This window comes from Schistocerca americana, chromosome 2, assembly GCF_021461395.2.
Source record: "Schistocerca americana isolate TAMUIC-IGC-003095 chromosome 2, iqSchAmer2.1, whole genome shotgun sequence".
NCBI lineage: Eukaryota > Metazoa > Arthropoda > Insecta > Orthoptera > Acrididae > Schistocerca > Schistocerca americana.
Window position 1 is genome coordinate 853,308,810 of NC_060120.1, and position 288,358 is coordinate 853,597,167.

Below are 288,358 nucleotides of genomic sequence, written 5' to 3' on the forward strand. Positions count from 1 at the left end.
AGCACTTGCGACAGACTGCAGAATGATTCTGCTGCCACCAACATACATCTCGCGTTAGGATCCGAAACAAGGCAAGAGATGTTAGGGCTCGCATATCGACAGTCTTCATTTCCTCCCTCCATTTGCAAGTAGAATGGGAAAGGGAATGACTAGCAGTGGTACAATGTAACATCTGCCATGTTCCGTATGTTAATGTGGAGAGTGTATATGTAAATGTAGAATCTGACAAAAGAAATGATTACACCACATGTTCGGTACAGTAGCTACGTAGTCACGAAGAAACTGGCGCTAGACACGAAAACATGGAAGGGAACATCAAAGCGATTGACAAACTGACAGTCGCGAGGGATTAGCCAAGCGGTTTAGGGCACCGCAGTCACGGACTGTGCGGCTGGTCCCGGCGGAGGTTCGAGTCCTCCCTCGGGCATGGGTGTGTGTGTTTGTCCTTAGGATAATTTAGGTCAAGTAGAGTGTAAGATTAGGGACTGATGGCCTTAGCAGTTGAGTCCCATAAGATTTCGCACACATTTGAACTTTTTTTTTTTTGACACACTGACAGCGGGTCGGCGATCTCGTGGCACTTAAGTGAATTCCTGCAGCGATTTATTTCACTATCTGGATGGTTCGTGAGATAGTCACAAGCAATTAGTTCGTATACAAAGACAAACAGAAAACATTTACACACGTTTTATGTAGAATGATAAAAATTTTTTTCTTTCTCCACTCAGGAGTTTCGTGACACTAGGGCAGGCGTGTCTATAAGCGAAATACCAAATGTAGGGAAATATAATAAAGGTACCTATGTACGGATCGAGCAAGAATACGATATAGTATCGTGAACCGTAGTTGTGAAATAGATCACCAAAGCAGTTACCTCTCATCCGTCGAATGAATTCAGCTGTGAGTGTGCCAGCGAACGTACTGAGAGTAAGACAGCGAGAAGATATTCAGTGAGAGTACAGTCCCGCTGTAATGTGTTGTCAGCTGGGGTCTCCTGCAGTCGTGCTGGGAATACCGGAGGGGCAGGGTGTGCAGAACCCATTCTGCGTGCGTGCTGATCCGTCTGAAGACGTGTTCCCGACCCCTGTCGTTCGCCTGTAACGCAGCAGGTCGTACTACGGGGCGCAGTTCGAATTTTCTGTTAATAACTCCTACATTTCTCTGCCGCGCTGAGGATCTCGCATGAACCCAAGGAAACCTGAATATCACGTCAGATGACAGTGATAAGAGATGAGATATTTCGGTTTATCTATGGGTACTAATTCTGCTGAAGTGTAATATACACGGTTGCAAGAAACAGTTTTAAAAGGTCGTAAGGGTATTGCAGGGTAGGTTTTGCTGAGAAATAGTTGGCAAGAAAAAATATCCGCCGTTTCCGCGTTAACTAGCATTCAAATTAGTCAATCAGGCCGTTGTGCGTGCAAATTCATGCGTCCCGCCAGATACAAAGATACCTTAAGCCGTCGTCAGGCGTTGATATACGTCAACGGGGTCAGTTGAAAATGCGTGCCCTGCCCGGGACTCGAACCCGAGATCTTCGGTTTACATGGCAGACGCTCTATCCATCTGATCCACTGAAAGCACAGAGGATGTACCGACTGCAGGGACTTATCCCTTGCACGCTCCCCGTGAGACCCATATTCCCAACTTAATGTCCACACACTACATTCGTAGTGCCCCTGCCCATTACACTCATTACTCGCGGCAGACAATCTTACCGAGTCCCATAAGAGTTCGGGCAATGCGTGTGCATTCGCACACAAGAAGAAGGCCAATGGCCGGTGAGCCTTAATATTTGTATATAGTTAAGGCTAAAAATTTCGCCAACACAATTGCAGCATTCACAAAATAAAACGAAATAAAAACGCATTGGACTATGTGTCCTCGTCTTACATTGGAATCGACGACTTCTGACAGTGGCCAAGAGTTCCCCAGGATACGCTTAGAAACGATCTAGAAACACGAACAATAACTTCAACGGTGTTCAGAAAGGATTGGATAGATTGCAGCCAACTTTGAACAGAGCATTGGAGAGTGAACTGATACAACACTCCAAACTATTAGTCACGCGTGTCTGGTATGACTATGAAGAAGGTGAGATCTTACATTCAAAAGAATCGAGAAAAATTGTATTCAGCGCAGATTCAACAAGGGAAAGAAGGTGGTTGGATGGGACAGGGTTACTGGCTTCTTAAAGCGAATCCTAGACATTAGCCTACGTGAGCCTGAGGCATTTTCTGTGACTGCGGCAGCAGGTTTTAACAAACCTGTTGTCCAAAAAATCTTTTCGATTTTCGAAGAAATAATGGACAGTGAAGGTATTTCGACCTGTAACATTTATAATGTTGATAAATGTGTTCTGAGAAGTGTCCAGAAATCTTTGAAAGTATTTGCACAGAGAGGAAAAAAACAGATCGGCGCAATAGCCAGTGCAGAAATATCTGTTCATGTTACTGTAGTATGCTGCGTGATTTCCTCTGGCTTTGTCCCACCAATGTTGATTTATCCAAGAAAAAATTGGAAAAAGTGTTAACGACAGGGCTTCGCCAGGAAATACTGGAGCTGCCTCCGAAAAGGGTCGCATGGCATGTGACTTTTTTACAGTGGCTCAAGCATTCTTTTTTTTTTGTGAAGCGCTTTAGTAATCCTCCTGCTAGATGGATACACGTCATAAGAATGACGAAGCTGTCTGTTTTGATGAGGAGAACGGTATCATTACGCTCTGTTTTCCTGCACACTACAAAAATGGCTCAAATGGCTCTAAGCACTATCGGACTTAACATCTGAGGTCATATGTCCCGTAGACTTAGAACTACTTAAACCTAACTAACCTAAGGACATCAAACACATCCATACCCGAGGCAGGATTCGAACCTCAGACCGTAGCAGGAGTGCTGTTTCGGACTGAAGCGCCTAGAACCGCTCGGTCAGCGAGGCCGCCTGTACACTACACCCATAGGCTATAGCCACTAGCTGTCTCATCTTTTGGCCAGCTAAAAACTTACTTTGATCAAGAGGTAACAAAATGGTTAAGTGCAATCCAGGAAGAACAGTTTCCAAGTATCAAATGAGTCCTCTATTTACTAAAGCCCATGGGAAACAAGCAACCCTTGCTAATGCTCTTAATGCCTTCAACACACTAGACTCTGGCCTCGTAACTGAGACATAATCCCAGAACACCTCTTTGTCCCAGCAGCAACTACAGATATTCCAGATTGTTATCCTCCAAGGACATATGGAGTGTCTGCTGAGTCGACCACTCCTGTTAGTGAAACTAAAGACAAAGAATCAAATAAGGATGTTGATTCCGTGGATGTGAATGTGATTCCAACTCAAGTGGCAGTGGCATACATCAGCCCCGTTCCCTCCAGATCATTTGGAGATGTATTGCAAAGAAAACAACAAAAAACAAGACAGCTGCTGTGCTCAGCAACATACCCTACGTAAAACAACTTCAACAGAGACTTGAAGGCAAACGCGAGGAAGAAGAACGCGCTGCAAAGGTAAAAGGAAAGAGGAAACGTAGGTTTGGAAAAGAAATACTGTACGGAAAAGGCGTTTTTGGTGACAACAGTGATTGTGACTGTTGGTGTTGCTTGGAACTATACTCGTATTCAAAACGTGGAGAACACAGGTTAAGCCTTTAAAGTGTCAGCAGCGTAATTTGTGGGCACATACTGAATGTGCTGGAGTAAGCCACAAACAGGAAAACGTTGTGATGTCTGCAAATGGATGGGATTTTTGAGAATTAGTTTTTCAAAAACCGAACCAATTTTGTTGTTTCATGAATTAAAATTTGCAATTCTACTTTCAGTCCTCACTTTTTGTATAACTGAACTGGGAAACCTTAATTGATACTGTTGAAGAATTGATTCAGCAATAGTCTTTTATTTGTTCTTAAGTACACTTCTATTAAATTTATCAGATACCTAATGTTTATCTGAATTTCTTACTTTTCCTTACTACTATGTCATTTTATCCTGACATCGGTCTAAAATGGCATATTATACTCTTTTTATAAGAATGTCAAAGTTTATACTAGTTTAAAATCATGGCACCAAGATAGTTCAAAAATGGCTCTGAGCACTATGGGACTCAACTTCTGAGGTCATTAGTCCCTAGAACTTAGAACTAGTTAAACCTAACTAACCTAAGGACATCACACACATCCATGCCCGAGGCAGGATTCGAACCTGCGACCATAGCGGTCTCGCGGTTCCAGGCTGCAGCGCCAGAACCGCACGGCCACTTCGGCCGGCACCAAGATAGTGAAAACCACAAGTTAATGAGAGACAGTCGTGATACAAATTTTATTTAACATCATGGTTTGTGAAGCAATAATGACCTAAAAACAAGATGGTATGTATCCAGAATGAAACGAGGTACTGGCAGGAGTAAAGCTGTGAGGACGGGGCATGAGGCGTGCTTGGGTAGCTCAGCTGTCAGCCGGCACGGTAGCTCAGCGTGTTCGGTCAGAGGGTTAGCTGCCCTCTGTAATAAGAAAAAAAAAACTGAGTTAATGGATCAACAAGGAACTGAAACGGGTGTCTTACGACGTCCGCCACGAGCAGCTGCAACGAACAAAAGAAGAAGGAAAAAAAGCGTTTTCAGTCAGAGAGCTGGCTGGCCTCTGTAATAAAAAAATAAAAAAAAACTGAGTGAAAAGATCAACAACGAACTTCAACGGTTGTCATGTGACGTCCGCTACGATGAAATACAACGAACCATAACGGGAAAAAAAAGCTGGTAGAGCACTTGCCCGCGAAAGGCAAAGGTCCCGAGTTCGAGTCTCGGTCCTGCACACAGTTTTAATCTGCCAGGAAGATCCAAATTGGTATGTAATTTTAGCGGGAATTCCTCTATATGCAACAGAAGGTGCAACTTAAAAGTTGCATGAGTCTCAAATCGACTTAAATAAATATAGGTACAGTGAACTATTGCACTTGTCATTGAGCTTATATTTTAATAATTTTAACCTTAAATACAGGTACAGTGGACTATTAGGCTTATCATTGAGTTTATATTTTAATAGTTTTATAGCCTGTATGTAAACATCTGTCATACTGTATGAATTGGGCAATCAATTATGTATAAGTTTTACAACCTGATGACACTGCTGAACTGTAAGTACGGCGAAAATTACTGTTGAATGCTGCAGTGAAAACACCAGCAACCGTTACCTCACATCCATAATGGATAGTATTAAACTTGTTTTTTTTTCTTTGCAAAACTAGACGCCTCACTGGAAAGTATGATAGGCCATTTGTCCATTACTGACTCTTTGTTTGACTACGAAAATTTGGACAAGAATCCATTTCTCCGCCCAAACATTTGACCAAATAATAACTGTTACGAGAATAATTTGATTTTGCAACAAGGTATGCAGCTGTTGCATATGTTGCATGAAATGATTGTGTTTCACTGCCGTCAGAGTCCACGGCGCCCTAAACGATCAGCGGGTTTTCCAGTCAGTTAACCCTCGCTGTAGGCAGCGCGCTCGATCCGATGTCGATCGTTTAAGCGGGCAGGCGAGCAGAAAACCCGGTGGCTTGCCGCTGGCCGCTAGTCGCGGTCCTTTCTCCCGTCCCCCTCTCGCAATCCAGCCATGCTGCGGTGGATCCAATTACTTTTGTACGTCCGCACTTTTCCAATCGCGACTTGCTTTACCTTACTTGTAGCTCGCTGGAGTCTGGCTTGAAGTGAACCGACAGTACCATTATAGCCTGTTCTGTCCTCAGCGGAGTTGAAATAATCAGTTCCACTTCAGCTAACAGAAGCAGTTGTAGTGTGTTATTCCGTCAAGTTACCCTGTTTTCAGACTTGGCAATACATCAAAACATTGATACTGTAGTGACAAAAGGACATAAATGACGATTTCTACTTCTTCGTGCAAGTCGGAGGCAATTTGCAGATAATCCTTTCGTTTTTCGCAGTAATTCCGTCTCATGTAAATACAAACGTGAGCACGGGACTTGAAAGACAACATAACGTTTGTTGACTTCCTGGTCAAAACAACAGTTCCATATACTCCACTGATCTAATACGATGAACACGTCTCCATATACACGCCAAACTTTCAGTAATGAGTTTTATATGGCGGACAGTGTTCGTGTACCAGTGACTGAATCGAAGTGAGTGAGATGATCGCATCTGAAGCTCTCTCAGGATCATGGTATGCATTGGCGTATTTTATGTCTTTTTTTATATAGATTGACGGCACAACTTCTTTAAATGTTAGTTTCAATTAATTAACGCATACTTTTATAAACTGTATCTTCCACAATGTTAAATATATGACGTGGAAACTTCATATTATTTGTATCACTGTACTTTAGCCTTAACAGTCTCTTCGCCGCGGGTAGTGGCCGTGCGGTTTAAGGCGTCATGTCACGGACTGCACCGCCTCTCCCGCCGGGGGTTCGAGTCCTTCCTCGGGCATAGGTGTGTGTGTTGTTCTTAGCATAAGTTAGTTTAAGTAGTGTGTAAGTCTAGGGACTGATGACCTAAGGAGCTTGGTCCCTTAGAAATTCACACACACCTTAACAGTCTTTTCATAATCAATTATTCAAAATGACTAATAGCTAAGATACTAAGATAAGTCTCTAGTAAATAAGTGGAACACTGGAAACTGCTGAACACAGTTTTACAGAAATTCAGGAGATAAAAAATATGAAAAGACTAAATTTTTAGACAACATAGTTGTGTGGAAATAACAGCGATTGGTTTACTTATAATCAATTATTCAAAATGACAGTCACAATCGCATTATTTATTTTGCCGCCAATAGGTTTCAACCCGCGATGGGGCCATCTTCATGGCAATTTACACTGCGAAGTTATAATATTAGTAAGTAACCATGTACGTAATCTACAAGCAATTAGTCAAAGTTACATAAATAGACAGATTTTTATACCCATTTGTCACTCGCTGGAGTCGTCACCCTGCTTGTGCACGGTTGGTAACTATGCATGGTTGTTTTTTTTCCCTTTATTGTTATTTTAGTACCTGAACAATCAGGTAGGCTGTCAGCGGCATGCTACGCCGCTCTTCAGCCATAGTGTTGACAATAACAGTACAAGAATGGAGAATTAGGATTAACATAGTGACGGGCAAAAAATAGTGGTCACAGATACACAGAAAACACGGAGCCGTTCACACTCGACGATAACGACACTGAAAACACGTTGACACGGCGCACATAATACTGATGAATCCGACGGCACAAGTGAACGTAGAAGGATGACGGCGGACACTAAAAACGCAAAACGACGTCACACACACGAGACACTGATGGCGATGATCTCCGGCGCACGAAAATCCACGTAGCGTGTGCGAGTCCGGGGACCCGCCAAGAGGCGAAGAAGGGTGAGGGGGGGTGGAGAGGGTGGAGAGGGGAAAACAAAGATGCCAATGGCTGAGGAGATGGGAGGAGGAGTAGAGGGACAGGGGAGGGGAGGCCCGGGGGAGGAGTGGGGAGAAAGGGAGGAGGGAGGGAGGGTGCCCAGACACAGGGAGGGAGGATCAAAGTTGGTAGGAGGGGTAGATGGAGGGGAGGAGGACATCATCAGGGAGGGGGAGCTGGTGGAAGCCACCTTGGGAGAGGGTAAGGAGGGTGGAGAGATGGAGACCGGGTGGGACCCTGCAGTGGGCGGGGGTGGGAGAGGATGGGTGAGACAAGTGGGTGAGGAGGATCGAGTTTGTGGGAGGTGTACAGGATCCGTATCCTTTCAAGGTAAAGGAGGAGGTGGGGGAAGGGGATGAGATCATACAGGATCCGCATGTGGGAGGGGAGACGGATGCGATAGGCGAGGCGGAGAGCATGGCGTTCAAGGATTTGAAGGGATTTATAAAAGGTAGGGGGGGGGGGGGGCGGAGATCCAGGCCGGATGGGCATAACAAAGGATAGGGCGGATGAGGGATTTATAGGTGTGGAGGATGGTGGAGGGGTCCAGACCCCACATACGGCTGGAAAGGAGCTTGAGGAGACGGTGTCGGGAGTGTGCCTTGGCTTGGATTGTCCAGAGATGGGGAATCCAGGAGAGGCGACGGTCGAGGGTGACGCCAAGGTACTTCAGGGTGGGAGTGAGGGCGATAGGACGGCCATAGATGGTGAGATAGAAATCAAGGAGGCGGAAGGAAGGGGTGGATTTGCCTACAATGTTCACCTGGGTTTTGGAGGGATTGACCTTGAGCAACCACTGGTTGCACCAAGTGGTGAACCGGTGAAGATGGGATTGGAGAAGGTGTTGGGAGCGCTGCAGGGTGGGGGCAATGGCAAGGAAGGCAAACTGGAGAAGGTGGACGGGGGGTGACGGCAGCGGCATGTCCGCCGTGTACAAAAGGTACAGAAGGGGGGAGAGGACGAAGCCTTGGGGCACACCGGCGGAGGGGAAAAAGGTGTAGGAATCCGTGTTATGGATGGTGACGTAGGAAGGACGGTGGGAGAGGAAGGAGCCGATCAGACGGATGTAGTTAATGGGAAGGGCGAAGGTTTGGAGCTTGAAGAGGAGACTGGAATGCCATACACGGTCATAAGCACGTTCGAGGTCCAGGTAGAGGAAGATCGCGGAGCTGGTCGGAAAGGAGATGAGTGAGGTGAAGGGGAAGGTCGTCGGAAGAGAAGGACGGCCGAAAGCCACACTGGGTAACGGGAAGGAGGTGGTGCTGGCGGAGATGCTGGTGGATGCGTCGGGTGAGCATAGATTCCAGGACCTTGCTGAAGACTGAGATAAGGCTGATGGGACGGTAGGAGGAGACAGCGGACGGCGGTTTGCCAGGTTTAATGAACATCAGGATACGGGAGGTTTTCCACAGGTTGGGGTAGTAACCGGTGGACAGGACTACATTGTAGAGCCTGGCCAGAGTGGAGAGGAAAGCGACAGGAGCTTCACGAAGGTGACGGTAGGTGACACGATCGTGACCAGGAGGGGTGTTGTGTTTTGTGCGGAGTGTAGCAATGAGATCCTGTGTAGTGATAGGGGCATTGAGTTCCGTGTGTGCAATGTTGTCCAAGTACTGGAAACCAGGTGCGAGGGGAGGGACAGAGGTGTCAGATCGATCGCGGACATCCGGGAAGAGGGAGTAATCGAACTGGGGATCATCAGGGATGGAAAACACATCGGAGAGGTAGGAGGCAAAGTGATTGGCCTCATGGTTGGTTCTCTGCATGAGCTTAAATAACGGCCAACAACATTTGGGCAGACGGTAACGCCCTCCACGGTGACCAACGGTAGTTACATCCTTAAGCAAGAAATCGTAAATTTTTAAAGTTTGTTTCAGTTGTAATATAAAACATAAAAAATAATAATTATAACTAATTAAATTTCGAGAAATTTACAATTATTTAAAATTCAGATAACTGTTGTCCCATTCATTTTTCACATCATTTGTGGAGAGAGTAGAGCCCTCTATCTTTTGTGGTAGGGACGCTGTTGCCATGGGCGGTAGTATATATCAAGCGCCCCCTAGCCTGTGTGGTTGGGACGCTGTCGTCATGGTAGCCGCTTTGTATAAGTCGTCTGCTGTAATATCATCCTTGCGCGGCGTTCGTTGTTATGGTAACGGCGTACCATAACGATTCTTTCGCCATGTTGTGGTCAATCCATATGGTCTTCCGCTGTGGCGTTATCTTTGCGCAGCATGCGTTGTCGTGGTGTGTTCTGGGTGCTATCCACAAAAGTTGTTCCTAGTAATTAGTAAAAAACTCTAAAATCAGTGTATTATCCGTTATAAAATTAACATATTAAGAAAACGAAGTATATCAAGTGCCACTTAGCCTATTTGGCTAGGATTCCGTCGTCATAGTAGCCTCCTCGTACGTGTCGTCTGCTGTAGCACGACATTCGATATCGTAGCATCGGTGTACCACAATCCGCCCTTCCTCATGCTGCCGTCGATTCACATAAGTCGTTATATTATGGATACTCTTCCACAAAGTTGTTTCTGAATTATATATTAATATTTTAGGACTTATATAAGGTAATCTTTAAACTTTGTAGGTCTTCATTATAAAATTAAAACACTATAATAAAATTAGTATCAATATACATCGTCATCCAATATTAATATAGCTGAGAAGGAGAAGCAGTATCGTCATGAACTAATGATATTTGCGAATATTTCAAAATAATTATTATCACAGTTTACTATTTGCTCATTAAGAATTGCCGTTGGATCCTGTTTATTGTGCAGGAAGATCTCTAAATTTTCCAAGATGTCCATCATGGGTCCCTTCTGGGCTACATGCAATACCCTTAGAATTTCTTCTATATTAATTTCTGTGTGTTTCTCGGCATCTATGTGTTGTCCGAATAGCAATTATTGCGTGCTATTCCCGTGATATGTTCTTTGAACCTAGATTTAAAATTTCTTCCTGTCTGTCCAATATAGATTTTTTTACAGTCTTTGCAAGTTAGTTTGTAGACTCCCGATGTAGAGAAGATTTTATTTTTAAAATCTCCTATGCTATGTCTAAAGTTATTTGCTAGGGTGTTCGAAGAAAAGGCTATCGTAATGTCTGATTCCTTAAATAGTCTATTTATTTTATCCGAAATCGTCCCCATATATTGCATTTTCGAGGAAATTGTTTTTTTGGGTATTTTGGGCTGTTTTGCCTGTATTTTCTTTTGTATTGTCTATACTATATTGGCATCGTATTCATTGGATATAGCTATTTGTTTGAACATGTTGATTTCTTTTTGTCTCTTCTCTGGCATTAATGGTATCTTATTCAACCGATTTATCATCTTAACGAAAAAAGCTTTTTTATATCTCATTGGGTGGCATGATTTGGCATGGATTATTGTATCAGTAGTGTTCGGTTTGCCATATGTGCTGAACGTATACTGTCCATTATCGTTATAAATTGTTAGATCCAGATAATTAATACTTTTATATTGTTCGTGTTCCACTGTAAACATAAGTTTTGGATGTATACTATTCATTATTTCTTTCAAGTTATTTACTTCTTCTGTTGTGTCGTCAAATAATATTAAAATATCGTCAACGTATCGTTTGTAATATATTGTTTTTTGACGTATATGTGGATGATTTTTTAAAAAAAATGTGTTACTTTGTTGTTAAAAAAGATGTCTGCTATAGTTCCCGCTAGTGAAATCCTCATGCCTAGACCCTCTTTCTGTTGATAAATTTGATCATTAAAGATAAAGTAGTTGAAACTTAAGGTTACCTCGAGTAAATTAATTAACTCAGTTATCTCTTCTTGGCTGAGAGTGTTGTGACCTATAAAATTCTCTCTAATGATTGTGATATTTTCTGTTACTGGTATATTAGTATACAATTTTTTTATATCTAATGTGGCGAATTTAGCAGTCACCGGTATACCAATGTTATGTGTTTCTGTCACTAGTTCATGGGAATTGTTCACTGTATAGTTCTCGTCATACACGTTGTTTTAGTAACATATTGGGTTTTTTGTTGAAGTTATATGAAGGACACCCTATGTTATTAACAATTGGTCGTATAGGCCAGCCTTGTTTGTGCAGTTTTATTTGGGCCCTAAGACTTGATATTTGCGGGTTCATTATTTTGAGAAAGAATTTTTCTGTAGTAGAAAATAGATTTTCACTTTCGTCTATCATTCTCCGAATTTTTGCTTGAAAATTGGGTAGTGGGTCCTTTGTAATTACGTTAATATCATTCCTTTGACAAAATTCTTTAATTTTGGAAATATAGTCACTTTCGGTTATGACTACAAGGGTGTTGCCCTTATCTGCTTTCGTAATGATTGATTTATTAGTAGTTAGTTTTTTTTATGGTCTTAAGGATTCTAATTTCCTGTTTATTACCACTACAACTTTTATCTTTCTCTTTTTGAAGTATTCTATCAGTTTCCAATTCTATTCTATAAGTATTGCGGTTGTCTAATTTGGCTTTTTTACTTGCCATTTTCACTTCGGCGATAATTAGTTTATTATTATTATTTATAGGGGGATGTTGTCTTTTAGTCCTTTATTAAGTAAGTTTAATTCAGCTGATGAAAACATTTCTAAAACTAGTTACATAATGTGTGGACGTTTAAGCCTTAGTTGGTGAGTTTTTCATCGCCTTGTAGCTCGAAACAAGTCTTTTTATGATGAACACGTATTTGCAAACGAGTTCTTTGATTGCTAACAACTTTCACTGTCTCTAAGATGAACATCTGTTTTAGTTGACAACAGCTTCTATAGCAAAATGTTGTTAACTTTAAATGGTTTTTGATAATTCTTCTTTTTAATTCGATTCCACTTACTGATTCTTGGTGTTCAGTAGAGTAATTGATAGACAGACTATTAAATACAGCATTGACAATATTGTATTGATTGCAACTGTGCCGTGCATGTGAACACCCTTGGCCCTCAGCAATCTACATTACTCGAAAAAACTTTCAGATGTGTCTGAATTCCTAAGGGACCAAACTGCTGAGGTCATTGGTAACTAGACTTACCCTCTACTTAAACTAACTAATGCTAAGGACAACGCACCACCCATGTCTGAGGGAGGACTCGAACCTCCGGCGGGAGGGACGGCGTAATTCATGACCTGGCGCTTCTAACCACTCGGCTGCTCCACGCAACTGGAAAAAAAGTTAGTATACCCGGAAGTCGATTTTGATCTGATGACGACATATACCACTTGGGAGATACCCTTATAACAGGTAATTCACACAGTCAGATGGCTCAGTGTGGTGCAAACGTGTGATTCAAACAGGCAAACATGCCACGGAGACGCAAGCGTACTTCTTACAGCCAACTGAGTGAATTTGAGAGTAGTCAAATTGTTATCTTAGGAGCGGCGGGATGGTCCTTTCGGAGAATTGTCACAGAAGTTGGACGTGCTGAGTCAGTTGTGCAACGATGCTGGTATCAGTGGTCACGTGAACATTCTCACACCCGTAGATGAAGTTCTGGACGTCCACGTAACACAGACGCCACAGGATCGTCGTATTGCAACGGAAGCAGTGGCAGGTCAATCAGCTACCACAGCACAGACGTGTCAACACGAACTGTTGCGAACCGGTTATCAGCAGTGGCACTAGGGGCACGTTAATCTCTAGCCCGTCTTTCACTCTCACCACAGCATTGACGTGGACGACTTGACTAGTGCCGTCAGAGGATCACTTGGAATGGTTCGCTGTGGTCTTCAGCGATGAAAGCAGATTGTGTCCCCATGCAAATGGTGGTCGTTTGCACGTACGACAAAGACCTGATGAGCGCTGTCTCGTAGAGTGCATCCATTCTCGACTCACTGTCCCCACCCGAGCCATCATGCTCTGGGTCTTGATAAGATGCAACACTCGTTCACCTTTTTTTTTTTTTTTTTTTTTTTGAGCAGGACGCTAACTAGCCCCAGTTATGTACAGAATGTTGTTAGACCCGTTCTTCTGCCGTTATTGCAACAGGAAGGTGCTGTGTTGTTCGAACAGGATAACGCTCGCTCACACACCACCCATGAAACTCAACTTGGTCTGCAAGACGTGCAGTAACTTCTCGACTAGCACGATCTCTGGACTTGTCTCCAATAGAGTACGTGTGGGATATGATGGGACTAGAAGTGACTCTTGTGACTCGTCAACCTACAACTCTTACAGATCTACATGAACAGGTCGATCAGGCGTAGCGTAACATTTCCCAGAGCAGTATACGGCATCTGTACCATCGACCGCATGCCAAAGTCCGCTCCTGAATTGCCGTTCGTGGAGGCTACATCACGTACTAATATGAGTCTTTCAGCATAGGTCGATACTTGGCACCTCAGAATCGCCTGTGCTATTGATCTGCAAATGTAATCATTTCATGTACCCCACATGCACGCTTTCAACAAAAAAAATCTTGAATGAATTGGAAACCTCTTTAGGGATGTATTAATTTTTATTTCCTGCAGTGTAGAGTATATTTGCTCTCTGTACGTCTCTGCCCCGTTGGGGGATACCGAAGGATGCCGGCCTGCAGAGGGCGTCTGAGCAGCAGCAGACGGGGTTGTAGAGACGCGTTCAGCTAGAGGGAAGGAAGTGGCTTGTTGGCAACTGTGTGAAAAGTTGGACGTTCAGTTTTGCCTAGGTCATGTATCATTTGTGCGCTCTGTTGGGCCAAACATAACTGGAAGGCGGCGGCGTGGTCTGTGAAGTGTTACTGACGCCAACACGCTGGTTCGAGTTTACCGTTGTTGGAGGCGAACCTGCTCGGGTATATGTTGTGTGCCTATGTTATGGACTGTATTGTTAGGCCTTTTATGACAGGCAGCAATATTTTTCTTAACTGATGTGTGACCCAGTGCACAGCAGTTCCTTTTGGGTCGAGTTGATATTAGTGGTCGTTCCTCCTATTTACTGTTGCGAGCGAACGCACTCGGTTGCATTTTGCTAACAGGTTGTGTTCAATATATCTTCTGGACTCTTATTCTCCGTTTCTGGCGCACGTGAATTATAACTTCATTTTTGTTGTCTTCTCACCAACATAATGAGTAGCATGGTTTTTTTGTACATAAGGACGCACTAACTGTTAAGGCTAATTTAACTAATTGTCTGACGTATTATCTACTTAGTGCTTTAAGTAAAATATGACGCGAAATAACCAACTCTGGAGAGCGACCATATGCTTTATATAATTTTTTATTTTACTATCTTGATCCCAAGGTTTTTTGAGCAAGATTACTGGTTTCTGTTATGCAATAGCATTACTGATTACCATATTAAGAAGTTAAGAAACAAAACAGAAATTATAACATCATATTCTCATTCTGCTGTGCTACATAAAATTATAAAGACGTAAAAATAACACGAGCCTAAGTCTCCATGCATGCTTATACCAGTATATATCGGATGCATGCATAACGTACAGGTACTTGAAAGGTAATTGAAAAAAGATTAATTTACATATGCAGTTAAAAATATTCACAGGTGTATGGAAGTAAGTACAAAATTTTTGAATTTAACCATATAAAAATGTATTTCTTTTCCGACAGTTTATAGCTGATCAGAATTCAGCAAATTCTGCACAAAATAAAATTTGGTTACAGAACTCCTACTAAGCTTGAACATTTTGTGATAGCTGTTGTAACTGAGTTGTAATCTGTTCTTTTCTGCCAAAGTCTGATTTGATTTCCATTTTCTTTTTTGTCAATTCTTTTTCCAACCACGAATATGTAAAACAGACCAGTATACAGGACCTCGAAGTTTGTTCTGCCTTCTTCCTCTATAAATACTATTGTGGTAAGAATCCAGTAAATCCGCATTACTTGTTATTAGCTCTTTGTGATTTGTTTTCTGATTCTTCGCTTCAGGCTTAGTTGATTCCTACCGTGCATTTGATCGACTGCTGCCGGTGTTTGCTTAATTGTAACGCCTGAGATTGTTTCCCTTACTTTGGCGTTCTATATTTCAATATGGTACCGATGAGGTGGTCTCTATATTTATATATTCCCTATGAGTTACTGCTGCTCATTCCTTCTAAATCCCTCTTAAATAAATCTAAGCAACACCGTCTAGAGGCTGCTGTTTCTGTAAACCTAGTTCGGCCGTTTGTAGCACTCAGTATGTTCTAGGCGATTTTTCATGGAGCTCTCACCATATTGCCTGCTGTTTGATCGGTGATAATGCCTTGAAGCTCACCTGTTTGTAAGCCTACAAAAACTGTTTTGTCAATCGTAAAATTTGTTTGCATGGCCACCGCGCGTTGGTTTAGTTATCCTTTATCGATTTTAAATGTTAACACAGTTTTACTAGGTAAAAATTTTTTCAAAAAATTGATCAGTGTTGGTCCAAGATGGTCTTAATGGGCAAGGCATCGTGCTCCGTAATGAAATCTGTACCTGAAATTATATTACTTGAAATAGCTTCGCCATGGTAGGGATTTAGCGTTGGGCCTTACGCCGTTAGTGCAGTTGCTAAGTGTAGTTGTTTATTTGATTAGTTGATGTTCTAGACCTGTGTTGTCTGTTAATAACTCTTTCTGCAACTGCTTATTACTTTAAATTATTTTGGCATTTATCATTGGGCCTTAGGCCTTCTGTGTAGTATCTAAGTGCTCTTGTTAGCTGAATCTGTTGACAATGTTGATCTCTAATTATCTATTAATGAGCAGTGCCTCACGGCAATTAGTAAGTCTTACTGGAACTGCTTAGTACTTAAATTGTTCCGACAATTTTATTTGGGAGCACCATGTGCCCTTTCTTGGCTGCTTTTTAAATCATCGTCTTGTTACCATGCATTCAAGAATTGTAGTTACTGATGTGGCGAGCCTTGACTTTAACTGCGTTATTAACTAATTAACGGTAGTCCCACTATTAAATTTATTTTCTAAGTACAAGGAATGTAATAGTGTTCATAATAAACTGCTCTTCAAGTGAACATAATTTTATAATGCCAGTTCCTTACCACACCCAGCCAGCTCCCTAGCGCTTCAGCAATACTTTTAAATTTGAACTGAATACTTGTTCCTAGGTACACGACCATGTAATACCTTTGAATATTTATTAACATTTTTCTGGAGCATTTTATGTAATTCAGAAGAAGAGTGCAAAACTCATAGGTGGACGCTGTCAGTTTAAAATGAAATCCAGAAGTACTATAAAAGTGTATGTATGTTCCACATCTCCTCTTAAACCACTGGACCGATTTCACCCAAAATTAGTACACGTTTCCTTACTGTCAGGCACTAATAGCTGTGGAATAAGAACCACCTACCTAGAATAGTTCAGGAGATATGATGTTCTAAGCATTTTGATGCGAGAGAAACTTCCGTATCATGCATGAAGTTTAAATATGTTACTTTTGTGCTTCTGACTATTTTCGCAATAAATTTCGCAGGCACTATCCGCATATGCCACTAAATGCGCCTTAAATGCACCTGCAAAAGTATACTATTGTAACACACATAGATCAGGAGATATGACGTTATAAACACTGAAGTGTATTAAAAACCACCGCACTGTACATGACATTTAAATTTATTATTTCTTTTCTGCTAAATCTATTCGTAACACATATTGCAGCCAGTATCCACATATGCAGCAGAATGTACCTACACAAATATATCATTGTACAACACATAGTTCAAGAGATATGACATCATAAGCACTGAGATAGTGAAAAAATGCCGCGTCGTGCATGAAGTTTTAATACGTTTAAGATACTCGTACAGTAGAGTCAAGGACATTCCTGACATCTGGCACCGCTTTTGGCAGCTTTCAAATGTGAAGCGCAAACGACTGTAGACGAAAACGACAGCCGTCTATAAAGCTACGAAGAAGAGTTGCAATAAAGACGTTTACAAAATCGCGTTGAGACATGCCAATCATGTGCTCCCAGCATACGTAAACTGTCTGGGATCATGTTTCTTCATTTTGATACTATGCTTATACATTATACGAGGCGTGTTTTTTAAGTAAGTACCGTTTTGAAATTTAAAAAAAGACGTGCTAAGAATTTCAATAATTTTGTTTTTACATGAAAGCCTGTACCTTAATCTATGCACTGACGCCATTACAGTCTGATTCTTCCTAGGTACACGACCATGTAATACCTTTGAATATTTGTTAACATTTTTGTGGAGCATTTTCTGTAATTCAGAAGAAGAGTGCCAAACTCTGATACGTTGTGTACTGAGTGTTTAAGATGCCTCCGATAGTCGTGAGTCCCGCCTTAATGAGTGACGGAATGGTAAGAAAGTGGCTGAGAGCATTTGAAGATGGCCGCACAAATGTGCATGATGAACAACGGAGTGAGCGTCCTTCGGTCGTTAATGAAAGTTTGGTGCAGAAAGTGGACAATAAGGTGAGAGAAAACAGACGCTTTACGATTTCCCCCTTGCGGAATGACTTTCCTAATGTTTCTCGTAGTGTTTTGTATGGCATTTTGACCGAGCACTTGAATTATTGAAAATTGTGCGCACGTTGGGTACCGAAAATGTTGACGGATGTGCACAAAACCAAATGTTTAGACAGCTTTCCTTGAGCGGTACCACAACAGCAATGATGATTTCTTAAGCCAAATTTTTACGGGCGATGAAACATGGGTGGCTTACGTCACACCAGAATCAAAGCAACGCTCCATGGAAGTTGAGCAAGAACATCGTTTTGCTGCAAGACAATGCCCGTCCGCACTTGACGAATCAGACCAAAGATCTCATCACATCTTTTCGATGGGAAACTCTAGATCATTCTCCGTACAGCCCCGATCTTGCGCCTAGTGACTACTATCTGTTCCTGCACTTGAAGAAACTCCTGGGCGGTCAGCGTTTTCAAGACGGTGACGAAGTCAAAACAGTGGTGATGCAGTGGTTAACAAAAATGATTCAAATGGATCAGAGCACTATGGGACTAAACATCTGTGGTCATCAGTCCCCTAGAACTTAGAACTACTTAAACCTAACTAATCTAAGGACATCACACACATCCATGCCAGAGGCGGGATTCGAACCTGCGACCGAAGCAGTCGCGCGGTTCCGGACTGGGCGCCTAGAACCGATCGGCCACCGCGACCGGCAGTGGTTAACAAGTCAGGCGTCAGACTTCTATGAGGAGGGTATTCAAAAATTGGTACAACGTTATGACAAGTGCCTCAATATTGACGGAAATTATGTAGAAAAGTAGATTAAGGTACAGGCTTCCATGTAAAAATAAAATTATTGAGATATCTTAGCACGTCTTTTTTTTAATTTCATAACGGTACTTACTTAAAAAACACGCCTCGTACATGTGTTTCTGTTCGACTGCTTCATAACTTTAAAGATGTTTCCACGAATACATGGAAATGAAATTTTTTCGATACCTCACTACAAACACAGATATTTTTTGTTTTCCTTTGTAATAGGAAACTGTCAAAATGAATACTATGGCAATGCCGCGTTTGTCAGTTAGTAAGAAAATAAATTAAACTTCCATTATAGAGGAGAAAGTCTCAAAGTGTCCTCACAACTCTCAGCGTCAATCTCTGTGTGGAGACTAGTTTAACGTTGTTCCATCGTTACCAGAATAGAGTAGCAATATCAATGGAAGGAGCATTCTTATGAGTGGAAAAAAAAATTTTGTAGCCGACTTTCATTCATTCCAATAGTGACGTGACTTCGGTGCCTGACAAGTTACGCCCATAAGACAGATTTTGAATGTCATTACATTATTAGCACAAACAGGTCTCTTTGAAAGTTATGGTGGGTTTTTAACACCAATTTCATAGGCATCTTAAAAATTCTATTCAATATCAGGAATGAAATTGGCTTAAAGTTTTGACGACAAGTGTCGTAAGTCAGATTGCACTATTTTTCGTTATAGGGAAAGAAAGGAGAGCCATCGTTATCTTCAGGTGTTTTATTGCACTTCATCGGTTTGTCCATTCTCTGTGTAAGAAATTGTGTTGCGGCGCCAAGGTCAAAATGTCTCGGAAAGAAAACACTGGATCTGGAGTTACGGCAAGCAGCAAATTAGCGATTTATGACACTTTGAAATAATTTTAGGGACAAAGTAGTACGTTTCACCTTTCTAGTACCATATGTTTAATCTTTGTTCCTTTTTTGCACCTAAATTATTAGTCGTAAATACTCATTCAATATGACACTAAAATAAAGACATTCGCTCTGTAGGTGGAAAATCCTCGAAATGTATGTACGTTCAGCTGAGTGTGTGGCAGCGCACTATTGGATTTACCTGGCACTTTTCTCCAAGCGTATGACCACACACTCACAGCTTTGTGGTACTTGTCTATGAATCGATACCAGCAGCAATTATTACTCATTTCCCTTAATAATAATTGACCATATAAAAACACGACAAGAAAGTGTTGTGTTGAAGATTCAGTCTTACCTCTAAATGTAGCCAAAGAACGTTGTACGTACGTTAGTCGGAGTTTCGGTTTCATGTTGGTGACATGTGTTGTGCTTGGGTAGCTCAATCGGTAGAGCACTTGCCCGCGAAAGGCAAAGGTCCCGAGTTCGAGTCTGTCCGGCACACAGCTTTAATCTGGCTGGAAGTTTCATATCAGCTCACGCTCCGCTACTGACTGAAAATCCCATTCTTGGAACAGAAAAGTAAGATACCAAGAAACGTTATTCCCAAAGGAACTAGGGTCTCCGAGAACAGATCATTTGATTGAGAAGGTGACGAAATTAAGTAAGTGTGACTACAAGCGAACATTTAGAAAGGAAGTGTACAGTTAGCAAAAATTGTTGTGTAGGTGCAGCGTAACAATATCTGATTTTCAGCCCGAAAGAAACATTTTGAAGTGATACATCTGTTAGGGATTTTGTACATTTGTCCGAAAAAATGGAAAAGCACGAAAACTCACACTTACACAAAAATTCGAAATGGAGAGTTGCGGAAGCTTACACATTACTTCGTACTCAGTTATGTAAAAAACAACAAAATTGCACAAAAATTCTTTATTTTGTAAGGTAAGTTACCCATCTTATTATTATTATTATTATTATTACTACTATTATTACTGTTGTTATTATTAGTGGCAGTGGCTGTAGTTTATAAACTTGTTGATAATCATAGCTGTTATACAGCAGATGCTATTAATTTCTCATTCTCCAATTTATCAGTATCTAAAAATTTGGGAACACACAGAATGTATACTCAAGAGCCGCCACTTGACCTGTATAAGCATTACAATTGCAATATTTGAACTAGTGCTCTTAATGTGAAAGACGAAGGCAAAGGACAGTGTACGATATTTTCCTTGCTACATCGGTAATTCTGTATGGCTATTATCATTTGCCAATGAACTTCACAACAAAGAACTTCACTACAGCGTTAAACCATCAAATGGGTTTACTGTTTTGGATACCAATCTACAAGGTTCTTACGCAAATGCCCAACAACTTAACACAATAAACATAAAAATCGTTGTCGGGGATTTTTATATTACGTGGCAAACCTCTGAACTATATTCCAGAGAACAAAACGTCATGTTTGCCCCACAGTCCTCTCACTCGTTGCGCTATCCTTTTAACTGTCATCTTTGAGACGACGCCAAATTAGCCTCCAACGTTGCTATCTCCAACTATCAGTGGCTTTCGAATATTTGCTCTGGAGATAAAAAAAAATTGTCTTCCAAACGAAAGTTATTTACTCTTGGAAACAAAACTGAAACCAAACAAACTATTTCCCTTCTCCGTAAAATTATATTTTATCCTAGTGGAAAATAAATTTCAGCCACTATAAGGCCCAAAAAAATTCGTCTTTAAAGCCTCAAATTCTTCCTTCTCTGAGCATAAAATTGTTTATTTCTTAAGACTAAACTTCGCCCTCCTCTAAAACTAACAATAGGTCTACATTACTATTTTAATGTCTTTTATCTTCTCTGCTGATGATTTGAAGGATGTTAAATTAGCGTTTATTGAAAAACTCTTGAAGCTGGTCTTTCAGGTTCAGTGAGTCTAAGAATATCGGTGGAATCTATGAGATAAAACTTCCTCTTCTCTTTGCAGCTAACTAATCTTACACATGAGTAAATCAATTAACTTTTCATAACTTGGATTCACAGTCATGTGAAATTTCTTGAAAGACATCATGTTTACGCCAGTGACTGTTAAACTTTTCATTTCCAGTACTGCAATTTCGGCCTTAGGCCATTATCAAGTGCGGATGTTTTGGCTTTAAGCCATGTCTCCTTTATACCCGCTGACACATTTATATGTCGTTGTCATTTTCTGTTACGAATGGATGTAACAGCAAATGACAACGACATATAAATGTGTCAGCTTGTATAAAGTAGACATGGCTTAAAGCCAAAACATCTGCACTTGATAATGGCCTAAGGCCGAAATTTCGATAGTGGAAATAAAAAGTTTAACAGTCATTGGCGTAAACATGATGACTTTCATGAGTAAATCACTTTATGAATAACCCGTCAGGATACTAAAACTTTTTACCGTGTAAAATGTCATCTTCACACTGCCAGTGTCATTGCCAAATGTGTGTATTCAAAGTCACAACGCAGAACAGGTATTTTAAGCGAGGGCTTCACTTCACTTAATAGTTACAATCAGACTGAATTTTCCAGTATTCTACAGTTTAATAGCTCTCGGGACCCTGTTGACAAGCGTGGTGCACCTTATTTTTTTATACTTTGTCTCAGGTGAGGAACATTGTACGTCGATTCATGACAGGCCGCACTTCTGAAGAACCCACTAAGATGAGTTCCTGTGCTTTCTATGTTAGCAAGGAGGCAGAACAAAATCGCGCTGCCGAAATCTGAAACTAAATATAACTATAGTTGGTTTTAGTTCCTACAAACTGATTCCGTTAGTGTTATTGAATAACAGCCTTCATCACCAGAGTTTACCGATATATTATGTTTCCGGTATTAACAGTTTTTTGTGTTTGTACTGGATTGAGCAACAGTCATAAAACGTAATCTGCTATCTTGTGCAAACTAGTACCTTCTGGATAAAAGTGTTAGTCGTTCTGATAACAGTATAGGAAACATTTTACACGTATTTTTGAGGAATTGTGTGGAAACGAAATGCTTCGTACCAAACTGATGCTCTGCTTTCCTGACTTGCATGAACAGTGAGCCAGACGATGCACAGCGTAGAAAAAAAGACGAATCCATTGAACAAAACGTAATTCTGGCCCCTGTAAGAACAGGACGGAAGGAACTGAAACAAAAATATTTCACATTTTTTTAAGCTCGTGCAATTTTAATCGCTTGACATAGTTGGAAACTTGAGAAGTTTTTATTCAGTTTTACTGCTGCGAGACTCTGCATTCTTACATTTCACTTACACTAGTCTTGGTAACTGTCCCTGAAATGCAATAGCTATACACGTGTTAGCTGCTCATGTCATATTGGTAACATTTGTGTAATGAGCTAGAGTAACGGTGGCACTTGTCTAGTATGTGACAAAAAATATGATAGTATAATTTTCGGTTTTATGTTTATAGTGCCGGGTACAAATTTAAAATCTTTGTTCAGTAACTTAAAGATCCGAAAATCCATAATAATTAAAATTTTGTTGTTTTGGGGGGAATAAAACAGTTTATCACCTCCGTAAAGCTCACTGGGAGTGACCCATCATGAAACAGTTCGTTTCTGTTGTCAACAGCACAGGGCTACTGTAAATGATTCGTTCGTTTTCAAATTTCTGTATTTTCCGGAGTATAGTATTACTTGTAAAAACATGATTCATGCGTGAATAGAACCGTAAACTCAGCAAGTTTCCATTGTCCTCACCAGTTGGCGTTTGAGCAGTGTTGCCAAATCAGCATTTTAGAGCTACCTCTGGCTTCCTTCTATTGTCATTTATGTGGGGAATGAGTGACTTAGATGGGGTCAGGAACTATGGCTCTTATTATGGCATTTAGCCTCGTACTCTTACTTATTTATGGACAGACATGAAGGATTAATGGTGTCAATTCCCTCCAGCACTACTTTAGAAATTATTCGAGTCCTTTCGCGTGCTCGCGGCGGCCCTACACGATATTAGACAGGTGTATCGGTTTGTTTGGCTTTTCAGTGTATATTATCAAGCTTATATAGCTCAGATAGCATTATAGCTTCACAGTTAATTGTTTGTATTAATATAATACCAAGCAGATCACAAATTAAGAAAATAAACTAATGCTGTCTGTTGTACAGCATGATTAATGCAAAGCAAACTTGCCCAATAACACACTTTGTTTTATTTCAGGTTTGTATGCCTTTTGTACACTCATTTAGTTTATTTCGTTTTGGAGGGTTGGGAACACTGGTTATGAAAGTAGTGCTCTGATAAAATGGCGACCAAGCAAGAAAAGGGTTTTTAGGTGTTGGAATATGCGAAATGTTTATTTGCTACAACAATACAGCGTGCATTCATAAGGAATTACGAAAAAGACCGCCGTATAGGCACGGCACTGTGCGTTGATATCAACAATTTATGGCGACTATTTATCTCTGTAAACAGAAAAGTACAGCTTGACTAAGAAAGCCAAATGCAATCGTGGAGAGGGTGAGGAAACGTTTCATATGCAGTTCAAAAAGGCTACTTTCCGTGCAAGTCACGCAGTTGGAATACCGAAGCAAACCATGTGGGAGGTCTTGCGACGGCGGTTTTTATTTCAAACCGAACAGTTTACAGCACGTCTAACAAGTAACAATGTAATAGATCGAGTATTTCTTGTTTCTACTGAAGTTTTCACAATTTCTAACAAAATATCGACATCATTCGAATGAATGTCCAAAACATTAACCAATAAATAACACATAAGTAGGTCTTAAGAGAAGTAGATGATTTCGATTGCATGCCAAGTTCTTCATATTTCATCTTTGCAAGGTTGAAAACTGAATTCCACACTACTGCAAAACTCTGGAACCTGCACAAAGACAGATGCTATTAGCAAGCACGTATGAAAAAATCGCAAAGAAAATTAATCCAGCTTTATCTCCATTGTTAACAGCGATACTGCAAAGGCAACTACTAATTATTATGGATGCTAAATGAGTTACAAATTCGAGCGAATAGTAACTGTGAACAACTCTGGCAGAGAAACTATCAGCAGAAACTGAAATTCGCTTCAAAAATTACGATCGGATTGTGTAGTGTTATCTATTTACCGACGTGCCCTCAACCACGAATTATGTTGGGCCCCCTGCTACGAGGGCTATCCACAAAGTACATTACGTTTTGGAATTAAAAATAAATAAAGTATTGGAATTTTTTTTATTGTGTACAGATGAAAGCCACACTTCAATACTACTTTTCTACATAGTTGCCATTTAAATTAAGGCACTTATCGTAGCGATGGACGAGCTAGGAAATTCCTTCGTCGTAAAATTCGGCCGCCTGCGCCTTCAACCACGTGGTTAATCAGTAACCCGGTAGAAATACGATTTTGGTGGATTTCCTGGAAATAGGCACTACAATAAACTCTCAAAGGTATTGCCAAACTCTGCACAACCTCAGAAGAGCAATACAAAACAAGCGCAGGGGAAAGTTGGGCTCAAAGATCTTGCTGATTCACAACGCCCGGGCCCACACGGCAAATGCCACTCGTGAAGTTCTCGAATTTTTTAAGTGGGAGTTTTTCTTATCCGCCGTACAGTCCCGACTTGGCAAAGAGCGACTTCCACTTATTCCCAGCAATGAAGAAGTGGTTGGCTATGCAGCGTTTTGATGACGACGCACAGCTTCAAGAAGAGGTAACCACGTGGTTGAAGGCGCAGGCGGCCGAATTTTACGACGAAGGAATTTCCAAGCTCGTCCATCGCTACGATAAGTGCCTTAATTTAAATGGCAACTATGTAGAAAAGTGGTATTGAAGTGTGGCTTTCATCTGTATATAATAAAAAAAATTTCGAATACTTTATTTATTTTTAATTCCAAAACGTAATGTACTTTGTGGATAGTCCTCGTATATTTACAGCAAGTGTATACATTTCTCTAGCCGGCTGGCGAACTATGAATTCAGCAAATTTCAACGTTTTTTTTGAAAAATACTCGCAGTGTGTCTTAGCAGCTAAAATTTTGACAGTGTTTCTTTCAGTGTACTCATCCTGTATAGAAAATTTCAGGGCAGGTTTCGGCCGTAGGACGTTCCCTTGTCAGCAGTGACCAATGCCCAGCTGACAACTGCATACTCATAGCGTTTGCTACAAGATTCGAAGATACTGCGAACCTTACGGAAAACGGTGTGGGTGTCGCAGGCAATCCACGTTTTGATATTCGTCTTGGTGAAAGGCGATGGGAATCCAAAGAAACGGAAGGAAACAGGACGAAAAGAATTATGCTGGAAAATAATTTCCAACATTTTATCGCCTGATTGTCGTCGGTAAATGATGCCGATTTATCGCCAATGCTTCAGATGGATCTGGTGGCCGTGTAGTTCAGAAAGCACGCTGAAGGAAATAAAGGGTGATTCAAAAAGAATACCACAACTTTAAAAATGTGTATTTAATGAAAGAAACATAATATAACCTTCTGTTATACATCATTACAAAAAGTATTTAAAAAGGTTTTTTTCACTCAAAAACAAGTTCAGAGATGTTCAATATGGCCCCCTCCAGACACTCGAGCAATATCAACCCGATACTCCAACTCGTTCCACACTCTCTGTAGCATATCAGGCGTAACAGTTTAGATAGCTGCTGTTATTTCTCGTTTCAAATCATCAATGGTGGCTGGGAGAGGTGGCCGAAACACCATATCCTTAACATACCCCCATAAGAAAAAATCGCAGGGGGTATGATCAGGGCTTCTTGGAGGCCAGTGATGAAGTACTCCGTCACGGGCTGCCTGGCGGCCGATCCATCGCCTCGGGTAGTTGACGTTCAGGTAGTTACGGACAGATAAGTGCCAATGTGGTGGCGCTTCATCCTGCTGAAATATGAATTGTTGTGCTTCTTGTTCGAGCTGAGGGAACAGCCAATTCCTGGGCTGCGAACAAATGCTTGCTGGATGCGTGCTACATTTTCATCACTCGTTCTCGGCCGTCCAGAACTTTTCCCTTTGCACAAACACCCATTCTCTGTAAACTGTTTATACCAACGTTTAATACACCACCTATCAGGAGGTTTAACACCATACTTCGTTCTAAATGCACGCTGAACAACTGTCGTCGATTCACTTCTGCCGTACTCAATAACACAAAAAGCTTTCTGTTGAGCGGTCGCCATCTTAGCATCAACTGACGCTGACGCCTAGTCAACAGCGCCTCAAGCGAACAAATGTACAACTAAATGAAACTTTATAGCTCCCTTAATTCGCCGACAGATAGTGCTTAACTCTGTCTTTTGTCGTTGCAGAGTTTTAAATTCCTAAAGTTGTGGTATTCTTTTTGAATCACCCTGTATAAAGCGCACAAGCCCGATATTTATCAAACGTTTTGGAGATGTTAGATACATAACGACTGTTAAATGATGAAAGTATCATTCGATTCAGAACTGGAGACCATGATTAACAACAGTGTAGTGTGTGACGTCATCTGAATACCATCTTGAAGAATTTCTTGCCGTACCTGAAACACATGCTGAGTCAGTTGCATGGATGTTGCTGGTTGGGGACTCATATGAAAGTTCGTCTTACCATCGCATCCCAGACATGCACTATGAGTGACAAATCAGGGGAGCTGGTAGGCCAATCAAGGATCCGTAAAGACCTCTAGGCGTTTTTGATGTAAACTGGTGTATGGGGTCTTACATTATCATTCCCGAATATGACACAAGAACTGTAGTCAAGGAAGATGGGACAGGCTGGAGCAAAACTTACCAAATTTTCCGTTGTCATGTCAAATATTAGGTTGGTGCATGAGTCCGTAACGTTTTTGTTCTGCATGTTGGTATTCTGGCTGCTATTAGTTTATTTATCGATTGTCATTTTTTATTTGTAGTTCACTGTTGCTATTTGAACTGACATTTTGTATTTGGTACTAGTAAGTGGAACCAGGGACGTTAGAAAATGGGGTGGTATGTGGAGAAATCAGAACATTTGCGACATATTCCAAGTTCAGCAGGTGGGTGACAGCAGCGAAGGCAGCCAGAACCGTTTGCGCCGTAGACGGGAATATGGCCACTGGACAGAGTACGGCGAGGAAATGGGTTTTTCGTTATAAGGAGGATGATTTTGACATTAGTTACTCTCGAGGTTCAGGAAAACCTTTGATCTTTGATGATGATCGTTTAAACGCATTAACTACACTGGTGTCCAAAATTGAAGCAACAAGCGGACGTTGTATAAGGTTGCGTTTATTATGCCACAAAACAGTATAAACAGATGATAATAAACTAGAAACTATGTAAAAAATGAAGACTGTAAGCAACGGCAACATGCATAACGGCAGACAAAAATGTTCTTCGTTTTTTGCAACTTAAAAAGATTTGTGCACACATTCCAACTAGTTAATGTGCTCAGTATGGCATGTAACCACTTCTGGCAGCAATACAGGCCTGATAACGATAGGGCATACTGTCAATGATTCCATAAATCTCATGTTTCGGCAATAACGCCCATTCTTCCTACAAAGCTGCGTGCAATTCTGAGCCGTTGGTAGATGCTGAAGTGATGCAACCCCCTCTCCCTAGTGCATCACAGACATGGTCTATGGGACCAGGCCATGCTATGCGTGCAACATCTTCTGTTTCCAAGAAAGCATCAACCACCCGCGCTACATGAGGTCGAGCATTATCGTTTATCAGTACGAAGTGGGCCCACAGCTGTAACCTCACATGAGGTCCCAAGACCTCGCCACGGCACCTGACACTAGTTAAACCTTGCCGATTCACCCACACAATTTCATGCAGCGGTACTTGAGTGGTCAAGAAAATCACTGTCCACAACATTGGGGATCCTCCTCGATACTGGTCTCTTTCCACCATGTTTGGGCCCCGAAATCCACGTTCCATCCAGACGCGAATCCATCAAGAACCACTCTCCCGACCAAATCGGAACTCATTTGTGAAAAGGACATTGGCCCACTGTTCGTCCGTCCAGGTGCCATGTTGACGATTCCACTCTAGACGTTCCCTTCTGTGAAGGCGCTTCAGAGGTAGACATACAGCAGGTCTCCGACAGTAAAGGTCACTCTGCGGAAGCCTTCTGTACACCGTTTACTACGGCATAATACGTCCAGCTGATGCTGCGAGGTCAGATGCCAGTTGCCGACTAGTGATGCCCTTGCAGCCAAATAGCACTTCTCTCTTTTCAAATGTCACACTGGGTCGGACCTTTCCTGGTCTCCGGGATACAGTTACGGTGCCTATAAACTGTCGCCACCTCCGAGAAACAATAGGACGACTTGCATTAAGCTATTGGGCCACATTAGTTTTTCGACTGTCCTGCTTCTCTTCTTCCTACGGCCCTCCAACACAGGCAATGTAGTAGGCGTCTTCACTCTGCCATACTGTCTGTGGCTATGTACACAGCGATTGTGGGTGTGGGACTACCTTGTAAACACTGCCCCGTTTGATAGGTGCCCTGATGTCATCGCTGGCCTGGTTTGACGGGAATGCCATCTTTCGTGCAGAACACGATCATATAGATGTCTGTTGACAGTTTATGTGATTATATCATGACTCAGACGCAGGACGAGGAAATTGCGGTTTGTTGCTTTAATTTTGGACACCAGTGAAATCCACCACGACCCACGTCAGAGTAGTCGAGAACTGGGAAATGTGATGGACTGTCATCATTCCACCATAGTGCGCATTTGCATGCAATGGGGAAGGTTCAAAAATCGGATGTGTGGGTACCGATTTCTCTGAGCGAAAATCACAGAAATCTGCGGGAGGCCATGTGCAGTTCTACTCGCTCGTCATCAACTGGCTCGTCAACAGCACCGACCACTCTTGCCTTCTATCGTTACTGGTGAGGAGAAATGGTGCTTATTTATTTAGCGTATGTGGTTTTCAAGTACGAATGGTTTCATGTTTAAATACATACAGACAGATAAAGATAATATCAACATACATTATAACACATAAATAATGTCTCGTCTTATGGACATTCAATTAAGGATAAAGTAGACATGCACAGGTTGTTACAATAAGGTATCTTGTCATACAGAAATTGTTGCTATAAGGTCATTCAGCAGTCACATATATGGAATCTATAGAGTCTCTTTAAAGTTCTATGTCTAGGTTTCCCATCCACTCGACGGCTGCAGGGGAGGCTGCATAAAGTTCTCGAATGGATCCTTTAAACGCACGTTTAGGGCATTCCTGAATGATGTGCTGGATCGTTTGCTCTGGATGTCCACAATCGCACTGTGGTGAATCTCGTATGCCCCATCTACAGAGCATCTCGCCACTTCTGCCATGACCAGTTCTGAGTCTATTGAGTGTGACCCAAGTTCTTCTTGGCAGGTCTGTACCAGGTAGGTTTCCACGAGGTGATATTTCATTGCAGTTCTTGGTTAGTCCAGCCTGAGACCATTCATTTTTCCATGAATCCATAGCATCGTAAGACGTAGCCATAAGGTTTTCAGGTGTTCTCCATGGTAGTTTTCTAAATCTTAGTCGGGAAAGATTTGGGGCAATGTCCTGATGGATTGGAAGGTTGGTATTGGAGGAGATTTTACGCCATTCATTAACAAAGGCGGTTTGTCGCCTAAGATGTGGTGGAGCTATACTGCAGAGAACAGGAAGCCAAGGTAGTGGGGTGGATTTAATGGTCCCAGTTATGGTTCTCGTGGTATTGTTTAGTTGAGTATCCACTTTAGACGTGTGGCTGCTGTTAAGCGCCGGCCGGGGTGGCCGAGCGGTTCTAGGCGCTACAGTCTGGACCGCTACGTTCGCAGGTTAGAATCCTGCCTCGGGCATGGATGTGTGTGATGTCCTTAGGTTGGTTAGGTTTAAGTGGTTCTAAGTTCTAGGGGACTGATGACCTCAGAAGTTAAGTCCCATAGTGCTCAGAGCCATTAGAACCATTTTTTGCTGTTAAGCCAAACAGGGCTGCAATATTCCGCAACAGAGTATACCAGCGCTACAGAAGAAATCTTCAGAGTATGTACATCAGCTCCCCAGCTAGTATTGGCGAGCTTTTGAATAATATTATTTCTTGTACGCAGTATCTATTAGGTGTGGTTTGAATGTAAGCGATCTATCCAATTTAATACCAATATATTTTGGGTTTAGGTTATGCTTTAACTTTCTAACAGCAAAGGTAACGTCAAGGGATCGGGTTGCCTGTTGGTTGTTTAAATGAAACACTGTTACTTCTGACTTTATTGGGTTAGGAATTAATCTCCAAGATATGAAATACACTCCTGGAAATTGAAATAAGAACACCGTCAATTCATTGTCCCAGGAAGGGGAAACTTTATTGACACATTACTGGGGTCAGATACATCACATGATCACACTGACAAAACCACAGGCACATAGACACAGGCAACAGAGCATGCACAATGTCGGCACTAGTACAGTGTATATCCACCTTTCGCAGCAATGCAGGCTGCTATTCTCCCATGGAGACGATCGTAGAGATGCTGGATGTAGTCCTGTGGAACGGCTTGCCATGCCATTTCCACCTGGCGCCTCAGTTGGACCAGCGTTCGTGCTGGACGTGCAGACCGCGTGAGACGACGCTTCATCCAGTCCCAAACATGCTCAATGGGGGACAGATCCGGAGATCGTGCTGGCCAGGGTAGTTGACTTACACCTTCTAGAGCACGTTGGGTGGCACGGGATACATGCGGACGTGCATTGTCCTGTTGGAACAGCAAGTTCCCTTGCCGGTCTAGGAATGGTAGAACGATGGGTTCGATGACGGTTTGGATGTACCGTGCACTATTCAGTGTCCCCTCGACGATCACCAGTGGTGTACGGCCAGTGTAGGAGATCGCTCCCCACACCATGATGCCGGGTGTTGGCCCTGTGTGCCTCGGTCGTATGCAGTCCTGATTGTGGCGCTCACCTGCACGGCGCCAAACACGCATACGACCATCATTGGCACCAAGGCAGAAGCGACTCTCATCGCTGAAGACGGCACGTCTCCATTCGTCACTCCATTCACGCCTGTCGCGACACCACTGGAGGCGGGCTGCACGATGTTGGGGCGTGAGCGGAAGACGGCCTAACGGTGTGCGGGACCGTAGCCCAGCTTCATGGAGACGGTTGCGAATGGTCCTCGCCGATACCCCAGGAGCAACAGTGTCCCTAATTTGCTGGGAAGTGGCGGTGCGGTCCCCTCCGGCACTGCGTAGGGCACTGCGTAGGATCCTACGGTCTTGGCGTGCATCCGTGCGTCGCTGCGGTCCGGTCCCAGGTCGACGGGCACGTGCACCTTCCGCCGACCACTGGCGACAACATCGATGTACTGTGGAGACCTCACGCCCCACGTGTTGAGCAATTCGGCGGTACGTCCACCCGGCCTCCCGCATGCCCACTATACACCCTCGCTCAAAGTCCGTCAACTGCACATACGGCTCACGTCCACGCTGTCGCGGCATGCTACCAGTGTTAAAGACTGCGATGGAGCACCGTATGCCACGGCAAACTGGCTGACACTGACGGCGGCGGTGCACAAATGCTGCGCAGCTAGCGCCATTCGACGGCCAACACCGCGGTTCCTGGTGTGTCCGCTGTGCCGTGCGTGTGATCATTGCTTGTACAGCCCTCTCGCAGTGTCCGGAGCAAGTATGGTGGGTCTGACACACCGGTGTCAATGTGTTCTTTTTTCCATTTCCAGGAGTGTATTTACCCATTACTCCGAGGTCTTGGCTAAGGGAGTTTTCACACTGTTCAAAACTTTCATGTTGCATAGCCAGGGCCATGTCATCTGCGTAACAGAACCTTCGCGCATTTGTTGTTGGTATGTCGCTTATGTACACATTGAAAAGTAATGGTGCCAATACAGAACCTTGTGGTAAGCCGTTGTTTGAAACAATGGTTCCACTCTTCTTTCCTTCTAGATGAACTTCAAGGGTTCTATTGCTGAGCGTATCACCTAGTAATTTGTACAAGCAGAGGATAATTTCAAGTATCTTGCTAAGAAGACTATGCCTCCACACAGTATCGTATGCAGTGGTTAAATCTACAAATGTAACAGCTGTTTTAAGTTTCCGTTTATAACCGTTCTCGATATGTGTTGTTAAAGCCAGTACTTGGTCGCAACAGTTACGTTGTGGTCGAAAACCAGCCTGGTCGATGGGGATTCTTTCATTAAAAGTCGTCCCAATACGATTATACAAGAGTCTCTCCAAGATTTTGAAGCAGGTGCTCAAGAGAGAGATAGGTCTAAAATGTTCAGGCTTGTCTGGTGTTTTCCCAGGTTTTAATATTGGCTATGCTTTAGATCTTTTGAATATGTTGTTATAGAAGTTCACGAGTCAGTTGATAACTTTTTCCCACTATACTTAATAAATTCTGGTTATAATTCATTTGGCCCAGCTGCATTCCTAGTTTTGATGTTCGAGATAGCCGTTTTCAGTTCTTCCACTGTGAAAGGTGCTGCATGATGTGATCTTTCAGTAGCTTGTCTCCACCGTGTTTTAATTAGTTTCTTAATGTTTCTGGCGGTTTCTTTGTCAAGAGGTGCCCTGGACATATTTATTGGCTATACGGCCTGCAACTGCATTGGGAGTGGTTTTTGCTCCTTCACAGGGATTGTATGCACCAGATCCTAGTTTTCTGAGTAGGGCCCACGCTTTTCGACTGGACTTTCTAAAGTCTGTACCTTCCACGGTTTTTTTTCCACTTTTCTCTTCGGGCGCTGTCAAGTGACTCGATAAGTTCCTCTGCCACTTCCCTGTCTCCCGATTCTTTGAACTCGTTATAGGGGCGTTCAGTTGTTTAATTCCAGGCAAGTGTATATTCTTTCCTGAAACCGCGTGGTATAGTTTTCTTAGCTGATGCAATAAGAGCTTTACTAAATCGTTCGTAGTTGTTAATGATTGTCTTTATCCACCGTACAGTGGCATCGGCACGTTTTGCGTATGACTCCCACTCAGCCTTTTCAAAATTCCATCTTGGTTTTGGAGCTGATTTTATAAGAGGGAGCTGTACTCCAATGTGGACAATGACAGGTCTATAATGGCTGTGTGGGAAGTTAGTTAATACTTTCCTGCTTGATGGGTAACCTTTACCCTTGTGGTCTCTACTAACAAAGCACGGATCTGGGTTGAAACCGCGTTGCCATCTAGCTGACCAGAAGGTGTGTCTCTCTTTAGCATCATATATGGTGAGGAGAAATGGTGCTAACATAAGGAAAAGAAGGTATTGATGAGTCCAAACAAAGCAACAACTTCCCGTACAGAGACTTGCGCGCATCCACAAAAGATAACGTTATGCAAATGCATCTGTGGAACAGCAGCCGTGTGGTATACTACGAATTGCTTCCCCAAGGTGTAATCATCATTGTCTACATTTATTGTCACACCCGAGACGTCTTGCAGACAAAGACCAAGAACAATGACCAGGAAGACTGTGTGAAGTGATATTACTCCACGACGAGGGCGCCGACTTTCCAAAATTTCTGTGGGTGACTCTCAATGGCAGTATGTAGTACATGTTTTCTGGGGAGTCTCGACATTTTTTTAAAATGATTACGTTTCATTTATAATCTGTGTCTCAAAGATCTGTGCTGTGTTTAAGTAAATTATACTGGTAACAGAAGCATATGCCTTGAGACTGCTCTTCACAGCAGTCGGCTCTACACAACAGTCGTCAGCATAGCTGACTTAAAAGCAACAGAAATGATATCAAACTCAGGTTCAAATGCGCTTGGACGAACCCACAGACCCAGAGGCGTAACGTACGCGATACGGGACCGCCTGCAGAAAGAAAAATCCTGACACCCAAATATAAAATGTATATCCTATTGTTAACTAACGTAACTTTCGTTACAGCAGGTATAAATAGATATTTAATGGAATATGTTGTAAAATGCCATGTAACAGAGAGATTATTCGTTTACTATATTCAATGCATTAAACAAAAAATATTAATACCGATAATGTTATTAAGAATTAAACACATTATAGTAATTGACATTCATTATCAATAAGCATAGGTCTATAGTACTATCTGTTGTTTGATTGATTTTTACATATAAAACCTCACTGTACTCACCTTGACCTCTGCTGAAATTAAACCATGCGGCATACTTTCTATGATGGAAGGTATTGATTATTTCACTGGAATCAGTAGACTACTTTGGATACTGTGGAGGCTGAGTTCACTAACTCTTTATTGAGTCATAGAACTTCACAGATAGGTCTTATAAATATGAGCTTCAAAAATAAGTGTGCAGCCGAAGAAACAGCAACAGGAAAAGTTAAAACAGGTAAAATGTTGTGCATTAATTTGGAACGCTACAGCACGATAGAATTCTCGGTTACTAACAGTTTTGTTAATCAACTACCGAAGTTAATGAGGCTATTTCTTTTTTTCTGAGCTTTTTCGGTCTGAGAATTTATTGGATAGTCCTCCTTTCATTTTGAAGAACCGCTACTGCATTGTGAATCTCTTCGTCGGAAGCAGAGTTTACAGATTTTGGGAAAATTACTTTGAAGAAATGGTTAAGATTATGCATACCCTCAAATTTGCTCTTTTAATTGATAGATAGCCATTAAAATGTCCCGTTTCTTTCCAATGATGTAGCCGATGACATTGCTTCTTAAAACCTGTGTCGATAGCTGGATAAATTATCAGCTGCATCTGTACAAAGGAATACACATTATCAACACTCTACATTCTGAGACTGCATAATTTGAGATGCTAAATTGCAAAGCTTAGACTGCAGCGCTATCTGAAATAATTATGAATTCAAATTTCTCTAACTGGTTTTTCAAAACGACGCCTTGTTCTCTTTCTTCCCTTTACTTGGATCTCAATATTATTTTTTACGGAGCCTTAAGTAGCTTCATAGACATGAGCATAACGAAGGGCGTTTACGGACTGATATCTCGAAGACGAATGTGTTGAGTCAAGCTTTTTTGAGGTACAAGAAGATAGGAAAACTTCCCATCTTTTAATTCTATGACACAACGTTTCTACTGCGTTGTAAAATGGCCTGACTCCTTGAATTCCATATGTAGCGTCGTTAAGTGCTAAACTTAAAGTGTGCACTACACAATGCACATATTTTGCTGCCTTTTGCCTCTGTTGAATTCTCTTTCTGGTAGCTTTGTGTATGCCTGACATGCTGGCACAACCGTCGTAACTCTGACCTTATCACTTAGTTGAAAGGCCCCTTTTCATCTACTGCATGTAGTGTTTCCTTTTCTGTTGCCAATGCACTTTGATGTTCTATTTAATGAAAACTAAAAAAGGTCCATTTACCTTCATGTCACAAAGCTTTGTACTGTAACATATCTAAATATCTGAGTTAACCGACCTCTTGTTGTAAGGTCCTATTTTGCGTGTGTAATAACAGAAAATAATGAGGCAGCGTTAATTTCTTTTTCAACTGCTCGGGATAGGACTTTTGAATTGAAGGACTAAGGTATTTTTACGTATAGGTCTAGTTTGCTTTATTAATTAGATCGCTTAATACGGGATTATACTTCGCGAGAAGTTTGATGGTTACTAAAAAGTTTTTACTCTTTGACTTTCCTATTTTCTGTCTATGTCCCCGAAAATCTATATTATTGGATTCCACTTTTATCGTCATATTCACAACTTTCACACTTCTCAATCTTCCTTACTTATGAATACATACCGTCGTCAACCGTGCTTTTCTCGCATCACGAACTGAATACAACGTATGCCTTTAGAAGTGCATATAGCCATGTCACAGTATAATTTTGGTTAGCTACCTCCAGTCTCAAACCACTTCCCTTCAAACTGAAGGATTACGTCAAACAAGGAACTTTTTAGTTTCATCATTTACATCCAACTGATAATCTGCGTGATCATTTCAATAGTCTGCGATATTAACAGGTCTAATTATGTTTATGACGATTTTGTCCGTTATTATACCATTGGTTCTTATTGGATAATTGACAGTGTTGGCGAACAAAGATATGACGAAAGTTAAGTGCTCAGAATGGGTACACTAAACATCAACAATGGATAGTTTTCCACCTAAATGTGATATTTGGGTATACATTTTCATTTTGTCATTTTTTGTAAAAACTAATCTGTGCCGCACTTTATGAGGTCGGGGGAACATGGGCTGCAATGAAAGTGGTACGAGAGACGGCAAGGATAAGCATTGTTTGCGTACTCTGTGCTAAACAATATTTAGCGTTGACTGATTCTACGAAACTCTGTTTATCTTATCATTTCAATACGTTTGACTGTAATGTTAATCGTATATACATTTCTGTCTTTATATTTGTATATATTTTAGTTTTCTTATTTTAATTTTAATTCTTAATAAAATAACAACAATCTCTTACCTTGTGCGGGCCGCTAAGGCACCAGGTCGGCCCGCATTCCAGGTCCTAACGTTACAGCCCTGCACAGGCTGTACGTTTCCGAGGTCTACTCAGTCTGAAGTGAGTACCGGGGGCAGCCCAGGGACCACGTGTCTGCCCACACAAAGTCCTCTGTGACAAGCCCTGGCCCGCAAGGGCTGTCGCACTAGTGGGTTTGAATTATAAGAATGAGTTACTGTAACGATCATTCTTAAAATATGTAATCGCACCATTAATCGATTCTATCTGTATTAAATTATTTGTCTTTTTTCAACATTTATTCACTAACAAAATGACAGTTAAATCTTATCAGGTATTGTATATGTAGAACAAGTCGAATGCACAGTGACTGCAAGAGGCAACGATGTTATCAACACGTTACTAAAAGAAAATAACTTATTCACACAAATGAAAACCAAAAAATCTTCACAAATCAGATAGTATTGAAGAAAGAACTAATCAAAGATTTATTTGTGAACAGAACTACAAAGTAACTCATTTTACGTACCAAATAATAATCATGACATATCAACTTTCAGTATAAAACACTTTTCTTCTTAGGTCATTAGCACATATGAATTCGTTTACAATTTTGGTAATATCATTATTTTAGTCGTTTCTTTAGGATCGTGCCAAATTGCCTAGTCGTTCAACCTTTTTGTGTCATTGTTGACAGCAAAAGCGTTTTCAATCGTCTAAATGCTGAGAACCACCGCTCAAAGACCCAAGAAGTAAAAGGTATAGTTAAAATCATTCGAACAAGCTTCACAAATTCTGTGAGCATGAGACCACTGTTTTCTCTGCTTAAAATATTTGTAATGTCTGACAACTTGGCCACTTCCTGTTTCTTCGTTCTGAAAACGTCTAGAAACATGTCCCTATGCAATTTTAGCTTATCTTTAACAAATCTGGCCCATAGAACTGCAGGATTCGATCAGCACCAATTCGATCTATAGCAAAAGATTCAAGTTGTAAAATAAGTTCCAAAACCTTCGAGTCAAATCTATGATTTAGCGAACGCACAGCCACATCAATTACGTCCAAAAAATGTTTGTGCATTTCCTCCGGCGTTTGATACGTATGAGGGTCACCACCTGCGACGTAGCGTTTTTGCACCTTTCTTTTTCTAGGCAAAACTGGTTCGTCGACGTTAACTTCCTCCGCTTTCCTAATGGTTTCATTTCACAGTTCAAAATATATACCCCTTGGTGTAGACAAGCCAGCAGTCTAAGTTTCAACCAATGTTTTTATTTGTCGGTGTGACTACGATTTCTTCTGAAAACTGGAAGCAACATTTTCAATGTAATAAGAAATCTGAATTCATGCAGGTTTGAAAAATAACCACTAGGCTTCCCACCACCGACTTCGCTTTATTCTTCTGACAGAGCTTACAATAATTTCAAGAGAACTTCATAATTACCTTCCAACGGTTTTAGTGATTGTCCCTGACACATCGCGTCGCAGGGAAAGCTGGCCCCAAAGTCGTGACTTTGCACGAGTGGAACACCGCTAGCCTCTATGGCAAATGTCTTACAATTGATATTAAGTCACTAACACTCGCCGCGCGGGATTAGCCGAGCGGTCTAAGGCGCTGCAGTCATCGACTGTGCGGCTGGTCCCGGCGGAGGTTCGAGTCCTCCCTCGGGCATCGGTGTGTGTGTTTGTCCTTAGGATAATTTAGGTTAAGCAGTGAGTTAGCTTAGGGACTGATGACCTTAGCAGTTAAGTCCCATAAGATTTCACACACATTTGAACATTTTTCAACACTAACAGTCACCTGAAAGTCTCGCACATAAGTACTGTCTTGCATCTTATAATTCAGATTAACCACCGAACTTTGAACAAATATAGTTCTCGGCTCCGAGTGAGTAATCCCACTTTGTAAGCCTGTTAAATGTTCACTAACCTTGCTCGCGCCATTTTAACATGGACCACAAGAGTATTTTACGTCGACGGGTAAACGTCTTATTGCATCCTGAACGACTTAAAACAATGTCCTTGACCTTGTTGAAGCTACTTCATAGAAGCCCATGAAAACCTCTTCAACTTGAAGATTTTTATTTTCATATCCGAAACGTATGGATAGTAGTTCCTTCACTGATGTCGAAAGTCTCATCTACAATAAGAGGAAAACATAGTGCCTCGTTAATAGATTTCGCAATGTTTGGCTGTACATCGTTGCATAATAACAATTTCAGTCATGCAGGAGTATCTTATGCTCTGTTGCAGCTACTGATAAATATTTGACGCTTCATTGGTGTGACCACGAATTGCTATTCCTTGCTGACTTAAAAACTAGAGGGACTTCATTATCTTGCATCGCCTAGCGTGCATTTTGTGTAGGGGACTCGCACCATGTAGGATTGAAAGAAGGCATCGAAGCAGTTCAAAGGCGAGCTGCTAGATTTGTTACTACTAGGTTCGATCAGCATGAAAGTGTTACGGATAAGCTACCGGAACTCATGTGGGAATCCCTGGTGGGAAGAAGATATTCGTTTCGAAAAACACTAATGAGAAAGTTTAAAGAACCGGCATTTGAAGCTGACTGCAGAACGATTCTACTGCCGCCAACATACATTTCGCGTAGGGACCACGAAGATAAGATACGAGAAATTAGGGCTCATACACAGGCTAGGGGTAGCGTGTTAGATTACTAACCAAATCGTCTCGATCCCTGTTTGGAAGTCCGCCAACGCTTAAATTTTGGTTAATAATCAGCATTGGCGGTCGAAGATTTCCGGCATAAGAAGTCACCTTCACTTTGGCAACGGCCTTTTCAAAGAGGGCGGAGGAACAGACAGAAGTCCTTTGGGTGGGAAACTGCCCCTAAAGGCGGAAGAATCAGCAATGATCAAAGGTATTAGGATGCAGAAGGCAATGGAAACTTCTGCATTAAAAACACATAACGGATATCCACAGGACATGTGGCCTGTAATTGAAAAGCGTCATGATGATCTCTCCGTTGGCAAAAGATTTCGGAATAGTCCCCCATTCGGATCCCCGAGAGGGGACGGCCAGTAGGGAGTTCACCTTGAGAAAAAGATTGAACAACCAAGGAAAGAATAACGTTCTACAGATCGGATTGTGGAATACCAGAAGCTTCAATGTGCCAGGGAAGCAAGAAAAATCTGAAAAGGGTAATGCAAAGGATCAATCTAGATGTAGTATGGGTCAGTGAAGTGAAATGGAAGACAGGGATTTCCCGTCGGATGAGTATAGGATAATATCAACAGCAGCAGAAAATGCTACAACGGGAGTTGCATTCGTTATGAATAGGAAGGTAGGGCAGAGAGAGTGTTACTGTGAACGGGTCAGTGATAGGATTGTTCGTATTAGAGTGGAGAGCTTACCAACACCGATAACAGTAGTTCAGGTATACATGCAGACGTCGCGAGCTGAATATAATGACACAGAGAAAGTATCTGAGGATATTGAAAGTGTAACACAGTATGTAAAGGGAGATGAAAATCTAATATTCATGGGGGACTGGAATACAGTTGCACGGGAAAGAGTAGAAGAAACGGTTATAGGAGAACATGAGCTTGGGGCGAGGAATGAGGGAGGAGAAAGCCTAATTCAGTTCTGTAATAAATGTCAGCTAGTAATAGCGAATACTCTGCTAAGAATCACAAGAGAAGGAGATATACTTGCGAAAGGCCGGGTGATACGGGAAAATTTCAGTTAGATTACTTTATGGTCAGACAAAGATTGTGAAATGAGATACAAGATTGAAGGCATACCCAGGGGCAGATATAGACTCAGATCACAATCTAGTAGCGATGAAGAGTAGGCTGAAGCTTAAGAGATTAGTCAGGAAGAATCAATACGCAAAGAAGTGGAATACGGAAGTATTAAGGAATGATGGGATAAGCTTGAAGTTCTCTGAGGCTATATATACAGCAATAAGGAATAGCTCAGCAGATAGCACAGTTGGAGAGGAATGGTCATCTCTAGAAAGGGCAAACTCAAAACTTGGAAAGAAAATTGCAGGTGCAAAGAAGGTAACAGCGAAGAAACCATGGATAAGAGAGGAAACACTTCAGCTGGTCGATGAATGAAGAAAGCACAAAAATGAATGAAATAAATAGGAAGTGCAGGGAAGTTAAGACGAAATGGCTACAGGAGAAATGTGAATAAATCAAAAACTAATGCTTGTCGGAAGGACTGACTCAGGAAACACGGCAGTCAAAACAACATTCGATGAAATTAAAAGCAAGGGTGTTAACATTAAAAGTGCAAGGGGAATTCCATAGTTAAATGCAGAGGACAGAATGGATAGGTGGAAAGAGTACACTGAAGGCCCTATGACGGGGAAGATAGGAGAAGAAACAGGAGTGGATTTAGAAGAGATAGGGCTACAGTATTAGAATCAAAATTTAATAGAGCTTTGGAGGGCTTATGATCAAATAGAGCAGAAGGGATGAATTACATTCCATCAGAATTTCGAAAATCATTGGGGAATGTAGCAGCAATACGACTATTCACGTAGGTGTATAGAATGTATGAGTCTGGCGACATACCATTTGACTTCCAAAACAATATCATCCACACAATTCCGAAGACTTCAAGAGCTGACAAGTGAGGGGATTACCACACAGTCAGCTTAACAGCTCATGCATCCAAGTTGCTAACAAGAATAATATACAGAAGAATGGAAAAGAAAATTGATGCTGTGTTAGATGACGATTAGTTTGGCATTAGGAAAGGTACAGGCAACAGAGAGGCAACTGTGACATTGTGGTTCATAATGGAGGCAAGACTAAAGAAAAATCAAGACACTTTCACAGGATATCTAGACCAGGAAAATAGCCTTCGACAATGTAAAACGGTGCAAGATGTTCGAAATTCAGAGAAAAATTGTGGTAAGCTATAGGGAGAGGTAGGTAATATACACTCCTGGAAATGGAAAAAAGAACACCATTCGCAACCGCCTCCATGAAGCTGGGCTACGGTCCCGCACACCGTTAGGCCGTCTTCCGCTCACGCCCCAACATCGTGCAGCCCGCCTCCAGCGGTGTCGCGACAGGCGTGAATGGAGGGACGAATGGAGACGTGTCGTCTTCAGCGATGAGAGTCGCTTCTGCCTTGGTGCCAATGATGGTCGTATGCGTGTTTGGCGCCGTGCAGGTGAGCGCCACAATCAGGACTGCATACGACCGAGGCACACAGGGCCAACACCCGGCATCATGGTGTGGGGAGCGATCTCCTACACTGGCCGTACACCACTGGTGATCGTCGAGGGGACACTGAATAGTGCACGGTACATCCAAACCGTCATCGAACCCATCGTTCTACCATTCCTAGGCCGGCAAGGGAACTTGCTGTTCCAACAGGACAATGCACGTCCGCATGTATCCCGTGCCACCCAACGTGCTCTAGAAGGTGTAAGTCAACTACCCTGGCCAGCAAGATCTCCGGATCTGTCCCCCATTGAGCATGTTTGGGACTGGATGAAGCGTCGTCTCACGCGGTCTGCACGTCCAGCACGAACGCTGGTTCAACTGAGGCGCCAGATGGAAATGGCATGGCAAGCCGTTCCACAGGACTACATCTAGCATCTCTACGATCGTCTCCATGGGAGAATAGCAGCCTGCATTGCTGCGAAAGGTGGATATACACTGTACTAGTGCCGACATTGTGCATGCTCTGTTGCCTGTGTCTATGTGCCTGTGGTTCTGTCAGTGTGATCATGTGATGTATCTGACCCCAGGAATGTGTCAATAAAGTTTCCCCTTCCTGGGACAATGAATTCACGGTGTTCTTATTTCAATTTCCAGGAGTGTACATTATGTAGAAGAACCAAGAGGGAATAATAAGAGTGGACAACCAAGAACGAAGTGCTTGGATTAAAAAGGGTGTAAGACAGGGTTGTAGTCTATTGCCCCTACTGTTCAATCTGTACATCGAAGACAATGATAGAAACAAAAGAAAGGTTCAGGAGTGGGATTAAAATTCAAGGGGAAAGGTTATCCGTGAAATGATTTGCTGATGACATTGTTGCCTTCAGTGAAAGTGAAGAAGAATTACATGATGTGCTGAATGGAATGAACAATCTAATGAGTACAGAATATGGACTGAGAGTAAATCGAAGAAAGACGAAACTAATGAGAAGTAGCAGAAATAAGAACAGCGAGAAACTTAACATCAGGATTGATGGTCACCAATTGGATGAAGTTAAGGAATTCTACAGCCTAGGCAGCAAAATAACCAATGACTGACTGAGCAAGGAGACATCAAAAGTAGACTAGCACTGGTAAAAAGGGCCAAAATAAGTCTTCTGGTATCAAACATAAGACTTATCTGAGGAAGAAATTTCTGAGAACTTACATTTGGAGCGCAGCATTGTATGGTAGTGAAACATGGACTGACGTAAAACCGGAACACAAGTGAATCGAAGCATTTGAGATGTAGTGCTTGCGATACCCTACACAGTTCTAATATGGATCAATTTTCGCCTGTAAATGACTCGTAATTATAATGGGCGGACACTCGCATGCAGTAAGACCTCAGTGCTGATTTCGCTAAACGCTCTAAGCACATCAGAGCTGAGCACTTACCACACAATCTTCAATTTTGAATCACTGGAACCAGTATAATAACTTGAGAAGCAAACAAGGTGGCGGAGAGCACACAATATAAGTTTTAACCACTTTGAAATAGCGACATACACTGCATGTTAGTTACCGTAGCAAAAGACACTTTCATCTGTATAGAATAAATCTACTTTAAACCTGAGGCAATTTTATGTAAAATAATATTAAAATGTTGAGTGAAAAGAACCTGCTAAGCATTGAAGATGCATAGCTACTGTGGTCGAGTTATTTGTCATTTTTGTAACCAATAAACATATTTCTTTAGCACTATCTTTATACAAAATTGACCACTGTCTGAAAGTTAGTTTTTACACTGATGTTTCCTGGTAATTATCAACGTGAAGAATTTTTTAACTGATAGTTCTTTAATGGAATGTAACAAGAACACTTTCCTACACTTTTTTGAAACATAAATTTAGTTTGTCACACTCCAGGTATTGGTAAAATCATATGTTCTGAACACCACAGTAATAATCTTTTTTGTAGTAATCGAAATGTGCACAATACCTTTTTGTTGTCTTCTTCTGCAACTGTTTTTGTTATGCTTGTCAATGTAATAAAGTGGCTGGCACTTTCTACACAGTCTGATGCTTTGCTTAATAAGGCAATAATAATTTTAAGCACTTTATATAGGCAAATATAACCAACTTATGGCCTGAAAATATTCACGATTAAATATCACAGTATATGAAAAGTACACACTAAATATCTACTGAAATAACAACATTGTGATAAAGCTTGTTGCTTTGAAACACTTGTCGTGTACAAGAGTACGACGAATCATGAATTTTACAATATGTATGTCACTATGGAAAATAGAATATACGGAACTTCAGGATAGAGATAAATATTTCAGTACTTTTGTGGTGTTTAGCAACGTATTCCAGCCTCTGCCGAGATTTTGCTATCGATGGATGGTTTAGCAGCTGGTGCACAGTGGCTTCCAAGTCGTAATGTCCATCTTAATATTTGGCCAGTACAGTGGGTAATGCTGTAACGTAATGTCTGTCTCCTTCACAGCAAGCAACGACTCCCCACTGGTCCTCATAATAATATTATCACTTTTGTTTGGTTGATAAATAGCTGCTTAATACTGTAGAATTACGTGTAGCACTAATTTCCCGTCCATCCGAGGCCGTTTGACAATGTGCTCATTGTAATCACCACACAATACAGTACGTGGGCATTGCACCACTCGCTGCTCGACAGCCCTTTTGTCTCACAAAGAGAACTGTTCTGGATCTTTGTGTTACAACGTTTGTCCCGCCTACCCTTCCACGGGGAAGTCACTTTAGATTTTAACTTAAGCCTAAAGCCAATACTCGTTACAGCTTTAATTGCAAAGGTTCATAATACTTTTAAAACTAATATCTGCTCAACAATATATAGAGATTAGTACAAATAAACATTATTTACAGCTATACATTTAAAACACACAAATTGTTGGTTGCGTACTTCGCACGCTGGTTGCAGCATCTTACAGCGGCGATCTGCCTTACTTTATCCTGCTGCCGTTACGTGGCATATGTGCCCTCAGCGCTCTATCATCTCACTGCGTTCTTTACACAGATTTTTACAACTGCCCTGCCATTCGAGTCATCTGAATGAGATGATAAAATGGCGACAAGACCATAGGTTAGAGGATTTTCTTCTCTTTCTTTCTTCAGGAGCTGGAGCATAGTTTTTTGCTCTTTCTTTATGTTCGCTGATGGGAACAGGTCTCAACGGTAGAAGCCAGTGATTTCACCTTTCTTAAAACTGCGTCTTATGGATGGTTCTGCAGAATACAGTGCAGGTGTTTCTACAACTTTCTGGAACTTTTCATCGTTCAGAGACAGCCTAGCAGCAATGGCTCTTTCAGCTGCCCTGGTTGGCTCAGCAGCCCACGCTTTTTAATAAGCGCTGGGGATAGGTCAGTTGCCGCACCTCCATAAAGAACTGATACTGAGCACCGCGTCCGGAGGAGGTATGTGAAATTTTTCGCTAGTCACACTCGGTCATCGGCAGGCGATGAGCAACCGAGATCCTGATGGAATGTGTTTTGGATATTAAGTTGGGCTCAGATTTTGTAAGCTAGATCGCATTTAAACCTGGTGATATCAGCACTCTGAGGTATAGGGACTAATTCATTTTAGTTGTTTTTATTTTGCCGGGGAAGATTACTTTCTTTCTAGAGGGACTTTAGAATGATGAATCAGAATTGTAGTGTGCCCCTGTAGTAACTCATTTGGTTACTATGAAACCGGTGGCTAACTTTGTAGTAGTTCTCTCTCGTAATCGTCATATTCAACTAGGTGGCCATAGGTTCAATTCTGTTCCCTCCAAAATCAAAGATGAGCAAGTTTTATGAAGATTTTTTGCCACCGGATTGAGAGCCATGTGTTCGCTGGCCATTCTGATTTCGACTGTAACCAACTTAGTTAAAAAGGATCTCAGGCCTAGGAGCCTATCGACCCAGACTAGTAACGGTATACATTGAGGTGACAAAAGTCATGCGATACATCCTAATGCCCTGTGTAGTGCAGCAACTAGATGTGGGAAGGATTCAACAAGCCGTTTGAATCCCCTTGCAGAAATATTGAGCCATGCTCCCTTCATAGCTGTCGGTGCAGGAGTTGGTGCACGGACTGACCTCTCGGTTACGTCCGATAACTGTTCGATGGTATCCATGTCGGGCGATCTGGGTGGCCAAATGATTCGCTCTAACGGTCCAGAATGTTCTTCAAACCAATCGTGAACATCTGAGGCCCGGTGATACGACGCATTGTCATCCATAAACATTCCCTCGTTGTTTGGGAACATGAAGTCGATGGCCAGGTACACGAACATCTTTCCAGTCAATGATTGGTTCGTTTGGACCAGAAGACCCAGTCTATTCCATGTAAACAGGGCCAGTGCCATTATGGAGACACAACCAGCTTGCGCAGTGCCTTACTGACAACTTGAATGCACGGTTTCGTGGGGTCTGCGCTACACTCGGCCTTACCTTCAGCTCTTATCAGCTCAAATCGGGACTCATCTGACTAGTGACCAGGCCACGGTTTTCCAGTCGTCGAAGACACAACCGATATGTTTAAGAGCCCACTAGAGGCGCTGCAGGCAATGTCGTGCTCTTAGCAAACGCACTCGGGCCGGTCTTCAGGTGCCATAGCCCATTAACGCCAAATTTCGCGGCATTGTCGTAACGGATAAGTTCGTCGTAGTTTCCAAGCTGATTTCTGCGGTTATTTGAAGCAGTGTTGCTTGTAAGCACTTTCAGCTCTACGCAGACGCCACTGCTCTTGGTCGTTATGCGAAGGTCGTCGGCCACTCCGTTGTCCGTGTTAAGAGGTAATGTCTCAGATCTGGTATTCCCGGAACATTCTTGACACTATAGATCTTGGAAAGTTGAATCCGTCACGATTTTTGAAAGGGTATGTCCCATGCGTGTATCTCCAAATACCATTTCGTTTTCAAAGTCCGTTAATTCCCGTCGTGCGGCCACAATCACGTCGGAAACCTTTCCACATGAATCACCTGAGGCAATTTTAATTTTTATAATTAACAGCCTCAGCTGCACTGTTTGCCTAGAATTTTCCTAGGTTTCAGTCGGGATAACCTAACCTTCTTCAGAATAACAGTAACTACCGTCTTTCCATGGTGGACATCGTCAAGCTAAAACTACAAATCCGTAAACTATCGTCAGACTATAAAACTTATCCTGAACTGCCCTGGCCCCACTTCGCGACCGCGATGCGGCAGCCATGAGTGGTGTACTGAGTTCCAGTACAGCACTCGTGGCTGCAGCATCGCGGTTTCGAAATGGGGCCAAAGCAGTTCAGGATAAGTTTCATAATCTGGCGACAATTTATGGATTTGTAGTTTTAGCTTGACGATGTCCACCATGGAAAGGCGGTAGTTACTGTTATTCTGAAGAAGGTTGGGTTATCCCGACTGAAACCTAGGAAAATTCTAGGCAAACAGTGCAGCTGAGGCTGTGAATTATTAAAATTAAAATTAATATTTACACAGTTGCTGACAGGGCGCGAAATGTTGAAGGTATTCAATCACCTAAGTACGTAGAAGTGACAGCTCCGCCATTCTATCCCTTTAATACCTTGTGTACCGCCATACTGCCGCCATCCGTATACTCGCATATCGCTATCCCATGACTTCTGTCACCTCACTGTAAAGTGAATTAACCACGGATTCCTGGAATGTATGTAGTTGAGGATTATGGGCTCTCCCCTCTTGTTGATTTCTATCCCTCTGGAATCCCCATACAAGTGCGCGACCGTAGTTGCAATCTGGTAGATCATTCTTCCAAACGTATGAAGAGGAAACATTTTGGAAATTTGTGGTAAGTTCCTAAGGGACCAAACTGCTGAGATCATCGGTCACAAGGTTTACACACTACTTAATCTAACTTAAACTAGCTTAGTATAAGGACAACACACGCACCCATGCCCGACGGAGGTCTCGAATCTCAGACTGTCAGTACAGTCCGTCAGGAACAGATTGGTTAGACATCCCACGTTCCCATGCGTCGTTTATCGTTGAAACCAAACAACAGACAACTGAGACGTGTAGAGTGAGAGCCAAGTCCGGCACTGTGTACCATCCTGTGGTGTTTAGCGATAAGCCTCGCGTCTGTTTGTGGCCGTCAGATAGACGCCAACACGTTTATAATTAATTCATTGAAAGGTTATAGGACGCAGCGATTCTCGAGGTCCATACTTCTGGGGCTCCTGGAGCAGTGACGTGTGGAACTATTGGGTAGGGACATATGCTCGCAGAGTTTTTCCATAAGTTTAATAAATACAATAGATACACGTAACAGAGACTTTAGTCAGCAATAGCGTATTCTCGCTCACTATCTACAACAGTCTGACAAAGCTAGGGTAACTTTTCGACTCCACGACAGTAGAAATCATGTGGTTCTGAGGCGAAGGACCCGTCGAGCCATGTACGGAGTGCATTTTCACCCGGAAAGGTAGTTCCTTGAAGTTTATTAGATACAGACTGGAAAAGTTGAAAATCTGAGAGCACAAGGTCAGGTGAAAAAGGGTGAGTGACTTTGCCAATCCAACTCCTGTTCAGAGTTTTTCGTCAGCCTAGCAGGATGCGGGCGGGCGTCATCGTGGAGAAAGTACGCCGACTACGTGGGTGCGCCGGGGCTCGAACACACACACAGACATAATTTTTAGTTTGGAAAAAAATAAAATAAATATTTCACAATTGCCTTTGCCGATAAGTAATGTACTATTAAAACACTGATTTCTGACTCCTAAGTCATATCTGTGTTTCAGATGTCTTCGTGCAAAAGGCAACCAAGCAACACTCTCCCTGTTTCCTTAACTTTCTCTGGACAAGTCAAAGACACTCCCGAGAATAACAGGCGTACAACACCGTGAATGGCATCCTGTCTTTTCGGTTTGATTTTACGTTTCGTTTCAAGTGACATGCTACAATATGTCCACTCCATCTACATCTACATCTACATAGATACTACACGAGCCACAGCACTGTGCGTGGTGGAGGGTACGCTGTACCATTATTAGTCGTTTCCCTTCCAGCTCCACCCCAGATAGAGCGAGGGAAAAACAACTGTCTGTATGCCTCCGTCAGTCCTCTGACTGGTTTGATGCGGACCACTACGAGTTCCTCTCCTGTGCCAATCTCTTCATCTCAAATTAGCACTTGCAACATACGACCCCTATTATTTCCTTCACATATTCCATTCTCTGCCTTCCTCTACAGTTTTTGCCCTCTACAGCTCCCTCTGGTACCATAGAAGTCATTCGCTGATGTCTTAACACATGTCCTATCATCCTATCACTTCTCCTCGTCAGTGTTTTCCAGATATTCCTTTCCTCTCCGTTTCTGCACAGAACCTCCTCATTCCTTATCTTATCAGTCCGCCTAATTTTCAACATTCATCTGTAGCATGAAATGACAGAAGTATACGTCACAAACTGTAGGAATTGTTCTATTTCATTTAGTAGCAGTCATTTCGTTAATCTCTGTCATAACTCAAAAATATGATGAGTAGGCTTGATACATGAAATAGACTGGGGCTGCTGATTCTCACAACAGAATAGAAAAAAAAATGTTCCAGCAGAAAATCCTCCTCCAAACATCGGCATGTGATGGACGTGACAGAAAATGTTGTCTAGCAGTGCTAATTCAAGGAAAGACAAACTTATGAAATGGGATGTGAAAATAATGGACCGCTTTCACTCACACCAGTCTTTACCTGCAGGATTAATTTTGTACTCATAATACTGCAGGTAAGCTCAGGTAAGAATGAAATTTTAATCAACGTATTACATAGGTCTGGAAATATCTTTTGTATCAAGATGTTCATGGACCGCCACTTTCATTGTACTAGTAAAACAGGGAGGCGAGATGTGAACTCGGACAGAAACGACGCTGACAGTACGCGATATTTTGAACGGATTTCTGTCTGCAGTGTAATTTAAATTGGCACTATCAATCATAATTGACTCCTCCGCATCTGTTTGTCATAATAACAATGCGACAAGGCATATTATGACGCAACCACATCGATTTTCATTAAAATTAAATTAGCTGTGTGAAATATTAAGTACACGCGGTTTAGTTTAATTGCCTGATAATGCCAGATTTAGACAGAAGGGCATTATCTGTAATTTAGTTTGATTGCCAGATTACTCTCGTTTCAGGCAGAAGGATGTGCATTAGTACGTTATCGCCCAGTGCAAAAGCACGATGGTGAAGAACGCAAGGCAGGAAGAAAGATTGGATTTACTGTATCCTCGACGACGGGGTCATTATTGGAGTCAGATTAGAAGCTCGCATAGGGGATGGATAGGGAAGCAAATCGACCGTGGTCTTTTCAGAAGAGCCATCCCGGCATTTGCGGAGCAGGGAAACCTACATTTGGATGACCAGACTGATCCAGTGTGTTACCCATTGCAACCCTTCGCTCTGCGGAACGTTCAAAGATTATCACAATGAGAATATTTGTTTCTGAAACAGAGCATACCACAATGATATAGTCCAGCGGTTACGACTTAATAAATCATCAAATATTAATAATAATAATCTGTAGCTTCGCAATAGTCGGTCCCAAGCTCGGTCCAGAAAGGAGGAAAAAAAACCTTGGTTCACCTGGCCAAGGTGATAGTACCTGATGAGGGCTCATTACAAGGGGAACGATGAAGACCTCAATGGGTGTGAAGGCGGAAATGAGGTTCATTGGTACGGCTGAACTGGCGGAAGAGATGGCCCTGTTCCTAGGGTTAATATAAAAGTTAGAAATTAAAATCCAGTCATTCCAGTTCCCGAACTGGACGCTGACTGATCAGCATCTGTACCCAATGTTACATGTCGCTGCCAAAGTACACATTAAAACTACCAGTTTTTGTTTTAATTCTGGTAGATGAATGTCTACCTACGTTGCAAAAATAGGGTAACTATCACGTGTGATGATAAAACCAATATTACTCCAGGAATCACCACTCCTGAAAGGAATGTGAGCAGATTCTGGAGCGTCTGCACCATTACGGAAGGAACAGTTTGGGGATCCCGAAAATCGTTGTAATCGGAAGCTTAAATGTAACAGGAAATATAAATGTGCAGCCATAAATATCAGCTCCCACTGCAAAGCTGGGAAACCCAAGCAAATCTTATATTCTCGGAGTAGCTGCTAGCCACCCAAGAAACAAGACATGCTGATGGCCTATCAATAGATAATGAGAACTAACATTTTAAAGGTAAGCCGGCTGTTAGACTTTCCATTCAACTCTCAGAATGTCTGGAACATCTTTCGTAGTTCTCAAAGTATAATCCGAAATACTGCTGACTTTGAATCGTTCACTGAAAGACTCTCTGTTTTCACAATTAAATGCAAGAATAACTATTACTCGATATTCAAATGACGCACACCAACAAGTGAAGACAACAAGAATATCCGAGACAAAAAAAGGAAGAAGCTGGAAAACAAGCTGACGAAAGTTCACAAGTCAACATAATAATCACAATGGGGACTTCAGTGCCCAACAAGGTAAGAAGAAATCATTGCGAAAAGTTATTGGAAACTAACCAGCAAGAATGAAAACTAAAACAAATCTCTCAAGGTGATTAGATATGTACAAGTTATTCGATCTTCAAATCATAGCACATTTAAAAAACTGTGTATAAAGTAAAAACCTTGGATATCACCGAACACCAGCTTGAGAGTTTTCCGATTGATCATGTTGCCATCTCCGGATATAATTATCAATAAGTAAAGAACATTAGAGTTAAGAGGGAAACGGAAGTTGAGTGAGATATCTACCCAACTGAGATCCATATGCGATTTATTCAAAAACATGAAATCAAGAAACAAACCAGTCCGATTAAGAGAAGTAATAATGAAACTTTGAAGGAAACGGAATGTGACTTCCAAAACATACTGAAGAAAAGGTGCCTTGTTGACAACAACCCTACAGAAGGATTAAACGTATTGTGTTTGAAGTACCACCAGAGAACAATCAAATAAAAAGCAGAATAACAAATGCGAGAAACGTCTTTGTCGAAAAACGAAATAATGGAACAACTAGTATAGAAGGGAAACAAGCTGTAATTGAGAGATACATGAGTTTGATAAGAAATAAGCAAATAAAATTATTAGGGAACAAAAGAGATGCTTTGAAAAGAAAGAGCTTGAAACTATAAAAGAAATATAATACAAGGGCTTATTACAAAACATCCAAGAAATACATGTTAGGGTACATTCCGCAGTCACAATGCTTCAAGAAAGAAAATGGTAATCTCACACTTATCAATGAAGAAAAATGTAAGACACTAGCAGCATATTAAGAAAAGCTACTCATCTGCAAAAAACCGACCAAACAACTTGAATTCCAAGGTAATATTCCAAATGAAACCTCAAATCCTCCAAGCATCGATGTCATTAAAAATTACAGCAAACAAAATACAACAAAGCTTCAAGAGAAGATGGTCTCACAGCAGATATTCTAAAATCTGGTGGAGGTGTGTGTGTTATAGCTACGGAAGAATAAGTAGATAAGGCGAGAAATACGGAAGCAGTTCCAGAAAATGGAAACACAGCGTTGAAGGGACAAAACAGATACAAAAAGTTACAGAGGAATTTCATTACTACCCTTACAATACAAACTCTTACCGAAAGTTATTCTGGACACAATAAATCATCAAGTAAATAAAAAAAGTGGGTAGTATCAAGCTGGATTTAGTATTTGCAGATACTGTCAACAGCTAATTGTAAATCGTAAACAAATATGAATAAATAACAAAATACCAGACAGGATTGTCCTAATATATGTTCATTTTAAAAAGGCGTATTTTTCGATACAGACTGCCTCCGCAAAACCTTGAATGGAGTTATAGTAGATAGAAGAACTCTGGCAATAACGAAACAAACTCTTACAAAGAAAGCATCTAATGTTAAATATCTTGGGACAGTTTCTATCCCCTTCCAAATCGTGTCAATAGTGAGACAAGAAGACGATTTGTCACCACTATTATTCAGCTCTGAGCTAGAAAAAGTTTTAAGAGAATAGAAAATAGAGGAAGAAAAACAAAACGTTGACAACTATTGGGCAAATTGAAAGAAACAATAAACTATTTTTCCTATGCAGACGGTTTCGTAATAATAAACGGAACTTCAGAGAATGCAAAGAAATAATAGAAATGCCGAAAGAAACAGCTAGGAAAGATAGGTCTGGAAAAAAAGAGGAACACCGTGAATTATTAAAAAAGAGCTTCATGAATTAAGTAAGTCAATAACGCGATAGTGAGCAAAATTATGCCCAAATGACGCGTTAGATCGTCAAAAACCCGAGCTGGTTGGAAGGGCCTGCCCTAATGCTCCCAACGTTCTTAACTGGGAAGGGATCCGGTGACCTTGCCGCTCGAGGTATGGTTTGGCAAGCACGAACGTAGACAATAGAAACTCTCACGGTGTGCGGACGGGCATTATCTTCCTGAAATGCAAGCCCAAGATGGTTTCCCAAACCCTACCTTGCCAATCAAGGTCGCGAAATCTCTCCCCAGCTGAGAAGCTGTGTTGCATTATGGGCAGGGCACTACAACCAGCTCGGTATTTCCAGGATCTAACACCCCAATTGGACAGAATTTGGCACGACGTTTCTCAGGACGACATCCCACAACTCTGTCAATCAATGCCAAGCCGAATAACAGCTTGCATAAAGGCCAGAGGTGGATCAACGTATTACTGACTTGATCAATTTGTGGAGACCTTTATTTTGAATAAATTATCCAATTTTTCTGAAACTGTAGTCATTTTTGGCTTGTCTGTACATGTACATTACATTTACCGATTTCCGTCTCGTCGGATAGTCTTCGTGATGAGTAGTTTTCTTCTTCTTTTTGTCTTTTTTGTCTTAAATTTATCTTCTGAAGAGACAGAATACATATCCAATGAAGGTTATTACCAAGAGTTTTAAAAACAAGGTATGGCAACACCAAGGAATCAGGCTACTTTACATATCTAATTGAATATACAAACATGAAAAGCAAAAAGAAGAAAAATATAAATCAGAACTGAAAAAACGACAGAAGCATATCAGAAAGTGAGAAACCTGTACGGTAGGTGCACTAAAAAAGTTTTTCCAAAGATGTTAAATCGAGACATTATTATACGCATGTAAAACCAAAAGTCTTCTATGGGTCGGAAAAGGTACTATTATCTGGATGCAAAACTTCGAACAGAAAGAAGAATATTGCGAAAATTATTGGGTGCAATCAAGAACAAAGACGGCAGTTTGGTTCTGAGACCCAGAGAAAATACTCAGTCTGTCATAAGTTAATAGATGAGCCCAGGAAAAGCGAGCTACACTGAATGGGCATCTAAAGAGAATGAAGGAAGACATATTAACAAAGTGGGTCCGCACATTCTTTCAAAACAGGAAAAGAGGCAAAGAAAATAAAGGGAGAGGCAAAACAAAAAAGGACTTGGAAAAACTGCAAATTGTAGAGGAGACACTAATTCAGACTGGAAGTCAAGAAATTCAAAGGTGTCCCGGAAGGTAAAAAAAAGAAAAACAACTCTAGTACAGTGGTCAAATGGGAGAAAGAAAGCTCTTCCTGAGTAAATGGAAGAGTTCAGGGGAAGAAAGAAGGGGGAGAGAAATAAATAGCTATCTTGACGTGGTCTTTATTTGGCCGGAAAGGAAATACAAAAAGTTCATTCGAAGCCTACCAAAGGCAATACTTTCAAATACCCGTCGTTCTTATGAGCTATACCTACATCTGCATCTAGGCATATGTACTCTGGAAGTCACCGTACGATGCATGGTGGAAAGTATCTTGTACCAGTAATAGCGATTTCCTTTCCTGTTCCACCCAACGAGGTCAGGACACGATTGGACCACCACCCTAGGAAATGGGTGAATAGTGGCTTGGTAAGGGGATGCCTGTCTAAGGCCTGATGGTTGTTAGTAAAACAGCGATGGACAGCCAAACAGTTATAGTTCAATAATACACAAAGGATGCGACGACGATCCAAGCTCTCCGTGGCAGCAAAGCAGAAGCAGCGTTCGCCCCTCTGGAATGCACCGATTCCAGCGCGGGGTCCGCGCAGGATGCGGTGACAACAGTGGTGGCAGAAGGCCGCTCAGACGGGCGAGATGACTCCGGACGTCAGTTACGCTGGCAGCGGCAGCCGACAGCTCTGAATGAAGTTTGTGTAGTAGTGCTGAATCTCTCAGCGGCATCCGGACAGCAGCAATGGAATCTGCCCACAAGACAGTGAAATGGACAGCGGACGCCGCAACAAGGGAAGAGCGGCTGCAGGTCTGTCCGTGAGGCAGACCACCACGAGGCCCCCTGATCAAAGGCACCCGAGTACTTCCCATGGTACGCGGCCCGGATGGTACTGCTGTGGCTAACAAGTCTAAGACCTAGGGTGGAATTCTTGTTACATAGAAGTCCACAGACAGCTAGGTCCCTCCTCCACGCAGATCTGCTGTAGACTAAGGTATATCCCATGAAAAATATTTACATCTGCTTGGGGTTTTCAATTCATCAAAAATCGAGGGTTTACTGGTATCTCACTTCAGACTGGTTCTTGAAACTATATAAGGAGGATTTCGTAGGATAATAGATATCTACCTTCGAGTCTGCCAGTTCAGACTTAATACTGAAACGTTCCCTTAGAAAAATTTATGAATTACTGTGCTGGTAAACCCCTTAGGTTGTTGGATTTTCAAACAGCTGAGCAACACTGAACGTATTCAGACATTTCTCTCTTTACTTATTCTGATCATCACTAAACTGACACAATACTTTTAGCGCAACGCAATCTGACTTTCAATAATCCCTACAAAAGAATGATCGTGACTAACAATAACCTATACCTTTCATGAATCACTTACCTCACAAAAATCTTCGTTACTCGAACTACTGCAATATAGCGAGAGCCAATACTGCCAGCTAAATAAAGGATTCTAAATACTGAAGGCACTAACTACTGATAGGCATAGTTAGCAAATGAAAGATTTTGATAGAGAACAAACAATGTATTTAGCTTAATAATATTCAAAAGTCATCATATATGTGTCAGTTCATGATATACAGTATCACAAATTTACTCTTTCTGATGGACACACTTCCAGATCGCCCGCTCTCAAAATTCTGCCATCTCTCTCCCCACATCCATCACTGCTGGCTGCTCACCTCCAACTGCGCAACGCTACGCGCTGTTCACATCCAACTGCCCAACACCACAATGGTGAATATTACAACAATGACAATCAGCCACAGACTGCACACAGCACAGCCAGTGATTTTCATACAGAGCGTTACGTGATGTTACCAACATAACAAGCTAAACAGCCTACTTACACTACGTTAGTTCCCCTGTTATACCTACAGGACAGGACAAAAAAATGGTTCAAATGGCTCTGAGCACTATGCGACTTAACTTCTGAGGTCATCAGTCGCCTAGAACTTAGAACTAATTAAACCTAACTAACCTAAGGACATCACACACATCCATGCCCGAGGCAGGATTCGAACCTGCGACCGTAGCGGTCGCTTGGTTCCAGACTGTAGCGCCTAGAACCGCACGGAGGACAGGACAGACAGATTCATTTGTGGAGAGGGGACAAAATGAGTGCCTGTCAGTTGAACTCGAACATATTATTTTATTCATTTGAGAAACATTACAAGAGTAAAGAAAACATTAAAAACAGAGCAACCCGAATATTAATTTTAGAACTTAATTCCCGGCTAAATACGCCAGCCAATCTCACGCCTCAAGGGCAAAAGAACTTTAAAACCGGCTGAAGGCCATACATAAACAATCAACAAGGACAAATAAGAAAAGGTAGCACATCAAACGGCGCTCAGAAGTTTCCAAGAGTCGGCCTGGAATTCAAACACTAACGCTCGCTTAGGTGAGACAGGCAGTGGGCTCAACAATTCCCAGTCCGACGGCAACCCAACCGACAGACAGTCAACAGACCAAGCGACAGGATAACTTCCGCTCCACTCGACCAGCACACAACAGGGAGTTCAATGGAACAAAGCAGAAGGTATCGGCGCCCACAACGAATTACACATTCAGCCGTCAAACTACACGCCATGCTGGACAGCCACAACACGACGAGGTAAATACACTGCCTGAATATGTCAACGGCCAGGGCAGGTAACCGGAACGTTAACAGCCATAAGGCAGAAGATTTTGCTGGTGCACATCAATTAAAAAATAGTCAAATTAAGTTAAACTCCACAGGAGAGCGGCTAGAATTTCGCTAACTTGAAAACACACGTTGTTGCTCGCGGGAATGTCCCAACAGCCCACAACGAAATTCAGACGACAGAATGTGAACAGGTGGGGCTGGCTGGTAGATTAAGCAAAGACTCAACTTTCGTGTCCGGGATCGGTGAACCACGGATCTCGTAGCAATGGGAACAGCACCTCACACTCTGACCGCACGTGGACACCGTCAGCGGACCCGGCCAGACACACGCCACGGAGACTTCCTCGCTGTTCCACTCCAACCGACCAACTGCCCCCAGACGGCATAGCCTGAAACTATAAGCGCGAGGCCAGTACAAGGGTGCGAATATCGGTAACCGCTGCTGCTGCCACTCGCGGAGAGAGAGGATAACAGCATAATCGCGATAACCGCGGGAGACTAATCACAGAATAGCAACGAAGGTTTAATCAAAGCATAACACGGGCCAGGCACGGCTCACTAAGTTTTCATTTACACTCGCACCAGTCCTACAGCACTGTGATCATTCAAGATGCTCTGCTTTGCATATATTCAATGCCCTTGCTAGTCCTATTTGGGATGGATCCCTCACACTTGCGCCGTATTCTACGTCTACATTTGTACTCCGCAAGCCTCCTTATCGTATGTGTGTGTGTGTGTGTGTGTGTGGGGGGGGGGGGGGGGGGGGGGTTACTTCGTGTACCTCTTTCCTGTTCCAGTGGCGAATCGTTCACCACCAATATTTATACGGGAAAGGCCCGTACTTGTCATACTACTGTACTGGTTTCTTCTGCCCAGCTCATAACACCGCTATTGCACGGACATGGAGACGGTTGGTCCATCTTTCTGCTTTTCCCGTACTTTGGTGTTCGGACTGTCCACCTTGCCTCGTCGTCTGCCTGTAATACTTGAAACGTCTGCGGGCTCCTCTTGTTGAAACTCCACCTGGTCGTTATGGCTCCAATTGCTTTCCTCTTTTTCTTGCGGTCAGGGAAGGTGTCGGAATTTTTTGTTAGCTACGCAAAGTACGTTATTCTGTGCTGCAAGATAACCTGGAGGGCCACCGTTGAAGAGGTTGAGCAGACTGAAGTAGGTAACACACTGCAAGTGGTGGAACAACGCGGACTTAAATGTCACACATCAGCACATTTTGATATTACATAAGAGCAAAGCTGTGCACTCTCATTTCCAGCTAGCCTTGAGTCTAAGTTCATACACGTTCTCAGATATGCAGGTACTACAGAACTCTGTTGAGCAATTTAATTATTTTTGTGCCTGGTGACCTTTATTATTGAACTATAAAAAAGTCTCTCGTTCTTTCAAATATGTATTTTGGTGATATCGCATTCAATGTACAATTCTACATCAGTAGAAATAGGGTTATGTCTCCTACTCAAATTTGGGATGCTGGCGGGTGTTCTGTCTCATGCAGTTCTAACACTATCTCCATAAGGAAAACGGCCACCTTTTACTTAGAATTCTACTGGTTCTGATTCTTCAAGTGAAATTCGTACCACACTTAGTGTATAATAACCCGGCACCAGTCAGCCGATGTGGCCGAGCGGTTCTAGGCGCTTCAGTCCGGAACGGCGCTGCTGCTGCGGTCGCAGGTTTGAATCCTGCCTCGGGCATGGATGTGTGTGACATCCTTAGGTATAGTTAGGTCTAAGTAGTTCTAAGTCTAGGGGACTGATGGCTTCAGATCCCATAGTGCTCAGAGCCATTTGAACCATTTCTGAACCCGCTACCCTCCCAACTCTTCTGCGCCACACACCAACCACACACAACCGAACCAAAGAGCCTTCCTTAACTCTGTCCTCGATCTTGGTCATCAAGATCCATCCAAGGTCTTACACAAAACATGCAGTGGAACACATGGTGAACATCATAGGGTATTTTCAGCAGTTTATTTTAGCTTTCATTATCTCAGAGTGAAATCCTTTCTGCTCTTGAATCTAAGTTGTTACTTTCTTGGGTGTTTCTGCCACGCCATCCACGACTTTTTATCTATATATTTGCTTGTCTTGTGTATCACCTTAATACGCCGATACAATTTTTGCTTGCGTTTTTTCGTATCCGGATATATGCTAGTGTACTAGTGCTTGTTGAAAAGTAAAGCCATCGAATTATTTATTCTTTTCTCGACATCGGTTGACGTATTACACATCACGCATATTAATCCGTCGACTCTCCAGCTTCGTCGTTACCTTCTGCAGCTAGGGGGCTCCGTATTGTAGCGTGTAATGTAAGTATGCATTGCGTGAGAGAACCTCAGAAAATTCAAAGCACGAATTCTAAGAATTCATCCACGCAGGAGCACCAACTCCTTTAGTATAACAATGCCAGACCACACACAAGCGCTGCGACATCCGCGAATGGTTCGCAGGAAGAACGATTGCTGGTAAGCCTCCGTGTGAGTTCGGACCCCTTTGATTTGACCTTCATGGTCCTTCCCCAAGATATACGTAAGAAGAAGCAATATGTTTGTTGACTCTTCTAGGAAGGTACGCTCTTGGAACTTTAACAGTAAATCACACAGTATCCGCAACCCTGCCTTGCTGCGTCTTCCACTACAGTTACCTGAGTACGTATTTGACGCCTTGGCGCTGACTAAATAAACCTGTAACAAAGGGCGCTGCCCTTCTTTGGATCTTCTCTGTTTCCTCTATCAATCCTATCTGGCACGGTGTTAACATTGACGAGCACTATTCAAATATGAGTAGAATGAGTCTTTTGTTAGCTATCTCTTCGTTAGTGGCCTACATTTTCTAAGGAGTCTCCCATGAATCTGTCTGGGAGCTCCTTTCCCTGGATTGATTTTATCCGGTCGTTGCACTTCAAATCGCTCCGTAAGCGTACTGCTACCAGTGATTGTTCTGCAATCGTGTAATCATAAAATGACGGCTACTTCTAACTATGTATACACAACACGTTACATTTGTTTATTTTGAGACTCAATTACCAATTCCAGCACCAAAGTGCCAATTCTCTGCAGGTCTTCCTGCATTTTACTACAGTTTGCTAGCGTAGTGACTTCTCGGAATACAACAGCATGGTGCGCGAAAACCATCTACTAGGTAATTTAGATACACTGCGAAAAGTAATGGTCCTATGACAATCCCTTGGGGTACGCCCTAAGTTACTTTTACGTCTGAAGATTTCTCTCCGTTGAGAACGACATGCTGTTTTCTTGAAACTCTTCAGTCTAATCACACAGTTCGTCTGATACTCCGTACGCTCGCACTTTGTTCATTAGGTGGCACTGCGGAACTGCATCAAACGGTTTTTGGAAGTTAAACGCTTTCCGGAAGTAAGGGAACACAGCATATACCTGTGTGCCTCTATGTACTGATTTCTGAGTCTCGTGGACGAACAGTGAGCTGGGTATCACACAATAACATGTAGGTTCGAAGCCTGTGTTTAATAAATTTCAATTTTGAAAACGACCTTTCTGCGCAAATGTTTGTGATTAGAAGTGAGAAGATACATTCTTAGAGCAATCTCGATACTATGAGAATAATCTTCGACATTTTATGAGTTCTGGTTTGGATAAAATGACTGACGTAGCAATGTAGTCGGGCTGCTTAGGTTTACAGGTATATGTAATGACATTCCAATGAACAAAGTTTCATGCTTTTATTACACACAAATATTTCAACAAAACTCAAGACGTTAATCCGCAGTTAGCCTTACAAGAAAATCCATAAAACAGTTGTGTCAAACTGTGTGTGTGTCTTTTTTTTTAATACAACCCCTAAAATTAATGAGCAGATACAATTTGAATTTTAACTTTCTTCCCCCTTTCACCTTTAAGAAACAACGAATATTAACACAGCGGCTAATGAACCAGCATGACAAAAGTACTTGGAATCAACTAAAACAACTTTCCAATTGTGGTCTGGGTTCACCATCCTGTATTTAGAATAAACAATTTTAAAAGGGCCCACAGATAATCTTTACATAAAGAACAAATCCCATTAATTAACGACGACGTACGGATGATACCAGCTCACGGCGAAATCGAACTCGTTTATCATTCTATTAGAAATTTTAGCTGCGTTCCCAAGTGAAATACCTCGCGTGTGGCCGTGTGTCGCTGGTAATTTGACGCTAGGGAGTACGAGTCAGGCGAGGTGATTGTTGGCCTTATTTATATCGGCTGCCCGCAAAAAAATTCTACCAAGAAAATCGATAAAAAATAATTATTAGACCTGGAACGTCTCTTCTACCGTTTTGCAACAGATTCCAGTGGCGGCAAGTGGGTGTGCAGGTTGTAGATCATAATCGTCATACAGTAAGCTTAGGCATATGTAAACATAATGCCATATAAGTATCAGTCTGTTTGTGATTGTATCATTAGGCTATTCTCGACTGAATGCGTCAGCTTACAAGCCCAGTTCTTGTCATTTGTGGCAAATTTTCGGATTTAACATAAAGAACTCTGCGGCTGACCCTCATAAAATGCAGCTTAAACGTAAATCCTATGTTGAGGCACCTATTAATGAAAGAAAATACAGGGAATGGTTTCAGCGCTTCGAGAACGGTGATTCTGAGATTGAAGGCTGGCTTGGCGTTGGAAGAGAAGGTTTCCGAAGCTACTCAAGCCGACGGAAACAATCACATGAGGTCATTACCGAAAGCAGTTGTGTTTCAGCCGAGCACTGAAAGACAAGCGGCCACAACACTGCAATAGACATGAAAAGGTTCAAAAATGTTCAAATGTGTGTGAAATCTTATGGGACGTAACTGCTAAGGTCATCAGTCCCTAAGCTTACACACTACTTAAACTAAATTATCCTAAGGAAAAACACACACATCCATGCCCGAGGGAGGACTCGAACCTCCGCCGGGACCAGCCGCACAGTCCATGAGTGCAGCGCCTGAGACCGCTCGGCTAATCCCGCGCGGCATGAAAAGGTGATTTTGCAGCATGACGATGACCAACCCCATGCAAACCAGGTCAAAACGTACATGGAAACTTTGAATTGAGAAGAATTACCCAACCTCCCGTATTCCCCAGACATTCCTCCCTCTGACTACCGCCTTCTTCGATAAGCACTTCAGCACTCCTGGTCGTATGAATAAGAGCTAAATTGGACTGTTTCACGGATCTCCCAGTTCTTCCGCAGCGGGATTCTTATGCTGCCCAAAAGATGGGAGAAACTAGGGTCCAACGATGGCCAATACTCTGAGGGGTTTAGAGAAAAAACAACGGAAGCAAAGTAGTAGTCATAATATGCCTACCTAATTTGCAACAATAAGTGTTCTCACCTCACGGTCCTACGACGACGTTTCTGTTTGAAATTTTTGTAGTGAGCGCTTCTAGGCTGCACATCTAGGAAGCTTGCGTGTAAATGCCACCGTGAGGTTAGTTAAAACCCAAACTTTTTTCCATGTTGTTGATGGTAATTTTAGTTAAAAGTACAGTTGACATGAGGCTCACAGGACCATTAATATTTCTTTTGAAATACTATCTTCAGGTGTCTTTCTTCGTATTTCGAACACTGCTCTATACGTCAACTGTCATTACTTATAAAATGTCTTTACTTTCTTGTTTATTCAGTGTCTGAATAAAATTTGCATCCAACATTTAATATGGTGAAGGATACTGACCAAGGTAGCAACTTTACGGAGGAGGGGAGAGTACTGGGCTCCAATAGAGTAAGGTTCAAATGGCTCTGAGTACTATGGGACTTAACATCTGTGGTCATCAGTCCCCTAGAACTTAGAACTACTTAAACCTAACTAACCTAAGGACATCACACACATCCATGCCCGAGGCAGGATTCGAACCTGCGACCGTAGCAGTCGCGCGGTTCCGGACTGAGCGCCTTAACCGCTAGACCACCGCGGCCGGCAATAGAGTAAGGCTTTAATACAATAAGTGATTTCATTTTTCAGGAAATTTGGCACAATCTTCTGAAAGACATATTGCAGTTATTTTAATACATTTCAAACGAAGTACTTTGAACCAGCCAGCAATCGAGATAAAATAAAAAAAAATTATTTTAAACTCCTTTACCACTGAGCTTGCCCTAACTGAGCAATTACTATTATCAAAGATGTTTTAAAAACAATAAAAGGATAAAGTAACACGCTTCAATGACAGCCTTAAATTTCTGGTACTAGCAAGATTGACAGACAAGTTACAAAACAAATAACAAGAGATGGTTCAAATGGCTCTGAGCACTATGGGACTTAACATCTGTGGTCATCAGTCCCCTAGAACTTAGAGCCACTTAAACCTAACTAACCTAAGGACATCACACACATCCAAGCCCGAGGCAGGATTCGAACCTGCGACCGTAGCCGTCCGTCAGGCACCGTGAGGTGGCTCGCGGAGTATAGATGTAGATGTTATAAGCTTTGACGAAGAAGGAAGGAAGATTACGGTTTCACGTCATATCGAGGTCATTAGAGACGGAGCCAAAGCTCAGAATGTTTCAAGGATGGGGGAGGAAATCGGCTTTCTGTTTCAAAGGAACCATCCGAGCATTGGTCTGGAGAGATTTACGGAAGTTATGGAGAATCTGAATCTGCATGGTCGGTCGTGGATTTGAACCGTCGTCGGCGCGAATGAGACTCCAGCGTGCTAACATCTCCGCCACCTCGCACGGTAAGCGTCGAGAGTATAGGACGCTGTTCATGCTCGTTTTTTTTTGAGAATATAGGATTGCGTACTTGAAAATGGCTAACAGCAGAAATCAACTGATCGTTTGGAAATAATAGTTCCTGACGACCCGATCCGGCTTCGCACGGGTATCTAAGACCTGACTGGTGTTGCGTATTTTGTTTACGGGCCACGAATAAAATTATTCAGAGAGTGAAGTTAAGTGAGCGAATATCGTCGCTTTTATTTAAATTACGAGGCGTAAGTAACGCACGGCGGGAAAATTGTCTAGAGGCGTGAATATTATGTGTTCCATATACACTGATGTAACAAAAGTTCTGGGATATCTCCTAAAATCGTGTTGGACCTCCTTTTGCACGGGGTAGTGCAGCAACTCCACGTGGCACCGTCTCCAAAAGTCGTTGGAAGTCCACTGCAGAAATATTACCATGCTTTCTGTAAGGCCGTACATAATTGCGAAAGTGTTGCTGGTGCAGGATTTTGGAGATTATTTCTCGTAAATGTTAAATGGGATTCATGTCGGGCGATTCGGGTTTACAAATCATTCCCTCCAACTGTTCAGGATGTTCTTCAAACCTATCGCAAAGAACAGTGTCCCGGTGACACGACGCGTTGTCATCTATAAAAATTCCCTCGTTGTTTAGGAATATGAAGTGCATCTCCATATAAATGAACATATTTCCAGTCAATGATCCGTTCATTTGGACCAGAAACTCAGCCCATTCCATGGAAACGCACACTACACCATTATGGGCCACGACCGGCTTGCACAATGTCAGCTCATACCATCAGCTCGTACCAACTGGAATTGGGACTCATCTGGCTAGGTCACGGTTTTCCAGTCGACTAGGAACGAAGTGTGAAACACGTATGTAACGCAGCAGCGATGGCGAGGCATTGCAGCGTCTCTGACCAGAGAGTATGCGCTTGACCGCGCGAGTGTTGCGAGCAGTTCGCTAGTTGTCGCTATGCAGAGCAGTACTCTGTCTGTAGTCGTGGCAGTCTGTAGCTCGATTTAGTTACGAGCAGTCGGTCAGTAGTAGTCGTGCAGTGCAGTACGCTAATAGTCGTCATGCAGAGCGGTCGGTCAGTAGTAGCAGCCCAGTGCGGTTGTGTGATGTAGGCGGTCGGCAACACTGGTCAAGATGCTGAATGAGGTATATTATTAATTAAGGTAATGATCGCATAATGTAAAGTTTATTTATTGTAATTAATCTCCAACAAGTGCCCCAATAATAATTTTTATTTCAAAAGCATTTTTTCAAAAATTTAATTTTTTATTGAACTAAAAATTTCGTTGCACTTCCCCTTTCATTCCACTTCCGTTAAAGAAAAATTTCAGTAAAATCACAAAAAAAAGGGAATATTATTATTTGCAATGCAGTTCCTCTAAGCCGTGCGCACGAAAAAGAGCAGAAATTTGACATCCAGTTATTCTGAGGTAAGACTTTAATTCTGATTGTTTTACACAGGGCCAAAGACCGATGTTTCGGTTTAATTGAATTTTCTTATCACGGAATGGACTTTAAATTTTTGTGAAGAATTTACATTTGAGTCAGATTGCGAATTTCACATTTTTGTTGCCATTGTCAGTACATTTCATTGTGGGCAGGTTACGCTTAGCGCAATGTCCATTAGCATTTCTAAATAATATTGACATTTCTTTCTTATAAAATTTGGTGGGGAGGTTACACTCGGCTCCCATTTGTATTAAGTACTGCCCTTCATTTTCTTTTAAATTTTTGTGGGGAGGTTACAAGTGGTATGGTCACCAGGCCAGGAGAGGCCCTGGAGGCGATGTCCTGCTGTTAGCAAAGGCACTCGCATCGGTCGTCTGCTGCCATAGCCCATTAACGTCAACGCCACTCTGTCCTAACGGATACGTTCATCGTACGTCCCACATTGATTTCCCCGGTTATTTCACACAGAGCTGCTTGTCTGTTAGCACTAACAAAAAATGGGTCAAATGGCTCTGAGCACTATCGGACTTAACATCTGAGGTCATCAGTCCCCTAGAACTTAGAACTACTTAAACCTAACCAACCTAAGGACATCACACACATCCATGCCCCAGGCAGGATTCGAACCTACGACCGTAGCGGTCTCGCGGTTCCAGACTGAAGCGCCTAGAACCGCTCGGCCACTCTTGCCGGCGACAGCACATCGTGATGCAAATAACATGTTTACAACCAATGTAAATACTATAAGCGAATCATGAGTATATGTGTGTGAGTGATTCAATATGTGACGGAGGCTGGCTGAGGTGGCACAAATAAAAGAAATAAATAAAAACACGCAAAATGGACATGTTTAACTCGTGTTACAACACTCTCTTCTCAAGGTTAGTACGTATTGTGATGCGATACTGAGACTCGTTGCCGTAATTCTTTGTCGTGGACTCTATGACAGGCGTCTTCGCTTTGTCACGAAAAGAACTGTGTCCACATCTAGGTTTCGTTGAAGGAAAGCATAAAGATGTTGGAAGAACGTACTGCATCTAAACGAAGCAAAGTGGCTAAAGTAGCTTTTCGAAAAACGTTTTACTTTAACCATAGAAAATAAAACACTACATACTTTGGATTCGCAAGTTGTTTCGCTATGCGGTTTTTCTCAAACGAATGAATGTAATCCATTGCTTAAAAATATCTGATTATTTCAGACTGTAAGTTTCACATCATATGATGGGGTGGTTAACTTCTCGTTATTGGCCATATTTATTAGAATACTTGCAAGCTGAGTATATCTGCCCGTTCGAAGGATCTGCAGTGAATTAAGAGTGTCAATTGCGATTGCTAATGTGAAGGAAACAGAAACTGGCTATCTGAAACTGTCGTCATATTTCGAAATGCGTTGCTAGTGGAGATTCGTTTGCCAGTCTTCTGCATAGTTTGAAATTGTCCAAGCAAATAATACAATTCGCTCCACGAAACAGAGAATAGTGTTTACATTTATGCTTAAATCAAGGTTCAAATGGTTCAAATGGCTCTCAGCACTATGGTACTTAACATCTGAGGTCATCAGTCCCCTACAACTTCGAACTACTTAAACCTATCTAACCTAAGGACATCACACACATCCATGCCTGAGGCAGGATTCGAACCTACGACCGTAGTGGTCGCGCGGTTCCAGACTGAAGCGCCTAGAACCGCTCGGCCACCCCGGCCGGCTTTAAATCAAGGAAAACAGAGAGATGAACGATGAGTCATATGCTGCGCGGCTGTACAACTCTCTTTATAATAATGAAACAGAGCTGCATCCCATGCTGCGTTCTACTTTATGCATAAAGAATTCAAAACTACAAGTTTTAGATCCGCATGATATTTTGCATATGCAGTTATTATGAAAGGATTGTCTCAGCTGGATGTCACTTAGGCGTCTTGCATGACCCTACTCAGTTTTCCAACATGGAAAGCGAGAGCTACGTTATGACGAGGGGCAATTCGAGCCACGTTTCGTTTTTTTAGAATCTCCACATGGTTGAGGGAAGAGTGCTAGGTTAAATGGCAGGGTGAAAAGAAGTGAGCCAACTGGGATTGCATTCTACAACCTTTTAGTTTCTAACTAGGCCCTATACCGCTAGTTCACCACACCAGACTCAAATTGTGTGACGTTTTCCGCTGTCTCAAATAACTGCTCCTCTGTCGAATTACTCCAGCCACGTTCTAGGTGGCAACGGTGCCGCTTTCACAACTAAACTTCATCTCGCCATGATTCAGACAAACTGTACGAAATATTTACGAATTATACGCAGGAACCTTCCTCATGAATCCGTGTATCTAGTAGTAAAAACCGAATCCTAAAGCAGTTCCTAAGATTAGCCTGCACATGCAGAGGGACACGAAAGGGCGACTTCAATTTATGTACTGAATTATTATAATTAAACTTAAACTTTCAAACCGCTGTTGAACTAATAGCACTGGTCAGAATGACGTCAAATTGCAAGGAATGTTATCGGAGAAGGGGAAAACGTATGGCAGAAGAAAAATAAATAGTTACTAAATGTAGCAATAAATGTAGCTGTAAGTATGATAATTTAATAGTGGTCGACTACAAAAAGGCAAATGAAGTTTACAACAATGCCTAAGGTGTACGTCTGACGCTAAATAAACTGAACTACTCAGTGTGAATGGGTGTACTGGTGTGATACTGTTAGTTACGTAAGCCCACCCACCACGGCAAGGTCATATCACTTCGGGTGGGAAAAATCAGTTTTTAATTGCCCTGAGGCCAAAAAATGCATAAAAAGCATCAATCACATCGGTTTTTAATTGTCATGAGTCCAAAAACCGCTAGAAAGCATCAATCACATCAATTTTTAATTGTCCTGAGGCCAAAAACCGCATAAAAAGCATCAATCAAAATAAAATCGGATTATTAATTTCCATGTGACTGGCGCAAAGGATGTTCAGTATGCTGTCCTCCGTTTTCAACAAGAAGTTGAAATCGACAAACAGCATCTTCCACAACTGATCGAAATGTTTCCGGGGTGACGTTCAGAATGTGTTGTGCAATGCGTGCCTTCAATGCAGCTAAGTTTGCAATCGGAACACTGAACACAACATCTTTCAGATAGCCCCACAGCCAGACGTCACACGGATTAAGATCAGGTGATCGAAACGGCCAGGCTCTAGGGAAATGGAAGCCGATAATTCTAGCATTTCCGAAATGGCTCTTCAGCAGCTGCTTAACTGGATTTGCAATGTGCGGAGGTGTGCTATCTTGCATAAAAACGATCCCATCCACACATCCACGCTGTTGGAGAGCTGGAATGACGTGGTTACGCAAAATACACTGATAGCGCTTACCGGTGACGATACAGGTAACAGGACCGGAAGCACCCTTCTCTTCGAAAAAATATGGCCCTAAGATAAATGATGTCGTAAACCCGCACCACACAGTGACCTTTTCAGGATATTCGACAATTCTGTGTATTGAAGTATCCTGTCAGATGGAAGTGGGCTTCGTCTGTCCACAAAATCTTCCACGGCCAATCATTGCCCACTTCCATGCGAGCAAGGAATCCTAAAGCAAAGGTCTCTCTTGCTGGCAGGTCAACAGGAAGCAACTCGCGCATAAGGGGTAATTTAAAATGGATAGCAAAGAAGAATGTTTCGTAGGATTTTATGCACCGTCCACACGAGTATGTCCAATGTTCGGGCAATTCTTCGTGCACAACATGTCTGCACACCACCACTCAACTCCTCCTCCATTGCTGTGGCCACTGCTTTCACTGACGTCGAATCATTTCGTTTCCTCCATCTACCAAGAACTTGTCTTTTCGAATTTCCGAATCATTTTCTCCAGACCGACGGCAGTCATCGGACCAACGCCTTTTTTCAAACCTTTAAGTGTCCGGAACTTCTGCAGAGCGACGTGTGCACAGTCATCATTCTTGTAATACAGCTTTACAAGCAGAGCGCGATCCTCCATTGATACAGTCATGGCGAACGTCGCAGACGTGAAAGGAGAAAAAGCCGCATACCTGGCATGTTTATACCAGCTTAAATGGGTCGTGCGCATGACAGGTGTTTTCATTTACGTATTCTTACACATACAGAGCTATCTACTGATCAATTTTCACACTATTTTTCTACTTCTGCCATACGTTTTCCCCCTTCTCCGATAATGTTCATTTGCAATTTGACGTCATTCTGACCAGTGGCGTTATTTCTACAGCGTTTTGAAAGTTTAATTATAATCACCCTGTATATATAAAGAAGAGATTGTACAACAACCATGGTGGAAAACAGAATTCTCCTTCAATAAATTTGTGGCTGTGGGACCCCCGAAATGAAAGAAGTTCCTGCAATGAATATAAACTACCACACTGACATCAACAGAATTTGAGCGGGGATAATAGTTCCGAAAATTCTGTTTAACAGCCTTTGGAAAAGAGGAGTTTTTTCACACTTTTGTTTGTGCTCGGACGAAAATATACAATGGTGTTACGGCTTTAATGGACTTCACAAGAGCGTGAAAAACGCAGAATTGAAATAGGAGGCAAATAAAGGTGACTGCAAATTACCAAAACTAATCTCTTTCTCATGAAGGGAAGTTTTGCTTCCTAAACTTGGGAAAAAATTAATCCGCTTGCTGGACGGCAATCACTGGTTTGCTTATCATTTTCAGCTGTGACATACAGTGATGTTGGGTTTAGTGTTGCAACATATGAAGCATCATAATAGAGGCCATTGAAGTGAAACTGGTAGCTGTGAATATAAAGCAGTGGTTGTCGCGCAGTAAACAAAAGAATAACGAAATTATTATTAATTCAACCACGTGCGTTCTCTTACACTACGGTTAGATCTTATCACAAGGAAGAAGGCTGACTAGTGTTAATGGGATGTACCTGAACCACTTTATTTTTGTGATGACATCTGACTGTTCGCCTCCACTGCGGATAAACATCAACAACGAATGGAAAATATTTGTACACAAAATTTTAAAATTAGTCTGAAAATAAATCATAACACGAATAAAATACTGAATTATCTAGGCAATGAAAGGAAAATGGCACAAATTAACAATGAATTCACTGGTATCTGTTGATAAGCTTTTATGTTTTTTATTGTGGGGGCGGGGAGGGGGGAGGGGAAGTTAAGGGCATCGTCTGGAGCACATAAAAAATAGAAGAATGAGAATAAGTGGGAATGCGTTTGGTAAACTACACAAAATTTACAGTGTGAGGTGCTGAACTTTTGTGAAGTGGAAAGTATACAAGCTGTGTGATACGAGTTTTGACTTAACGCTGTAATTTTAATGTGAAAACCACTCATAAAACCTAGGTTTCAGGAATTCGTGTTGGGAACTGCTGGAAAAAACAGGAAAATAAAGAAATTTAGCAGTGACCGAATGGACTGGAAGAAGAGATTAAGGCTATTTTGAAAAAGAAGTGGAGATTCACACTGCACATTTTGAGAATTGAATACGTACGTAAATAAAACAGACACTGAATTTTTTTGGAAATTCCGTAAAATAGGATTTATGTGTATCAAACAACTACAGCAAAAATATCAGTAGCGTGGTGTCACCAAACGGAAGCACACAAACCTCAATGTCTCGAAGTCTGATCCGCTCTGACTGCAGTGAGAAGTAGTCTGTGCAGTAGGTATCTTCATAGATTGCTTACCACTGCCTTTCAAGTAAAACGGTATGGACAGAATCTGTGGAGTACTGATATTTCAACCTCCAGTTTCAGAGCCCGTGGGAGCACCCATGCCGGCCGGTGAGGCCGAGCGGTTCTAGGCACTTCAGTCTGGAACCACGCGACCACTACGGTCGCAGTTTCGAATCCTGCCTCGGGCATGGATGTGTGTGATGTCCATAGGTTAGTTAAGTTTAAGTAGTTCTAAGTTCTAGGGGGCTAATGACCTCAGATGTTAAGTCCCATTGTGCTCAGAGCCATTTGAACCATTTTGGAGCACCCATAGCGATGTGTATAATTCGTAGACGCCCAACGCACTATAACAGAGACAAATATTTGTATGCACATCGTCGGTTCTCTCTCAGTACGAATATCCCTAGTTTCTAAACTCTTTCTTTCTGAATCATAGGAACAGCTGTCTGGTAGGTGAACGCGATCGCTCATAATATAGCAGGACATCGGAAATCTTATTCTTTTTTCTCTTTTTTCTATTTGTTATTCTCTTTTGGAAACGTTGTCATCACTGCGATAACAAGAACGTGCATTAAGAACTCTTCTTATGTGCCAGCTGCAGTGTTATTTTCATTGCTAACGTGATATGCACTGGCTGCAATGACGTTCTTTAATATGGAACGAACTGGATTAGATTAGGACGCATTCCCTTGTTATTTGAAGACTTATTTGGAGCACACACAAACACAATTTTTTTTATCTTGGTCTCATATAAAATGCAAAGCGGGTAGATGCATAATTGATATATTGTGCGAACCAGTTGGAAAATTCTGCGCTCTGCAGTCAGCTCACGTCGAATCTGTTTTTAAATAGAATCCGCCCTTTTTTACCTTTTCGGCAGAAGCCTTCTGTATGGATGCCTGCTACGTGACCTGAGGCCTTAACTGGCCGCGTGGCCCCTACTGTGACTGATACTGGGATTTGAAGAAGTCCGTGGTCTCTAACTATAACTAATGTCTCAGTCATCTGCTCTAGACAACAGTTTAAACGCTTTTTTCCATCTAGGGAACATTTTTGCGTACTTTAAAGGGATTCTTCATTTATTAAACTTAGAGTGAGTAAACAACGGCAGTGTAGTATTGTTTATATAAAATATTAAGGGGAGTATTTTTGTAGTCTTCTATAAATTTATGCAGTGTTTATGTGCATAATTTATTGTTCCCTTGGTGATTATACGATACCTAGTGAAGGTTGGCATTCAGTCACAGTACAATATCGGGAAAACTTGGACTAGTGTACTACGCGAGCGCTGTGTGTATCATGATAATCATCAAATATCTAGTCTCTTCCATGCCGTACATTTCTTTATGGGCAATGAGCTACTGAGGTCACTTGGGGACGAATACAATCTCTCAGTACGTCTCTAATTACCTCTTCATCGATGGTCAGATAGTCGTGAAAAACATTTGTTAACTTATGAAGCCCCAAAGGACAGGTAATACGTCGCGTTCTGAATCCTTGCTCTGCCGACTCAGGGCCTATGTTCGGTGTGTTGGCAGCCCTTTAAATGAAAATGCAGGATGGTACCTTCAAGCATGGAGATAATATAAATTGCAATAGTTAAAAAAAGAAAGAAAGACGCTTTTTGCATGCTGCAGATTATTTTTTTAAATTTTACCTGAACGTCCAACCGCGTTAGCCTTTTGAACAAGGCAACTTTTAAATGGGGGATTTTGTAATGAAACGGGAAGATAGTTACGGATCAGCTTCTCCTATTTGCAATACAAGCAGCTTTCTCTCATGTGCAAAACTGGTCGAAAGTTTGAATTTTTCTTGTACTCACTTTGTTTTCGAAACATAGTACTGTAAGTGCAGTTTTCTGAGTCTAGAGATTCATTTGTTTTTGTAGGTGATTCTAACTTTCCAAGTCTTTGATTTCAACTGCTTTATTTGGCTTTACGTATATTGATGTAGGTTAGTGAGCATGTGTGTGTGTGTGTGTGTGTGTGTGTGTGTGTGTGTGTGCAAGCTTTTGTTTTTCAGTTATACACCTAGGAGAGGAATGCATTTGTGACCGTCTGATCTTCTATGGGGCCGGCCGGAGTGGCCAAGCGGTTCTAGGCGCTACAGTCTGGAACCGAGCGACCGTTACGGTCGCAGGTTCGAATCCTGCCTCGGGCATGGGTGTGTGTGATGACCTTAGGTTAGTTAGGTTTAAGTAGTTCTAAGTTCTAGGGGACTGATGATCTCAGAAGTTAAGTCCCATAGTGCTCAGAGCCATTTGAACCAGCCATCTTCTATGGGGAGTTTTGTCTACTACGTGATCAATTAGTGTAAACTGTTAGTTATGGTTATTCACTTGGTCCATTAATAGTAGTTAATTTTCTGCCTCTGTTTTGAATATGTGATAATTTTCTTGTAATCTGAGTAGATGTCCTCCGTTATTTAATCATATTCATGTCTTTCTCTCTTGTAACAGCCTTGTGATTTGTTTCTATAATTTATTCAGTAAAAGTTGAGTGGCATATCCCTTATTTCCATGATCTGATTTTTTTTTTTGTATCGAGTGTCGAATATTTCACTGGTTTGTCCTATAAACTTTCCATCACGTGTTGTATGGTAGTTGACGTATTCCTGCTTTCTAGTAAATATCTGTGTCTTTTGTTATTTTTGACTGAATTGTCTGTTTTAAATGCAATGTTTATGGCTAGCCTTTTGAAAATATTCGTTATTTTTTGTATGAGTTTTTGTCTGTATGGTATGATGAATCTTCTTTCTCGTTTACATGTATTCTTTGGTTTGTTATTGCTAGGTCACTATATGTGCTTGTTTGTGTGGTGTTTCCTTGTATTGTTATTTGTCTCTGAATGTCTATCGTGCTTATTGACTGCACTTGTTTAATTTTGTATCTAAATTACTATTATATCCGTTGTTTGTTGCTATTTCTGTGATGATGTCGAGTTCTGCCTAATAGTTTTCACTGCTGAATGGTAATCACAACGATACCCCACACAAACAATCAAACACATCAATGTGAAGAACACATGATAACTAGAGAAAAGATTCGAGCCTATCATTCCTTACAATCTACAGTCGCTTTGAACAACGGTTCCTGATGGTATCACAGTTAGTTAACATGAAAGGGAGACAGCGTTTCTAAAGAGAATGTGACAGGATTGTGAAACTGCCTCTTTAATTATTTTTTTAATTAAACAGTGACCTACAGAATTTTCCCTGACAAAGACAATTCAGACTTAACCTATTCATTTATTACTCACAATATACAAGCCCAACGCAATCTGACTGCTGTACGTTGACAACATGACTTCCAATTACGAACACGAAGGAATGTCACTGATTTGCAAGAAATCCTAACAGTAATACAAATCCAAAAAACATGAAATGAAAGAAATATGAAACTACCTCCAACTTTGTTAATAGCCGAAACTTATTTCAATCGCAAATCCTGATAGTGGAAACCCCAATCTTTTTCATAAGTCACTTACCTCACAGAAAATCTTCATAACACAGCAAGTAGCAACATCAGCCAGCTACATAAAAAGATTCTAACTACTAGAGACTCTAACTACTAGGAGGCATATGGTTAGCAAAAGAAAGATTGTGATGAAGAGCAAACAATCTATTTAGAAAATTTTGCTTTATTCATGTGACATCAAATTTTGAAAAAAATCATGTAGTTGTCAATAATTCCACTACCCAAACATTATCAACAACTTCCATCATCATACATTTCCTTGCATATTTTCTTATAAACACATCATTTCATCTCACTTTACATTGCGTGTCCCACCAAGACAGAGTCTCTACTAAGAAAATCATGTCCATACCCTTCCCTATCCACTCGCTAACTGCTAGTCCTTCCGAGCACAAAATCTCTTGCAGAGAGCGCAGAGAGCTGTCAGCGATATTAACACAGTCTACAGCGCTGCCAACATACAAACAGGTTACTTACAGCTGTAGCCTGTCCGCCTTGATGTTCAATCAGTATACTGAGTACGCAGTAAAGAAAACCAAGAAAAAAATTAGAGTAAGGAAAAATGTTTGTGGAGAGGACGCCATAATTTGAAGGTTTACTGATTACACCATAATATTGTCAGACATGGAAATGAAGAACACACTTCGTACGCCGTGATCGGAGTGTAGACATTTTTATTGTTCCAAGATGACAGGTTTCAACAGTCTTACGCTGTACCATATTGTGACGTTACGAAACCTGTTATGAAATTGCCGTGTTGCACTATACAAAGTCAAGCATAAAAGCTCTCCACATGTATAAATATCTTGATAAAAACCCATTTAGTTTATAAAATGCAAACACCTCGTGATATCCATGCATATTGGTGACTGTGCATTGTACCAACTGGGTTTTTATCAATATATTTACACATGCGGAGGGCCTTTAATGGTTTGACTTCATTTAAGGTATTATCGTGATATGGTAACAAGTTACATAAGATCAGGTGATGGCAGCATAAGACTTGGAACAATAAAAGTGCCTACCCTCCGATCGCGGCATGCGAAGTGCGTTAACTTCATTTCCAACCTACAAATCGTCCCACTGCACAGCGTGTGTACCTTAGAGAATACTGTCGGAGATGGCAAGGGACTTCCAAGCTCTGTTGTAGAGAATGGATAGGATGTTGAAATGAGATACGATGAGCGTCAACAAAACTTATTCGCCACAAACAACGTCAAATTCGCTAGTAGATACGGAAACATGTTTGCCTGCCTTGAGAAGAGGCAGGAAGGATGCTGGCATTTACTTCTCTTTCGTATAATCCCGAAATCCTCTAAGTATTCCTCTCTCTGGAAGACAAAAACGACGACATAGGGTTTTTATACTTGTTTTAGCGTATGTTATTCCAAGAGTTTCAAGCCAAGTAAATAAGTGCAACACTTCAGCACATTCAAGAAAGCAATCTTCCCTGTCTGCTAAAGAAATTTCTCCAACCGCTGTTTTGAACAATCATAAAATCTATCGGTCCTAAGTCGTCTGCCCAATTTCTTTTCATCGAACACCAACAGCTGAATTCTAATACTGTAGTTCAAGACCTAGTTCTGTTAGTTCGAATAATTCTGGAAGGACATCATACATTAGAACTAACTCGACAATGAAATCAACTGAAATGGTGCACTTCAATAAACCTTCATCATACCTCTATCAGTTGTTCCCTGCTTTGATCGTCTTTTGCATCTGTTAATTGAGCAACCAATGCGTTAAAGATTTTCCACACTCCTGAAACATTTCTGAAGCTCGATGTTACCAGTCTAGTGCCTATTTTCCGAATTTAAATATCAAGTAGCTCTGCATTAACTCTCGAGCGTTCTTCGTGACTGGTGGAACACTCAGGATAGCTTGACTAAGAAAGATCTGAAGTGAGTCGCATGAGATGGGAAGTCTCTTTTCATTGCTTCACCACCCGACAGTTCAAGTCTAGGTTACCACAGTTGCTATTGCACACACGTTCGTGCACTGAGTTTTCACACGTGGGTTCAATGTTCATGTATACATTTTCACTTTTATCATCCACCGATAACGTCTAAATTGCTGACAATTTCAATCGCACAGTAATTATTGGCAAGTTTTAGCTTTTTAGATGCAGGGGAATAAGTAAAATAGACTGTTAATGTGCTGCTCATCTTACTTTAGCCTCTAAGTTAACTCGCAGCAATGAAAGGCAGGATACAATTTGCAATCACGCTTATAACCAGCATGAAGGGATGTCAGTACCCGTCCCGTGTGTTGATTCACTCACAGAACCGATTGATTTGTCAAGACACGTTTTTAATAAGGTGCTATTTCTCTATTTAGTAACTTATATCTGCATGGGAAAATGCTGACCAGGTTTTCACATGCCTTTATTCAAACTGGTTCTCTTTTGAAACAAAATTACGGAAATTATTGTGAATTTCTATCATCTTTAGAGGACGGTTTGCTCTTTGTAGCAGTAACATCTCTGGTATAAGCACTACTGTGCCGTGAGCTGCATTCGCTATTGACAGTACTTTTTGCCTTGAAGCTGTGATTTTGAAATTTGTTTGTGTAGTTATAATAATCAAACAGCAACTGATATTACAGTAACTAAATCACAATCCCTAAACGTGCGTCATCCTACAGAAAACTTATATTTCGTACAGTTAAAAACCTCTTTCCCCCTTTTCGTTTTTTCTCTCCTCCCCCTTTTTTCCCCTCATCTGCCCAGGTCCCCCCCCCCACCATCTGCCCTTGGCTGTGGTGTGACATTTTCGTGCTGACTCTCTAGTGCAGTGTTTCCAGTGATTGTTAAGTGTTGCGCGGCTTTTCCAAAGTGTTGCGAACGGATATCATACTGTCCATACTGTCGTTGTGTGTGATTTTTATATCTCTTGCGACTGTCGTCGTGTTTTTTACTTGTCTGTCTACTATTTTACCTGTCTGCTTCCTGTGTATTTTATTAGCATCCCCCCCCCCTTTGTTTATGTTTTAAGTTTCCACAATTTTCCGCCGTCTTACAATTTAAGTCACCGTTTTATCGCCTGCTTTATTGTTTTCTATCTTCTTATGTTTTAAAAATTCTGTAGGCTGAAGAGCAGCGTACTAAGCTGCTGCGAAATTCAATAAAGGAAAAAAAAGCCCGAGTGGGAGGCAGGAAGTTTGGGGACTGGCGGTAACGTCGTGACAAGAGCTGGTCACGAGGCCTGAGCGGCCGAAGCCACGAGCTGCGCAAGGGGGGCCTGCGCAGAGCGAGGGTACCGGAGTACTTCACCGGGGTACGCGTCGACTACAAGCAGCAGGCCGACATCCCGTCGGTTGGTTGGCAACATTCGTGTCGGACGACCGCTCGTGGCCTGGCTGCCCCCTTCTACCTGGCTTTCATCGGCACCACTCAGTAGCCGCTGTGACGCACCGTGGATCCATGGAACTGCTTGCTGATAAAGGGGAGTAACATTCTGTAATCCTCGTGGTGATTTGTGTCATTGTCTAGCTACCCCCCTTATTATCTTCTGGTTTGTACCCGACCCTCAGAGTTTTGCTCGGTCGGCTCTTGCCTCGTGAATATAGGTTGTATTGTTGTACTAGACACTAGTTGTCGTTTAAAAATTTCTCCAGCTATTATATTGCCTTTCCTTATTATTTTCTGGTTCATAACCGATTATTAATGTTCTAATGATCAGCTCCTGGTCGTAAATATAGCCAGAAAAATGGCTCTGAGCACTATGGGACTCAACTGCTGTGGTCATAATTCCCCTAGGTCTTAGAACTACTTAAACCTAACTAAGCTAAGGACATCACACACATCCATGCCCGAGGCAGGATTCGAACCTGCGACCGTAGCGGTCGTGCGGTTCCAGACTGTAGCGCCTTTAACCGCTCGGCCACTCCGGCCGGCAAATATAGCCAGAACATTTGCACTAAGGCACAGGTTGCTGTTAAACAAAACTGGGGCCTTGTGGTTAGATTTAGATCTTAACCGGTTCAGTTCTTTGATTGTAATTGCATTTCTCAGTCATTAGTTATAATCTGAACAACCCGTTGTACTATGTTGTGCGTTTCTGTGTTTGAAAGACCGCGTCATTATTAGTGTATTTTAGCTGGATCTTGTGTTTCGTCAGAGTGAGTTCCCTTGTAATAAGTGTTGACAAGTAATGTTTTAAGATGTTCCTCCACAGCGGTCTTAATAACTGACACTCAGTTTAACTTGGAAAATATTAACAGCCAAATGTCACCAAGGCTTTAGTCAAAATAAGATTGACAATAGGGACGGGTTGGGATCCCGTCGCACCTTGGTTGCCGATTGAAATTAAGAGGTTGGTTGCTTTGAAGTAAGCGTTATCATTGTCATAGTGTTTCCTAATCTATTTAACCTTTAAGCACAGGTGCGCATCTTAACACCAAACCTTTCAACGTACAGCTTTCAAATTAAAACTTACGGCATCTGTTTGGAGCAACTTAATCACTGTTGTCATCAGTGGGGTTTATATAGTTTTAATGTGTTGCAAAAGCGTATTTGATAAGAGAGACTGTGTCCAGCGCGGAAGAAAACACCGCTTCTTCACCCGAAGGTGGGCTGCAGGTCCGGCCGTCTTCTAATGTTTCTCATATTGTTTGCTGTTTTGATTTCGTTTGCTAAAGCTTATTCATCTTAAGGTTTAAGGTCAAAACATTTTTGGAAATTTGTTCATTTTGTAAAAAAAAAACCTTGATGGTCATATATTGTTAAATAAATAGGTTGTGTGAAAAGAAAGTTATACTGGTGGATCCTCCCTTCCACGTTTCCCTTAATTCCAGTAAGTACCACGAACCACAGCTTTTTGGTGAAACACAACCAGAATGCAAGGGAGTGCAGAGCCGAAGTCTTGGTCAAGCGCCACTGGCACAAAACTCATCTTATGCACCGCCGCTCAAGAGCACACACCGCAAAACATAACAAAAGTGCAAAGCCTTGTTATGACACGGGAACGGGGAACGACAGCAGCGCTTCAAGTGGCTTGGCAGTGAACACTGAACACGAGAAATATAGCGCGGAAATCCGTCTTATTGCTTTTAAAATGTAGGTACTAGATAATATTTTTCATTTATACTTTATGGATGGGTCTGGTAGTCTGGTGGTAAAGTGTATTTCTTTGTAAAAGCCAATATTTCAATATCGACTGTGGGGCTGTTATTAAATGTAAATAATGTTCCTGATTACTACCATATTATGCTTATTGCACTATTTGAATTGCAGCGTAAATGTCTTGCTCACATCCTGCTTAATTTTTGCTCTCATCAGTAACATTGGGTGGGATGAATGATTCCATATTTGTTTTTGTTTCATGTGAAATAGAAGATGGTTTCGTCACATTCTGTGGACTCACGTCTATCTTTCCGTTACTGCTTATGAATTCGTATGTGAACTGCTCGATTTCATTGCATTGTAGGTATACCGCTCGTACTTAAGTTATATTTCCGTACTTTCATCTTTAGTGGAAGCCACCGATATTTTCATTGCATTCTGATAAAATGTACGTTTGTAATACCTGTTAACAATGCGTGTAAAGCCGGCCGGAGTGGCCGAGCGGTTCTAGGCGCTTCAGTCCGGAACCGCGCGACCGCTACGGTCGCAGGTTCGAATCCTGCCTCGAGCATGGATGTGTGTGATGTCCTTAGGTTAGTTAGGTTTAAGTAGTTCTAAGTCCTAGAGGACTGATGACCTCAGAAGTTAAGTCCCATAGTGCTCAGAGCCATTTTTTGAATGCGTGTAAAAATTTGCGTGACTAGTGTACGTTTTTAGCATTTGAAAGGAAGAATGCTTTGTCACTGGGATTATAAAGCATAGGGCCTACTCGTCTACATCTACATCCACACTCTGCAAGGAGCTGTGAAAAGCATGACACTCAGTGGCAAGAAGTGACACCATTCACAGCAAAATTACGTACTCATTCCGTGGTAAGATATAATAAAGCTGAACACCAGTACTGTCGAAACCTGCTAACATTAACGTCTCCATGAAGTATGAGTAAGTGCGGAAAACGGATGGAAACGAAAATAACGTAAAATGCGAGCAATATACTTACAATGCATTTAAATCGAGCAGTTCGCACTCAAATTCGTAAGCAGTGGCAGATACACATAAGTATCCGGAACACCATGCAGCGTAGGCAGCTTGTGTTTTGGCTCAAATGGCTCTGAGCACTATGGGACTCAACATCTTAGGTCATAAGTCCCCTAGAACTTAGAACTACTTAAACCTAACTAACCTAAGGACATCACACACACCCATGCCCGAGGCAGGATTCGAACCTGCGACCATAGCAGTCCCGCGGTTCCAGACTGCAGCGCCAGAACCGCACGGCCACGCATGTGTTTTATGTGAAAGAAAAACAGATAAGGAATCACTTACCAACCCAAAATTACGGATGCTAGAACACTGCAATCAGCATACGAGATAAGTATTTACGGCGCAGTTTAAAGAGTGCGATACACATGAGAAATCGTAATCAGAAGAATACTGTGATGAAATGGTTCAAGTGGCTCTGAGCACTATAGGACTTAACTTCTAAGATCATCAGTCTCCTATAACTTAGAACTACTTAACCCTAACTAACCTAAGGACATCACACACATCCATGCCCGAGGCAGGATTCGAACCTGCGACCGTAGCGGTCACGCGGTTCCAGACTGAAGCGCCTAGAACCGCACGGCCACTGTGATGAAACCAAGTGCTGTTAACTATAAGCGAAAAGAAACATGGGACACTAAAACTCAGCCAATAAGAAAGCGAGATGATGGATTGATGAACCTGCATCTCTTCCAATGGCGTGGCAGCGAACCAAGGGCGTGTTACCAGAAGTCCCTATATGAGATTCACCCCCGTGAGACACACCACTGGTTGTGTCCACTTCCGCATCGTCGGCTCGCCTTCCCCTGCAGCAAAGAGGCCAGTCACCGTTCACTCACCCAGATAACAATTTCCGATAGCTGCTAGCTCGGGGCAGGATTCTACTGGGCTACCCCACTGCTGGCGAAGTGAACTTATAGCTCTCTCCGTACTGCTCTCACCTGTCTTTATCGGTGTCTCTCCAGAGCCAGAGACTCACTCACGTGTCCTGCCTCTCCTTCATCTTCCAGTCTCCGAGATAAGAATGGCCGTCTCATCCTCCATACACACGGAGCTGCCATCACCAGTTGCCACCAGCGTCTTCCCAAGTGCCACTGCCAGCGTATGTGACTCTGCTGCTTACCATCCAACTGCCTAGGAGCCCCCCGAACAACAACAGTAGGCTTCCCTTATATATATATATATATATATATATATATATATATATATATATATATATATATAAAAATAAACAGAAGCACTGTGGATCAAGTATGCTGGCAGTGGCACCTGCGAAGACGCGGATACCAACTGATGATGGGAGCCCGGTGTGTATGGAGGATGAGACGGCCATTCTTATCTCGGAGACTGGAAGATGAAGGAGAGGCAGGACACGTGAGTGAGTCTCGGCTCTGGAGAGACACAGAGAAAGAACAAGGGAGCACGAGAGACAGGAGAGCAGTAGCAGCGTTGAGGCAATAAACGCTGCCAGTGTGACAGCAGCATTACAACTTGACAGTGATAGAGCATTTGGCGGGAGATAATAAAACTGATTAAAAAATAATAGCACAAAGAAACCTAAGCGAATTTTCGGACACCCTTATACGAACAGGGTGCACCAAACATGCCACAATCAACAGGATTAAACTGATCGATAGTACTATATTCCTACTATACAGGGTGTTTCAGAAGTGATGATCAAATTCAGGAATATGACAGGAATGATCATTCGAAACAAAAACGTCGAGTAAATATGGACTCTAAAACGCATACCTAAAGAGATTTGAGCTATTCTTGAACTTCGATACTGTGAAGCAGATCTCTTCTACTGCAAACTCTTTGCTTTCTATATTCTGAGAAGTGGTAGTATAGACCAAAACAAGAAAAAAATGTCCAGTAAACATGTGCTCTAAGATGCATACCTTAAAAGTTATGATATTTTGTCCATTAGAAGAGTTGTGTTTAAAAGTAGCGAAGGTGAAAAAGTTCGTTAGAAGAGTTGTGTTTTAAAGTAGTAAAGATGAACAAGTGGTTAACGTATGCATTTTAGAGCACATGTTTACTAGTCTTTTTCTTCTTGTTTTGGTCCATACTATTATTTCCCAAAATATGGAAAGCAAAGACCTTGCAGTGGTAAAAAAGATTTGTTTCACCGTATCGAAGATCAAGAATTGTCCATAGCTCTTAAGGTATGCGTTTTAGAGCCCATATTTACTTGAAGTTTTTGTTTCGAATGATGATTCCTGTTATATTCCTGAATATTGACCACTACTTCTGAAACACCCTGAATAGCTTTCTGGTGCCAGTCCCCAAGGACAGAGCTAATATCGACAAAAACGAACAGATGAATCAAGACCCTTGAAAAATGTATGTCATCGTGGAGGATACGCCCTAATTCAACAAAATCACGACTACTGATAATAAGGCACAGCACATTATGCAATATGAAGAACGATACCTAAATAACACGGATATCACACTATGGAGGCAAGGAGTAGAGCCAACGACAACAGAAAATTACCTCCGTCTGTTAATGGAGAACGTCGTAAGCTGGGAAAAAAAACTATAGAAAAAATCGGCATAGCAAATACAAAACTAGTCAGTATCAAACTGCTACAACGTCGAACGGTGGAGCTGTAAACTCTGTAATACTCCACACGTACAAAATTTTCGTTAGACCAATACTGGAATACACCGCGATATTGTGGTACGGCACAGAAACACAGTGCAATAAAATAAAACCTGCAGACTGGGGAATGCTAAGAACAATCCCAAAACTACCGTACGAGCCAGCAACTGCACTATAGGTCACGCTAGCAACAGATTCAATGGACAGATTAATAAAGTAAATGACAACATACGGAGACAGTAAGCTCATCACCAGCAACAACATTAAGCAAGTCTTGCAGAAAACTTAACTCTGTCTCAACAGACCAAGGTATAAACACATCACGGCAATAGCAACAGAAATCATACATCAGAAAAACACCCAAAAATGAGGACAATCGCTGAGCGTAAGGACTTATAACATCTACAGACGCAATAAAATATAAAACAGAGGAAAAGTAAATGAAGCAGGTAAAAAGGATTACAAACGTCTCAAAAACAAGATCGACAGGAAGTGCAAAATGGCTAAGCAGGGATGGCTAGAGGACAAATGTAAGGATGTAGAGGCTTATCTCACTAGGGGTAAGATAGATACTGCCTACAAGAAAATTAAAGAGACCTTTGGAGAACAGCGAACCACTTGCACGAATATCAAGAGCTCAGATGGAAACCCAGTTCTAAGCAAAGAAGGGAAAGCAGAAAGGTGGAGGGAGTATATAGAGGGCCTATAAAAGGGCAATGTACTTGAGGACAATATTATGGAAATGGAAAAGGATGTAGATGAAGATGAAATGGGAGATAAGATACTGCGTGAAGAGTTTGACAGAGCACTGAAAGACCTGAGTCGAAACAAGGCCTCGGGAGTAGACAACATTCCATTAGAACTACTGATGACCTTGGGAGAGCCAGTCCTGACAAAACTCTACCATCTGGTGAGCAAGGTGTATGAGACAGGCGAAATACCCTCAAACTTCAAGAAGAATATAATAATTCCAATCCCAAAGAAAGCAGGTGCCGACAGATGTGAAAATTACCGAACAATCAGTTTATTAAGCCACGGATGCAAAATACTAACGCGTATTCTCTACAGACGAATGGAAAAACTGTTAGAAGCTGACCTCGGGGAAGATCAGTTTGGATTCCGTAGAAATGCTGGAACACGTGAGGCAATACTGACCCTACGACTTATCTTAGAAGCTAGATTAAGGAAAGGCAAACCTACGTTTCTAGCTTTTGTGGACCTAGAGAAAGCTTTTGACAATGTTGACTGGGATACCCTCTTTCAAATTCTGAAGGTGGCAGGGCTAAAATACAGGGAGCGAAAGGCTATTTACAATTTGTAATTTGTACAGAAACCAGATGGCAGTTATAAGAGTCGAGGGGCACGAAAGGGAAGCAGTGGTTGGGAAGGGAGTGAGACAGGGTTGTAGCCTATCCCCGATGTTATTCAATCTGTATATTGAGCAAGCAATGAAGGAAACAAAAGAAAAATTCGGAGTAGGTATTAAAATCCATGGAGAAGAAATAAAAACTTCGAGGTCCGCCGATGACATTGTAATTCTGTCAGAGACAGCAAAGGACTTGGAAGAGCAGTTGAACGGAATGGACAGTGTCTTGAAAGGAGGGTGTAAGATGAACATCAACAAAACCAAAACGAAGATAATGGCATGTAGTCGAATTAAGTCGGGTGACGCTGAGGGAATTAGATTAGGAAATGGGACACTTAAAGTAGTAAAGGAGTTTTGCTATTTGGAGAGCAAAATAACTGATGATGGTCGAAGTAGAGAGGATATAAAATGTAGACTGGCGATGGCAACGAAAGCGTTTCTGAAGAAGAGAAATTTGTTAAGATCGAATATTGATTTAAGTGTCAGGAAGTCGTTTCTGAAAGTATTTGTATAGAGTGTAGCCATATATGGAAGTGAAACATGGACGATAACTAGTTTGGATAAGAAGAGAGTAGAAGCTTTCGAAATGTGGTGCTACAGAAGAATGCTGAAATTAGATGGGTAGATCATATAACTAATGAGGAGGTATTGAACAGGATTGGGGAGAAGAGAAGTTTGTGGCACAACTTAACTAGAAGAAGGGATCGGTTGGTAGGAAATGTTCTGAGGCATCAATTGATCACCAATTTAGTATTGGAGGGCAGCGTGGAGGGTAAAAATCGTAGAGGGAGACCAAGAGATGAATACACTAAACAGATTCAGAAGGATGTAGGTTGCAGTAAGTACTGGGAGATGAAGAAACTTGCACAGGATAGAGTATCATGGAGAGCTGCATAAAATCAGTCTCAGGACTGAAGACCACAACAACAGACGCAATAAAATATAAAACTGAGGAATAGGATAAGAAAGGGACGTTATGAAACTCTAGCTGGGGTTTTAGGGGGTTTCCCTCAGCCGTAAGGCAAATGCTGGAGTTGTGCATTCCCCCCACCCCCCAGCAGCAAAAAAGAAAGATACGGAAAGAATAAATAAAAGAACTGGAAAATCAAAAGGCAAATTAAATCCCTCCCCAAATTACCAAATAAATGGTGCTAAAACAGCAGTACATAAGACTAAGCTTCTCATTTTTTTAAATGTCGGGTCATGCCTCTTGGCCTCTTGCATACGGAGCCACTCGCTAGCGTTGTCAGATTGATGACCGAGATTCTAAACCCCAGACGTTGTCTACGAGCCGGGAAACTCCATAAGCAGTCACTCCGGGACGTAAACAAGACCAACGCCGCACTGAAGTGTTGTCCTGCAGCTGCTGCCAACGGACCCCCCGGTCCTGGATACAAGGTGTGGTCACATCGCTTCCAGACCCAAGACTCTTGTCGTCGGCTGCCACTCATGTCGCTGTGATCAGCTACTTCGGGGTTTAACGTGCTCTCCGCCGGAGTGGGAACACACCAACAGCGCTGGAACCAGCTGCCGAGTGGGGCGGAACCACCTATGCGCAGCTGAATCACGGCGCAACAGATAGCCTCCATAGGTTCCATGGTTTTTCAATAAAGGTTGAATAAAGTTGATAAGTTTAACGTTGTCGGAATAACGCAGTCTGGCGAGGCTTAAGAGGTTAGTACCTTGAATACTACAGTCCCCGTTGTTACACAACTTCTGAGCAAAGTGAAGAAACATGTCTTCGATCAACGCGTTTTAAATATAGAGGAGAATTTTATGAATAGTCTGACGGTGTGCTATGCGTTCACCCTTGTTGCCAGTAGCAGCTGACATTCTTATGGAACATTTTGAATAACAGACAATAAGTAATGCTCCTTTAAAGCCTTCCACTATATGGATGACACTTCATTTTGTAATATGGCCACACGGCAAAGGAAAGCTTTACGCGTTCCGGATTATCTTAAATGAGACTTACTGTATATTCAACTTTATCTTGGATGTTAAGAGTGAGGTCGGTCTCCCGTCTCTAGACGTTTTGATATATAAAATATCTGGCAACACTGTAAGACTCAGGAGAGAAATCTTACGAACACAAATAGATATTTAGATGCCACTTCGAAACACCAAACACCCCAGTCTCTTCACGTGCCTTCCGCACCTTCCGCATCAGAGACGACAACAGCTTGCAATCAGAGTTGGATTTCTTAAAGAAGACAATGAAGGCTGATGATTGTGATCTTTTATCCATAGAACAGAATATTAATTACGCAAAAAAAAGAGATGACGAGGAACCGTTTCCCCATGCTGATAAGCTACCGTTTGTTTCCGGGGTCAATGACAGCATAGGCAGAACTCTACGGAAATGTAAAAAGACCTCCTTCTCAAATCAAAAGGAAACAAAAGACTTTTTCCGACACAAAACGGTTAAACCTGATAACCTCCACACTGCGGACGTCTATGAAATGACGTGTCGCTGCGGCAGAGTGTATACAGGGTGTTACAAAAAGGTACGGACAAACTTTCAGGAAACATTCCTCACACACAAAGAAAGAAAATATGTTATGTGGACATGTATTCGGAAACGCTTACTTTCCATGTTAGAGCTCATTTTCTTACTTCTCTTCAAATCACATTAATCATGGAATGGAAACACACAGCAGCAAAACGTACCAGCGTGACTTCAAACACTTCGTTACAGGAAATGTTCAAAATGTCCTCCGTTAGCGAGGATACATGCATCTACCCTCCGTCGCATGAAATCCCTGATGCGCTGATGCAGCCCTGGAGAATGGCGTATTGTATCACAGCCGTCCACAATACGAGCACGAAGAGTCTCTACATTTGGTACCGGGGTTGCGTAGACAAGAGCTTTCAAATGCCCCCATAAATGAAAGTCAAGAGGGTTGAGGTCTGGAGAGCATGGAGGCCATGGACTTGGTCCGCCTCTACCAATCCATCGGTCACCGAATCTGTTGATGAGAAGCGTACGAACACTTCGACTGAAATATGCAGGAGCTCCATCGTGCATGAACCACATGTTGTGTCGTACTTGTAAAGGCACATGTTCTAGCAGCAGAGGTAGAGTTTTTTTTTTGGTCACCAGTCTACTGACTGCTTTGATGCAGCCCGCCACGAATTCCGTTCCTCCTGTGCTAACATCTTCATATCAGAGTAGCACTTGCAACCTACGTCCTCAATTATTTGCTTGACGTATTCCAATCTCTGTCTTCCCCTACAGTTTTTGCCCTCTACAGCTCCCTCTAGTACCATGGAAGTCATTCCCTCATGTCTTAGCAGATGTCCTATCATCCTGTCCCTTCTCCTTATCAGTGTTTTCCACATATTCCTTTCCTCTCCGATTCTGCGTAGAACCTCCGCACTCCTTTCCTTATCAGTCAACCTAATTTTCAACATTCGTCTATAGCACCATATCTCAAATGCTTCGATTCTCTTCTGTTCCGGTTTTCCCACAGTCCATGTTTCACTACCATACATTGCTGTACTCCAGACGTACATCCTCAGAAATTTCTTCCTCAAATTAAGGCCGGTATTTGATATTAGTAGACTTCTCTTGGCCAGAAATGCCTTTTTTGCCATAGCGAGTCTCCTTTTGATGTCCTCTTTGCTTCGTCCGTCATTGGTTATTTTACTGCCTAGGTAGCATAATTCCTTAACTTCATTGACTTCGTGACCATCAATCCTGATGTTAAGTTTCTCGCTGTTCTCATTTCTACTACTTCTCATTACCTTCGTCTTTCTCCGATTTAGTCTCAAACCATACTGTGTATTCATTAGACTGTTCATTCCGTTCAGCAGATCATTTAATTCTTCTTCACTTTCACTCAGGATAGCAATGTCATCAGCGAATCGTATCATTGATATCCTTTCACTTTGTATTTTAGTTCCACTCCTGGACCTTTCTTTTGTTTCCATCATTGCTTCCTCGATGTACAGATTGAAGAGTAGGGGCGAAAGGCTACAGCCTTGTCTTACACCCTTCTTAATACGAGCACTTCGTTCTTGATCGTCCACTCTTATTATTGCCTCTTGGTTGTTGTACATATTGTATATGACCCGTCTCTCCCTATAGCTTACCCCTACCTTTTTCAGAATCCCGAACAGCTTGCACCATTTTATATTGTCGAACGCTTTTTCCAAGTCGACAAATCCTATGAAAGTGTCTTGATTTTTCTGTAGCCTTGCTTCCATTATTAGCCGTAACGCCAGAATTGCCTCTCTCGTCCCTTTACTTTTCCTAAAGCCAAACTGATCGTCACCTAGCGCATTCGCAATTTTCTTTTCCATTCTTCTGTATATTATTCTTGTAAGCAGCTTCGATGCATGAGGTGTTAAGCTGATTGTGCGATAATTCTCGCACTTGTCAGCTCTTGCCGTCTTCGGAATTGTGTGGATGATGCTTTTCCGAAAGTCAGATGGTATATCGCCAGACTCATATATTCTACACACCAACGTGCATAGTCGTTTTGTTGCCACTTCCCACAATGATTTTAGAAATTCTGATGGAATGTTATCTATCCCTTCTGCCTTATTTGACCGAAAGTCCTCCAAAGCCCTTTTAAATTCCAATTCTAATACTGGATCCCCTATCTCTTCTAAATCGACTCCTGTTTCTTCTTCTATCACATCAGACAAATCTTCACCCTCATAGAGGCTTTTAATGTATTCTTTCCACCTATCTGCTCTCTCCTCTGCATTTAACAGTGGAATTCCCGTTGCACTCTTAATGTTACCACCGTTGCTTTTAGTGTCACCAAAGGTTGTTTTGACTTTCCTGTATGCAGGTAGAGTGTCCCGTATGAAATCATGATTACGTGATCCATTGAGCGTAGGTGGAAGAACATGGCGCCCTATCAAGACATCACCAACAATGCCCGCCCAAACGTTCACAGCAAGTCTGTGTTGATGACGTGATTGCACAACTGCGTGCGGATTCTCGTCAGCCCACACATGTTGATTGTGAAAATTTACAATTTGATCGCGTTGGAATGAAGCCTCATCCGTAAAGAGAACATTTTCGCTGGAATGAGGATTGACACATTGTTGGATGAACTATTCGCAGAAGTGTACCCGTGGAGGCCAATCAGCTGCTGATAGTGTCTGCACACGCTGTACATGGTACGGAAACAACTAGTTCTCCCGTAGCACTCTCCATACAGTGACGTGGTCTACGTTACCTAGTACAGCAGCAACTTCTCTGACGCTGACGTTAGGGTTATCGTCAACTACACGAAGTATTGCCTCGTCCATTGCAGGTGTCCTCGTCGTTCTAGGCCTTCCCCAGTCGCGAGTCATAGGCTGGAATGTTCCGTGCTCCCTAAGACGCCGATCAATTGCTTCGAACGTCTTCCTGTCGGAACACCTTCGTTCTGGAAATCTGTCTCGATACATACGTACCGCGCCGCGGCTATTGCCCCGTGCTAATCCATACATGAAATGGGCATCTGCCAACTCCGCATTTGTAAACATTGCACTGACTGCAAAAGCACGTTCGTGATGAACACTAACCTGTTGATGCTACGTACTGATGTGCTTAATGCTAGTACTGTAGAGCAATGAGTCGCATGTCAACACAAACACCGAAGTCAACATTAGCTTCCTTCAGTTGGGCCAACTGGCGGTGAATCGAGGAAGTATATACTGACGAAACTAGAACCAGCTCTATCGTGGAAATTAAGTGTTTCCGGACGCATGTCCCCCATAACATCTTTTCTTTATTTGTGTGTGAGGAATTTTTCCTGAAAGTTTGGCCGTACCTTTTTGTAACACCCTGTATAGGCTAAACGGGAAGGACTGTTAAAGAACGTATTAGGAATACAGGTTTAAAATAAATGTGAAATTTGTGGTAGTGGAACATCAGGAAAACTGTGGTCCTGACATCGGTTTCAGTAACAAATGTATGCTGGCTAAGGAAACATTTATAGAAGAGAAGTCTGAGAACTGAGTGAACTTTCTAACAACGAATGAAACTTCAATTGAGAGAACAGCTATAGGCTTCCGGCTTCGTGGTTACCCGCGATCCAGGAAGCGAATACGCGGCTGCAGCATGCGAGCAGTGTAGACAACGTCGAGGAAGCTATTAGTCAGCCAAACCACAATATTATTGCACCAGGGAGTGAGGGAGCTTCGGTAGACTTATCGTGAGACTTTATGGTGACATTTCACTAGGATACAAGCCACTTGATAGTGTATACGCAGCTGTTTTGAAATCACTCACACTGCGATGTATTTTTCTAAGTGACCACTGTACTTGTTACTGTGACCTCACCGCGTGTTTTGCCGTAACGAGCACACGAGGTCAAGTGGAATAATGTCGCGGTTGGATAATACCTATGACAAGCATTTCCCTCTCTGTTGCTCCGTCCGTTTTGCTTCTAGCAAATAACGGAGGCCCAAAAATAGCAGCAGGAAGAATTTTAATCAATTGCTCTCCTGCAGAAAAGTTCTGGAAAATTCCTTTCTATCCAATGACGATGGCCCGCCTACGGTAGCAACAAGAATTTTAGCTAGTAGCACCGTTTTTTCAGCATTAGCACAGAGAACTTCATTTACTATACAATGACGACGGCCGACCAATGGTAGCCACACGAATTTTAATCAATAATCCGCGAGTAAAATCCTTCTTTGTAAGAGAACACGACGCTGGTCTCTGACACTAGTCAGTCAACCGTGGAGATCACAAGACCCTGAAGAACATCCCAGCAGAGGGCTCGAAACTTCAGTCGTATAGAAGAAATATGACGTGGCTTAACAACCCAGAAGATTTTACGAGGGGTATTCGGAAAGTAAGGTCCAATAGGTGCGAAATGGACACCACCGTGAGAACCCAGTGGAACTTCGCACAGATGTGTTGGGCACTGCCTTTAGTGTGCCTGTCGATCGCTTCACGTCGCTCTTTTCAGCTCAGAGCCAGAGTGATCACGCAGAAATGCCTAAAACAACAGTGTCTCCTGCCAAGTATGTGGATCTGCTGAGCGATTTCGCCTGAAGCTATGCAGCCCACATAACATAAATGTCATGCTTTTCTTTCTTCAAGACAATTGTCAGCCGCATTCTGCAGGGGAAATGAAGACTCTCCTGCAGCTCTTTCGATGGGAAGTGCCTAACCACCCACAACACAACACTTAATTGGCTTCCTCCGATGTTCATCTCTGCTCACATGAACCGCTGGCTACGAAGACAACATTTTGGGACAAACAACCAAAGGCAGATCAGCGTAGAGAATTGGCGAAAAAAACAGGCTTCTTTCAGTGACGAGGGTACTGGAAAGTTTGTACAACGCCACGACAAATGTCTAAGTCGGAGCGGCGACTATTTAGAGAGGTAGCTGGAAGGTGTGGCTAACGGTTGCGAATAAATTTTTTTTTATTTTCATTGTCGTTTCTATATCTCGACCGATCGGACCTTACTTCTCGAACAGCCCTCGTACCTTCCGAGCCGACCGTCAAATCCCTCTGCGATGATTTTGCTGCGTCTTCTAACTTCTTAGATAACTAGATTATTCTCTCAAAATTTTCCAGTCAGAGGGTTTCTTGAACAGCGGGCGGGACGCTGTTTGGGCTCGTGTGCGTTGTCGTGATTTTCTCTTCGAACATAACGCCATGGTTTGTGCGGTGGCTACCAGCGATGTGGCGCGAGTGATGCGGACTGCGGCGACAGGCGCCGGACAAGTCAGCCGTGGTGTGTTTGAGGTAGCAACTTGTTCCAGGTTGCCACTGCTAGAGGCACGTGTGTCTGTGAGGGGTCTATTAGAATCCTGACGAGCAGATCAGGAGGCTTTGTGTTACTTTAGATTTCTGTGTAGTGGACTCTTGTGGAGCCTGCAAGGAATTGGTGACATTGTGGCATACTATTGTAGGAGTCTTGTTAGTTATTCTTACTCCGGTAACCAGTCACCACCGTGTTGATTGTAGCTGGTTCAGAGGCCTAAGCTATGTACCGGTGGTATTCTTCTACGGAGTCCTCCAAAAAGCGATGAGAATTTTTGTACTACTTGTGCTGTTCCCACGCCCTGGTTACATTTGAAAGGCGAGTTATATTTGTTCTCATGTCGACGTTTGAACAGTGCTGTGACCGATATCTGGTGGCGTTTTATTGAGATTCAAATCAATAGCTGCTACATGTAACAACTGTATATGTGCCATCCCTTATGCTTTGGTTACGTTGGTTGCTTGCTTGTGGTAAGAAATGTATGTTTTAGGTACATGTAGCCAAATGTTCTTCTTTGTTAATGCATCGTAAAGGCCATCTTGATGACTGATGTTTTGCTGAAAATCCAGGAGGCAGCCATTTGACAGTGGGGCTTGTGCCTGTGTTGTGTTATTAGGAGCCAGTCTCTAATCTGGCTTTTAATTTGTCATGCTGTGAGCTAGTCATGGTAAATATTACTTGGTGTTAGTTACAGATAATCGCTATTTAATTGTAAGCTGTCACTACTGTTTTCTTCGAACTAGCACTGTTTGTAATGAGATCATACTACAGATAATATTGCTTGAAAAGGCTGAGTGCCTGAGGTTTACGTTATTTGACATTTGTGTATTTCATCTTTAAATTTTAAAGTGTTCACTAGCTGAAGTTAAGTAATTATTGTTGCTCTTTTTAAAATCTGTTCACTGCACTGAACCTTACTATAACGCCTTACACAAGTTTTGATAATTTATATGGTAACTGCAAGTTTATTTTTGTGGAATTTAATTACGTCAAGACTCGGGAAAGTGCAGATCAGTGTTATAACTCAGGCTTTAACTTGTGTAGTTGTTACCTAAGATCCATGAAATTGATGCCAGTTCTGAAACTGTCTTTTCCTGAGTTAGTTAGTGTGTAAAACTACTAATTTGAGCTTGAGTTCATGTGTGTTGCCATCAAACTGTTAGGCTGTTACTTTTGTAGCATGCTGTCTTTTGAAACTGGAATCTGAAGTAAGAGTATGTGACGTTTAATTGTAAAGGAAAACTGAGTTCTGAACTTTAATATTAAAGCTCAGTCTTCGTGGATTTTTTTTTGGTAAAATATATGAAATAATTTCGGCCCAGCACCTCTCCACTTCCTCCCCGCTCCTAACACTACCTTCAACAAAGCTAAGTTGTTGCTCACTTACGAAATTTTATACAAATTACTTAAAAGGACGGGTTTTATCACATTTTACACTTCCAGCACACAAAACTAGATCGACCTGCAGGCAGATTAAAACTGTGTCTGCCGCGAGGGATTAGCCGAGCGGTCTCAGGCGCTGCAGTCATGGACTGTGCGGCTGGTCCTGGCGGAGGTTTGAGTCCTCCCTCGAGCATGGGTGTCTGTGTGTTTGTCGTTAGGATAATTTAGTTTAAATAGTGTGTAAGCTTAGGGACTGATGACCTTAGCAGTTAAGTCCCATAAGATTTCACACACATTTGAACAAAACTGTGTCTGATAGAGACTCGAATGCGGAACCTTCTCTTTCTTTGAGGAGTGCAGTCCTGCAAGATATGCAATTGAACTTTGAAAGGCAGGAGATGAGGTACAGGAGGAACTAAAGCTACGACGGTGGGCCGTGAGTCGTGACTGGATAGCCGTCAGTAACAGCATTGCCAACGAATATCAAGTTTCTGGTTTAGAGTTCCGTTCGAACAGACAGCTTTAATCAGCCAGGAAGTTCCTAAACAACACACACCCCACTGCAGAGTGAAAAATTCACGACAGGTGAAAACTATGTGTAAACGTGAAGGCAGCGAAGGTGCGTGGAGATGAAAGAGGTGAAAGGGAAATAAAATAGTAATAGAAACAGTGTTACCTCGAAAAGCGGAAAAAATTGGACGTAACGAACGGATGATTCACGCGCAGTGCGAGTTATCAAAAAAGTACGACCCGTGGATGCGAGCAGCGCCGCTAGCCCACGATAAACACGCCCGCAGCCCGCGAGCGGCTTTTTTTTCCCTTGCAGCCACATATCGGTGCGCTCCGAACACCGACATCCAGTTTGCTTGCCCGTCACGCACAATTTAGAGCTGGCGACTGGCGGTCGCGCTCCGAATGCGGACCACGGACATTCGCCTCAGGCCTGCCAGCCACCCGTGGGCGTGCCGATGCGTCCGCAGCGCGCCGCCGGCTAACCGAGACCTTCGCGTCACCCACTGCCCTCACTCGTACCTTCCGGCTTGCCAGTGCGAAACGTGTGTTCGGTAGCTACTGTGGGGCTTACTAATAAGGAGAGACGTAGTGGCTTAAACTCTCTTTGGGGAGTGTTGAACCTCCAGCCAGGAGTTTAATATATTTTCTTATTACATTTTGTGTGCTGCAGCTTTTTCCTGAAACGAAAAGAATTATCCTGGAAAAATTAGGTTTTTCAGAACGTGAAAAACTGTTTCAAGGTACATCAAATTACTTTCCATTAGGAAAGTGGAACGTGCTGCACGGCTGTGATATAATTTTTAAAAATGGCAAAGAATAGCAGTAGGTACTGACTTCTTGCCAATATGTAGCACCCATTGACGTATTACTATACGAGTTCCATGGTTATAATATTGAATCTACGTAACTTTTCCCGTGTTATACAGGGTGTTACAAAAAGGTACGGCCAAACTTTCAGGAAACATTCCTCACACACAAATAAAGAAAAGATGTTATGTGGACATGTGTCCGGAAACGCTTAATTTCCATGTTAGAGCTCATTTTAGTTTCGTCAGTATGTACTCTACTTCCTCGGTTCACCGCCAGTTGGCCCAATTGGGGGGGGGGGGGGGGGGGTTGGGTTGTTTTGGGGAAGGAGACCAGACAGCGAGGTCATCGGTCTCATAGGATTAGGGAAGGACGGGGAAGGAATTCGGCCGTGCCCTTTGGAAGGAACCATCCCGGCATTTGTCTGGAGCGATTTAGGGAAATCACGGAAAACCTAAATCAGGATGGCCGGAAGCGGGATTGAACCGTCGTCCTCCCGAATGCGAGTCCAGTGTCTAACCACTGCGCCACCTCCCTCGGTGGCCCAATTGAAGGAAGCTAATGTTGACTTCGGTGTTTGTGTTGACATGCGACTCATTGCTCTACAGTACTAGCATCAAGCACATCAGTACATAGCATCAGCAGGTTAGTGTTCATCACGAACGTGCTTTTGCAGTCAGTGCAATGTTTACAAATGCGGAGTTGGCAGATGCCCATTTCATGTATGGATTAGCACGGGGCAATAGCCGTGGCGCGGTACGTTTGTATCGAGACAGATTTCCAGAACGATGGTGTCCCGACAGGAAGACTTTCGAAGCAATTGATCGGCGTCTTAGGGAGCACGGAACATTCCAGCCTATGACTCGCGACTGGGGAAGACCTAGAACGGAGGACATCTGCAATGGACGAGGCAATTCTTCGTGCAGTTGACGATAACCCAAACGTCAGCGTCAGAGAAGTTGCTGCTGTACAAGGTAACGGTGACCACGTTACTGTATGGAGAGTGCTACGGGAGAACCAGTTGTTTCCGTACCATGTACAGCGTGTGCAGGCACTATCAGCAGCTGATGGTCCTCCACGGGTACACTTCTGCGAATGGTTCATCCAACGATGTGTCAATACTCATTTCAGAGCAAATGTTCTCTTTACGGATGAGGCTTCATTCCAACGTGATCAAATTGTAAATTTTCACAATCAACATGTGTGGGCTGACGAGAATCCGCACGCAATTGTGCAATCACGTTATCAACACAGATTTTCTGTGAACGTTTGGGCAGGCATTGTCGGTGATGTCTTGATTGGGCACCATGTTCTTCCACCTACGTTCAATGGAGCACGTTATCATTATTTCATACGGGATTGTCTACCTGTGCTGCTAGAACATGTGCCTTTACAAGTACGACACAACATGTGGTTCATGCACGATGGAGCTCCTGCACATTTCAGTCGAAGTGTTCGTACGCTTGTCAACAGCAGATTCGGTGACCGATGGATTGGTAGAGGCGGACCAAGTCCATGGCCTCCATGCTCTCCAGACCTCAACCCTCTTGACTTTCATTTATGGGGGCATTTGAAAGCTCTTGTCTACGCAACCCCGGTACCAAATGTAGAGACTCTTCGTGCTCGTATTGTGGACGGCTGTGACACAATACGCCATTCTCCAGGGCTGGATCAGCTCAACCGGGATTCCATGCGACGGAGGGTGGACGCATGTATCCTCGCTAACGGAGGACATTTTGAACATTTCCTGTAACAAAGTGTTTGAAGTCACGCTGGTACGTTCTACTGCTGTGTGTTTCCATTCCATGATTAATGTGATTTGAAGAGCTGTAATAAAATGAGCTCTAACAAGGAAAGTAAGCGTTTCCGGACACATGTCCACATAATACATTTTCTTTCTTTGTGTGTGAGGAATGTTTCCTGAAAGTTTGGCCGTACCTTTTTGTAACACCCTGTATTGTTTTAGATACACCTACACTGTTAGTAACGGCAATTCAGTATTTTATATTTATTGTATTTATAATTTAAAATGTGTATGAAGTGACACAGTCAGTAGTATTCTCTACATTAGAGACGGACTGGCAAATCGCATCAATGACTTATCTCGGTGATATCTGGCGCCATCGATGAACTATTAAGTAATATGAGTCACATAACGCGTCATGCCGATCAAAATAAGTAGAGAGGAAAAGGGAAAATCTGAGTTTTGATAGTCTGGCTTTTGAAGATGACCTTGACATCTTTGCTGAATCTATAGTAGATGCAACAGTGCAGAAAATCTCCTGCAAGACAGGCTTACATATATCTTTTGAAAAAATAGGGTACATGACAGATGTGAAGGAGGCACCAAAATACGTGGAATGAAAAACGCTACAAAATTTAAATATGTACGAGCAAATGCTGAGCGAAGAAGCTAGTCTAGCAAGGGAAGGGAAAATGTAGGTGGCTTTTCGACTAACAAAAGGCCTATTTTACAAGAAAACAATTTCCCTAAATGCAGAACTTCAGTACTACAATAATGTCATAAAACCAGAATTCCTTTATGCATCAAAATGCCTTTAGTTAAATACAGCCAAACAATCAGGTGAAATATAAAAGAAGGAAAGGAGAAAATGAGGAAAATATAGGGACCAAACTACTATGAGAATGGGAAATGGAAATTAAGAAGTAATAAAGAAGTTTATGACAAAGTAGTGCGACTGTTAGACACGATAAGGAAGAGAAGAATTGCAGGCACGTAAAAAGACTGAACGAAAACAGGATAACAAAAGAATTTTAAAATTCTTTGACAGAAACCTCAAAACATCAATGACGTGGATAAAAGAAGTTAAAGCAGACCTGAGGGAAACGGAAATAGTGGAGAAAGAAATAGGAGAAAGACAAAGGTTCAGAGCAAAAGTAAAAGATTCCAGGAGGAAACAAAGAAAAAGAATGGTGCAATACGGACAGAAGAAACAATGAAAAATAACTGGAAAGAAACAAAGGAGTAAAGAAAGAATACATAAGTTACTTCACGTGGTCCTTAGTAGGCTAAACCAATATTAAAAAAAGGAAAAAAAAGATATGCAGATCAATTCTAATAGTCACAGCATATATCATGTGCCTCCTAGCTGTTTGAAAATTTCATCGATGTAATTTTACCTGTGCTTTTATAGATTACAAAATAATTAACTCACAAGGAGAGAATACGGCATTTTTATATCTTCTAATATTGACTGTTACTTGCGGCAGTTAGTTAGCACAGCAACGTCCATAATTTTACTTGTATTTTATTTTATTCAAAGGCGACTTTTAAATTTTATCAGAGATTATAATTGCTTTATTATGAAGGTTATGTATTATGTAATTCATATAGACGGTGCAGCACAACCAAACGGAATTCTTTGCAGAGCCTACCTTCATTAAGCAATCTTTGATGAACTGTAACAAGATCCTGAACAGCGGGTGTAGACGTGCTAGAGAATGTATAAAAACTCCGAAACACTGGTATATAATTTGATGTATAAGCGGTATAGTCTAAGTCGTGAATTGTGATTTTTGTATATTATGCACTGTCTATGTACTTCTTGTATTCTTAGCATTGATAATGGCTAGTCAATAGCTGAAGTCTGGACCTGCTATAACGAAGCTACAATGGAAACGACGACTGATTTCTGTTCTTTACCATTTTGAATGTTACAAGATACATCACGTCATCTGCCTAGGAACAAGCATTCTATTGAAATTTAAAAAAAGTAGCAGTCGGGAAAAATCTTGTCACTACAGTACTTAATGCTTCATGTGTGACATTACTACTCTATTACACACCAAAAACCAATAAGTGAAATGAAATTAAGAAGTATTATTAAAAATAGTTGTATGTTAAAAACATTTCGAAATGGAAGCTATTGGCAACTAACGCTTATTTCCAGTTTCAAGACGAGTAAAACTGTTAAGACATTAAAGAAACACAGTTCATTTGCAAATACCACATGACAGAAGGTCTTCTTCAGGGTACGAGATGGGCACAACTAACGAAGTATGCTTAACCGTCTACATCTGACGTGACTAGTTTTTAAAACACACAGAAATTTCTTCATATTTTTCTTTGTCTTTGACCCGCATCTACGGAGGGATGCTCCGATTACGAATTGATTTGGCATCATTAATTAAAGGGACGGCCTGATGCCCTCGCGCCGAGGAGGCAACGTATGTACCTTTTGAAAGCGTGCGAACGTCTTACAACTGTTTGCAGATGATGTAACTGAGGCGGAAGTTAGGTACTGCAACATGCAAAACAATCCACGGCTTCTCAAGGTCTGCGATGATCTAGAAATTGTAATCTCTGGGGAATATTTTCGTTATCTTCCAGTTTTAAAACAGCAGATGGATCTCGCTCAGTTCTTTTTATATTACTTTTTCCTTGGCGCCCTTCGTGTCTGCATGGAAAGCAGAAGGTGATGTAAAAATTTGTTTAATTATTTGAAAAATGTCATATTTCCGCCCTGAGTTGTTAGTAAAATTATTTATGCAACCGGTTTCAGTCGTCTGACTATCAAGAGGTTTCTATATAACAAATAAAATAGTATATAAGTAACATTACAGGCTTAAACTGGCACGGATCTGTTAACTGATGTAACTAACTCAACACACACGTAATGGAATGTCACATGTTCACATAAAAGTAATCACAGCATCATGTTAGGCGAAATATTAAATCGTTATCGTTAGGTGATAAAATGACAAATGATACACTGAAAACAGAAATACACCGTAATACAACGCTGTGGCTATTACGAAAATCACATACCATAAACACAAAAATGGTTCACATTTGTACACAGTTACCAGTCGTCATATCGTTACGTGAACTACGTCGTTCATTTACAAAAACTGTGCTGCGGAGTACGTGCACTCATTTTAAAACTGTAATCGGCGCTAATGCTGTGAACAGATTCATACAACGCAGAGGAAACTGAACAGCTGATCCGTGTTTGCTAGTAGAGCCAAAAAATGGACACAGAGGTCTACATACGTCGATTTTGGCTGGAATCTTGTGATTACTAAGGTCCGTGTCGTCTTTTACGATAAGTACATGTGACAATCATAACAGATGTTCTATATGACGCATCTCAAAATACATTTAGGTGCTTGGGTAGCTCAGTTGGTAGAGCAATTGCCCGCGAAAGGCAAAGGTCCCGAGTTCGAGTCTCGGTCCGGCACACAGTTTTAATCTGCCAGGAAGTTTTATATTTAGGTTAATTACGTACGATTCAAATCTGTATTACTTTTGTTTAATATGTTTTAAATGTTCTCACAGTGTCATAATGCTAAGCGCCTAATGAAGCTGGGTGTTACAATGCGGTGATGCTGTTGATTGGCCGCCACTGCTACTGCCTTAAATGCGCATTCCATGATCAATAAAGAACTTGCATTTATTTTAAAATTCCTTTCACGAAATCTGATCCTTTTAAAACATACATTACTACGCAAAGCAAATACTAGCGTTGAAATTCTCGTATACTGTTAACAGTCACGCATTACTCTGTTAGTAACGGACCAACAATCGTTAATTGTGCCGATTTTATCGCTTTCTCTTTTCACTATCAGCTAAAACAAGTAAAATTTAATTATTCAGCAAAGAGAAAAAGGGATTATAGTACCAGCCCGATTTTCACCTAAGTCGGATGTGGGAAACCACTTTAAAGCACACCCAGACTGACCGGCACACCAACGGTAATCCACTGGGACTATGTTATCCGTTCTAGCAAACCTGCTCAGATCCTGGACATGGAGTGTTAACACGCACAGTTATCCGGGTGGGATAAAATATACACCACCATGAAAAGTGTAATTGAAGAATAACCAGTTTCCTCCGAATAGGTTTAACCTCTTCATTCCTTGGGTCCACATATGTGGAACTTCGTTCATTATTTTTTTTCTCCGTGAATAGGAGTATTTTTCTGCTTATAGACCGATGTTTCGCAAGTGTGCATCGTCTAGTTGTTAGTTTCAAAACCAACGTGCAGCACCTTGCAAGGAACGGTTCATATGTTAAGTTACAGCTGGCCGTAAACAGAAAATGGTTACCTCTACTAATCGAACAGGTATGTAAATAATTGTTATGCCTAAATATTAAACAGAGAATCTGTATTTTTTATTTAACATCCGATAACTTTTCTAGATGTTAAGAATTAGGTCATATTTGCATAAATTTTGTTCGTTCCGATGAAATAACGCGTTATCTGACGGTCCTCGTACGTGGACCTCAGACCATACTGCAAATCTGCTACTTTCAGTCTGGTCTTCAATAACGGAATACTGAAATATCCGTTATTTCTACATTCTGCGGCAGTGCATGAAATATTAACTGATGAGCAATTAGAAGCTCTTCTTAATGACAGAAATATGGAGTTATCTGATGAGGAAGATGGTCCGCTGGTCGTGGTCTCGCTGTAGCGTTGTCGCTTCCCGAGCACGAAGTCCCGGGTTCGATTCCCGGCGGGGTCAGGGATTTTCCCTGCCTCGGGATGACTGGGTGGCGTTGTGTCGTCTCCATCATCATCATTCATCCCCATTACGGTCAGAGGAAGGCAATGGCAAACCATCTCCACTAGGCCCTTGCCTACTACGGCGGTGCGGGTCTCCCGCATCGTTCCACTAGCCCTGGCATGGAGTATGGGACGTCATCATGATGGGGAAGATGACGAACTCTCTTTTCCACTGACGATTGTCCTGCTTATATCGATGAAACTGACTGGTAAACAATAACAAGAGTTGAGATGTGCCACTAGCTAGGAGAAGAGGGCGTCCTCTAACAGTGAATTCCTCTGACAGTGAATATGTATATAATGCAGATGATGTGGATGAAAAACGAAGAAAAGTTGTGTTGCCGCCAATTTCAAAAGTTAGTCTTGACAACGTTAGAAAAATACCAAAATTTGTTGAGGCAACCTCGAAATGCAGGAAACCTCGCTGCAACTCCAAGATAAGGGACATGTGGAATGCATTTATGTATTGTGAAAAATAATTGTTTCGAAACTCATCACAAAACGTAAAGATGTATTTACTGATAGTAGAAACTTATTAAAAACTGGTACTGGAAATCATATCTTTCAAAAATATTAACATTAAGAATTCTATTTTCACTGTACATTAACACGTACAGTATACTATTTCAAGTAAAATATGTATATTTATCAATAAAATGTTTTTATTAAAGAAAGGGGAAGGAAAATACAAAGCAAAGACTAGTAATTTTTCATGCTAAGTGAGACCTGAAGCCCACACATGTGCATCTCCATTTATGCCTTAGTGAATAATCAGATAAGACTTCATTTGCAATTGTTTCATGTTTGCTTATTAGTCTGTTGGAAAATATGAAAAGAAAAATTTCCTTTGACCTTTTTTTTTAAATCTCAGACATGGAGACGTTATTACATTATACAGTACTTAATTATGTACAGTTTGTTATACTTACAAAGCCTACAAAAAACTTAGCCTCATGTCTGACAACAACTTGTAGTGACACTACCCAGTATTTTAATTAAAAGTATTAAATCTGTAGTGTAAGTGGCTGAAAGTAGCATGGAGACCACCACAGAGTACTGCGGTAACAGCGCTGGCTGTCAGCCACGCTATGTCGACAGTGCTTAGTGCATAATATATCTTGATCACATAATCGTCCATTCAAGGGACATGCAGGAACATAGACAACGTCTAAAGAAGTATTAGCAGATTACAAGCAGCGCGTCTTACATTCAATGCTGAAAAATACCACTTTGTGCTGGATAAAGTGAAGTGTTTGGGCCATATCATCGAATGGTTCGAATGGCTCTGAGCACTATGGGACTTAACATCTGTGGTCATCAGTCCCCTAGAACTTAGAACTACTTAAACCTAACTAACCTAAGGACTTCACAGGCATCCATGCCCGAGGCAGGATTCGAACCTGCGACCGTAGCGTTCACGCAGTTCCAGACTGAAGTGCCTAGAACTGCACGGCCACACCGGCCGGCGGTCATATCATCAATAAGGCTTGTGTAATGACTGATCCCATGTTGATACAAACAGTGCAACATTTTCCAGGACCAAGAAATACAAGGGAGCTACAATCTTACCTCTGTCTCATCAATTGTTATAGAAGGTTCGTGAAGGGATTCGCAGATACTGCAAGATTACTTAGGCAATTTTTGAAGAAAGGGCTTAAGTCGATGTGGCTGTAGAAATGTCAGGCAACATTGGACGAGTTAAAGCAGTTGTTGATATCGAGGCCAATTTCGGTGTTTCCAGATGATCAGACAGAATTTAGATTGTCATGTGATGCGTCAAACTATTCGCTTGGCTGCGTTTTGAGGCAGGAGGTAGACGGCCAAGAACATCCTTTGCCTCTGCATCGAGACAACTGAATGCCGCAGAAAGAAATTTCTATACAACGGAAACAGAGATGCTTAGTCTGGTGTATGGAATACCGTACTTACAATGTTATACGTGCAGCAGGACGTTTAAGGTGATAATGGACCATGTAGCTTTAAAGTGGTTACTAGGCTTGAAGGACCTGGTCTAGCAGATTAACGAAACTCAATGGATTTCAGTACAAAGTAATCCAGAAGCCGGGAAGGAAACATGGAAATGCAGATGAGATAGGCAGAAAGTAGCTGTAATAAAAGCACTGGGTCACGATCTTGCGGAATGGCGAACAGCACAGAACACGGGCGAGGAATGTAGGCAGTACAAGGAACAGCAGCAATTTGGTATGCATGATGGATTATTGTGCAGAGAGACAAAATTGGAACCTTGAGTGGTGGTGCCGGCCAAGTTAAAATTGGATACGTTTCGTGAGATGCATGATCACATTTTGTCAGGCCATGGTGGAAGCTGGGCGACAAATAAAAGGGTGGTAGGGAAGTACTGGTGGAAAGGAAGGAAGGATGATGTGGATCGATACATCAAGAACTGCGTGGATAGAGCACAGGAAGCCAGCTTACATAATAGCTGGTATATGACGTGTGTCGTTTCACAGCTGGCTCTCCCTTTGATAGTATATGTTTTGCCAGTTACAGTGCTGCTATAGGTAGTGGTAGGAGGGTGCATAGGGCAAGTTTTGCAGCGGAGACGATCGCAAGGGCAGGAGCCAGAGGGTAGGGTGATCAGTGCAGAAGGAGCATATGTTCTGACAAGAATACTGTTGAGATTGGGAGGGCGACGGAAAGCAATTATAGGTGTGGTGGGCAAAATTTCGGACAGAATGGATGTCATTTCAGGGCATGATTTTAGAGAGTCATGGCCATGTCGAAGTAGCTGATTAACACATTCCAGACCAGGATAATACCGAGTCACCAATGGTGTGCTCCGAAGTTGTTTTTGTAGGGATCGGCAGTACCAAGTTTAGATGTGGTGGCTCGGGTTATTGCTTTTTAACTAGGCTGGTGGGGTAACTACGTGCAGTAAAGACTGAGGTGAGAATGGTGGTTTACTACTGTAAAGAGTCTGCATGGGAACAAACACGTTTGCGTCGGATGCCAAGGCCGTATGGGAGGGAACGTTTGACATGAAAAGATGGCCACTGTCGAAATGTAAGTACTATTGTCTGTTGGTGTGTTTAATGTGGATGGAAGTGTGTAGTTGGCCTTCGGTGAAGACGAGATCAACATCAAGGGAAGTGGCATGGGATTCGGAATAGGACCACGTGAAATTTAACTGAGAGAAGGAATTTTAGCAGGTCGCCTCGCCATGAGTCCATATGGTAAGGATGTCATCAATGTGTCTAAACCAAACCAGGGACTGAATTATGGATCCCAGGAAAGCGCCCTCCAAGCGACGGCAGAATTCCAGGATATTGGAGAGGAATTCGTGGCGGGCTGCGTCAAACCAATCAGAAGACTGATGACAAAAACAAAAACTGACTGAAAGCAGCATGGAGGCCGCTGCAGAGTATTGCGTTTACAGTGCTGACCGTCAGCCACGCTATGTCGACGTGTAGGCCACAATGACAGATGCACAAGTGAGTTGCGAAGCGAGTATAGCTGTCAGTGGTAAACAGCCCCCGCAGCAAAGAATGGTGTAATAAGCGGGTCGTTGCCACCATACTCGAGCGAGTCTCTTTATTATGGGCGACGTGACTACACACCCGGTTTTAGAGAAACATGTGGGCAGCAGCAAAGCATATATGAGTAGGAATTTGAGGTCATTCGATTCGGGGACTTGGTCATTGCCAAGAAGCATTGCCAGAGCACTGCCGTCCGCCGCCTGTACGAGGGGCGCAGGTCGAGACCCGTGCGCAGTCATCCCCACCACCACGGAGCGAAGAGGAGCGGGGCCGCTGCCTGCGGGATGTCGCTCCGCCGAGAAGCGCTGCAGTCGCAACTGGCCGTGGCTTTGCCTTCACCGCTAGGCTGGAGTTCAGATGCAGCATCTCCGGGCGTCGTCCTATCAGCCAACACCACCTGTACCATCCAGAGCTCAAGACGGGATGTGTGCCTGCCTCGTGTAGAAATGAGGCTATCCTCATCCACAATGTTCCCACTGGTTCCCCACCACCGACAGCATCACCATACATCCAAAAACCCCTACACAGGTGTCACTACAGAATATTGCAAACAGATTGGCGTCAGGAGGTCGGACGAAGCAGCAATCAAAGCGGAGGGTGCGCCACGCCTACAGTATATAGGGCGTTACAAAAAGGTACGGCCAAACTTTCAGGAAACATTCCTCACACCCAAAGAAAGAAAATATGTTATGTGGACATGTGTCCGGAAGCGCTTACTTTCCATGTTAGAGTTCATTTTATTACTTCAAATCACATTAATCATGGAATGGAAACACACAGCAACAGAACGTACCAGCGTGACTTCAAACACTTTGATACAGGAAATGTTCAAAATGTCCTCCGTTAGCGAGGATACATGCAACCACTCTCCGTCGCATGGAATCCCTGATGCGCTGATGCAGCCCTGGAGAATGGCGTATTGTATCACAGCCGTCCACAATACGAGCACGAAGAGTCTCTACATTTGGTACCGGGGTTGCGTAGACAAGAGCTTTCAAATGCGCCCATAAACGAAAGTCAAGATGGTTGAGGTCAGGAGAGCGTGGAGGCCACGGAATTGGCCCGCCTCTACCAATCCATGGGTCACCGAATCTGTTGTTGAGAAGCATACGAACACTTCGACTGAAATGTGCAGGAGCTCCATCGTGCATGAACCACATGGTGTGTCGTACTCGTAAAGGCACATGTTCTAGCAGCACCCGTATGAAATCATGATAACGTGCTCCATTGAGCGTAGGTGGAAGAACATGGGGCCCAATCAAGACATCACCAACAATGCCTGCCCAAACGTTCACAGAAAATCTGTGTTCTCCCGTAGCACTCTCCATACAGTGACGTGCTCAACGTTACCTTGTACAGCAGCAACTTCTCTGACGCTGACATTAGGGTTATCGTCAACTGCACGAAGAATTTCCTCGTCCATTGCAGGTGTCCTTGTCGTTCTAGGTCTTCTCCAGTCGCGAGTCATAGGCTGGAATGTTCCGTGCTCCCTAAGACGCCGATCAATTGCTTCGAAAGTCTTCCTGTCGGGACACCTTCGTTCTGGAAATCTGTCTCGATACAAACGTACCGCGCCACGGCTATTGCCCCGTGCTAATCCATACATCAAATGGGCATCTGCCAACTCCGCATTTGTAAACATTGCACTGACTGCAAAAGCACGTTCGTGATGAGCACTAACCTGTTGATGCTACGTACTGATATGCTTGATGCTAGTACTGTAGAGCAATGAGTCGCATGTCAACACAAGCACCGAAGTCAATATTAGCTTCCTTCAATTGGGCCAACTGGCGGTGAATCGAGGAAGTAGAGTACATACTGACGAAACTAGAATCAGCTCTAACGTGGAAATTAAGCGTTTCCGGATGCATGTCCCCCATAACATCTTTCCTTTATTTGTGTGTGAGGAATGTTTCCTGAAAGTTTGGCCGTACCTTTTTGTAACACCCTGTATAGTTTGAGACACAGCCCGCAGTGTCGTCATTGGGGTGAGTGAGACTACTTTTTTCTTGTGTGGTGGTAATGATGGGTTCGAAGTTTAGAAGTTGGGATTTTACATTTACATTTGCGAAACCAGAGGAATCTGCGGATCAGTTGCATTTTAGGAGTGATAGTAGAGTTGAAAGGTTAGTACAGGTACATTGCACTCAATGTAATTTAATCGAGAATTCTGCGCCCTGTGCTGAATCAGGAGCGGAACTGCTCTACATATAGCAGTTCTCGGCACACGGCTAGGCATCGTTGAGAGTCCAGGTGATTCGTGGCTAGAGAGAGCAAGTAACTTGGTGGAACACGTCGACTCTAACTGTTCTGTACATATTCTTCTGCTGTAGTGTAATTCTTATCGTGGATAATTGATGCAAAGGCAAAGTCAGTCATTAGGTGTGCCGGCCGAAGTGGCCGTGCGGTTCTAAGCGCTACAGTCTGGAACCGCGCGACCGCTCCGGTCGCAGGTTTGAATCCTGCCTCGGGCGTGGATGTGTGTGATGTCCTTAGGTTAGTTAGGTTTAATAAGTTCTAAGTTCTAGGCGACTGATGACCTCAGAAGTTAAGTCGTATAGTGCTCAGAGCCATTTGAACCATTTTGAACCAGTCATTAGGTGTCACCAGTGCAAAAGCGATGCAGTCGTTAGTAGGTCAGATGGCTCAGTTGAGGGTGCATAATGTGGTTACGTTTAATGAACTAGCTAACCTCTTCATCTCAGAGTAGCATTTGCAACCTACGTCCTCAATTATTTGCTCGATGTATTCCAATCTCTGTCTTCCTCTACAGATCTTGCCCTCTGCAGCTCCCTCTAGTACCATGGAAATCATTCCCTCATGTCTTAACAGATGTCCTATCATCCTGTCCCTTCTCATTGTCAATGCTGGCCTCTGTGGCTGAGCTGTTCTAGGCGCTTCAGTCTGGAACCGCGCGACCGCTACGGCCACAGGTTCGAATCCTGCCTCGGGCATGGATGTGTGTGATGTCTTCGGTTAGTTAGGTTTAATTAGTTCTAAGTTCTAGGCGACTGATGACCTCAGAAGCTAAGACCCATAGTGCTCAGAGCCATTTGAACCCTTTGAATACTGGATCCCCACCTCCTCTAAATCTACTCCAGTTTCTTCTTCTATTACATCACAAAAATATTTCCCCTCATAGAGGCTTTCAATGTATTCTTTCCACCTATCCGCTCACTCCTCTGCGTTTAGCAGTGGAATTCCCGTTGCACTCTTAATGTTATCATCCTCGTTTTAGAGTCACCGAAGATTGTTTTGACTTTCCTGTATGCTGAGTCTGTCCTTCCGACAATAATTTTTTTTCGATGTCTTCACATTTTTCCTGCACCATTTCGTCTTAGCTTCACTGCACTTTGTACTTATTTTATTTCCCAGCGACATGTATTTCTGAGTTTCCTGGTACAATTTTGTACTTCCTCCTTTCATCGATCAACTGACGTATTTCTTCTGTTACCCAAGGTTTCTTCGCAGTTACCCTCTTTGTACCTATGTTTTCTTTGCCAACTTATGTGATGGCGCCGGCCGCGGTGGTCTAGTGGTTCTAGGCGCGCAGTCCGGAACCGCGGGGCTGCTACGGTCGCAGGTTCGAATCCTGTCTCGGGCATGGATGTGTGTGATGTCCTTAGGTTAGTTAAGTTTAAGTAGTCCTAAGTTCTAGGGGACTGATGACCACAGAAGTTAAGTCCCATAGTGCTCAGAGCCATTTGAACCATTTTTTTATGTGATGGTCCTTTTTACTGATGCCCATTCCTCTTCAACTGTACTGCCTACTGAGCTATTCCTTATTGCTGTATCTATAGCCTTAGGGAACTTCAACCGTATCTCGTCATTCTTAGTACTTCCGTATCCCACTTCTTTGCGCATTGATTCTTCCTGATTAATGTCTTAAACTTCAGTGTACTCTTCATCACCACTATACTGTGATCTGAGACTATGCCTGCTCCTGGGTACGCCTTACAATGCAGTATCTGATTTCGGAATCTCTGTCTAACCATGATGTAATCTAACGAAATCTTCCATATCACCTGACCTTTACCAAGTATGCCTGCTCCTCTTGTGATTTTTGAACAGAGTTTTCGCTGTTACTAGCTGAAACTTGTTACATAACTCAATTAGTCTTCCTCCCTTCTCATTTCCTGTCCCAAGCCCATATTCTCCTGTAACCTTTTCTTCTACTTCTTTCCCTACAACTGCATTCCAGTCTCCCATGACTATTAGATTTTCATACCCCTATACATACGTTATTACTTTTTCAATATCCTCATACACTTTCTCTGTCTCTTCATCTTCAGCTTGCGATGTCGACATGTACACATGAACTATCGTTGTCGGTGTTGGTTTGATGTCGATTCTGATAAGAGCAACCCTATCACTGAACTGTTCACAGTAAAACACTCTCTTCCCTACCTTCCTATTCATAACGAATCCTACTCCCGTAATACCATTTTCTGCTGCTGTTGATATTACCCTATGCTCATCTGACCAGTTATCCTTGTCTTCTTTCCACTTCACTTCACTGACCCCAACTATATCTAGATTGAGATTTTTCATTTCCCTTTTCAGATTTTCTAGTTTCCCTGCCACGTTCAAGTTTCTGACATTCCACGTTCGACTCGTAAAACGTTATCCTTCCGTTGATTATTCAGTCTTTTTCTCATGGTCACCTCCCCCTTGGCAGTCCCCTCCTATAGATACGAATGGGGGCTATTCCGGAATCTTTTGCCAATAGTGAGATCATCATGGCACTTTTTCAATTACATGCCACATGTCCTGTGGATACACGTTACATGTCTTAAATGCAGTGGTTTCCATGCCCTCTACAACCTGATGCCATTTATCATAGCTGGATCTTCCGCCTTTAGGGGCAGTTTCCCACCCCTAGGACAAGAGAGTGCCCTGAACCTCTGTCCCCTCCTCCGCCCTCTTTGACAAGGCCGTTAGCAGAATGAGGTTGACTTCTTATGCCGAAAGTCTCTGGCCGACAATGCTGATTATTAATCAAAATTTAAGCAGTGGCGGGATTCGCACCCGGGACCGATGACGTTTTGATTATGAATTAACCCCCCCTTTTTTTTTAAATTCTCTGTTGATCTCATTTTGTTCGTTGTATATGTTCGGGGCGGACGTATCATGATATCCGTTCACGTTGTCTGTTGACCCGTTCATTCAGTTTTTTTTTTTTTTTTTTTAAATACGGAAGGTAGCCAACTCTCTGACCGAACACGCTGAGCTACCGTGCCGACGGCCACTAGACCACGCGTTCATTAAGATTTGACTGTGAAATAATGGGTAGTACATTAGGACGCAGGTAGAGGAGCAAAATTTAAATCTCGCAATCCGTATCTACTTTATCAGTGGCTTGCGCCATTGTGTTGTGGTGTGGGGAATACAGTATGTACGAGGACTGTAGAAATATACCTACTTGCAATAAAAAGTGGTCATGTAGCCTTACTTCTTTCGATGCAATAATTAAATTTTTATTGCCATCCCTCGAAGTGTCAACCATAGTATCTTTCGAAGATATTACTCAGATTCTGAACAAGGTGATAGTGTACTCATATACGCCAGTAACGAATTTGGATTTTCTACTGTTCCTAAAAAATGAATTCGAATTTAGATTTGGGTCCTTCAGCAAGGACACGGGCTGTTTACTTACGAATAATTATGCAGCCCGACATTGTGTTACGTCTGTTGTAACCTTTTTTCGGCGTGAAGCTAAAATCTGACCTACCTTATGGATCACAGACGGCAGGATTACTCAATATTGACGATGTCGTTTATGACTTCAGCACGTTGGCAGGATTCCTATCGACATGTCCTATTTTTCCATAACTGCGTGACTCCAATTGCTCTTACTTGCAATAGGTAGGTATTGCTTGTCACTTGGGGACTCTAACTAGATAGGACTGACACAGTAAGATCCCACAAGTCCGTTTACTAAGCGTGAATGCGACACGAAAATGCTCATTCAACTCTACTAGCAGCCACTGCAATGCAGACTTTGTGTATCACGATGCGGTTTACTGTTGAAACTGCGGGTGCGTTCCTTTTATGAACACTTAACAAATATATTGTTTCCTTCTACCTATATCTCTCGAAAAGCCCATGGTTGTAAAATTAGAGAGATTCTATCTCACTCGGAGATCTGCCAACTATCTTTTCCACACACCATTCGCGATTGGAACAGGAAAGGCGCGAAATGACAGTGGTATATACGCTGAGGTGTTAACAATCACGGGATAGGGATAAGCGCATATGTACACAGTGGCAGTGCATTGGCAGAGCTATCATTTGTACTCAGGTGATTCATGTGAAAAGTTTTCCGACGTCGTTATGGCCGCACAACAGGTATTAACACACTATGAACGCGGAATGGTTGTTGGAGCTAGACGCATGGAACATTCCGTTTCGTAAATCGTTGACGAATTCAATATTCAGAAAAAAATGGTTCAAATGGCTCTGAGCACTATGGGACTTAACTTCTAAGGTCATCAGTCCCCTAGAACTTAGAACTACTTAAACCTAACTAACCTAAGGACTTCACACACATCCACGCCCGAGGCAGGACTCGAACCTGCGACCGTAGCGGTAGCGCGGCTCCAGACTGTAGCGCCTAGAACCGCTTGGCCACCCCGGCCGGCCAGTATTCAGAGATCCACAGTGTGAAGAGTGTGCTGAGAGTATCAAATTTAAGATGTTACCCTTCACAACGCAGTGGCCGACGGCCTTCATTTAACGACCGAGAGAAGCGACGTTTGGGTCGAGCTGTCAGTGCTAGCAGACGAGCAACACTGCGTGAAATACCCGTAGAAATCAATGTGGGACGTATGACGAACGTAGAGCCTATCCGTTTGGCGTTAATGGGCTGTGGCTGCAGAAGACATATGCGAGTGTCTTTGCTAAAAGCGGGACATCGCCTGCAGCACCACTCGTGATTATATCTCTTGGACCCTAGACGACTGGAAAACCGCGGCCTGGTCTGATGTCACAGGTTCATTTGGTAAGAGCTGATGGTTGTGTTCGAGTGAAGCATGGGCCCCACGAAGCCATGGACCCAAGTTGTCAACAAGGCACTGGTGCAAGCTTGTGGTGACTCCATAATGCTGTGGGCAACGTTTACGTGGAATGGACTGGGTCCTCTGGTCCAACTGAACCAAATGAGGCCATTTGCAGCCATTCATGGACTTCATGTTCCCCAACAACGACGGAATTTTTATGGTTGTCGGTGCGCCAAGTCACTGGGCCACAATAGTTTGAGACTGGTTTGAAGACCGTACTGTAGAATTCGAGCGAATGATTTGACCACCCAGGTCACCCGACATGAATCCCATCGAACATTTATGGGACATAATCGAGTGGTTAGTTTGTGCACAAAATCCTGCGCTGACAATGCTTTCTTAGTTATGGACAGCTATAGAGGCAGCATGGCTCAATATTTCTGCAGGGGGCTTCCAACGACTTGTTGAGCCATTGCCACTACTGCACTACTTCGGGTGAAAGCAGGTTCGGCACGATATTGGGCGGTATCCCACTGACGTAAATCACCTCAGTGTAAAGTGCCCGTCGTCACACATCATAATGTGGCTTTCAGAGCGTTGATCTAAATGTAGACTTCACTCATACAATGGAAAGTTGAAGCAGTGCACAAATAGTCAATGATGACATGCAACAAAGTTTATTTGTTCCGAACGTAAACTGTTCCATTATTTTGAATCATGTTTGTATACAGGAACGTTGGTACTTCCATATATTAAGGCAGGAGTTGGTTCAGAGGCAGCAGATGTGTCACCGCCTTGCAGCACGCAGAAGTTGTGAGCTTACACGAGTAGACCTGAGCACAGTGCAAGATTTATGAAGCGAAAGTCGGGAAAAGGGAGCGTAAAATTTTACGGCCTCCATAAAGCGTTCTCGAGCTACGTTTCTGGCCCCAAAGATTTACTGCTTACAGTTTTCCATAGAATATGTTGAGTTGTTGATCTGCTCGTTGCCATTGACGGGACTTCTGTATTATCTGTGTCTAGTGCGTGTTTTTTGCTTCCGGTTTCAAGAATAACGTGTGAACTTTTCACCTTATCTGTACAGAGCTGGCATTCTAAAACTGTGGGACGCCCCGAAGTGGTGATGACGGCCGCGTTAGAGGAAAAAAAAATGAGGAGGGGGCAGTGGTAGGGGGGTACAGGCAAAGCTCTTCCACAGGTAGCATGCAAGCCATTCAACTTCAAAATGACAGTTTATCTTCAGACGTTTATAAAATGTTCTTAAACACTGTAATATCAAACACAGAACGTTTTTACGGATCGGGCAGTAGCTCATGACAATTTTGATAAGCACAGTCCCACTTTGAAAACCAGTTTTGATGCAAAAGTGAGTAATGTGAAGAACGAGTAGGTCTATATGCCCTTGTAGGAACCCTGCTCTCTCTAATCTCACCCTCGTGGTCCTTACTCGAAACGTACATTGGCGGCACTAGAGTACTTCTCAGTCAGCCTCAAATGCCGGTTCTCTGGATTTTCTTAATATTTCTCCTCGAAAACAACGTCGCCTTCCTCCTAGTGATTCCCATTTGAGTTTCTGAAACATTTCCGTGATACTTGTGTTATTCTAACCTAACGGTAACAAATGTCGCAGCCTGTCTCTAAATTGCTCTAATGTCCTCCTTTAATCCGGATCTCATACGCTCGAACAGTGTTCAACAATAGGTTGCAGTAATATCCTATGTATGTCTCCTTTACAGATGAACCATAATTTCCTAAAATTCTCTCATTACCGAAGTAGACAATCTGCCTTCCCTACTACAGCCCTTACATGCTCACTTCATATTGCTTTGCAATACTAAGCCCAGATATTTAGTCGACGTGATGTCTCAAGCAGCACACAACTAACACTGTATTCAAGCATTATGGCTTTGCTTTTTCTAAGCATCTGCATTAATGTACATTTTTCTACATTTAGAGCTAGCTGCCATTCATTAACGTAACTATAAATTGTTTTTAAGTCATGCTGTATCCTCCCACAGTCAAACAACGACGACATATTCCCACACACCACAGCTTGATCATCAAATGTCCACTAATTGCTGCTTACCCTTTCCGCCAGAACATTTACGTACATAGAAAATAATAGCGGTGTTAACACACTTACTTGGGCACTACTGACGGTACCCTTGCCTCTGATGAGCACTCCCCGTCGAGGACAACATACTGGGTTCTCTTACTTGAGAAGTCTTCTAGCCACTCACATACCTGGGAACTTATTCCGTACGGTTGTACGTTTGCTAACAGTCGGCAGTGTGCCACCGTATCGAGTGCTTTACAGAAATCTAGGAACGTGAAATCCGTCTGTTGCCTTTCATCCAAGGTTCTTAGGATCTCATGTGAGAAAAGGGCAAGCTGAGTTTCACACGAGCGATGCTTTGTGAAACTGTGCCGATTTTTGAACATAAGCTTTTCCCTTCCAATGAAATGTCTTACGTTGGAAATGAGTTTGTGATCAAGGCTTCTGCAGCAGACCGATGTTGTAGGTATTGGTCTGTAATTTTTCTGGTCCGTTCTTCTACCCTTCTTATACAAAGGAGTCACCTGAACTTTTTCCCAGTCGCTTCAGACTCTGCGCTAGGCGAGAGATTCGCAATAAAAGCAAGATAAGTAAGGAGAAAATGCTGTAATCTTTGTAAAACCGAATTCGGTTTGCATCAGAACTTGGGGACTTACTTGCTATCAGCTCTTTCATTTGTTTCCCTACACCAACGATGCTCATTTCTATATCCTTCACACGGGCATCTATGCGATGGTCAAACGACGGTATGTTTCCACGATTCTCTAGCGTGAACGAGTGCTTAAATGCGAAATTTAAAGGGCAGGAACTCAGTAGTAATGGTAAAGGTCACCTTCCGCCATGCACCATACCGTGGCTTGCGGAGAGTGTAAGTAGACACAGATGCGTATTTCACGTATCGCGCCATATTTTCCTGAATTGCGTTTTGAAAATTAGATGCGTCTATATCACTGAAGTTTAACCTAGATTTCGCAATAGAATACAACATGATTCTGAAGTTTTTCCGTGTTGGAGTGTATCCTGGTTGCTTCTACGAAAATATGTGAAAGTTATTTTTGTAACATGTGGATAAAAGTCGTCTTATCTTGTGCGTTCGTAAATTGAGACACTCTGCAGAGATATATTCTTTACCAGTCTTTTGAGTTTTCAAAGTATGACTGTTTTTGACACGCTCAGTACGAGCTTTGAGTAAGCAAGCTTGAGTAAGAGCTTTGGCGAGGCGGCTGCACCAGCCAAGGGGTAGCGAATGAGATCCGGGCTTCTTAGAGAACGTAGTTTTTGAATGGACAAAGCAGAAGTTAAAACTTCCTGGCAGATTAAAACTGTTTGCCGGACCGAGACTCGAACTCGGCACCTTTGCCTTTCGCGGGCAAGTGCTCTACCATCTCAGATACCCAAGCACGACTCAAGCCCCGTCCTCACAGCTTTACTTCTGCCAGTACCTCGTCTTCTACATTCCAAACTTTACAGAAGCTCTTCTGCGATCTTGCAGAACTAGCACTCCCGAAAGAAAAGATATTGCGAAGACATGGCTTAGCCACAGCCTGGGGGATGTTTCCAGAATGAGATTTTCACTCTGTAGCGGAGTGTGCGCTAATATGAAACTTCCTGGCAGATTAAAACTGTGAGGACGGAGCGAGAGTCGTGCTTGGGTAGCTCAGATGGTAGAGCACTTGCCCGCAAAAGGCAAAGGTCCCGAGTTCGAGTCTCGGTCCGGCACCCAGTTTTAATCTGCCAGGAAGTTTCATATCAGCGCAAACTCCACTGAAGAGTGAAAATCTCATTCTGAAAGCAGAGGTTATTTGGGCACTGAGACTTGGCATAGGCAGAAGCTTGCGGGGTAGCCGCGCGGTCTAGGGCGTTTAGTCACGGTCCGCGTGGCTCATCCCCATCGGAGGTTCAAAAATGGTTCAGAAAGCTCTAAGCACTATGGGACTTAACATCTGAGTTCATCAGTCCACTAGACTTAGAACTACTTAAACCTAACTAACCTAAGGACATCACATACATCCATGCCCGAGGTAGGATTCGAACCTGCGACCGTAGCAGCAGCGCGGTTCCGGACTGAAGCGCCTAAGACCGCTCGGCCACAGCGGCCGGCATCGGAGGTTCGAGTCCTCTTCGGGCATGGGTGTCTGTGTCGTCCTTAGCGTAAGTTAGTTTAAGTAGTGTGTAAGCTTAGGGGCCGATTGCCTCAGCAGTCTGGTCCCATAAGACCTTAACACAAATTTCCAAATTTCTAAACAGAAGCCTTATAGCTGTGTGCGATATGAGTGCAACAGAAGTCTGAGTCTGTAATTCAATCGCAGACATCATGGTTTAAACTGCAAGGCTTGTCTTGGTGATCTCGCAGTATTTCCACAACTTTAGGGAGTGCTTTCTGTTGTTAGATGTTACGTTCCTAGCTTAGTAAGATGGATGGCTTCCGATTCATGGTGCGGAATTGGGTTCTCGTTAATCCATCCGAATGCTGGGCTGTTTGCACTCATCGCATTTTCGCTTAATGAGCTTCTTTCAGTTCACTCAGATGTTTATAGATTACTTCACTATCACTGACGCCTTGTACAACATGTTATGTGCTGAGAGTCTCATGGTGGCGCAACCATTCTTTGAATGCATTACATACATTTCTACTCAAAGGTACTAAGTCTTTTTCGTGACCCCTTGCCATTATTTTCAAATTTTGATGCTTCTCGGCCGAGTACACTTTGCAGTCAATGCCTAGCTATTCCACAAATGTTCACTGTATGTTTAGGAATGACAGCATTTTTCCTGAACTATTATTTATACGTGTTTCAAAACCTGCGGAAAGCAATACGCTTCGCCCATTTTCTTTTCATGATCTTTCAGAATTGAAGGTAAGTTCGCAGTTTGCTTGAGGAGCTGGCAGCTTATCACTCTAATGTGAATGCTGTGTGTCTGTTAATATTCAGATTATTTCCGTGGACGCGTTATGCTTACAAACTGCAACAAGCATGCCCAGTGCCCGTAGCTTAGCTAAAAGATGAATTACACATCACAAATCTTAGATCGTGTGCTTTCCGAACTTACTATGTTTATGGACGTCAGTTAAATGTCTATTCCAATGCACCGTGAAAATGTTGCCCAAAAGTAAGCTACCGCTATTCTTGATTGATGATATTCCTCTATGCCTTTGCGGTCCGATAACGTTGTCATATTGTTCATGGGTCTGAACTTTATAAACATACCAGCCATACACACAGTAAAAAGGTTCTGATGGAAATGTCAACGTCAATCTATACAGGGTGATTCAGCCTTCCCTGCCTATGGATTTTGTAAAAACTGCAACGCCTTCAGAAACTATGTGCAAGATTTTCATATTCTCTCGCTCGCTACTTGCATATTATTAGTTCTACAGAAAAAAATTGAACAGGACCTTTTTGTAGAAAATTTAATGTAGTTAAATTTTGTACTGGGATATGTTTCCGCTAGAGGCCATAGTTTTCGAATTATGTAAGGAAATCAAACAAAGGTAACCTACAAAGGCATTTTTCTTGAATAACTCGAAAACCGGGGCTTCCACCGAAAACGTATTCTGGAAAAAAATGTAGCTACATTGAATTTCCTACAAGAAGATTTTGTTCGTTTTTTTCTATAGGACTAACGGTATGCACGTAGCGAGCGAAAGCTGAATCACTCTCTATATCTACGTACATAGTAGGTCTTCATAACGGCCTGGATGCGTCTTGTGTTTATACAAATAACTGAACCAGAGGAGGACATGAATTCAAGGGTACATGAGTAGCCAGTATCGTAAATGTAATATGTAGAACGCAATATGCGTAATCATTCATTAAAATTATTTCATATGGCAAAAAGAGCGTCGGGCAGTAAAACAAGAACAGACATACAATACGTGAAAAAACCTCATAAAGCGTCTAAAGAGTAATGACAGGAAGCTCCTAGCCTGGCAAAATAAATAAATCGTAATTGTGTACAAGTGTTATTTGATGAAATGCAATGAAACAAAAATTGTGACCCATATGGCAAACTTTAGGAGCTCAGTCATCAGTTAAATAGTGGCAATACGACTGTCTGAGTCCTTTGTGAATCGAGGCAGTGGTTTCCAGTTAAATTCTGCATATGACCCTATTATAGAAAATCTTCGTGCTCTGCGTAATCGGAGTTGTCCTGTGAACACAGTCGTTTTGATATAAAAAAGCGAGCTTTCACCACGGAGGGCATGCTAAACAGCACCCAGTTACAGTAGAAGCGCATACGCTCAAGCACCGCATGTGCACCGCAACTAGAACACCACACATACGCCGGCGCGGTCGTAAACAGCAGTGCTCCCACCTCCCAACTGATTCCCCGGAGGGACTCTGTCCTCATCAAGTCCCCCTCCCGCTCCTTTCATACGGATCTCTTCCGTAAACTCCCACGCCTCATGTTTGGTCCCTGACACTCTTACACTCCTCTTCCTCTCCTCGCCAGCCCTGGGGCATCGCCCTCCAACGTACACCACCGTGATCACCAAGCTCAGCCTGGTGATCACGGAGGATGAGGTGCAGGCTGAACTATAGTCTCACCCTACCCTTGAAATCCACTTTGCCCCCATTTCCAAAATGCCCCAGTCCCACTTACCTCATGCAGATCTTTTCGCAGTCCACCACTCTATCGACCAGCTCCTCACCCAGGGTGCCTTGATCTTTCACCGCTGACACCCAGTTAAATCCTCCAAATCCCCTCCCCAGTCCTACCGCTAACAGCACTGCCTGATGTATAATGATCACCTGACCCCCAGCTGTAAAAAGCCCCCACCTGTCCCCATTGCAAGGCCTCCCATTTTCTCAAAAACTGTCCCAACCTCGCCACTCGTCCTTCCTGTACCACCTGCAATGGACTGCATCCCACCTACTCCCAGAAATGTAAGGCCAAACCCTTCTCACCACCCCTTAGCTTACCGTCCATGTCCATCCCATCGAACCCCCCCCCCCTCCACCCCAACAATTCCCTATATCCATTCCCCCAAGACTGAAGACATCATCCATTTCTTAACCATTTTCCTCCAATGACCCCGCCCCCGTTGTCTACAGGTAGTATCTTTGATTCATAATCAAAACGTCTTCAGTCCCACGTTCGAATCCCGCAGCTGCTTAAATTCTGATTAACAATCAGCAGGGACACTAAAAATGTTGTGTGTGGACAATTAGTTGGAAATTTGGGTTTCACAGGGAGTGTGCCAGCGATAAGTCACTGCAATCACAGGTCCTCGATGGCTTAGTCTGCCGGCACACATTTTCCGCTGTCCCTGTTGATATTTATCAAAGCCTGTAACCAGTTACAAAAGTCTGGATTTCACTGTAATTTCATTCTTTGAAAGCTGCAAAATCATCAATGGTGTCTGTTCTTTTGGACAGCTCATTCATATAGATGAGGCTTACTGGCCAATGATCATCTCCAGTTCAGATGCTCTCACAGTGCTCAAACTCTTACGCGATTCAGTAGATTGACTACCACGAGTAATGAGTATAGTGAGCAGGAGCACTACAAATGTAGTTTGTGGACAACTTTTTGGAAATTTGGGTTTCACGGGGAGCAAGCCAGAGGTAAGTCACTACAATCACAGGTCCTCAGTGGCTCAGTCTGCCATGTAAGCAGGAGATCCTGGGTTCGAGTCCCAGTCAGGGCACATATTTTCAACTGTATCAGTTGGTATTTATCAACGCCTCAAAGCAGTTACAAAAGTCTGGATTTCACTGTAATTTCATCCTCCGAATACTGGTCGACCTCCCATTGCCTTACTGGCTCCCATTCCACACGCCATTAACCCCTTCTCCATAATGACTGCCCCCTTCCCGACAACCTCAGTAAGGCCAACCGTTTCACTTCCCACCTTTCTGAGGACTTTTCCATTTCTGATGATCCCCACTTTGATTATTCGCTTTTCATGGAACACGCTGATACCTCGGTCGCTTCATTCACTCCCAGTCTCTAGTACTTGGGCAATCACCCCCTCTGCCATCAACACCCCAATCACAGCACAAGGCATTAAGCTTATCCTGCAGAGAAAACGCAACAAAGCCCCTGGTCACAACTGTGTCACCCTCCGTAAACTCAAAGAATGGCCCTTCTTGTTCCTGACTCCTCTTGCTACTTCATGCAATGTCATCCACTCCACTGGCTCTTACATCAACCTGTGAAAGACTTCGTGCATCCTCCTGTTCCTCAAACCTAACAAAGCCCCTTCCACCACCTCTTCCTATAGTCCCATCTGCCTCGTGCCTGTCTTCAGTAAGGTCTTTGAATCCATCCCCTCCCATTGTATCCATCACTGCCTTAATCAACATCACCTCCTAACCCCTTACCCAGTGTGGCTTCCTACCCTACTTCTCTGCCGTAGACCAACTGCTTAAACTCATCCACTTTTTCTCCCTCCAAGTTAACTCCCATTGCTCCACCTTTTGTGTTTCCCTCAACCTCCAGAATGCTTACAACTGCCAACTGTATATGACATCCTGGTCTTCTCTTTAAACTCCAAACCTACACCCTGCCTATCAATTTTGTCCATCTGGTCACTTCCTTCCTCTCACTCCGCCCTTCCTATGTCACCCTCCATGATACCAACTCCTGTATCTTTCACCCCACCATCAGCAAACTGCAAGGCTCTGTACTCTCTCCTCTCCTCTATCTCCTGTACACTGCCAATACGCCCAAGCCACCCCTACGTGTGGACTTCCTCCAATAATATGCTGATGTAACCACCTTTGTGGCTCTCTGTCCTACCCTTCAGTGGTCCCAATGCACCCTCCAAACCCACCTTGTCCAGTTCACCACTTCGTGCAACTAGTGGTTCCTTTGTGTCAACCTCTCCAGGACTCAGGCAATCAGCATATGACACATCAATGACTCCTACCAGCTCCATGCTTTCTGTCTAACCATTTATGATCATCCCATCCAGCTCACCCCTCACCTGGACCCTTCATCTCAGCATCCAGCAGAAGGCCCATACTTTCCTCTACCTCCTGAAAACCCTGTCCAGCCATACATGGGAATTGCATCCTTCCACCATCCTCCATACCTACAAATCCCTCATCTGTTACACCATCATAGCCTGGATTTCTGCGCCCCCCCCCCCCATTTTATAAGGCCATCCCAATCCTTGAATGCCACATGCTCTACCTTGCCCTTTGTATCCACCTTCCATCCCCCACACGGCTCCTGTATGACCTCATTCCATTCCCCCAACTCCTCCTTTCTCTCCAACATATCCACACCCTTCACACCATCTGCAGGCTTGATTCCCCCCCCCCCCCATACCCTGGTATCCTCTTTCCTCTCCACCCTGCGCCTGTTGCCACACCTCTATCGCTGTAACCCTCCCTCTCTCCACCTCCACAACCTCTATATCCTTCATCAGGGCAATTTCCACCACCTCCCCCTCACAGATGATGAAATTCGCTGTGACGTGTACCCCTCCTACCAACTGTAGTCTGGCCTTGCCCCACGCTGCCCAGGACTTGCCCTTCCCCTCCCCTCCTTTCCCAGAGAGGTTTTCCTCCTTCCCTCCCCCTCAGTCTCTGCACTCCCTCCACAACTCTCTCCCATCCTTCCCTCCCCAGCCCCCCTTTGGCGCTCCCTGAGCCCCATCACCTTTTCTTGTCCCCCCCCCCCCCTAGCACCACCTCTTCCCCATCTTTCTTCCCTTCTCCCTTGTATTCCTACCCTTGGCAGGTCCTCCTGGTTTGTTCTTTGTCATCAGTGTTCTATATCATTGTTGTGTTCAGTGCCATTCTATAGTGATGTCAAGTGCTGTGGATTTAATCATGTGCCTGACTTGTACATTGTGTTGCTGTCTGTGATTGTTCTGTGCTATGCCACCGATCGCAACATTTATGCTCTGGCCGCACTTCGCCTTGTGTTCTTTTAGTCCTTCAGCATGTGGTTTTTCTGTGTAAAATACTTTTTTAGATTTTTATCTCCATTTTTATAGTCACCCCTTTTTGTATGTCCTCTTCCACAATGTTCCCCCGTTTTATATCTATGTATCGCCATAGTTTCTCCTTTATATTCTTTTAAATGTCTTCTGTTATATACTTCGGTTGAAGAGCAGCTTCTATGCTGCTGTCAGCCCGCCCCAGATGGGGAATTGAAGTAAAATAAAGAAAAAAAATTAATATGGGAGCTCAGTGTAGTGGTCGTCAGTATTCACCTGAAGATGGCCAGAATATTCTGCCCCAAAATATCGTACCAGCAAGTTACAGACATCCGGCAGTTTTCCTGAAATTTTATAAAACAAATCGTTTCACGTTAAATTTGTGCAGTACATCTACATTGATTTCTTAGGTAGAGTTTTTACGTCTCCATAATGAAGTTTCAAATGTGCTACAGTATTTCGAGCGACAGTTTTGTGTGAAAGACTTTTTTTTAACTGTAAAACTAAATGAGTCTCTAATACATGGCAACATGAGTGGGAAAATCTATAGAATTTATCTGTCCGTATACCGACAATTTGTACGTGATAAACTTTTTTTTACGTCTTCAGCTCGTAAAAAAATCAAACAATATTGAAAGTGTGTTTTGTTTTTTACGTATGTTGTTGATAAATGTGAAATATGAAAAATAAGTCTTTTGCAGTGCGACTGAACTGCCATTTAAATGCGGCGGCTTCGCAGCTTTCCTTCTTCCCCCTCCTCACTCTACCAGCGCAGCATGGATGGTGGGGGAAATGTGAGCGCTACAGCACTCGTGTTAGGGCACGGCCCACGAGCCGCAGTCTTGGTCACACCTGCTTTAAAGCCATGTTCAACAGGGTGCTAAAACTACCATCCACCCATAATGATGAAGTGGAAGAGTTACATGTGATTAAACTAGTAGCCAGGGTAAATGGACCATGATGTAATGGAACTTTATAACAAGTTCAAGGTAAAAACACGTGACAAGGAGGATACAGTATATACAGAGGGCAAGAGGTCTGTTGGTGTGTCATAGAATGGTGCATTTTTCGGCAGAATTGCACAAACCTTCGGAAAAACCAAAGTAAAAATTTTATTCCAACGGACGGTGCAGTTGGTTCTAGGCAACGCCACCAAGTTTGCCCAAACAGCAAACAAATATTTAGAATCTGGTTTTACAGCCAAGACTGTGATCAGTTTTATGTTGGATGGACAGGATGGAATTTCAGGACTCGCTTAGAGAACACACATATAGTTAAAATAAGAGCACATTCGGCAGACAAAAAATGGTTCAAATGGCTCTGAGCACTATGGGACTTAACAGCTGTAATCATAAGTCCTCTAGAACTTAGAACTACTTAAACCTAACTAGCCTAAGGACAGCACACACCCCCGCGTGAGGCAGGATTCGAACATGCGACCGTAGCGGTCGCGTGGTTCCAGACTGAAACGCCTAGAACCACTCGGCCACACCGGCCGACCTCGGTAGACATTTGAATAAAGATAAACCTGTACAGGAAATATAGAGGATAATATGGAAGTGTTGCGTAAGGTACCAGAGAGTCAGTTATTGAACCTACTGGACGAAATAGAAAGATTTGTTTATTGAAAACGACAACCGGGATTAGGACTACTGTTAAACGAAAAGAACGCTTGTAACTCGAATGCTTAATTTGATGTATTCAGAAAGCTGCTACTCTGACCAGTGTCGTGCGCCACAACAGCTTGGCGTGAAGTCGTGTGCACCAGTACTCTTCCGCAAGCTCCGCCACAGCAAAACAAAAACTTCTCACAGGGAGGCCACGGGAAATGGCACCACTGAGATTCTACTCCGAATGTGTAAACGATTATCGAGATTATAATTAATACTCATCGTCCTGTTAATTCTGTTGCACTTACGGTTACGTTTAATTCTTTTAGCATGCTGGAATGTTTCGATTTATAGATGTGATGTTACTTTTAAATGTCTTACTCTTACTTTTAAACAGTTATCTGTTATTTATTTTGACAGTGAAAATACAGTGCTCAGCGGTAACAGATTTCGTCGCTTGAAGAGCGTGAGTATGCCGCTGATGTTTTATAATGCGATCCTGCACAGCGCGCGTCGTTTGCCCTACATGACATTTGCCGCATTCACATTGAATCCTGTAAACACCTTCTCTGCGCAACTCTATGTCGTGTTTAACAGATTACAAAAGCGCTGTTATTTTGGAAAGAAGTCGACAGATTACTTTAACTTTATGTCTGCTTAGTATTCTGCCTGTTTTACTTGAAACGTTCCCATATATTTGAAGGTTTATCCTTTTCCTTGTTCTGTCACTTGTACGTCTGTTGAGGCGAATATCCGTTGTTCAAGAACACAGTCACAGGTGTTCCAGCCTCATTTGGAGGCTATTGGCATATGAGATGGTATGTGTTCAATGGATCAAGGTCTTCAGAACGTTCATCGTTTGTGCAGGATGTGGCAACTAGTAGATAGTAAATAAAGGTAATCCCCCTCCCCCCTCCCTCCTTCCTGATTCCAGTTATTGTCCACAATAAGCAAAGTCTTTTATGAAAAATTTGAGAGGAGCGAAGTCTACGATAAACTTCCTAGTTCACTTAGCTTTTTATGTAGAGTTGGCTCCAGTTCTTCTTGTCTAGTGGTCTGATTCTTGAAGCTGAAATTCTCAAATTTTATGTTCTCTTGGTTGAATTGATCTGAATAAATTTGAAGATTGTTGTTGCAGAATTTTTGCTGTCACGCTAATATGTTCTGTCTCATTTTAGTATATCATACAGTCTATTGAATTTTCAAATTAACAAAGCCGAAATTACATTGTTCGCTTGTAAATACTTTGACATGGTCTATATCCTTGCAGAAAGAGATCTACAGATGAATAAAGCTACTAATACTACTACTACTACTACTACTACTAATACTACTACTAATTGTAAGGTGACAGAAATGTATCTAAAGGTGACTGGCGTTTGAATCCTCCCAGATTACTTTTCCTTATTCTTGTATGCTTGCCTGATCCCAGTCTTTACCCATGCAATTTCCCCATTGCGGTTTTACTCGTGCCGCTGCTGCAGAACGATTACTAGTCCTCACATTAATAAATTTGGGAATAATGACGAAGTGTAAGAATTAAATGTGATTAAAAACAACACTTTTTAAAAATATTTTAATGTTATTAAATCCCTATCAGTATTTCAAATGTTATAGTTATTAGGGCGTTTTTCAGCACTGTAGGTGTTGCAACAATAAGGTTTCCTAGAAAACTTTTATAAAGCCGCAGAAGTCTCGTTTATAGTTATTTGTGACAGTGAACTTTCAGTTTCGTATTTGACGGGTTACCCTGTAACTGTAACAAATCGTGTATTGCACGATTGTTGTAATTCTTTAGAATTTTGAACCTTTCTAGACATAAATCTTAAAACATTTATAATTTAATTTTTTGTTGTAGACCTGAGGAAGAGCAGCAGGCCCGAAACCGGTCATGTGGAAATAAACGCAAGCAATCTGAAGGCTGAAGGTGGACAGTTTTAGGTAAGTAACGATCGCGAACATGATCTGAAGACGAATATGTGTAGTTTTGATTTCAATATTTCATTTGCATATAGTTACAAGCAAACTCCAAAAAATAGTAATCTCCAGAGGAGACTCGATGATGGTTTGTTTGTTGGGCGTGGAAGAGAGTCCGCAAACTTCTTCAGATAAGCCGTATCAAACTCAACGGTAATCAGGTTCCGCACAGCTACAAAACTGTGGGGATGCTGACTGCTGTATTTCACTCGCTGCTCCAAACAGGCCCAGACATTTTCTATGGGGTTAAGGTTGGGTGACTTACAGAGCCAATAAAGGCGCGATTCGGTGCCTCGGGAGTGAAGGACACTGTTGTTATCTTACATCATACTGGAAAAAAACTGATCTGGTGTGAGTGTTACGGGAATAGAGATTTTCGACGACTTTTGACTGTTATCGTTTATGATACTGGCAAGATATCGGCCCCAGGGATACGAAGACTTTCGAGAATGTTTTTATTTCAAGTCTTAAGTCGGATAACAAACGATAAAATATATTTTTCGTGTAATGTAATTACAAATTAACAGTTTTTAGATTTTTTCCTTAACTTGTACAGCGAAACCTAGCCAAATTTCATGGTTCTACATCATAACATAGGTTTTAATGAGTGACTCTGTGTCAAAATATGTGACATAAATTATTGCATTGACCTAGAAGATAAGGTTTGTTATAGCCTTAAGGGACCATATACCTTACTATGTGACAAATTTCAACTCGGTAAGTCTACCCGTCCCTTAGAAAAAGGGGTCTTAACAGTCGGACGGACAAACAGACGGTCTTATAGCAAATTAAAAAAAAAAATTCTTCCATGCGATAGTATTACAAATTAACAATTTCCATATTTTTGCTTTGGCTGTAGTTTGAAACCTTGCTTATTCCCAGATTTCATAGTTCTAGGTCACCGAGAACCTGTGTATAAGTTTTGATGACTGAGTTCGCGAGAATCAGTATATGTGACATAAGTGGCCGTTTCTTTTGACTGCATTGACTTAGAAGCTTCTATTTGTTTCATCACCAAGGAATCGTAGACCTTAATATGTGAATTAAATTTCAACTCTATACGTCTAACCGTTCCTGAGAAAGAGTAGTTTGAACAGCCGGACAGACAGACAGAAGGACAACAAATTGATAGTATACGGATTCCGGTTTTACGGACTGAGATACGTAATCCTAAAAAGAGCAACAATCAGTCCTCGAGAGTGCTGGAATAAACTTCCTGACTCAGGTACACCGTAAGCTGAAAGAGTAGGCGAATGGTGCAAATAAGAAACCCCTTAGACATCTTAGAACTACCTACACTTTCGACACACTACAAATGGTTCAAATGGCTCTGAGCACTATGCGACTTAACTTCTGAGGTCATCAGTCGCCTAGAACTCAGAACTAATTAAACCTAACTAACCTAAGGACATCACACACACCCATGCCCGAGGCAGGATTCGAACCTGCGACCGTAGCGGTCACGCGGTTCCAGACTGAAGCGCCTTTAACCGCACGGCCACACCGGCCGGCGACACACTACAGCTTAAACGCCTTACTGGGGCGTAAGTCCTGTCGACACATTGGAGCACTTGAACGGAGACTAAACCACAACTCGCCAGATCACATTACACACTTCCAGTTATTTACTGTCCAGTTTATGTGACGTTTGCCTATTGTTACATGGCTGCATGTGTTGCGCCATACTTTGTAGACGCTTTGAAGATTCTGCATTCATACCGAACAAATTGGACAGCTTCATTCACGGTGTGGTCGTTTGACACATCCAGACACAATGACTTTTCTGCCAGTCTGTTTATTACTTACATACATCTGGCAACACTATACTACCATGACTTATGTTAGCAGCGAAGGGTCGCATGCCCGTCTGGAAGCAATTTTACACCATCTACACTGCCCTAACGGAACCAGTGGGTTCATTTAAGGAGGAGACTAATGTAAGAGGCCATTAGTCTCAGTTAGAAGGACGTACAGTCCAGAATCGGTATGCAAATCGGCTCTGAGCACGGCTCTGAACACTATGGGACTTAACTTCTAAGGTCATCAGTCCCCTAGAACTTAGAACTACTTAAACCTAACTAACCTAAGGACATCACACACATCCATGCCCGAGGAAGGATTCGAACCTGCGACCGTAGCGGTCACGCGGTTCCAGACTGTAGCGCCTTTAACCGCTTGGCCAACCCGGCCGGCTCGCAAATCGGACAAAAACCGCCCTCAGCAGTGACGCAATCATCTCACCAACGCACCTTGTTGAAGATATCTGTCCGGTAAGTCACCATGTCCTGCTGCGTGAAGAAGTCCGGAAACGCCTACTGCACATGGTTGTTCGACAGAAATCGCTGACCCTTCAAGCCTTTTTTTTAAGGGATCGAAGGCATGATATCGCATGGGGAGAGATCACGGCTATAGGCCGGGTGCCCGAGTGCCTCCCACTGGACTTGGCGTACATTCTGCGTTAAAAAAAAAATATTGATATATGGGGACATGCGTTGTCACGAAACAGCAGCAGCCTTGTCGCAGTTTTCCCTGGATGTTTCGTCTAGACGGCATGCCCTAATTTCTCCAGCGTTGCACGGTACCGTTCCTCAGCGATGGAGACACCGCCCCGGTAATCAAAAACAGGGTGAACCTGGCGCACCATTCCACAGCGGTGGTTTTCGACAGAGATGCTGCCCCATGCACACTCTTCATTTCCCGATTGATGTCCGCCTGTGTCTGCCCTTCGGTAGCCAGGAAAGGAGTAACAGCGCGTTGGTTTTGTTTGGACATGTTTGGTAATAACGTCACTACAGCTCACGGAATGGCACAATAATTCCTTGCCTCATGTCGGTTCTTATACACCAGCATCGGAGTACCACTGCGTTGCTTATATGCTGCAGCAACGCCCTCAAACGGGAACTGTTTGATCGCGCCTTATAGTTTGTCCGGTGAGTTTAAAATTTTGTGGTGAGTTGGTACAGTTAGGGACTGAACAACTGTCGCTAATACATCTTTTTACATATTCTGATATTAGTTACTGTTTTTAGTGGTGAGGAGGCACATCAGTATTCTGACTGGTTTGATGCTAACCTTGCATTTGCACCCACACTCCTGATTTCTTTGTTTTGATACACTGCAATTTTTCCCTACACTTTTCATCCTTTACAGCTCCCACCAGTACCGTAGACGTTATTCCTAACATCTTAACACATGTCGTGTTATGCTGTCCTTTCTTCTAGTCAATATCTACATATTTCTCACCTTGCCAATTATGTGGAGAAATTGCTCATATTTTATCTTCCCAGGCCACCTAATTTACAACATCCCGCTGTAGCATCACATTACAAACGCTTCGATCCTCTTCTTTTCCGGTGCTTCCTACAGTCCATAATTCTCTATCATGGAAGAGTGTGCGCCATACGTACACTCTCAGAAATATCTTGCTCAAACAAAGGCTGATACTGGATACCAGTAGACTTCTTTTGGCTATGGGTGCCCTCTTTGTCTGTCCTCATCTGCTTTTTCATGTTCCGCTTGCTTCATCCGTCAGTCTGCGACTTTCGTTCCATCGTAGCAGAATTCCTTCACTTTGTCTATGCCATTGTCCGCAATTTTCATGTTAATTTTATAGAAAATCTCATTTCTGCCACCCCTCATTACTTTCGTCTTTCTTGTTTATCTCTACTAGCCATAATATTTCAACAACAGAAAACCTGCAGTTGTTTGAAGCGTACATTTATAGACACGGTTGTTTTTCTCGTTTTCTGTACTTAGAATACCAAAGATTTCAGTTGAAGATACTGATATTAGACTCGGGAAAGCGTTCCATTAAAGTACTTTACAGTACAAAAAGTGGCGCATTCAACTCAGCAAACATTCCCACAGTGCCGGCTGGAAAGCTAATTCATGCCGAGTTCTGCCGCTCCAGCAGTGCTTAGTAAATGACTTCATTATGTTTGTTCGATAAATAATTAACCATGTTGCTACATGCAGTATATTATACACACGCTGCAAAATGTGTTATTTTCCTTTTGTTTCTACAAGGGATTTGGCAGTGGGGGAGAGATTTTCCTGCATTTTTTGCTGAAGGAAGCCTGGTCGACAGGCAGACTTCACAAGAAGATGACCCCAATCAAGTCCAGACTCCAATGATGATTACAAGTGTAACAAGGAAAAAATGAGGAACCTATATTCTGTTACGAAAATATTGTGTCATTTCTGATGTAGCCACGGTTGCCTAAGCTTGTAAATTCAACAACGTAATATTTTAATTACGTTGCTATGTAGTATATACTGTTCTGTAGAATAAATATGTTGAAAGTATAAAAATGAATATCAATGTGTTGCGGTGATTTATTTCTGAAATTACTTAACTGAAGATATACTGAAAACTGTTTGAGGGAAATATACTTCAATGAATTGATGTTACTGACTTAAAACTAGAACTCAGTTTCGACACTCAAATGAAGAACTTCGTTAATCTCTGGTTTTGAACTGTTACGACTGCACTATTTTAATTATGAATACATAGATTTTTTAAAGAATACGAACAAGTCATTGCATATAAATGAAAAGTAATTAAAAGCATAACACCATTATAAAATTAGGAATAAATCTTTTTTTATTGGCTTGAAAGATGATTTGAACCTTCTAAAATATCAGGTCAAAAAAATGGTTCAAGTGGCTCTGAGCACTATGCGACTTAACTTCTGAGGTCATCAGTCGCCTAGAACTTAGAACTAATTAAACCTAACTAACCTAAGGACATCACACACATCCACGCCTGAGGCAGGATTCGAACCTGCGACCGTAGCGGTCGCTCGGCTCCAGACTGTAGCGCCTAGAACCGCACGAACACTCCGGCCGGCATATCAGGTAAAAAGTCTAATTTTCGAAAAAAAAAATTGTTCTATGGAGGCCGAGCTCCTACTCTATCGACTCAGATAACCCGAAGCGGTCTATCTGTGTCAACTCGGTACATCCTGCAGTGTTTTTGTTTAGCTGAAACCCTTTAAAAACTACTATAAGTTACCTTGGGTTCAGAAAACGGCAGTATGTGTACGAAAAAGATAACTCTTCCGCTTCGAATCTTGATTTTTGTGTGCAGTATTGACTTATTATACGCTCATGCTCATAAATAAAGGATAATGCTGACACATGGTGAAACAACGCTCTTGTGGGTGGTTTGTGAGTTTAAATCACCTCGGAGTATGACCATGTGGTGCATATGACCTGCAGTCGTCGCACGGTGGCAGCAGTTCACATACGCAGAGGTGTGCTGGTGCATGTCAGAGTACGGTGCAGCGAGTAAGTGTGCAGACGTTTTAAGACGTGCTAATGGTGACTGTGTGTTGAAAATGGATCAAAGAACACATATTGATGACGTCTAGGCGCTACAGTTCAGTGTACAACACCACAGTGTACAACACCACAAGAAGACCGATATCTCACCCATCAGTGCCCGCAGATGGCCTCGGAGAACTGCAGGTAGCCTTGCTCGGGACCTTACCGTAGCCACTGGAATAGTTGTCACCAGACACACAGTCTACAGACGACTGAACAGGCATGGTTTATTCGCCCGGAGCCCTGCAAGGTGCATTCCACTGACCCTTGGTCACAGGAGAGCCCGGAAAGCCTGGTGCCAGTACATGGTCATTGGAACAGTCGTCCCAGGTTTTGTTCACGAACGAGTCCAGGTATAGCCTGAACTGTGATTCTCGCTGGGTTTTCATCTGGCTTGAACCAGGAACCAGATACCAACGCCTTAATGTCCTTGAAAGGGACCTGTATGGAGGTCGTGGTTTGATGGTGTGGAGTGGGATTATGACTGGTGCACGTACACCCCTGCATGTCTTCGACAGAGGAACTGTAACAGGACAGGTGTAGCAGTGGGTCCACCTTCCTCCTCATAGATGACAACGCACGGACCCACCGACCTGCCATCGTGGAGGAGTACCTTGAAACAGAAGATACCAGGCGAATGGAGTGGCCTGCCTCTTGTCCGGACATAAACCCCATCGAGCACGTCTGGGATGCTCTCGGTCGACGTATCGCTGCACGTCTTCAAACCCCTACAGCGCTTCAGGAGCTCCGACAGGCACTGGTGCAAGTATGGGAGGCTATACCCCAGCAGCTCCTCGACCACCTGATCCAGAGTATGCCAACCCGTCGTGCGGCCTGTGTACGTGTGCATCGTAATCACATCCCATATTGATGTCGGGGTACATGCGCAGGAAGCAGTGGAGTTTTGTAGCACATGTGTTTCGGGACGGTTTTCTCAACTTATCACCAATACCGTGGACTTACAGATCTGTGTCGTGTGTGTTCCCTATGTGCCTATGGTATTAGCGCCAGTTTTGTGTAGTGCCACGTTGTGTGGCACCACATTCTGCAATTATCCTAAATTCATGAGCATGAGTGTAGTTGACTTGTGTCTTATAGTATACAGTATACAGAAGGAATACTGTATAGTGTGGTAAGAAAGCATAGAAGTGATAAGAAAGCATACTCGGACAGAAATGGTACGAAAACATCGTATCCAACGCGGCGTCGAAGCAATACGTCATCAGAGTGTGCAAAGAATAGCTATGTGGCTGAGAGCTGTTCGGAAAGAGTCAGTGCCGCTGCTAAGAAATTATAAGACAGTGACCGGGATTTTGATGTGAATTACGGATTGAGCTACAGAATTATAAAGTTTGTTGCTGTTTCTCCGTTGTTTCTCAACACGTGAAATGTAAAACGTGCACTGCAGTCATCACGTTGCAAGATCGAAGTCCTCAAGGCCTAGGCTTCGCAATAATTATTGATTGTCCGAACTGTCCAGAAGTTGTTATTACAATCAGTAAGTTTATACGGAACGCATGTGAAATCAACCGTAGAATCGTTCTAGCAATGCCCTTGCTTGGAGCAGGGCTAACCGGAATTACGTTTTGTGCATTCATAGACTTGTCACGACCTATATTTCAATCGCTCTATAATAAACTAGTGGATTTGATTTCGATCGCAGCGGCAACAATACGACATGTCAGTCCTGGGATAGCAGATTAATTATAAGAGTTTTCTAAATGAAGAATTTTTTCATTTGTTCATGTCTACAACGCATTTCAAAACTTCAAACGCGCTTTCTTGGAATATGATTTTTCAAAACGGCGTTCTGCATAACTCCAACAAGTTTAATCTTTTTATTTGAAAATTTAATTAAAACTTTGACATAACATTTCAAAATGAACCCCTTAGGGGACTTTCCATTAGTTAATTTGAATAATATTTATTAGTAAATAACTGTCCTGTTTTTGGCGAAAATTGAATTACTTTGTTCCAACACTCGCCAAATACATAAAAATTAATATCTGTAAAGTTCCCTTGGTTGTCCAGTAGCTACACCAATGTAGATTATGTAGATTTTTTTTCTTTTTCCGTATTCAAACTGGCACCAGTTACAGTGCGTGCCACAGATGGTCTCACATTCAATATGCCTCCGGACAATTGCTACAGTGTTGCCATTTTGTAATATTTTCCGACAATTTTTCTGTAATTTAGTTAACATATTTTCAGTCTCTACTACAAGTATTATGTCTCTATCACGTTTCCTTCCGCAAAATAAAAATTGTCAAAGAAACATTTTTAAGGCCGTTACAGTGGTGTTGCTCCTTAAGTTATCACCGAAAATATGATTAATCACGAATTTAAAGTAACTATTTGAATTTAATTGAAAATACTTATTTGATGAGTCAGAGATTATTATATTCGCCGACTCAACAGTTATCTGCTATCTGTGATTAACATTGCAACGAAATCAACTACGCTACAGACAAGCTGCATTGTCAGACAGGTCACTTGATATCTCGTTTGACATATAAAGAAAAGTTTTTGTACCAGTGTCCGCAGTACGAGTCTTAGGACGATCTTCAGTGGAGTAGCAAGTCCTTTTGAGAAGGCGCTTCACGCTTAACACGTACGTAGCGCAAATTGATTACGCTACTTTGTCTACACTGAAGAAGGTTGTGCCACTACAACAGGTGACTAATGAACGCGACCCCGGAAAGGCTGTCCTTGCGAGCGGCTCACACTGCGACAGAAAGTGCTGCAGAATAACTGAGCAACTTATAGTCCGCCTCGGCGTCTGAATGGGCCCGCCAAGTTCAGCGAGGAAACGCCCGCGCTGCGCACGGTAACTGAATGAACTAAAGTGGCAGCACGGCCCGGTCCTGGAGAACTCTGCACTTGCAGTCGGCGTGCAGTATTAATGTGGTGAGCGGAAGTTGGCGAGCGTTAATCTTTGTGATACTCCACTCCCCCCCCCCCCCCACCCGCCCCCGCGTTCGCTACCCCCGAACCCCTCATCGGAATCGGGGGACCCCAATTCCTAAAGCGATCGCCGTCTCCAGCCGCGCTGTAAATAATTGGCGAGCCCTTTGTAGCCCCAGAGGCCGAATCGATGCGGCATGGGGCAATCCCTGGCTGCGCTTTGCGCTGCCTCCCTCTCGCGATAAACGCGCTCTCAGCCAGAGGAGAGGGCTGCCGGCTTGGGAAGGTAATCATTTAATACCCTTTCCGCGCTAAGGTTACTTTTACGCTGCTTTTCGTCCAATTAGGAGAATTGAAGATCTGTAGCTCGTTTCGTTACAAATGTTCAGAAGTAGGATCTTGTTGGCATAACGAAACTTGCAAAGAATTTCGTTTCTGAAATGAAAAGTATTTATTATTCTTATTTGGACAAAGACGACAAAAGGCGAAATGGTCAGTGGAGAAAACAACAGGTCCTTTTGATAGAAAGAAGGAATTCTAAGATTAAACGACTTGTTGCAGAGATTGTCATTCCTTTGGCTGCTGCAAAAGTGCTTGATAAATGCATTGAGAGGTGAGTCTTTGCCACTCAGTCCGTCTAACTGAGCTTGGTGTCCTGTGTTCAGGACGCTGACCGACGTTGTGTTACCTGTGGGACCTGCGACCGGCTATTTCGAATACGGGGTTATTTAGAAGTACATTCAGGTTTTCAGAAGACGACTGCGCAAACACTAGATGATACACAAAAATCTGACACATAACAGAGCGCAGTGCACCTCTCCAAGTTCAGATTCATAGTAGCATAAATGGGAGAAATACCGACACTTCAACAGATTTTTTTCCTTTAATTTGGAATCTGTTACTTACACAGAAAAATTCATGGTACACTGTGTGAAATGTGTATGTGAAATCGTATGGGACTTAACTGCTAAGGTCATCAGTCCCTAAGCTTACACACTAATTAACCTAAATTATCCTAAGGACAGACACACACACACACCCATGTCCGAGGGAGGACTCGAACCTCCGCCGGGACCAGCCGCATAGTCCACGACTGTAGCGCCCCAGACCGCTCGGCTAATCCCGCGTGGCACACTGTGTGAGCCAGGATTGTTAGACACTTAGCTGTAACAGGAAATTCGAAAAATGTTGAATACTTTCGGAGCTGTATAAACATTTTGTCAAGTCTCCAACTCATCGGTACTGCCTTAAGTAGCTGGGTAATATCAACAACCTTACAAACTGTGAAACACAGACAGAATAATATTCCTGGTCTAAGAAAATAACGTTTTATTATGAATACTTCGTTCAAAAGGGACGGCATTATGAGGATTGCCACTGCTGACCAACACAAATAAACAGTTTCTGCGTAAGTCACTTCTTTAATCTGCCACTATGCGTTTCGGTGCTTCGCACCATAACCTTCAACTAGAGAATTGTTTATTTACAGGGCTGGTGTTGGTGGAGAGTCAGACGTTTTTTCACAGTCACAGACCAAGGGCAGTTCAGGTTATCTGACATCTTTTGAACGCAGTAGAGTTGTAAAAGGTCTGCATACTGTTGCCTGATATATGCCCTCTCCACTGCACGTTACATTTACACTGTCTTTTCAGAGAAGTACTCTTCAACAAAACCAGTCATGTAAATAGACATATTTCTACCTGAAGATGATGGTGTGATCCATCGAAACCCGTAGCGGCAAAACAAACAAGTGACAGTCGCAGAAACTGTTTTATTTGTAAGTTTCATTATTTTAATATTGTCTTAGCACGTTTTCGAAAAATATGTTCAAGCTGAAAAAAAAAATCAACTCCAGCTTTATTCAAACCAGAACTCAGTTGATAAATGTTACTGATGGTTCTCTTAAGCTTCTTTTAGGATGTCTCTTTTTAAAATCACAAACCCGCTTTGGTAATTTGATTGAGATTGTGCTTGGGCCTAGTTTTTCGACAAGATCAAACACCATTCCCTGCAACTCAACCAGGCAAATGCCACAGAATAATTGTGCCATTGTAATCACATGGTTGACTAATTCTTCAGGAATAGATTTCATTTTAATCGACCATAAAGTGTAGTTTTGGTTTTTCAGACCCTTTGATGTGCCACTCACTGGTCTCCTTGACATCACTAAACTCTGATTTTCTTTTCACTGTCCTCGCCATCTGACGTTAAATATGAGATCTTTCTCTCAGTTTTAGTGGATGGAAAAATAACGACGCCCTGTCACTTGTTGATATTCCCCCACTCAAACGTCATGCTAGGAACCGAACTTTATTGACTTTACTAAAGTACTAGAAATTACAAACCCCATGCTGAAAGACACAGACATCATTGTGGAGATCAGACTTTAATGGCTCTACAAATAATCCTGTTGGGGAACATCTGCGATTGAGCATTATACCGGAGGTTGAAAATACCGCTATACTTGTAAAGTTATTTTACTATCACACGACCGGTTTCGGGCTCTTATACCCCCATGTTCAGGTGTCGTACTGGAAATAGGAAGAGACGGGAGATACTTTTTACACGCAGCAATACACATAAAAAATTTCGTAATTTCTTTTTAATTTTTAAAATCATTTCAAAATCGCCAGTCGGGCTAGGTGCTGTGAAACCTATGTCAATGCGAAAGTGATACGAGACAGTCCTACGGACGACTGTCCGGATAGAGAAATATACAAATAATACAAGGACCCTTCCACTTGGTGCTGTGGCCCCCGAGCGCCGCGGTGAACGTGTACTAAGCGCAGTGTGCTACCTATGAGCGCAGAACAGGGAGCGCCGACCGTAGTGGCCGAGCGGTTCTAGGCGCTACAGTCTGGAACCGCGAGACCGCTGCGGTCGCAGGTTCAAATCCTGCCTCGGGCATGGATGTGTGTGATGTCCCTAGGTTACTTAGGTTTAAGTAGTTCTAAGTTCTAGGGGACTGATGACCTCAGAAGTTGAGTCCCATAGCGCTCAGAGCCACTTGAACCATTTGAGAACAGGGAGCAACGGCTACAAAGGAGGAAGCAAGCTGGTAAACCAGAGCGGCAAAAGTACTGCCATCTGTTGACGGGGAGAAGAACGCAGGGCTACTAGCCCGGCCGTTCACAATTGGAATTAGTGATTTACATTTAAAATAAAGAAAAAATAAAAAAAATTGCCTATAATGCAAGAATAAGTTAAAAGTGCATTACATGTAGTAAAGGAGGCTGTTGAAGAAGTCAGTACAGAATTGTAGTAAAACTGAGTGGAAGCTACGATCTAAAATTTATATGTACTCCGTAAAATGCAATGAAGCTTTCCCTTTACATGGGTGGCAAGCAAGTTCTAAAGTTAGTGGATGATATATAAGTATGGAGTGTAGCCATGTATGGAAGTGAAACATGGACGATAAATAGTTTAGACAAGAAGAGAATAGAAGCTTTCGAAATGTGGTGCTACAGAAGAATGCTGAAGATTAGATGGGTAGATGACGTAACTAATGGGGAGGTATTGAATAGAATTGGGGAGAAAAGGAGTTTGTGGTACAACTTGACTACAAGAAGGGATCGGTTAGTAGGACATGTTCTGAGGCATCAAGGGATCACCAATTTAGTACTGGAGGGCAGCATGGAGGGTAAAAATCGTAGAGGGAGACCAAGAGATGAATACAGTAAGCTGATTCAGAAGGATGTAGGCTGCAGTAGGAACTGGGAGATGAAGAAGCTTGCACAGGATAGAGTAGCATGGAGAGCTGCATCAGACCAGTCTCAGGACTGAAGACCCAACAACAACAACATATAACAACATAACAACACAACGGGAAACAATGTGCCACAGTCATCAGTTAAAAGAACGTACTCATGTGCCACTCCTATTTAGAAGCTCTCGTTGCTGACCAAAAGGGAAAGTAGCGAAATCTTACAGTGCACACTGTCAGAAGTAATGTGTCAATTAATAGCTAGCAGCAATGGGGTCAATTTAAAACCTACCAACTGACAGTCGACAACTAATCGAAGCTTACATGAAACGCATTTTACATCATGAAAGACAGGTAAATTTTAAATTAGTGTGTACACAAATAATGACGCAGCACAACAATGCGCCATAGTCATAGGATAAAATGAAAAACATGCAAATTTCTATAAGGCGAGGATAATTTTATAGCTATGTAAAATGAGCTGGGGGGACCTTACGGATCTCACTGTAGGTAACAGGCATACGCCGTACATTCGTTAAGCCTACTGAAGGCCACAAAAATAGTGGCAAAAAATACTTACTCAATTAAGAAATATTTATGTATGGCGTACAGCAATGAGGAATCAGAAAGAGATGGAAATGAGACTGCACGCTGCTTCAAAAAAGAAAAGTTATTCAGCAGGACTGCGTGGTTAGGCGCAGTTTGCTCGTTCAAAATGCCAGACGGATCAAGGCAAATGCTGCGGATGATTTCTGTTTCTACTAAAATGCTGGCGGTGGTGTTATGGTGTGGTCGTGTTTTTTCATGGAGGGGGCTTGGACCCCTTGTTGTTTTGCATTCCCACTGTTGAAAAGCAATTCGGGGATGGCGATTGCATCTTTCAACACGATCAAGCACCTGTTAATAATGCACGGCCTGTCGCGGAGCGGTTACACGACAATGTAGTGTTTCCTTTACTCGGGGTTCTGCCGTGAAAATATAAAATAGAAAATCTGATTGGGTTTTGAATTTTGGTGGTTTCAGTTACGGATAAGGCGGACTTCGTATTATTGATTGAGATAGTGCTGTAATTTGACCGTGCATGGCAGACCGGGTCGGCAACACTACAGAAAGCTATTGTACGGAAATAGCATCAGAAACTAGTGGAAATTTACCTTATCTTGTTAGAAACGCAGTACTAATTACAATATAGTCTTCATGGCTGTCCTCCTAATTCCCTTGTAGGACGACCCGTCTTTCACTTTTCTCCGTCTGTTGAAAACTTCTTCAAGTTGTCACTGTCATGATCAGTTTACAAATTTGGCTATAACCACCTCGAATCACTATTGAAACAACCTCGCTTTGTAATATAATTTTAATTTCCACCCAAAAGCACATTCAACACAGTGCCGAAAAATACACGTCTTTCGTATGAAGACAAGAGAGAGAGAGTAAACAATTAGCTGTTAAAAACAAAACCTACGCAAAAGTAAAAAAAAAGAACACAATTATTTATAAAAATCGGTCGCTGCCGCAGCGCTCTTCTGCGTGCGCGATCGTGAATTATATCTTTGTATTGGCGGAGGCGCGGTAGTCAAAGTACTTCCTCTACTGACACGCTCCGCAAGCGAGCGTGGCTGCATAGAAAATTTACATACATATATATGAGAAAATAAGAAATTTACGTATTACAAAAAAATATTTCTGAGCACAATGCTCTTTGCATATCAGTCTTTGTATACAGTCTTTTCGGTGTGTATTTTCTTTGGGAGTCGTAACATTAATGTCTTTGAACTGCGGCTTATTATTGTTGCTTAATGCTTAGCACAGCGTTTGAATTCAGTTCACATGATTCGTGTTTACAATGGAATTAATTCGAACAATAAATGTTTCTATTATATTGCTCCAATGTCTTTAAACGTAGTATCGGTTTCTGAGTGTGTGTGTGTACTGCTTGGATCTTTTGCGTGTGACTTGAAGAAAATCCAAAGTTTGTTCATTGTGCCAACACGAAATTGTGATCTCCAGCAGTCGAAATTTGGTGGCGTCCACCGGGGTATAAATGGTCAATGAGGGCACAGGAAACACCTCACTGCCTACGACAGGTGATGAGCTTGTCCTCTACACCAACCTGAAGACCTGCCGGCTTCCACTACACCATACACTTCAAGGCATATTGACACTGCGTAAATATTTCTTGACCAGTGTTCCATCACGTTGGTTTCTTCTTTGCATTTTCAGTTCCATTTATATGAATCATGTGCTACATGCTCAAGTCCTTTGCAATTCATTAACATCTCCTTAAAATACATTTCTTGATATAATAAGTACATAAATATACAAATATTTACAGTTTTATCATTACATGAGATATCTACATTGTTGGCATATAGTACATATACAGAATTAAATGAAAAATGTAGTAAATTTTTATGTTACATTCAATATCATTGTGCTGACATGTGAATTACATTACATTCAGATTGAAATATAAATTTTATTTATTTTATTTGTTAGCTCATTCTTTTTCCTTTCTTTCCTTTTTTTGTTCCTTTCCTTTTCGTTACACTTGCAACATTTTAAGATAATTGTGGCAACTCGCTAGAATATTCAACTTAAAATTCTTCTTGCATCCTGGAATAAAATTTACACGCATTTCAAGCTTCAAGACAGCCCTCTGTAGGAGGACAGGTTCATGGGATATTTGCTAACTACTTCATAAATACTAGTAAAGTTATCTCCTACAGTGGACTACACAAAATATGATAGACAAAATACATGTTTACTTACTATAATGTAAAATTTTCTATACCTGTTACCGTTTCTGAGTGTGGTGTCCCCACTATTGCTGTTTCTAAGAGTGGTACCCCTTTATTACCGTTTCTAAGAGTGGTGTCCCTCTAAATATCTTAGGATCCTACAAGTATGTACATCAGTGTGGTAAGTGTGTATATATAGTTCAAGTCAATCGTGTTCCTATAAAGTTTGAGTAGTTCATCTCCTTCCTTTCACGAGTGTCAAGCAATATAAATAAATGTTTTACTTAATAAATAAATAAATCTTCTTAGATAATTGCTGCTGCATTCCATGCTGGGTATCCATTCTGTATTTACCTTGTGGTACCTGTAAAATTCTAGTCATAAATAAATATGTGTGTATGTGTCTCCATACTGTCACAAATTATAAAATATCAAATATTTCATCAACATGTATTTTTTTTTATATAGGTAGGGATGAGAGTGTCAGCCGCAACAGAGGACTGACGTTTTGTTTCTCCTTATTATCCTTTCTATTTAATGGTGCATTAGTTCAGTACACTAGATGAGCTTTAATTATGCCATTAGATGACTGCTAAATATGTTCTCTTAAATAATTCTTCCAATCTGAAGTGTCAAGCCTACATAACTCCAAAAATTTGATTACAAGTTCCCATTAGATTAGTGTTAAAGTGTTATAGATTTAAATCTTCTGCTATATTTCCAACAGTGGCTGCTGTAAATAATTCTTTCCACATAAATCGATACTTTCACCTTTAGTTATAAGAATATATAAGACATCACATAAGTTATTATCTCAAGCATACCAGTCTTTCAATAAATAGTATTCTTTCACTACTTTCATTCTGTATTCCATGAGTACATGTGATATAGCGTTCAAATCTAGTTTCTTTCCTCTCAACATATTCTCAATTACTCATAACATTCTCACCTATCCAATATTCATTCTTCAGAAAATAACATATACTTATCCTCAGCATTATATATATATATATATATTTTCCTTTTATTCATCACCACTTACTTTTTACTTCAACAACAATAATAATAATAATAATAATAATACCCTTTTCTCATCTTATATTCCATTTACCTCTCTCCATATTACTATTTGTCCTCTTATTAAACTAAAATTACATTCACTCATCTCACTCAGTCACTCACATCACTCATATCAACATTACTATTATCTCTTGCCTCCTAAAGAAAATAATTCTGTTCAGTTCTCTGCCTCCTCTAATGTGTATATGCCTCCTCTAATGTGTATATGCCTCCTCTAATGCGTATATGCCTCAATAGCAATTCCTCTTATAGCCAAATATCTTATTAGCTATTGGATGGTTCACATTGCTTTTTAGACTTACCTGCATTCATTAGATTGTAAGTATCTGTATAACTTCAATGTAGGCTCATCATAATTGTATATCATATTAATTATCTTCTTCTCATTAGCTAACATTTTACTGTATGTATTTTTTCAAATGTCTGTGTGGATGTAGACCTCTGGGTTTATGTGCTAATGAATAACAGCCAGGGTGTGGAATATTTGCAATTCGGTATGGTCCAGAGTATAAGACCTGCCATTTCCTGTTTAAATGTTTCAGTTTTGTGGCTTTAGGATGTGTTCTTAGTAAAACTAACTCATCAACTTGAAATGTTTGTGCTTTCCTGACAGCTCTGTCATATTTCTGCTTTCTTTCCTTAACTTTGTCACATAATGTTGTGTAAGCTTGTCTTACCTTTTCTTCTAAACTAACATGATTTGTTGTTGCTGTAAATTTAGGTAGAGGGTCTGTCCATTCATTTCTTTCTGTTTTATCCATAATTAATTCGGTTGGTGTGTATCCAGTAGAAATGTGAGTTAAATTGTTCACTATTTGTTCAAATGGTGCTAGGTATTCTACCCATTTTGTGTGCTCCTCAGGTGTGTGTGTTCTCATAAACTGTCCAAATTCTTGAAATGTCCTTTCTACCGGGTTTCCTGCCGTGTGAAATCTTGAAATTAAAATATGTTTAACATTCTGTTCTTCAATAAAAGTCTTTCATTTTAAACTGGTAAAATATGCTGCATTATCCGTGATCATAACTTCAGGTTTTCCTATTTGTACAAAATAGTCTGTTAATAGATGTCTTGTAATAGCAGTGGTAGAAACTGAACGTTAATCATAAAATTTTAAATACTTTGTGAAAACATCTAACACAGCAAGGATGTTTTTCATTCCTCCACGTGCTTGTGGATAGGGTCCCGCAATATCTAAAGAAATTAGCTGTAATGACCTCTTAAGTATGATTGGATGCAATTCATTCATGCTTGTGCGATTAGAATATTTGGATTTCTGACATATGATGCATTTCCTAATATTCCTCAATACTCTTCGCCTTAAATTTGGAAAATAGCAGTATTGTATAATCTTATCTGTACATTTGGTTACACCATAGTGTCCCCAAGTTCTGTGTGTAAATAAAATAAAATCATCAATATGAGCATCAGGTAAGCAAACACACAAGTGCTGTGATTCAGGGTTTCATCGGTGAAATAGTACTTCTTTGTGTATTGTGTAATATTTTTCAAGATGTGGGTCTGTTCCTGCACGTAATTTATTCTTTATCTGGATCCATCTGGAATCATTGTCCTGCAATATGGCTAACTTCCTGCACATGTTTTTGTAGTAAGGTGCAAATGTACCGTCATACATGAGTAAAATTTTGAAATCTGATGTTTGTTCTGTCACATCTGAAAATTCTTGTAGGCGTTGTGGCAAACGAGATAGAGCATCGGCTATAATGTTGGATTCTCCTTTTATGTATATAATATCAAAATCATATACCTGTAGTGATGCACACCAGCGTGCAAGACGCGAATGTAATAACTTGCATGATAGCAGGAAAGAAAGAGCTTGATGATCAGTGTAAAGCTTAGTACGTTTTCCCCGTAGAAAGTAGTGAAACTTGCGAAATGCCCATACTATGGCAAGTGTTTCGCTCTCGGTCACTGAATATGACTTTTCGCATTCAGTGAGCGTGCGGCTAGCAAAACTGATAGGTTTGATGACTGTTTGTTCATTTTCTACATGAATTTGGAATAAAAATGCTCCGAGCCCATGGGAACTTGCATCTGTTACTAGGCAAAAGTCTGGCGTCATGTCAGGATGACATAACAACGGTGCATTTACTGAAGCATTCTTAATCGCTTCAAAATCTGTCTGACAGAACTCTGTCCATGTCCAAATATTATCTCTTTTGAGTAAATATAGAAGATGTGGACTGTTAAGAAGGTGGTAGGGTACAAATTTCCTGATGAATGAAGATAGACCAAGAAAGGCTTTGAGTTGTTTACGATTCTGTGGGGATGGAAAATTCTTAATTGCATCAATTTTTCTTAAGTCTGGATAAATGCCTTCAGTTGATATGATGTGACCAAGGAATTTGATGTCTCTCCTCCCTAATTTCGTCTTTGATAAACTGATAGTGACACCTGCATCAGAAAATTTAGTCAGAAGTTGCTTCAAAAGATTAACATGTTCTTCCCAAGTAGTGGTGGCAATGACAATGTCATCAACATAAACTGTGATTTGCGATAGCAATTGTGGTCCGAGAACAGCATCTAAGGCTTCAATAAATACTCCAGCACTCACTCGTAGACCAAAGGGTAGAACACAAAATTGATAACTACGTCCCTCACATAGAAATGCAGTGTATTTACGGCTGTTTTTATGGAGGTTCCCTGCCAAAACGATGAGCGGAGGTCGATATTGGTTAAATTCTGTACATTATGAAATTTTAAAAGTTGTTCTTCCAAATTTATAGGTCGTGTGTTGATTGGAATTATGACTTTGTTAATTTCTCGTGCGTCCAGCACTAACCTTACACTACCATCCTCTTTATTAACTGCTAGGATCGGACTGCAATATGGTGAATGTGACCTTTCAATGATACCCGAAGCTTGCATTCTTTCAATCTCTTTCAAAACTGCGGGTTTCTTTGACCAAGGAATATTATAATATGTTCTACAGTATGTTTTGTGTGGTTTAACATCTATCTCATAACTATAGCCTCTAATAATTCCAGGTTTCTCCACAAAATACCTAAGCAAATTGCTGCAAAACTTCAAGTAATTCAAGTTGTTGTTCCTCTGTCAGATATTCAGATTCTGTGCATTTCTCATATAAATCATTAGGTTTAATTCCCTGAGATACAGCTTCATTAAAAGTTAAATCACATATGTTTGTTGCTGGTGGATACACAAAATGTAACTGTTCAAACTTACCTTGTTTACTATTTAAGTTTTTACCCTGTGTTAACTCTATTGTCGGTTGTTGTTGGTTTACGGTTAAATGACATTTCCCTTTTCCTAAATCTATGATTGCTTGATATTCATTCAAAAAGTCAATTCCTAATATGCAATGCATAACTAATTTATCTACTACCAGAAAATTGTAATTGAGTGGTATATTTGAAAATGTGAAGTTAATGAGAGCTTGAAATTTCACGTTCTGTGATTTGTCACCGGTGGCACTTATAATGTGACAATTCTGTACTGGCAATGTTTGTATGTTCATTATTTGTTTGAGTTCATTATATAAGGACATTGAAATGACACTTGCTGCTGCTCCTGTATCTAACATTACTTCCACTTCATAACTACCAATCATAACTCGTGTTATAGCCTGAATAATCTTCTTTGTTTTACTGGTACTACTAAAATCTACATCCTGATATAATTATTTTTCTATTTTCTTATTGTCATCATATCGGAGAAAACAAATCGTCGGTTCCGTTGCGCTCTGCTCCCTATCGACCGTAACTCGAGCGCTTAGCTCGGTCGTCGTTCGTTTTCCGGCAAATTCGGTTGTTGCTGCGGGTTGGGGTCATTGCCCAACTCAATAATATTTACATTTCTATCGCGTGTCACCCAAGTATGAGCTGTTTGGCTGTTGACATTAACTCGCGCCGCATTGGGAGTCCGTTAGGTAGGAATTGAGGGTTGCTGTATTGCATGTGTCGTGGCGGTGGTCCATTGTGATTTCCCCATACATTATTTCGCCCATGACTGTAACTGGTATTGCCATTACTGTTATTCCTGCAATACATGTTTGGATGTTGTTGTATGTTGTTTCTCTGAAAATATCCTGGATGGTACCTGTTAGCCTCTCTTCTTTGATCTCTATGATTTCGGTTCGTTCTTCTGTTGTTGAATATAACTGTTATTGTTCTGATTGTAATTACTGTTCAGATAACCATTATAGTAATAATTACAGTTTTCCTGCCAATGCTGCGAGTTGTTTCTCCTAATATTGAATGGATTTGCCCCAGTGTAGTGCGAATTGTTTCTTTGAGTGTTTTGTTGTGGTGTCGGAGGCGGATTCCAATAGCCTCTGTCATTTATGTTGTTGTGCGTACGCGAATTTCTTGGATGGATCGGATACAATTGATTGAAGTTCCTGATCTCATCTCTGTAAACAACATCTATCTCATCAACATAACTGAAAAAATTCTTTATGTTGTCCCCAGACACTCCTATTAATTTATCACGGTAAGGAAATGGTAAGTGGCTTTTAAGTGTTCTAATTACGTCTGGTAAATCTGCTGGTTTTGTCCAATGTAATGTTTTGTCTAGGTAGCGTTCAAAGTATTGACGTAAAGTCTCTTTCTTTGGGTTGTAAATTTCTGGATTGTATACTTCTCGTTTTAAACTTTGCTGTTCTGTGTTCGACCAGAATTCCTCATGAAATGCTTGTTCAAACTGTTCAGATGTTAAACATCGTCTTTTAATTGCTGCTCCCCACTTAGCTGCTCTTCCACGTAACAAATTTGTAACATATCGAATTTTATCAGCTTCTAACCAGTGTCTCGGGAAAATACCGTCAAAAGAGCGGATGAAACCAATCGGATGCACTTTGTCTTTCTCATCACATGAAAATGTCTGAAAGTATCCATGTCGTACTAACGTTTCATCAGCTACCCCTGATGGTATTATGGGTCCTGCATTTTGTGTCAAACTGTGCATAGTATGTGGCGATGTCTGATAGTAACTTTGATCTTGTGGTAGCATTGAAAATGGTTCATTGGGATTTGTATCACTCATTGGTAATCCTATTTTTGGCTGTGTGCTGGGTGTAGCATTATTCGGATTCTCATTTGTGTTTTGGTTGCCTGTTATGGGTTTTGGTATCACTGACAAACTTGGTATTACATTTTCTTTAAGTTTACGTACCTCTTTCTGAATATTATCTGTTGCTCCCTTTACTTGTTCCTTTGTCTTATCTAAAATGATCTGTGTCATTGTATCAAACTTCTCATCCAAATAATCAAATAATTTGCATTCATGTACAAGTTTCTCTGCTAGAGTTGTGTCATTCTTTAAAGATGCTACATCTGCTCTGTCTTCAAGTTTTTCTAACTTTTCCTGTAAGGATTTATGCTCCAATGTTACATCATTTAATCTGTCTGAAAGGTCTGTAATCGTCAGGTTTAAGTGTTCTTGGTTTGTTTTTACGGAATTGTGTGACTGTCGTAATTCGTCAACTTGGGTACTGGTTTTGTGTTCTTCAAAAACTACTGTTAACAACTTCTCATTACATCGTCGTAAGTCAGTTTTTGTCTCGTCACTGAATTCCATAAATACCTCTTCTTGTCTCGTAACCTTGTCTGATAAGTCAGTAAATTTCCTTCCAAGAGTACTGGTGGATTCTGTCAAGTCGGCAATTTGTCTCGATTGTTTTTCAAAATTTTGTTTTATGTCCCGTGTCAGTTCATCGAATTTAGTGTCAAATTTCCCAATGTCACGTTTTAAATTGTCGTCTAAAGCGTCAAATCTCTTGTCTAAAGTGTCAAATGTTCTGTTTTGGTCACCATGTAACTTCAGACTCTGGTTGAGCATGTCAGAGACCTATGTCTTAGTTTCGTCATTTTTTCGTGTCTGATTGATGTCTGGTTCTGAAGTTGACGTTGTCAGTGTCGAGTTTTGTCGCTTAGTACTCACTTTCCATTCGCCTGTGTATCTGTTTAAATATAGGGGTTGTTGTCTTAATCGATCCGGTAAAATTATGTCTTGAACATCCTCACTATTAAGTTCAATATTCCTTTGACTGTCGGACATGTTTTTCAGTGTGTCACTTTCACTAAGCTCGTCCGCGGAAACAATTTCTACGCGTCTAGCGTCCATCTTGCGATTTTCGTAATTAATTGCAAATAAAATGTTCCAATGGCAAAAAAAAATTTTTAAATGTATGTTCAAATCTGAAATTTCTCTTATGGAAATGGATATTTCTATACGATTTTTAATTAGAAAATGAATTATTAAACTGGTCCTGAAATTTCCCTCTCACAAATAAATGACTGTGAATATGCTCTTCACTTATCATTTACAATAATAGTAAATCAATTTCAACTACAATTAGGAAAAATAATTTCGAAATAAATGGATCGGAATAAAGGAAGTACAGATGACTGCTTGAAACTGGAAAGAAATGTAAATTTCTGTACTCACAATTTTTTTTTTTTTTTTTTTTTTGTTCTTCAGTCTTTCTTATGTTGCAAATGTAGCGTCAGATATAGTTTTCAATCCAAAATTTTTCTTTCGCGTCCATGCTAATTATTTTATGGAACGTTATCCTTTTCCTTATTTTTTTTAACAAATTAATTTATTCAGCATGAAAATGAAAATTAACACGAATAAATAACAGGGAAAACAATATTGTTGTAAATTTGATGCACGTAAAATTACAATTTAAATGAATGAGACTTCGTGCAAATTAATTTTCTGATGCTATTAAGTGATTAAAATTAGATAAAATGTCCAAAATTTATAATAATTGCACTTGTATCAATTCCGGAGATTGTAAGTCCTGTCACCAGAACGCCAATTGTAGTGTTTCCTTTACTCGGGGTTCTGCCGTGAAAATATAAAATAGAAAATCTGATTGGGTTTTGAATTTTGGTGGTTTCAGTTACGGATAAGGCGGACTTCGTATTCTTGATTGAGATAGTGCTGTAATTTGACCGTGCATGGCAGACCGGGTCGGCAACACTACAAAAAGCTACTGTACGGAAATAGCATCAGAAACTAGTGGAAATTTACCTTATCTTGTTAGAAATGCAGTACTAATTACAATATAGTCTTCATGGCTGTCCTCCTAATTCCCTTGTAGGACGACCCGTCTTTCACTTTTCTCCGTCTGTTGAAAACTTCTTCAAGTTGTCACTGTCATGATCAGTTTACAAATTTGGCTATAACCACCTCGAATCACTATTGAAACAACCTCGTTTTGTAGTATAATTTTAATTTCCACCCAAAAGCACATTCAACACAGCGCCAAAAAATACACGTCTTTCGTATGAAGACAAGAGAGAGAGAGTAAACAATTAGCTGTTAAAAACAAAACCTACGCAAAAGTAAAAAAAAAGATACACTTATTTATAAAAATCGGTCGCTGGCGCAGCGCTCTTCTGCGTGCGCGATCGTGAATTATACGAGGGCGGTTCAGAAAGTAACCTCCGATTCGTCACAGTGCGGGTTGTGGGGGGAGTAGCGACGCCATCTGTGCGTTCACGCACTCAACAGGTCAGTCGGCATCAAGCCGTGGTCGAGTGAACGTCGTACCTGCGCTAGTTTAGTTTTTGTGGCAGTTTGAAATGTGTGCTGCAATAGAAAACCCCGCCATATGTGAAGTGCGTGCTGTCATAAGGTTTTTTACAGCCAAAGGATATTCTGCAGCAGCTGTTCATCGTGAGCTTTGTGCCATGTACGGACCAAGAGTTATGAGTGAAGGAGTTGTCCGTGAATGGGTACGTTTATTTAAAAGTGGACGAGAAAACGTTCATGATGAAGAGAGGAGTGGTAGACCATCATTGGTGACTGACGAACTCGTTCAGACAGTTGATGCAAAAGTTTGTGAAAATCGACGTTTCTCAATGTCGGAGTTGTCTACTGGTTTTCCACAGATTTCTAAGACACTCTTGTACGAGATAGTGACAGCAAGATTGGGTTACCGTAAGTTCTGTGCACGATGGGTGCCCAAAATTCTTACCGACCACCACAAAACTCAAAGAATGGCCTCTGCATTAGACTTTCTGTCACATTATGAGGACGAAGGAGAACCATTGTTAAACAGAATCGTCACCGGTGACGAAACCTGGATTAAGTACGTGAACCCTGAGACAAAAGAACAATCAAAGATGTGGGCACATTCAAATTCGCCTACCAAACCAAGAAAATCCTCGCAAGATTTTTCTGCCAGAAAACTGATGGCAACGGTGTTTTGGGATGCCAAAGGGGTGTTGTTGGTTGAATTCATGGAACGTGGTACGACCATTAATCAAGACATGTACTGTGAAACAATAAAAAAGTTACGACGGGCTATACAGAACAAACGCCGTGGTATGCTGACTTCCGGTATCGTTTTTTTGCACGATAACGCCCGTCCTCACTCTGCTCGCAGAACAACGGCCCTTCTTGAGTCCTTCAAGTGGGACGTTATCAACCATCCACCTTACAGCCCAGACCTGGCGCCAAGTGATTATCACCTCTTCATGCATTTGAAGAAATGGCTCGGGTCACAGCGGTTTGATGACGACGAAGAGCTCAAAGATGCGGTCACAGGCTGGCTCCAGGCACAAGTGGGTGATTTTTATGCAGAAGGAATTTCAAAGCTTGTGAAGAGATACAATAAGTGCCTCAATCGCTATGGAGACTATGTAGAAAAATAGTGCAAAGATGTAGTTGTAAGATGTATATATTAAAATATTTTTATTTAACTTGGTGTATTTTTTTAAATCAACCGGAGGTTACTTTCTGAACAGCTCTCGTATCTTTGTATTGGCGGAGGCGCGGTAGTCAAAGTACCATTATAATGCGCCATAGTCATAGGATAAAATGAAAAATATGCAAATTTCTATAAGGCGAGGATAATTTTATAGCTATGTAAAATCAGCTGGGTGGACCTTACGGACCAAGAGATGAATACAGTAAGCTGATTCAGAAGGATGTAGGCTGCAGCAGGTACTGGGAGATGAAGAAGCTTGCACAGGATAGAGTAGCATGGAGAGCTGCATCAGACCAGTCTCAGGACTGAGGACCCAACAACAACAACATATAAGTGGCAATGGGAAACAATGTGCCACAGTCATCAGTTAAAAGAACGTACTCATGTGCCACTCCTATTTAGAAGCTCTCGTTGCTGACCAAAAGGGAAAGTAGCGAAATCTTACAGTGCACACTGTCAGAAGTAATGTGTCAATTAATAGCTAGCAGCAATGGGGTCAATTTAAAACCTACCAACTGACAGTCGACAACTAATCGAAGCTTACATGAGACACATTTTACGTCATGAAAGACAGGTAAATTTTAAATTAGTGTGTACACAAATAATGACGCAGCACAATAATGCGCCATAGTCATTGGATAAAATGAAAAACATGCAAATATCTATAAGGCGAGGATAATTTTATAGCTATGTAAAATGAGCTGGGTGGACCTTACGGATCTCACTGTAGGTAACAGGCATACGCCGTACATTCGTTAAGCCTATTGAAGGCCACAAAAATAGTGGCAAAAAATACTTACTCAATTAAGAAATATTCATGTATGGCGTACAGCAATGAGGAATCAGAAAGAGATGGAAATAAAACTGCACGCTGCTTCAAAAAAGAAAAGTTATTCAGCAGGACTGCGTGGTTAGGCGCAGTTTGCTCATTCAAAATGCCAGACGGATCAAGGCAAATGGTGCGGATGATTTCTGTTTCTACTAAAATGCTGGCGGTGGTGTTATGGTGTGGTCGTGTTTTTTCATGGAGGGGGCTTGGACCCCTTGTTGTTTTCCATTCCCACTGTTGAAAAGCAATTCGGGGATGGCGATTGCATCTTTCAACACGATCGAGCACCTGTTAATAATGCACGGCCTGTGGCGGAGCGGTTAAACAACAATAACATCCCTGTAATAAACCGGCCTGCACAGAGTCCTGACCTGAATCCTAAAGAACACCTTTGGGATGTTCGGAACGGCAAATTCGTGTCAGGCCTCATCACCGTCATCTATACCTCTCCTCAGTGCAGCACTCCGTGAAGAATGGGCTGCCATTACCCAAAAAACCTTCCTGCACCAGACTGAACGTATGGCTGCGAAAGTGGAAGCTGTAATCAGGGCTAAGGGCCGGCCAACAGCATATTGAATTCCAGCATTACCGATGGAGGGTGCCACGAACTTGTAAGCCGGGATACTTTTGATCACATATTGTATGTACAGGTCATATATAAGTCTTAGTACAAGCCCCAATACACGCCATAGTGAGGAAAGTTCCTATGAAAATTGGATTGGATACTGATGCCTCTATCAGTGTCTTACCACAGAATTTATTTACCAAGATTACAGAAGTAGGCAAAGTGACGACCTGCTCGGTACAAAACTGCCGTGTATCTGAAGCTTCGACTTTTCTTTGGTTAAGTGCTACTTGTCCACCTAATGCAGGGTTGTCGAAGTTGACTTAACACAATCCCAGTAAAACATGGTAAGTATTACCAGATCTTTAAAGGCAAATAGTGTACCAGAAGATTGTTTCTGAACTAAAGAATCAAAGAATCAACAACAAAACATGTACACATCATAAGGCAGTGGAATCTTATTGTCTTCATACACAACAACAATTAGAATTAACAGACGTAATTTGAAATACATATAAGTTTTCAAAGGGAAATCTGACATAACAAATACATATGTTTACCTCATGGTCGTTATACTACACGACATGATTTGCCGTAAATCCTACTCCATTCCATGGATGAAACTGGAGGCTGTCGACAGACAAACAGGACAAATGCTACTATGGACGTTGATTCAACCATCTCATTCCCTCTACTGGAGTCCATTACTAGCATGAATACACAAAGGCCAAGTTCTCTTGGTACTGGGTGTGCAACATGGGTACACTGCAACATGCAGATCCAAGGTGGCATAAAATAAGGACTCTCCCTACACGAAACCCACCTCAGCCTGTTTTACAGCACTACAAAACTAAAAATAATGTGTTATTCTACAGACATAATGTTTATGAAGATAGCCGGTGTGTGTGTGTATTCCTGATTCTTGTAGAGACACTTCAGTTTGGCATATGCATTGAGTCTGGACTCACTACATCTACATCTACATCTACATTTATACTCCGCAAGCCACCCAACGGTGTGTGGCGGAGGGAACTTTACGTGTCACTGTCATTACCTCCCTTTCCTGTTTCAGTCGCGTATGGTTCGCGGGAAGAACGACTGCAGGAAAGCCTCTGTGTGCGCTCTAATCTCTCTAATTTTACATTATCTCCTCGGGAGGTATAACTAGGGGAAAGCAATATATTCGATACCTCATTCAGAAACGCACCCTCTCGAAACCTAGACAGCAAGCTATATCGCGATGCAGAGCGCCTCTCTTGCAGAGTCTGCCACTTGAGTTTGCTTAACATCTCCGTAACGCTATGACGCTTACCAAATAACTCTTCGACGAAATGCGCCGCTCTTCTTTGGATCTTCTCTATGTCCTCTGTCAACCCGACCTGGTACGGACCCCACACTAATGAGCAATTCTCAAGTCGAAAGAGTGTTTTGTAAGCCACCTCCTTTGTTGATGGACTACATTTTATAAGGACTCTCCTAATGAATCTCAACCTGGCATCCGCCTTACCAACAATTAATTTTATATGATCATTCCACTTCAAATCGTTCCCCACGCATACTCCCAGATGTTTTACAGAAGTAACTGCTACCAGTGATTGTTCCGCTATCATATAATCATAAAATAAAGGATTCTTCTTTCTATGTATTCGCAATACATTACATTTGTCTATGTTAGGGGTCAGTTGCAAATCACTGCACGAAGTGCCTATCCGCTGTAGATCTTCCTGCATTTCGCTGCAATTTTCGAATGCTCCAACTTCTCTGTATACTACAGCATCATCCGCGAAAAACCGCACGGAGCTTCCGACACCAGCTACTGGGCCATTTGTATATATTGTGAAAAGCAATGGTCCCATAACACTCCCCTGTGGCACGCCAGAAGTTACTTTTCGTCTGAAGACGTCTCTCCATTAAGAACAACATGCTGTGTTCCGATTGCTAAAAACTCTTCAATCCAACCACAAATCTGGTCTGATATTCCGTAGGCTCTTACTTTGTTTATCAGGCGACAGTGCGGAACTGTTTCGAACGCCTTCCGGAAATCAAGGAAAATGGCATCTATCTGGGAGCCTGTATCTAATATTTTTGGGGTCTCATGAACAAATAAAGCAAGTTGGGTCTCAAACGATCACTGTTTCCGGAATCCATGTTGATTTCTACAGAGGATATTCTGGGTTTCCAGAAATGACATGATACGCGAGCAAAAAAAATGTTCTTAAATTCTACAACAGATCGGTGTCAGAGATATAGGCCAATAGTTTTGCGCATCTGCTCGACGACCCTTCTTGAAAACTGGAACTACCTGTGCTCTTTTCCAATCATTTGTAACCTTCCGTTCCTTTAGAGACTTGCGGTACACGGCTGTTAGAAGGGGGCAAGTTCTTTCGCGTACTCTGTGTAGAATCGAATTGGTATTCCATCAGGTCCAGTGAACTTTCCTCTGCTGAGTGATTTCAGTTTCTTTTCTATTCCTTGGTCACTTATTTCGATGTCAGTCATTTTTTCGCTCGTGTGAGGATTTAGAGAAGGAACTGCAGGGCGGTCTTCCTCTGTGAAACAGCTTTGGAAAAAGGTGTTTAGTATTTCAGCTTTACGCTAGTCATCCTCTGTTTCAGTGCCATTATCATCCCAGAGTGTCTGGATATGCTGTTTCGATCCACTTACTGATTTAACGTAAGACCAGAAATTCCTAGGATTTTCTGTCAAGTCGATACATAGAATTTTACTTTCGAATTCACTGAAAATTTCACGCATAGCCGTCCTTACGCTAACTTGGACATCGTTTAGCTTCTGTTTGTCTAAGAGGTTTTGGCTGCGTTTAAATTTGCAATGAAGCTCTCTTTGCTGTCGCAGTAGTTTTCTAACTTTGTTGTTGGACCGCGGTGGGTTTTTCCCGTCCCTCACAGTTTTACTCGGCACGTGCCTGTCTAAAACGCATTTTACGATTGCCTTGAACTTTTCCCATCTCAACATCATCAGTGTCGGAACAGAAATTTTCGTTCTGACCTGTTAGGTAGTCTGAAACCTGCCTCCTATTACTCTTGCTAAACAGATATACCTTCCTCCATTTTTTATATTCCTATTTACTTCCATATTCAGGGATGCTGCAACGGCCTTATGATCACTGATTCCCTGTTCTGCGCTTACAGAGACGAAAAGTTCGGGTCTGTTTGTTATCAGTAGGTCCAAGATATTAGCTCCACGAGTCGGTTCTCTGTTTAATTGCTCGAGGTAATTTTCGGATAGTGCACTCAGTATAATGTCTCTCGATGCTGTGTCCCTACCACCCGTCCTAAACATCTGAGTCTCTATCTGGTAAATTGAAATCTCCACCTAAGACTAATGGCATGCTGAGGAAATTTATGTGAAATGTATACCAGATTTTCTCTCAGTTGTTCTGCCACTAATGCTTCTGACCCGGAAGGTCAGTAAGAGGAGCCAACTACGTATTAACCTAGATCGGTTGTTGAGTATGACCTCCACCCATAATAATTCACAGGAACTATCCACTTCTATTTCACTACAGGATAAACTACTACTAACAGCGAGAAACACGCCACCACCGGTTGCATGCAATCTATCCTTTCTAAACACCGTCTGTGCCTTTGTAAAAATTTCGGCAGAATTTATCTCTTGCTTCAGTGCTACTAAATATTGCTACTTTCCAAATATGCAAACATTTGTTGAGCAGTTATTAGAAACGTGTCTCCTGTGTCAGAAAGCAAAACCTACTAATAAATGCTGCTACACAGAATTACATTACATATAATCAACACAAACATTACAGATAGTATCAGTCGATGTTAATGGACCTGTGCCTTCTGCACTAGGTAGCTCTATGTGGCCTTTTTTTTTACAAATCTTGTCAAGATGTATGCTACAGAGTTGACAGCAGTGTCTGCCATCTCAATCATATACCGACAGTTGCCAAGCTTATGGTGCACGAAGTACTACAGGATGTCGTCACAAATTTTTCCCATATAGTTGGATTGAACACAGAGGAGTTTGGACGGCCCGTTCCCCGGATTTGACGCCTGTAGAAAAAAGGTGTCATGATGATCTCAGCATTGGAAAGAAATTTCGGACTAGTCCCCCATATGGATCTCTGGGAGGGAACTGCCAAGGGGGAGGTGACCATATGAAAAAAATTGAATAATCAACGTTCTACGTGTGAGTGTGTGGAATGTTTTAACGTGGTAGGGAAGCTAGAAAATCTGAAAAGGGAAATGCTAAGGCATCATTTACGTCCAGTGGAGGTCAGTGGGGTGAAGTCAGTAGAAGATAATGATTTCTGTTCATATGAGTACAGGATAAAGTCAACAGCAGCATAAAATTGTATTACGGGAGCAGGATTCGTTATGTGCAGTATGGCAGGGCACACCAGTGAGTTTATGTGAACAGTTTAGTGACAGGTTCGTCTTCATCAGAATCGGCAGAAAAACAACACCGACAAACATAGTTCAGGTATACATACCAATGTGGCAAACCGAAGATGAAGAGATAGAGAAAGTGTATGAGGATATTAAACGAATAATTCAGGACGTAAACAGACATGCAAGTCTGATAGTCATGGGGGATTGGAATGAGATTATAGGAGAAGGAGGAGAAGAAAGGGCTGTGGAGGACATGGGTTTGGTACTAGGAATGAGAGAGGAGAAAGACTAATTTGTTTCTGCACTAAATTTCAGCTAGTAATGGCGATCAAACTATTCATGAAACAGAAGAAAAGGAGGTATATGGGGAAAGGGCGGGAGATTTCAATTACTCGTACATTATATCATGGCCAGGCAGAGATTCCGAAATCAGATACTGGAGAGTAAGTGGATTGTAAGGCGTACTCAGGAGCAGATATAGACTCAGATCACAATTTAGTACTGATGAAGAGTAGAGTGAAGTGTAAGAAACTAGTAAGGCGGAATCAACGCTCAAAGAAATGAGATACGGAACTACCAAGGAAAGAAGAGGTGTGCTTGAAGATCTCTGAGCCTATAGATAAGATACTGGGCGGCTCAGAACGCAGTTCCGTTGAAGAGGAATGGACATCTCTAAGAAGGGCAATCACAGAAGTTGGAAAAAGAACGTGGGCACAAAGGAAAAGAAACTGTGGCCAACAGAAGAAATACTTCAGTTGATCGATGAAAGAAGGAAGTACCGAAATGTTCAGGTAAATTCAGGAATGCCGAAATACAAGTTACTCAGGAATGAAATAAATGGGAGGTGCAGGGAAGCTAAGGCGAAATGAAAAATGTGAAGAAATCGAAAAAGAAATGATTCTCGGAAGGACTGATTCAGCACACAGAAAAAATCAAAACAAATGAAAAGCAAGGTTGGTAACATTAACAATGCAATACGAACTCCACTATTAAATGCAGAGGAGAGAGTGGGTATGTGGAAAGAGTCCATTGAAGGCCTTTATGAAGAGGACGACGTACCTGATGACGTGGTAGGTGAAGAAACAGGAGACCATACAGAAGAGATAGGTGATCGAGTATTAGAATCGTAGCTTAAAAAAGTCAGAAATTAGATTCAAATTGGCATGTCATGTATGAAATAAATATTAAGCGATAAAACTTCAGTCATAAAATTTTTAAAGAAAGAATAAATGAAAGGTGAGGCACTATGGACTGCTTATACATTCAAACCACAGTTAACAACAGGTCTGTTGCTACCTGTGGCTTGACATGTATGAGCAACTCATTGTGGCCCGCATTCCATGACCCCTTTTTTTAAAATTTTGTGACTAAATGTTTATCGCTTGATATTTATTTTATACGTGACATGCCAAAAAAAAGTGTGTGAAATCTTATGAGACTTAACTGCTAAGGTCATCAGTCCCTAAGCTCACACACTACTTAAACTAAATTACCCTAAGGACAAACACGCACACATCCATGCCCGAGGGAGGACTCGAACCTCCGCCGTGACCAGCCGCACAGTCGATGACTGCAGCTCCTCAGACCGCTCGGCTAATACCGCGCGCGTGACATGCTAATTTGAATGTAATATCTGATGAAGGCACTCATAGAAGTGTCGAAACCAGGTCAAAAGACTTAATTTTTGAGAGAGAGGGCTGCAATTGCTTTAACTTTAATTCACTATCAGAGTATTTTTGATCTGGAAAAGCGTTTGAGAATGTCAAATGGTACAAATCGTTCGAAATCCTGACAAAATTTGGGATAAGCTACAGGGAAGGACGGGTAAATATACAATATGTACACTAGCCAAGAGCGGAGAATGGAAGACCAAAAACGAAGTGGATTAAAAACGATGTAGGACAGAGGTGTACCCTTTCTGCCCGAATCATCAATCTATACATCGAAGAAACAGCGATAAAAACAGAAGAGTGAAATTAAAATTAAAGGTGAAAGGATATCAGTGATAAGATTCGCCGATGACATTGCTATCTACAGTGAAAGTGAAGAATTACAGGATCTGCTGACTGGAATGAACAGCCTAATGAGTACAGAACATGGACTGAGAGTGTTTCGAAGGAAGACGAAAGTAATGAGAGGTAGCAGAAATAAGAATGACGAGATACTTTGCAAGGGGATTGGTTATCACAATTAGCAAAAGTTAAGGAATTATGATATTTAGGCAGCAAAATAACCCATGATGGAGGGGGTAGTCAGGAAATATAAAGCAGACTAGCACTGGCAGAAAGGTCATTCCTGGCCAAGAAAAGTCTACCAGTTTCCAACGTGGATCTTAATTCCGGGAAAAAATTTCTGGGAATGTACGTTTGGAGTACATCATTGCATAGTAGTGAAACACGGACTGTAGGAAAACCGGAAAAGACGTCAAAACATTTGAGATGTGTGTTACGGAAGAATGTTGGAAATTAGGTGGACTGATAAGGTAAGGAAAGAGGAGGTTTTCCCGAGAATCGTCGAGGAGAGGAATGTATGGAAAAGACTAACAAGAAGAAGGGGCAGGATGGTAGGACACTAGCTAAGTCATCAGGGAATAATTTCCCCAAGGTACTAGAGGGAACTGTAGAGGGAAGAAACTATAGAGGAAGACAGACTAGAATACATCCAGCAAATAATTTGTGGTGCTGAGGACGCAATTGCCAGCTCGTACTTTGAGATGAAGAAGTTAGCACAGGAGAAGAATTCGTGGCGGACCGCATCAAACCAGTCAGAAGAATGATGACTAAGGAAAAAAAAAGCCACTGCTCTTTTATATGAGGGAGCTGAAAGACGCTGTCTATAAGGATGTACCAACTATAACCGATGATGAGCAACGACATATTACCGCAACCTTCTCGGATATCTCCACTGGAATGCTAGCACATGTGCAGACTGGAAGTGTGCATTGCCCCTTCTGGTGGTCATTTTGAACACAACCCGAGATGGTCAGTTGCCTCTTTACTGGTCATAATCCATATAACTTTTATATGCATTTCTTTTGTTCTTTAGTGTGTGATACCCTCAGCTATTGTACGTGTCGACGTATGGGAACTTTTGAAAATACGATATCTCATGAATCCTCTAGAATTTTACAACAAATATCTCTGACATTCTAATGTACCCTATTTTTAGTGTGTCAACGTAAATTTGAAAATTGTACGTTTGCACAAGAAATACATTTTCCAAGATTTATTTCAGTCTGTTGATTGGCTAACAACAGGAGCCTCTGTCTGCCAATCCATTCGGTACCGAGCGAGGTGGCGCAGTGGTTAGACACTGGACTCGCATTCGGAAGGACGACGGTTCAATCCCGCGTCCGGCCATCCTGATTTAGGTTTTCCGTGATTTCCCTAAATCACTCCAGGCAAATGCCGGGATGGTTCCTCTGAAAGGGCACGGCCGACTTCCTTCCCCATCCTTCCCTATTCCGATGAGACCGATGACCACGCTGTCTGGTCTCCTTCCCCAAACCAACCAACCAATCCATTCGGTAAAACCCAGACATTTCCACATTATTTGCGTCGCACGTCTTAGATGTTTCATCCTGTATATGTCATGTAATGTAGTACATACTGAGGGATTTCAAGGACGAGAAAAAGCTGTTTCATTTATAAGAGATAGTGATTTCAAAAACGGGAATGCAAATGGATTAGTGACTTTCTGAATTGCGTCGTCAAATTATTTGGAAAAGTGTGCCAACGCTATTCAAGGAGGCTGTAGAATACAATAGTTCCAAGGAATTTTGACAGCTTCCCAAATCGAGAGATGACGTTATTCAGTATATACTGTATGTAGCTTAAAAGTATTCTTTGTCAGTTTTCATTTGCATTTTGTTTAGAGAACAAATACTGGAGCGGCAGTATCTGCTACCGTAGCAAACTCCATCAGGTATTCACAACCGGTACCTTTCCTTTTCGTTTCGAAAAGCACAGCTACACCAATGTTATGCTGTATTGTATCCATTAGTAACCAGTCTGTGTGCTGAAGCTGGGAAACCACTACTCACCATCCGGCGGCAGCTCCGCATGGTGTGTCAGGCATATAAGTTCCTCGCAGCTTCAACTTCACCTGTATACCATACTGTTGCTCGTCTGCCTCTAGAACGCCTTTTCTCCAACCGTCCACCCGTCCACGAGCCACAATGCCGTTTGGGATATGTGTGCGGCGTCTGCTGGTATCACTCGGTATGGAGCAAGTACGACCACACCTCTAGGTTTTTAACCATCTGCCACCCTAGTTACTGCAGCGGCTCGAGATAATTTTAGATTTGGTGCAGTACAGGAGAGATTGTACTCCTACTTCTGTTTTTAATGTGATATTTTCTACCATTTTGTGTGAGCTGTGTTTAAGGATGCGTCTAAACAGGGGGCCTCGGTTCGTTGCTCTGTAGTTTCCTCAGATCAGACTGCCTCAAGAATTTACTGTCTTCGATGGAGACTATTATGTGCGCTCTTGCGGACACTGGAGCAGATGAGACACTCTTTCATTGCTAAATTTCTTGTCCCGATTCTCTGAGTGCTCTTCACTCTCACCAACATTTGGACTGGGGAAGGAGGTGTCTTTCTGCTGGGTACCATGGCACATGAGTATTGCCGGAGCGAAAGTTTCTCCACTGTGCCATCCCACTGCATGCTATCTCCTCGCTCCTGAGACAGAAAGTCATTTGTCGAAGGGAAGAGGAGTGGCTAGGAATGACACAAAATAAGTTCCATTCAGTAAACTCCGCAACACGGTCGTGGCATACCTCCATCCAGCCACGTCAATGGGACGAGGTCTTTTACTCGTCTTTGCAGTTGTCACAGCCATATGACGCATGGCTTCCTGCCCCGGTGAGACGACCCTCCAATGTGTGGTGCTTGTGGCATACAGATCACTATGCGCCACATTTTAATGAAGTGTGTTTTATTTTCCGACCACTGGGCTGAGGCTGACTTGCCGCCGGGCCTGCCCTCTATTTAAAGCAACAATGAAACTAATCTGGTTCCAGTTTTATAGTTTTGTGAATTGTCCAACATATTCCCCAAGATTTGAGGGGGATGGTTTTAGTGTGTGAAGAGGGTGGCTGGCTCACCCAAGATTTTTGTAAGTCGTCAGCCAGTCACCCTTCCCTGTGCTTTTCTTTTAGCTTCTCTATTTTCTATTTTTGTTTTAATTTGACATATAGTTACTTTTCTTCTTTCGAAGTTGCTTTACAGCATGTGAGACTGAGTGACTGATCATTTCAGGCGTACGAGTGCGCAACAGTACTAAAGATTATCTCCACATTCGTTCGTTTTAATGAGAGTAAGGTGCGGATGAACTCGCCGTTGAGCGCCCATAAGATCAAGACACACACACACACACACACACACAAACACACACACACACACACACACACACACACACACACACACACAACCCCAAAACCGGAGGACCAGGAGTTGTCATCAGGTTCTTCTTTCCCTCTTCAGAGCTCGTCCTACTCTTTGGTGAAGAAGATGGAACAGCAATGACGAAGGATAGCACGAGACACTGAGTTACTCATTTCACCCATCGGATCCTGCACACAAGGAAAGGAAAGGGAATGACAGTTCGTTGCAGGGCACACTTCCTCTGGCCCATCATCCCGGACCTATTCGGCAAGGTTGGCTCTACTAGCTGCTAGGCTACCAACGACATAGATCCCGCACCCCCCTCTCCCACCCCCCTCCCCCCCCACCCCGCTGCATGGACAGTGATTCGTTAAGACTGTGTCTCCTAGGCACAAGAAGCCTAAACAGGACTAAACGTCCAGAGCTGTTCACTTGAAGCATTAGTGATGAAGCTTCGCATTTGTGACTTCACATATCTTTGTAAGGATAAAATATAATAAATAAAATATAGTGACGAAAAAGAAGTTACAAAACTATTCAGACAAAGTTCGCGAAAGAATATAATGGTAAATGCCGCAATTATTCTACTTCACAACAAAGTGGACAGACAAACTATGAGGAAACCGCAGGTACCCCTTCGTCGTTATGGCCACGCTCATGGGGAAACTCTAGTTTTTAATCAGTCAGAGAGCAAGCTGCTTTACAAGTGCATGTAGTGAACCGGACCACTTTCAAGTCCTGATCGGAATTACAGAAAGAAACAACGAGAGAGGTTTACCACTGTGTCTAGAATTTATAGAGACTAAGAGACTTTCACAAAATCTATACTGTCGTTCAGAGACATGATTTTGATTCAACCTGTGGTAATATAATAAAGGAAACGTACATCATTATACGTCTTAAATATCATCAGCATAGTTGGATAGCTATGACAGAGGAATGCAACTATATCAAGAAACGTTATCCTTTTCAGCCAAACTACGAAGAGGTATTTACACCCTTTCCAACTTTCAAAGAAACGGCAATACTGAGTACATGCCGAAACCTGTATTAAATGAAGCTTTCCTGTCTTTAATTTTGAGAAACGACAGAGAAGTATGTGTTAACGGAGTATCTGAAAACCATTTTCAGTACTGTGCTATTTGCATGTAGTGCATGAGGCGCAATGCCTTACTTCGTGCCTGTTGAGAATCACATCAGTGAACAGACGTGCAGTCTGAGTCAAGCGCATGACATGTGGCGTCAGATGCTCTAGAGTAGGTAGTTTTCTTCTATGTAATCTATGCTGTCTGATGGACACTGTTGAGATGCAGTCAAAATACTGTCATTTTCATTTGCAGCTCTGTCTGTTCGATTTTCTAATTGTTTATTAACTTTTCTGTGCCTCGTGATGACTGGGTGTTGTATGATGTCCTTAGGTTAGTTAGGTTTAAGTAGTTCTAAGTTCTAGGGGACTGATGACCATAGATGTTAAGTCCCATAGTGCTCAGAGCCATTTGAACTATTTGTTTATTAACTACTATTATAACTATGCTTAGTTATGAGAGTGAATGAAGGCGTGAATGTGAAATAATATTTTCTGTAAAGTTTTTATCCTATACAATACATTGAAGTAACTGGAATTTTCGAGGATGACGTGTGTGTTGGTCATTTGTACAGAGAAATTGGGCGTAAACTATTTCGTCAGTTTATGGTACTGGGGAAATGAATTATGATTTCGGTAAAGTAGTTTTGTTGAGAGGGAATTAATTTTATATTTGTGAGTTTTAAAAATTTATTTATGTTAATTTACTGATCTGATTCAGTGACAGATTTTATTTGATTCTGTATATACGAGCGGGATTGAGCGGGTTTGATACCGCTTTCCGATTGGCTGTGATGTTTCTCTGCCAACGGAAATTAGCATATTCTCGCATATTTTGTGTAGAGAGATAAGTGGAGTCGAGGCTTGGGTCTCATGGTGATCAAACCTATTGACAGATGCTCCGATAAAAGTTATTAACATTGTGATATTTCGGTACCAAAATGTTTGAGAAGTGCCTAAACCGTTGAAGAGAGGTCGATTCAATGCACGCTGTACAACTCAGAACTTTTGGTGAGACTTTAAATAGCAAAATTCCGTGGCGTGAGGCTTACTCGTGGACATTCTGTTACGTGAGGCTGATTATAGCAACATTTGAGCGAGCTATTCTAAAAGAAACAATCCGCTTGTAAACTTTCGCAAAGGAAATTAATAATTACCAAAAACTGGCTATGGTTGTGAATGATGGGTGCGTGCGCGCGCTCGTGTTTGTGTGTTTGTGTGTATGTGTGTGCGTGGACTTTTCAGACTTTGTACAATTTAGTAAGGCTTCGTAATAAATGGTTTAAGAGAGTGAAATTTGACGCACACAAATACTTTCATTTAACTATTACTTACCTTCCACTGACAAAACAAATGTTATGGCGACTTGTGGTTACGAAGTGTACGGCTGTTTTTCTATAGCTTTCTCCTTCTGAGAACTCCATTTCAGTAAGTTCAAGTACACGTGTGTGTGAGAAGAGATTCACCATAAGGTTAGTGGAATTTTAAACACAGCAGCAAACTCCACACCGCTTCAAATGGTGCATCACGGCTCAGGAAGAATAAAAAGCTGAAGAGAAGAGAACCTTGGTCGAGAATAAATGTGAAAATGAACAGTGTCGAACAGAGCAAAGGACAGGACAGAATAGTGCGTGAGAAAGTGGAAAAGTAGGACACAGCAACTAGAACTGCAATCCTACAGTGGGAAGAAGGGCATCGTACTACGACAGACAAGCGGCGTGGAGTTAGCAGGTAGAAGGATGGATGCAGCAGCAGCTGCTATCTCAACAACTGCTGTGACAGTGTTGGCGGCAGATGGGAACCCACGAACGGGAATAGCTAGAGGCGGAGAACGGACCACAGTTTCAACGTGCCGAGGCTACAACTGACAAATAAGAGATAAGTTTAGTTCATATGTTGTTTGCTTGTATCAAAAGACCTTTTAATTCTGTAGTTTCGAAGGGAGAGGATATGATTCAGTTTGATGGAAGTACCAGCCAGACAAGCTCTTCAGGATACAGAAATTTGGGTGAATTAGAAATTAATTTTGCTTCAGTTCCTCATTAAAAACAGTTATCTAAAATTGTGAGAGAGAAATAGGTACAAACTGGACTAACCAATGGAACTAGAGGGTAGGGCAGCAGCGATTTTAACAATAGATTGAGTGAATTTAGTGATTCTGATTTATTGGACATGGGCCAGGTTGACCTAAATAAACAGGAAGAAGAGAAGCAGATATCAAACTTGGTATGTTGCAAGTAAAGCAAACTGATCAGGAAAGTGTAAAGCAGATGTCAGCAGCATTCATGCTTAGCATCAATGAAACAAATAAAAATAATTAATAGAAAAATTGATCAGCAGTCCAGTACTATTAATGGTTTAGCTAGTGAGTTTAATCAGCAGTTTGGTGATATAAATGGTTTAGCTAGTGAGCTTAAACCGCAGTCTGGTATTACTAGCGAGTTAACTGGTGAGTTGAAAAAGCTCAGAGTTGAAACTGAAACTAAGTTAAAAACCAGGCTTCTAATCTGAAGGAAATATGGTGATAAGAATTGAAAGCTTTTGATGAAAAGGTTGAAGTTTCTGAGGTTAAGGAAAGTTGTAAGAAAGGAATTAAGCCAGACATTAGAAACGGTATCTAATGAAAGCAAGCAAAGAATCGGTCAGATCCAAGAAAATGTTCAGAAAGTAGTGCAGAAAATAGCTACAGTTCTAGATGTATGTGAAAGTAAACATACAATTTTGAATAGTAAAATCAATAAAGAAAGTTGTTTAAAAGCTATAAAGGTTGTGTCTGTCTGCGTGGAAGAAGTAGAAACTAACATAGATCAATTGACTAATCAGGTGTTGGTGGTAGCAAATGAATTGTATGATCATAACAACAGTGTAACTAAAGTAGAACATTAATACAAGTTGGTACTAACAGTGTGGGTGGTAGTCGGCTCAAGTAGCTTACAGACTGTTCGTACGTTTCGATCCTGCTGGACGTATGGATCCGAAGGAATTTTGGAACGTTTTTTGAAAATATGTTACCAAGATTGTGCCCCGATAGGCAAAAGATCGGTCGTATTTCGTCAAAATTCATGGGGGAAGCTAGGACCTGGAGCGTGAATGCTACTGAGCGATACAACACTTTGGAAAAGTTTAAAGATGCATTTTTCACAGAATATTGCGGTAAAAAAAAGCGGATGAGCTGCAAATGTGTTTCTCGGATGGGGAAAAGAATAATCCTAGAAAGGAGAATGTGAAAATATTTGCTTTGAAGTAGGTTGTTAATTTATCGTATCTCACTAACAAATTAGAGCCAGAGTAGATAAGAATGGGCGTAGATGGGAAGCTGCCTAAGAACTGGCGTGGCAAAATAATTGCTGATACCAGGAACGCTTTTAATAAATTTACTAACTATCTGGAGAGAGTAGAGAGATTAATGCAGGAGGAGGAGCAAGCTAATAGAAACTTTAGGCTTCCGAATAATGCAGAACCTCGACCGAATGTACATGTAAACAGAGTGTGTGTGTTCCGAGGTAATGGTACGGGAAGAGGTGCAAGGGGCTGGTGCAGATAAGCGAACTAACTCCAATCAAGGCTGTGCTAATAGACTGCGATCTCCAGGATATGACAATAGTGATTTCCAAAACGGACAACGGGAAGTGGGAGTGGAAGAGAGTGCAGTATCATGGAGTATGGGAAACTAGATCCTGCCTGTGAAGATGCTAGCGTTTGCAGTACCGGAAATGGTAATTTAAAATCGCTAGTAACTCCTTTAGTGACGTATAATAAAGAAGTGGCTGAACTAGGAAGTAATGATATGGACAGTATGAATGAGACAAATGAGGCAAATAACATAAAAAATGTGGATTTAATGGTTGCTTAGGTGACTTTCTGAAAGGAACACTGCAGTAATGAGGGTTTTGTATGTGTGTCTACAGATGATAAATGGTTCAAATCAACAGGGAAATGTGTGCAATGTAACAGACGAGGACTCTGTTCAAGAAGAAGGGGAGAGCACAGATATTATAGAATTGCAGGATTTAGGTGAGAGAAATATTTGATGGTGATGTATTTGCTTGTGGTAAGGACAGAGGGGCGTGCTGAGGATGACCATAGGCAGGGGAGGGTCGGTTATGAAATGGATTGGAGGAGGTTCACGAAGAAAAAGATGATGTGTCAGGGTGTTTGGTTAGTCATTAGTGGACAGACTGACTGCTATTAAGAGGATAAATATTGAAAATAAACCTACAGATATCTTTGTAATCTGTAGGCTTGGGAAGGTTTTGAGAGAAGTTGTATGTGATTTTGTAGATGAACTTGAAGTCAGTAGCAGTCAGGAGAAGACAGAACAACCTGTAGTTAAGTTAGTGTTACAAGGGGAAGAAGTGCAGTGTATAGCTGAGAGTGGCAGTGATCTTTGTGCTGTTAGTCAAAAGTGGTTAGATGCTTTGCCAAACAAGGAGGAAATATCTTCTGGTAAACCTTGCGGGATGTAAGGTCGTGGTCCATGAAACTCTTCAGCTCCTAACGTTTCGTCCAGTGCTTCGCAGGACATCTTCAGAGGGGTGTTTCTCCTCCGGTGAGTCTTGCCGACTGACGGGTCGGACGTCTGAGAGCGACTTATGTATCGTAGAAAGTGGGCGTGACCAGAGTTACACGTGATATGCTGAGATAACCTTTGTCAGAGATAAAACTTAACTATCGATCCTAACCTTGTCACGGATAAAAGCAATTCTGTAGTGCTACTGTCCAAATATCACTAAGTTTCATGGTCTCTTCTTTCCGATTAAAATTATCCCTATGTTTATATATTTCAATTGCTTCTCTACAAAGCCGTGGGTAATAGTTCGTCATCGTAGATAAAATATTTGTTTCGGAAAACTTCACTTGATGATTTCCTGGCTGAAAAGCGTGTTCTGCTACAGCCAATTTATCTGTTTTTCCTAATCGGCAAAGACTTCTGTGTTCTTTTAACCGTGTATTTACGCTTCTTTTTGTTGTTCCAACATAAACTTTACCACATGTACACGGAATTTTATATACGCCACTGTAGTATGAAGGCTTTCACGACCGGATGAAATATCTTCTGGTAAACCTTGCGGGATGTAAGGTCGTGGTCCATGAAACTCTTCAGCTCCTAACGTCCCGCAAGGTTTACCAGAAGATATTTCATCCGGTCGTGAAAGCCTTCATACTATGATCAGAAGACTCTACGGGGAGCAATTTTCAAAATCAGTTAGACGCCTGGAAATTTTACGTAAGAAGAGAGCGCATTTAATTTGTACTTTAACATTCTTGTTGCGTTGTAGGGATTCGTCTACCATACCGAATTTTCTAAAGTTGAAGAGGATGTTCCAGACAGCCCGCGTTCATCGGATATTTGATTATACAGAAGCAGCACTACTTCGAGAGAGGATACATTATACAAGACGAGAGATGGATAATGTTGACCGTAAGTTACTGCAGTTACATTTATTCCTTGCTAGTAAGATACAGAGAGCCCTATGGAATAAAATAGATTGCCTTACATTTCGATCTATGGAAACCATGATGGAAACGACCACTAGAAGGCATAAGAAGAAGTTCGAAAAGTTACAAACTTATGCAGAAACTACAAATAATATAGTGATGTCCGAAACTGTTATTAATAAGTCAGACAGAGTTTTATCTCAAGACGAAATTTCAGTTCTTGCAAAAGGAGGAAACTACTCTATAACACCTCCGAAAGTTCCTGTTGATGATATTATTGCAAATGTAGAAGCAGGTATACGTACTCTCCCCAAAGAAACTGCAAATGCAATCCGGATCGAAACCACCAGAGTATTATGCCGCAGTAAACCTCTGGAAAGTAATTTAACCAATGGCGAAAGAAAGGCTCTGAGAGATTTAAATGCAGATGAAGACATAGTGATTGTTCCTGCTGATAAAGGGAATGCTACGGTCGTTTTAAATACAGAAGATTATCAAAGCAAAATTTTGAATCTTTTAACGGCAGGGCAATACAAAAAACTTAAGAAAGATCCTACAGCCAGCGTACTACGGAAAACAAATAATTTGATAAAATCGGCCACTTCTATTCAAAAAGAAGAAAAAAGAGCTTTATTGAAGACTGAAGCTATGTGTCCTAGACTCTATGGCCTACCCAAGGTACATAAGAAGGACCTTCCTCTGAGACCGATTGTTAGTACTATCAATTCTCCTACGTACGAAATAGCAAGATATCTAACAACTCGCTTACAACCATATTTAGGAAAAACGGATTCGTATATAAAGGACTCACGTCAGGTTTAATTCTGACTCCTGAAGATATTTTAGTAAGTTTCGATGTAGTATCTTTATTTACTATGATTCCAGTTAATGAAGTTATGGATTTTATAACGGATATTTTTCCAGAAGATCTGACTGCTCTTTTCAGACACTGTCTTACTTCCAGTCATTTCCAGTGGAATAATGAGTTTTACGAACAACTTAATGGCGTATCTATGGGTAACCCATTGGGTCCTGCAGTAGCTAATTTCTACATGGAGAAATTCGAACAGTCAGCCTTGGAAAAAGCAGATAAGAAACCATCTCGCTGGTATCGGTATGTAGACGATACATTTGTGGTCTGGCCACATGGTAGAGAAGCCTTAGGCGAATTTTTTGATTACCTTAATAATATAAATCCAAGAATCCAGTTTACCATGGAGAGAGAAAATGATAACAAAATACCGTTTTTGGATGTTTTAGTTATGAGACAGACGGATGGAAGCTTGAAACAACAGATTTTTAGAAAAATAACGCACACAGACAGATACTTACATAAAAACTCTAACCACCATCCAAAACAAAAAAGAGGTGTGATTACAAGTCTCGTTGACAGAGCCAGACGGATTTGCACGCCGGAGTATCTAGACGACGAATTAAAACATCTGAAGCACGCTTTTGAGAAAAATGGCTACTCAAAGAAAGAAGTAAGCAGAATTCTGCACCCAAACAACAAAAAGCTTAAGGACAAGTCCGAAAAACGATGGAAGAATACAGTCTCTCTCCCTTTTATAAAGAAAGTAACGGATCAGATTGGAAAGATTTTAAGTAAACATGATATTAGACCTGTTTTTAGACCAACGAAGAAAATTTGTCATGTTCTTCGGTCTGTAAAAGATAAACGCGCTCCTCTATCAGCCAGTGGCGTATATAAAATTCCGTGTACATGTGGTAAAGTTTATGTTGGAACAACAAAAAGAAGCGTAAATACACGGTTAAAAGAACACAGAAGTCTTTGCCGATTAGGAAAAACAGATAAATCGGCTGTAGCAGAACACGCTTTTCAGCCAGGAAATCATCAAGTGAAGTTTTCCGAAACAAAAATTTTATCTACGACGACGAACTATTACCCACGGCTTTGTAGAGAAGCAATTGAAATATATAAACGTAGGGATAATTTTAATCGGAAAGAAGAGACCATGAAACTTAGTGATATTTGGACAGTAGCACTACAGAATTGCTAGACAGTTTTATCCGTGATAAGGTTACGATCGATAGTTAAGTTTTATCTCTGACAAAGGTTATCTCTGCATATCACGTGTAACTCTGCTCACGCCCACTTTCTACGATACATAAGTCGCTCTCAGACGTCCGACCCGTCAGTCGGCAAGACTCACCGGAGGAGAAACACCCCTCTGAAGATGTCCAGCGAAGCACTGGACGAAACGTTAGGAGCTGAAGAGTTTCATGGACCACGACCTTACATCCCGCAAGGTTTACCAGAAGATATTTCATCCGGTCGTGAAAGCCTTCATACTATGAAGGAGGAAATAGTTCTAATACATTTTATGGGGTTCAAATAATGGTAGTCACAGCAATGGTTAAGAAACTGTTAAATATGAAGTATTGTGCCTCTTAAAATAAATGGTATACAGTTGTATTATAACTTTTTCATAATTCAGTGATAAAGTGCGGACATGTTGATAGTGGTGGTCTCCCTCAATAAATCCAAAGGGATGCTAAATTTCAATCAGGATTCTATAGCGTCGGAAATACAGGGAAGAAATGTAGTTATATCATATCCTAGAAAAAAGAATCTAACTACTGAGCAGAATGACAATTTTTCCATTAGGATTGCGGAAAAGGGAATACAGGGAAGGGTATAACGAATATGGCACTAAGGAAATGGGGTTTGATGCAGAAGGGCTGCTGGTTGTATAGGACGAGATAGAAGGTAAAGTAGAAGACAACCTGCATTTAATGAAAGCCAGTTGGAAGAATTTAAAGAGGTTTTGCTTAGGCATAAAGATGTTTTGTCAGATCATCCAGGATTAGTAAGTGAGTATGAATTTTATTTGAGTGTGAAAGTAGATGTACAGTTTTTCAGAAAACCTATACCAGTTGCAGAAAAGCGTAGGGAAGCACTAAGGAACTTAGGCCAGAAAATGCTTAAGTGGGGAATTATTGAGAAACCTGTAAGTGAGTACAACAATCAATTAAATGTGGTTATTAAGCGAGATGGATCTGTGAGATTTGTGTTGAATGCCAGGGATTAAAATAAAATATTTGTACAAGCACCCTAGATTTCTCTTGCACCCACTGCCTCTGCTGTGGCAAGAGGCGCCTAATGAGTAGGCCCAGCTAGGCAGCTTTTCCGCCTCTTCAACAAAACGCACATTGGTGCGAGAAATTCTTGGGCCCAGCATTCTGTCCCCAGGAAGTGCTTCGACTTGTTCCTTTCCCAAATAGCTGCATGTGGATTTCAAGCCCCACACGTCCACTGCAAGATTGACTGTTGATGACCAAACTGCCTACTTGTTCTCAACACCAGAAAATATTATTCGAAGGAGAGCCACCATAAAGCTCCTGTATGCATTCAGAACGTTCATGCTCCCATGAATGCCTACTCATGGTGCTAACTTCATCTCGCTTCACAAAAAGAATGTCTTGGGTATAAAAGCAGCATTACATTGTACCCTTGAATATGGAGAACAGTGAGAGTGACTGGTCCTCTCTCATAGTTCATATTGGAGCATATGATTGCAACGTTGAGTCCAGTTCACAAAAATCCAATTTGGCATGGCGAATCCATGCACCTCTCTTGGACCACAGTACACTAGATTCGTTTTTGTCATTAACTACAATCGTAAAATTCTTTATCTCTTGGCGATTTATTTTATTTTTGTCATATCGTAAAATTAAACTGTGATTTTATAAGATGGAATGTAGCACTGGCTTCAAAGTGTTAAAACAAAATGTTGAATTGGAAGTTCAGAGGTGGTTTACCTAGAAGATGGCACATCGACCTCAAGGACTTCTCATCAAACCTATGATATTCATGAAGTTGCAAAGTCCTTGATTTCAAGCACTAAGATATCTAACGACTAACTAAAGGTGAAAGATATTCATGAAGTTGCAAACTCCTTGATTTCAAGCACTAAGATATCTAACGACTAACTAAAGGTGAAAAAAGAAAAGTGCGATGAATTCTACTTCAATATCGGATTTGTTGATTCTAACAGCTCATGTCTCTGCATGTTACGTAGCAAGCTACTTCTGAATGTTTTACGGTACCTGCTGAGATGCATTGACATTTTGAAGCTATACACCCTGATTGCAAGCAAAAATGCAGAATTTTTATATCTAAGAAAGAACCATTATTACGAAGTGAAAAAACTATGAAGTATGTGAACCAAGCTGTGAACGGAAAAGCCACGGAGGCATCGTACTTGGTCAGCTGTCGCATTACACAAGTGGGCAAAGAGCACATGGACTGATGTTGCTGGACTAGCCGTTTTGCTTGTATATCTACAATTCCCATACAAACATTCACTTGAAGAAGACTTGACTTATGCGTACATCGCCGTCAATTGACACTACCGAAATTTTTTTTTAATACGATTAACAATGTTTTTGAAACAAATCCTCTCGACTGGAACTATTGTATCGATATTTATACAAACGGGGCAAAGGCAATGACCGGTAAATCAGCAGGATTGGTTTCATTAAAAAAATAATGCGCCAAACTATAGTTCCAGCCATTGTATCCTGTACAAATAAGGATAAAAAATGTTGCCACCAAATATATAACAGTTTCAGGATGTAGCAGGAAATTGTGAATTACGTTAAATCATGCCCTCTTAACTGTCGATTGTTTTCAATATTGTGTGACAGCTATGGGAGCAGACATAGAATTCAACATAAAATACTACTGCTCCACCACTGAGGTCTGATGCTTATCTTGGGTGAGACCTTACCAACATTATTCGAACTGAGAGCTGAATTACAAACTTCTATGATTGACATTTCTGTTAAATTGAAAGACCATTTGAGCTAACTGTTCATACCAGCTTCTTTAGGAGACAACAGTTTTCAGTACTAAAAAAGTAAACGCCTTCAAAATATTTAGATTTTTGGATTGTGTTGATAAGGGAGAACTGAATGGACTTTCAACATTGATCATGTTCGTTGCTCGGACAGCAGAATTACAAACGAAATATTTAAAAATTGTTCCAATGTCTGCATGATGTGAATGCATCTTTTGAGACTATTTGCCTGAAGAGGAGAATACAAAACTGGAAATGAATCCATGGCTACAGACTCCTTTTGCACCGTATGTGCAGAAACCAGGACATTTGTCACATTAAGCCTATGTATCCCTTTTAGGAATGACATCATTCTTCAGAACAATGTCACCTGATGATTTATGGTGCAGGCTTTGTGATGAATACCCATAATTTACCATAAAATCTCTGAACTTCTCCCACTCCCAACAACAAACTTGTGTCAAATGGGATTTTCATCATATGTAGCTACAAAGACAAAATACCGCAAAAGAATGAAATTGAAAAACTTCATACCTACCATTAAATTGAAACAATACAGTTTCATTTTGTGTATTGTTGTTGAGTTCAGTACTGTATAATGCGCCTATTTTCAGATGACTTTCATTAAATGATTGTAACTAAAGAATGAACATAAAACTAGGTTTTGTTTATTGTAAGGCTCTGTAAAATATTTAGTATTTCTAAAAGAGTTCCATCGCCAAAAGGTTCAAGAACCATTGGTATAGTTTATGTGCAATGAAATATCTAAGCGTGACCTATCAATTGGAAACATGCACTATAAACATCTAATACGTACAGATACATGAAAAGTACATAAGAATGAATGTAAGTGTAAAAAAGGAAGTCGAGCTGCGTTTGGCTTGTGTGCCTCAACGATACAGGTAGCTACACCATAGGTACAACCAAAACTGAGTGGAATCTGTGGAGAGGCTTGAAAAACATGTGTTTGCTGAACAGTTGCAGCACTCCATCAATAGCTTTAGGGGCAATAGTCTGGATGATCGACATGGCCTTATAACAGAGATGAAATGTATATAGCTAGAAATGATGACTCTTTTAAATAATTTACTATGTGCTGACGATGCAGTGATCCTAATAGATAGAGAAGAGGACCTTCAAAAATGAATTTACTTACTGAAACAAATAAGTGCGGAATCTGAGATGGAGGTATCAACAGATAAATCTAAGACGATGGCCTTCATGATGAAACAACACATTAGAACGAAAATAATGGTAGATCAAAAGATTATAGAATGAGTAAACTACTTCAGTTTCCCAAAATGTAAGTGACTTACGGCTACAGCAAAGATATGGAAATCAAGCTTAGAAAATTTAGCTGGATACATGGAACAGATAACAGAAACCTTAAAAACAAAACTAGGAAAGATACTCAACTTAAATTCTACAAAACATTGCAGTCCGCATGCTGTTGTATGGAAGTGAGACTTGCGTGGTTAGCAAAAAGCAAGAAATCCATATTCAGGCAGAAGAAATGAAATTCCTGAGAAGAGGTAAAGGTTGCCCAATAGAGGACAGACTAAGGAATCAAGATATTGGAGAAGAACTGAAAATTTTTGCTTTAAATGATAAAACAGTTAAGTGTAAGAGAAAATGGAACGAACACCTAGAAAGAATGGAGAGTGACAGACTACTCCTAATGGCTAGAATATACAAGAGCCAAGGAAGAAGGGATAGAGGAAGACCCTGGCACTGATGGGTAAGAGGCAATCTCCCCTAATACTTGAAGAGGAAAAGAAGAGCAAGAAGAAGAAGCATAATTTAATCATCGCTAACACTTGGTTTAAGAATCATGAAAGGAGTTTGAATATGTGGAAGATAGTTTCAGAAACAGGAAAGTTCCAGACTGACTATATAATAATAAGACAGAGGTTTCGGAACCAGATTTTAAACTGTAAGACATTTTCAGTGCAGACTGGACTGTAATTGTAATTTATTGGTTACGAACTGTAGATTGAAAGTGAAGAAACTGCAAGAAAGGTAGAAAATTAAGGATAAAATGAAAGAACCAGGGGTTGTTCACAGGGAACATTTCGCAACGATTGCCTACCACAGAGGAAAGGAATACAGTAGAAGACGACTGGATAACTTCGAGAGTTGATATAGTGAAGACAACAAAGAATCAAAAGACAAATCCTATAGATGTCACAGGAGACATTGAATTTAAATGCTGAAAGGAGGAAATATAAAAATGGAGCAAATGTATCAGGCGAAAGAGAACATAAACGTCTATAAAGTGAGAGTGACAGGAAGTGTAAAACGGCTATGTAGGAATGACAAGAGGACAAAGATAAGGACTTAGAAGCATATTTCACTAGCGGAAAGATAAAAACTGCCTACTGGAAAATTAGAGAGGCCTTTGGAGAAAACAGAAGCAACTATATGGATATCAAGAATTCACATGGAAAACCAGTATTAGGCAAAGAAGGGAGATGGAGGCAATATTATAGTATTATAGAAAGGGGAGAAGGCACAGACGGAGCTGAGATGGGTGATATGATTTTGCAAGAAGAATTTAGTTGATCACTGAAAGACCTAAGCCGAAACAAGGTCTTGAGAAAGCCTTTCATGACAAAACAATTCAATCTGGCATGCAAGATGTATGAGATAGGAGTTTGGATTGCGGAGAAATGTTGGCGAGGCAATACTGACTCTTAGAAGAGAAGATAAAGAAAGGAAAACCTACGTTTATAGCATTTGTATTGTTAGAGAAAGAGTTTGACAATGTTGACTGGAATACACTCCTTGGAAGTCTGAAGTTATCAGGGGTAAAATACAGGGAGTGAAAGGTTGTATACAACTTGTACGGCAACCAGACTGCAGTTGCGACACTCGAAGGGCACTAAAGAGAAGCAGTGGTAGGGAGGGGAGTGAGACAGGATTTCAGCCTATCCACGATGGTATTCAACCCGTAAAATGAGCAAGCAGCAAAGGAAACTAAAGAGGAATTTGCGAAAGGAGGTGAAGTTCAGGGAGAAGAAATAAAAGCTGCGAAGTTTTGCCGACCTGTCAGAGACAGCATAGGACATTGGATAACAGTAGAACAAAATGGACAGTGTCTTGATAGGAGAATGTAAGGTGAACATCAGCAAAAGCGAAACAAGAGTAATCGAATGTAATCGAATTAAGTAATACTAAAGGAGACACTAAAAATAGTAGATGAGTTTAACTATTTGGGCAGTTTAATGACGGTGACAAAAAAGAGAGCATATAAAACGTAGGCTGGCGATGGCCAGAGAAGCGTCTCTGAAGAAGAAAAATTTGTTAAAATGGAATAAGTGCAAGGAAGTATTCTCTGAAAGCATTTGTCTGGAATGTAGCCTTATATAGAAGTTAAATGTGGACGATAGGCAGTTCAGACAAGAGGACAACAAAATCATTTTAAATGTCATGTTACCGAAAAAGGACAAATGTTAGGTGGGTAGATCGATTCACGGAAGTACTGAATGGACTTGTGGCATAACTTGATTAAAAGAACGAATCGGCTGATGTGAAACATTCTGAGATATGAAGGAATCATGAATCTAGTACTGGAGGGAAGTGTGGAGAATAAAATTTGTAGAGGGAGACCAAGAGACGGATACAATAAGCAGGTTCAAATGGATGTAGGATGGAGTAGTTAAACGGAGATGAAGAGGTCTGCACAAGATAGACTAGCATGGAGAGCTGCATCAAACTAGTCTTGAGATTGAAAGGCGAAAACAACAACGATGAGTCACTACAGATGTATCAAAATATGTATAGTCAAATAACTTTCTTTATATAGATCACTGATGAAGCTTAGCATGAACAGGCAAAGGACAGGGATTGATCAGCGAGCCAGGTGGACGGAGCACTTGGGAGTCGGACGGAGAGCACCGGCAAGCGGATGACCTTATTCCAGTGGCGGGAAGAACTGTCCTGTGAACACCGGGGGTGTTCCAGTGCCATGTGGCCTGGAAGCTGGGCCGACCATCCAGTCTGGTGCATGCCTACAGAACAACTGGAGGAAAGAATCTGTAGGTGAAGAGGCAGTGAGGAAGGAAGAGAGCAGAGAAAGCAGTAATGGCGGTCGCAAAGCGGTGGCAGAGCTAGTAGCCGTGCGACCAGCAGTGGGGCAAACTGGTGTGGAGACCTGCTCTATGCTGGTGGCCAGCGGCAACTTGTTACCAACACGTCGACATCGGTTCTTGGGCCGACGGACAAATGGTGCATGGTGTCATGGCTGTACACGAGTGAATTCTACCCGTAGTCTCGGTCTCTGCGCGGGTAACCCGAGACAGAGAGAGATGGAGATACCTGTGTTGTGCGGCGGAAACATTGCCTGTATGCTTGGCCTGTAATTCTCTGTAACGTTACCGAATGAGTTGTCATAGTGGTTAGCACACTGAACTCACATTTGGCACGATGTTTCAGATCATCATGTTCCTGTTAGGCTTAAAGGGAGGGAAAGCGTACGAATGCATGACAGGAGTTGAGACTGTGAAGGTGACTTATGACACTGAAATGGAAATAGACTAGGCATGTAGTGAGAGGAAGGAGACGGACTTCGATGAATATGTGTTTGATTCCTCGTAATATGGAAAATGCGTAGGCAGCGTCCTGATGAACGAGTTCTTGAAGACAATGAAATACTCCAGACGAATTGGGTCCGAAGCGTTGAAAAGCCTATATGACAGTGAGCTGGCTGTGGGACGGAAGGGTTCCCGATTGAGAGTGAGAGGGAGGAGTTACCATATCCATCATTCTGCCGACAGTATCCCAAAAATATTGATCGGAACTGTGAGCCTGGAGTTATTTAATCTTATTTCTGGAAAAATTATTCTCGTTCAGTGAAGTAATGTGTATATGACTTTTCCGTCAGGGAAAGCACGAGTGCCGAAACATCAAGGAAAACTGCGTGTGCTTAATAGCTCTTTATTTCAGAAATGAGCTGTGAGTAACAATGTTCACTACTGTGTTCACTAAAAATTTTGAGCTTGTTTACGTAGTTCGGATATGCTCCACCGAACTCTGAATGACAGAAGTGAAAGACTCAGTGTTATATTAACTATACATACCAGTGACATGAAATTAAAATGACGCCACCGCCGGCATTCTTTCACAGCTCTAGTGGCCAATTTTACAGCGTCACACGCGAATTCGGCCACTGCTCTCCAACAAATGGTTCACAGAGAGAGGGAAAGAGAATCTCTGGCGCCTCTGGATAAGGGAAACTCTGAGGGGAAGCTCTGAGAGAAGGGCTTTCTGTTAATATGACGCTGATTTCTCTTTTTATATGCCATGAGTGCAGGCCATTCACCGGCTGCAGGTGGTTCTGAAAGCTTAGAGTAGATAAAAAATATTTTTATCATGATGTAGAAAAATTAAAAAAATAAATTTAACGTGAACTTCTTGAGAATAAAAAATAATGACATATTTATTATAACCGGATTTTTCTGCTGTTTTCTTTCACCTAATTATGCCTATATAGGTGGATGGTGAAATGTGCAGCTAGGCATGCCTGACTGTCAAATACTGTAATAGTCCATTGTATTCAAGTTTCTCATTTTTGTGTTTTATATCCTTTTCTTGAGGGTGGCGAGCGGGGTAGGGGGGGGGGGGGGAGGAACAACGTTGTGACGCATAACGATGTCAGTATGTGTCCCTGGACACTACATTTCGTACACTACGCAGCACTATGGATACAAATAGAGACACCGTGGCGGTACATGATGCATAGTGTATGAATATTTGTGGATGAAAACAGAGATATTGCCACAAAACTTCATTCAGGAGAAGATACAGTTTGTTTTAAGTTAATGGAAAGGATGTTTTCACTGATGTATCACAGATGTAGATAAAAGTGGGTGTGTTTTTAGAACAAAGAATAGTTTGGTGTAATGGTAACTTAAGACCATGGAACATATTTAGCACCTATGTATGAGGTGATTGCTATCACCTACAAAGTATCTAAGTCAGTTGATCTCGAATGAAACCATCAAAGTCTGTTTATCACAAATAATTATTCAACAAAAAAGTTAACCTTGGGTGTAAATGTCCTGACCAATCAAGATGTCGATAATGCGATTGTTAAATTTCCTTATTCTGTCAGTAGTGGGCAAGATAATCTGTGAGACAGATGAAGGTAGTCTTTGTTTCTTTTATTGTAGTCTATGATCACAAAAACTGTCCTCAGACCACCGATGCCATCTATTTCGATCAGTGGTGACCATTTTCGGACCTGCAGACAAAGGGGAACACTGTTTATAATTATTCATGAATATGTCGCAGCTTACGATACTAGCTGACGTGTTGTAAAAGGCGTCGTTCACTCAATAAAATTAGGAACTATATGAATTTTAGAGTTTGTAGTACACTCATCTTGTTGTTGTTGTTGTGGTCTTCAGTCATGAGACTGGTTTGATGCAGCTCTCCATGCTACTCTATCCTGTGCAAGCTTTTTCATCTTCCAGTACCTACTACAACCTACATCCTTCTGAATCTGCTTAGTGTATTCATCTCTTGGTCTCCCTCTACGATTTTTACCCTCCACGCTGCCCTCCAATACTAAATTGGTGATCCCTTGATGCCTCAGAACATGTCCTACCAACCGATCCCTTCTTCTGGTCAAGTTGTGCCACAAACTTCTCTTCTCCCCAATCCTATTCAATACTTCCTCATTAGTTATGTGATCTACCCATCTAATCTTCAGCATTCTTCTGTAGCACCACATTTCGAAAGCTTCTATTCTCTTCTTGTCCAAACTATTTATCGTCCATGTTTCACTTCCATACATGGCTACACTCCATACGAATACTTTCAGAAATGACTTCCTGACACTTAAATCAATACTGGATGTTAACAAATTTCTCTTCTTCAGAAACGCTTTCCTTGCCATTGCCAGCCTACATTTTATATCCTCTCTACTTCGACCATCATCAGTTATTTTGCTCCCCAAATAGCAAAACTCCTTTACTACTTTAAGTGCCTCGTTTCCTAATCTAATTCCCTCAGCATCACCCGACTTAATTAGACTACATTCCATTATCCTTGTTTTGCTTTTGTTGATGTTCATCTTATATCCTCCTTTCAGGACACTGTCCATTCCATTCAACTGCTCTTCTAAGTCCTTTGCTGTCTCTGACAGAATTACAATGTCATCGGCAAACCTCAAAGTTTTTATTTCTTCTCCATGAATTTTAATACCTACTCCGAATTTTTCTTTTGTTTCCTTTACTGCTTGCTCAATATACAGATTGAACAACATCGGGGAGAGGCTACAACCCTGTCTTACTCCCTTCCCAACCACTGCTTCCCTTTCATGTCCCTCGACTCTTATAACTGCCATCTGGTTTCTGTACAAATTGTAAATAGCCTTTCGCTCCCTGTATTTTACGCCTGCCACCTTTAGAATTTGAAAGAGAGTATTCCAGTCAACATTGTCAAAAGCTTTCTCTAAGTCTACAAATGCTAGAAACGTAGGTTTGCCTTTCCTTAATCTTTCTTCTAAGATAAGTCGTAAGGTCAGTATTGCCTCACGTGTTCCAGTGTTTCTACGGAATCCAAACTGATCTTCCCCGAGGTTGGCTTCTACTAGTTTTTCCATACGTCTGTAAAGAATTCGTGTTAGTATTTTGCAGCTGTGACTTATTAAGCTGATCGTTCGGTAATTTTCACACCTTAACGTTTCTAAATTTTTATCCTTCAAAAATATATCGTGTCATTTCTTTCGTAATGCAAAAAAAAGCGTCTTTATTTCTCTGTCTTCAACATGATCTGAAAGAAATAAAATCAAATCTAATATTTTCTGCAAGTCTCTAAAATGAAGAATCTTACAGCACGTGCGCATGTAGGCTTTATAGATTTTTTTACCTTTTATCCTGTCACTGGAAACAGAACGTGTCAATCTTCCGAAAAAGATCACATGCATTTTACGTTGCTGTTGATGAATTTATGATACACTGATACGTTCTCCATCAATTCCTCCTGGTTTCAGGGATGTTGCTGATAGCATTTCGAAAGGTTTCTGGGAATTCAGCAGATTCCAAAGCCGTGGAAGCGTTTGGCGTAAGCCGAATGCTTTCAGATGTAACCTTTGGGTTCTACTGAACCAGCGCCGGTAGTGATGGTAGCGTATAATAGGTATGGCTTCATGAATAATATCTGTATTACATCGTGCATGATGTGCGAAGTTACTAGAGATCAACTTGTTTAAAGAAATACTAAACTTCATGTCCAATCCACGTCTCTTTAGAGGGATTACACCATGATACACAGCGAAACGGATCGCTGCCTGATAACCAAACTAAAAAAAAGATATACATGTATAATGTTTTGAAAATTGTTTCATTAGTTACAGTATGATATAAACAGATACAGATAATTCAATTCAAGGTCATAAATTAGCATCTCAAACCAACGAATTAAGATCGTGTGTAATGCGGTGAAAAAAGACAGTGAACAACGATACATCGACATTATACCATGATTAAGCTAAATTCACATTGTAAATTATTAATAGAGAAAATAAAATTACGCACATGAAAAGATACTTAAAACTATAGAGTTTGTAAAAATGGGCTTAAAAATTATATGTATATGTCTGTCTGAATATCCTTTGCGAATGTAAGAAAGGTTTTCATACTTTGCTGGTGGTATATTAGTAGTATGCTCACAAAATACTGTCTTCTACAACAAATAGTGCCTCATACATGTTTTACAAAGATTGTAATGTTTAATTGTTCAGCTTTTTAGTGTTAAAACTGATAGTAAACATACTCATAATGAGCAGCCTGTTTGACTGCTTGTATTATTTTCTGATGTCAGCAGAAAATAAAATGTTAGTCTGTGGTGTTTGATTACGTACATACGTTCAACTATACAACTATACAGAAAAGAATTCGAATTTATGTAGCCCTTGCGTAATATGCAGTTAGTTCTCATAATATTTGACAAAACGTATTCAGAACCTCTTTGCAAATAATTCAGCGTTTAAATACCATCAGATATTAAATCTGCTGTTGCTGATTCGTGTGAATTACGTTTTTTTAGTATACAACTAATACAGGATAAAAACATTAGAAACTGTACAGAGGTACAGCGGATTGTGTTAGTTTATCTTCAAACGGAAAAATGGACTGTACGCAGTTCTAAAACGGCACATTACCAATGATATGTGTACTTATTTGAATTGTGTCTCGCCAATATTTGTGTGCTTTAGTGATAGAATATGGAAATTTACCATTTGCTGCTGAATAAACTTCACAGCTTTTGCGGGCAACAAATACATTTTGGATGCAGTCGCAGAAGTAATTTCGAAATTACGTACGTGTTTTCGAGTTATCTTTATATGTTGGTCGCTTGAAAATTCAGAGGTCGACATCATTTGATTGAGTGAGATGTACAGACTTTTTTGTAAAAGAAAGGAAAATTTCCTTGATTAAAAGCTACTATTGTTAAAATATTATTTACCGTCATTTGTACGTCTACATATCTAGGCAACATGTGTGTAAAAACGTCGTGCGGTCTGCTAATTGACTGATTTCATACCATTAAGATGAAGCGTGATTAATATCTATTTTACGTACAGCTTTTAGAATTTATTCCAGTTCCGATTGATTGTGGACTGCTCGAAGAATGACTGATTTTATGCCTCTTTCCGTGAGTAATTAGTTTAATTTCGTCGCTGACGTCTGTACGGGTGCAACATATTGGAAACTGCAGTATTTTCTGAGGTTTCTCACACAATACTAATACTTGGCACTTTGTAAGCAGGCTTTAGTGGAATAGTTATTGGCGTCTATCTTCAGGGTTCTGCCATTTCCGACATTTCTGTGTCTCTCTCCCGTGGACCAACAAATTTATGGCCTTTCATGTTGCTTATCTTTGTCTACGTTTAGTATACCCTTTTAGACGTACTATGTACTGGTTTGGCACACGTGAGCAATATTGCAGGACGAGTCGCATAACAGTTTTATAAGTAATCACCCTTACTGAGTGACTGAATTTTCCAATTTTTATAACAAAGGCCCGAAGTAAACACATTGACCTGTGACACTGACTTCTGTTCAACTTGTAGATGGAACAAGTTGCGATCGAAGGAAAAGAAAGTTTCGAGAGTGAGATAAAAACTCTCAAAGGATATTTATGATACGATTCGCTGATGACATCACTGTCATCGGTGAAGCTGAGGATGAACTATGGGACCTGCAGAATGACGTGAAAGATCTAATGAGCACAGAATATGACATGAGAAAAAAACCAAAAAACGAGAGAGAACTGAATAACATCTCCAGCTCCAGAAGACAATTAATGACATACATAGAAAGCAATAATAATGACTACCATTGACGTTATACGTACTCGTTACGCCTATATATCCATCTTTCCAGTCAAACCTTCCTCATTTCCCAGTATTCATAGCTGTTGAAGTCTCCTTAAATTTCCTTTTCCCAGAACTCGCTTTATCAGAAAAAATCTATCTGTACATCTACAAATTCTTTTTATGTTTCCTACTATCATTATTATTATTGTCATTACTATTGTTATTATTACTATTAATATTATTGTTAGAAGTATTATAATTAGTGGAAGGAACAGTTGTGAAAGTGCTGCCAGTATTATCTTACGAGATCATAGTAGTTATTATTTACTCACTTTGTCTATAGACACTCAAATCATTTTAATACTAATTTTAATACTAAAAATGCTGTTTCTTAGTTAACTGTGAAATAAAAGAAGGTACTGCATATGTGACGGACCTAATCAGATCAGCTTAAATAAACATACAAATGAAATAGGGGGCTGAGTAACACAGGTTAATTGAGCAAGAAATTTCTAAGAAGGTACGTATGGACACAAAAAAGTATGGAGGTAAACCATGGACTATGGAAAAACTGGAAGATAAGGGAATCAAAGCGTCTAACATGTGGTATCCAAGAACCAGCTGAAAATACAGTCGACTGATAAAGTATGAAATGAGCTCATCAGGTGAATTGATGAGGAAAGAAAAGTGGTTTAAAACATTGACTACCGAAAGGGACGGGATGACAGGCCATAAGATTAGAGACATCGGGGAATAAGTTCCACTCTGCTAGACGAACCCATAGACAGCACAAACTGTAGGAGTAGGCAGAGATGGCGTAAGAGTTATTCTGAGAAGATGTCGACACTGTAGAGGAATCTGTGGCACGCAGCATCAAAGCAGTCAGAGGACTGACATGTAACCCCCCCCCCCCCCTCCCACCCCTAAATTATAAAAAGGATGCTAATGCAATAATGTGACACTGCCTATGGCACGTTGCGTCATAACGTTGCTTTTGGTGACGTCAATCAGACGCGAACACAGATCGAACAGAGTGCTTTATGATCGTTCTTCTTTTTCCGTGTCAAGAGGCACTTTAGTTTTGCCCGCTGCCAAAGAGAAGTACTGGCGGCTTATCGGTGTTGCGGGACGACAGAGGGCATCGATGGCAGCAGCACTGGGGCGAAGGTGCGAGGACGGAGCGAGTCAACGCGCCGTCTGTCGGTGGACAGCAAACGAGTACGAAATGTACTGCAGAGCTGGTGTGCCGCGGAGCAGAAAATTTGAATCCACTAACGCTCGACGCGGACCGTGACCGCAGACTGTGGACACAGCAGGCCAGGAGGGCGGTTGGTGTCCTTCCCGGACGAGAGGACGGCGAGTCCAGCAGATCCACAGGCAGAGGTATCCTCGTTACACGAGGAGCACTAAGCGTATGACTCGGTGACCGACAGTAGAATTTGGTCTGTTGACATGATTCAGAGCTGTTTACAGCAGACAGTGAGAGGTACAAGCAGTGTTCAGTCAGTGTAATAATTGTAGTGTACAGTGTGCGGTGCGAGCAGTGTGCACTGAGTGTAACGATTCTGCCAGTCACATTGCACATTGCACACGTGTTGTGATTTAAGGTGTTTGTCTACTTACTAAACGTACGTTGATTATTTTGAAACGAGGTCTACGTAAATCACGTTTGCAATCATTACGCTGTGAGCGGAAGCAAGATTGCATACACAGAGTGGGTCATCTAACATTGTCACTGGAAACACCTCCCAAACCACAACAAACACTGTACAACCAATCCCACAGAACGAAATTGAGGAGAGGGGCTGGTACAATTGATTAACACAAACCATTGAGAAATGCACGGAAGTATGATTTTCAACACATACTTATGTTTTTTTTGTTTTTTTTTTTCGAATGGAAGCCTGTTATTATTTTAGCACAATTGAAAATAGAAACAAATGTTTAAAATGGCTCTGAGCACCATGGGACTCAACTTCTAAGGTCATCAGTCCCCTAGTACTTAGAACTACTTAAACCTAACTAACCTAAGGACATCACACACATCCATGCCGTAGGCAGGATTCGAACCTGCGACCGTAGCAGTCGCGCGGTTCCGGACTGAAGCGCCTAGAGCCGCTCGGTCACAGCTGCCGGTGACACAAATACTTAATCAATGCCGTTTGTTACATTGTAAAATGTTAAGTACATCCGGAGTAATTTGTAACGTTGATGCTTGAAACCTCAGGCGTTCAATCGCGTGTTGTACCAAACAAGATCTGTAGGGGTATGTTTACTAGTTTGGCTGTCTCAGTGACTGCATGTAGGGCTTGCTAAATTAGTCCTCGTACTCAGAATAACTGTAGTGCACTGTGTTACCGGACGTCTGTGAGAATGTACTGCACACAAGTAAGAACAGAAGTGCGCACATTAGGAACATGAGAAGGTCGCAAGTATAACAGTGTGTACAGTGTTGTTGGAACAGTGAAAATGATATATTCTACCTTTGAAAAGGCAGAGATGATACTCATCTATGGCGAGTGTTGACAAAATACAGCTGCAGCCTGCAAGTTGTATGCAGAAAGGTTACCGGACAGATATCATCCAACGCGTTGCACATTTGAAAACATCTACAAACAATTGCATGCAACAGGTACGGTCGTAATGCGCAAAGGGGTCCGTAAAAAAACCATCACAGGAGAAGAAGGTGCATTTGGTGTGTTAGCTGCTTTTGCTGTAAAGCCTCACGTGAGTTCAAGTGACATCGCTAGAGGCAGGCCAATGAATCAAAGTAGTGTAATGCTCATACTTCATCGTCACAAATTTCACTCGCTTCATGTGTCGCTGTGGCAGCAATTACATGGTGATGACTTTATTAATGGAGTGAATTTCTGCCAACGGGCATTAACTGAGAATGCGTTGCAGTTCTACCTGTTTGCCGATGAAGCAGGTTTCAAAAACCACGGTGCAGTGAATTTACGAAACATGCATTACTGGTCCGTGGACAATCCTCGTGGGCTTCGTCAAGTAGAGCGACGGCGACCGTGGAATGTAAATGTATGGTGCGAAATAATTGGCGACCATCTCGTTGCTCCTCACTTCATTGAAGGCACCCAAACGGCTGCAAAATGCATCGAGTTTCTACAAAATGATCTGCCAACTTTGCTACAAAATGTCCCACTGGAAATGCGTAGAGTATGTGGTATCAACATGATGGTGCTCCTGCGCATTCTCCAATGAACACTAGGCTGACCCTTGACAGAATGTGCGACGGGCGTTTCATAGGACGTGGCGGACGCATAAAGTGGCCAGTTCGTTATCCTTACACTTTTAGACTTCCTTCTGTCGGGTATGTTAAAGGAGAACGTGTACCGTGGTGTACCTACAGCCCCAGAGGATATGAAATGTCGTATTCAGGCAGCCTGTGCCAACGTTACACCAGATGTACTGTGTCGTGTAAGACATTCACTACGCGGTAGTTTTCAAATGTGTGCAGCAAATGATGGGCAGCACTTCGAACATTTATTAGAATGAAGTGTCAGGACACACTATTTTACGTTCTGTAACTGAAAACAAAAAACAAATTTGTAAGTTTAGCTACATTTCATGTTAATGTGCATTTTCCTCTAACAATTCAGTGCCATACAGTATTCTTCAGAGAAAAAGACTAATAAAAATGGTACCACGTGGACGTAAAGTGCCATTCATGTCTCTTCTGTAGCTACGTTACATCACTGTTCTTTTTGTATCCCTAATTAATTCGTTTCTCTCCGATACACACGATTGAACTGCTGAGGAGTTAATCAAGCGTCAACCTTACGTTACAAATTACTTTTGGTGTAATTAACATTTTACAATGTAAGAAAAGGCATTGATTAAATATTTTTTCTATTTTCAGTTGCGCTAAAAACAACAGATTTCCATTAAAAAAAACGTAAGTATGTGTTGAAAATCATACTTTCGTGCATTTCTCAATAGTTTGTGTCAACCAACTACAACAGCCCCTCATCTCTCTTTCGGTTTTCGGAATTTGTTATTCAGTGTTTGTTGTGGTTTGGGAGGCGTTTCCAGTGGTAGTATTTTTTGGACAGAGGATGGTAAATGTTGATTTTGAGTAGAGAGTACTGTAGTGGTTGGCAGTAGCGTCACTAGCAGTGAGTAGCTGGTGTAGGGATTGGTAAGTAGACGTAGTTTTCCGTTTTATTAGAGACTGGCGAAGCGGGCAATGTTTTTCCGTTGCTAAATATGTATGGGAATTGCATATAGATCCTACATTTCTTGACTCCCACACTCTCTCTTCCCATCTTCTCATCCCCCCCTCTCTCTCCTTGCGCCCCCTCTTCCCGCCATCTCGCTGTGCATGACCTCCTCCCCCCTCTCCTGTCCCTCTCCTCCTCCCTCCTTCCTGTGTCAATTTCTGTCTGAATGTTCAGTAGAGTATCGTGTAAAAATTTGAAGTAAATCTTTTCAGGATTTTTAGTAACAACTTTTTCCCTTGATATATATCTGTATATCCGAATGCTCATTAGAGTATCGTGTAAAAGTTGGAAGTAGATCGGTCAAGAACTTTTCGACATTTGCGGTAACAACGTTTCCCCCCATAATATGTTACATATACGTGTATGTATTACACATATTACAAATTATATAGCTTATCAGCCTATATCCATCCCAATGCTTGTTAGAGTATCGTGTAATAATTTGAAGTAAGTAGGTCGTTATAATGAAATTACAATTAAGTGAGCACCCGTAGCTGCTTACAGGCGTTGACATACGTCAACGGGGACAGATGAAAATGTGTGCCCTGACCGGGACTCGAGCCCGGGATCTTCTGCTTACATGGTAGACGCTCTATCCATCTTTTTTTTTTAAATCTCATTTTGTTCGTTTTCGTTCATTGTATCTGCTCGGTGCGGACGTTTCAAGACACCCATTTCAGTTCGTCGTTCTTCCATTAACTCAGTTATTTATTACAGAAGGCAGCTAATCCTCTGACCGAACACGCTGAGTTACCGTGCCGGCTGATCTGAACCACCGAGGGCACAGAGTACAGCGCGACTGCAGGGATTTATCTCTGGCACGCCTCCCGTGAAACCCACATTCTCAACGTATTGTCCCGCACTACATTCGTAGTGCCCCCGCCCATTATACTTATTACTCGCGGCGCGTTGCCGGTTCCCGTAAGAGCTCGGGCACTGTTTGTACATTCGCACAGAAGAAGATGGTCAAGTGGCCGGTGAGCCTTAACTATATATGTACTAAGATGGTATCTGTTCTTTCGGACATGATATTTCATACGTGCGGCAACTGATTTTTATCTATATAAAAGAATTTTTTTTTTTGGTCATCAGTCTACTGACTGGTTTGATGCGACCCGCCACGAATTCCTTTCCTGTGCTAACCTCTTCATCTCAGAGTAGCACTTGCAACCTACGTCCTCAATTATTTGCTTAACGTATTCCAATCTCTGTCTTCCTCTACAGTTTTGGCCCTCTACAGCTCCCTCTAGTACCATGGAAGTCATTCCCTCATGTCTTAGCAGATGTCCTATCATCCTGTCCCTTCTCCTTATCAGTGTTTTCCACATATTCCTTTCCTCTCCGATTCTGCGTAGAACCTCCTCATTCCTTACCTTATCAGTCCACCTGATTTTCAACATTCGTCTATAGCACCACATCTCAAATGCTTCGATTCTCTTCTGTTCCGGTTTTCCCACAGCCCATGTTTCACTACAATGCTGTACTCCAGACGTACATCCTCAGAAATTTCTTCCTCAAATTAAGGCCGGTATTTGATATTAGTAGACTTCTCTTGGCCAGAAATGCCTTTTTTTGCCATAGCGAGTCTGCTTTTGATGTCCTCCTTGCTCCGTCCGTCATTGGTTATTTTACTGCCTAGGTAGCAGAATTCTTTAACTTCATTGACTTCGTGACCATCCATCCTGATGTTAAGTTTCTCGCTGTTCTCATTTCTACTACTTCTCATTACCTTCGTCTTTCTCCGATTTACTCTCAAACCATACTGTGTACTCATTAGACTGTTCATTCCGTTCAGCAGATCATTTAATTCTTCTTCACTTTCACTCAGGATAGCAATGTCATCAGCGAATCGTATCATTGATATCCTTTCACCTTGTATTTTAATTCCACTCCTGAACCTTTCTTTTATTTCCATCATTGCTTCCTCGATGTACAGATTGAAGAGTAGGGGCAAAAGGCTACAGCCTTGTCTTACACCCTTCTTAATACGAGCACTTCGTTCTTGATAGTCCACTCTTATTATTCCCTCTTGGTTGTTGTACATATTGTATATGACCCGTCTCTCCCTATAGCTTACCTCTACTTTTTTCAGAATCTCGAACAGCTTGCACCATTTTATATTGTCGAACGCTTTTTCCAGGTCGACAAATCCTATGAAAGTGTCTTGATTTTTCTTTAGCCTTGCTTCCATTATTAGCCGTAACGTCAGAATTGCCTCTCTCGTCCCTTTACTTTTCCTAAAGCCAAACTGATCGTCACCTAGCACATTCTCAATTTTCTTTTCCATTCTTCTGTATATTATTCTTGTAAGCAGCTTCGATGCATGAGCTGTTAAGCTGATTGTGCGATAATTCTCGCACTTGTCAGGTCTTGCCGTCTTCGGAATTGTGTAGATGATCCTTTTCCGAAAGTCAGATGGTATATCGCCAGACTCATATATTCTACACACCAACGTGAATAGTCGTTTTGTTGCCACTTCCCCCAATGATTTTAGAAATTCTGATGGAATGTTATCTATCCCTTCTGCCTTATTTGACCGTAAGTCCTCCGAAGCCCTTTTAAATTCCGATTCTAATACTGGATCCCCTATCTCTTCTAAATCGACTCCTGTTTCTTCTTCTATCACATCAGACAAATCTTCACCCTCATAGAGGCTTTCAATGTATTCTTTCCACCTATCTGCTCTCTCCTCTGCATTTAACAGTGGAATTCCCGTTGCACTCTTAATGTTACCACCGTTGCTTTTAATGTCACCAAAGGTTGTTTTGACTTTCCTGTATGCTGAGTCTGTCCTTCCGACAATCATATCTTTTTCGATGTCTTCACATTTTTCCTGCAGCCATTTCCTGCACTTCCTATTTATTTCATTCCTCAGCGACTTGTATTTCTGTATTCCTGATTTTCCCGGAACATGTTTGTACTTCCTCCTTTCATCAATCAACTGAAGTATTTCTTCTGTTACCCATGGTTTCTTCGCAGCTACCTTCTTTGTACCTATGATTTCTTTCCCAACTTCTGTGACGCCCCTTTTTAGAGATGTCCATTCCTCTTCAACTATACTGCCTACTGCGCTATTCCTTATTGCTGTATCGATAGTGTTAGAGAACTTCAAACGTATCTCGTCATTCCTTTGTACTTCCGTATCCCACTTCTTTGCGTATTGATTCTTCCTGACTAATGTCTTGAACTTCAGCCTACTCTTCATCACTACTATATTGTGATCTGAGTCTATATCTGCTCCAGGGTACGCCTTACAATCCAGTATCTGATTTCGGAATCTCTGTCTGACCATGATGCAATCTAATTGAAATCTGCCCGTATCTCCCGGCCTTTTCCAAGTATACCTCCTCCTCTTGTGATTCTTGAACAGGGTATTCGCTATTACTAGCTGAAACTTGTTACAGAACTCAATTAGTCTTTCTCCTCTTTAATTCCTCGTCCCAAGCCCATATTCTCCTGTAACCTTTTCTTCTACTCCTTCCCCTACAACTGCATTCCAGTCGCCCATGACTATTAGATTTTCGTCCCCCTTTACGTAGTGCATTACCCTTTCAATATCCTCATATACTTTCTCTATCTGTTCATCTTCAGCTTGCGATGTCGGCATGTATACCTGAACTATCGTTGTCGGTGTTGGTCTGCTGTTGATTCTGATTAGAACAACCCAGTCACTGAACTGTTCACAGTAACACACCCTCTGCCCTACCTTCCTATTCGTAACGAATCCTACACCTGTTATACCATTTTCTGCTGCTGTTGATATTACCCGATACTCATCTGACCAGAAATCCTTGTCTTCCTTCCACTTCACTTCACTGACCCCTATTATATCTAGATTGAGCCTTTGCATTTCCCTTTTCAGATTTTTTAGTTTCCCTACCACGTTCAAGCTTCTGACATTCCGCGCCCCGACTCGTAGAACGTTATCCTTTCGTTGATAATTCAATCTTTTTCTCGTGGTAACCTCGCCCTTGGCAGTCCCCTCCCGGAGATCCGAATGGGGGACTATTCCGGAATATTTTGCCAATGGAGAGATCATCATGACACTTCTTCAATTACAGGCCACATGTCCTGTGGATACACGTTACGTGTCTTTAATGCAGTGGTTTCCATTGCCTTCCGCATCCTCATGTCGTCGATCATTGCTGATTCTTCCGCCTTTACGGGCAATTTCCCACCCCTAGGACAAGAGAGTGCCCTGAACATTTATCCGCTTCTCCGCCCTCTTTGACAAGGTCGTTGGCAGAATGAGGCTGACTTCTTATGCCGAAAGTCTTCGGCCGCCAATGCTGATTATATATCAAAATTTAGGCGTTGGTGGGGATCGAACCCGGGACCGAAGACGTTTTGATTATGAATGAAAGACGCTACCACTTTTTTTTTTTCTTTTTAAATCTCATTTTGTTCGCTTTTGTTCGTTGCATCTGCTCGGGGCGGACGTCGTAAGACATCCGTTTAAGTTCGTTGTTGATCGATTAACTCAGTTTTTTTAATACAGAGGGCAGCTAACCCTCTGACCGAACACGCTGAGCAACCGTGCCGGCATCACTAGACCACGGGTCTAGTATAGAAGATATATGAATCCTCAATTGTAAAGTCTGAGAACTGATATTCTGTGTTGTTTTTATATTAAGTTGCTTCTGACTGATGGCTGTTTTTCATGTTTCGCATATTTTATTTTCGTCCCTGAGGCCGAATGTATTTGTGTTCTTGTTATTGCCCCAGTTTTAGCGTTACTGGCATAGTGTTAGTTTCCAATTGTTTTATAATTTTGCTGAAGGAGTTTTAATGCATGTAGGGTGATCTTGTAATGCCAAGTGCTACAGAAACTACAACTAGGCCATATATTTGAATTCTGTTTGATAAACTGCTATTTTTTAATTCTTGTGAAAGATATATTTGTTTAAGAAATAGTGGTTGTGAAAGTAAGCTCACGCCTGGACAACCCTCAGCAGCAAACCTACTCCACCCAAATCATACGCTACATTTGGAATGTTGGTAGCTGTGACTGGCTGATCTGTAATGTAGCTTGATGTCTAGGCCATGATGGAAGTTTCACTGTAGTCACAAATTGACTAAGCCAACGAATGCGATGTCATGAGCCAATTGTAGTTTACACATGACTTTAATGTTGCATATTTTGTATTTCAGCGAGTGGTTTATGTACTCCAGTTTGATTACGTCATGAGCCAATGGTTTCTAGTGGGTACTGTAGGTGGTCTCACAGCGAAGTTCCCCTGGTAAGGGATATTTCTCCACCAGTCATTAAGATCCCATCGTTCCTGCCTCTTAATTTCTGGAAGTACTGTCCAAGATATCGAAATGTTCAGTTACGACGTAACTTGAAGGAAAAGTTATGGGTTTCGGATCGTTTAAATATTGACTTGTATCCAATTTCTGTGTTGTTTGACATATTATGTAGTTTTATTCGCCGCTGTGACCTGTATTGTTGCTACCCAATCTTTTAGCAAAAGTAATAAGCCATCGCGATGTATTGCATTGTCACCCACAGAGTGGTATTCACAGTGTGATGACGTGTAGGACAGGATAACAAGAAGATTGCGAGACAAAGATATCTGCACTCAGCATAAAACTGTACTACTCAGGGTAACAAACGTAGCAGTTGGTCAATGTCACTCCACCAGGGCAAGCCTATTGTTATGGTCGATGTTATTATGAGCGAGGTCTCAGTGAATCAAATACTCCTCGGGGTGGTAGAAACGTGCCGAATTTTGAGGCAAAGGCATTCCTTTCGGTGGAGACAACACCACCACAGCTCCAGGGCCATGAAGGACAGCGGCAGCCACGGTTCGAGACTAGGCTGCGCCTGTCGCCATTGCACCGAATTACTCGCGGGATGTAGTACCACAGCACTGCCAACCAACCAACTAACCAACCATTAGCTCATGCTGCCAACAGCACTGAGTTCCCCAAGGAGCTTAGTGCCGGAGCGCCAGCCGCCCTACGAATCCTGCCAGTGAGCAGCGGGTCGAATCCCGTGCACAGTAATGTCCACGTGCCGCCACAGTGAATGGATGTGGAGCTGAGGGGCGGCTCCAGGTGCCATTGCCGACACAGAAGCAGCTTGCCACTGAAGTCTCAGCCATGGCCTAGAGATGGCACCGGCTGACCATAGGCCTGCCATCAGCAACGCTGGCCGCAAAAATACGCAGCGTCCTCTCACGAGGGCAGAAGCTGCTGCCCGTACGCCAGTGCCGTCCAGTGTCAACAGAGTGAGGCGCATTTTGCCTGGTTGAGCCATGACAAATCATGTACTGCAGTTGTGTAGAGCATTCTTTTCTGTCAGCGATGTTCTCACTGGGTTTTCCACCACAACGCACCCTATCGAGTGTAAGTGCACTCTTCACACGAAAGATTTTTGCTAACTATCGGATTCCAGTGCCCATTCCATACTCCTGTGTTTGCAGTACTCGCTCGGAAACTCTCACGTAGTTGAACTCATTGGCATCAGAGATTCTGTCGGATTTGAAACCGGTTATCATTGACGAAATGTTAAACTTGGAGTCAGTTCCAGTCGTTCAGGATCCTTTTACCATCAACGTGCTTTTGCCATGTTTCATGGCTGTGAGAGATGCAATATTTGTTGGAGAAATGCTGAACAGTCTCCATTGATACTGAATCAAGTAGGACAAATTTATTGAGTGTTCAACATGAGATATCCTTTCTGCGGGGTGTCACACTTCCAGGTCGAGCCGTGTTACTGGGCTGGTTCGGGCCGGCCGAAGTGGCGGAGCGGTTCTAGGCGCTACAGTCTGGAACCTCGAGACTGCTACGGTCACAGGTTCGAATCCTGCCTCGGGCATGTGTGTGATGTCCTTAGGTTAGTTAGGTTTAAGTAGTTCTAAGTTCTAGGGGACTGATGACCTCAGAAGTTGAGTCCATAGTGCTCAGAGCCATTTTTTGGGCTGGTTCGGCACTATCGTCCGGCACACATACAAAGCTTCACTGCAATATATTTTATAGCTCATAGTTGCATAATTGTGACACGAATTACATACAGAAGAATGAAGAAACTGGTAGAAGCCGACCTTGAGGAAGGCAAATTTGGTGTCCAGAGAAATGAAGGCAGACACGAGGTAATAGTCAGCTTACGACTTATCTTAGAAGACAGACTGAAGAGTAGCAAACGTACATTTATAGGAGTTGTAAGTTCACAATAATATTTTGACAGTCTTCAGTGGTGAGCATTATTCACTGGAACTAATATTGGCAGCGCGAATCGATTGTAGCTTGTCGCTGATTATCTCTAGCAGAGCAAGTCCTACAGTAGACCTTGAGCAGTGTTGGTGGGGCATTGAGAGCGATGCAGCGAGTGGCAGCTGACTAAATGGCATCAAGGGCCGAGTCGGCCGTTATCTCTGTTTATGTCAATACTTGGTGAAGTTGGAGTTACGACATTTTGCCGAACACGGCGTCCTTCCGTCCGCGCCCGCTGATTTGTCCGACTTTGATATTCTGTGTTGTATGGGACAGGGTGCTGGGAGCTAAAAGGGATAATTCCAGGATCATCAAATATCTGCCACACCATGCGTTTATGAGAAGTATTTCCCACACTATGATCCGCCCATCCCTATGCCTGCGCTTGGTGCCTTACTGAAATATTGGTTTGAGCGTAATTGTCTGAGCTAAGGCTCTGTTGGTTCAGATTATTTATATTTCTGATCAGTCGAATATTTGGTTGTATATGTACCTGTATTGGAGACTTCTGTGTGTCGCTGAGAGCTTCATTGTAGTGTATTTGTGTCGGCTATAAGCAGTGTGAAAGACTAAATTCAGTGGTTAAACTTAATGTTAGATTTCACCATTAATATAGCAGTCGGTTTCCTTGTGCCGTAATATTCTGCAACAGTGTTCTGGCAATAAGCTGTGGCAAAAAATTTGTAAGTTAAATTATGATCTTAAGTGCTTTTACGGATGTTACATTTAATCTTTTTTTTTTTTTTTTTTGCTGTAACTGAAATTTCCTGTAATTAGTATGTGTGTTCAAATTGTGTTGTAGAATTCCATGTCTAAATACCACGGAAATAAGTGTTGCTCGGAAGTTCCAATTATTAAGTAGTGTCTCGTAAAGATGAGCTCATTTTCCTTACAGAGCTGTTTGGTTCTCGCAAGGTTCCTTGCCGTGTGATTTGGCTAAATTATTGGCAGATCTTACTCTCTGGGTATTTATCAAGTTTTCCTGTATCAGATTCTAGTCAGCTAAATGGTTTAAGATTCATTACTTTTGCCATTACCACGCATTCTTAATATTTTGTAAATTTCCTTAAAGATAAATCTTTGAAATTTGGTGGCATATTTAGATGTCTTATGCTGACCATTTATCGAAAAGGTAGCTATCAATAGTTGCTTAACTTGTTTGTTTGGCCTACGTTTCACCTAAGTGGTGTTTGTTAAGAGCTCTTTGTGCTTCGCGGCCGGTTTTTCAGCGTCTAGTGGCCGAGGGGAGGCGTGTTCGCGAATGCCTTAGCGAACTGGTTCGCGCTGCCTGCTAACAGATTGTAAGTTAAGTTGTGGCTATATTGCTCAATGTTCTGATGTTTGGAACCTGATTTAACTTTTTACTTAAAGTTGTGCACCTCGTTTGGAATATGCTAGTATTGCCCATGTTATGAATTTCGAGCAGTTAAGTTTTTTCCAAACTTGCTTATGCACAAGGTACTGTCTTGATTATTGTGTTACACGAGTATCTCCTAACCATTTCACCATAATTACTGGTCACACCTAAATTGGGATTGTACTTGCCTTGCCGGCCGGTGTGGCCGAGCGGTTGTAGGCGCTTCAGTCTGGAACCACGCGACCGCTACGGTCGCAAGTTCGAATCCTGCCTCGGGCATGGATGTGTGTGATGTCCTTAGGTTCGTTCGGTTTAAGTAGTTCCAAGTCTAGGGGACTGATGGCCACAGATGTTAAGTTCCATAGTGCTCAGAGCCATTTTTGTACTTGTCTTACGTGCGGACAACGTTAATCTATTTTGCTGTTTTGGTATTTGATAAAATATTCCGTTGATTTTATGCTGATTTTAGCAGTGTGTTTGCCTTATTGTGTGTTAAGGGGGAGTCATATTAAAAAAAATTATTTAGTTTTCTGAAAACCCTTTGAAGTCCTGAAGTGATCTTTTCTTAAATTGTCTAAAAGGTATATTTGCTGTTGCCCTTTGAGCAGCTTATGTTCTATAAGAAAAGAAGTTTTTTTTAAAGAAATGCTTTTTTGTTTTATATACATTCTGGTGTTCCGTTTTGTGGCTTATTGAGGTGACATCATTTGTTAAAGCCCATTATTTCTGTAAGCAATTAATTAACCTTACCCTCTTGCACATAATTATTTGTGATTATGCCATTTATTTAGTCAGGCTACTATGAGGCGGTTAAATAATGTAATTATTCACACGGCGAATGACGCTGATATTCTAGGTTCACTCTTCCTTGCTTTCCTTGTACTATCCCATCCAGCGTTTTTGGATTTCAACTGATCTACACTCATTGAAATTTTGGAGGCAACTGTGGTAAGATACAGGGAACACAAGATTATTTACCATACATATTGTACAAGGACCAGACTGCAGTCAAAGGACAGGAAAGGGAATCTGTGATTGAGAAGGGAGTGAGAAAAGTTTACCACAAATTTAGTTGTAGCTGTACAATGAGGAAGCAATAAAGAAAACCAAGGAGAAATGTGGATAGAGAATTGAAGTATTTGGAAAAGAAAGAAACACTTTGTGGTTTACCCGTAACGTTATAATTCTGTCCCAGTCTAAAGCAGTTGAAGGAATGGATAATGTCTTGGAAACAATTATAAGATGAGCATCAACAATAGTAAAACAAGAGGAACGAAATGTAGCTGAATGTGAGGTAACTAGATTAGAAAAAGAGACAACAAAAGTAGTAGATGAGTTTTACTATCTGGACAGCAAAATAACTGATGATGACGAAAGTGAAAAGGATATAAAAATACAGACGGGAAGTAGGAAGGAAGTCGTTTCTGTGAAAAAAAAAATTTTTTCAACACCTAATATAAATTTAAGTACGAGGAAGTCTTTTCTGGAGGTATATGTCTAGAGTGTAGCACTGTACGGAAGTTAAACGTGGATGATAAGCAGTTCGGACAAGAAGAGAATACCTTTTGAAATGTCGTTGTAAAGAAGACTGCTGAAGAGTAGATAGGTAGATCGAATAGGTAATGCGGAGGTACTGAATCGAATTACGAAAAAAGAAATTTATTGCAGAACTTAAGTAAAAGAAGGGACCGATTGATAGGACACGTCCTGAGGCATGAAAGAATAGTCAGAAGGTAACGGAGGAAATTGTGTGTGTGTGTGTGTGTGTGTGTGTGTGTGTGTGTGTGTGTGGCGGAGGGACGGGGCAGGATGTGTATTATACAGACAGGCATAGGTATGTACACAGAAGCATGTTAAAATGGATGTAGCTTGCAGGATAGGAATTCGTGGAGCGATGTGTGAAACCAGTCAGAAGACTGATGATGACCACAGTAACAGGTTGCATATGTTGTCCAGGGATCAAGAATTTTGCACAGCATAGACTACCGCGGAGGAGCTGCATCAAACCAGTCTTCGTACTGACAATCGAAACAACAACAGGAAGAGCAAAAGACCATCTAGTACCAGTGCTGAGTCCGTATGAGCTATAACAGTCCAAAGCATCACTCCTTTACCGCGATGGCCGGCCGCGGTGGTCCAGCGGTTCTAGGCGCGCAGTCCGGAACAGCGCGACTGCTACGGTCGCAGGTTCGAATCCTGCCTCGGGCATGGATGTGTGTGCTGTCCTTAGGTTAGTTAGGTTTAAGTAGTTCTAAGTTCTAGGGGACTGATGACCACAGATGTTAAGTCCCATAGTGCTCAGAGCCATTTGAACCATTTGAACCATTTACCGCGGTGAGTAATACCTTGTTTAACAATTGCTACGGAAAAACCGACAATTGTTACCTAACACCAATGACAGCAAAACGAAATGAAGTGGACGGGATGTGTTAACTCCAGCGAAGCCCGTGCACGAACACTCTGTATGCAATCGACAGTTCAAGTGCTACGGTGTCTGACGAAAGTCATTGTGGAACCGAATATTCTGACATTCTGCGTGGTACGGCAATACTCATACGTTTGCAAGACATCATTTGAGTGCTTATGACCGTGGCGACCAGTTGGACGTCTCGAAGACCGTCAAAGTGTCATTACTGTAGCCACAGTATTGAGTATGTCCGAAACTGTCATATCGTGTTTAAGAAAGGTCACTGAAGATGGAAATGCTTTGTGAAAATATTCCGGCATTTGCAGAGGGACTACCGTGCTGCAAGAGGATCGATACGTAGCCCTAGTGCCTGAAAGGAACAGACATCTCACTCCCAGCCCGGAGCTCGTGGTCTAGTGGCTAGAGATGCTACCTCTGGATCACTGGATCCCGGATTCGATTCCCGGCCGGGTTGGGGATTTTCTCTGCCCGGGGACTGAGTGTCTTTGTTGTCCTCGTCATCCCATCATCATTCACGAAAGTGGCTAGATTGGGCTGTTTACAGATAGGGATTCTGCACGGGCGCTGATGACCGCGCAGTTGAGCGCCCCAAAAACCAAACATCGTCATCTCAGTGCTAGGCGGATCGCAGAAGACGTTGCAACCGCTACCGGTATAAATGTCTCCTCCGGAACCATTCCAGGGCGATGAAATCACGCCGGGTTGTGTACCTGGAAGCTTGTTAAATGCATCCCACTTCAATCACACCAACATGGAGAAAGGGTTTGCTGCTGTAGGGGGCGTATTGTTTTGGGACAGCAGTAGTGGCACAAAGTGACGTTCTCTGACGAAACCCGCTTCACTGTGACAAGTGATTCTGCCAACCAGTTAGTGTGATGAAAAAGGAGAGAACGTTACACGAGACAGAATGTTCACCAACGACATCGGTATGGTGTGGGAAGACATTATGTACAATGACCGAACACCACTGCATATCTTTGCACGAGATACCGTTACTTCACAGGAGTATTGTATTGGGTCAGGTCCGTCTGTTTCGGTATGCGGTGGTACTCGATTTTCTTTTTACTGACGACAGTTCCCACCCACACAGGACTACATAAGTGTCGAACAGACTGGAAATTGAAGATATTTTGAACGCATGGAATTGGCTGTGTACTACACGGACGATTTAAAAACCTAGTGAGCACGTCCGGGCTGTTTTTGGCAGACGCTATTCGAGGAAATCCTGCTCCCTGAACTGTGCAAGAACTGAAAGCCGAAGTGACAGGAAAGTGGGACAATATCCCTTAAGGGCTCCTCAACAGCTTTGAGCCGTGATGCGGCTGGCGTTGGTGCTGTTTGTAGGTTTCCGCCGTCTGTTGGAGGCCAGACGGTATCGTTTAGTTGGCATGGTTGCTGTTGTTTGTCTTCTTATGCTGACAAGCACCACTCGGTTTCGCAAGCGTTGCTTGTCCGCTAGTAGTAACTGTTGCCTCATCTGTGGAGCGACGCCGTTGTTTTCTGGGTAATTTGAGTGGGCGAGTTCGGTTGGGGACTTAGGAGGAGCCAGGTCGACACAATGGGCGAACACGCCAGGACCACTGATGGCGCGCTTGGGCTGCCGGATGGAAGAGCTGTCTCGTCGTAAACCGGATCCATCGAGCTTTAAGATGAGTGCATTTCAATCCAAGTAGAGAAACCTCCACCATTATGATATCTCGGGATTCTCCAGTGACTTGGCTTCGCGTTGCTCTCGTAGTGTCACCGAGGCGAAGAGCAGCGAGTGAAGTGCTTGGGGAACGCGGATCTGATTAGCTTTCCTCAACTTCTTATTACTATTTACTGCGTTCAACTTGCTACAATTTGTTAAGTTCAAGCAGCGGTAATTTTTCTTACCTGGTGACCGCTAACGCCCCAGTTACCTGCCCTGGGGGTTAGTATATGTAACTGTAGTGTACGTTTCCTCGCCTTGCCGCTGCTGTCCGGTAAGGCGTGTAGTTTTGAAAGCTTTCTTGATTGTAGGCCGGATGGTGATTCTTCTGCTCTGGTGGTAGTGATTCCTTTCTCGTTCCGGGCGCTATAAACACAGTATTCTGGGGCCGTAGTGCAGACCGCCGGTTCGGGCTTTGGCGTATTGTTCCATCGTTGCATTTGGTTTATCGGACGTAAGGTAGATTCAGCAAGATTGTCATTAGTCATTCGTTAGACTGCCATTAGTCTGAGTTACCATCTTGTAAAGTGAACGCAACTCTTGGCTGCCTATCTCATCACTCGCGAAAGTGTTTGTTGCCGGACCTTCTGAGAGGTCGATTCCTGGAGCACCGTCCGTGGCACCTTGGTTATTGTAAGATGTGTGTGATCTAAAAGGAGGTCTGATGGCCAATAGTTCAGTGTAACGCTCCTTCAGTCCACGACTTCTACGGGTATAATCTGCCTCAGTACCCTTTAAGGAACCTATGTACTGGTCCTAGTTTTTTATTATTGTATTAGTTATTACAATACCTTGTAATGTCTTACATTAGGGGTTATATATGTCTATTTGATAGTTCTGGTCGCCTTCTGGAATAAATCTAGCAGTCTAGTGTTTAGTGTATGTTAAGGGTTGTGTTACAAATTTACCATCATCCAATTTCACACATTTGGTGGTCAGTTGCTTGTTTCTTTAATTCACCTTTGCTATTGTACTCGTTGTTTTACAGCAGGTTTCTAAATTTTTTATATTATTGACGTTCCTGGCTTGTAAGGCCTTCAGCCGTGAGTGTGATCATTTGCCTTAAAATTCTAATTTGGTATTTGTATTTTAGCAGTAAGCCTTGAAACATCATTTACTGCCATTCCTGGAGTCTGATGCCTTCTGCTGTGTTTGTGGCGACTTGCCTTTAATATTTCAATACCTGTAAGTTGTAAATTGCAGCAAGTTCTTAAACAATTCTTAATTTATTGCCATTCTTGGCGTGTAAGGTCTCCAGCTGTGATCGTTGTCACTTGCCTTAAAATTCTAATTTCGTATTTGCACTTGCGCAGTAAGCCTTTAAAACCTTATTTACTACCATTCCTGGCGTCTGATGCCTTCCGCTGTGTTTGTGGCGTCTTGCCTTTAATATTTCAATACCTGTAACTTGTAAGTTTCAGCGAGTTTTAAACAAATCTTAATTTATTGCCATTCCTGGCGTGTAACGGCTTCTGTCCAGATCACAGTGGTTTGCTTTAAAAACATTATCTGCTGTATCTATATTTAATGGTGATTGCCTAAATTGTAACTCACTAAAAATACTATTATTTATGCAGTTGTTTATTCCTTCATTAATAACGTGTGGTATTTTTATTTATTGTTGAGTCTGGAATTACTAGTTTAAAATAAATTTTGTGTAACTGTAAAAGGCAACCAATAGTAACTGATTACGGACCCGTCCACAATCGTTACCGAATCCTGAGTTCCCGTGACTACCAGGTTTCAGGTTTTGTAGGAAGCGTGAATAACTGATGCAAAACGTGAATTAATGCGCACGACGACATATTGCTTACTGGGAGTATGAATTGTGTGAAAAATGAACGTTATTTATAACTGTTATCCTGCTTTCCCATGTGTGGAAATGTGTACTATTTTTCATAATAATCATACCACTCAACCTCTACTATGTGTGTACTGTGCTTCACGTCGTCCATCATTGCCTGTGATTGTTCCTGATCTACAGTGTATCTGTTCCTTAGGAATCGTCAGGCAGTGTATTTGTCCAGTGACTACAGTTTAAGGACCGTACGTTTTCAATACTTGTTGGAGCGTTCCGGTACCTCAATGGAATGAAATGATCGTATGGCATTGTTGGCCGGGAGGCCTCTTACGGGGGAATTCGGCCGCCGTATTGTAAGTCCTTTTTAGTTGACGCCACTTCGGCAACTTGCGAGTCCATGATGATGAACTGACGATGAAGGACACACAACACCCAGTCATCACTGGATTCGTGATTTCCTGTCAGGAAGGTCGCAGTTCGTAGCAATAGACGGCAAATCATCGAGTAAAACTGAAGTGATATCAGGTGTTCCCCAGGGAAGCGTCCTGGGACTTCTGCTGTTCCTGGTCTATATAAATGACCTGGGTGACAATCTGAGCAGTTCTCTTAGGTTGTTCGCAGATCATGCTGTAATTTACCGTCTAGTAAGGTCATCCGAAGACCATTATCAGTTCCAAAGTGATTTAGAATAGATTGCTGTATGGTGTGGCAGGTGCAGTTGACGCTAAATAACGAAAAGTGTGAGGTGATCGACATGAGTTCCAAAAGAAATCCCTTGGAATTCGATTACTCGATAAATAGTACAATTCTCAAGGCTGTCAATTCAACTAAGTACCTGGGTGTAAAAATTACGAACAACTTCATTTGGAAAGACCACGTAGATAATATTGTGGGGAAGGCGAGCCAAAGGTTGCGTTTCATTGCCAGGATACTTAGAAGATCCAACAAGTCCACTAAATGGACAGCTTACCCTACACTCGTTAGTCCCCTGTTAGAATATTGTTGCGCGGTGTGGGATCCTTACCAGGTGGGATTGACGGAGGACATCGAAAGGGTGCAAAAAAGGGCAGCTCGTTTTGTATTATCACGTAATAGGGGAGAGAGTGTGGCAGATATGATATGCGAGTTGGGATGGAAGTCATTAAAGCAAAGACGTTTTTCGTCGCGGCGAGATCTATTTACGAAATTTCAGTCACCAACTTTCTCTTCCGAATGCGAAAATATTTTGTTGAGCCCAACCTACATAGGTAGGAATGATCATCAAAATAAAATAAGAGAAATCAGAGCTCGAACAGAAAGGTTTAGGTGTTCGTTTTTTCCGCGCGCTGTTCGGGAGTGGAATGGTAGGGAGATAGTATGATTGTGGTTCAACGAACCCTCTGCCAAACACTTAAATGTGAATTGCAGAGTAATCATGTAGATGTAGATCTCGAGGCAGAGAAAATCCCTGACCCCGCCGGGAATCGAACCCGGGACACTATGCGCAGGAAGCGAGAACGCTACCGCAACACCACGAGCTGCAATCATTAATCAGCTATACTTGATGTAGGAAAATGGTAGCCATTATGACGTTCCATGAAGTTCAAAACGTTTCTCGGATCTAATGGTCGGAATCCGGAACATTTTCGTGCGTTCTTCCATTTTACTTTGCCGAGGACTCGAGATGCAGGCAAGTTGCCACGTGGCCTGTCTTGGTCCCGGCAACGGGCCCTCGGCTCACTTCCGGCCGCAACTTGTAGCAGCGACTACCTGCGTCCGCCGCCGCCGCTCTTCCGGAAGGAGTGCCGCCGGCGCGGCGAGACGCACGGCTTCCCGTATGCAGATGCGGCCTCGGGAGCCGCGGCCCGCGCCCGCAGCTGCGCCGCCTCCTCGCTGACTCTTCCGGCTGGCGCGCCGGTCGCGCATCACGCCGGCTTCCGCAGGCACCGGCCGAGACGGCCGCCGCGCCTCCAGCCTGGCGAACAGATTATTGTTCCGCACCGCCGCGCCAACGGTAAAGCTGCCTCCTGCGTGGCGTCCGGAAATTCTGCGCAGCCGAAAAAATACCTCTCCCTGCAAAACATACTGCACTGTGCCTGCTGTACAGCGCCGCCTGTTGTAAATCTCGCCGTACCGAGTCGGAATACGTTGTCTCACCCCCCAGCCCCCAAACCCCCCCCCCCCCTTTCCCACAGTGCTCAGAAGCGGAAAGCCGAATGGTGAGGGAAGGTGGTGATGAGATGAATTGCAAGAACTGCTACTACCGTTTGCCGATGTTGCTAAAAAGTCTCCACGAACTTCCTCTGAAACTAATTTTGCACTGAAATTCATGGATTTACGCTGCCGGGGAAAAAAAAAACTACTTAATACACCAGGAAATGCATATGCCACCTGGGATGTACTGACAATGGTTTCAACGTCGTCCGCCGACAGACAGTGAGGTTACATAGCTACTAGGGCGCCATCTGCATCTACTCTTTAATAGGCAATTCTCACAGCCGGAGGGCTCACAGTGGTCTGAAGTAAGAGGGCAACCAGGCCAGGAAAACGCACTCATTCTTCCTTTAGCGTATTGGGTGAGTCTGAAGGGGTCAAATTTCGTGTGGCGAGATGACCCTTTGAGAGAATTGCCTCACAAGTTGGACGTGCTGCATCAGTTGTGCAGTGGTCACTGGAGGGGATTTCACATAACGTGACAAACCTGTGTCACGATCGTGCTTTGATTCTCTGCGAAGTAGTCAGTGACATTAATTATAGAGTTAGCGTAATCTGTGAGTACCAGTGTTTTCAATCAGTGTACTTGTTGTACTTGTGTTGGTGAGAAAAGTAAGAGACAAGATATCGTATCGTGGTAGTTGTAGCACCAGCTGGCGCAATGTACTAATATCTGAGCATTTTTTCTATAGGTTTTAATTGAAGATTTTGTGGGCTCTGTCTCGCATCTAACGAAACAGCAGCGTTGTTAATCAACGCTGAAATTTTGTATGGAAAATATTATATTGAGGACCATTCCTGTAGATTAAGATGTGAAAGTTTTTTAAGGAAATAGTAAAATAGGTATGTTAATTTATTCTAGTTAAGGTTGAATGTGAACACAGTGCAAGGAATCTGAATTAGGTCACAATAGTGTTGACATTGACAGTATTATGGAGCCACGTCAGATACTGGATTCTTGACAGTCAGATGGGGAACATAAAACTTATCCAACAGCTGTAGACGAGGTTCTGGAAGTCCCCACAGCATAGACGCCCGCCAGGATAGTCGTATCGTAATGGCAGCAGTGGCAGATCCTGCAGCTACCACAGCACGGATAAGAGGACCTGAGAGGCCAGACGTGTTAACACGAGCTGTAGCGAACCGATTATTCCGGTGGGTCTACGGGCACACTCATGCCACAGCATTGACGTACATGTCAGAGGATCACTTAGAAGATGGAATGGCGTGCCGTGGTCTTCAACGAAGAAAGCAGATTCTGCCTGTATGTAAGTGATGGTCGCTTGTGCGTACATCTTAGATCTGCTGAGCACTTGCTCACAGAGTGCATTCGTCCAAGATACGCTGGCCTCACATCAGACCCCACAGTCTGGTTGCAATAAGCTGGAACTCTTGTTCATGTTTGCTGATTCTGGAGGAGTGCCCACCAATGCTTGGTACGTGCAGAATGTTGTTAGGCCTTTTATTTTGTCGTTTCTGCAAGTATAATGCTCGCCCACACACTCCCTGTCAAACTTGACTTTTTTTAAATGCATTTTAAACATTAGCTATTTGTTTGTCCTATTAGCCATCTACCCTACGTCCTGGTTCATGGTAATAACCGAAACCGGTAGATGATAAATGCGATAAATAAACAGGTGACGGTTAAAATGCATTTTAAAAAATACTTTAAGGCTGTTGAACCTAACCTTATGGAAACATTACAGAGAAAGTACAGCAACTTCCCTAGCCAGCACAATCCTCACCGAGCGAGCTGGTGCAGTGGTTATCACATTGGCCTCGCATTCGGGAGGATGACGGTTCAATCTCGTGTCCGGCCATCCTGATTTAGGCAAATGCCGGGATGGTTCCTCTGACAGGGCACGGCTGACTTCCTTCCCCGTCCTTCCCCAATCCGATGAGACCGATGACCTCGACCTCGATGTTTGGTCTCTTCCCCCACATCATCCCCCCCCCCCCCCCCGGGCTTGTCTCCAATTGAGCACGTGTCGGATATGATGCGACGAGAAGTGAATCGTGCGTTTAGTCAACCAACAACTCATAATATCCCAAGACAGTATTCACCATCTGTACGATGGACTGTGTGCCAAAGGCAGCACGAGCATTGCCTCCATTGAAAGTACACCACGTACTAATGTGGGTGTCTGAACACCGTATGCTATTTATGTGTATATGTAATAATGTCATCTACTTCACACGAACTATAGCAACAATAAATCTTGAGTAAATTGGAAATCTCTAAAAGGGTCTACTATTTTTTTCCAATAGTGTATAAAGATTCTACAACATAAAAGCGTATTTGGTGTTAATGGAATTTCAAAGAGAATGCTGGAAAGTTATTGTAACTTAGTATATAATCGTCTTTGTGTTATATGATATCACTGTCACAAGGAATTTTGCCACACAGATTCAAATATGCAACAGTTAAACCACTTTATAAGAAAGTTAACGATAAGGACTTAAATAATTATCGTCCAGTTTCCTTACTGACAGCTTTTTCCGAAGTATTCAGAAAGGTAATTTACTCAAGAATAGTCTCATATCGAAGAAGCAAAAATTTATTTAGCGTATCACAGTTTCGATTCCAGAATGGTTGGTTGCTCGAATGACAATGTTAATTATACATTCATCCACCAAAAATTAAGAGCCTTAAATAATTAAATATCTCCAGTGATATTTCTTAGGTTTTGATTGTGTGTGTCGTATTACTCTCTCAGAAAAACTCAAGTTTTGTGGAACTGATCGCTTGTGCGCAGCTTGTTTGAATCATTCTTCACAAACGGAAAGCAAAAGGTTGTCCTCAATATTTCAAACAATGTCGCAAGTGTGGCAAACTTCGGCGGGGTAGAAATCACGGAGGGAGTCCCACAGGGTCCAATTTTGTCTCCACTCCTATTTCTTCCCTGTGGGACTCACTCTGTGACTTGTCTGCAGTCAGTAAAATTTTCCACAGCAGAACAGGCACCTTTTGCAGACGATGCAAGTGATATAATAAATCCCGTTGGAGGGAGCGACAGAGAAGATACTTAATGGTGGCTTCACAGAAATGAAATCTACCGTATTTTTTAGAAAACACTCCATATTAGTTCTAGATGGGCCTTCAGAAAAAGGATGTATCCATATTCAGTTATGTACCTGCCTCAACATGGGCACTACCTTGTCGACCATGGCTAGTGTCATGAGCGACACATGATCTTTATGTACTGGTTTCTAATGTGGAACAGGCATTTCTTTAAAATAAAGTCCATGACCATTACTGCTTCTGACATTAATTTACAGTAGATAATGTAGCAAATAGAATCGCTGTGTCTATATATACTACTGGTCATTAAAATTGCCACAACACGAAGATGACGTGTTGCAGACGCGAAATTTAACCGACAGGAAGATGCTGAGATATGCAAATGATTAGCTTTTCAGAGCATTCACACAAGGTTGGCGCCGGTGGCGACACCTACAACGTGCTGACATGAGGAAAGTTCCCAACCGATTTCTCATACACAAACAGTAGTTAACCGGCGTTGCCTGGAGCAACGTTGTTGTGATGCCTTGTGCAAGGAGGAGAAAAGCGTACCATCACGTTTTCGACTTTGACGAAGGTCGGATTGTAGCCTATCGCGAATGCGGTTTATGTATCGCGACATTGCTGCTCGCGTTGGTCGAGATCCAATGACTGTTAGCAGAATATGGAATCCGTGGGTTCAGGAGGGTAATAAGGAACGCCGTTCTCGATCCCAAAGACCTCATATCACTAGCAGTCGCGATGACAGGCGTCTTACCCGCATGGCTGTAACGGATCGTACAGCCACGTCTCGATCCCTGAGTCAACAGATGGGGACGTTTGCAAGACAACAACCATCTGCACGAAAAGTTCGACGACGTTTGCAGCAGCGTGGACTATCAGCTCGGAGACCGTGGCTGCGGTTACCCTTGACGCTGCATCACAGACAGGAGAGCCTGCGATGGTGTACTCAGCGACGAACCTGTGTGCACGAATGGCAAAACGTCATTTTTTCGGATGAATCCAGGTTCTGTTTACAGCATCATGATGGTCGCATCCGTGTTTAGCGACATCGCGGTGAGTGCACATTGTAAGCGTGTGTTCGTCATCGCTATACTGGCGTACCACCCGGAGTGATGGTATGGGGTGCCATTGGTTACACGTCTCGGTCACCTCTTGTTCGCACTGACAGCACTTTGAACAGAGGGCGTTACATTTCACATGTGTTACGACCCGTGGCTTCGATTCCTGCGAAACCCTACATTCCAGCAGGATAACGCAAGACCGCTTGTTGCAGGTCCTGTATGGGCCTTTCTGGATACGGAAAATGTTCGATTGGTGCTCTGGCCAGCACATTCTCCAGATCTTTCACCGATTGGAAACGTCTGGTCAATGGTGGCCGAGCAACTGGCTCGTCACAATACGCCAGTCACTACTCTCGATGAACTGTGGTATCCTGTTGAAGCTGCATGGGCAGCTGTACCTGTACATGCCATCCAAGCTCTGTTTGACTCAATGCGCAGGCGTATCAAGGGCGTTATTACGGCCAGAGGTGGTTGTTCTGGGTACTGATTTCTCAGGATCTGAGCGCCCAAATTGCGTGAAAATGTAATCACATGTCAGTTCTAGTATAATATATTTGTCCAATGAATACCCGTTCATCATCTGCATTTCCTCTTGGTGTAGCAATTTTAATGGCCAGTAGTGTATGTAAAGTGAATAATACTGTCTCTGTGTATTGTATATGACGACCTTTTATTCTGGATCTGAAGATCGCTTGTAGATAAGCTTAAACTAGTAATTAAATGAAAGTAAATTGGCGATCTTAACTGTCAAGGGTTTTTCTCATTTCACAGCTTCAATACATTAGATCGTGTCATTTACATTTCGACCATGTCAAACAATAAAATACTAAATTCTGTACAACAAGTACTCATTCCAGCAATAGATGTATCATATGAACAGTACTTCAGCAAATAGGGTAGAATGCTCCAAATTTTTGGGAGTCCATATTGATTTAAACTAGAATTGGGAGAACCAAATTACTTACCTACTGAAGCAATTAAGTTCAGATATTTTTGCTCTTCATATAACTGCTAGTCCTGGAACCAAACGATCAAATGGTTCAAATGGCTCTGAGCACTATGGGACTTAACGTCTGAGGTCATCAGTCCCCTAGAACTTAGAACTACTTAAACCTAACTAACCTAAGGGCATCACACACATCCATGCCCGAGGCAGGATTCGAACCTGCGACCGTACGGTCACGCGGTTCCAGACAGAAGCGCCTAGAACCGCTCGGCCACACCGGCCGGCGGGTATTTAGGGCCTAGAAAGTTACAAATTTGTACAGTCATCGATGTATAACAACAGAGGTAAGATTCAAGCTTGTAAGGCTGAAGTTTAACCACGGCTCAGTCTCCCCCCCACCCCCTCCAAAAAAAATTCCGAACATACCCTCCTCCCTCTCTCCCTCTGCCCAGACCGTCTTCTAGCAGGACAGACAAGGAAGGAACCATGAACCGAGGGAGAGATCAGACAGCCTTTGTTTGACTTTGGTGAACCCGGAAACGCCTGCCTGAAGATGTCTCTTTAACCTCTAAATTTAATAGGCTCAAAACCTTGATTATCTGGCAAGGTCCTCGGAAACGTGGTGTCAGCTTCCGACTAGCTTCCTTGCCAAGGCTGCCCACTAGAGCTTTAATGTACACGCGGTCCCCCACCTTGCCAGTAAAGGGCCTCTCCCTCTGTTATAACGTGCTTCCTGCCGGTTATGCGCGATCTGGATATTATTCGTCGTGCGCCTCCAATTCTCGCATATGGTCTCGGGTGTTATGGAGCAAGGTAATAGGTGGTTAATCTCCCATAAGTTAGATAATGGGATATTGAGCTCGTAAGCGTTCATTAGCTCCACAGGAGACACGCGAGTGGCTTCATGCTTGGCAGAATTGAAGGCCTGATTTAACCAGCCCACTTGCTGGGTGCACTCGCATGATAGATCATTGCGATTCGCCCGCTCTGCAAACGAGGCTTTGGGATAATAAGGGGTGGTTGTAATATGTCTGATGCCCTGCCCAAAGCAAAATCCCCTAAATTGGCTTCATGCTTGGCCGAATTGAAGGCCTGATTCAACTAACCCACTTGCTGGGTGTATTCGCATGATAGATTATTGCGATTCACCCACTCTGTGAACGAGGCTTTGGTGTAATGAGTGGCTGTAATATGTCTAATGCACTGCCCAAAGCAAAATCCCCTAAATCCTTTTGAAGTAAAGGCAGGGGCATTGTCACTGACTAGGACAGTTGTTGAATGGTAATGTCTGCCGTGAACCCCCGTGTCGTGAATAACCAACAAAATCTGTTGAAAGCATCGACTATTACCAGGATATACCTATGGCCCTGCTTAGTACGAGGCAAAGGACCAACATAATCATTTAATACCTTGTCTAAAGGATATTCTTCCCTACATGAGTGGAGGAGTCCTTTCTGGGCCCCGGAATCGGGCTTAGCCTTCTTACATAAGTGACATTGTGCTACAAGACGTCGGATGTCCCTACATAACGATGGCCAGTAGAATTTCTCACCGACTTTGCCAAGTCATAAATAGACCATGGCGTCCGCTAACCACCGAATCGTGGAAATATCTGAATATGAGCGAGACAATTTAAGCAGGCAAACAAATTTTGCAGTCAGGACCCATGCCTGCCTGTTTGCACAGAACACCCTCCTTAAGGCAATAATCTTTCATGGTTTGCCCAGCAATCAATTTTTCTTTGATAACGCCCCACAAGGTGTCCTGAGCCTGTTTCTCCCTTAAATCAGCGAACAGGCTCGGCAGCCCTGCCAACACAACATTACTGGACGAGATGCCCTCCCCGGAGTCACTCTGATCTTCACTTCCTTCCGAAAACATGCGGATGAGAGCATCAGCCACGGAGTGCTCTGAACCCGTTCTCGACTTCGAATTGATAGGCGGATATGCGGACCGCCCAACGGGCAATGCGTCTGGTCTTTCTAGGCCTGGCCAACACCCAACTCAGGGTCTGATTGTCTGCCCTTCTCGAGGGCAATTGAAACGGCCAGCGCTTCGCACTTGTACACCGAATAGTTAAGCTCGGCTCCCGATAAAGGACGAGATGCGAACGCCAAAGGGTGTCTCTCTCCCTCGGATTCTTGCAGTAAGACTGCTGCTATCCCGCCATGACAGGCATCAGTTTGAAGGACAAAGGTGGCATTAAAATTCGGGATAGCCAAGACCAGCTGATTAGCAGTGGGAAATTTTATGGCCTCAGACGCGGGCTGATGGTTATCACCCCAAGAAAACTCGCAGCTCTTCTTGAGTAAGTCGTTCAAAGGGGCAGCCATCTGCGGAAAGTTAGAAATAAACTTGAGAAAAAAATTTGCCATCGCTACAAAAAGCGCTATATATTTCTTACTGCGTCGGTGTGGGAAATCCTTCAAAGCCTTAGTCCGCTCCTGATCTACCTTGATCCCTTCCCTGGAAACTAAATGCCCTAAAAAGGAGATTCGTGGCCTACAAAGGGTTACTTTTGAAGACTTCACGGTGAGTCCTGCCGCACGCAACCTAGAAAACACTTGGTCAAGGTGTTATAAATGTTCTTTAAAGGACCTACTGTAAACCACGACATCGTCCAGATAGTTGTAAACACATACAAATTTCAGGTCTCGTAACACGGCATTCAGTAACCTGGACAATACCACGTCATCCGCAGACAACCCGAAGGGTACACAATTGAACTCGAACAAATTCGAGTCGATGCAGAAGGCAGTCATCGACTCGGAAGATTCCGCGAGGGGAATCTGATAATACGCTTGGTTTAAGTTGAGTACCCTAAAGGAAGTTGCGCCAGAAAACAATGTAAAGCAATTATGGAGATCTGGCAACGGTACCGACTCCAAAACGACTTTCTTATTCAACAGTTGGCAGCCCACTACTGCATGGTAATACTGACCAGTGCCTTTCGGAACGAGGAAGATAGGAGAAGCGTACGGAGATGTCGAAGATCTTATGATCCCGTCCTGTCGCATTCGCTCAATCTTTTGCCTTAGGATGCGCATCTTGGGAGGAGACAACCGATACGGCGCCCGGCGCACAGGAATTCGATGAGGTAGCTGTATACTGTACTCAGTTAAATGTGTCACCCCCAATTTGTCCGACAGAACCTCCGGATAGCGCTGAAACAAACGGAGAAGACGCTCACCCTGTTCGGGTGGCAGATGATCCACTATATAATCACTCGACTCCTCACAAATTACATTAACACTGGCCCATCTCCTACAAAGAGGGAGTTTTACCTGTGGTGCAAATTGAAAATAGCACATGCCGCTAGCGTAATCCAAAATCAGTCCAGTTATTTTGATGAAATCACACTCTAAAATGACTGGAATGTGTAAATCCTGCCTGATCATAAAACGGTGAGGCCACTAAAATTTTCCGAGTTGTACATACCCTCGCATTTCACCCATTAGAGGTAACTCTCGCCCATCCGCGATCCGACATCTCTGCTTAGGTGGAAGTGGAATGGAAAATTTACGTACGTCTAAATTCGAGATACCATTGCCAATCTTTCAGGGACACTGAACTCTCGGAGTCCAGGGGGGCAAAACAGGTTCTTGACCAAGACAAGTACAAATATGTGGAAGAGGTGCAACTGAAGGTGCGCTGATTGCCTTACAATTAAAAGACCAGTTCCTCTTACCAGAGCGCCTTTTCCTCTGGCGTCAGGTATCACGACGTCGTTCTCTCGGAATCGGGCAAGTCCGAACGAAATGACCCGGTTCCCTCCCTATCCCTATTGGTAATCCCCTCCCAGAGATCCGAATGGGGGGCTATTCTGGAATCTTTTGCCAATGAAGCGATCAAATGGCTCTGAGCACTATGGGACTTAACAGCTGAGGTCATCAGTCCCCTAGAACTTAGAACTACTTAAACCTAACTAACCTAAGGACATCACACACATCCATCCCCGAAGCAGGATTCGAACCTGTGACCGTAGCAGTCGCGCGGTTCCAGACTGAAGCGCCTAGAACCATGATGGTATTTTCTCGGAAATAATTCTCCGCCATTCACATTTCAGTCAAGTTGCGGTAGGCTCCATGTGTTGTAATATTGGTGAGTCAAGATAAGAGGGATAAATTTTTCTCGTAATTTTCTCTTCTTCAAAACATTCTGGAGAATGTCTCGAAGACTTGATTTACAGATTCAGAGATACTGCATGGCGGTTTGTGACACAATAACGTTGAAGCACTGCCGTCGCTTTTCTACTCCCGAACACTGCTTGCTCAACATTGACTAGTCGAATGCACATATGTTGTTTACAGTAGTTAGTTCTGTCTGCCGCAGCAGTCACGTCGCTTACGCACGAGATAAGTCTCGAAACTTTAGACGGACAGTGTACACATTATTAATAATACACAGAACTATTTATTTAATGTTTCGATGTGAACCAGCTTTCGGATTTCTTCGTCCAACATCAGCGAGAGTTTCTCCAAAGAAACACACCATTTAAAAATACACTCCTGGAAATTGAAATAAGAACACCGTGAATTCATTGTCCCAGGAAGGGAAAACTTTATTGACACATTCCTGGGGCCAGATACATCACATGATCACACTGACAGAACCACAGGCACATAGACACAGGCAACAGAGCATGCACAATGTCGGCACTAGTACAGTGTATATCCACCTTTCGCAGCAATGCAGGCTGCTATTCTCCCATGGAGACGATCGTAGAGATGCTGGATGTAGTCCTGTGGAACGGCTTGCCATGCCATTTCCACCTGGCGCCTCAGTTGGACCAGCGTTCGTGCTGGACGTGCAGACCGCGTGAGACGACGCCTCATCCAGTCCCAAACATGCTCAATGGGGGACAGATCCGGAGATCTTGCTGGCCAGGGTAGGTGACTTACACCTTCTAGAGCACGTTGGATGGCACGGGATACATGCGGACGTGCATTGTCCTGTTGGAACAGCAAGTTCCCTTGCCGGTCTAGGAATGTAGAACGATGGGTTCGATGACGGTTTGGATGTACCGTGCACTATTCAGTGTCCCCTAGACGATCACCAGTGGTGTACGGCCAGTGTAGGAGATCGCTCCCCACACCATGATGCCGGGTGTTGGCCCTGTGTGCCTCGGTCGTATGCAGTCCTGATTGTGGCGCTCACCTGCACGGCGCCAAACACGCATACGACCATCATTGGCACCAAGGCAGAAGCGACTCTCATCGCTGAAGACGACACGTCTCCATTCGTCCCTCCATTCTCGCCTGTCGCGACACCACTGGAGGTGGGCTGCACGATGTTGGGGCGTGAGCGGAAGACGGCCTAACGGTGTGCGGGACCGTAACCCAGCTTCATGGAGACGGTTGCGAATGGTCCTCGCCGATACCCCAGGAGCAACAGTGTCCCTAATTTGCTGGGAAGTGGCGGTGCGGTCCCCTACGGCACTGCGTAGGATCCTACGGTCTTGGCGTGCATCCGTGCGTCGCTGCGGTCCGGTCCCAGGTCGACGGGCACGTGCACCTTCCGCCGACCACTGGCGACAACATCGATGTCCTGTGGAGACCTCACGCCCCACGTGTTGAGCAATTCGGCGGTACGTCCACCCGGCCTCCCGCATGCCCACTATACGCCCTCGCTCAAAGTCCGTCAACTGCACATACGGTTCACGTCCACGCTGTCGCGGCATGCTACCAGTGTTAAAGACTGCGACGGAGCTCCGTATGGCACGGCAAACTGGCTGACACTGACGGCGGCGGTGCACAAATGATGCGCAGCTAGCGCCATTCGACGGCCCACACCGCGGTTCCTGGTGTGTCCGCTGTGCCGTGCGTGTGATCATTGCTTGTACAGCCCTCTCGCAGTGTCCGGAGCAAGTATGGTGGGTCTGACACACCGGTGTCAATGTGTTCTTTTTTCCATTTCCAGGAGTGTACTACGTTGCCAGTATGTGGCCCATGATCTTGGGATAGTGTATTTAGCTCGTGTTACAAACGGCCAGAGTGTCACGTTCAAACACAGCCACAACTAAATATACTGAACAAAATTTCCAGAATAGCTAACGATATAAGAAATCACCCTCGTTCTCAGAATGGTCTTGTGAAAGGGGGCAGAGGAATGGACAACTTACAGAGCAGACTATAGCTCCTGGGAGCAAATTGCCCCTAATACGTGGAACGATCGGCAATGACCAATAATATGAGGTTGCAGAAATCATTGGAAACCACTACATCAAAGACAGGTAACGTGAGTCCACAGGCACTAACTGAAAAACAGTCACGATGATCTCTCCGTTGGCAAAAGATTCTGGGTTAGTCCCATATCCAAATCTCCGGGAAGGACTGTCATTGGGGAGCTAGCTACGATAAGAAGATTGAAAAACCAACGAAAAGGTAACATGGAATGTCAGAAGTTTGAATGTGGTAGGGAAGATAGAAAATCTGAAAAGCGAAAAGCGCAGTCTAGTATCAGAGGGGGACCAGTGAACTGAAATGGAAAGAATGATTTCTGGTCAGATGAATGTAGGATAACATCAACAGCATCAGAAAATGCTATATGGGGAGCAGGTTTCATCACGAATAGGATGTTAGCGCAGAGAGGGAGCTCCTGTGCATAGTTCAGTGATGATATTTTTATCATAGAATCGACAGCAAACCAACGCCAACATCAATAGTTCAGATATAGATGCCGAGACGAGAAGCAGAAATTTAAGAAATGGAAAAATTATATGAGGATATTACACGGGTAATGTAGAATGTAAAGGAAGATGAAGATCTAATGATCATGGGCTACTGGAATGAGATTGTAGAGGAAGGAAGGGAAGAAAGAGCTGCAAGAGAATTCAGATTTGGTAATGGGAATGAGGGAGGAGAACAATTGACCCCAGCAATAAATTTCAACTGGTAATGGAAAAAAAAAATTACAGCAGGAGGAGGTACACTTAGAAATGGCCAGGAGACATGGAAAGATTCCAAGTAGATTCTTGCTTACTCAGAAAAGATTTCTAAATCAGATATCGGCCCATAAGTCGTACCCTGTAGCGGATATAAATTCAGATAACAATTTAGTAATGATGAAGAGTATTTTGAAGTCTAAGAAAATCATTGAGAAGAAGCAACGTGGAAAGAAATTGGCTATCGAAGCAATGAGAAATGATTAGATGCGTTTGAATTTCGCTAAAGATGTGGATACTGCAATAATGAATATCACAGTAGGCATTACAGTTGAAGAGGAATAGACATCTATAAAAGAAGTAATCAGACTATTTGGACAGACAAATATATTTACATGGAAAGTAACGGCGAAGAAATCATGAGTAACAGATCGACGAAAGAAGGCAGTTCAAAAATTTTCAAGGAAAGAGAGGAATACAGCAATATAAATCACTCAGGTGTGAAACAAATATCAAGTGCAAGGAAGCCAAGACCAAACGGCTGCAGGAAAATTCTGGAGAAATCAAAACAGAAATGGTTGTCGGAAGAAATGATTGAGCACACAGTGAAGTCAAAACAGCCTTCAGTGAAATTAACACAAACGGCATCGACATTAAGAGTGTGAGGGGGAACTCTACTGTTAAACGCAAGGGAGAGAGAGGATGGGTGGAAATGGTACATTGGAGGACTCTACGAGGAGGGAGGACTTGGTTTATGGCGTGACAGAAGAAAATGGGAATCGATATCGAAGACATAGGGGATGCAGTACTAGAGTCAGAGTCTAATAAAGCTTTCTAAGACTTGTGATCAAATAAGGCGAAAGGGCTTAATAATGTTGCTTCGGAATTTCTAATACGATTGAGGGAAGTAGCAAATGAATGTTCACGTTGGTGTGTAGAATGTATGAGACTGGAGACTGAATGGTTCTACATCCATCAGCGAGTGTATCGCGTAAAGCCGCCCTCACGGGAGACGAGGCAGCTAACGTTGACGTTAACGTGGACTGGACATCCACCTCGCGAGTGTGCCGTCAGTGCACGGTACGAGCTGGTTAACATGATTTGCACTCTCAGCGCTCTCCAGCGGCCGTTGTTTGCGTTATTGGGCTCATAGACCACACAGTTTCCTTACGAAAATGAACGCGAGTAAAATACTTGTGTTAATTCAGTTTGCAATTGTCGAAGAACAGCGGAGAAAACTTCCAAGAAGAGTCTGGTTTCGCCGATGACACGAACAGCGAACTGTTATTAGAGGAATACTACGTAATGCTGTACAACGATCTGAGATACATACTAGCGGATGTCATTCATTAACTCAAATGAATATTCATCTCATTTTCGGTTTTAAACCTGGTATAGTTAAGGTATAGTATATGATATCAGATTGCGAATGTGTAATAGCCATATTCTCGAAGTTGCATTGACTGCGAACACTACGAAATAACGTAGTTCACCTTATAGTTTTCGGTATCCATACTATCGGTGTAGCATTGGCTACTGACACACTGAAATAAAGTATTTCATCACACAGATTTAAAGCTCTAGTTTCGTTTCAGGACTTCGTGCGAATTGGAAGAGGAGATTTTTTCGAAGCTGCTCAGCATCACTGAAAAAGATATTTACCTTCATACACAAACATGAGCCAGTCCATAATCCCAGAGATAGGTACATATATTTTACAGAAAGTTTCGCACGAGCAGAAACTTCCAGTGTGAAACTTGTGTTTACCTTCAGACGTAGACTGGCAGTCATGTTAGGTTATCAAGCTATGGGAAACCTTCTAGTCAGTCGTTGGCCTTTACGAGAAGAACTGCTGTAAATACAGTACATCGTTTCAAGATAGTACTCCCGTTAAATTAATAAGAAAATCCAAGAATCTTTTAGAAAATGGTGGAAAACAAATTTGAATACGGTGGACGTGATTCTGCAAATTTTCTGCTCACAACTCTCGTACCCACAAGGCTTCGTCTATGCAACAGATACGACTGCTTTCCGTGTATGGCATACAGTGCCTAAAGACTGTTGTGTACAAATGTCATTATTTGATATCTAGCAAGCAAACTGCCCCAAAAAGACGCTCTTCTGATAGATTATAGACATTAATTACGCCGTGGCATTAGAAGGGTATACTTGCGCTTATAACACAGAAACATTAACTTCAGGAATTCTTTACGTACCAATACGTTTCGTGTCTTTTTATTTTTAGAAATCGTAACTAAAATGACGCTTTGCGAGAGATCCTCAATTTACTGATGCTTTGAAGCAGCTAATAGACAGGCATTTCCCCCTCGTTCCACGTATGGTAGGCAATGGTACTCGTGCAAGACAGCCTCCAGCATGCACCACATGGTGGCCTGCAAAGTTGTTGATTGGTTCAAGGTGTAGAGCGTGTAGGTTCTGGACGCAGCTGCCAGTGGGACCGCCCAACGTCACGGAAGCTGCGGACGGAAGGATCGTTTCAACGTTTGTTTGCGTTTTACTGGTTGTTGTAACAACTGCCAGTTTATGCTAGATCTCTGTCTGACCTTTATACTAACTGCAAAATTCCGCGTAAAGGCGATTTTCCATTCGACTATCTGAATACGCCTTGCGGAGTGATCCTAACTGACTTTTCCTTCTAACTACAGTGCGATAGGAAAAGCGTGTAAGTGAAAATAAAAGTGTCTGTAAACAGAAATTGCATTGCATTCGTTCGATCAGCAACTGCAAGATAGCAGCATTGTTATTATGAACAAAGACGCCTGTGTAACTGATGTAAGTCGCATGACGTCTGCGATATTGCTGAGTTCGTTGTTTGGTAAAAGTACTGTTTTCTCAACAACAACGCGTTTTTATTACTGAACAGTATTTTGCCAATCGTGTTGCAGACGCTTTTCACAGGAAATGGCGAGGTTCGAGTCCTCCCTCGGGCATGGGTGTGTGTGTGTTTGTCCTTAGGCTAATTTAGGTTAAGTAGTGTGTAAGCTTAGGGGCTGACGACCTTAGCAGTTAAGTCTCATAAGATTTCACACACATTTCAACATTTGAAATAGCGAGGTGCTGCAGTGCTGTGTGACAATATGACAACTTCAGGAATGGGTTTCGTGGACCTTATCCTACCATGATGAGATACAGGCTAATTTTGGTAAAAGAGGACAAACTGCAGGAAATGATCGTTCAGAAGATAAAGGGAAAGAAGGGTCCTAAGAACATATGTCTGGGAAAGGATTCCAAGGGAGGTATACCCATTTGAAATTGGAGATAAAAGATCTTTGACAGTATAAGTTCGATGGTTGAAAGCACACACGAAAACACACCAGGCAAGTGGGAATGTACCGCCAGTACTAGTGGTTTAGCTGCACACATTACCCTTGATACTGATACACGTGGCGCGATGTATCGATATTCAGCGCGGTTGCAGTCAAAGATTCATGATGCATTGGCCGGCTGGAGGCACGTAGTGCGCAGTCGAAAGAAGGTGGTTCGCCTGCAGGTGAGGTCGGCGCTCGCTAGACGGAGCGTCGCAGGTACAGGTCGACAGCTTGGCCGGGAGAGACTTCCCGGCGAGGGAGGGGGGGGGGGGGAAGAATGGAATGAAACCCAAGTGTCTGCCGGCCCGCGAGAGGACGACGCCCGATGCAGCACGTAGTAAATGGAAATGAGCGCTTGGTGTCATTGGCCTGGAGGCCCCTTACGGGGCAGGTCCGCCCGCCTTGGTGCAGGTCTTATTACATTCGACGCCACGTTGGGTGACCTGCGCGCCGGATGGGGATGAAATGATGATGAAGACAACACAACACAACACGACACCCAGTCCCTGAGCGGAGAAAATCCCCGACCCAGCTGGGAATCGAACCCAGGCCCCTTAGGACGGCAGTCCGTCATGCTGACCATCCAGCTATCGGGGCGGACAGATCGTAGTAGTTAGAGATTGTGGCTCACGGAACTTGTCAGCGTCTCTGTTGGAAGGAATTGTGGTGAGAACCGTTGTATTACTCGGCAACCTAGTTGTGATAAAGTCCTGTGCTCGATCGTTATCAAGTGAGAGTGTACAATAACTGACAGTTCAGTTTCTGAAGCTATGTTCTGAACGGCAAATGCTGTTTGATGGGTGTTACTATTCTCGGACTTCCATGTTGTTCCAACTCTCAACATTCTGCTTGAGCTGGGCACTGCTCTCGTTTAACTCTACCACCTGTGCCGAACAGTACCTAGTGAAAAACCGGTTTTCCTTTTTTAAAAATCATTGTTCATTAAACAGGCTTTGTGCTCCGTCTTTTCTTTGAAACGTGTAATCTCATACAGTTTCTCTGTTTTAGAATGTAAACTGGCTGCTTATACAATGTGTTGTGGCCGTTAAATACGTGGCAAATAGAACTTGCGTGGTATTTTGCTGCGGGCAGTAGCGACTGTCTATAAGAATTTGTTTATATTTGAAGGGGCTGGTGCCCGACATCAGTGTGCTGATTTTTCTGCATTAGCTTTTTCTAATCATTGAAGGGCTAGTTCAAATGGTTCAAATGGCTCTGAGCACTATGGGACTTAACATATATGGTCATCAGTCCCCTAGAACTTAGAACTACTTAAACCTAACTAACCTAAGGACATCACACAACACCCAGTCATCACGAGGCACAGAAAATCCCTGACCCCGCCGGGAAGAAGGGCTAGTGCCCGCCTTAGCTTTCACATATTGAAATTTCATAATATTTGAAGGGCCTAGTGCCTAACATATACTTTCTGATTTTTCTGTTTAATTGTTTTTACTCAGTAATCTTTGTTAGGGTCTGGGGCCCGCTTTATCTATGGTATATTGAAAATTATTTAATATTTGAAGGGACTAGTGCCCGAAATATATATTTAAATTTTCTTTAACGTCTTTCAGGGACTAGTGTCCGTTTACCTTTGCCATAATCAAATCATTTTTGACATTTTAGATTTCATTGTAAGTAAGGACTAATGGTAATAACTTGTGTTAGGTAATCTCACCGTTATCGCCTGTGTCAATTATGTATATAAACTACAAGAGCCATTGCGCATTTGAAAGACATTAAGTGGCAAGAGTTGTTTACTAATTATTAAAGTTGTATATTGCTCAAGTGCCATTCTACGCTGTTGTTTAATGAATGTGTTTAAATATTAAAACTGGTTCATCGCCCGGCCGCTTACCACACCAGGCGCCCTGTACCCTAGCGATCATGCTTCAAAAAAGGAGCAAGTTTGCGTTTCAGATAAGACAAATGGCAGCAGAGGAGGTTGCAGGAAGTAGAGATATGGCTGTGAGTCATTGCAGAAGGATGATTGGACCGCTAAGAAGCTGCCAATAATCCCCGCCCACGTACTGAGGGTAAATCGGTGCTGATGGTTCGCTACCGCCATACAATGGAGATACTCCGTAGCCCACAGATGAGTATTGCAAAGGATGACGAGACTATCCTTCGTAAAGTTAGCCTCATCTGGGAACAGGATGGGTGACAGATATTTCAGGGCTTCAGTGCGACAAACCAGCGGTAAAACTGCCATCGTAGAGAGAAGTCTGCAGGTAATAAAGGCCGAACGTGTTGTGGTACGCACAGTAGCTATTGTCGTGGAGAGTATACCACTTGTTCGTCTGGCTTACCCCATGATGGTGGGCCTTCTGCTATTTATGGCGCGGTCACTGTCATAGATCCTTTATCTCCGTCTTCAGGTATGTCTATTTCCCTTCGAACACAATTCTGGCGATATGTTAGTGTATCTTTTATGCTCGTTATATTCTCTGGGACCGTTTCCTGCAGTTTGTTTCTGAAGCGCGTACACTCCTATCGATTTTGTTTGCCGGCAGTAGTCGTTGTCTTCGACTGCGTGCCACGCTTTGGGTACTAGAGGGCGGGGCTGTGAGCTCTGTGGGGCGTATCCAGACAGTCTCGAACCGCCAGCTGGGTAGTCGTGTAGTGACGCCTCTGCTATGCACCAGGAAGTCAGCCGCCATACCGAGTGCAAGTGTAGCGAGCCAGGGCCAGTTGTTGATTGTGGTTGTAAGAGTGGATTTTGGGCGGCTGGCTCCTATGGATCGTACACTGAGTCACCTGCGTGGTTAATGGGCATCGCTATTCTGATGTGCCTTGCTCTGAGTTTCACGCACTTTGATGTCACCTTGCCTGTGCATGTATTAACCCACCTGGCCATTTTGTCAAGACTACAGTTACTTTGGTGAACGTTTCTGTTTCCTGTGTACCGTGCCGCTCCAGTAGTTAAGTGGTATGCCATTGTGTGACTTAGTTTCTTAGATCGTAAATTCTATAGGAGTATGTTGTTGAACTGTATTATAGGAAGTGTTATAAATTTAAACGGTAAGTGATTATCCTCATATTCGTACTCTGCTGGGAGTTGTCAATATGGGTATCTGCAATGCAAGGCTTAATAAAATCGGTCAAAATATATTGGCAGATACTATTTTGGAAATAAAAGCTGTTCCAGCCTTCCGTTGTCGTTAATTTAAAGAATTACATTGGGTAAATTAACTGGAAGCCCTTCTTAACTTGGATAAGTTTATATGCTTTTTAAGTTGTAGAGCTGCTGTGCAGTCTGGGTCAGATTTTGAGTCGTTATAGTGCTTTGTAGTGGTGGTTTAACACTTGTTGCATTAGGTGGTTTAATCCACAAACGCCAGCTTGTCGCTGAAAGACAGTTATACAGAATTTGTCACTGAATCGCGGTTAACCGGTTCAGTATAATTTTTGCTGCACTAATTGCCGTTGCCATTCTGAATTCGTTACAGTTATTTAACTTGGAGTAGGTATTTACGATTTAAGTTAGATCATTTTTAATTATTTGTAATAATTAATTACCAGTACCGTTCAAACTAGAGTCCCATGGAATTATGTTGGAATTTTATTGAAGATTTCATTATTTAAATTATTTATGACCGTTTGTGTCAGGCAGAGCTCTGTAAATTCAAATATTTTAATATTTTCGTGACTTAAACCTTCTGGTTAAAACAAAACAAAATTTTTTGTCTGTTTATATTTGAAATCTAATCTCAGTTTTCAGTCTGTTATAGTGATTTGATTGTAACTGCCCTTCTAGTCGTGCCTGTTGGGCGATCCTGTTACGGTGGCTAGGTCATCCGCGTTGTGACCGTCTGTGAGGGCGCCTATTTAAAGATCTCGTTCCGAAGTTGATATCATATCCCTTTCGAAAACGTTTACAATCAAGGTGCAAATAATTCGATTACAAGTTATGTGTAAAATGACCTATAAAAATAAATATTTGTGATTTAATTGTGAATAGTGTTTGAAAAATTACTTCTTTTAACTTTTTCTTGCCTGGCTCTCCCACCCTTCTTCTTCTTCTTGTTTCACAACCTTACGTTTGTCTTTGCCTTCTTAACGATTCTTCCCTCTCGTTTACTTTCCTTTTCCATCTTCTGATTCGCAGAGCTCTAATGTTTTCTTCTGCATCGTCCAGCCATCTTTTAAAGTGTCTTCCTTTTAATCTTCTTCCTGTCGGTTTTCATTGGAAGGACTTCTTCGGATTTCTTGTGTAGTGCATTCTTAAGAGAAGTCCCAGCTAGTCTACTCTTTTACTTTGAATTAGCCTTACAATATCAGCTCCTTGTATGAGACGATCCAACTCATAACTGGCACTTGCTCTCCATGTACCACCGTTATTTCGGATCCCTATATAAATTTTCCTTAGTATTCTTCGTTCAAATACTCTGAGATTTTGTTCATCGGTGCTGGTTAGCGCCCACGCTTCACATCCGTATGTAGTCACTGGCCTATGTGTAAGCTTATATACAGTCATTTTGAGCTGGCGGCTTATCAATCTAGATTTCATTAGCTTTTTAAATGCATGATAACACTTATTACCACTTCAGTGGACATGGAATTTACTTTAATAACCTAAGCCTCTAAATATTCAAAATCCTCTACATTTTGAGAATTAAAACCTTCTTCTGATCCGTTATCCAGTTTATTGTGCTCTTTCCTACGGTATTTCACATATTTAGTTTTTGTTTCAGTAATTTCCAGTTCCCTATGCTGTGTGTCTTTTCTTAGTTCAACCACTACTCTGTTTATCTACTAAGAACTGTAATGTCATCAGTGTATGCAGCCAACTGTGTGGTCCTTATACCTTGTAAGTAGGCTGTTTAGGTTTTTTTATTGGTAACGCCACCTCTGTATGAAAATCACTGGCTGTGCTGTGTGCAGTCTGTGGCTGCTTTGCATTGTTGTAATACTCGCCATTGTAGTGTTGGGCAGCGGCAGCTGGATGTGAACAGCGCGTAGCGTTGCGCAGTTGGAGGTGAGCCGCCAGCAGTGGTGGATGTGGGGAGAGAGATGGCAGAGTTTTGTAATTTGTCATGAACTGCTATATATATTATGACTATTAAGGTAAATACATTGTTTGTTCTCTATTAAAATCTTTCATTTGCTAACTATGCATATCAGTAGTTAGTGCCTTCCGTAGTTTGAATCTTTTATTTAGCTGGCAGTAGTGGCGCTCGCTGTATTGCAGTAGTTCGAGTAACCAAGATTTTTGTGAGGTAAGCGACTTGTGAAATGCATAGGTTAATGTTAGTCAGGGCCAATCTTTTGTAGGGATTTCTGAAAGTCAGATTGCGTTGCGCTAAAAATATTGTGTGTCAGGTTATGGACAGTCGTGTATAATTGTTCTAAGGGGACGTTTCATATGTCGACCCTTAGCCGAGGATACCTCACTGGAATCTTCTGATTTATTTCTTGTAGTTTTTGTAATTAGTGTAGCTTTTGTTTATTGCCAGCGCGTAATTATAGAGAGAATTTCCATTGTAGTTGTAGTTTTTCATTGTTGTACAGTAAAACATTTGTGGCATGCATGTAGATTTGCACCAAGTATTTCGCAGCTGCGCTTGCAATTAAGTAGACATTATTTCCATTGCTATGTTATTTTATTTTGCTCTTCAAATTGTGCTTTTCTGTGTTATCGTGTGAAATATTGTGACAATTATGGCGTGTGAAAAACGTAATACTAGGCTCCAAAGTAAACTGAGAAATGACAGTGAAGACGAAAGCAGTGTGTTAGCGCCGCAGAGTAATGAATTAACTAATGTTCAAAGTAGTAGTTTGGTAATTGCGCATAGGGAAATGGAGCGGGTTGCAAATAATGGTGTACACAGTGAAACAATTGGTGAACAGGGAAGCATTATCGATCGATCGTTCTGCAACAGCTCGCCTCAGGAATCCGAAATGACAGGAAACAATCTCGAAAATACTGTAGATTCGGGTTTTGGGTCCTCACCGTTTTCTCAAATAAGTCAAGACACATATTCTGCTTGTCTAAATGTGAATGTTGCCGGTGCAAATGCACTGCCGAAAAGCATAGAGGAACAGATTCCAGACACTAATACATTATTATTGCAATTAATGCAACAAATGAAACAAAATCAGAGTCAAACACAGCAAAAGCTACAAAAGTTAGACAAAATGGAACAATCTTCAAAAGTTAGACACAATGGAACAAATGGTTCAAATGGCTCTGAGCACTATGGGACTCAACTTCTGAGGTCATTAGTCCCCTAGAACTTAGAACTAGTTAAACCTAACTAACCTAAGGACATCACGCACATCCATGCCTGAGGCAGGAACCGAACCTGCGACCATAGCGGTCTCGCGGCTCCAGACTGCAGCGCCTAGAACCGCATGGCCACTTCGGCCGGCACAATGGAACAACACCAGAGACAAACACAGCAACAGTTAGACACAATGGAACAAAATCAGAGACAAACACAGCAAAAGCTTCAAAAGTTAGACACAATGGAACAAAATCTTCAAAAGTTAGACACCACGCTTGAACAAACATGTGAAGATTTAACTACTGAGTTACATAACATCGAATCGAAATGTCAAAAAGTCTGTAATGACGTAAAAACACAAATTTGTGAGCATTTCCAACCTATTTTTTCGCGGCATGAAAGTGCATTACAGAATCACGAAGCAGCCATAAAAGAATTGCAAACTATTGTTCATCAAAATCATGAGACCCTGCAAGCTAAAATTGACTCGGTTGCATCTACCGATTCGGTTACGCAACTTGCAAAAACTCAAGAAAACTTAAAGGACACAGTAGATACTCTGAAAATTGGTTCAGAAAGACACATGGAGGAAATTAGTTCATTATCAGAGAAAGTAGTTGAACTTTCGGATCAGCTAAATAATTTATCTACGAAGGTAGATGATAATCTGAATGACACAAAACCGGTAGTCTTTAATGAGACAGAGGAGTGCGAACAAATTAGGAAACTGAAACAAAATCTAAATCAGATTAATACGCAACACCAAAGAGAAATCCGGGAAGTACAAGATCAGCTGACACAGGTAATACAAGAATTACGTATTTCAGAGGACACTCGCGCCCCAATACGGGATGAGGGACACAGAAATAGGGAACAGCCACAAAATAATAACACAGCGCATTTGGGAAATTATGACAGAAATTGGCAATGTGCAACGAATTTTGAGATGGAACCGCCGACACGACCTAACAATGACCGATATGCGACTCGCCGACACGATGATTTTGACTATAAGCTGTTCATTACTACACGTAAATTCAAAATGTTTAAGAATTCTGCCAACGACATTCATCCACAAGCGTGGCTCCATCAATTCTCTCATTGTTTTCCTCCCAACTGGTCACTGGAGCACAGGTTAGAATTTATGTGTGGCTACTTGGAGAATGAACCAGCTGTAAGAATGCGATCGGTCATTCACGATTGTCACAGTGAAGGAGATTTTTATCATGCCTTCCTCTCAGCATATTGGTCTCAAGCTACACAAGACCGAGTAAAACATAGCATCATAATGATGAAACATTTCGAACAATCTGAATTTTCCAGTCTTGTGAAATATTTTGAAGACATGTTGCTCAAGAATCAGTACCTGTCAAACCCATACAGCCCCTCAGAACTCATCCGCATTTGCTTAATCAAACTACCTGAACATTTACGACACATTATTTTGGCAGGACGTTGCAAAGACGACATTGAAGCTTTTCAGGGACTCTTACAAGAATTAGAAATTGACACAGGCAGTCGCCGGATGCGAAAACAGGACAACAATCACTACAGGTCACATACATCACAATTCCGCAATGACAGAAACAATAACTGGACACGACAAGCCTATTCTTACAACGTAAATCGTGACCAAAACGGACACCACCCGTATGACAACCACTGGCAGAGTAATAGTTACAGAGAAAGATCGCATTTCCGTAGTAATGAATACGACAGAGATAACCATAGAAACAGACAATATGGTAACCAGAACTATTATTATCAAGGGAGACAGAATAATTTCAGACGCAACAGTTCAGCGCACAGTTATGATTCAGGGAGAAATTCTCCACCACGTGACCGACAAGAAAGAAACTGTGTAAACTACCGACAAAACGACAGACCTGAATTCCATCAGAACTGGCGAGCTTCAAACAGGGCAGGGCCTTCTCGTCAGAGTGAATTTGTAGAAGTTCGGTCTCCTAATCCCAATAACGGCGCGCGCCAACAAAGAAACAGACAATGACTCGCACCGCAGGCAGCCACCTGCGCCGGCTGGCTCAGGGAAAAATAACATAGACGCTAACCTTGAGAAAAAAATTTCAGTATTCTTTACGGACGTATACCAAATGACAATTGCATTCAAGTTCAAACTCTGAGTACTAGGAAGAGTAAAGGTTTACACCACATTTCACATGTAAAACCATTTATTGAGAGATAATCTGCTTTTTAACTTTGTCTTTGCCATAAAACATTTCACTTCACATTTCTAGTATGCTTTGTCAGACTTAAGAAACTGTTAACATGCAACAATGTTTGAAGTTAAATATCCAGTCTAGAACCTAGGGAACATTTTCAAACAGAAATTACGATTGCATTGTTATAGTGAACAGATGACACAGTGTTGTATTTCTACATTCTTGCTTGTTAGTTGCACGATTACGTAACAACTATCAGGCTCACATACTTAGAACATATACCGGCACAGCTAATGAGATTTTCATGCAACATTTTGGTTTACTTGAAAAGACATTCTTTATTTGAAGTACTTTCTGTGGGATTAAAGATGACTTAGCACTTGGTTTCTTTGACAGCTACACAATTATATCACGACGCTACTAATGTGTGACACAATTTACGTTGTTGCTTTTGTGCTGTATCTGCTTTATATCTGCACAGTTTTTCTGAATTCTTCTGGAAAGTAAAACATGTTTAATAGTGACTTTGTGGTATAGCTACAATAAGACAACCTTTTTTTTATTAGCACAACAATACGTTACAGTGTAGTACTTTCTTGATCACGGTACTGTATGTAATAACTACGAGATCTATGCGCAAAGCATTTCACTTTTGTTTATCATGAGGTAAGTACATTGGCTTTTGCAGAACTTAGCTTTCGGAGGACGATAGCTACGACACTTCCACAGAGATTATCTTACAGCAAGACGCACATTTAGCGCTACGGGACACGTATTTGAGTGATTAATTTCGCACTTAAAACATTTATTTTTAAATATATTTGAAGTACAATGATACAAAGGTTTTCCGTGATACATTTCATTCCATTGCTGTAATCTGTAACACCTGAGGGTAAAATTACATTAATCCTCAGGGGGGTACACGCCTACTTTGTGTACCATGTGTTTGGCAAGCACAAGGAGCCCTAGATAATATGGTATTTGCTTATACAACTTTACACATCGGTACCATATTTCTCTAACACATAAATTACACAGCTATCTGATTATTTAACAGAGAAACAAACATTTTTTTACTACATTAGTGACAGATGTTTATGCAATTACACAGTTGGATAACTTCACACTTATGAAACTGTATTTTGTCTGTACTTTGTAAACTGTTCATATTTTTTCGGAACCATTGTGATACTATGAGAGCTTTGAATGATGTATTTGGTATGGGATCATGATTTTTAAAGTACGTTTGAGGCAGATGACACTTTTGACATGAGGAGAGAATTTTTTTTAGGTTTTGAAATTATTGGAGGAAGCTACAACGATTTTGAGAGTTGACTGAGGTGTTATGATGTTATTATTACGATGGCTATGTGTATTATGCTGTTGCGGTATGTTTATGATCAGTAAGCTGATGCTATATGAGTTATTTGATTATGCTACATATCTGTAATGATGAAATATTGAAGAAGTGTCGACGAATAAGGTAAGGAATAATGAGTAGTGGTTAGGGACGCTGATTTGTGAAAAAGGTTGTTGGAAACCAAGAATTGTACTTTAAGAGTTATGAAATGTGTGTATATGCGTGAATGTATCAGAATGCTGGCGAAAATTTTCTGGACGCTGTTATATTCATAGGATTTTGTTTCTACACATTTGTAACGTAAATTTTCGACCTGTGAAATTTTCATATGAGACTGTCACTGTGGCGGAAACTGCCGTCGCAAATATTTCGGCAAGAAAGTGACCTTCACGTAATGCGTCGTGGGCACGACGCATCACGTAGGCAGCTGCACGACAGACGCCTGAAAAAAAGCCTTTCAGAGGCACAGGTGAAAAAAAAAAATAGGGGAGGCCATTATCCTCGCTATTGACATTTCTTTGTAGAAAGCATCGAAAATATGACACGCTCGAACTTGAAAACATGATTATACTGTGGAGCTCTTAATTTATGATATTTACTAAAATGCCTAATGAAACGATGAGAAACATTTCACGGCTATTGTCTTGCTTGTTGAGAGAAATGCCATATGGCTTGCTTTATGTATTTATTTACTCATTTTGTTTAATATCTAGTTTCTAGCGGCACTGCAGCATTGGTTAAAATAAAATTTTATAGATGTACTAATATAAATATTTTCTGTCTACAGATCGAGTAAATAATAATTTTTTTAAAAAAATGAGGGAGCACAAAAAGACATTTACCTTCACAGGAACTGCATTCATAATTTTCTTTTCAAGTACTTGGTAACTTTTTTGGTAGAATAACTTCTTGTGGTGCACCACTTTAATTACATAGACATTAAGATGTGAATACACATTTCCCTTATCTGCATTGTTGTCTTTAGTGTACTATTTTTTCTGCTTGAGCTTTGTCATGTTTCGGTACTAGTTATATCATTTGCTGCTGCTGTTTGCCAGGCATAGTGTTACTGAATTTGACTTTGTATTACGCTGTTAAGCCAGTTTTACTATTGATTTATTTTTATTGTTTGCTGCACATTGCCTTATATTAGTTGTAATATTGCAATTGCTCTGCTAATTTATGCTGCTTGCTTTGGCATTTGTATTTTTTTATCATTGCTGTTTGTGTTAATTGTTTTGTGCTGCTGCATTGCCTCGTCCCTTAGTTTAGCATCTGAGCTCAGTAGATTTAAGTTAGCTTAAGAGGGGGTAGACTATATAAGAAACTAGCTATGATGGATTAGAAGAAATGCATTGAGAAGCTATAAGAAAATGGTTTGGCCAAAAAAGTAGTGTACAGTGGAGAAAAACTATTTTTGAAAGAGGATGTGAACAGAATACAGAAAGTATGCTTGGATAGGATTTTTTTATTTGGCTGGAGCAAATGTTGAAATAAGAGGGACGATCTATGGAATGAAGTTTTGGGTTGGACTGCAGTACCAAATGTTACACTGAAAACAAACCCTTTCCTTTCCTTTTGTGTTATCCCACTATGTGTTTGTGTACTCTTGTATATTTGTCTTTTTCCTGTCTTTATGTGTTTAGCTAATAAGATTTATGTTGTAGAATTTTTCAAATACTATGTTATTTTCTTCATAAAGGTGTTTAGACATTATTTATTCTGTTTTGTTTTAATGCTCATATGTGAAGTTGATGTTTCAAAAGTTATTCTGATCTTTATGTATGTACTTATGTCATAATTCTTGTAACACTGATATGCATGTTTATTTCTATTCTTTTGTAAAGCCTGTTTTACTACAAATGTTATCTGCACTATTATTTTCTTTAATGATGTATTTTGTACCTTTGTTATTGTTTTCTTATGTTATAAAATTGTACTTGACACCAGTTCATCAAATTAGGTAACTTGTAAGTTCCATTTCACTGCACTCATTTCTGTTGGTCATAGTATATGGACAATATGTGAGAAGTAGGGACTGTTAGTGTTTGCATGTGTGTTAATAATTCAGCAAGGGACTGGATAATAGCATTGCTGGTTCTAAGGACAATTCCAAAAACTTTGTGAGTGCACAAGTGGTGGTTATGGACTTGCTATATTATCTGCAAGACTCTTCAATGGTGATTGTCCACCCGCACAGTCACAACAGATGGCTGCTGGCCATCTCTACAAGGACTACAGTGGATCTGCATCTCTGATGGCCCACCAATACCATTATTTCTACAAGGACTACAGTGGGTCTGCACCTTTGCTGACTCACCAATATCATTATTTCTACAAGGACTACAGTGAGTCTACACCTTTGCTGACTCACCAATACCATTATTTCTACAAGGACTGCAGTTGGTCTGCACCTCTGGTGGCCCACCAATACCGTAGTCTCTACCAGGACTACAGTGGGTCTGCTCTGTGATGACCTACCTACCAATATTCTTAAAAACGTCGAATGACTCTGCTGTGGGTTTGCTCTGTTGTGGCCCATTACCTGTCAGCATGTCAAGAGTCAGCACTGTCTTTCCGTTGGAAGGACAACACTACTTCTTCAAGACTGCATGGAAATCCACTACTTCCGTGTGCATTTTCTTTTACTGCTCAGACTTTGAGAAAAACACTGCTATGTTACTGTGATGAATGATCAGGACTGTCTTTATGGACTGTGAGAAAATTTTAGCTTTTGACCAACATTGTATCAATAAGTGTGTGCCTTTGATTTCTTTGTTATTGTAATTATGAAAAATTTTATCAAATCATTATTGGCCACTGCCCAAAACAATTTGTAAAATTTTTTGTGGGGAGCATGGGGGCTATGTAAGTAGGCTGTTTAGGTTTTTTTATTGGTAACGCCACCTCTGTATGAAAATCACTGGCTGTGCTGTGTGCAGTCTGTGGCTGCTTTGCATTGTTGTAATACTCGCCATTGTAGTGTTGGGCAGCGGCAGCTGGATGTGAACAGCGCGAAGCGTTGCGCAGTTGGAGGTGAGCTGCCAGCAGTGGTGGATGAAGGGAGAGAGATGGCGGAGTTTTGTAATTAGTCATGAACTGCTATATATATTATGACTAATAAGGTAAATACATTGTTTGTTCTCTATTAAAATCTTTCATTTGCTAACTATGCATATCAGTAGTTAGTGCCTTCCGTAGTTTGAATCTTTTATTTAGCTGGCAGTAGTGGCGCTCGCTGTATTGCAGTAGTTCGAGTAACCAAGATTTTGTGAGGTAAGCGATTTGTGAAATGCATAGGTTAATGTTAGTCAGGGCCATTCTTTTGTAGGGATTTCTGAAAGTCAGATTGCGTTGCGCTAAAAATATTGTGTGTCAGGTTAAGCACAGTCCTGTATAATTGTAAAAAGGGGACGTTTCAACCTATGTGTCCAGATAGTAAAATTTTCGTATAATTGCTTCTAAGATCAAATTGAATAGCATTGTGGAAAGAGCATCACCTTGTCTGGTTCCCTTACTGACAATGAAACAGTCGTTTAATTCCCCATCCACTCACAGCGTTGTCTTGGAACCTGCCAGGGTTGCCTTGATAACCAAAGTATATTTGGATGGTACGCGAAACAGTTTTATATTTTCTAAAATCTCCTCCCTGTTTACACTATAGAAAACCTGCTTGAAATCCTTGTAGATATTGTTGAGTTTTCTATTACATTCAGATGCTTTTTTCTGTATTTCTTTCAGTACTCTGGCCCTCCGATCCTTCAACTAATTATGCCGACGCCAACGTGCTGTAGCGTACTAGATCCCATCTACCAAACAACCCTGTTTATAAATTGAATTAAATTCGCTGGAATGGAGCTTGTGGGAATGAAATAAATAACCATGCAAATGTATAATATGATATCGGCGAAAATCCGTAAAGAGAACATTTGCACTGAAATAAGGATTGACACATTGTTGGATGAACCATTCGCAGAAGTGTACCTGTGGAGGCCAATCAGCTGCTGATAGTGCCTGCACACGCTGCACATGGTACGGAAACAACTGGTTCTCCCGTAGCACTCTCCATACAGTTACGTGGTCAACGTTACCTTGTACAGCAGCAACTTCTCTGACGCTGACATTAGGGTTATCGTCAACTGCCCGAAGAATTGCCTCGTCCACTGCAGGTGTCCTCGTCGTTCTAGGTCTTCCCCAGTCACGAGTCATAGGCTGGAATGTTCCGTGCTCAGTAAGACGCCGATCAATTGCTTCGAACGTCTTCCTGTCGGGACACCTTCGTTCTGGAAATCTGTCTCGATACAAACGTACCGCGCCACGGCTATTGCCCCTTGCTAATCCATACATAAAATGGGCATCTGCCAACTCCGCATTTGTAAACATTGCACTGACTGCAAAACCACGTTCGTGATGAACACTAACCTGTTGATGCTACGTACTGATGTGCTTGATGCTAGTACTGTAGAGCAATGAGTCGCGTATGAACACAAGCACCGAACTCAACATTACCTTCCTTCAATTGGGCCAACTGGCGGTGAATCGAGGAAGTACAGTACATATTGAAGAAACTAAAATGAGCTCTAACATGTAAATTAAGCGCTTCCGGACACATGTACACATAACATCTTTTCTTTATTTGTGCGGGAGGAATGTTTCCTGATAGTTTGGCCGTACCTTTTTGTAACACCCTGTATAGCGTGATGTCAGGTATCGATGCCACCCCTCTGCGTCCCAAAGTTGGTAGCAGAATTGAAAATATCCGTCTGACGCCGATAGAGGTCGCACGAGATATTGCGGACCCAATGTTGTGCGCCCACTGATCCACACCTTCAGTGGCACTAGACTGTCGGCGTCCTCTGCCACCAGCAAGCACACATGTACGTGGAGCCTCATTGCTACGACACCATCGTCTGTGCTTACTTTATGGCGCCTCATCCTATCTGACACTGTTATAGGTGGACTCTGTTTCTTCTACATCTACATCCATACTCCGCAATCCACATGACAGTGTGTGGCTGAGGGTACCTTGAGTACCTCTATCGGTTCTCCCTTCTATTCCAGTTTCGTATTGTTCGTGGAAAGAAGCATTGTCGGTATGCTTCTGTGTGGGCTCTAATCTCTCTGATTTTATCCTCATGGTCTCTTCACGAGATATACGTACGTGGCAGCAATATACTGCTTGACTCCTCGGTGAATGTATGTTCTCGAAACTTCAACAAAAGCCCGTACCGAGCTACAGAGCGTCTCGCCTGCAGAGTCTTCCACTGGAGTTTATCTATCATCTCCGTAACGCTTTCGCGATTGATAAATGATCCTGGAACGAAGCACGCTACTCTCCGTTAGTTCTTCTCTATCTCTTCTATCAACCCTATCTGGTACGGATCCCACACTGCTGAGCAGTATTCAAGCAGTGGGCGAACAAGCGTACTGTAACCTACTTCCTTTGTTTTCGGATTGCATTTCTTTAGGATTCTTCCAATGAATCTCATCTGGCATCTGCTTTACCGACTATCAACTTTATATGATCATTCCATTTTAAATCACTCCTAATGCGTACTCCCAGATAATTTATGGAATTAACTGCTGCCAGTTGCTGACCTGCTATATTGTAGCTAACTGATAAGTCATCTTTCTTTCTATGTATTCGCAGCACATTACACTTGTCTACATTCAGATTCAATTGCCATTCCCTGCACAATGCGTCAATTCGCTGCAGATCCTCCTGCATTTCAGTACAATTTTCCATTGTTACAACCTCTCGATATACCACAGCATCATCAGCAAAAAGCCTCAGTGAACTTCCGATGTCATCCACAAGGTCATTTATGTATATTGTGAATAGCAACGGTCCTACGACACTCCCCTGCGGCACACCTGAAATCACTCTTACTTCGGAAGACTTCTCTCCATTGAGAATGACATGCTGCGTTCTGTTATGTAGGAACTCTTCAATCCAATCACACAATTGGTCTGATAGTCCATATGCTCTTACTTTGTTCATTAAACGACTGTGGGGAATTGTATCGAACGCCTTGCGGAAGTCAAGAAACACAGCGTCTACCTGGGAACCCGTGTCTATGGCCCTCTGAGTCTCGTGGACGAATAGCGCGAGCTGGGCTTCACACGATCGTCTTATTCGAAACCCATGCTGATTCCTACAGAGTAGATTTCTAGTCTCCAGAAAAGTCATTATACTCTAACATAATACGTGTTCCAAAATCCTACAACTGATCGACGTTAGAGATACAGGTTTATAGTTCTTCACATCTGTTCGACGTCCCTTCTTGAAAACAGGGATGAGCTGTGCCCTTTTCTAAACTTTTGGAACGCTACGCTCCTCTAGAGCCCTACACCGTTTCAAGAAGGGGGCAAGTTCCTTCGCGTACTCTGTGTAAAACTGAACTGGTATCCCATCAGGTCCAGCGGCCTTTCCTCTTTTGAGCGATTTTAATTGTTTCTCTATCCCTCTGTCGTCTATTTCGATATCTACCATTTTGTCATCTGTGCGACAATCTAGAGAAGGAACTACAGTGCAGTGTTCCTCTGTGAAACAGCTTTGGAAAAAGTCTGTCATCCTCTGTTTCAATACCATTTTGGTCACAGAGTGTCTGGACATTTTGTTTTGATCCACCTACCGCATTGACATAAGACCAAAATTTCTTAGGATTTTCTGCCAAGTCAGTACATAGAACTTTACTTTCGAATACATTGAACGCCTCTCGCATAGCCCTCCTCACACTACATTTCGCTTCGCGTAGTTTTTGTTAATCTGCAAGGCTTTGGCTATGTTTATGTTTGCTGTGAAGTTCCCTTTGCTTCCGCAGCAGTTTTCTAACGCGGTTGTTGTACCACGGTGGCTCTTTTCCATGTCTTACGATCTTGCTTGGCACATACTCATCTAACACATATTGTACGATGGTTTTGAACATTGTCGAATGGTTCGAATGGCTCTGAGCACTATGGGACTCAACTGCTGAGGTCATTAGTCCCCTAGAACTTAGAACTAGTTAAACCTAACTAACCTAAGGACATCACAAACATCCATGCCCGAGGCAGGATTCGAACCTGCGACCGTAGCGGTCTTGCGGTTCCAGACTGCAGCGCCTTTAACCGCACGGCTGAACATTGTCCACTGATCCTCAACACTATCTGTACTTGAGACAAAACTTTTGTGTTGAGCCATCAGGTACTCTCAAATCTGCTTTTTGTCACTTTTGCTAAACAGAAAAATCTTCCTACCTTTTTTAATATTGCTGCCTTCTTTGTAATGAGTCCTCGTTCACTTGGAGAAATCTTTCGTTTACTGCGATTAGCATGTTCTCTAATCATTTCTGCTCATGTCCAGCTTTCCTACGATGACAGTTACTGCACCACTCTTCTTACCATTGTGTACGAAGTCGTACACAAGACGTAGCACTTCCAGTATTACTGAATGGCTTTCCCTGATACCATTCCATTACAATGAATCTCCTTTGATTTCATCGCGACTGAGTTAATTTGTTTCATTTGAATGCGTTTGATTGAACTGGAAAAACGGGTAAAACAAAATACGAAGATAGCGCTAAATGTAGCGCCTCGCATTTATTGAAAATCAGCTTGTGATCTGAAGGAAAGCCCCACTAGCGGAATACGGAGGCTGGCTGCCTTTGAAACCCGCCAGGGGATGTCAAAAAGGGCATTCGTATCGCTTTCACTTTCCTCCTATGCGGCATTCCCTTTGTGCGCGGGCTTTTTTATTTCGTAGCAGGGCTCATAAATCTGGAGGTAAATTAGCAGAGCGCGCGCGACGACAGTGCTGAATTCGAATGTATCCCGCTCGCGCCCCTCCCCGACTCGTTCGCAATCGCTATTGCGGCACGTTCTCATCTCTCTCCTCCACCTACCCCCTCCCCCGTTGCTCTCGACATCCACCTTCACCTGACCGGCTCCCGCGTCCGCGACGAAATGGCTGTGGACTCATATCCGGCGCGGACGGCAATACAAAGTTTCCCCCGGGCGGCGCGCGCCACGCCACCCTGCCCCTTTTTATTTTTCTTTTCCGGCCACGCCGAGCCTTTTTCTCGCTTTGTTCTCGCCACTCGACGTCCGCCGAACTTTTGTTTCAATAGCCGCGCAGCGACGGCGGCCGCAACCGGATCGGTCGGAACTGCCGCTGTGCGGACGGCGCAGTGGTGTGTCTTGCTGTGTGCTGTGGTGGGGGTGTACTGCGGGGAGGCGCGCCGAACAGCGTGGGAGTATCGGGGACTGCGGCAATAGGACGACCCCGCCTTCCTCTCTGAAGCGATCCCGGAACGCGAGAAGCGTGGCGCTCACCGGGCACGTGGGAGGTCTCGCGGCAATTGCGAGCTCGTATTTGTGGTGCAACAGTAGCGGGGAGCATCGCAGATATCTTAGACGAGTTTCATGTTTTAAAAAAGAGGCTGGTTTGAGACGACTGGTAAACAAGCACGAAAAAATGTTTGTTTCTCAAACAACTCACCTTACTTCTAGACATGGTACCCTTATGAGGTGTATACACCTGGCACAGCGATCCTCCAGCGTTTTCATCGCATCGGAAATATACACTACTGGCCATTATAATTGCTACACCACGAAGATGACGTGCTACAAACGTGAAATTTAACGGACAGGAAGAAGATGCTGTGATATGCAAATGATTAGCTTTTCAGAGCATTCACACAAGGTTGGCGTCGGTGGTGACACCTACAACGTGCTGACATGAGGAAAGTTTCCAACCGATTTCTCATACACAAACAGCAGTTGGCCGGAGTTGCCTGGTGAACCGTTGTTGTGATGTCTCGTGTAAGGAGGAGAAATGCGTACCATCACGTTTCCAACTTTAATAAAGGTCGCATTGCAGCCTATTGCGGTTTATCGTATCGCGACCTTGCTGCTCGCGTTGGTCGAGATCCAATGACTGTTAGCAGAATATGGAATCGGTGATTTTAGTAGGGTAATACGGAACGCCGTGCTGGCTCCCAACGACCTCGTATTACTACCAGTCGAGATGACAGGCATCTTACCCGCATGGCTGTAACGGATCGTGCAGCCACGTCTCGATCCCTGAGTCAACAGATGTGGACGTTTGCAAGACAACAACCATCTGCACGAACAGTTCGACGACGTTTGCAGCAGCATGGACTATCAGCTTGGAGACCATGGCTGCGGTTACCCTTGACGCTGCATCACAGACAGGAGCTCCTGCGATGGTGTACTCAACGACGAACCTGGGTGCACGAATGGCAAAACGTCATTTTTTCGGATGAATCCAGGTTCTGTTTACAGCTTCATGATGGTCGCATCCGTGTTTGGCCACATCGCGGTGAACACTCATTGGAAGCGTATATTCGTCATCGCCATATTGGCGTATCACCCGGCGTGATGGTATGGGGTGCCATTGGTTACACGTCTAGGTCACCTCTTGTTCGCATTGACGGCACTTTGAACAGTGGACGTTACATTTCAGATGTGTTACGACCCGTGGCTCTACCCTTCATTCGATCCCTGTGATACCATACATTTCAGCAGGATAATGCACGACCGCATGCTGCAGGTCCTGTACGGGCCTTCTCGTCACAATACGCCAGTCACTACTCTTGTTCAACTGTGGTATCGTGTTGAAGCTGCGTGGGCAGCTGTACCTGTACACGCCATCCAAGCATTGTTTGACTCAATGCCCAGGCGTATCAAGGCCGTTATTACGGCCAGAGGTGGTTGTACTGGGTACTGATTTCTCAGTATCTATGCACCCAAATTGCGTGAAAATGTAATCACGTGTCAGTTCTAGTATAATATATTTGTCCAATGAATACCCATTTATCATCTGCATTTCTTCTTGGTGTAGCAATTTTAATGGCCAGTAGTGTAGTTTCTGTCAAACTCAACTAAATATGCGTTGACTGCAAGTATTATTTCCTCTTTTGATTGAATTTTCTCATTATGAGAGTACCGAAGGGCGATCTGCTGTTAAAAACCATTCAAAAGCCAAGATCACGCAAATAATGCTTTATTTAATTTTTATTTTTACAATCGTAGCTGTCATCTTGAGGTCTTAAATTTTTTTGTAGTAAAAAAATGTTCATTTTACGCTGAACCTCATGCACAAGATGTCAACTGGATAAAACTCAGTACATTATACACTTTGGTCATCACTAAAATGTTTTTAAACACACGAGACCTTGTCCAAAAAGGCCATGTGCAGTATGTATATGGATATAGCCATACCCAGTATATATATATATATATATATATATGGACATGGCCTTTTGGACAACGGGCTGTGTGTTTTTAAATATTTTAGTGATGACAAACGTTTATAATGTGCTGAGTTTTATCCAGTTGACATCTTTTGCTTGTGGTTCTGCGTAAAATGAACATGTTTTTCCCCCAAAAAATGTTTAAGACCTCAATATGACATCTAAGGCCGTTGAAACTGGTTGTCTTGAATAAAAGATATTTTGTGTGATCTTGGCTTTTGAATGGTTTTTAACAGTTTCTTAATTTGATGAAAATTTATCCCATAAAGCCAATGTTTCAAGTTAGGGAACAGGAAGAAATCACTTGGGGCTAACTCTCGTGAAGAGGCTGGTTGAGGATCCAATGCAAAGACCAATTCACGCACTTACACCACTGTTGTCACGCATGTGTGGGATGGTACATTATTATCCCAGTAAAATTTTTACTTTCAACCGTGGTACTTTTTCAGTCAACGCAAGTTTTAAACTATCCAACAACGAAGTATAATAGGGGTGAATTACGGTTCTCCCTTTTCCCAAATAGTCTATGAGCATTATTCTTGGTGATCACAAAAGAAAAAAAAATCCCAATGGCCTTCACTTTACCAGCTGACAAATTGGTCTTTGCCTTTTTCGGTGCACTTTTACCAGCTTCTGCTGTGTAATGACGGATGCAGGTTTCATTAACAGTCATAAATCGGCGCAAAAAATCATGCGGATTGCGATTAAACATCGTCAGATATTGTGTTCAAATGTTGTACTGGATATGCATTTGGTCGACTGTGAGCAATCGTGGCGACCACCACGCACACAGCTTCTTGATAGCCAGTTATCCGTGCAGGATATTACGCACAAGTTCAGATGCAATGTCTACGGCCTCATAAATCTCACGAATTTTTATATGCCCGTCTTGTATTACCATATTTTGGAGTTTATCAGTGGTTTTCTTTGTGGTGACCTCAATCGAACGGGCGGAGCGCGCTTCGTCCTCGTTGCTTGTCCCACCAGGTTTAAATTTATTAATCCAGAGTTAAATCGTAAATCGTCTTGACTGATGGTGCGGGCCCACCTGAACTTCATCCAACTTCGTTTGGATTTGTGGTAGACCAACTCCTCAAATGAAAATGTTTAATAACCGCGCGGAACGCAGTTTTCTCCATTTTCAACGGTAGTCGACTTAAGGGCCAACTGAAATGGCTGTCAACAATGTACTGTGCGCTGTAAATTTTTCAAATTCCTTATACAACCGTTGGCATAATCAAGATTACCAATCGTGAAGGTGCAACGAAAACGTTCCATTATTTCGAGGAAATTTACCAGCCATATCAAACCGCCCTCGAAGTACTTTAACCAGGAAAGCCATCAAATGGTTCAAATGGCTCTGAGCACTATGGGACATTACATCTGAGGTCATCAGTCCCCTAGAACTTAGAACTACTAAAAACTAGCTAACATAAGGACATCACACACATCCATGCCCGAGGCAGGATGCGAACCTGCGACTGTAGCTGTCACTCGGATCCAAACTGAAGCGCCTAGAACCTCTCGGCCACACCGGCCGGCGAAAGCCATCCACTCCCTATTCTTTATTTTCAAATAACATACGTGCAAGTTTACAGCTACTGTGCTGTTTATTCACATGGCTAAAATGGCTCAGAGCACTATGGGACTTAACTTCTGAGGTCATCAGTCTCCTAGAACTTAGAACTACTTAATCCTAAAATGGTTCAAATGGCTCTGAGCAGTATGGGACTTAACTTCTGAGGTCATCAGTCCCCTAGAACTTAGAACTACTTAAACCTAACTAACCTAAGAACATCAAACACATCCATGCCCGAGGCAGGATTCGAACCTGCGACCATAGCGGTCGCGTGGTTCCAGACCGAAGCGCCTAGAACCACTCGGCCACAACGGCTGGCTTATTTGCAGTTAACTAATGTAAATAAAAGTACACAGCAATGTGATTTTATTCCTTAAGCTGGCATTTCCAATCCCAGGTTCCTAACCTCAAATTGTACAGTGGAGCATCCTTTATGCCCTGTTAAATTTTTGCACGCTCTTAGGGAAACATCCTGCATGTGTACACTGTTTGCAAAATGTATTGCGAATAGAATTAGTGCTAAACAAATAATAAATCACAAAGTCATACCTGATTCTAAATATTTTCTGCAAGAACAGTGGAAATATGGTAAGAGATAAACTTTTTTACTTCATTATTTTGTGGGGGGTGTCAGATTATGTCGCTAAGTGCTCTCTAACTTAAATAAAGGGTAGAAATAGTCTCGATGATTTTCGGACTGTGAGATATACTGCCTCAAGATATCTACTCAGTTTCTACGTTCATTACTTGATTTACTGTTTTAATCTTTTAACGTAAGATAATTCCTCTTAATGCCTGGATTATGACTACGGTTTAAATTTTTAAATTAGGCCAATAACTGTATGACTTACTGAAAATGAAAATTTTATCTTTCCTGGGAGACATTAGGGAGACAGCCTACAGCTGGGATCACGCATCGTGCACCGTGCGTCGTGTTAGCCATTTAGTAACATAGTTAAGCATTATTGGCTGCTCTCTGTTCAGAATTGCTTTAAGATTGACACTTCGTTTGGGGCACCTGGAGGTGCAGAGAAAAATAGTATGCAACACATGCATGATCATATATTTCATTCAACTCGCTCAGACACGACTACTAGTAAATTTACGAAGGTAGGGCTCTCACCACTGTGTTTCGGAAGAGCTGCTCTATGTTTCATTTAAGTTTTATTTACGGGAACGATTTGTTAAGGCTATTTATGGGCAGTTTCCGACCTTGGTGGTTTAGAGGAGAGAGCCCATAGACTCCGGCCGTGTGGGTCATGGATTCGATCCTGGATAGCGTAGAGATTTTTCTGCATTTCAGTCCCTTTAGAACGTCCCTCTGTCCACTCAGCCTGCTGTTGCACAGTAACACTGTTCTCAGATGCACCAATAAATTTTCGAAGCAGTTGCTCAACACAGATGGTAAAGCGACCAAGTCGGACTCAGACCGTGTGTCGCAATCATAATCTAGAGAACACGAAGAGTGCTAATGTTGCAAAAGCAAGGCCACACTCCTAACTCATTGGCACACAGCCATCAGAGCCATAGCACAAACGATGCAGCATGACATCACTCATGACGTCATTCTACAGACTCTACAACATGGCGTAATAACATGCAATATCTGAGCTCCGCCTCTCCAAGCCGTTCTAGTACTGATGAGAAATGCAGAGGCAGAATAAAAACACCCGTGACTGAGACACCGTGGTGTGGACAGGACTGCTGACACCTCTGGTCAAACGAGGGTGAATGGGCGCCTAACCTGCTACAATGACGTGAGATCTGGCTTTAAATAATATAAGCCCGTTTCAGACATCATGTCCTCGGCGTCTGGTCATTCCATGTGCAACATAGATCCCATTGGAATGACAGTCTCGTAAATTGCGGATTAACTCTGCTCGCAGACCGTCGTGTGATACTTCCTTCCTATCTGAAAATACCAGACTGCTGCCTGTCGGCTGTGCTTGGAGTTCATTGCTCCACGCTGCCTAGAAAGAAATATTAGTGGTGATCTATGGGTTCACATGCTTTAGATGTTACGCACAGGGGCAGAAATTCGAAGTAGTAACGAATCACGCTTCCTTGAAGTGGCTACTGGGTTTGAAGAAGGATCCCTCTAGCAGATTAACCAGGTGGGCCCTTGAACGTGTTCGCTTACGAAGTTATTCACAAACTTGGGGAAAAATACAAATGAAGGTACTGCGAACAGCAAGGTTGCAGCATTGCAACCACTTGGGGCAAAGCCATTGCAACCAAAAGCAAACGGACATCATACAGAACATGTTCATCGAATACTATCGATAATGTCGAGTCACAACGTCAACAGTCGTCATGCAGATTGGGACACATATCTTGGTTATGTCGTCAGTGTATCTAATTCTAAATTCCGTACTAGTACTGGTCTCTCGCCCTTTGAGGTAGTCTGCAGAAGAAAAATTCCGTCTCTCTTTCACATACTAATTTAGAAATTGGGATCCGATGTTGAGTCAGTGAAGAAACTTGCAAAATGAATACGTGAGGTAGAGAAAAGAGTTCGATGAGACAATAAAAAAGCACTGGAGTGACAAAAACATATGGGAGAATGGAGAAGTCAGCTTTCACATTTTAGAGTTGGCCAATGGGTGTCGATTACCAATCTGTTAACGCCGAAAGGGAAAACCAAGAAGTTTTTAACGAAACAGAATGATCTATATCAGGTTACAGAGCTGTGCTCGCCAGTCACTGTCAAAATACAGTAACCTACTAAATTTTATGGTGTGAATAGATGCTTTACGACAAATTCGGGCAATATTGCCACAGCAAAGCAGAAAAGCGAAGAAGGTTAAGAAGAATGTGCTGCCAGATACTTGCACTACACATAGAGCACCATATGACATTAGATCGAGGAACTAGTTTACAATGTACCTTTCCATGTTATCTTATTCCCTTCTTTGATTTGTAGCAGTACATTTGTATTGTTTGTTGCGCTGAATAAGATATGAGTGTGAGTCATTCGTTATATTTGTTATGTGGAAACTTGTTTTTGAAGAACGCTTGGGAATTCATGGGCATTCATTTCCTCCAGATGCTTAACAATAGGGACACTGCAAAGAATAATTGTATTCCTGATGCTACTGCATGTCATCAGAGAACCCAGAAGTGCAATCCTGAAGTGCCATTTTCCAAACAAACACGTGGGTCTGCGACTAATTATCACTGGAAACTGGGACTAACGTCTGAAGTAAGATAAGTTAGCAAGAGGATTCATAGACTACTAGAGATATTCAGGAAGTTACATGAGGAGGCACAGAATGAAGCTGCTGTCTTGGAGCTTAACAAAAAATGCCAGGAGCTCCAACTTTCGTCTGGCAAAATGTCAAGCTAGGGAGGTAAAGGGTAAAGTGTGGGAGTGTAGGAAAGGGCTGGGAGATATACCAGCAGGGAGAACAGAGCTGAACTAGGAGATGGTGACAAAAAGGTGTCCCTATCTCGAGAGGTGTGTTGGAAGAGGATGGAGAACTGGAGGGCTAGACAGTTTCCCAGAGGGATGAATTATCTCCATGAGATCATAAATAAATAAATCAATTAGCTTAACAATAGGTTAAGAGATCCTTGGGGTGAGGAGGGGAGTGAGGTTACATGAAAAACTACTTAGCAGAATGACAGTTTAAGGTCATAAATGAATCAGCTGTCACAATTTAATTTGCATATCAATTTGATATACAAAACTGTCCCAGAAACCAATTTGCACCACTAATATTGCATGATCTCTCTGTCATGCTTGGCGTCCTGTGATTGTTGGTTGCTAGGTTACGTGAAGTCTCAAGTCTGCCACAATCATCGGATCTCATTAGGGATGCTAAAAAACATCCTACGCAATTCCTCCCCACATCTAGTGATCCGCTGTAAAGTGCTGTTGTCCCTCCACCACAGGTATTGTTGATGAATGATGGCTGACATTTTGAGCATTTGTTATAAAGAACAATTCTTTGGGTCATCAGTCTTCTGACTGGTTTGATGCAGACGGTCACAAATTCCTCTCCTGTGCTAACCTCTTCATCTCAGAGACGCACTTGCAAGCTAGGTCCTCAATTATTTGCTGAATGTATTTCAATCTCTGTCTTCCTCTACAGTTTTTGCCCTCTACAGCTACCTCTAGTACCATGGAAGTCATTCCCTCATGTCTTAGCAGATGTCCTATCATCCTGTCCCTGCTCCTTATCAGTGTTTTCCACAAATTCCTTTCGTCTCCGATTCTGTACAGAACCTACTCATTCCTTACCTTATCAGTCCATCTAATTTTCAACATTCGTCTGTAGCACCACATCTCAAATGCTTCGATTATCTTTTGTTTCGGTTTTCCCATAGTCCATGTTTCACTACCATACAATTCTGTAGTACATTTTCATAAATGGCTTCCTCAAATTAAGGCCTATGTTTGATACTAGGTCAATTCTCTTAGCCAGGAATGCCCTTTTAGCCTTTGCTAGTGTGATTTACATGTCTTCCTTGCTCTGTCTGTCATTGAATATTTTAGTACCTAGGTAGCAGAATTCCTTAACTTCATCTACTTCGTGTCCATCAATCCTGATATTAAGTTTCTCGCAGTCGTCATTTCTGCTATTTTTCTTTACTTCCGTCTTTGTTCGATCTACTTTCAATCCATATACTGTACTCATTAGACTGTCGATTCCATTCAACAGATCATGTAATTCTTCTTCACTTCCACTCAGGATAGAAATGTCATCAACAATTCGTATCATTGATATCCTTTCACCTTGAATTTTAATTCTACTCCTGAAACTTTCTTTTATTTCCATCATCGCTTCTTCGATGTACAGATGGAACAGTAAGGACGAAAGACTACATCCTTGTCTTATACCCTTTTTAATTTGAGATCTTTTCTTTTGTATATATTCTTGTCAGCACCTTGGATGCATGAGCTGTTAAGCTGATTGTGCGATAATTTTTGCACCTGTCAGATCTTGCAGTCTTCGGAATTGTGTGGATGATATTTTTCCGAAAGTCAGATGGATGGTCACCAGACTCATAAATTCCGCACACCAACGTGAATAGTCGTTTTGTTGCCACTCCCCCAATGACTTTACAAATTGTGATGGAATGTTATCTATCCCTTCTGCCTTATTTGATTTTTAAGTCTTCCAAAGCTCTTTTAAATTCTGGTTCTAATGCTGAATGCCCTATTTCTTCTAATGAACACCTCTTTCCTATCACATCAGGCAAATCTTTCCCCTCATAGAGGTTTTCATGTATCCTTTCCAAATATCCGCTCTCTCCTCTGCATTCAACATTGGAAGTCCTGTTGCACTCTCAATGTTACCATCTTTGCTTTTAATGTCACCTAAGGCTGTTTTGTCTTTCCTGTATGCTGTGTCAGTCCTTCTGACAATCATTTCTGTTCCGATTTCTTCTAACTTTTCATGCAACTATTTCATCTTAGATTCCTTGCACTTCTTACTTATTTCTTTCCTCATCGACTTGTATTCCTGCATTTCTGATCTTCCCAGAACATTTTTGTACTTCACCCTTTCATCGATCAACTGAAGTATTTCTTCTGTTACCCATGATTTCTTCGCAGTTACCTACTTTGTACCTATGTTTTTCTTTCCAACATCTATTTAGAGATGTCTATTCCTCTTCAAATGTACTGGCTGATGAGTGATTCCTTAATGTTGTATCTATAGCCTGCGAAAACTTCAAGCATATCTCTTCATTCCTTAGTACTTCCGCATCCCACTTCTTTGCGTTTTGATAATGTCTGTAACTTCATCCTACTTTTCATAATTACTATATTATGATCTGTGTATATATTCTCCTGGGTATGTCTTAAAATCCAGTATCTGATTTCGGAATCTCTGTCTGACCATGACCTAATCTAACTGAAATCTTCCCGTATCACCCGACCTTTTCCAAGTACATATATCTACTCCTCTTGTGATTCTTGAACAGAGTATTCGCTATTACTGGATGAAATTTATTACAGAACTCAGTTAGTCTTTATCCTCTCTCATTCCTTGTCCCAAGCCCACATTTTCCTGTAATCTTTTCTTCTGCTCCTTCCCCTACAACTGCATTCCAGTCCCTTATGGCTATTAGATTTTCGTCTCCCTTTACGTACTTTATTACCCTATCAATATCTTCATATACTTTCTCTACCTCTTCATCTTCAGCTTGCGACGTCAGCATGTGTAGCTGAACTATCATTGTCAATGTTGATTTGCTGTCGATTCTGATTAGTACAACCCTATCACTGAACTGTTCGTAGCAACACACTCTCTGCCCTACCTTCTTATTCATAACGAATCCTACTCCCAGTATACCATTTTCTTCTACTGTTGATATTACCCTATACCCCTCTGACCTGAAATTTTCTAGTCTCCCTACCACGTTCAAGCTTCTGACTTTCCACGCCCCGAATCGTAGAACGTTATCCTTTCGCTGATTATTCAGTCTTTTTCTCATGGTCACCTCCCCCTTGTCAGTCCCCTCCTGGATTCCGAATGGGGGACTATTTCGGAATCATTTGCCAATGGAGAGATCATCATGACACTTTTTCAATTACAGGCCACATGTCCTGTGGATACACACCGAGCGAGGTGGCGCAGTGGCTAGCACACTGGACTCGCATTCGGGAGGACGACGGTTCAATCCCGCATCCGACCATCCTGATTTAGGTTTTCATGATTTCCCTAAATCGCTCCAGGCAAATGCCAGGATGGTTCCTTTGAAAGGGCACGGCCGACTTCCTTCCCTAATCCGATTAGACCGATGACCTCGCTGTCTGGTCTCCTCCCCCAAACAACCCAACCCTGTGCATACACGTTATGTGTTTTTAATGTAGTGGCTTCCATTGGCTTTTGCATCCTCATGCCATTGATCATTGCTGATCATTGCAGTTTCCTACCTTTAGGACAAGGGAGTGCGCTGAACCTCTGTCCACTCCTCCGACCTCTTTGACAAGGCCGTTGGCGGAATGAGAGTGACTTCTTACGCTAGAAGTCTTCAGCCACCAATGCTAATTATTAATCATAAAGAACATAGGCTATTATAAAAATCAATTGTTGTGCTAATTATTGCTTTTGTATCATATGATGCGCCATCTTCTGGTTATTTATTGCGCCGTCTGTGGTTTCTTACCTCTCTTGTGTTTCTTATATCTCTGCCTGCAAAATTTTGTGAAGTACTGAATTTTCAAATGTTAACGGCTTTTGGGTCACCCTGTGTTTTGTTATGGAGCGTAAAGGCTTTATCCCACCCAGCTGTATTCATGGTATTAATTTATTTGCTACCGATTTTGAAGGAACTATCGATTCACCTACAAGTACTTTACCAATGTAATATATATACAAGTATATCCTCTGACTGGTTCCCCAGATACAGATACTCTACACCTCCTGCAAACTTGATCCCCCTCACCTGCTTGTCTCTCCCATCCTCTCCCACACCCACCTGCTGCTGCGCCTGCATTCCCACATCCCACCTGCTCTCCATCTCTTCACTCTCCATACTCTCGCCCAAGGTGGCTTTACCAACTGCCCCTCCCTGATGACACCCTCCTCCCCTCCTTCTATGTCTCCTACCAACTTAGATCCTCCTCATCCACCAAGGGCACCCTCTCTCCCTTCTCTCCGTCCTCCCTCCTTCCTCCCACCCGGGCTTCCCCTACCCCCCTACCTTCTTTCCTCCCCCTCCCATCTCCTCTGCCACTGGCATATACACCCTCCCCTCTCCCTCCTCCCACACCTTTCACCTTTTGGGAGTTCCCCGGACTCATACACGTAAAATGAACATTTGCACGCCGGAGATCGTCGCCAGTGTTCTGTGTATGTCATCGTGTTAGTGATTCCATGTTTCATCATTTGTGCTCCTTCATTCACGTGTGTCGTTTCTGTCATCTCTGTTAGTGTCCGAGTGCTGCACGTATTTCTTTGGACGCTACACCTTTGAACGACTTTTATTTTATTTTATGTTTGTGTGTCTACGTGTTGTCTATCCACCATGTTGTCTATCCACCATGTTGCTTCGTTTTTCGGTGTATTATCTGTCACTGAAGAGCGGCGTAATATTACCACTGCCGGCCTACCTTTGTAAAAGGTGTCAAAATAACAATAAAAGAAAAAAACTTGCTCCGATCTTTCTTAGACCATTACCCCCACCTGTCGTCGACCCCCCCCCCGCCACCCTGTCATTTGTTCCCCCCGCCCATTCCCCACATTGTCACCAACCTTAGCACCTAACTAAACTGTAGAATGAAAGAATTTGCTTGGAACACACTTATTTTTAAAATGATGGAAGACTGAATGATATTTAGTTTGCGTGTGTGTTTTAGGATGAATGATGAAGGAATTGGTGGCTCATTCCAAGTGCTACCCATAACTCCTTATGTAGTTACTGCTGTGTCGCGCTCTCAATTAATTCATTTATCTATTTCGAAACGAGTAATGAAGCAAATTCTGGACTACTGCAGGTACTATCTACAGCTTGGAGAACACACATTCTTGAGGAATTTAGCATTTTACGTATGTGTCTCAGTTTTATCATCAGCGACTTAAGGGACAAAGCACAACATACGTGTGTAGTGGGTGGACTATGTGAGGAACCTGTATCATTTACTGCATTAATGCTACTAACTGAGAAAAAGTAATTATCAATAACTTATGTAATCAGTATTAGTATTACAAAATTGTGATAGTGGTAATGATCTTTAGAAAATAATTTAGTTTCGTGACTGAAACAGAATCAAATCGTTTTCATTTTATCCCTCAGAAAATTTCATTTCACGCCTCAAGGGATAGTTACCCGCAGGTAGGCAACTATTGAGTTAATGTAACCCAGCGTCCTCTGGTGTTATAACTGTAAGAGAAATCAAATGAAAACGAATCAAGCGGAAAAGAAGTAAGTAAACTGTTTATTATTTCAACAGTAATCGCAATAACTGTTAATACATTTACCACACTTCGAGACCAGACGGTATCCTTCCTGGAAAAAAATATTTACTGTTTCTACGGAACCATGGTTGTACCCAGATACGCACGTCTACATCCACATCTGCAACACACCCCGCAAACCGCCTAATGATATGTGGAGGAGTGTGTGTGTGTGTGTGTGTGTGTGTGTGTGTGTGTGCACAGAACTGGGGACCTAGAAAGGACGTATCCTTCAGTGGTTCACAATCCCACAAGAGGCCACAGCAGTCCACTTACCCCAACGCCGCCCCACACTGAACCCAGGATTATTATGCAGTTCGGCCCACAGTGGACTAACCCCCCTCCCCTCCCCACCCCACCCTCCGGTAACGTCTCATACCAGACGAGTGTAACCCCAAATGTTTGCAGGGTAGAGTAATTATGGTGTACACGTACGTGAAGACAGTGTTTGCGCAGCAATCGCTGACATAGCGTGTAAATGAGGCGGAGTAATGGGAACCAGCTTGCATTCGCCGAGGCAGATGGAAAGCCGCATTAAAAACCATCCACAAGCTATCCCACACACCGGACCTCGACACTAATCCACTGGGCCGATTCGTCCCAGTGACTGGCACGCTTTCCCGTTCGGGAAGCAGCGTGTTAGACCGCGAGGCTAGCCGGTCGGGATGGCCGAGGGTATTTTTTGAACCACTAACTGAGTCCTCCGACCCTGTTACACTCGTGAACAGCACGTGGGAAAAATTATTGTCGGTAAGCCTCTGTACTGGCTCTAATTTCTCGTTATGCTAGACCTATATAGGAGGAAGCAATATATTGTCCGACTCTTCCTGTATAGGCTCTCTCGAAATTTCAATAATAATCTCACCGTGATGCGCAATGCCTGTCTCGCACCGTCTCCTAATGGAGTCTGTTGAGTATCTCTATAACGCTCGCTTGCCAACTAAACGATCCCGTGACGAAACATGCCGCCCTTCGTTGGCTCTTCTCTCTCTCTTCTTGAGGTCGCTCTGGATAGTTAGTCGCAGATATTTTATGGCAGATACTATTTCCAGCAGATTGCCATCAGTAATGTAGCTATACACTAGTGGATTTCTTTTCCTATCTAAGTGCAATATGTTTCATTTATTTACGTTCAGGGTCAACTGCCAGAGACTGCACCCTTCATTAATTCTCTGGAGGTCATTCTGCAGATCGTTAACAACTTCTGGCGTTGATGCTTTGTTGTAGAACAGCCCATCATCTGCGAACAGTCTTAGAGAGCATCCGAAGCTTTCTACTAGATCATTTAAATATATTGTGAATAGTACCGGTCCTATCACACTTCCTTGGGGTATTCCGGACTTGCCTTTAGATCTGTCGTTTTTGTTCCGTTAAGAGTCACGTACTGAATTCTATCTGCGAGGAAGTATTGAATCCAGTCGGACATCTGCTCCGCTACTCGATAAGCTCGTATTTTTTTTTTCACTAAACGGCAGTGTGGGACTGTGTCAAATTCCTTCCTGAAGTCATGGAACACGGCATCAACCTGAGCGCCATTTTCTACTGCGCCGTGGATCTCGTGGAGGAACAGAGCGAACTGAGTTTCGCAGGATCTCTGTTTGCGGAATCCATGTTGATTTTTATATAGCAAACTTTCCTTCTCCAAGAACGTCATAATTCTGGAGCATGAAACATGTTCCATAATTCTACAACATACTGACATAGGTGTGTAATTGTGTGCATCTGTCCTACGGCCCTTCTTGGACCAGGAATGACCAGCGCTTTCTTCCAGTCGCTAGGTACTGTTCGTTGGTCAAGCTATCTACGATAAATTACTCTAGAAGGGGAGAAAGTTCTTTCGCATAATCTTCATAGTATCTTATAGGTATCTCATCTGGTCCTGGCGCTTTTCCACTACTAAGTTACTGTTGTTTTTCTATTCCGCGATCGTTTATCTCAATATCTGCCATTTTGACGTTCGCACGATGGCTAAAAGCAGGGACCGTGTTACGATCTTCCGCGGTGAAACAAGTTCGTGAGGCTGAATTCAATATTTCGGCCTTCTCTCTGTCACCTTCCGTTTCGGTGTCAGCATGGTCACTGAGTGAATGAATAGATGATTTGACCCACTTACTGATCTTACATACGATGTAAACCTCTTACTGTTTTTACCTCAGATCAGATGACAAAGTTTTACTTTAAAAGTCATTGAACGCTTCTCTCATTGCCCATTGCGCCGTTCAGCGTTAGTTTGTCAGCTAGCTTATTACTTCTCATGAATATGAGATGAAGTTCTCTTTGTTTGCGTAGTGGTTTTCTAGCATGGCTGTTAAACCATGTGGGTCTTTCCATCCTTTAAGACCTTACTCGGAACATACTTGTCTAGGGCATGACGCATGATTCCTTTGAATTTTTTCCACTTGTTTTTCACATCTTCCTTCTCATCACCGAATTTTTGATGCTGACTGCTCAGGTATACTAAAATTTGTTTCCTGTCACTCTTGCTAAGCTAAAATACCGGTATACCTTTCCTCACATCCTTTGTAAGACCTGTCGTTACAGCCTTACGATGACTGATACAGTCTTCTATGTTAAGTGATTCGATAAGTTCAGGTCTCTTGTTTCCAGAAGGTCTAAGACATTACCTTAACGATTTGGCTCTCCATTCAGCTGCTCAAAGTAATTTTCGGATGAGATATCCAGAACAGTGTCACACGAATCCCTGTCTCTGACACCGGTTTTGATATCGTGACACTCCCAATCTGTACCCCTTAAGTTGAAATCACCCCCTATGACAACAGCATGATCAGGAAAATAATTAACGATGATCTGAAAGTTCTGTATGAAGCGCTGTACCACTTTATCTTCTGACCCGGGCGGTCTATAAAAGCATCTGATTACCATTTTTAATCTATCTACGGTACTTAACTCCACCCACATTAATCCACTATCGGAATCCATGATAACCCTGCTAGATTTCATCGAATTCTTTACTGCAACTAACGCGCCGCCACCATTGGTCTATCCTTACGATAAATATTTCAATCTAAACTCAGGATTTCGTTGTCATTAACATCCGGTTTCAACCAACTTTCTGTTCCTGATATTATCTGCGCATTACAACCTTCAGTAAGCTATACTGTTTTTGGGACCTTTCCTTGGATGCTCCTGCAGTTTACTCAAATCATATTAACTATTTCTATCTCTGATCTGAGACGAAGAGCGTTCTCTGAGGACATTGTGGTTAATACATCAGGCAAATCGCCTTTGATACTCTAACCTAAAAATGCCCCGTGTGCACGCCACACGTATTCCGCTACCCTAGTAGCCGCTTCCTGCGTGTAGTGCACACCTGACCCATTAAGGGGAACCCTACGATTCTGTACCCGATAGCAGAGAACGAGAAATTCGCATCCGATACTGTCGCAGAGTCGTCTGACGAGCCTCTGATTTAGACCTTCCACTCTGTTCCAAAGCAGAGGACAGCGACCAGCCCTGGGTACGATGCTACAAACAGACAGCTTAGGGTGCACCACGCCTGCGATGCTTGTTGCTTTCACCATATCGGACATTCGCCGAAAGGATCAGAGTGTGCCATCGGAAATCAAGCGCCAGGCGTCATTCGTGCCGACATGTGCCTCTATATACAGCCGGTTGCAACCAGTGCGCTCGATAGCCGTTGGCAGTGCCTATCCCACATCACGCACGATTCCCTCCGGCAAACATAGAGAGCGCTCTGGCATTCTTTTCCGCCTTGCATGCTGTTTCCCGGAGGGGTTCCCAATAACAAGCATACCCTCCCACCGCACTTGCCCCGACTGGACGGGAAAATCGACTACTGGCCCAAAAGGAGAGGTACCCCGTGCTGGCTCAGAGTTATCATCAAATCTGGGTAGCACCCCGTACCTGTTGCTAAAGTGTAGGGAGCAAGCCGCGCGACCTGCTTCCTCCTTCACCTTCCGCCCGGTGATACGCGAACCCGTCACTGTCTGCCATCAATTCTCGAGTGATGACAGATGTTGCGTATCACAGGATGCTACGACACCCGGGTCACCAGGGGGCTCCAACGGCACTAAAGGCCTCCTCCCTAGCGCCCCATTGACGCTGCAACTTTGACCATTAGCCAGAACCATGTCGACGGTAGCCAAGGTTGCTTCCAACTACACTCCTGGAAATGGAAAAAAGAACACATTGACACCGGTGTGTCAGACCCACCATACTTGCTCCGGACACTGCGAGAGGGCTGTACAAGCAATGATCACACGCACGGCACAGCGGACACACCAGGAACCGCGGTGTTGGCCGTCGAATGGCGCTAGCTGCGCAGCATTTGTGCACCGCCGCCGTCAGTGTCAGCCAGTTTGCCGTGGCATACGGGGCTCCATCGCAGTCTTTAACACTGGTAGCATGCCGCGACAGCGTGGACGTGAACCGTATGTGCAGTTGACGGACTTTGAGCGAGGGCGTATAGTGGGCATGCGGGAGGCCGGGTGGACGTACCGCCGAATTGCTCAACACGTGGGGCGTGAGGTCTCCACAGTACATCGATGTTGTCGCCAGTGGTCGGCGGAAGGTGCACGTGCCCGTCGACCTGCGACCGGACCGCAGCGACGCACGGATGCACGCCAAGACCGTAGGGTCCTACGCAGTGCCGTAGGGGACCGCACCGCCACTTCCCAGCAAATTAGGGACACTGTTGCTCCTGGGGTATCGGCGAGGACCATTCGCAACCGTCTCCATGAAGCTGGGCTACGGTCCCGCACACCGTTAGGCCGTCTTCCGCTCACGCCCCAACATCGTGCAGCCCGCCTCCAGTGGTGTCGCGACAGGCGTGAATGGAGGGACGAACGGAGACGTGTCGTCTTCAGCGATGAGAGTCGCTTCTTCGCTTCTGCCTTGGTGCCAATGATGGTCGTATGCGTGTTTGGCGCCGTGCAGGTGAGCGCCACAATCAGGACTGCATACGACCGAGGCACACAGGGCCAACACCCGGCATCATGGTGTGGGGAGCGATCTCCTACACTGGCCGTACACCACTGGTGATCGTCGAGGGGACACTGAATAGTGCACGGTACATCCAAACCGTCATCGAACCCATCGTTCTACCATTCCTAGACCGGCAAGGGAACTTGCTGTTCCAACAGGACTATGCACGTCCGCATGTATCCCGTGCCACCCAACGTGCTCTAGAAGGTGTAAGTCAACTACCCTGGCCAGCAAGATCTCCGGATCTGTCCCCCATTGAGCATGTTTGGGACTGGATGAAGCGTCGTCTCACGCGGTCTGCACGTCCAGCACGAACGCTGGTCCAACTGAGGCGCCAGGTGGAAATGGCATGGCAAGCCGTTCCACAGGACTACATCCAGCATCTCTACGATCGTCTCCATGGGAGAATAGCAGCCTGCATTGCTGCGAAAGGTGGATATACACTGTACTAGTGCCGACATTGTGCATGCTCTGTTGCCTGTGTCTATGTGCTTGTGGTTCTGTCAGTGTGATCATGTGATGTATCTGACCCCAGGAATGTGTCAATAAAGCTTCCCCTTCCTGGGACAATGAATTCACGGTGTTCTTATTTCAATTTCCAGGAGTGTATTTACGGACAGCAGCCAGGTCTCTTGGTGTCCGCTCATAACAAGTACAGTCTCTGCCCACATCGTAGTGTGTAAAAATAAATATAAGATATCAAATGGCGCTACTGAGTTTGGAATACAGGGTGAAAAGTATTTAAACCGACAAACTCTGGGAGGTTGTAGGGGACATCCAAATAAATATTTTTCCCCAATGTCATTTTTTCCTGTGAGGATTATTTAAACCTGTGGATACCGTATTACGCTCGTGAGTTGTGTGCAACTGCTGTCCACCAGTGTAGTAGTGCATTGTCTCTGTTTACTAATGGAGCGATACACCTGGAGTGAGTACACTGATATGGTTGGTGCGTACTACGTAGCACACCACAAAGGACGAGCAGCACAACGGGTTTATCAACAAAAATATCCTAATCGCCGTATCCCGCACCATACGACCTTTGCAGCTGTGTACCAACGTCTGCGTGAGACCGGATCATTTAGCAGATTACCTGGACAGGGATGGCGGGAAAATTACACTAGGAAGCCGCCTTACACGAGGATATGCGCCGAGATTTACGCAGAAACAAAAACTTAAAGTAATTTTCTAACCACTAGTCTGCACAGTAAAATACAAAGGTATAGTTCACTTAAGCACATGAAAAAAACAAGAAAGAGAAACAAAACAGTAACGAAACTAAATTACTGTGTTTTAGGCAACTGCTGCTCTGCTACCGCTGGTGGTGTGTCTGCTCAGCTCGCCTTCTGAAGCAAATTGACGACCACGGATATCTTTCTTGCGGGGTCCAAAAATATGGAAATCGCAAGGGGGAGGTCGGGACTGTATATGAAATGTGCAAAGTATTCCTAGTGAATCATCTACGATGTAGTCTAAATTACCTTGCCAATAAGTGACCGTCTAGTCTCGCAAGCGGTTATATATACACTGGTGTCTACAATTAAAGCATAAAACTGGCACGACGGTACCACTTTAGTACTGCACTGCAACCAGCATCTGACCTCCCAGCATCCCCTGGATGTGTTGTATCAAGGCAAACGGTATATAGTAGGCTTCAGAAGAGTGACCTTGGAGACCTGCTATCTGCTGTCTTCACAGATGGGAACGTCTGAAGTGGAGCCGTCAACATGCCACCTGGACGGTCGAACGGTGGGGTTCTTTTCACAGATGAGTCCCTATTTGGTCTGGAGAGTGAGTCTCGACGGATGCATTTGGAGGGCACGTGGAACACGATTTCAAGATCCAAACGTTGTGGAAAGAGACCGATGTAGAGGAGGATCCCTAATGGTGTGGGCAGGGATTATGTTGACCACTTGAACACCTCTTCATGAATATATACTAGATGGTATCTGTTCTTTCGGACATGTCCGAAAGAACAGATACCATCTTAGTATATACATAGTTAAGACTCACCGGCCACTTGACCATCTTCTTCTTCTGTGTGAATGCACAAACAGTGCCCGAACTCTTACAGGAATCGGCAACGCGCCGCGAGTAATGAGTATAATGGGCTGGGGCAGTACGAATGTAGTGTGGGACAATATGTTGAGAATGTGAGTTTCACGGGAGGCGTGCCAGAGATAAATCCCTGCAGTCGCGCTATCCTCTGTGTCCTCGTTGGCTCAGATGGATAGAGTGTCTGCCATGTAAGCAGCAGATACCGGGTTCGAGTCCCGGTCCGAGCACACATTTTCATCTGTCCCCGTTGACGTATGTCAACACCTGTAAGCAGATAAGGGTGTTAATTTCATTGTAACCTCTTCATGACATTGTACAGGGGGATCAGTAAGATTTAATTCCTGCAGATACCGTGAGGAGATCTTGGGATGTTATGCGCGATTGTTGCGAGTAGCTATGGGCTCAGACTTCGTTCTGAGGGACGATAATGCTCGACCTCATAGAGCGCTGGTGTTGATGTTCTTTTGGAAACTGGAGATATTACACGTATAGAGTGGTCTGCTCGCTCTCCCGATTCAAACGCACAGAGCATGTCTGGGATGCGCTAGGGAGGAAGAATGAGCGTGCCTCAACGTGAGATTGATGACATTCACAACATGCCCCGTCGTTGTCAGAGATGGACCATGGATGGTCACACCCCATACAGTTGTCAGAATGTGTGTGCAAATCCGTTAAGTTGGGAAAAAAACGAAGAACATTTTTGTCTACCGTTATGCACGTTTCAGTCGATTACTTTCTGTAGTCTTTACGTTGTTTCTATAACCTTTTTGTACTGTTTTGTGCCAAAATAAACCCAACCTTGGAAAATTTCCGTTTGTTGCTTTGATTTTGCACACTAATTCACTATCAGCTACACTTTTAAAATAATGAACAGTACACTTATTTTTTCAATCCGTGTCGTTTTCCTTTGACTGATGCTTATATAAGAGCGGCAAGACTACTAAAGCGACAAATGGCTAGCTCTTCTGGCCGGATCGTAGGAAGGCATAGGGGATCTGTCTAACGGAATGGCAGCACACTTAGTAAATAACATGGCGTAAGAATAAACAAAGAGGAAGTGATGTAGAAGAATGGAAAACACACTAACTACACGCTTAACCGTAATTAGGAAAGACACAGTAGTGGAAGAAGTGACAGAATTCTTTCATCTACGCCGTAAGATTATATAGAGTGGCCAAGGCAAAGAGTATACCAGAAATAGATTGCTGCAAATGGAAATAGCTTCCTTAAATGAAAGAGACACACTTTTGCGTCATCATTCTTGTGACTGATTTGCTAGGGACACTCATATGCCAACCTCTTAATCTCAGATTTTTGTCCTGAATCATTTGTTGAATGTATTCCTATCCTTATCTTTCCCTACAGTTCTTACCATCTACAGCTCGGTCTAGTACCAGGGAAGTTACTGACCGATTTAGTTATACTTATCCTCCAGAACATTGTGACCACCGACCTACTGTCGATATAAACCAGTCCAGGCGATATCAGCGTTACATGGCGAGGAATGACTGCTAATCTGACACACGCACGGTGCATGTACGAGTAGTGTAACTGAGAGCGCTGTCCGCGTGTGGCATGAGGAAGGCGCGCGATCTGAGTTTGAGCGAGGGCAGACTGCGACTGCCTGGAGGCTCGGCACCAGCATTTCGGAAACTGCGAGACTTGGCAGGTTTACGACGAGTGCTGTGGTGTCTTCAACACGTGGCGAAACGGAGTTAAAACCACATCCAAACGTCGTGGGGTTGGGCGACAACCCCTCATTACAGATGTCGGACGTTCCAGGCTGGGCAGACTGGTAAAACAGGACAGGAGACGAACTGTGGCGGAACTAAAATCAGAGTTTAATGCCAAGCGGAGTACAAGTGCGTCTGAACACATCAAAGTGCACTGAATGTTCCTAACGATGGAGCCTACGATTCACGCATTTTAAAGGCACATTTTTAGCCATAGCATGTAAATCCATTTTTTTAAATCAGAGTATCCTGTTTAACAAAGCATGAAAGCCAATGCAAGTTATCTTGTGCGCGGTCGCATGTGATAGCTGGTGAGACACAGAAAGGATGTCTAGTCTTTCGTTAACTACTTCTTCTGTTATCTGTTCTGGAATGGATTCGAGGGAGAGCCTCACGCGTTAGACTGGCCGCTCTAATTTAAACTCTTTAATTTTATAAAAAGTCACTGCGTACTGCAGGGCGCATACTAGTAATTATATAAGGAAATTTCCACTGCGCACGGACGAGATACCGACGTGCGGATAATCAACACATCACTAGTGATTAATATTGTATTCCCAGTGTAAGTGGCACAGTGCGCTTCAGTAATTATAGTTATAATTTACGCTGTTGTGATTTCATTATTTGTTTAATCCATGATCCTAAAATTTCAACATTATATGTAAACTCTATTTTCAGTATTTCTCATTTTAGCTCAGAAATAACTTGGCCCACGAAACTCCTTCTTACGGCGACGAAATTCTCAAGGTATATGTCCGATGCCACCTTATCATGGTATAATTTATTCACTGATTTTTAAATATTACCATCCATCTCAATTCAGTTCAACAAAAATTATAAAAAAAACCAAAGTAATAAAATAATCATATTTACACACACACACACACACACACACACACACACACACACACATATATATATATATATATATATATATATATGTTATTTAACAGCTTGTCCCAGTGTTAACAACACGAAATCGGCAACTACGACAGATATGGGTAAGTTGCCGTTATGGCAGAGCATTGCTTGGTTTGATGAATCCTGATACCTTCTTCATCAAACAGACGGGAGAGCGCGAACAACAGGGGAACAGCACCCTGGCTACTGTATTGCGGAACGGAGACAAGGCGGCGGCGGCTCCGTTGTGCTCTGAGGAACATTCGTATGGGCATCCGTGGGTTCAGTGGAGCTCGCACGAGGCACCATGACGACCAAGGAGTATCGTACACTGGTTGCAGACTACGTACACCCCCTCTTGACGATCACTTCTCCCGAGGCAGTGGCCTACCAAGGCCTCACAGCTTCCGTGTCACGACCCATCACCGCTCTTATCCGTGCCAAAGGTGGACATACCAGCTGTTAGGTAGGTGGTCATCATGTTCTGTCTGTGGTCGCCAGACGATGTAAGAACGCAATAAGCATAGGTAATACCTAGACTACCCTGTGTAATTAATTATTAAATCATGCTTTCTGAAAGACATTGTGCTCCCTTTCACTTCGAGCAAGTAGCCCAAACAGTCTGTGAGCGCGGTAAGTTACAGAGGCAGCAGGCAAATTTACAGTTCCATTCTAGAGAAGATCAGTGAGACTGATTAGTTAATGGGCATAACATAGTCACACGTCACTTACTATATGACTTATTTTGACCAGGTTCGTTCGTCAGTCGCGAGCAGTCTAAAATACAGGGTGTTACAAAAAGGTACGGCCAAACTTTCAGGAAACATTCCTCATACACAAATAAAGAAAAGATGTTATGTGGACATGTGTCCGGAAACGCTTAATTTCCATGTTAGAGCTCATTTTAGTTTCGTCAGTATGTACTGTACTTCCTCGATTCACCGCCAGTTGGCCCAATTGAAAGAAGGTAATGTTGACTTCGGTGCTTGTGTTGACACGCCACTCATTGCTCTACAGTATTAGCATCAAGCACATCAGTACATAAAAAATGGCTCTGAGCACTATGGGACTTAACATCTATGGTCATCAGTCCCCTAGAACTTAGAACTACTTAAACCTAACTAACCTAAGGACAGCACACAACACCCAGCCATCACGAGGCAGAGAAAATCCCTGACCCCGCCGGGAATCGAACCCGGGAACCCGGGCGTGGGAAGCGAGAACGCTACCGCACGACCACGAGATGCGGGCCCAGTACATAGCATCAACAGGTTAGTGTTCATCACGAACGTGGTTTTGCAGTCAGTGCAATGTTTACAAATGCGGAGTTGGCAGATGCCCATTTGATGTATGGATTAGCACGGGGCAATAGCCGTGGCGCGGTACGTTTGTATCGAGACAGATTTCCAGAACGAAGGCGTCCCGACAGGAAGACGTTCGAAGCAATTGATCGGCGTCTTAGGGAGCACGGAACATTCCAGCCTATGACTCGCGACTGGGGAAGACCTAGAACGACGAGGACACCTGCAATGGACGAGGCAATTCTTCGTGCAGTTGACGATAACCCTAATGTCAGCGTCAGAGAAGTTGCAGCTGCACAAGGTAACGTTGACCACGTCACTGTATGGAGAGTGCTATGGGAGAACCAGTTGTTTCCGTACCATGTACAGCGTGTGCAGGCACTATCAGCAGCTGATTGGCCTCCACGGGTACACTTCTGCGAATGGTTCACCCAACAATGTGTCAATCCTCATTTCAGTGCAAATGTCCTCTTTACGGATGAGGGTTCATTCCAACGTGATAAAATTGTAAATTTTCACAATCAACATGTGTGGGCTGACGAGAATCCGCACGCAGTTGTGCAATCACGTCATCAACACAGATTTTCTGTGAATGTTTGGGCAGGTATTGTTGGTGATGTCTTGATTGGGCCCCATGTTCTTCCACCTACGCTCAATGGAGCACGTTATCATGATTTCATACGGGATACTCTACCTGTGCTGCTAGAACATGTGCCTTTACAAGTACGACACAACATGTGGTTCATGCACGATGGAGCTCCTGCACATTTCAGTCGAAGTGTTCGTACGCTTCTCAACAACAGATTCGGTGACCGATGAATTGGTAGAGGCGGACCAGTTCCATGGCCTCCACTCTCTCCTGACCTCAACCCTCTTGACTTTCATTTATGGGGGTATTTGAAAGCTCTTGTCTACGCAGCCCCGGTACCAAATGTAGAGATTCTTCGTGCTCGTATTGTGGACGGCTGTGATACGCCATTCTCCAGGACTGCATCAGCGCATCAGGGATTCCACGCGACGGAGGGTGGATGCATGTATCCTCGCTAACGGAGGACATTTTGAACATTTCCCGTAACAAAGTGTTTGAAGTCACGCTGGTACGTTTTGTTGCTGTGTGTTTCCATTCCATGATTAATGTGATTTGAAGAGAAGTAATAAAATGAGCTCTAACATTTAAAGTAAGCGTTTCCGGACACATGTCCACATAACATATTTTCTTTCTTTGTGTGTGAGGAATGTTTCCTGAAAGTTTGGCCGCACCTTTTTGTAACACTCTGTATACATTGCCCTGGTGGTAGCACGTTAAAAGTTTAAAGCACAGCGCGGCACCTTCGTCCGCACAAAGTCGTTTCAATCGATCAGTATCTTTCTTCTGTCCTCTTGGATCCTTATATTTAGGAGTTACGTGAGGCGAAGTCGAGTAAAACTTGATGCATGAGTTAGCTTGGGCTAACCAGTAGGTGGAAGATATCTTGGCAGTTCATCAGTAGCGGGGAACAAAGAAAAATCGGCGCCCCGGTTGCAGCAGTACTGGCCTGGGGAGACGGATGCGCGCGTCACAGCAGGTGTGCGGCAGGCGCGCTCAGCGCCAGATTGAGACGGATGCTGAGGACAGCGCCTGGGGTCTCTCCGCTGGAGGCTGCACACCATCTTCTGCCGCCTGCTTCCTTTGTAACCTCTGCCTTTGTTGTACGAAGTGGACCTTACGGCCAGAATAGGACATTATGTTGCTGTGAACGTGCACTGATAGCAGCGGAAAATGTTACACAAATGAGCATCTATATCTACATCTACACTTAAATGCCTGCCAGAGGGTTCGTAGAACCATTTTCATACTACTTCTCTACCATTCCAACCTCGAATGGAGCGTCGGAAAAAGGAACACCTAAATCTTTCCGTTCGACCTCTGATTTCTCTTATTTTATTATGATTTTGGGTGTCAACAAAATATTTTCGTATTCGGAAGAGAAAGTTGGTGACTGAAATTTCGTAAATAAATCTCGCCGCAAAGAAAACCGCCTTTGTTTCAGTGACTGCCGCCCTAACTCACGTATCATATCAGTGACACTCTCACTCCTATTTTGCACTTTCTCGATGTCCTCCGTCAATCCTACCTGGTAACGATCCCACACCGCGCAGCAATATTCCAGCAAAGGACGGACAAGTGTAATGCAGGCTGTCTCTTTAGTGGGTTTGTCGCACCTTCTAAGAGTTCTCCCAACAAAGCGCAGTATTCGGGAAGACTACGATTCAATCCCGCGTCCGGCCATCCTGATTTAGGTTTTCCGTGATTTCCCTAAATCGCTCCAGGCAAATGCCGGGATGGTTCCTTTGAAAGGGAACGGCCGACTTCCTTCCCAGTCCTTCCCTAATCCGATGAGACCGATGACCTCGCTGTCTGGTCTCCTTCCCCAAACAACCCAACCCAAAGTGCAGTCTTTATTTCGACTTCCCCACAATATTATCTATGTGGTTTTTCCAATTTAAGTTGCTCATAATTGTAATTCCTAGGTGTTTAGTGGAATTGACACCCCTTATATTTGTGCGATTTATCGTACACCCAAAACTTATCAGATTTCTTTCAGTACCCATTTGGATGACCTCGCACTTTTCTTTGTTTAGTGCCAATTACACAAGTCCGGTATGTTTCAAGCTCTGTGGAGATGTGCATCACATAATGGTTCTTAAGTGATTAAACTTGCACTTCATTCCTAACTATATCCATCATTGGTATCAGTGCGTGGTGTGACCCCCACAGGCACGAAGGCTCCCTTGTATTTCTTGTGACATGGAAACAAACAGTCTCCGAATGTTATCTTTACACATTTCCTGCCATGCCTACAAGACTGTGTCATTTCACGAAGACTACGAACTACAGATTGATATTAAAGTACATGTCTTCCCATTGTGTCCCAGAGATGTTCTCTGGGTGACAGTGGGGCACCAGCCAGGGCAATCAAGGATCCGTACTTTCTCAAAGGATTTGTTGTGGAAAATGCAGTGAAAGTTTTATATTACCTTGTTGGAGTATGCCAACTGGTGCCCTGATATTGAATGTTATGACAACGAAGTTTACAATTCTTGCCATATACTGGCAAGCATTAAGCTACCTTTCAACGTTTACCATATCCGATATCTTTCCACACCATGACCCAAGAGTTAAAGAGGTATGTGTCTCGAAAGTCGATGCTTCCTTTGATCTTTGATCTCGTTTATGGACATGTTGGCGTCGATATGACCTCCGTAAACAGATTCGTTGCAGCACACCAGAGAATGCCACACAATATTCTGTTTGACTTTGACTGTACGCCATGCGAATCTGTGTTGTCTGTGGTACGGTGCCAGTGGAAGATGATGCATGGTGACTCGGAGGTTCGTAGTGACGCCGACTCTTAATTCTGCCCGGACTGTAGCAGTTGTCATGCTTCTAATAGTCAGTCATCCAGGCAATACTAGCGTATTCTCCTCGTGTAGTACAGGGTGTTTCGAACGCATACCTGTTAAACTGTAACGCAGACAACTATGAAACTTGGGATATATATTTATGAAAGTCCCATGTTTAGATTACAGGTGTTCGATATGTCTTCCTCCAGCGACACGAACAATATCACATCGAAACTCTAATTCCCCCCCTACTCCGGTTAGCATGTCCATCATCATTGATGTTACGCCAGTATGGATCCAATTCTTCAACTCTTCCAGGTTCTGTGAGAGTGGTGGTACATAAACGTTGTCTTTAACGAAACCCCACAGGAAGAAGTCAGAGGGCGTCAAACCCGGTGACCGTGGAGGTCAGCTGGATAGTGCTAACACGCAGGCTGTTTGACGACCAATCTTTGAAGACCGATCTAACGGCTCCGTAGAGTTTCATTTAGATATTCACGCACTTGGTGACTCAAGTGTGGGGATCCCCGTCTTGCTGAAAAATGAAGTTTTCCCTGTCCAGCCTAGGAAACAAGCAGTTTTGTAACAAATATACTGCTGACCGTTAACCGTGTTTCCATCAAAGAAGAATGGGTCTTTAACAGATGAGTGGGGTATCGCACAAAATACATTGACTTTGGGTGAATCTCGTACATGTTCATTGTGTGCATGACGATTCTATAGGCCCCACATTCGAACACTATTTTTCTTTACTTTCCCACTAACATGGAATGTCACTTCATCACCGAACACGATCCGTTGTGCGAAAGTGTTATCATCCCCAACAGCATTCTGTAACTCGTCAGAAAATGCCACACGTTTTCGTTTGTCGCCAAGACGTAGAGACCGTAACAGGTGTAACTTTTACGGCTTCATAGCCAATCGACGCCTCGCGAAATTGTTCTTGTAGGCAGCTGTAACTACCGACTGGCACGGCGAGTCGATCTTGTGGGGTTTCGTTCGAAAGTGGTCTGAATCCGTGCAACATTTTTGTCGGAAACACAGGGACGGTCAGGACTTTACATACACATTCTGGTTCTACAAACTGTCGATACCATCTCCGAATGTTCCATCCGTTCGGAGGATCAGTTTGGTACCTCATCCTGATACGTCTTTGCACTGTAATGACGGAATTACACTTCGCAAACTCGAGAACACAAAAAGATTTCGGCTGCGGAGTAGACATGATGGTAACCAAACAAAACTACAGACAACCGATATCTAGCGTATTCGTTCCTCCACTAACAGGGTCGTGGTGCAGCGATCGATAGTTTTTCCAACATAATACTTTCTAATACATAGACTGTTTTTGAAACACCCTGTACTTCTCGAAGTACCTGTGCCCACTCTTCTTGCCACACGGTTGTCCTGAGACCATCTCGCCTCCACTCGTTCAGCAGTCTTTGCGCTAAAGTCAACTGCGTGATCTGCCGGAATGATGCTGTCACTTCCCTCATGCGAATAATTTGACCTTTCTCAAAGTGCGAGAAGTGGCAATATACTGTCATGCACATCCTATGGGCATACTGTGTTGCAGTCTACAAACGAAAAGTTCCAGTTACATTAGGCACACCCAAAAGCCACCATGTATTCAGCCACTCTTCCTCAGTTGTAGGATCCAGACATAACTCTACAGACCAACATTCCACGAGCGCGTCTAGCACGCACTTTCATCAGACTGCAATCTCAACGCCGCACAGGTCGGTCCTGGTGCCATTCTGTGCGTTCCTTTCACTGCTGACGTAACAAAAAAACAGACCACAGAAGCTTGCCCTGTATGCAGATGGCACAGTGGTCTTTTGCGCCGGGAAACTGAAAGGGATATAACGTCCAATTTCATTTATCTCTCAGTACATGAGTTACGCGACGAGAAAATGCGTTTCAGACGACGGTACCAGAATTATTTTCATTTCTGCTTTTGTTTGGTTCTCTATTAAGCATATATAACTGACACCATAAATCTTGTAGGGCATTTCATAGATCCTTAAGAGTAAGAAGGGGTGGAGATCTCTTTGAACAGCACGTTCCAAGGCATAGCAGATTTGATCAATAATGTTCATGTCTCGGGAGTTTGGTGGCCAGCGGAAGTGTTTACACTCGGAAGAGTGTTCCTAGAGCCACTCTGTAGCAATTCTAGACGTGTGGACTCTCACATTGTACTGCTTAAATTGCCGAAGTACGTCGGAATGCACAATGGACATTTATGGATGAAGGTGATCAGACAGGATGTTTACGTACGTGTCACATGTCACAGTCGTATCTATACGTTTCAGGGGTCCCAAATCACTTCAACTGGATACGCCTCACTCCATTACAGAACCTCCACCAGGTTGAACAGTCCCCTGATGACATGCAGCGTCCATGTATTCATGAGGTTGTCTCTATACCCATATGCGTCCATCCGCTCGATAGAACTTGAAACGTGGCTCGTTTACCAGGCAACATGTTTCGTCATCAACAGTCCAATGTCGGCGTTGACGGTCCCAGGCGAGGCGTAAAGCTTTCTGTCGTGCAGTCATCAAGGGTACACGAATGGCCTTCGGGTCCGAAAGCCCATATCGACGATGTTCCGTTGAATGGTTCGCACGCTGACACTTTTTGAAGACCCAGCATGGAAATCTGCAGCAATATCCGGAAGGGCCGTACTTCTGTCACGTTGAACGATTCTCTTCAGTCGGTGCTGGTACCGTTCTTGCATGGTCTTTTTCCGGCCGCAGCGATGTTGGAAATTTGATGTTTTACCGGATTCCTGGTATTCACGGTTCACTCGTGAAATTGTCGTACGGGAAAATCCCCACTTCATTGCTGCCTGGGAGAAGCTACGTCCCATCGCTCGTGCGCTGACTGTAACACCACGTTGAAACTCACTTAAATATTGATAACCTGCACATTGTCGCAGCAGCAATCGATCTAACAACTGCGCCAGATACTTGTTGTCTTATATAGGCGTTGCCGACCGCAGCGCCGTATTCTGCCTCTTTACGTATTCCTGTGTTTGAATATGCATGCCTATACCGGTTTCTTTGGCGCTTCAGCGTATATATGATTAATAGAAAATGAAAGCATTCAAACCCATAGTAATAAGATAGCAGTAGATCATAACTAACACAGCAAGAATAAAATTCTGCAAATTAATAAGATAGTCGCAGAACCAGGTTTTTGTGTTTGCTCAGTTTTGGTCGACGACTGAATGGACGGAAAAAACTATAAAGAGAGGAAAGTATATTTTCTAGAGTGCTCTTTCTAGTATACAACACTACGTTTCTGATGTGCCTCAGAAGAAGTGTATGCATTAGTGCTCATTACCAGTTTTAAGGGGGCGCCAGAAAATCACACTTCAGTTATTTGCATTTTTGGATAAAGAAAATACCTCTTACAGCTTTTCAGCCTTTACGTGTACTGAATTATGAAATTCAAATAGCAATGGCTTAAAGAGATTCCCTATATCCTTCTCCCGTTTCAGAGAGTTAATTATATTCATTTCAGAACACAAATTTATCACTTAATGTTGTTAGAAGGGAAAATGCCTTAAAACCAAAATGTCTACCAAAGATCATGTATATGTTGGCGTGTTCAGTTACTGCTTTCAGTGGTGGTCACATACCTTCTCAATTAATCCTGGAGGGAATGGGTGTGAAAAGAAATTTTATTAAATGTCGGCACTTCGAAATTTTGATGTCATGCGAGTAAAAGAATGTGGATATGAATGTGTGAAGATCCAAAGGAGGAATAGAAGGCATAGTCAGCAGCAAAATAAGCAGGATGAACAACAAGAAAACAACCGACCGTAAACGACTAATTCTATGATACGTTTTACAGATGGTACTTAATGTAATGTGAATGTCGTACGCATATTTTTAAATATTTTTTTATGCACCCTACATTTTTGCTTATGTAATGCCCATTTTCTCAAACATACTCATCCGAAATTAATGTAATTTAGAAATTAGCGTATTGTTCTTCCCTACCATCACCAAAAGAACCAACTTTCTAATATCTTATACCAATGAGGAGGCAAAATATGTAAAGTAAAAAATTATAATTTGAAATGAACTGATTCTTAAATGAAACAAAAGTAGCAGTGATACTTAACATTAAGAAAATGTAAATTGGTAATGCGCAACTTTAGGCATGAATTATACTCTTTTTTTCTTTTTGATCATGAGAAGGTTCAGTGGGCGCACGACAGCAAGGTCTTTAGCGCCCGCTCAAAAATGTGATGAGACGAGTGTAGAAGATGATCGTAATTAGTAAAATGAGAACTTCGAAGAAAAAAAAAACACGTAACGAAAGCCCTGACAACTTGCACACACACAGTCACTCTCAAAACAACGAAAACAAAGTTGGCTCATATAACGCATGTTGTTGTTGATGTGGTCTTCAGTCCAGAGACTGGTTTGATGCAGCTCTCCATGCTACTCTATCCTGCGCAAGCTTCTTCATCTCACAGTACCTATTGCAACCTACATTCTTCTAAATCTGCTTAGTGTATTCATCTCTTGGTCTCCCTCTACGATTTTGATCCTCCACGTTGCCCTCCAATACTAAATTGGTGATCCCTTGCTGCCTCAGAACATGTCCTACCAACCGATCCCTTCTTCTAGTCAAGCTGTGCCACAAATTTCTCTTCTCCCTAACTCTATACAATATCTCCTCATTAGTTATGTGATCTACCCATCTAATCTTCAGCATTCTTCTGTAGCACCACATTTCGAAAGCTTCTATTCTCTTCTTGTCCAAACTATTAATCGTCCACGTTTCACTTCCATACATGGCTACACTCCATACAAATACTTTCAGAAACGACTTCCTGACACTTAAATCTATGCTCAATGTTAACAAATTTATCTTCTTCAGAGACGCTTTCCTTACCATTGCCGGCCTACATTTCATATCCTCTCTACTTCGACCATCAGCAGTTATTTTGCTCCTCAAATAGCAAAACTCATTTACTACTTTAAGCGTCTCATTTCCTAATCTAATATCCTCAGCATCACCCGATTTAATTCGACAACATTCCATTATCCTCATTTTGCTTTTGTTCATGTTCATCTTATACCCTCCTTTCAAGACACTGTCCTTTCCGTTCAGCTGCTCTTCCAGGTCCTTTGCTTTCTCTGAGAGAATTACAATGTCATCGGCGAACCTCAAAGTTTTTATTTCTCCTCCATGGATTTTAATTCCTATTCCGAATTTTCTTTTGTTTCCTTTACTGCTTGCTCAATATACAGATTGAATAACATCGGGGAGAGGCTACAACCCTGTCTCACTCCCTTTCCAAGCACTGTTTCCCTTCCATGCCCCTCGACTCTTATAACTGCCATCTGGTTTCTGTACAAATTGTAAATAGCCTTTCGCTCCCTGTATTTTACCCGTGCCACCTTCAGAATTTGAAATAGAGTATTCCAGTCAACATTGTCAAAAGCTTTCTCTAAGTCCAAAAATGCTAGAAACTTAGTTTTGCCTTTCCTTAAACTATTTTCTAAGATAAGTCGTAGGGTCAGTATTGCCTCACGTGTTCCAACATATCTACGGAATCCAAACTGATCTTCCCCGAGGTCGGCTTCTACCAGTTTTTCCATTCGTCTGTAAAGAATTCGTATTAGTATTTTGCAGCCGTGGCTTATTAAAGTGACTGGCAGCAAAATAACGAATGACGGACTGAGCAATGAGAATGTAAAAAGCAGAAGAGCAGTGTAAAAAAAGCATTCCTAGGCAAGAGAGATTACTAGCATCGAAGATAAGTATTAATTTGGGGAAGAAATTTCTGAGAATGTACGTTTGGAGCACAGTATTGTACAACAGTAAGACATAGACTGTGGGAAAACCGGATCAACAGAGATTCCAAGAATTTGAGATGGGATGCAATGGAAGAATGTTGAAAATTTGGTGGACTAATGAACTAAGGAATGAGGCGGTTCTCCGCAGAATCGGTGAGGAAAGATGGGAAACACTGACAAGAAGGACGAAAGAAAAAACAGTAACGTTTAAATTACCGTGAAAGTGGAAATGGTATTCTGAAAGTTAAGAATTCTTGAAGGAACCTACGGAGATCGTTGTCTAGGTTGAATGTAGAGTTTCGGAGCTTTCTTTCGATTCAAAAGTGATCTTCAATCAGGCAGGCCTTCGAACACAACTTTTAGAGCTTAATTAGACTATTCCATGGGTGTGGTGCACACCAGCCAGATACCTGCCAGAAAGTGCTTGGAATTGCCGCAGTAATTGGTACTCGTTTAAGGACAGGGGAGTGTAAGGATCCTTTTGGAAGCTGTCCTTGAAGAAGTTGAAGAGACAGTTATGCAGATTATCTCCACGTAAGATAACTATTGAGTTTACGGCTACAGCTTCGAGACATCAGTCATCAAAGTCAAAGATCGTCTATGCGAAAGAAGCTCGAAAGTTTCAGTAAGATGTCATAGTGACGCTCGCATATTTGGCCAATGGAATAGTTTGCCTCGTAATTTTGGGCTGAATTGTAACAATCATTAGCATTGAAACATTTTGAAAAGGACCCGCAAGAGAGCGGTCTAAGGCGCTGCAGTCATGGACTGTGCGGCTGGTCCCGGCAGAGATTCGATTCCTCCCTTGGGCATGGGTGTGTGTGTTTGTCCTTAGGATAACTTAGGTTAAGTAGTGTGTAAGCTTAGGGACTGATAACCTTAGCAATTAAGTCCCGTAAGATTTCACACAGATTTGAACATTTGAAAAAAAGTCGCATATTCTGAGTAGAAGAGATTGTAAGACGCCTATAAGATAAGACTGTTGTAGATTACATTGAAACACATGCATAAGTGGTATGAATCGTGTGATGTAAAAGAATAACACACAAAGAAGTCGGTAAGAGGCTTATATCCAGCATTAAATATCAAATGGCTCTCGATGATGGTGATGGTGATGATGAGATGATGATGATTATTATGATGCAGCTCATCTGCTCAAGTGTCAGGTGTACGGAACACACTCACAGAGTGAGGAGGTGCAGCGGTAAGATACTGAGTTTCTATTCGGAGGGATGGCGGTTCAAATCCCAGTCTGGCTGTGATGCCGCACTCTTCAGAGATGCAAATTATTACCGTCATATTACAATTAGGATAATCAAAGATTAGCAAGACTTTTAGGCTAGAATTGATATTAATTAATTTTAACAATAATGTGTTTCGTGGTAGTATATGTGTCGTGAGGATGATTGAGAGATACCAATTAGACAATAATGATTCGTGAGTGTTGAGAGTTCGTCCATAATTTTTGCTGCTCGGAATAGTAATTCGTTCAGAAGTTAGTAATTTTCAGCAAGAAGCCCCTTTTCGTTGTAAGGGAATCCTCTGTGCCAAGTTTTGATAGTTCTTATAAATGTATACACCAAAGAGTGTCAATAGAAACCATTCCGGCCATTAGAAGAAGTCAGTGTGTGGGAAACTAACGCAGCTGGTCAACCGGTGCAAATGGAGCGATCCAAGTAGTCAACCATTTTCTTCGAAACTCGAGATTTTAAATAACTACTGCAGCAAGAGCGCTGCCTTCTTCTGAAATCAACGTACGTTTCCGTGGCTGGTACAGTCAGACTGCATGGTCGTACCGATCAGTCGTCATGTTCAGACATTTAACTGAGCAATGGTACCCATACGATAGTTTGTATGGACGGGAGGGGCTAGACCTGGTGGTATATAGTATATTTGATACTTTGGAAGACCAATGGAGACTTGTAAGTAGCCACAAAAACTACTAGTTCTGAACCCATTAAAAATATGCTTACTTCCGAATTTTAAATGATTTTCTTGAAAGAACACGTCTTCTCTGGTCATCAGGTCTCAGTACGAAGCAGAGCTCACCACTGAAGACAACTGTACTTCAGTCAATCCAATTACAGACCGAATAAGTGTCTGGAGACGTCCCGGACTGCAGTGGGATACCAACGTGACTTTCACCCGCCATGTAGTCCGACAACCAGAAGTGATGGTCTGGAGAGCCACTCCTTCTTATGGTAGGACCTCTTTGGCTGCCGTCCGCGGATCTCTTACAGCACAGCGGTACATCGACGATATTTTACGCCTCGTTTTGTTGCCCTTCATAAGAAGCCATCCCGGTCTTACACGGCAAGAGTTTCTACTGCTTGTCTTTGTACTTGTCAAATCCCACCTTGGCCAGCAAGGTCGCCGCATCTGTCCCCAACTGAGAACGCTTGAAGCGTTATGGACAGGGCCCCCCAACCAGCTCCGGATTTAGCGATCTGACGTGCCAGTAGGGCAGAATTTCGAACGATATCTCTGAGGAGGACATTCAAAAACACTGTCGATCAAGGTCAGGCCGAATAACTGCTTGCATAAGGATGGACCAGCGCGTTATTGACTTGCTCAGTTTGTAAAACTCTTTCTCTCGAATAAATCATCCAAATTCTCTGAGAATTCCGAAGTCTCTTTCGGCTAAATCCTTCATTGTGTGACGATGGTTTTTTTGTTTGTTTGTTTGTTTTGTTTTTGTTTTAGAGTGTATTTCCTCGACGCGCTAATCGCGTCGTGGGACAAAATGAAACGGCTAACTGCGTTAATTATTCGGAAATATGGTCAACAAGTGGAAAGATTTGAGATTTAGGCTTCAGTTCACATTTACAGCTGGTGGATAAAAGTATGAAAACACCAAAACACACCGCATTACCATGTCTAATACGGTATTGCCATTCAAAACAGTCATCCGGAAAAGATAGATACTGGTCCTATATGGTTTTCAAGGGAATCTTACACCATTCTACCCGCAAAATAGTAAGTTCAGGTGACGATGATACAGGCGGGTAGCGACCATGCACCCTTCATTTGACACTATATAACAAAGATTCAAAAATACTGTGATTTGGTGACTGTTGTGGCCAGAGGGAATGCGACACTTCATACCCGTGCTCACAAAATTAGTGCTGGGCCATGTGAGCTGTGTGAACAGCGGACCCCGTCGTTGGAAAATAGCACAACCCATTGAGTAAGAAACATTGTACCATCATGGTATGGACCCGATAAGCCAAAATGATCTCGTAATCCTTGGCAACAGTGCGAAATCGCAGAGGAGTCTATGGAATACAATTTTACTTTTTTCTTTGTCATCGGTCTCCTGACTGGTCTGATGCCTCCGTCCACGAATTCATCTCCCTTGCCAATATTTTCATTTCAGGGCAGCATTTGCAACCTACGTCCTCAATTATTTGTTGGCTGTATTTCAATCCCTTTATTCCTCTACAATTTTCATCCGACACAGTTCTCTCCAGCACCAGGGAAATTATTCGCTGAAGGCTTAACAGATGTCCTGTCATCCTGTCATTTCTTATTGTCAGTATTTTCCATATATTCCTTCCCTCCCTGATTCTAAGGAGAGCCCCCTCATTCCTTGCCTTATGAGTCCATCTAATCTCCAACATTATTCTGGAGCACCCCACCGTAGATTGTTCGATTCAGTTCTGTTCCGGTTTTCCCACAGTCCATGTTTCACCACCATACAAGGCCATGTTCCAACCGCACCTACTCAGAAACGTCTTCTCAAATTAAGACCTATGTTTCGTTGCAGGGTTCTTTTGGCCAGGAACGTCCTTTTGGTCATTGCCAGTCTACTTTTATGTCTCCTTTGCTTCGCCCATCATTGGTTATTTTTTTGCCTAGGTGGCAGAATTTCTTAACTTCATGTACTTCGCGATCACCAATCCTGACGTTAAGTTTCTCGCTATCCTCACTTCTTCTACTTCCAATTACTTCCGTCTTTCATCTACTTACTCTCAGTTCATATTCTGTAATCAATAGACCATTCCATTCAACAGATGCTGTAATTCTTCTTCACTTTCACTGCGGATAGCGTGATCATCAACTTATCATTGATATCCTTCCACCTTGAATTTTAATACCACTCTTGAAGATTTCCTTTATTTCCGTCATCGCTTCTCCGAGGTATAGATTGACAATAGGGAACAAAGACAACATCCTTTTTAATCTGAGCACTTGGTAGACCTTGATATTCTCATTGTTGCCTCGTGGCTCTTGTGAGTGTTGTATATCACCCGCCTTTCTCTATAGCTTACCCTATTTTTCTCAGAATTTTGAATATCTAGCACCATTTGACCCTGTCAAACGCTTTTTTCAGGTCGACAAATCCTACGTAGGCGCGTTCATTTTTCCTCAGTCTTGCTTTCACTATCAACAGCAATGTCAGAACCGCCTCTCAAGTGCCATTAAGTTTCCTAAATCCAAACTGATCGTCATCTAAACAGTTCCTCAGTTTTCTTTTCCGTGCTGCTGTATATTATTCTTGTCATTCACTTGAATGAATGAAACATTAAGCTTTTAATATTTTTTTTTTTCATAATGCGGGGCTACCGTCATAATATATATCTTTAAGGTCAGTACTGCCATTAGACTGTTATTTATTTACAGTGTTACATTTACACTCACACGATCATGATTTTGGCTTCAAAGAGCCATGCCGTTCATTTTTGGAACACAACCTACGTCCAACTTAGAGACAGAAGTGGTGACACTTTCTGCAGGACCTGGCCATCATTTTGCAGGACAATGCTCAAGCATGTACAGTGCGAGCTGTTAGTGATTTGTTTGACTGATGGGGCTGCTAAGTGCTATACCACTTACTGCACTCCCCTGACTTAAACCCTCTTAAGTTGAACTCGATTTCTGAACTGAAGGAAACGCTTCACGGCATTCGCTTCAGAACTGCTACAAATTCGTCGGACAATAGACCGCGCCGCTCGAACTGTCAACACAACTGGCATTGCAAAGAGTATCCTACGACTTCCAAATCGCTGGCAACGAGCTATACACAATGCTGTTGACTACTTTGAAGGTCAGTAAAACTTTCAAACACGTATATATTTTGTACGAGATGTAAATAAATAGTTGCCACTATAAACGTTCCAACCCACGTAGACCAAAGCTTCGTTACGCATGGCAGAACGCCGGCTAAGATACTGCTGAACCTGTGGACAGCTTCAGAAATGTGACTGACATAACGTTTATCACTACTACAGAATGTGCAGTTAGAAGGTAAATCCGGTACATATACCGTACATTTTATATCTTTTGTTATATTACGACAGAATCACATTAAATATTGTTGCAGACTGATTTAGCGTAATTTTATTTTTTTGCATTACATCGCATATGCAGAGGACATCGCAGTTCTAGCAGAATCAGAGGAAAAGATTGCAGAAAATGTAGAAGACATAGCGCAAAATGCAAGTAAGATAGGGGTAGCGGATTAATGCGGGAAAGACGGAGGTAATGGAGGTTTCAAGGGAAGCTCCTAATGACATCCCGTTACAGGTAGCGACATGGAAATTTGCAAAAGTGGAAAATTTTAAATACCTTGGTACATGGCCCAACAGACAAAATATTTTAAAACAGGAAATAAACCAGCGTATTGTGAAGTGGTCTAAAACTTGCTTCAGCCTAAAGCAGATTATGTAATCCAAGAATCTGTCAGTTAAGACCAAACTTAAAACTTACAGAGCCGTGATAGTGCCGGCCAGTATTGTGGTATGGGACAGAAACCCTAAGCACAACAAAGAAGGATGAAGAAAACTTGTTGGTCTTCGAAAGAAAAATTATATGAAGGGTCTTTGGGTCTCTCCAGAGAAGGACCTCGTGGAGACGTAGAACAAAACCAAGAATTGTATGAGCTGATGAGGCAACCGAAAATCGTTCAAAAACTGAGAGCGCGGAGAATAAGCTTGGCAGGCCACATTGTTAGAAGACCAGACACCTCTCGAGAAAAAGTCGTACTTATGGGAAGACCTGATGGTACCCACCCAATTGGAAGACCCAGAAAGCGATGGGAGGCTGAGCTCGAGAAAGACCTTTGCCAGCTAGGAGTCAGTGACAACCGGATCCAAAGTGCACAAGATCGCCACCTATGGAGGAGCATTGTGAGGTCGGCGCATTATCTAAAAGGTCCTTGATGGCCGATTGGATGATAGATCACATATGAGAAAAACCTCGGTAAGTGGAAATAAAAGGGAGTAAAGGAGCAGCATAGGAATTGTTGCGTAAGTGGCGTCTCTGTCTGGAACCCGGTAGAGATGCCGACTTTTCTCGGGAGAGATGCCGCATGTGAAATAATTAATAACAAAATCAGATTTAAGCTGATTTCTGCAACTTTAATGTAACTGAATATTATAACATTATATGCATACAACTGAGTAGTAACATGAACTGAATCGCAATTTCCAACATTACTTTACGTAATATTTTAGTTTCGATTTGCAGCGTACAAGGTACAAATGTTCATACGAGTGGTATGTTCCTTAATGCTTTGTTCTCTAGCACCTTTCCTGCCACAATCTACATACATGTCTACATATGTAAAGTATCTTTCGTGGAGCCACTGGTTTAAACTCACACATTGGATCCAGTCATATTTTTTTGTGCTTAGGAAATAATTTTCCCAACATTCACAGCAGCAGTTTGTTTCCAAATTTATTGGGTTCCTTCCAGTTTCTGCGATGGTCCTCTTAGCTGGTCGCGTCCCACCTCGTGAAGTGACAGATGATATTCTTTTCACCTTTTCCTTCTGTTTTCCTTCCTTAATTTCATTTGGCCTTTCTTTTTCACGCTTCTCTTCGTTTGTAGCATCCGTCAGTAAGTGCTTTGGGTTGAGCCTTCGCCTTACTGACGCTGATTTGGGCTGTTTTGGTATCGGGCTTATTTTCTGGAGAGGTTTCATTGGTGTCATTTTATCAGGTGACATAGTAGATGTGGAAGGTTGTGGAGAATTCCGGGAAGAATCAGCAGGAGTAGGTGAGTAGTGCATAGAACTGGAGGTTTGTTATGGTGATGATGATTCATTTGTTCGTGACATTGAGAAGAAGTGTTCAGGTACTCTGCTCGGGTTAAAGAGACAAATTCCCGTGGCTTGAAGGTCACTGAGCGCCACTCCTGAAGACGTGGCCTTACTCCAAGTTGCACCGATTAGTCGACACATTTGATATCGAGCGATTTTCCTTTGACTGCCCTATGCAACTCATTACGAAGTTTCTTTCCGGCCATATGTTTTTAGGGGCAAAAATGTCATGTCGAGTGTCTGCAAGGCGTGATTACAGTGGCTAGATAGTCAAATCATTACACTGTTGTCAACAGCTGTCGGAAACAACTGCCGAGTTCTGTTGTGAGAGGCGTGTCCGTCTGAAATGCAAACGGCCTGTTATGATGGCTTTTGTTTCAGGTAATGATCTGTGAACAACTCTGTACTAACGTGCGATGACTGTGTGTTCATGTATACGCCGGAACAAGGAGGCAAGCCATCAGCAAACTCCGCTTTCTTGGTTACCCCCTTAAATATCAGAACACGAGGCATAAATTGGCCGGCAGCATTACAAGAAGCCAGAGCAGTTAAATTTTCGCCTTTCTCTTCTGACATTAATACATGAATAGATTTGGTATCTTTTTCCGTTTTCACAGAACCAGGTTGATTGTTTGCCTGCATTCTGTTGTCACCCACATTAAAAAAATTTTCTGGCTTGCCAAAAAAATCATTTTCCTTCAGTACTTATACCAATACATCAAAATAACCACCAACAATTTCCTTATTCATTCCTTCCGCTCTTGCTAAGAAAGGACCCTCAAACTGGCACACACCCAGTCCTGCATTTTCACGTGGGAAAGAATTTAACCGATAGCAGCCCGCAGTTTCAGATTCGCTGTTGAATTTATTTCGTAGTCCCATTTCCTTCGCCGGTCTGTATCCAAGTCTTCTGTCAACCTGTAAGGCGCGGACCCAGCTGCTGCAAGAGCCTTAATATGGGTAACCAATTTCTTCTCATCTCGTGACACAAATAAACTTAAGTTTGAGAAATGAAAAGGAAATAAATTTCTCGAGTTAAACCAGTTATAGCAGATAATAAATGACATCAATAATTATTTTGATTAAATATAATTTAAAAGTATTACTGATTATTAATTTGACTTGGGTAATTATTCAAATAGCTATACCTGCTGGACCTAGTGTGCCTTATTCCGGACTGAAGAACTCCATTCTTCGTTTTAAGGTTCGTGCCGGAGTACCATGGTGCCTCTCTGCCTCCCTGAATAGTCTTTCCTTTCCAGAATAAGATTTTCACTCTGCAGCGGAGTGTGCGAACTCCCGAGTTCGAGTCTCGGTCGGGCACACAGTTTTAATCTGCCAGGAAGTTTCAGTCTTTCCTTTGTTTTCAGCCGTTTTACAGATTCTTTTAAGTTTTCCTCTGTCCACAGAGCTCCCTTTGCAGTGTCCTTCCTTTTATATTGAGTAGACATGTCATAAATATTTGTGTATTTCTGTAAATAAAAGAATTGTATGCAATCACAATAACGTTAACAATGTAAGAAATAAAGTAACTTACACATTTTCAACATCATGAGGCAACTGTGGTATCCTCTGACTTGTGTGGAATGTTTTCAGGTCAGTTACAAAATCTGATAGAAATGAGGTATCCCCACCAGATTGCTGTTCGGCAGCTCTGCCAAGTATCAGTCCAGTCGTGCTGATGACTTCTCCCGTACTAAGAATGGCTGATTAAGCGTCTGAAACCAACTTAATATACGATATATGAACACAAGGAAAAACTTTGTCACAAGGAAACATGAACTCATCTTCGTATATCGACTACAATTTGGTAACTTTCGTGTGACTTGCATCACACCCACACACAGTGGTTATTACAAAGAAAATAATACAGCATGCACACTGCCATCTGGTGGCCACGGTGGGAACCTATATTTACAGCGCGCGCGGCGTCTCTAGTCACATTTACCCTATGATCAGTAGTAGTAATAGTAGTAGTAGTAATATCTGTATTCATCCGTAGATCTCTTTTTACAAGATTATAGGACATGTCAAAGTATTTACAAATTTAGATCAATTTAAAATAAGCTAATTCATATACACATATATTTACAGACTTTAGTTAGAGACAATCATTAGATTTACTCCTGGTATACAATACTTTTTTTATAAATAACTTATTAAATAATGTAGTGCCACATTGTTCACTCATATCTCACTATCAGTCCCTGCACACACTATACACACTTTGTTTCATAACACTTCACTCACTACACACACACACAGACACACACACACACACACACACACACACACACACACTCACACACACACACTCACACACACACACACACACACACACACACAATGCTCATCTCTGGGCCATTTTCTGTACCGCAACTTCCAATTTGCTATCCTGAAAACCTTACTTTCCTTTATTCGGCGTTTTCTAGTCATTCATACTGTTTTGGGTATATTATAGAAAGTTCCCACTCTCATTTACAGTTAAGATATCTGCATTGTGTTTGGCTCCTGCAGTGGGATCACCAGTGACATCTAGAGCACGTTTGCAGAGTCTTGCAGAAAAACAGCACTCCCCAGCAAACTGAAAGGTACTTAATGGTCCGGTAACCAAAATTTCATAAAAATATGTCCGTTAAAACGCAAACACTTTCCTTCTAAGACAAGATTCCACGTCTTAATGCTCTGAATAGTGACATTTAATTTCAGTACTTTTACCACTGAAATTTTCTTCTCGGGACCCGTAAATTCACGGAGGGGGCGAGCGCCACACAGGGAGCATTACTCCACAGAGGCTGCTGAACTCGACAGAGAGCGATCACGCTGCGGTAACGCATGCGCCTGCAGCACCACTGCCACTTTTCGTGTACGCTTAGCTTTGGTCCCTAGAAATTTCTCCAACACGATCAAAATACAACGGTACAAGTCACACATACATACTAAATTTAAAAAAAAAAAATCATCGACGGTGACCAATATTGTCCCAGAGATAAATTAAAATAGCAAATAGCTAAAGCCTCCGGTTTCGAGCGACGTTTTCGGAAATTTTCCCCCGGTTGTTGGATGAATGCCAGAACTGGACACGCTCGCTTAATTATTCTCAAATGGGAGACCCTCTGCCTTACAACTAGCCTACTGGATTATTTGGCTGGAAAGAACAACTACAACAGCCCGCCCACATCTCATGCGTTGGCAATGACAGCTGCTAAAGAAAAGAAAAAAATGTAAGACTCACCTGAGGATGGCTGCCTGATTGACAGCTGAAAAATTTCGTAGCAAGGTGTCGGCGTCATCCCACTGAAATTCCGAGACCTTAACTGAATATCATGACTGTATTTGTTTTGAACCTCGTGGACTGTGTATTTCGTTACATCGTATTTTGACAGAATGGGTATTACATTCTAACGTGAGGGCAGCAGTAAATTTAAATGGGGACCTGTCCTCAACCTTATCCGACGACCAGACGAACGAGCTGTCCAGACACATACCTAAACTGTTAAATTAGAAGTGTCAGTATATTAAAGAGGGGCTGTTGCATCCTTTTTTGGTCACCGATCAGCCAGCCACATACGTCTGACACAGTCTTTCAAATTATCAACTTTCCCCATTGATTTGAATCAGTGGTCACTCGCAGCCAACGTCTGTAATTCCTTTGTGTCTTAATTCACGTTAGTTGCTGCACCAAAATGATGTCTGTTATGTCGGACATGTCATAAAGAACGGATACCACATATGTACTTTTATTGTGTGTGTGTTTCAAACGGAAATTATAAAAAATATTTTATCCTTTTATTCTAAAATTTTTTAACACTGTTACTCATTTAAACCACACCTTTCTCCCAAGACTTTATTAAGGCCGCGAAATACATCGATGTAACGCGCTCAAATAATTTTATTCTGATCATCATATTTCTTAATGCCACCTTATCTGTTTTCTGGGCCACAGGGGAATTATATCTGTGAGTTGCCGATGTACCATTGGTTAATGTTTAGCACCATTATATACAGTACCATGAAACCAGGTTCTTCCATCACTACGTTGCTACCCTTTTTAGCTGTCAGATTCAAAAACACGGTACAACCCTATATCCGACTCCCTGTCAGGAAGTAATGTGTGATTAGTCAGAATTAGCTGCTTTAGTTCTGTTATTGAACCAAATTGTTTCCTCCGTAAAGAATGGCTAATTTAAAAGCAGGAATAATGGGGTAGTATTACAGGGAAAGTGAAATTCAACCGTTGGGCGAACGACATAGTTGTCCTTGAGAAATAGCTTTGAACACAATAACGTAACTGACTGTGCAGCATCCAAGGCTTTTTTACAGGGATCCTAAGCGCAAAAGGAATAGAGACTACAAAGGCGTATAGTCAGCTGCTTTCCCCTCTGCTTCTCGGACCAGATCGGAGAAGTGGGCTGATCACTGTGAGAAATGTGCTCTATCGTTGGTTTCAGGAGAACACCGGATGAATGTTGAAACATCCTGACAGACGAAAACTGTTGTGCCGGACCGATATTCGGACCGTTTGCTTTCCGCGGGCAATTGCCCTTCCGACTGAGCTATCCAAGAACTTCTCAAGGTCTGCGCACACCAGCTACACTTCCACTAGTTCTTCTTCTCCTACTTCCCAAATTCCACTAAGTTCTGCCACCTACCTTGTGGGACTGGTGCTCAGGGAACAAAGGAATTGTTGTGAAATGGTTTAGTCACATCCTAACGGGTAGTTTACAGAATGAATTTTGATTCTACAGTGGAGTGTACGCTGATTTAAAACTTCCTGGCATATTAGAACTTCGTGCCAGACCGGGATTCGACCCTGGATCCTTTGCCTTTCTCGGGCTAGTGCTCCGTCAACTAAGCAAAATCACTGAACGCTCCGCTGCGGAGAGAAAATTTACTCAGGACAAGCGGTTGATGACAAAACTTCGAGATCTGGCCTGGGAAGTTGATGGTTATGGATATGGATATGTATGCTCTCCAGAATTTATAATCAACACTACATCAGGATTACATTCTTTACTCCTGGAAAGCGACTGTGCTAGGCCTTTCTAAGGCCATGTTCTGCTTAAGACCAGACCGTCTAATCTCATGTACCACCCTCAGAGAATCTGACCAATATTTGTTTATCCTTTGTCAAACATTCATTACAAATATTCTGTGTCATTGTTTATGCCAGCATGTTTTAAATATATCAGCCAATGTTAATGTTTAATAGGCTATACTCCATAAAAAGTGGGCGCTGACAGGTGTGAATATTACCGAATAATCGCTTTAATAAGTTACGGTTGCAAAATTGTGACACGAATTATTTACAGAAGAACAGAATGACCTCAGAGAAGACCAGTTTGAGTAGATGATCAATGTAGGACCACACTAGGCAATACTGACACGAAGACTTATCTTTGAAGACAGACGGAACAAAGGTTACTCGAATTTATAATATTTGTAGGTTTAGAGAAAGTTTTTGACAACATTTAAGATTTGATGATATCTGTAGAGCAATCTACTTTCATTTCCTTTCCGAATATTCATTAGTTTGAGATGTTTCCGGCATGGGGCACAATGTATTGCAACTTATTCAACAGGTAATCACTAGTTTGTCTTGTAAAAGCAAAGCAAGCACCAATGATGAATAAATTGTTGAAAACTGGTAATAGAGAGAAACAAGAAAATGTGTTAAAGGAAAACATCGTGATGTTAGTGGTTGGTAGATTGCAATACGACAACAGAACACCTATACTGTCATCTGCTTACAAAATAGCTTTATACTTACGTGGCCAGGTAAGAGAGATCTATGTCTATTTAAGAAATGTAAAATTAAGTTAATGAAAACGATTATATGCATCAAGTTTAAGAAATCATATTTCATAATTCAACTTCTACTAAATTACATTACGGTAAACATCAGTTTCCTGCTCAATCAGAAAAAAATAATTGAAGCAAAATGTTAGAATGTGTGTAGTAAGAACGAAATCAGAACACCTTACTAAGGCAGGATGTCCTTTATAAGTAACACTGCTGTTATTGTAAACAGCATGGTATGCATCCTCCTATGAGGCCCCTTTTTTCCTAGGGATTTGATATCTGTATAGCAGTTCTGTGTACCGATTTCAACTTGAATGTATTCTTACTTTTTAGTTTTGAATATTTCTTTGTTTGAAATGTTTTCGTTTTGTAGCACCATGATATACAAAGCGTTTAACAGCTGATTTAATGGTTCGTCCTGCAAATACAATGCATCAGTCTGATGATGAATTAAATGTCCTAAACTGGTAATGGCAAGAAACAATAAAATGCCGCAAAGAAAAATGTTATCACGTTAATGGTTGGTTGCTGTTCTTACAACACATTGTATAATACAACCGAAGGGTCCTTTTAGTGTCATCTAGTGACAAAACAGTTTTAAAACTAGGGTATCTATAGGCTGATCCAGCTGCCCTTATCTATGAGTTTTAAGTAACTTGCGGCACCTTCAAAAACAATGCTCTAGATTTTCATATTCTCTCACTTGCTACGTGCAAGCTGTTAGTCATACTGAAAGACTGAACAGATCTCTTCATTGGAAATTTAATCTACACTCCTGGAAATGGAAAAAAGAACACATTGACACCGGTGTGTCAGACCCACCATACTTGCTCCGGACACTGCGAGAGGGCTGTACAAGCAATGATCACACGCACGGCACAGCGGACACACCAGGAACCGCGGTGTTGGCCGTCGAATGGCGCTAGCTGCGCAGCATTTGTGCACTGCCGCCGTCAGTGTCAGCCAGTTTGCCGTGGCATACGGAGCTCCATCGCAGTCTTTAACACTGGTAGCATGCCGCGACAGCGTGGACGTGAACCGTATGTGCAGTTGACGGACTTTGAGCGAGGGCGTATAGTGGGCATGCGGGAGGCCGGGTGGACGTACCGCCGAATTGCTCAACACGTGGGGCGTGAGGTCTCCACAGTACATCGATGTTGTCGCCAGTGGTCGGCGGAAGGTGCACGTGCCCGTCGACCTGGGACCGGACCGCAGTGACGCACGGATGCACGCCAAGACCGTAGGATCCTACGCAGTGCCGTAGGGGACCGCACCGCCACTTCCCAGCAAATTAGGGACACTGTTGCTCCTGGGGTATCGGCGAGGACCATTCGCAACCGTCTCCATGAAGCTGGGCTACGGTCCCGCACACCGTTAGGCCGTCTTCCGCTCACGCCCCAACATCGTGCAGCCCGCCTCCAGTGGTGTCGCGACAGGCGTGAATGGAGGGACGAATGGAGACGTGTCGTCTTCAGCGATGAGAGTCGCTTCTGCCTTGGTTCCAATGATGGTCGTATGCGTGTTTGGCGCCGTGCAGGTGAGCGCCACAATCAGGACTGCATACGACCAAGGCACACAGAGCCAACACCCGGCATCATGGTGTGGGGAGCGATCTCCTACACTGGCCGTACACCACTGGTGATCGTCGAGGGGACACTGAATAGTGCACGGTACATCCAAACCGTCATCGAACCCATCGTTCTACCATTCCTAGACCGGCAAGGGAACTTGCTGTTCCAACAGGACAATGCACGTCCGCATGTATCCCGTGCCACCCAACGTGCTCTAGAAGGTGTAAGTCAACTACCCTGGCCAGCAAGATCTCCGGATCTGTCCCCCATTGAGCATGTTTGGGACTGGATGAAGCGTCGTCTCACGCGGTCTGCACGTCCAGCACGAACGCTGGTCCAACTGAGGCGCCAGGTGGAAATGGCATGGCAAGCCGTTCCACAGGACTACATCCAGCATCTCTACGATCGTCTCCATGGGAGAATAGCAGCCTGCATTGCTGCGAAAGGTGGATATACACTGTACTAGTGTCGACATTGTGCATGCTCTGTTGCCTGTGTCTATGTGCCTGTGGTTCTGTCAGTGTGATCATGTGATGTATCTGACCCCAGGAATGTGTCAATAAAGTTTCCCCTTCCTGGGATAATGAATTCACGGTGTTCTTATTTCAATTTCCAGGAGTGTAGTTAAATTTTCTACTTGGATACAATTTCACCAATTCAAGAGAAACGTAAAAACTGCCCTTCGAATATACTTTTCTCGAATAACTCGAAAACCGTGGCCTCTTGCAAAACCACACCCCAGTAAAAAATTTAACTATCTTCCATTTCCTACAAAACAATTGTGTTCATTTCTTCTGTATGACTAATAGTTTGCATGTAGCGAGCGAGAGAGAATATGAAAATCTCGCAATTATGTTTTTTCAGTGTGTTGCAGGTTGCATAAAACACAAAGGTAGGGGCAGCTGAATCACCTTGTAGATTTAAATGAACTGAAATTCTGCAGTTTATGGAATATCGGAGCCACCTGATCTTTCAAAGATCAAAGTGATTTTGTATCATAAAACAATTTACCGTCGATGTTACTAATCAGTACTGCAGAACACGTTTATGCAATAGAGAAGTACTTTAAACTTCGTTTCTGTAGATGCTGTTGTTTATATATACTTCCTCAGGCGATCCCTGCTATTCCTGTTGATCAACAGAGAATATATTGTTAAAACTGTGTGTCCTGTTAGAAATATATTTAGAAATATCCTTTTCCTCAAGAACTTTATAAGCATTTCAAATGATTTTTGAAGGTGTACTCAATTAATTCATAACTAGTATTATTTAGAGAAGTCTCTGAAATGTTCCCACTTCTCATTTTATTTGGCGGTTGTCACTCTAGCTATGAATTCTCAACATAAAACATAACGATTATTCCCATTAATTTTATTGGATGTGAATGAAAATGAATGCGTGTATAAAACACCAGATATTCTGAAGAACAAAAATCACCAAACATATCAGTGCCCAAACTGGAAGGTACCTGAAAATATTCAACAAAAACTGAAAAACGTCAAAAATACATTCACAAAAGGCCATATAAAAAGAATGACAGAAAAATTCTAAGGTACTCACTCTGAATTTTCTAAAACAAGTGTAAAAACAAAATATTCTACTGAGACCAGTCATTAATTACAAAAATTCTCCATCCTGTCAAACAACGCAATATAAACACTATTAATAAAGAAAATATACGTCTTTGAATACTATAGGAACCTGGAAAACTAAAAGAAATCACTAGACAGAATGAAGAATGTTACCAGACACAGCAAGCCTAATATCATCTGATATCACATCAGTATTCACGTATATTCCAATAGATAAAACAATCAACACTGTCACACAAGCACTTAACTTACAACGAAACACACCAGACACTTACACTGATTTATCCCCGATAGACTGCCAATGGGATCACCGATTAGTGGCCAACATATTCATGAACAATGTAGAGAGTGAAATCTTCAGTTACATAATGCAACCATAAAATAGAAAGTAATATATTGATACCAGTATATCGATGACATAAGATGACTGATTGATGAATCACATACATACATGAAACAGCTATGCAATGGAATAAACAACACACAACCATAAATTGACATTAGGAACAGACACAGACACCACTCCAAACGGAACACTCGTAAGCAAACGGAAGTACACAAAGGAGCTAAACACAATAAAACAAACAACAGTGGAAAGTCGTTATGGTACACATGTGATAGAGTAACTAAAACAATAAATACATATATGGAATTGGAATGAACAGGAGACCTTCACACACGGCTTAAACAACACAGAAGATCACAACACACAGACAATGACCACATGCAAGGCTGTTACACATTAAGAACAAAAATCTTTCTTACAGGTCTGTTTTAATGAGGAGTGGAGGTGATCAGCTATGACAGTAGGAATCACCCAACATTTGCAGGAAGTTGTTTGGGAAAACCACAGAAACCCAAAATCTTTTTTTTTTATTTTTACTATTTGTTTAGTAAGTTTTTCTCTTAAGTTTCTAAAAAAAGGATGAAAATTTTGTGTTCTAAATGATATTTCATCTTTTAACATCTATTAACAAGATCGCAACCTTACTTGGTTTACCCCTAGTGTGCAATAATGTTTTATTTATACATTTTTGCAACGGATTTGCTTCATGAAATGAAAATCTACACCCGTATGCGAATAACGAAGTGATTGACAACTATTTGTTTACAAAAGAGATACCATAGCAACAGGCAACGAAATAATGAGCTCTGTCAAATGGTTCAAATGGCTCTGAGCACTATGGGACTTAACATCGAAGGTCATCAGTACCCTAGAACGTAGAACTACTTAAACCTTAAACTAACCTAAGGACATCACAAACATCCATGCCCGAGGCAAGATTCGAACCTGCGACCGTAACGGTCGCGCAGCTCCAGACTGAAGCGCGTAAAAGCGCTCGGCCACAACGGCCGGCAGAGCTCTGTCACTCGTTGTGTTTTGTTCGGTGCTGTCATATTGTTCCTTGGACGACAACTGCAGCTGTTGTTACGATTCTTTTTCACCACATGCCTTGTTTCTTTGTCCATATTTATTGATAATGTGCAAAAGAATGTTTGTAGTTAACAGAGTAAGTGGCAAAGTGATAAGACATTATGGTTTCGGAAGTCACAAAAAGTGCTGCTAATTAATGTAAAATATATGAAGCAATTTAGTACTTACGTTAACTGCGCAGCTCTTGCTGAAGTGACGATATTGAGGAGCAAGTAACAGTGAAGTGTCAACATCGCCCATTCCAGGTCTGTCAATCACTTTGTTATTCTGATCCAGGTACATTAATTTCTCAGTACTGGGTACTGCAGTTTGTGCATGCACTATACACACACTTTCAGCTAACATCATGACCCCGGAAATCATGTTTGGTTTCCATTTTGTGTACTTAAACGTTTCATTTTCGTTCCTTAAAAACCGGATCAATATACCTCCACATGAGTGATACGTTGAGCACAACAAATAAGATGTTAGTATTATCAATTTCAGAGCTTTGTCGTTTTCCCAGAAGACGGCATGATAGTCTGAAAGTATTTTGTTAAATGAAAGACCTATTTCATTATTATTTTTGCCAAATATGTAATCTGTGCTATCTAAGTATGAGACGCAAGTTGAGCTGTTTAGCACAAGTTGAGGTATTTAGCACACCGCTAATACGCTATAAGGCCGATACCTGGTGATTTACAAACAAAGGAAGCTTCTCATGAGATCATACAAATTTAACGAAGAAAACAATGTGCAAAGGAAAAGTCTTAGTGAATGATTATTAATAGGCGTGGCCTAATGAAGCAAGAAAATACGGGGACCACACCACACGTAGATATGTTAGTGAGCGGTGGGATCATCCATCTATGACAGAAAAAAAGGTCTCTGTAACAATTTCAGTTTATTTGTGTAATATATCAACAAATGAATTACATCCTGTGATGTTATAATCGTGAAATCTAACCTTGAACAGGTCGATAAGCACAATAAAAGCACAATCATGAGATTTAATTGCCGGTAGGGCTTCAAAAAGATCAGCGCAACTTTTCTTCGATTGTCCTTCTGCTTAGTTATAAAGTTTTTCAGCACCATTTTGGCACAAAGCTTTTACATGTGCTAAACTTCGGTCAAAATTTGATGTACGGTAAAAGTGCTTAACAGGTTACCCATCATTCTTACTGTTAAACGTCTGTCTGATTTCACAAGAGCAGACACAGGTTCAACGTATTCATCGGATTTTGAAGTTGTTGTCCCTGAACGAGATTCATCTTCAACGTGTAGTCGGCCTTCCAAAAATTTGTGCCAGCGAAAACATTGTTCTCTCCGTAGGAAATGTTCCCCTTGGATCTGTTACAACTTTTCAAAGGTCACACTCGCGAATTACACTAGCTTAATACAAAACTTGATTGCATAACGTTGCTCTAAATT